Below are 270,336 nucleotides of genomic sequence, written 5' to 3' on the forward strand. Positions count from 1 at the left end.
CATGCCGCAACTAAGACACAGCACAGCCAAATTAAAAGAAAAAAAAACATTAGTATGAGAGAGGCTGTTTGCCTCCACTCTTACCTGGTAGTGTGTTGGTAAATGATTAACAATAGACTTTCATGGAAGGAAAAAACTCGATTTGTAGCATATGCCAGTTTCCAAGATACAAACAGTACTTTCGTCATGGCTGATTTTAAGCTGTCAACATGAATTCACTATAGGAGGAGTTGGGAAGAGACATCCATTATAGCTTTACATTGTCCTCACCCACACAGCAAGTTAACAAACATTTCAATCTTCATCATCAGAAGGTGAAAATTAATATTGTGCATAATATTGACTATACTTTTATGTATTTAAGAACATTTCTTTTTCTAGGAGCTATTTGTCTTTTATTTTTCTATTGGGTTACGGTCCTTTTCTTATTTGTAAAAGCACTTTATATATAATGGCTATCAGTTTCTTATATGGTAGGAGTAGCAAATATTTTCCTTGGTCTATGTACCATTGAATTTACTTATGATGTTTCTACCATGAAGAAATTTTTACTTTCCTACAGTTATTATATTTATCATTCTTTTCTTTAAACTCCATGAGTTGCATCAACATACTTTTAAGTTTTCTCTATCCTAAGATTAAAAATATAATAAACTCATCTGATTTCTCTTCATAATTTTATAATTTTATTTTTTACACATAAAATCATTGAAACCTTTTCTTTCCTCTGTTTCATTTTGGATGGCACATCATCTACATATCCATTAGGTTGAGTTGGCTGATAGTATTGTTCAGATCTCCTATATATTTACTGAATTTCATTTGTCTACTAGTTTTATTAACTGAAATCTTCAGCTCTATCTGTGTTTTTTTCTTTTTGGTTCTATCAATTTTTGCTTCATTTTTTTTAAAGGTGATTAGGTACATTTACATATAAGACTGTTATTTCTTGTATTGAATCCTTGATCTTAATGCAGTAGCCTTCTTCATTCCTGGAATGGTACTCATCCTGAAGCCCACTTTATCTTATGTTAATGCAGCCTCTCTAACTTTCTTGTCATTCATGTTTATATGGGATATCTTTTCTCTGTTTACTTTTAACCTATCTCTGTCTTTATAGTGAAAGTGTGTTTCTTCTAAACTGTTACCAAGTTGGTTCTTATTTATTTTATAATCTGTTTTATTTAATTTAAGTGCTTAGACCACTTATATTTAATGCAATTATCAATATAGCTGGGTTTATATCTACAATATACCTGTTTGATTTCTGTTTGTAACTTTTGTTCTTTTGTTTCTTTGTCTTTTTTCCCCTGCCTTCTTCAGGATTAATTGAATAATTTTAGTATCTGCTCTAAGGTTTGCCATATATATCTCCAACTTACTAGTCTACCTTCACATAATATTGTACAAATCTGTATATGGTGAAAGACTCTTACAACACAGTCCTTCCATCTCCCTCTTCCTAGCCTTTGTTCTCATACATTTCACTACTACATACATTATAAGCCTCAAAGCCTACTGTTGCTATTTTTGTTTTACATAATTATATTTACAAGACAGGAAAAATTAGAAAATGTATTTCTTTTATATCTACTCACATTATTTACCATTTCCAGTGTTCTTCATGAGTCTATGTGTGTGATTTCAAATTTCCATCAGAAACCATTTCACTTCTGTCTGAAAAGCTTCCTTTAACAGTGCTTCTACCAGAGCAGATCTGGTAGCAATGAATTTTCTTAGTTTTTGTTTGTCTGAAATTCTGTATTTTATCTTCATATATATATATTTTTAATGTACCCAAATGCTCACAGCAGCTTTATTCATAACAATCAAAACCTGGAAAACCTAGAAATAGTCCAAATGCAAATGTCCATCAACAGGTGAATAGACAAACTCTGGTTCATTCATATAATGGAATACTACTCGGTAATAATACAAATGAACTTCTAAATACATGCAACAACATGGGTGCAAACACTGAGTGAATCAAGACCTATATAAAAGATTACATATTGTGTACTTTCAATTATATGATATTCTAGAAGTTGCAAAATCAATCTATAGTTTTAGAAGTCAGGATAGTGATTCCCTTTGTGAGGCAGTGAGTGGAAAGGAGCACACAGAGATCCTCTGGGAGGGCTGGAAGTGTTCTTTCAATATTTCTCCATCTATCTAAGTGCTGTTGATATGTCCTCTTTTATATATGCGAGCATGCTCAGTCACTCACTAGAGTCATGTCCAACTCTAGCAAGTCGTAACCCACCAGGCTCCTCTGTCCATGGGACTGTCCAGGCAAGAGTACTGGAGTGGGTTGCCATTGCCTACTCCATACCTTCATCTTTTAATGATGTTTTCATTAGGTTTAGAATTCTAGGTTGACAGCTCTCTCCCTCACTTTAAAGATATCATTTGAACGTGTTTTTGAGAAGTCTGCTGTCATATTTTATATCTCCGTGTGTAATATGTATTTTTACTCAGGATGCTTTTCACCTTCTTTCATTTCTTCTCTATTGGAATTCCTTCTCTAATTATTTTTCCTTCTGTAATTCCTTAATTTATCTCTAATGTCCTTCTTTTCTTTATGTTAAATTCAAGCTTCTGACCTATACCATGCTCCTTCTCTTCGAAGAACTTATTTTAACATTTCTTGCAAGGCAGGTCCACCAGCAGCAAACTCCGTCAATTTTTGCTTGTCTGAGAAATGCTTTATTTCTTCTTTTTGAAGATATTTTCACAGGACACAATTCTGGGTTGGTGTTTTATTTCTCTCTACACTTTAAATATTTCACTCCATTTTCTTCTTGCTCACATGGTTTCTGAGGAAAAATTGGCTACAATTCTTATCTTAGCACCTTTATAAGTAAAATGTGTTTTTCGCCCCCCTCTGCTTTCTTTCAAGATTTTTTCTCTTTTAAATTCTGCAGTTTGAAAATGATTTGCCTAGGTATAGTCTTTTCATTTACTTTTTTGAATGTGTGGATTTAGGGGGAGGTTTGTTTAGTTTTGCATTTATCCTGCTTGGTGCTCTGTGAACTTTGGTTCTTAGGCTTGGTGTCTGACAGTAATTTGGGAGAAATTCTCAATCGTTATTACTTCAAATATTGCTTCTGCTCCTTTCTTTTTTCTTTTGTAGCCATCCCACAGTTTCTGGATATTGTTCTGCTTTTTCAGTCATTTTTCTCTTTGCCTTATGGTTTCACCATTTTCTATCCATACAGCCTTAAGTTCAGAGATTTTTTTTATTTAGCCATGACAGTCTATTAATGAGCCCATGAAAGGCACTGTTCATTCATTCCATTACAGTGTTTTTAAATTCGATCATTTATTTTTTACTCTTACTGAGAATTTCTAGATCTCTGCTTACTTACATTATCTACCTGTTCTTGCATGTGGTCTCCTTTTTCCATGAGAATCCTTAGGATATTAATCATAAGTTATTTTACATTTCCAGTCCGCTAATTCCAACATCCCTTCCATGTCTGAATCTGGTTGTAATGTTGCTTTGTCTCTTCAAACTGTGTTTTTTGCCTTTTACATGCCTTGCAATGTTTTGTTGAAAGCCAGACTTGCTGTACTGGGCAAAAAAACTTCTGGTAAATAGGTCTTTAATTATGATGTGGTAAAATATGAGGAAAGAGGAAGCATTCTCTAGTTCTGTGAGTGGGACTCAGTCTTCTAGTGAGTCTGTGACTGTGAACTTCACAAGGGCTTCTCAGTTGTTTTCCCCTCCTAGGTGGAACAGGATGGCTAAGAGGGGCCTGGAGTTGGGAATTGTCATAGCCCTAGGTTGGTTTAGAGGTAATAAAGTCCCAATGAGTTAGGCTCTCTAGTATTGGAGAAGACTCTTGAGAATCCCTTGGACTGCAAGGAGATCAAACCAGTCAATCCTAAAGGAAATCAATCCTGAAGAGTCATTGCAAGGACTGATGCTGAAACTGAAGCTCCAATGCTTTGGCCACCTGATGTGAAGACCTTACTCTCATTAGAAAAGAACCTGATGCTGGGAAAGATTGAAGGCAGAAGGTGAAGGGGATGACAGAGGACAAGATGGCTGGATGACATCACTGACTCAATGGACATGAGTTTGAGCAGGCTCCAGCAGATGGTAAAGGAAGGACAGGGAGACCTGGTGTGCTGCAGTCCATGGGGTAGCAAAGCGTCAGACATGACTGAACAGCTGAACAACAACAGCAAAGTTAGTCTCTGGTGAAATATTTTATCTTAAGGGCAGACTTCACTAAGAAGAGAATGTTCTGGCATATCTCAAAATGGTTACTTTTCTACTTCCCTTTCCAGAAGCACGAGGGATCTTTCTCCAATATTCACCATGAGAACCTGGCAGGGCTCCTGGAGGTAAAACCCAACTAGTGTCTGTTTCTTCTGCTTGAGGTTCACTGAGCTTCTTGGATCTGTGGGTTCAACATTTTTGTCAAATTTGAAAAAAATTTGGCAGTTTCTTTAAATTTTTTTTTTTTTCTGGCAGGTAATTAAGTTACTCTCACATTGATTTGACCCTTTTGAAGTACTTTTTAAAAGTTCTTTTAAAGCGGGCTTAGAAGAGCCCTTGTTTAGAGCTCTTTTAACCCCCTTCTAAGACTTGGCCCTTTTGAGGTCTCTGCTAAATGTCAATTCAACAAGGTCTCTTTACTCTTGCTGGACATTAGTCAACACTCTTCAGTCCTGTGTGAGCTCTGGGAACTGCTTACTCTACAGTTTCCTTGTAATTATTTTACCTTGGAGGTTGTTCTTGTCTAACTCTGTGGGATGTTTTCCATTTCTCTCCTCTTACATTCATGCTTCCTTTTAATTCTTTGAACCAAACATGCACAGACTGCTAATCAACCAAAAACCCAAGAAACCCCTATGTGCACTTCTGTAGCAGTTAATCCTTCAGGGACAGAAACAGAAGCTGCTCCATCTACGTTTAATGGGGATAGAAAGAGATACAGAAATGTTGTACCATGTTCTTGCCCTCAACTTCACATTTCTCTAAGATACAAGGAACCAAAGGCTATTTTTAATAATATTTATGTCTTGAAGATTTAGACCATATTCCTGAAAACATACCATTCAAGGCCATATCTAAGTTGCTTTATATCCAACATCAGTTCTCTGGCTCTTACTCTATGTAAAGCAAGGATTACATGGTGAAGGGAGTTAGTACTTGAGCACAACAAGTGGCCCAGCTTTTTAAATATAAAAAGATTTTTATAAAATCTATTGTGGACTCTATGCCTTTGTGAAGAGGGCTTAGTTGGGTCAATTCCCATCACGGCATGACAGTGAAAATATTTAGGGATAACAAAACAACACTGTCCATCTCCTCTCCTTGCCTCCTGTCACTCACAACAGAAATATTCACAAGAAATATATTATTAGAAAGACCTTTGACCATATCTCCAAATGTCTCAGGTTATCCAGATCTTCTTAGGTCAAGACCAAGAGCTACTCTCCTCTGATCTGTGAACAGCTCTAGTCAGGGTATATCAGGATTTTGGAAAGAGAATCCACTGCCAGAGAGACCTCAGCAACAATTCTTAGAGCTATTTTGTCTAATAAATGGCACCGAGCCAAATCCTGATCTCCTTTCTGCTGAAGATAGAGAAACCGAGAAAATAGTATTTTATGAAATGAGGTAGTGGAAAGGAAATAGATTACACATAATCACTTTAAATGTTGGTATCAGCAGAGGAAAAATCTCCTGGCTAAATCCCATGGTAAAAATCTCCTAATTTTGAGGGGATTAAATCAACTGAATAATTTTGGATAGGCAGATACTGGAAGTATCCATTTTTATAGCTAAACTACTCCAGGGAAAGAAACTTAATTTTTAAGTTTCTGGCAATGAATGCAAGTAGAATTTGATGTTTTTTAAGCTACACAATTGGGACTGTCTCTTCGATACAATTTACATCTCTAAAACCTCTGCGTGCCAGTTGTGTTAACATTTTATTCAAAGACAAATTCATAATTTAACTATTACTACCCGGAAAACTATTAGATAGTAATCTCCCATTTAACTTAGCAAAGAAGGACCCAGGCATGATTGTATCTGGTTGATATAATGATTGCCATAAAAGATTTCCTTTCCCATTTTCAACACAGAGGCAAAACTGAGAATGATACTGATGTTTAGCAGCGGCTAATGGCCTGTGGGGTCAGTTTCAAGCTATGAGAAACACAAAACTTTCTCATTTCTCTTGCTTACAGCTTTTTGCCTGGTTGGCTGGAAAGAAAGTTGGCAGACAACACCGGCAGGAAGAGAAACAAAGGCTATCTCACTAAGCATATTACTAAAACTCTTCCCTTAGCAACCGCTAGCAAGGTCCTCAAAAATGCAGAACAAGCTGTGATGAGCTGGGAGCTCTTTCAGGGGTGGAGACTTGGGTTTCATTTTTACTCCTGTATCCTCGGCGCCTAGTGCTCTGCTGGGCAGAGCAGAAGCTCAACACGTGTGATGCGTGATCAATGGCAGAACCCCAGGGGCCCTCTCTCTGAGAAGACATGTGCCCTCCCTCTTTCCTTGCTGAAGTGGTGGGCAAGAAAATGGACACAGACGGAGCTCACACTTGCTCTTCTCAAACACATGTTTTCCCTCATATACTCGTCTTCTACCTTCATGGTCAAAATGTGAAGTCTAACTGGTTTTCACCTGTCCTCATGTCTTGTGGGACATTTCCAAAAGAGGGAACAGCCTGTGATGAGGTAAGGAGACATGAGATTGTATAGAATGTTTAACTATTGTGTCTCTTTCTCTTTTCTTTCCTGTTTCTCCTGTCAAGAGTGAGTGCAGAGGTTAAAGTGAACCATAGTCCTCTCTTCATGGCACATTATTGTAACTGGTCTGTTCGGGTTTCTCTCTGGTTTCATTTACACATTTATTACTTTTTCCCATAGACTTGCTTTTAGTTTGTGACATACTAAGGCTCCTACTGTAACAGATAACCCCTGTAACAAAAGGTCACATAATTTTTTTTTTTTTTTAAGAAAATCACTTGTATAAAGACATCTGAGAGGATTATAGGGGCTAAGATTCTAGAGAAATAAGGAAGAGAAATGAACTGACCTTCTATAGCTTATTTTTCTGTGGAGGGACTTGTTGATTTTGGCCAAAGGTCAAGCACCTGATTCAGGCTTAACATGAGCAGAATGAGAGAAACGAGAAGAATTTTTTGGCAGTCTCACAGGGCTAAGAATCTGAGTGGCCTCAACATACCTTCAGTTTTTTCCAAAGACATTTGCCAAATTCTGAAGTGAACCAAAAAGGGTAAGCAGGGCTTTAGGGTGGTCTCACAGTGACGAAGAAACAAAGAATAGAGCCCAGAAGCATGATTCGACAGATGAATGGATAAAGAAGTTACGGTACATACATATAAATATAATAGAATACTACTCAGCTGTTAAAGGAACAAAATAATGCCATTTGCAGCAACATGACTGAAACTAGAGATTGTCATATTGAGTGAAGTTAGAAAGAGAAAGACAAATGCTGTATGATATCACTTGTCGGTTCGGTTCAGTTCAGTCGTTCAGTCGTGTCCAACTTTTTGCGACGTGCCAGGCTTCCCTGTCCGTCACTTATACGTGGAATCAAAACATGATACAAATAAACCTAAGAAACAGAAACAAAATCAGGAACATAGACAGCAGACTGGTGGTTGCCAAGGGAGCAATAGGTGGTGGGGGAGGGTTGGAATGGGAGGCTGGGATTAGCAGATGCAGCTTTTATATACAGAATGGATAAACGAGGTTCTATTGTATAGCATAAAGAACCATATTCAATATTCTGTAATAAACCATAATGGAAAAGAATGTTAAAAAAGAATATATATATATATACGTACATATACATATGAATCACTTTGCTGTGCAGCAGAAATTAACACAACATTGTAAATCAACTATACTTCAACTGAAAAAGAAACAAACAAAAATAACAAGTCCATCAAGGATTATGCCCCCTTATTGATGGACCAGGATATAAGATTCAGCAACTTATCTGGCAGGTACCTGACCACCAACCAGATTCCCATGCATTTAAGTGAGGGAGAAACTGCCTGTATTTTCACGGATGTAGTTCTTTCCCACTGGCAGGTCCATCTTTTCCATTTTTCAAGCTGTAAGCAGCCTAGTTGAGGGTTTATACCTTCTCTACAATTTACTCCAATGGACAAGTATTTTCTACGCATAGCATGATGTGAAAAAAATTTTGGGAGGCACTGAGGTAAGTAATGTATGACAATAGTAACACTTGGTAAAAAAGTTAACATTTCCTTAGAGGCTATACTGAATTTTGCTCTAGCATGCTCTGATCAGGGGAAATTCTATAGTTCTGGAGAAAAAAAAAAACCAAACCTGATGCTGGGAAAAACTGAAGGTAGGAGGACAAGGGGACAACAGAGAGCAATGGTTGGATGGCATCACCGACTCAATGGACTTGAGTTTCAGAAAGCTCCAGGAGATGGTGAAGGACAGGGAAGCCTGGAATGCTGCAGTCCATGGGGTCTCAAAGAGTTGCACATGACTGAGCAACTGAACAATGAAAAAACACTTTCTAATTAAACAGTTACAATAATGTAGAAAATGCTTTAATAACAGCTAATCTAATTCCTAAGGGGAGTCTGCTGCTGCTGCTGCTGCTAAGTCACTTCAATCATGTCCGACTCTGTGCGACCCCATAGACGGCAGCCCACCAGGCTTCCCCATCCCCGGGACTCTCCAGGCAAGAACACTGGAGTGGGTTGCCATTTCCTTCTCCAATGCATGAAAGTGAAAAGTGAAAGTGAAGTCACCCAGTCGTGTCCAACCTTGTGCCTATTCAGCCACCACAGCCATAAAGATTCGGTGGGGACAGTCACTGATCCTAAAGCAGAGGAACTGTTAATAGGTTCTAGAAAGTTCGTCCCTATAACTAAGAAAGCTTTTAATGATGAAAAATGTCACTTAAGGAGAAAGGAAATCTTAACTGTACTTCTTAAATCCTCTAGTCACACAGCCTTGTGTTTTGGACCCAAAGTGTCCTGACATTTGACTAAAAGGCTAGAGGGTGGGGAGAGTCCTTTTATCTCTGAAGCCCCAGAACAGTGTCTAGAACCATGATGTTTGCAGAATCCTTTATCAAATCATAAACAGCTCTTTGGCTTTTTCTGTCCTGGGACTCACTTCCTGGATTGTTAAGGAGGTGGCCCTTTTCAGTTTCATATTGTCAGTTATCTCACCAGCACTGACACGTAAAAGGTGTTTGCTTTTTTTTTTTTTCCCCTCTTTGAATCTTTTCTAATGTAAAGAGTTAACAGGGGGAAAAATCATAGTGAGACTTACAGTGCTAAAGCACAACAGCCAAATAACAAGCAATTGCACATATTCCTGTTCAAAACATGACCTCCTGGGCTTTAGGGGGAGGAAAGTCACTCAGGCCCTTCCCATCCCACTCTGTGATTCCCACAATGTGGGGAGAGCCTGGAAACCTCATGAAGGTCAGAGAAAGGAGACACAAAGTGCTACCGTCAGGCTCATTTCTTCCTCCTCATTCCCCTCACTGTTAGGAGCTGTGAAGATATTATCCGGAGCACTTTCTTCCACAGTGGTGCCTTTTCAAGCTTCAGATGCTGAGAAGTGGTCACAGAGCACTGGTTTCTTTATACGCTCAAACAGTAAAGAATCTGCTTGAAACACAGCAGACACTGAAGACTTGGGTTCCATGCCCGGGTTGGGGAGATTCCCCTGGAGGAGGAAATGGCAACCCACTCCAGTATTCTTGCCTGGAGATCACATGGACAGAGGAGCCTCACAGGCTACAGGCCATGGGTCACAAAGAGTCGGACACAACTGAAGTGACTGAGCAAACATTCTCAACTGTAGGAACTGACTGGCCCTGGGTACCTTTTCTGTGGAGAACAGGCCTCAGAATCTTTCTGGCTGTATTCAAATGAGAGCTAATAGATAATCTTTAAAAACATTACTCTGTACCTGACTCAGCCTTCACTGACAGATTCTCAGAGGCAGTGAAATAAACCTTTATGAGGCCCCTCTGTGAGAAGCCAGTAAGGCACACTTTTCCTGAACTAAGAGCTCAGGTGCATTGTGTGCATTACTGTTTTTTGTCAAAAACAGAAATTTTCAGAATGTTTTCCATTTTAAAATCCCTCTGCATTGATATTAGGCTTACTTATTTCAATGTAAATTATTAAAATTTCAGTATTTTCAGCTTCAGGATAAAGAAAGGAAAAGTCCTTGAACTGGGTAGCCTAGTGAAGCACCTTCTTCAGGCACAAGTTTTATTAAGGGGATTCTGCCATCAAGATACATAATATTACAGTGCATTATTTTTTAAAACTAGTGCAAAAGTTTTATGATAAAATATCAAAATTTTAAATAAAGATCAGTAATAGTGCTATTCTGAGCTATACTAAAACCTGAAGCAAATGAAAAACTCAGCATATTTTGTTCATCATGAACACATGAGGTCTTTTTACAACGTACAAAGACATAAAGAAATGACTGAAACCAGACTCAAGTATGACACAGATGTTGTAACTATAAGACAGGAAGTTTAAAGCTTTTATGCTAGAGATGCAGATTCAATCCCTGGGTTGGGAAGATCCCCTGGAGTAGGAAATGGCAACCAACTCCAGGATTCCTACCTGAAAATTCCATGGACAGAGGAGCCTGGTGGGCTACAGTCAATGAGGTAGCAGAGTCAGTCACAACTGAGCACACATACATGATTGATACTGTTAGATGCCATAATAAAAAAGGTAGATATTATACAAGATCAGATAGACAATGTCAACAGAGAAATGGGAAGTATAAGAAAAAATACATGGCAATAGAAGAATAAAAAACAGAGTAACAGAGATGCAGAATGCCTCCAATATACCATCAGTAGACCTAAAAAACTCAGTGAATTTGAAGATAAGTCAACAAGATTTATCCAAAGTGAAACACAAAGACACAAGAACATGGGAAAGAAAAACATAATTAGACACCAAAGAGCTGTGAGACACTACTAGATGGTACAAAATTAGAATTCCTCAAGAAGAAGAGAATAGGTCAAAATACTTGAAGAAATAATGTCAGGATTTTTCAAAATTAGTGACAGACATCACACCCAGATCCAAGCAACTCAGAGAACATCAAGTAGGATTAAAATAAAAACAGAAACCCAAAAACCTGGGCATATCAGTCAAACTTCTGAAAACCAAAGACCAAAGAGAAAATCTTAAAAGCAGCCAGAGGAAAAAAGACACACTGCCAATAAGGGGACAAAGATAAGAGTTAGAGTCAATGTTTTGTGAGTAACAGGCAAGCAAGAAGACAATGGAGTAAGATCTTAAATGGACTCACCGAGAAAGCTGTCAACTCACATACACTATGAATTAAGCACGATATACTAATCCTATACAATGCTGCTAAGTCACTTCAGTCGTGTCCGACTCTGTGTGACCCCATGGACTGCAGCCTACCAGGTTCCTCCTTCCATGGGACTTTCCAGGCAAGAGTCCTGGAGTGGGGTGCCATTGCCTTCTCCAGCCTATACAATACATAGCGAGAAACCTGGGTTTGTCCCAGAAATGTACATTTGGCTAAACATTCAAAAATCAATGTAAATCAATGTAATCCATAATATCAGTAGAATAAGAAAGAAATAAGACATAATTTCCTCTTAATGAATGCAGAAAAAGTATAGGTTGAAATTGAACATTCATTCATGATAAAAATTCTCAACAAAGAACTTTCTCAGTCTTGTGAATGGCATATGCCAAAAACTTAAAGCTAACATCATAGTTAATGGTTGAAAGATAAGAAACAAGGCAATGTTGTTTGTTCTCATCATTTCTAGTTAATATTGTCCTGGAGCTCATAGCTAATACAACAAGAAAAAAAAAAAAAAACTGTAGAGATCGGAAAGGAAGAAGTAAAATTGTCATTCATTCTCCCCAGACTACATGATCACATGTGCAGAAAATACAAATGAATTCTCAAAAAGCTACTAGAACTAATAAGTGATTTATCAAGGTTATAGAATGTGAGACTGAAATAAAAATATCAGTTGTATTCTTACATATTAGCAGTGAACAATTAGAAACTGAAATACAAAAACACCATTTAATATAGGAATAAAGAACAAAATCCAAAAGGATAATTTTAATAAAACAAGTATAAAATGTGTACCTTGAAAATGACAAAACATTGTTGAGAGAAATTTAAGAACTGAATTTAGTATTGTTAAAATGTGATTTTCTTGCAAATTGATCTACAGATTAAATGCAATATCAAAATCCACTGCTTTTTGTTTTCCTTTGAGCAATTAACAAGTTCATTCCAAAATTTAGAGACAAATATAGGGAACCTAGAATACTCTGCAATCTTGAAAAATGATAATGAAGTTTATTTCATGATTTATTCTATAGCTACAGTTACCAAGCAGTGTGGATTTGGAGGATAAACACGTACTTGGGACCACACAGAGAGTCCAGAATAGATGATCATTATCAACGGTCAATGTGGAAAAGATACTCTTTTAAACAAATGATGCTGGCAAAACTGGATTTCTATTTATAGAAAAAATGAACTTTGGCCCTTACATCATTTATCAATGTTATCTGAAGATGAATTATAGATTTAAATATAAACACTAAAATTATGAAACTTTTAAAAGAAAATATAGGAGAAAATATTTGTGAATTTGAAGAAGGCAAAGATTTCTTAGGACACAGAACGCACAAACCATAATAGAAAAACATTGGTAAAGGTAGACTTTTTCAAAATTAAGCTCTCTGCTTTTGAAGGCAAGCCACGGACAGGGAGAAAGTATCTTCAATAAATATATCGGACAAAAGAATTGTTTCCAGAAAATACAAAGAGCTCTTATTCAGAAGACAACCTAATACAAAAAATGAGCAAAATATCTGAAAGGACAATTCTTAAAAGAATGACCAACAAGCACATGAAAAATTGCTGAGTATCTTTGGTCATTACAGCAAATTAAAACCACTACCTACCTAGGAAAGCTAAAATTAGAAAGACTGACAACACCAAGTGTTGGTGAGGATGTGACTTAATGACGGTCCTCACGGATGGATGGTGGGAATGTAACATGGTACAACTGTTTTGGAAAACAACTTGGCAATTTCTTATAAACACACACTTTCCATACTGTTTGTTAGTTCACAGGCATTTCCACCAGAAAAATGAAAACATGTGTGCTCCCAAAGACAGGCATAAATAGTCACAGCAGCTTTACTCATAATAACCCCAAACCGGAATTAATACAAATCCCATCATAAGGTAAACATTTTATGGCGTATCCATACAATGGGATACTCTTCAGCAATAAGAAGGAACAAACTTTGGACACATACATAGATAAATCTAAAAAAATGCTAAAAATAAATAAAATCAATAAAAGTAAAAAGTAAAAAATATGCTGAATAAAAGAAGCTCGACACAAAAGAACACATACTGTATGCTTTCCATTTACATGAAATACTAGAACAGGCAAAACTAATCTACAATGACAGCAAAGAAATCAGTGTTGTCTGGGACTGCAGAGATTGACTGCAAAGGCGTCTTTTGGGGATGATAGCTATATCTGTATCTATCTGTCTCTTGACTGGAATAGTGGTTACATTGTGTACACATTTGTCAAAATCTATTGAACTGTTCAATTAAAATGAGTGGATTTTACTGTATGTAAATCATTTGAAGGCAGGAGGAGAAGGGGATAATAGAGGATGAGATGGTTGGATAGCATCACCAACTTGAAGGACATGAGTCTGAGCAAGCTCTGGGAGTTGGTGATGGGCAGGGAAGCCTGGCTTGCTGTGGTCCCTGGGGTCACAAAGAGTTGGACATGACTGACATGACATGAACTGAATTTAAATCAAATTTCAAAAAATTTGACTAAAAATAAAAAATAAATCCTAGTTACTTTTATATTTAGTTTTTAGACAGCGGGATCTTAACATCCAAGATGATGTGCTGCATGAAACAAGCTAGGCCATTCTAAAGCCTAAGCTCTAGCCAGCTGCTGGATCATAGCCTTTCTCTCAAAAACATTAACACTCCAGGTCTAGAAGTCAACTATTTGGAATGTCTCTGTTTACAGAATCCTATCCTAACTGTTAGGAAAGGGTGATGGGGACTTGGCTAATAAAGAAGTCCCATGAAAAGCTATTGTATTCCTAGAGCTTAGCATAGTGTCTCTTGATGGAATAAATAAGACAAAAGTAAAAGAATAAAGGCATACCTCATTTTATTGTGCTTTGCTTTACTGCGCTTCACAGAAACTGCTTTTTTTTTTTTACAAATTGAAGTTTTGTGGAACTCTGCATTGAGGAAGTCTGTTGGCACCATTTTTCCAATAGCATTATTTTAAAATTAAGTTACTTACATTTTTTAAAGACATAATGCAATTGCACACAATATAATACAGAATAGTGTGAACTATTATATGCACTGGGAAACCAAAAAATGTGTGTGCTTTGCTTTATTGTGATATTCACTTTTTTGTGCTGATCTTCAAGTTAACCTGCAGTTTCTCTGTGGGATGCTTGTATTCCCAGAGACTCCTTAGATTTCTAGAGCAGTACATATGCAAGGACTGAGAGAGTCAGGGGTGGAGAGAGGGAAGAAAAACAGTGACCCTGAAGACAGATCACCAGGCCAGGAAGTGCCTCATACTGGCTCTTAGAGCAAGCACAGGTTATGAAGTGCAAAATACAAGCATTTGCAAATCTGGGTAGTATCCTTCCTCACTGATCTCACTGGGCCAGGTAAAAAGAGCCATCCTCACTGTAGCAGATTGTGTGTGTGTGTGTGTGTGTGTGTGCGCGCGCGAAGTCGTGTCTCTCTTTGTGACTCCATGGACTGTAGCCTTCCAGGCTCCTCTGTCCGTGGAATTTTCCAGGCAAGAATACTGGAGCATTGCAGATTCCCTAGTGAGGGAAATGTTATTTCCTGGGTATCTGTAACTCCCAATAAAATGCAGCTCCAGCCAGAGACAATGTACAAAGTACAACTTGCATTTCACTGTTACTCCTTGCAGAAAACCTGGCCTCTCTCAGGACACTCACAGGTGGGACTGTTTTCTCTGGACCCATGTTGTCTCTTGCTTCCCACCACATAGGTGTATGCACATCTGAAATCAACTAACCAGCATGAGCTCCTTTTCGATGACAGCCAACAAAGACAGTCTATACATGGCTTAACTCACACAGCTCTTGTTATGTCCACACTCCCCCTTGGTTCATATGTGACCCATCTGCTAATGAAATATTAATGACACACATGTGTCACATATGCCTATACACTCATTGTATTAATAGAATTCAAGTTAGAAATGATGCTTGGGGGAAAGCTGTAGAGGATTATGTAGAACAGGATCTGATGGTGCTCCCCCTGCCCCTTAGTAAATACCTTGGCTCCCTGGACCAACACGTGATTAGAAATAGCTAAATGTCCTGCTAAGTAAACCAACACGTCAAAGGAAAATCGTTAGGACAATTAGGCAGCAGATGTTGGAAAGGAGTGATGGAGAGGCTTTCTGTGGGGGTGTAAGACCACCTCAGAAAAATCAGTGATGTTTTGAGGAGGGTTGGACACGGAACATTTGGGTTTCCCCCAAATGCTCAGGAGGCTGTGAGTTAACAGGTGGACAATTACCTGGAAAGGTATCAAACCCTAAATTGAATGTATTTGATAGTCTGCTAGTTGCGTTCCAACAGGTAAAAGCATTAGCAGGGCAACTTCTTGGATCCTCCAAATCCAAGAAGTTAGTTGGAAGTTAGTTAGACTCTTCTGAACTAACCAGCTAAGGGACAATCATTTGGGGGGGTATTTCCCTGCATTCCCTGAGATGATGGTGTATATCACCACTCCTTCTCATCTCACTTGAAGAAGCAATGTGATGGGATGGCGAAGGAGCATGAGACCTGCTTTCTGCTATGGGCTCTACTGAGCAGGGGCCCCATAACCTTAGGTATGTCACTTACCTTCGCAGAGCCTCACAAGTGGTTAGACCACTTGGTGTTTCCTTAGTTCCTCTGGGTCTTTCCATGTTGTTTTTGTTCATCTTCCAGAATGTTCTTTAGCTTGCCCTCTAGTAGCAGCCATTTACTTGGCCTCCCAGTTGAGGGTCAATGGTGCTTTTTGACCTGCCCTTGGAGCCAATGCTGCTGTTCCCAAATGACATCTGATCAAGTTCACTGAACAAATGAGTGAATAATCACATGCATAAACAAATTCCTGACTCCTTCCTGCATATTAGCTCTCTCAGTGGACTGCTTTTACTTCCATCAAACAGGGATGGAACTTAACTTAAAATGTGCTAGTTAATTGGTCCTTATGCAGGGTCTTCTATGTGTCAGGCATCAAAATAGGCACATGTTTATAGTGATCAAAGACAGATGACAACATCTGGCCCAAAAGACACTTAAACTATTTCTTGGACCTTGTCTGTGACTCCACAACAGTTGGTGAGTATATCAATCAGGAGAGAGAGAAACCACACAGTGATTTAAATCGGGAAAGTTTCACATAAAGAATTATCAAGTTTTAATAAAACAGTAACTCTAATAAGAAAGGGCTTCCCTGGTGACTCAGTCAGTAAAGAACCCACCTGCCAATGCAGGAGACCAGGGTTTGATCCCTGGGTAGGGAAGATCCCATGGAGAAGGAAATGGCAACCCACTCCAGTATTTTGGCCTGGGAAATCCCATGGACAGAGGAGCCTGGCAGGCTACAGTCCATGGTGTCACCAAGAGTCAGACACGACTTCACAACTAAACCACCACCAAGACAAAAGAGAACTTTATAGGGTACCATAGGTTTGAGGATTTAGAAAAGGCAGAGGAACCAGAGATCAAATTGCCAACAACTACTAGATCATAGAAAAAGCAAGAGAATTACAGAAAAAATATCTACTTCTGCTTCATTGACTACACTAAAGCCTTTGATTGTGTGGATCACAACAAACTGGAAAATTCTTCAAGAGATGGGAATACCAGACCACCTTACCTGCCTCTTGAGAAATCTGTATTCAGGTCAACAAGCAACAGTTAGAACTGGATATGGAACAACAGACTGCTTCCAAGTTGGGAAAGGAATATGTCAAGACTGTATATTGTCACCTTGCTTATTTAACTTATATGCAGAGTACATTATGCGAAATGCTGGGCTGGATGAAGCACAAGCTGGGATCAAGATTGCAGGAAGAAATATCAATAATCTCAGATATGCAGATGACACTATCCTTATGGCAGAAAGTAAAGAGGAACGAAAGAGCCTCTTGATGAAAGTGAAAGAGGAGAGTGAAAAAGCTGGCTTAAAACAGCATTTAAAAAACAAAGATCATGGCATTTGGTCCCATCACTTTATGGCAAATAGATGGGGAAACAATGGAAACAGTGACAGACTTTATTTTTCTGGGCTCCAAAATCACTGCAGATGGTGACTGCAGCCATGAAATTAAAAGACGCTTACTCCTTGGAAGAAAAGCTATGACCAACCTAGACAGCATATTAAAAACCAGAGACATTACTTTACAGACCAAGGTCCATCTAGTCAAAGCTATGTTTTTTCTAGTAGTCATGTATGGATATGAGAGTTGAACCATAAAGAAAGCTGAACACCAAAGAACTGATGCTTTTGAACTATGGTGTTGGAAAAGACTCTTGAGAGTCCCTTGGACTGCAAGGAGACCAAACCAGTCAATCCTAAAGGAAATCAGTCCTGAACATTCATTGGAAGGACTGATGGTGAAACTGAAGCTCCAATACTTTGGCCACCTGATGAGAAGAACTGACTCATTGGAAAAGACCCTGATGCTGGGAAAGATTGAAGGCAGAAGTAGAAGGGGACGACTGAGGATGAGATGGTTGGATGGCACCATCGACTCAATGGACACTAGTTTGAGCAAGCTCTGGGGGTTGGTGATAGACAGGGAAGCCTGGCATGCTGCAGTCCAAGGGGTCGCAAAGAGCCGGACACATGACTGAGCGACTGAACTGAACTGAACTAACAGGCTTGAAGGAGAGTTCAAGGAAGGATGAACTTGGAAGGGGAAGCCCCCATCCACCTCAAGGCTAGGGTTCATACCTGGTTGGAGAAGGCAGCTGACGTCCATTGAATGGAAGAAAAATTTGTTATAGACCAGAGCTTGTCTACAGTCACTGGGATAGCAGGAAGCTGCCCTCTGGGAAGTAAGCTACAGCCAGTGACCACATGTGTACAGCTGTAGAATGAACACCATTGTTTGCAGGAGGCTTGGGACATGCAATGTCAGGAGGGCAAACTTAAGGGGCAGGGGGCCTTGGGTGAGTCATTGCCAGGGTACAGGTGAGCGGGCATGCAGAGGAGCTGGAGGTGATGCTGTGGGCCAGAAGCTTAGGGATGTAGTATTTTGTTGGGAGAGCCACAGGAGACAGGCTAGCCACAGGCTAGGCCAGGGCTGCAGGTGGCTGAAGGCTTGTGTGCTCTGCAGCCCTGGCTGGGGCAGAGCACAGACCTCTAGAGACCCTCACACCCACACTGGTGACCAGTGGGTCAGCTGGTGGAACCTGCAGAAGCCTTTTCTTCCCACCCAGTCCCTCTAGAGCCCTTCACTGAGAAAGCTGAACACAGTGCTTTCAGGAAAGGAGAGGAACTTAGAGGGGTTCCAACCATTATTGCAGAGCAGGTACTGAAGGGGACATTTGGTGGTGAGAGGCAAAAATTGGTATCAAAAGAACCCCAAACCAGGTGTCAGAATTCTGAGCACAACGTGTAACCTTGGACTAGTGACTTAGGTGTCTCAGTTGCAGTTTATTCATCTATAAAATGGAAATACCACTTGTCCAACTGACTAAGTAAGAATACTGTGAGGATCAAATAAGATGAGGGGTATGAAGGACTTTGTCAACTGTAAAGCACTGCACATTTCCAATGGGCATGGCTGTTAACTGTATTCAGTATTTCGTGTGTTGTCCCACCAAGGGGCGATATTCCCCTGGTATTAAGGCCAAAGAGATGAGACCCTGTCTTGTATCTTTTGAACTGGCACAAAGTAAGGAGTCACCAGAACTATACCCTTTTACTTACTCACTGACAATTACATTAACTGAGGAACTGAAGCTGAAGGTAAAGCTGTGTCTGACCAAGCAAGGACCAACCTCAGCTCCTCAGAGTGGCCCCCACTGATATTTCCCCATCTTTCTTCCTATTGTCAGAAAGCTGCTGGAGCAGTCAATAGGGAAATCCTCTTTGCCCCCTCCCTGATCAGCCTCTTCCTGAGGTCCTGGGGCAATGCCTTTATGGTAGTATCAGCTCAAGGAGCTTCTAGAAAGACCTCACTTGCTGGCCTATTAAATAGATGGAGGATAACTAAAGACATAAATGAATGAATAAATAGGCAGAGTTGCCCAGCTAAGGTCTTGTCAGAATCCTACTTGAATATGATAATCATAGGGCCAGCAAAAGCCATTTTTCATTAAATACAACATCTTTAAATGCACATATGCACACAAGCCATTGTGCATTCCTTTCTCCATTACTTCCTTAAAAACATAAATAAATGAAGAAATTAGGCATATGTGCATAGCAACTGCTAATTTACTCATTTATTTATTGTACTTTTGCAGCAGAAACCTCACAGCAGTACAGACCAGAGCTCTGTCTGGACACCATGGGCACTGCTGTCTGAGGTCTAAAGAGTCTCTGCATAAAGGGTCCGTTCCTGGTGGTCTGTGGCCCCCACCCCTGATCCTAAGACTGCTGCGGATTCACGTGGGGAGGAAGCTGGGAACAAGCTGGGAACAGCTGGAGGGACGAAAACTGAGGACACGCTGACTGGTCTGGGAGACAACCTCCTGCCATCTGCCTCTCCTTCCCCACAATGGCAGTCCTGAAGAGGAAGAAAAAGCAATCAAGTTTAATTATTCTGAACGTATCCCGGGACATTTCAGAGTCCCCTACAAAGGAACTGAAATGTTGCATGCTCTTTAACGCTAAACGTCACTAATGAGAAATTTTTGTTGTTGTTCTGCCTGTAAGACATTTTGTGGATGACGTCCAGCCAGTCAGCACTTTCACAGATGTGGGCATGTCAATGGTTAATTGTTTGAGGCAGAAACCACTCGGTGCTGCAAAATCGGTTTGCGCTGCTTTTGACACACACTGGTATGGGTTAGATACTTCAGGGTGAAACTAATACATGGAATAAGTCTTTAATTCAGTCATTCCCCCTACCTGAGGCAAATCCCATGGGTTTCATATGATGTGAATCATCCCCACTCAGAGATAACTAAACACATTAAGAAAAGGTAGCTCTGAAGTGGCTTGGACATCTGTTACTGGAGCACATAGGGTAACTTGATCAGTCAATTAATATCTCATAGCTCAGTTTCCTACTTAGCTGTGTTGCTTTGTCATTGCTTGGTCTGGAAAGAGAGGAGCCCTTTTCAATTGCTCTTTTTCCCTCCACAAATTCAGCAAATGGTCAAAAGACAAAATCACATCAGGCTATCAAAGGTACATTCCATACCTCTTTAGCTTCCTAGGGAGTTGCAGGGAGAGGCTGAGGTTCAAGTCTTTAGAAACACAGAGGAAGTCGTGAGTGTTGAGGTCAATTTCCATCCTTCAGTGAACTGGTTTCACTGTTCTATTGTGGCCTTTGAAACTGACTTAGCAATGTCTCCCCTGTTTTCAGAGACATGGGTATTTTATTAGGAATGTCAAGCTGGTCTTCTTCAGAGGGAGTCAGCTATTAACTTTAAAGCCTTCTCTCACTCAACGCCTACCTGGGAGTTAAGGTATGGATGATGCTTTCGTATTTTGGTCCATAGCTCTCTACATATGTTTACCACTGAAAAATAAGACATTTGCTAAGAAGAGTTATAAGGGACAGAGGAGAAATTGTGATTGCATTTAATGGTGCACACACACACACAGAAAGACTGATAGCAAATGAGAAACAAAGAGACACTTTAGTATTACCTTTCAGAGCTTGTTCAGTCTGGGTTAGAGTACATGGTTCACTCTTAAGAACCCTCCCCACCTCCCTCCAACACCTCAGGTTCAGCTCAAATTCTGGACAATCACTAGTCCCTGCCCACCATATAGCACAAAACTACAGCAATGATGCTTTGTCGAGGCAGAGAAGGAAAGGCTAGGCCTTCTTTCTCCAGGTGCTGCCGGCAAGTCCAACCCACAGAGTGAAAGCAGGAAGTGCAAGAGGACCACCACCGCACAAACATGGGCTTTTATAGCAGCCTGCCCATCCATAAACATCAGCCAGGATTTTACTGTTGACCAAACAGAATGGCAAATCCTTCACTCTTAAAGGCTGTGGGGGAGCTAGAAAGGGAGACAATAGCAAAGTAGGTAGAGAAACATTCCTTTCCCTATAAAACATTCACTCTCTACCCACAAACATGTTCTATTTGAAAACCTATACAGAGAAGCTTATGAAATAGAGGCAGCTTCTTTAGGAAAGCCTAATGCAGGTCAGGAAGCAACAGTTAGAACTGGACATGGAACAACAAACTGGTTCCAAATAGGAAAAGGAGTACGTCAAGGCTGTATATTGTCACCCTACTTATTTAACTTATATGCAGAGTACATTATGCGAAACGCTGGGCTGGAAGAAGCACAAGGTGGAATCAAGATTGCCAGGAGAAGTATCAATAACCTCAGATATGCAGATGACACCACCCTTATGGCAGAAAGTTAAGAGGACCTAAAAAGCCTCTTGATGTAAGTTAAAGAGGAGAGTGAAAAAGTTGGCTTAAAGCTCCACATTCAGAAAACTAAGATCATGGCATCCAGTCCCATCACTTCATGGCAAATAGATGGGGAAACAGTGGCTGACTTTATTTTTCTGGGCTCCAAAATCACTACAGATGGTGACTGCAGCCATGAAATTAAAAGACACTTACTCCTTGGAAGGAAAGTTATGACCAACCTAGGCAGCATATTAAGAAACAGAGACATTACTTTGCCAACAAAGGTCGGTCTAGTCAAGGCTATGGTTTTTCCAGTGGTCATGTATGGATGTGAGAGTTGGACTATAAAGAAAGCTGAGCACTGAAGAATTGATGCTTTTGAACTGCGGGGTTGAAGAAGACTCTTGGGAGTCCGTTGGACTGCAAGGAGATCCAACCAGTCCATTCTGAAGGAGATCAGTCCTGGGTCTTCACTGGAAGGACTGATGTTGAAGCTGAAACTCCAATACTTTGGCCACCTGATGTGAAGAACTGACTCATTGGAAAAGACCCTGATGCTGGGAAAGATTGAGGGCAGGAGAAGAATGGCACGACAGAGGATGAGATGGTTGGATAGCATCACTGACTCAATGGACACAGGTTTGGGTGGACTCCAGGAGTTGGTGATGAACAGGGAGGCCTGGCATGCTGCTGTTCATGGGGTCGCAAAGAGTCGGATACCACTGAGCAACTGAACTGAACTGAAAATACATGTAATTCAGTCTTAGGTGATGAAATAAGGAATAATCATTTAATTATAGGAGGATTTTTTACTTCTTAAAAAATATGCTTCTATGGAAAGAAAACTTGACTTTTTGAGGTCCCACGTTTTCAAGTAGATACTTTTGTAACCCTAGACCCCCCAACATAGACTACAAAGCTAATTATAAGAAATAATAAAAACGTTTTTGAGACCACAATGATTATAAATTTAATTGAATGTAAAGCCCAAAGGAAAGGGATCCAAATGTATTTATGGAAATGGCATTAACTCAAGGAAAATAATCCAGGAAACCGAGACAGGAGGAGAGGTTCCCAGAAGCCAGTAGAGAAGAACCATAGCACTATAAAATCAGAACATGTGAGCAATTTCTCCCTGAGTGCCTGGAGGAATAACCCTACAGATGGTGGTCACACCCTGCTGACCCACAAGCTCAGGGAACCTACCAATGCATCTGAGTCAGTCCAGAAGAACTTTATAAGACCGCTGACCCAAACATGTACTCAGTCACTCAGTCGTGTCCAACTCTTTGTGACCCCATGGGCTTTAGCCCACCAGGCTCTTCTGCCCATGGGATTCTCCAGGCAAGAATACTGCAGTGGGTTGCCATGTCCTCCTCCAGAGGATCTTCCCAACTCAGGGACTGAACCTACATCTCCTGTGCCTCCTGCATTGCAAACGTACAAGGGAGATTAATAGCACATCTGACAGCGGGGGCCACTCCCAGAGGCCCTCAAGCCTGCTGAGTAGGGACTGCCTGTGTTGGGTGATTTTCACGTCCAGAAAGTGGGTGCACCCAACCGGCTATGATGTATCACCATTCTAGTTCTTCCAGGTCACACAAGTACAGGACATACTCTCCAGTAAGGAACACCAACACTCTGACACAGAGTCATGAGTCATTTTTCTGCCATGAGGTAGAAAAATCAGATGCTATAAATCATGACTCTATCAAGAAGAAACTGATCCCTCACACTGGGATTCTACATCTAAACACACAGTCTTGGAAACAAAGGGAAATTTTTAACTGAAGTGTTACTGAACAGCTTTCTACTGAAACTTGCTTGGCTTCTGCATTATCTATATGAACTTTTTCAGACTTCTGTTCTAAGTGATCACAAATACAAGCTGGACAATCTGTGTTGTGTAAGGGGAGATGCCTTTCTAAAACTTTGTCACTGAACTGCCCAGATGAGTGGGGAAAGCTTCTTTGTAAACAGGGTGTTTATATGTATCTTTAATCAAGACAACTTTTTCAATAGGAAACTGAAATCTGGGTAATGAGCTCACAAAATCTATACATACTTAACAAACATCTCAATGTCAGCATGTTGCCGATGTCTTTCTGGCACGTGCCATTTGACCCTGTCACATAGATCACCTCTGAATTTCATGGGAACATAATTGTTTTTCAGACTTTGTAGCAACAGTAGCAGAAGCATGTCTAAGTCAACTTCATGACCACCATAAATCTCCTCCCAGCAGCAGGAGAACTTGCTCCAGCATTCTGGACAGGAGAAATCTGGGTCTCTAGCAGGTTATCAGGCTTTTATTCTTCTTCATATATATTTCCTGTGTGGTGAAGGAAAGAATCAGTGACTTTAGGCAACCCTCCCCAGAAGAGAAGTGGCTACTCCCTAAGCAGATTATCAATATATTTGGCTAAAGCTATTTGAAACCTACTTGTGTAAATCTGAGGTTTATGATGGTTTTGTTTGTTTTTAAGAATTCAGATAGCACAGTGCAAATAAGAGAAGCAGAGGGAGAAGAACTATTAGTGGGCCCCATTAGTTCATTCAGCCAACATGTCTTTAATACCCTGATGTTCCCAGGACTACTTACATCAGCACATAATAGAGAGGCTGGAGTGCAAACCAGAGCACATGGTCTGGGATGCATGAGTCACTACTTTATCTGATCATTTGGAAAATTACTGTGCTCTGCTGCCAGAGCATGACAGCATTCCTGAAGGAGGAGAAACGCTGAACCTTCCAAAGTTGAAGTGCTACAGCAGCCTGTTTCTGGGGACAGCCTCTTGCTTTGTTCGTAGGTTGCCTGGTTGAAACTGTAGGAAGAATGTGAACTGTGGACTAGAAAGAGCACCAAGAAAATCTGGTTATTCTAGAAGTAAAGAGACACGGGAAACCACCTTGAGATATCACTGAGCTCCACACTTCCCAGCAAATCTACATTGAACATGAGAAAAACCTGTATCATTGACTTTTCCTTAAACAATTCAGGAAGGATGTATTGTATTATTCAAAACTTCAGAAATAAATTCAACTATTAAATTTACTCTTAAATGCTTTCCCCTTCTTTCCTTTACCTAGGTTCCTTTGAAGAAAAATTTTTTAAAATCCAAGTCATTTATAGAATGAGATTCTCATACTCATTAAAAGATGCTAAAAATGACTGTACTCTAGTTTTACTAAGGGAACATTATTATCTATTCATTATTTTTCCAGCTTTGGAGATTAAAACAGTTTCTCTAATCCTGTAACCTCCTCTTCCTTACAGATACACAGCCTGGACCTGCTTCAACTTTCTTGTCTTTGCACACACTTCTTTTGAAATGAAAACTAATAACTTTCTATTTCAAATAAAACAAAGAAAGCAAGCAATGAAAACTCTCAGCACTCGGATTTGGATCATAGGTCTTGAGTCAGCTAGTACAACCTTATTACACTTCAGACAAAAGCAAAAGACCTTTGATAAGATTCTAGAGTATGTTTGACAGGGGTAGCAGGGAGGGAGAAGGAAGGAAGCAATGAAAAAGCCTTGAAATTCTCCAAAATTATAAATTCCATTAAGCCTTACTATAAAGTCCCTCAAATTAATGTGCTCCTAATATTAGCATTAAATGAGGTTGGTGTATTGAGTAGAACTATTTGCATAATGATGACAAAAATCAAAGTTTTAGGGAAGCAAAATTGACTCATTTGAAACTTAAATTCTAATTCCTGAGCAGTTTCTAACTAATGAGCCTGAACAAGTCAGAACTGTCCTGGCCCTCTTCTTCAACAGTGGAAAACAGATTATGTAAAATGTTGGGGGAAATTTAGAACATATACCTATGGTTTCTTAAACTTTCCAAATAACCACACTAGGGAGGGGTTCATACGTCCTCCAGTAGTCCTAAGAGCTTAGCCTGAAGTTGCAGGCTGTGAGCACAAAGTTTTTTTGGAAATTTCCCATTTTCTCTGTAACTTTTATAGGTACTTCCAACTAGATTGTTGTTGTTTAGTTGCTAAGCTGTGTCCGACTCTTTTATGACCCCATGAACTACAGTCCACCAGGCTTCTCTGTCCATGGGATTTCCCAGGCAACAATACTGGAATGGGTTACCATTTCCTTCTCCAGGGGCTCTTCCCGACCCAGGGGTTGAACCCACGGTCTCCTGTGTTTCCTGCATTGGCAGGCAGATTCTTTACCACTGTGCCACCTGGGAAGAGCATTTCCAATTATATGCTGTAAAATATTCATCTCTCTTTAAAAATACACATGCTGTAAATTACTGGCTAATTAAAATCATGGTACCCCATTGAAGCTACCAGCTAAGATGCTGTACTAAAATGACACCAAATACAGTTGTTAAACAAAATGCTTCTCTCTCATGTAAGGGTCTGGAGGCAAAAGCTTGTCAAGGGCATATCAGCAGTACTGCCCCATAAGCACATTTGGGGACCAGCCTCCTTCCATCTTGTTGCTCTCTATTCCTTAAGGCATCATCCTTATCTTCTCAGTTAAAACCGTGTGTGTGATAGTCACTAAGTCATGTCCAACTCTTTGTGATCCTATGGACTGTAGCCCATCAGGCTCTTTGGTCCATGGAATTCTCCAGGCAAGAATACTGGAGTGTGTTGCCATTCCCTTCTCCCATCAAATCTATGTTTTAGTCAGAATGGGCAAAGAAAAGTGAAGATGAATATAATTTCCACTCACTTTCATTGGTGAGACCTAGTCACATGGCTGCAGATTGTGAAAAACCACAGTGTCTAAGTGGATGGCCAGGGAAGGCGCCAAGATGGCGGAAGAGTAGGATGGGGAAAACACTTTCTCCCCACAAATTCATCAAAAGAGCATTTAAACGTCAAGTAAATTCCACAAAACAACTTCTGAATGCCGGCAGAGGACATCAGGCACCCAGAAAAGCAACCCAACTCCTCGAAAGGAGGTAGGAAAAATATTAAAGACAATAAAAGAGACAAAGAGGGAGGGACGGAGTTCCGTCCCGGGAAGGGAGTCTTAAAAGAGAGAAGTTTCCAAACACCAGGAAACTTTCTCACTGCCGAATCCGTGCGAGCTTTGGAAGCACAGAGGACAACATAACAGGGAGAAAAATAAATAAACAATTAAAACTCACAGATTATGAGCCCTACGGTAACTCCTCCAGCGGAGAAGCAGCGCAGACGCCTGCATCCGCCATTAACAAGCGGGGTTGGGCAGGGAGGCGCGGCGCGGGCTGCATCGCTGAGAGTAAGAATCTGGCCTGAATACCTTGAGCACTATCTGAGCGAAATAATTTGGGCTAGCAAACCAGACTGTGGGATATCTACCATGCGAAAAGCCAGCCCTAACCTAAGACACCGCCAGCCCACGACGGAACAAAGGACTAAACAGAGGTAGCCGGCTGCAAACCTTCCCCCCTCGGTGACAGGCAGCCAGAGCCGAAGGGGGCAATCGCAGCCCCAGAGAGACATTATCTATAAAACTGGCTTCTTTGCTAACTAAAACTTATTGGGGTCTGGACGGTTAACATCTGCCTGAGAAGGTGCGCCGGTTTTACACCCAGATAACCAAGTGGCGGGAGGCGATAAGTCGCAGCATTGGCGCCGCCAAACACCTCATCACCTGAGCTGCTCGGACCTGGGAAGAGCACAAACGCAGCCCCAACTGAGTCTGCGCCTCTGAGGACTACCTGAGTGCCTGAACCTGAGCGGCTTGGACCTGGGAGGTGCATGCAACCCAGGGCCAGCCTCGGATTGTTCCCGGCGGAACAACCTAGAGCCTGAGCAGTGTGGGCAGGGGAGGCTACACGCGCCGTGAGCGGGGCAGACCCAGTGTGGCTGAGGCACTGCGGCGCACGCCAGTGTCATTTGTTTGCAGCATCCCTCCCTCCCTCCCCCATAGCGACTGAACAAAGAGAAGAAATACAGCTCCACCCACCAGAACACCGACACAAGCTTCCCTAACCAGGAAACCTTGACAAGCCACCTCTACATACCCACACACAGCGAGGAAACGCCACAATAAAGAGAACTCCACAAACTGCCAGAATACAGAAAGGACTCCCAAACTCAGCAATTTAAACAAGATGAAGAGACAGAGGAATACCCAGCAGATAAAGGAACAGGATAAATGCCCACCAAACCAAACAAAAGAGGAAGAGATAGGGAATCTACCTGATAAAGAATTCCAAATAATGATAGTGAAATTGATCCAAAATCTTGAAATTAAAATGGAATCACAGATAAATAGCCTGGAGACAAGGATTGAGAAGATGCAAGAAAAGTTTAACAAGGACCTAGAAGAAATAAAAAAGAGTCAATATATAATGAATAATGCAATAAATGAAATTAAAAACACTCTGGAGCCAACAAATAGTAGAATAACAGAGGCAGAAGATAGGATTAGTGAATTAGAAGATAGAATGGTAGAAATAAATGAATCAGAGAGGATAAAAGAAAAACGAATTAAAAGAAATGAGGACAATCTCAGAGACCTCCAGGACAATATTAAACGCTACAACATTCAATCATAGGGGTTCCAGAAGAAGAAGACAAAAAGAAAGACCATGAGAAAATACTTGAGGAGATAATAGTTGAAAACTTCCCTAAAATGGGGAAGGAAATAATCACCCAAGTCCAAGAAACCCAGAGAGTCCCAAACAGGATAAACCCAAGGAGAAACACCCCAAGACACATATTAATCAAATTAACAAAGATCAAACACAAAGAACAAATATTAAAAGCAGCAAGGGAAAACAACAAATAACACACAAGGAATTCCCATAAGGATAACAGCTGATCTTTCAATAGAAACTCTTCAAGCCAGGAGGGAATGGCAAGACATACTTAAAATGATGAAAGAAAATAACCTACAGCCCAGATTATTGTACCCAGCAAGGATCTCATTCAAGTATGAAGGAGAAATCAAAAGCTTTTCAGACAAGCAAAAGCTGAGAGAATTTTGCACCACCAAACCAGCTCTCCAACAAATACTAAAGGATATTCTCTAGACAGGAAACACAAAAATGGTGTATAAACTCAATCCAAAACAATAAAGTAAATGGCAACGGGATCATACTTATTAGTAATTACCTTAAACGTAAATGGGTTGAATGCCCCAACCAAAAGACAAAGACTGGCTGAATGGATACAAAAACAAGACCCCTACATATGTTGTCTACAAGAGACCCACCTCAAAACAGGGGACACATACAGACTGAAAGTGAAGGGCTGGAAAAAGATTTTCCATGCAAATTGGGACCAAAAGAAAGCAGGAGTCACAATACTGTATCAGATAAATTAGACTTTAAAACAAAGGCTGTGAAAAGAGACAAAGAAGGTCACTACATAATGATCAAAGGATCAATCCAAGTAGAAGATATAACAATTATAAATATATATCCACCCAACATGGGAGCACCGCAGTATGTAAGACAAATCCTAACAAGTATGAAAGGAGAAATTAACAATAACACAATAATAGTGGGAGACTTTAATACCCCACTCACACTTATGGATAGATCAACTAAACAGAAAATTAACAAGGAAAAAAAAAAAAAACAACATGTATCTATAAAGCTCACAAAGCAAAGCACAGTAAAATGAGGTATGGCAATAAAAAAAAAAAAATCACCACTGAAATCCCATATTGAGCAGGTGATATGCAGGGCAATTTCACATACTTTGTCTTATTTAATCCTAATGGTAGCCCTGTGATAGACATAAAAAAAAAAAAAAAAAGAAAATAAGAGAGGAGAAACTCTATGGGTACCATTTCCCGAACTTGTACTTTCAGCTTGAGGACCCAGTGTGGGAGGAATAGGGCATGGAATTGTTGCAAAGAACCCTTAAATCCTTAGACATGTTGTGCATTTTCTGAGAATGGAAATAAGCATGGTTTCCCACTTCTAGACATACTATTGGATTTATTGTTGATGCAACCAATAAAGTGTGAGCTCATCTAAAAAAAAAAAAAAAAAAAAAAAAAAAGTGGATGGCCATGTGGCTGGCAAAAACGAAAATAAAAGTGATGCTACAGAAATACATACCATATCTGTCTTACGAATTTATGTACCTACCAACTGCAATATTCCTCTAGGGATACCTTAAAAATGTGTGATATATAAGAAATGGCTCTGTAACTGTTGCATGTAAAGAGCCAGGTAATAAATATTATGGGCTTCCCAGGTGGTTCAGTGGTAAAGAATCCACCTGCCAAGCAGGAGATGTGGGTTCGATCCCTGGGTCGGGAAGATCCTTTGGAGAAGAAAATGGCAACCTACTCCAGTATTCTTACCTGGGAAATTCCATGAGCAGAGGAGCCTGGTAGGCTGTAGTTCATGGGGTCGCAAAAAGAGTTGGACACAAGTTAGCAACTAAGCAACAAGTAAATATTACAGGCTTCCTGGGTACATGCTCTCTGCTCCAACAACTTAACTCTACTACTGTATTGCAAAAGCAGCCATGGACTGTATGACTATATGTAAATGAAAGAACATGACTAGTTTTAGTCATCTATTACAACACAACAAATTACTATAACATTAGAAGTTTAAATTGACATGCATTTATTACCTCACAATTACCATGGATCAGGTCCAGAGTCAGGGTCCTTCATATAGGCTCTCACAAGGCTGCAATCACAGTCAACTGGAGTATGCTCTCATCTGGAGGCTTGACTGGGAAAGAATCTACTTCCAACCCACTCCGGTTGTTGGAGGATTTATTTCCTTGTGGCCGCAAGACTGAGGGCTTAGGGCTTCAGCTTCCTGGTGGCTGCTGGCTGCCCTTAGCACCTAGAGATCACCTGTAGTTCCTTGCCATGTGGTTCTGTCCAGAGCCCCTCTTACAATATGGCAGCTGGTTTCTTCAAAGTCAAGAAGGGAGAAAGTCTCTAAATGAGTTTGGTATCATGACAGAATTTTATGTAATGTAACAGTCACAGGAGTGACATCCCATTACCTTTATCATATTTTATTGGCTAGAAGCAAGTTAACAGGTGCTGCCCACACTCAAAGGGACAGGATTTGACCTGGGTATAAATATCAAAAGACAAGGATGACTGAGCGTTTGTCCACCAGAGCTGTGTTCCAATAAAACTTTATAAAAACAAATGGTGGGGATTAGGCCCACAGGGCATAGTTTACAGACACCTGGTATAATAAATAAGGTGCAGAAGCCATTGTTTAAGGTGAGAAGAGGTAAGAAATCATTGAATAGCATTAGAGAGGAAGAATCCTCAGAGCTAGGAGAGCTATGAAGAAAGATGGTACTATCTTATAACACACCTATTACCTTGTTATTTAAAAGAATTAAGAATGGGATAGTTGGGCAATATGCTCAAATCTAGTTATCCTAAGATAGAGTTGTTATTAGAACACTAATTAACCTCAAAGTGAAGGGGCTTCATAGTAAGCTTTCTCCAGGTTTAATTCACACTTTACATGGAATAATTTCAACAGAAAACCTAGTCATTTTCTTAGTGATTATGAAAATGACAGTGAACACTTATGATTATTGTAAATCAGGAATTATGCTAAATGTTTAATTTGAAATACCTCATTTAATATTCATAATAATTCCATGTAATTTAGATTATTATTATTCCCATCACAAAGATTAGGAAACTGAGCTTAAGCAAATTAAGTAGCACAAAAGGCAATAAAACTAGTATATGACTCTTAGTCTGTCCTGAGGTTCTAAACACTTAAATTTTACTTGGAAGTTTAATGGGAAGTCTTTGAAGTTTTAACGCAGGGAGGTAGTGTAAATTAACATGGCTAATGTTTGTAGTGATAGGGATGGAATCAGAGTGTCATACAGTGAAATGAGCCAGAGAGAGAAAAATATATATCATATATTAATGCATATATATGGAATCTAGAAAAATGGCACAGAGGAACCTATTGCAGAGCAGGACTAGAGACACAGACATGTGGACACAAGGGGGAAGGGGAGAGTGAACTGAACTGAGAGAGCTGCACTGACATATATGCTGTACATACACAATGTCTGTGTACAACAGATAGCTAGTGGGAAGCTGCGATATGCCACAGGGGGCTCAGCTTGGTGCTCTGTGATGACCCAGAGGCATGGGACGGGGTCGGAGCAGGGGCAGGAGGGAGGTTCAAGAGGGAGGGGATATATGTATATGTATAACTGGTTCACTTTGTTGTACAGCAGAAACTAACACAACATTGGAAAGCAATTATACTCCAGTAATAAGAAGAAGAATATTAGCTCCGTGTGGAGGCTGGACTGAAGTGGGGCTGGAGAAAGCAGGGTAGTCAGGGCAAAGATGATGGTAGCCTGCAGAAGGCAGTACCCTGGGGATACATGTGTAAGACATTAGGTGATAGCAGTGGAAACAGTGGCTGACTTTCTTTTTCTGGGCTCCAAAATCACTGCAGATGGTGACTGCAGCCATGAAATTAAAAGACGCTTACTCCTTGGAAGGAAAGTTATGACCAACGTAGACAGCATATTGAAAAGCAGAGACATTACTTTGCCAACAAAGGTCTGTCTAGTCAAGGTTATGGTTTTTCCAGTGGTCATGTATGGATGTCAGTTGGACTATAAACAAAGCTGAGCACAGACGAACTGATGCTTTTGAACTGTGGTGTTGGAGAAGACTCTTTGAGAGTCCCTTGGACTGCAAGGAGATCCAACCAGTCTATCCTAAAGGAAATCAGCCCTGAATATTCATTGGAAGGACTGATGCTGAAGCTGAAACTCCAATACTTTGGCGACCTGATGTGAAGAGCTGATTCACTGGAAAAGACCCTGATGCTGGGAAAGATTGAGGGCAGGAGGAGAAGGGGACAACAGAGAATGAGATGGTTGTATGGCATCACCGACTCAACGGACACGGATTTGGATGGACTCCGAGAGTTGGTGATGGACAGGGAGGCCTAGCATGCTGCGGTTCATGGGGTCACAAAGAGTCGGACACGACTGAGCAACTGAACTGAACTGAAAACCACTCCAGTATTCACTTGTCATGACATTCCAACCACACTCATCTTTGGTTCCTGGAATGTGCTGAGCCTTTTCCAGTCTCTGGGATTTTGCACTGGCCATTCTATCTACAATGCTTTTCACTCTATTCTGCTACGGCCTCATTCTAACTCATCCTACAGGACTCAACCAAAAACTCACTTCGTTTGAGAATCCTTCCTTGATGCCCCATATAAATTTGGTCCTATCTTTTATTTTCTCTTAAAAGAATCCAATTATTTTTCATCCCATACTTGTTCACAATTTATTACATTTTGCTTGTTTTTATACTGACTGTCTAACACATTACACTTCAAGAAGCCAGGAAGTGTATTAGTTTTGCTCATCATTGTTAGCACAGTACCTAGAGTACACACAGTCCCTGCCACCATAGGCAGTCATACAATATTTGTTGAGGAAGGAAATAAATAAATAAATGTCTGACTTCACTTAGCTACTGGGCAACTGTTTTTCACATTTCCTGATTTTAGAAGAAATTTCCCTCTTCTATATCTCTGGAATTATCAACATAATAAATGCCAAGTAATTAGTGACACTCCAATATCCAACCCACTCTCACTCCACACTCTTCCCAAAACCCACCCCCAAACTGAAAATAATGTTGAGAATGAAACGTACAGTAGGAAGAAGGGCTGATTAAGTTGGCTTGAGGCAGGTGAATTTCATTTATTGTTGGTATGAGCATAAACTGATATGAACCTTTGGGAAAGTAATTTATCAGTATGCAAAAATGGCCTTAAAATAAATATAAATTAAAAAAACAAATACAAAGAGGGATGTGTGTTTACATTTACATGAGACCTATGAAATGATAAAAACCAAATGTTTCCAATGAGTTAGGTGGGTACTCCTGGGGAGAAACCTTTTTTTTACACATTTAAAAAAAATAGGCAATTTTATATTTACAATAAAATTCCATTAAAAGTAAAAATAAAAAGTAAATCTTTATACTTTTGGCATAATAATCCCATTTCTAGGAATCTGTATTAATTAATAAAATAATGAAAAAATGTGGTCTAGGGTTTATTTAAAATGATCTTCACCAGTGAGTTCTTTAGTATTTTTTAAAATTGAAAATCATCTAAATGGCCAACACTGATAGGTTGGATAATTAATAATTATCCATTCAAATGAAGAACTACTTAATGATAGTAGAGAAAGATACGTGAATAGAAAAAAAAATAACTTTCAATAAAATCTACTGAAATGTCATTAATGGCCATTTCTGAAAAATGAGAGTATATAACTTTAGGTTACTCCTTTATGATTTTTTGGTGTTTCCCAATTTAAAAAATCAGATTTTCTAATCAAAGAATTGCAAATATTATTTGCAATACTTCTTTCTAACAAGTAATTATATTTTTATTCAATCCTCATGACAGGCATTCACATAAAACATGTTTATCTGCTGAGAAAGAAGGTTTCGGTTTCTACTTGTCACTCCACCCACCTTATTTCTGTGAAAAAATAACACACAATAATCTTTGGGAATGATACCTTCTTTTTTACTTGTGTATCATAACAATGGTAGTGACTGAAGAAGTAAAATTATCTGCAACTAAATATGCTTCAAGAATAATTATGTTCTTAGCTGGAATTAGACCTCCAATGACCTATCCTTCCTTCAATGCCTTTGGTCAGACTTTCCTGAACTAAACTGATAGAGAGAAAACTATTTACCACTATTTTAAGCTACAATAGAAAATTTCATTATGATGTGTCACATTTCACTTAGATACCTACACTGGGAATTAAGTCGGCATCATACCAATGAAAATGTCTACCTATTCATATGGTCACTGTCAGGAAGGCCTCACAAAGTCAGCTTGAAATGATGGATGTCTATTTGTACATAGGAAGAAGTCTGAAAGAATATTTACCAAAATGTTTATAGCAGTCAGGTACGTTCCTCTGGGGACCAGCAGAACAGTGCATAAAAATATAAGACAGGTCCTGCAAGCTATATATGGAAACAAATCCTGTTATATTATAAAAGTGTCTTCTAGATATTCTATCGATGGAGGTTTAACAACTTTTCAAATCAATCAACTATGGACAGCCACTATAATATTTACATTCTGAAATAATCCAAACACCCAATCCTTCTAAGCAACAACATACAAACACACATATAAATAAATAAGGGCATAAATTCCATATACTGAACATTTATTTGGGAGACATTTAACATTTGTATTACTCAGATACCTCATGTAAGGACTGTGATTTAAATTCAATGGTTCTGTTTAACCATAGGCTATTTCTGAAATCAAATTCTTTCATGTGAAGTCATATTTGAATCTCTCTGTTGTTCTCTCTTTCTCTCATTTTCTCCTTCTCTCCCGTTTTCCTTCTTTCCTCCCTCCCTTGCTGTCTGCCTGTCTCCCTAGAAAAAATACAGTACAGACTTTTCATTCATAAAAACTTCAAGTGATTATTTTCTGCTGCCAACTATACTCATATGTATATATAGCCATAGCATAAAATACTGTGCACTTAAGTTCAACTAATTCTAAGACATAAAAATCTCATTGATTGAAATTAATTAACATCTTTACAGAAAGAGAATATAAAAATGTTTTAAAAATTTAAGGATATTCATTTAGCACTCATTACAATTATTTTTATTCATGATCTGAATCTGTCTCCCATGCTATGAATTATTATTAATTTGCAGTACAAAGAAAAGCACACAAAAATATAAACTGTTATTAAATCATTAAACTCAGAGAAAAAAATTAAGCACACAGAGATGCTCATTAGAGTTGACTTATAAACTAGTACTAGCTTCTTTAAAATTTCAAAATATACTCATTATATTAAAGGAAAAAAAATGCCATAATGTATTTAATTGAATGTGGCTACTGTCTTATGTTTATTAATGTAATTAATGACATTCTGTGTTCTAAGGTACACATTATATTGTATCCACAGGTCCTCCTTAATACACCCAAGTATCATCAAGTATGTAAAAAATAAACAGGTCAGGCAATAAAGCAAAAAATAAGCAGTAAAAACCACATGATAGCCACTTTTGTTTCCTTTAAAACAATGTTCTTAAACAACTGCTTGCTTTTGGCACACAGAACTAGAGAATGTATATTAGAACATCGGTACTCAGAACAATGATCTTCCTCGGCTGTTATTTGTCTATGAAGCAATAAGCCATATAATTTACAAGAAGAAAGCAACTGAATCCTTCAGAAAACACAACCTGGCAGTTAATCTTCAAAGTAAAATAAGGAGGTGGCAGAAGTGTGATAGAGAAACCAGTCTTCAAGAACATCATGTAAGGGAATCCAGCTGTGCTTGTATGGTCTCTAGCTGTTTACAGAGACAAAAAAAAAAAGAGAGAGAGAGTTGGTGAAAGGAGAGAAACTCATATGAAGTGTTGTTTAGAAATATGCAAATGAAGGAAAAGAATGCAACTGGTAGCTCTGCATTTTAAATCTACTCACAGAGCAATAAATACACCACTTGGAAAATTTTTCTTTTTATGTGAAGCTATTAGAACCCCAGCTTGTGAAGTTTCCAAATTTGTAAAGAAGGATTTCTAAATACTATTGCTTAAAATGCACCTAGCTGTTTTATTTTAAATGATCACTACATAAAATTTGTATGGGGTGTTGGAGGGGAGGGTGGTAGAGGGAACAGTGCATTTTCGTGGGTTACAAAAATCAGCATTTAAAAAGAAACATGAAATATCCTCAAAGATAAATCTTTATAGACCTGGTTTGTTCCTTTTCCCTTGGGCCAAGAAATTAAAATATTTAACATTATCTAAGGGCCAGTGTGGCTAGATACTACACAGTTTATTACTCAATGCTTTACATTAAAACAACAATCCTATTGTTTTAATTAAAACCATATCCATTTTCTTCCTGATTTAGTCTGTCAGATCTTCCTCATCTCAGCAATGCTTCCTACTGTGAAACACGAGGTATTCACAAGGGAAGTTTAAGGAACTCAAGCTCCATAGCTCCACAATAGGGCATTTAAAAATAAGAATTCATGAAATAGAGGAAACATTGTGAAAAACCCCCATATAGGAAATTATTGAAAAAAATACATACCTTGTTATAGAAATCAAACAATTCCTTGTGACTGAATTCCACAAGAACTTTCTGCAGGCTCTGTAAAGAAAAGAAAGGAAGGAAGGGAGAAAGAAAAAAAAAATTTAGTTTTATACAGTTTACACTGCATTTCTTTTCTCTCCAGCTAGCCTCAGAATATGCCATATTATTCTCTGAGTGGTTTAAAAAAGAAAAAAAAAAAACACCTTACCTGGTCTACTCAACCCCACTGTTCCAAGGACTCAAAATACACATTTAATAACACTCCACTGTAACAAAAGGTTTCAACTCTACAGGGGTATCTGTTCTTTAAGTTGATTTCCACAAAGGTTAACAAAATACAGGCCAACAAGGGAACACTTTCATTATCTATTTTTTTCAAGACAGAGATAATACATGAGATTATATTTCATCTTTCTCAGCAGTCCATTTGAAATCTGGTAAATACCATTACACAAAGACACTGGCGGCAGCATATCTGATTGAACTCATCCAGCCATTAATGCCGCACACCAGCACAGCTGCTGCCTCCAAGCATCAACCAACAGTTATGATCTTAACCTGCTGAGATGGTTACCTTTTTAAATGCACAGACTCAGCAAAAGTTAACAATTAACACAACAGCTTCAAAGCTGGGACTTAAACATGCTCCTTCCTTTCCCCTCATATGCAATAGAGAACTCTTTAAGGATGCTACAGATACTGAGTGATATTACGTATGTACACAGGATGGTGGAGTAGAGGGCAACATTTAACTCAACCCACCCCAATCTGCTTGGGGTTGATTTTGTAAACTGAGGAAACAAACTAGTTTCTGAAAAGTGTTCCAACATGTTTATTTTACTCAAGGTACCTTTGGGAAGTGAAAATTAACGAGGAGAGAACATCAGGAATGTGTTGCCCGCTCCGACCACACTGTCGTGCTCATGTGACGTAACAGGCACCATGAACTGAACAAGTGGAAAACTGCTGCCAACAGACATTGATTCAAGTGCTTAACTGCCTATAGTCATTGCCAACATTATATTAATTCCAAGTTTCTAGGCTCACTGTTTTTTGGTTTTACTTGTTTTAATGATTTCCATTTCTATTTAGAAAGCCAACATTTTTCAAACCAGGTCTTCTCTAGCTAACTTCAGGAGAGTCAATGGGGCTCTGCTCAGAAATGGCACGTCCCTTTAGATGTATGTAGCCTAAGCACACAGGCTCAAATTCCTTTCTTTGGTTTCTCTTACACACTCACATAAGTACTTAAGTTTTAAAATGAATGAAGCAGCATACTGGCTTTAAAGCTGTATCCTTTACAAATGATTTTTTAAAAACTATCAATTTTTCAATCATATTAGAAAAATCAGTTGATTAATTGGCTCATAACATGAAACCTCCAAAGGCTGAACCAGCATTATCCAGCTATTCCATATTTCCTCCAGCAGTTAAAGAGATGATAAGCCTAGGTTTACCCTAGGGAAAAGTGAAGCAAGTTCATTTCTTTACCCCCACAGCCAAAAGTTAGGAGAGACTGAAGACTGAATCAGCGTGTAAACAACTGATTTGCTGTAACTTAGAGGTAGCAGCCAAGCTAGGCTCTTGTTTCCTCTATTTTGTTTTGCCATCTTTCAAGGTGGTATTTTCTAGTCATGTTACATTTAGGAAAGGAAAGGAAGGTAACTTAAAAAAAATACTTCTTAAAATAACAATATCTGAAACAATGTGTGTGTGTGCGTGTGCGTGATGAGTGTGTGTGTGTGTGCGTGATGAGTGTGTGTGTGTGTGCATGTGCATGACAGTGTGCGTATATATAGAGAGATGTTTATTTTTATACACACACATCCATCCATAACAGTAGACTCTAGGTACCCTTGGGAGACTGGATCCAGGACTTGCTGTGTATACCAAATTTTGTGGATGAAGTCCCATAACTGCCCCTCCAGTTCTGTGGCTCCCAATCTTAGACTCAAACAACTGCAGATGATGTAGTGCCACAGCATTTATTGAAAAAAATCCACATGTAAGTGGATTACATGTGGATTTTTTTCATCTGCATAGTTCAAACCTGTATTGTTCAAAGGTCAACTAACTTGAGCGTCTTGCCTTACTGAAATAGCTCCAAGAAGGAAAAGAGCTGATACCTTGATATAAAACTCCCTATGTTTGGCATAACAACTGGTAGCTATTAACCATGGTGATCACTTCCCATTAGACATACAATGACTTAGAGAAGACCATGAGAATATGAAAAAGTGAGGGAATGGTTTTGTTTCATGTCTATATGTAAGGAGGATTATCCTAGATTTTGAGAATCTGTGTTTACCAAAGGGGTAGCCAGGGGCAGTGGTTAAAAGTTTTAGGGAAATAAGGATGGAGATGAGGTGTGTAGGATAAAAAGGAAAGGGGGGTGGGGCTGGCCAGGGTCCAATTTCCCACTATGTCATGTTCTAACATGGAAGCCCACAGAGTCCAAGAAGATTAAATGCAAATCTGACCTTTCAGGATATTATAGAAGTACTTTACTGAGAAAAAAGTATAGATCACACTTCATTTAACAGTTTGGTAGCTTTATTTATGACTTTAAGTTTAGAATGAACGATGGCCGCCCTTTTTACTCTTCCTTCAGGTTCCACAAATATTATGAGTACACCTGATCAAAATCTTTCCTGGGATTATACCATTTTTAAGAAGAAAACACACACTTGAGCTTTCCTTGAGAATATAACCAGAAAGTCACAAATTTGCTATCAAACGAGAATAAACTCTTTAATTTCATTGTTTACTCTTCAGAAAATGTACAGAAGGTTCAAATCATTATGTTGTACACCCAAAACCAATATTATGTTATGTAAATTATATCTCAATTAAAAAAAAAAAGTCACATGGGTGGTAGCATTTGGCTGGAGAGAAGGAGCAAATCATCAGGAGACCCTTAGAGGCCAAATTTGATTTAGCCAGTGTGAATGATATGAAAGTCTGGCCAGTGATGGAATGCAAGGACTGGGGGTAAGGGACAAATAATTAGGAACAGCCTTTTTCTTGGGAGGTTTCCTGGCAGTTCTCCTAGCTGAAAGGCTACTCATGGGCAGTATGGACTGACAGGCTTGATCTGATTTAAAAAAAAAAAAGAGCAACAAGAAGACTTGAATAGGCACTTGCAAGAAGAGGATATCCAAACAGAGAAAAACATGAAAATATATGTTGAAAGGGATAAAATTATGTATAACTATCTTGCAAACTTGTCTGGAATTATTTACTAAAGCTGAATATTTATATACATCCTATGACCCAGAAATTCAGTCCTAAATATTAATATTGAGCTCAATAGAAATATACACATTTGGGCACCATGAGATAGATGCAAGAATAGTGACAGCATCATGATTCAAAAGAACCAAAACCGGAAATAATAAAAATTTGTTTCAACAGAAGAATATGTAAGTAAATTGTAGTACAGGAATACAATGGAATGTTATTCAAACAGATAACAAACTACAGCCAAATACAGGATCATTCATGACTCTAACAAAACCATGTTGAACATTAGGAGTGGGCACAGAAGAACATGTGTGACTAATTTCATGCATAAGAAGATTCTAAAAAAACAACAGAAAAGGTTTTAGAAACACTTAGGTGGTAAAACTGTAATGAAGCAACAAAAATATTATTGAAGTATCACAACACTGATCACCTCTGGGTGACTCGACAGAGGAGGCAGTAACTGGGAGAAAGCATAAGGGAGGCTTCTCATTTCTTCTGATTATTATTATTACAAATTAGGCAATAATTATTTCTTGATCTTGGTGTTGGATATAAGGGTGTCTCCTTTTTTTGACAAATTACTGTGCTATTTTTCTGCATGTGTGCTATATTTTACCAATTAAAAAAAAAGCACTGTTATGTGTTAAATTCATGCATTTTTATTCAATAAGTTTTTATTAAAGGTGTAAAAAGTCTGTTCTAGATACTACATAAATAGCAAGGAGCAATAGAAATCAAAATCCCTCACATTCTAGTTGAAGAAAGCAGACAATAAGAAATGTAATAAAAAAACAATAACAACAATAATAAAATTATCACCATAATTCACAACATACACATAGAAATGTTTATTGATGACAAGTGCTGGGAAGAAAAAGCAAGAAGTCATGTGTGTCTGGGAGTAGGTAGGTAGAGATTCAAGGTTACGTGGTCAAAAAGGGTCTCAAAGGGATGATAACATTGAAGATTTAAGAGAAGATTCTATCCCATGGAATAGGAGAAAATATTTATGAATCATTACCTAATACGAATATGATACCCAGAATATATAAAGAAATCCTACAATTCAACAATAAAAAGAAAAACCCCTGTGGGTGGGTCCTAATCCAATATGACTCCTTTCCTTATAAGAAGAGATGAGGATACAGACACAGAAAGGAATGGCTCTATGAAGACAATGGAGGAAGATGGCCATCTATAAGGCAAAGAATGAGGCCTTAGAAGAAATTAATCTTGAGGACACTTCGATCTCAAAATTCTAGCCTCAAGAACTGTGGGGAGATAAACTTCTGTTATTATAAGCCACCCAGTCTATGGCACTGTTATGGCAGCCCTAGCAAACTAATACAGGCCCCACTGTCTCTTCTGGGATAGAAAGAAGAGAAGATCTTTAGCCTAAGAGCAATGGAAAGTCGTTGGAGAACTTCAAGAATGATGTAACTGTATTTACATATTAGAAACTCACTTCAGCTTTTATTTGTAAATGGATTAGAGCTGGACAAACTAGATGTGGAGAATCAACTAGGAGGTTATATTGCATTTGTCTAGGCAAAGATAGCGACGGCAGCAGTGATAGAGAAAAGTGAAAAAAAAATTTTAATGGTTTAGAGGTAGAAGAGATAGCATTCAGGAACAGATCTGGGTTGGGGAAGGAGGTGAAGGAATAGAAGGAGTCAGAATGACTCTCAGGTTTCCAGCAAGAGAAACTGGCGGATGCAACTGAGATAGGAAACTCTACAGAGGAGCAGATTTGAAGGGAGACTCAAAAGCGCAGTTTCAGACAGTTAGTTTGATAGTCTGTGATATTCCCCCAAAATATGTGATATTCCGCCAAAATATGTGAAATAAGCCTGGGAAGCCAGAAAAAGATACACACTTGGGAGTTAATGATATATTGCTATTTAAACCAAAGAAGACTGCCAGGAGAAGAAAGCAGTGTGAACAGGCAGGGCAGCCTGGGACTGACCCCTTCAGAACACCGATATTTAGGGTAAGTAGGTGTTCCATAACTGATGATTATCACCAGGTTCATAAATGTTTTTTGCATGGCATGTGAAACTGGAGGTATTTATTACATGAATCCAAATAATTTAGTAAGTTGGCACACAGGCAATAAAACTGGGTGGCCTGCCTTCAATGTTCCAGTAAGACTCATTAAAGTCACTAATACTATTAACTAAATACATACAGACTAGAAGATTTACTCTCTTTCTTCTGCTTTATATATATGAGAATATAACCAAGAGCCCATTTAGGAAATGCATGACTTATGTTGTCTAAGCTGGTCTCATGCATTAATACCAAACAGACTTTCCGCACCCTATCTGAAAACACTGCAAAGTGAAAATAAAGGTGCAAAGACTGACATTCTGCCCATTTCTGAAAAGAGAAGGAAAATGTATTTGTTCACCTATTTCCTCTATTTTTGATTTGTAATCCTGTCTATGAGTACCTAGATAATGTTGCTTATACCCATTAGCAAAATTCCCATGGAAATAAAATTTAGTAAGGTCTTCAGAGAGGTCTAACTTGATGGAAGCTGACAGTAAGAATATCATTTGCTTTCCCATTTGTTAGAAATTAGGAAAATATACATATTTTTCAAGACAGAAATGCATTAGTCATATCACAAATTATCTAATAATAAACTCTAAATAATATAGACATAAACTAGATAAGAATTAAACCAAATTTACATTGCTTAGCTTTTAAAATTAAGTAGGACATCAGAATTAGAAACCATACAATTATATTTATACCTAGAAAATCAGGAGTAGAGGATTCCAGTAAAAGAAATACTACTAATCTCTTGTCTTAGTTAAACCTAAAAATAATTTCCTAGGTACTTAAAGAAATTTTCTCCTCAGTTACAGAAATGGACAGATATAAAATTTAAATAATATTTTAAATTCCACTGAGTGGTTTACAAAACAAAAATCATTAGACACCATTTTTTAAATAAATATATCTATAAATTATACTCTATAACTATATACAGTTACAGATCACTGTAAAAATATTCCACTGTCTCTTATTATTTGCTGACTATCTACACTATTACTGAATAGTCAGTGCCATTCTACTCATATATATGAGCATTAACCATTTCTACCACCCATAATATTCAGTAATTCAATAAACATTTAAACAGTACTGATGCAGAAATGGATAAGCCATAGGAATGAGTACACTCTTGATCAAAGAAAGATCCTTTTCTAGGTAGGCAGGTTGTCCTTTATAGCTAAGCTTCCAACTATAAGAATGTACATAGAATAGTGAGAAAAAAAGGATTCCCTATCCATTATCAGACCAATGGAATTAATCCTGGCAACAAAAGGGGTACTAGATGTTATAATCAGCTTGATTCAGAGGATGCCAGCTTGAAAAGGTGCGAGTAAAACATTCTAGGTAGAGGGAAAGAGCAAATTTCCATTTTTCTGCAAGGTGGTTGAACTACACAATTGCCCAAGGTTCTTATCAATTCTATGACTTAAGGATGCTGACAGGCAACCTCCATAAACAAAGTAAACTGGGGAACTGAGGTAGAGGACAACAAAATGTCAGTAAGAAAAAGCTTTAGCAGTAACCTAACTCAACCATCTTATTTAACAGATGAGAAAACTAGTCTCACAAAGTTGAAGTAACTCCTGCAAAGTATGCAGCACTGGAACTAGTCATTGTTCTTTCCACTACATTGTTATGGTAACAAGATAAAATAGCGCTTTCACCTGTGTATCAAGCTAACTTACAGAAAAAGACTTCTCCCCATGAATTTGCACAATTATTTCCCTTTTCTAATTCATTATATACAGAAATACATAAATGCTCTACTGAGGGTAAATAGTTCAATAAACATGGCTGATAAGGTGCCAAGTAAGAGATGTAAAATGTGAGGTTCAGTTCAGTTCAGTTCAGTCGCTCAGTCGTGTCTGACTCTTTGCGACCCCATGAATCGCAGCACGCCAGGCCTCCCTGTCCATCACCAACTCCCAGAGCTCACTCAGACTCACGTCCATTGAGTCAGTGATGCCATCCAGCCATCTCATCCTCTGTCATCCCCTTCTCCTCCTGCCCCCAATCCCTCCCAGCATCAGAGTCTTTTCCAATGAGTCAACTCTTCACATGAGGTGGCCAAAGTACTGGAGTTGCAGCTTTAGCATCATTCCTTCCAAAGAAATCCCAGGGCTGATCTCCTTCAGAATGGACTAGTTGGATCTTCTTGCAGTCCAAATGTGAGGTTAAGATCTTAAATTTCTCAAAAATTTCCAGGAAAAAAAAAAGCAACTCTTTGTCTCTGTTATATTATTTTTTAAAAAATCTACTGTGAAAATTTCACAAAGTTAACATAATTGCCATGTTTAAAATTCTAATTCCAAACACATAAACAATGTTAGTCCGAAACATACAAACAATGTTAGCCCGACGAATATAATGCATCATACAGAGAAACACAGCAAGAAAAATTACTACTTTCACCTGCATATGGAGCTGATTTCTGTTGCTCCCTCAAGTCCTGTGATTCCAAAGTCTCTTCATTACAATACTGCCCGGCCTAGCAGGATCCAAAATCTCACAGGCATTGGCCCCGCTGTTTGAGGAGGGCAGTGGGCAAACTGAAAACCCTGAGCTTGTATCCAAGTTTGACAGAAGTTATAAAAGGACAACTGCAACAAACACATGGAATCCAAGCCATGAACAGCATCTCCACAGGGTCAAACCAACCTAATTATAACTTGTCTTCTTCCAATCTTTGCAATGTAAGGTTTGACCAAATGCTTATATGTTTAGGAATAATGGCAGTATACAAACAGCGAAAGCAAGTTTCAAGGTCATGAGCATGGCATTCAAGACTTCCACGACCTGACCCATGACTCCACCTCATCTCCTAACATCCTCCTCACGCACTGTATGCCCCAGCAGTAGCTGTAGCATTCTGCATGCTTCAGGTCTTTGTTCATATTGTTCCCTGTCTTCTCCCAGTAATGCTCCAGTTGCTCTTGGGTGTGCGTGTGGACATACATACATAGACATATACCAGCTATTTCATTTGGCTAGATTCTTTAACACTCAGCTCAGTTGACACTGCAGCACCCGATGTATATTTCTATCTTTCCCTTTCCCTATTTTATTTTAAAGGGTATCCCAGGTGGCTCAGTAGTAAAGAATCTACCCGCCAAAGCAGGAGATGTGGGTCTGATCTCTAGGTTGTGAAAATCCCCTGGAGAAGGGAATGGCAACCCACTCCAGTAATCTTGCCTGGGAAATCCCATGGACAGAGGAGCCTGACGGGCTACAGTCCCTGGAGTCACAAAAGAGTAGGATACAACTTAGCAACTGAAACAAATTTTTTAACTCTTTTATACTGTTTTGACGTATAGTCAATTAACAATGTTGTGACAGTTTCTGGTGGACAGCAAAGGGACTCAGCCCTACATATATATGTATCTATCACTGTTGTTTAGTCGCTAAGTCATGTCCAACTCTTTTGCGACTCCACGCGGTGTAGCACACCAGGCTCCTCTGTCCATGGGATTTCCTAGGTGAGAAGATTAGAGTGGGTTGCCATTTCCCTCTCCAGGGGATCCGCCCACCCAGGGACTGAACTCACATCTCGTGCCTGGCAGGCACACTCTTTACCACCGAGCCACCTGGGAAGCCCACCAGGTATCTATTCTCCCACAAACTCCCTTCCCATTGTATGCAATCACTTACATTTATATTGGTTTGGCCAAAAAGTTTGTTCAGATTTTCCCGTTATCTTACAGGAAAACCTTTTGGCCAATCAAATACCGTTGATGGTATGCTGTTCAAGAGAGGGGCTTGCCCTTATTTGCATCTAACAGCTTAGTACAGTACTTGATCATAGTACTTAATAACTTAATAGATGTTTATTAAGCTTAATTTTAAGAAGGGGAGGTTGCTAAATTTAAATATGTTCCCTTTCACCCACTGGGAGAGGAAAATAATATATATGGAGAGTATCAGAATAAATGGATTTTGTCTAACTGACGACAATGTTTTCCAAGTATTCTACAGTGTTTGCCCCCTATGCTGAGAGTAGTTTTCCAGGTCTTATAACTCTCCCATACTCAGTAAATACGTGGACCAAGTAGTACAATAATTAAATTCTAAGAACTGATTCTCTACTTAGCTTGAAGGCCTCTTCCTCAAACAAGTGAAAGCTGAAGACAGGAGGTTTTGTAAATACATACTCAGCTAAAAACACAGTAGTTGTGGCTCTCAACATAACAATGAACCATTTTTGGCCAGAAACTTTTATTTAATATAAAAATCATGTAAAATATATACGAAATATTGTCACTAAATGTTTAATCAGGGATATATACTGCAGCTTTTAGAACATTTACTCTGTTATCTGTATATGCTCTCTTCATTCTGGCTAAAATATTACTTCATTCTTGTGTAGACAGAACAATATGCTTGGCAATCATATCATCACCATATTTTTTCTCCTCTTACAAATTAACAATGTGCTATGCCTGAGCAGATCACAAACTTGGAACCAATCAAAATGTGGCTCCTATAGTATTCATTAACTATAATTTATTATGTGTATGCTGATATGTCACTATGATTTTCAGCTTTGGTATTGAAATATTTAGCTATGGTTGCTGAATATAATCAGCAAGATAAGAGGTTTTGAATATGATTACATGAAGCTTCTTAAATACAGTAAGAAATTATGTTAAAAAGAGCACTGATAGCAAAAAATGGAGCTTTTTTCCTGTAATAAATATTATAGGTGATGTTATCTTTTTCTGAAAATTATACTTTATTCTAATTATAAGTACTTATCTGATTACTAAAGCATTATCACTACAGATTTAGGAGTAGTGACATTACTTAATTTCTCAAAACATATGCTAGCATCCTAGCTGAGGGATTCGGGTAAACTAGATACCAAATGGAAATCATATTATGTTTTCAATGTGTAGTTTTAAAGACTATGAGCTCAGTATCGAAGTCTGGGTTTCTCCTTTGTTCATAAAGTCACTTTACCATACCGAGAGTAAATTCACAGAAATTTGGATGGTGCGTGTGTACTTTCAGCAGCTACTGCACACTTTGCATCCTAAATTAAGCAACCTAACGTAATTCACAGTGCTAAAAAAAAAAAAAAGCAATTAAAAACATATGTTGGTTTAATTTTTTTTCCATCTCATACTGTCAGGTCAGTTGTCAAGGTTTTAAAAAAGAACCAGCACGTGCACCTAAATGAGCATTAATTTCACAATTCAGTTACAATTTACAGTTCTTACCACCTAGCTGGAAGCTCTGCGTCTGCATACTAAAAAATGTAGGTTCAACATTTGTTTCATGTTATGAAGGGCATTGGATTCGTCATTGGATTCATGTAAGGGGCATCTGAAAACCTATTGTTAACCTGCAGCATAATAATAGGAAACCCCCTATTTCACCCTCAACACATGTGGGCCCAAAACCCTAAAGACAGGCAGGCACAGTAACTAATTTGATTATGAGGTTAATTTAAGGCAACAACCATCTAGAAGAAATTGTTAACTTGTAATCATGTTGTTCCATTACAAATTTTTAACTTGTAATGCTGACAGATGAAGACTGAGCTGATTTTTTCCCATCCACATTAGTTCCCTGCTAACCTAATAACCTGATTATAATTTGCAAATTCCTCTTGGAATCATCAAATGAACTAATAATGCATACTCTAAAAATGAAATGGTTCTAACAAGCTGGTATTTTTCTATACTCCTAAGTGTATCTGGAGTTCATAAATAAGATTTTCATTTTACATTTAAAATGTAGTGTCTAGGGGTTATTACTATGAATTCAAAATAGATAGCACTGGGAGATTGTTCAGTCTGTACTATGGTACTTGAGCAAAGGGTGGAATGTGAGCTTAATTTTTAACTTGGGAAAAATAACAACATTGGAGAATTTAACTTATAGTCTTTTAACAGCCTTATGGAGATGATCATACATCATTTTGTGTGTGTTCAGTCACCCAGTCATGTCCAACTCTTTGCAACCCCATGGACTGCAGCACTCCAGGCCTCCCTGTCCCTCATCATCTCCTGGAGTTTGCCCAAGTTCATGTCCATTGCATCGGTGATGGCATCCAGCCATCTAATCCTCTGATGCCCTCTTCTCCTTCTGCCCTCAATCTTTCCCAGCATCAGGGACTTTTCCAATAAGTTGGCTGTTTGTTTCAGGTGAGCAAAATACTGAAGCTTCAGCTTCAGCATCAGTCCTTTCAATGAGTATTCATGGTTGATTTCCTTTAAGATTGACTGGTTTGACCTCCTTGCTGTCCAAGACACTCTCATACACCATTCAATGCACCCACTTAAAGTGTATAATTCATTGGTTTTTTAGTATATTCATAAAACTAGGTAACTATCACAACAATTAATTTTAGAGCCTTTTCATCACCCCAAAAGGAAGCCATGGGCCCTTCGGCTATCATCTACCAAACCTCCCTCCTAACCCCTTGTCCCAACAGCAATCTACTCTCTGTGCCTACAGACTGCCTATTCTGGAAACAATATAAAATATAAACAAATCGATTCCTAATGCACGCTAATATTTAAGGAACTGGCTATTAAAAAAAAAAAAAAGTAGAGCCTTGCAAAAACAAAACCTTACAAGTGTCTTGAGAGGTAGGATAAAAACTCAAAAAGTGCTATCATGGACCCTAAAGAAAGATAAAAGAATTTTAAGAAGGAGCAATTCAAGTGTCAAAGGCTCCCCAAACCCAACTGAGAAAAGGACTAGGAAGTTTTTATTTTAGACTCAGTGATAAGGAAGATGCTACTGACATTGGCCAAAGTATTTTTGGTGTTTTGGTAAGAAGAAGCCAACACCAGTGGATTAAAGAGGTGCATAGAAAATGAAGAATTCAAATGAATGTAGACCAGGGGTTGGTAAACTATAGTCCACAGGCTAAATGTGGCTTGTTGTCAGTGTTTATAAATAAAGATTTATTGGAACACAGCCACACTCATTTGTTTATGTATGGTTTATGTACGGTCTGTGGTTGCTCTTGTGTTAAAAAAATATTTACTATTTGGCCCTTTGCATAAAAGATGTTTGCCAATCCCTACTGTACACAAATGCCTCAAATTATTAGCTCTACTTAACAAAAGTGACCTAATAAGCATTCCTATTCCAAATTATGTTCACTACTACTAGTTTAAAAGCACCTGTTGTTTATATGCTAGTAGAAGAAAGTAAAATCAGCTGTACTGAATAAAGCATAATTATTCATTTCAAGGATGAAATTTCAGGCCCTCTTCACTACCATTTGATGCACTGCTGTTTTATAGGAAAAGCTAGAGACAGCTACAGACTGTTAGATCATCTCTTTGGAATAAACAGAATGTATCACTTAGCAGCTCCTATTTATATAAATTTTCAAACAACAGTAACATCTCACATCATGCAAACTTCTTTAAGAGAAGAAAAACGTGATTTTAAAATTGGTAGTTTTAAAAAAGTAAATTGTGCCTCCAGGTTTATCCTTTATCTAAATTTGATTAACAAAAAATGTTTTGAATGAGTATTTCCAAGCATTTTAATGAATTATATATTCATATAAAGTCTATAAAATATGCTTGCATGTCAATTTTAACACTCTATAGTTTATCTACAAAGAGAAATAAAAGCCAAAGGTTTGACTCAGAAACATTAAAACTGGACTGTTCGGCTCTTGCCTGTTACATGTGATGTCTGCCTGAAATGACTCATAACATAATAAAGCTATACAGTCTGGTTTAACATTTTGTATCTGTTGATGATTAGAGAAGCTATATGCCTCAGAAGCCTAGTCATTAATCTTAATGAGCTTTGTGACCTAGGCCAAGCCAATAAAACAAACCTTTAAATAACATATTAAAAAGTTCTCAATACTAATTGTGAACCTGAAACCGTTCTATATAATTTCTAGCATTTCACAGTTCTAGAAAATAAACAGGGGTTTCAAAGACATTTCTTAACCTGGACGAGAAAAAAAATGACAGAATGCTAAGAGTATCCATCAAATATCACTTTTTTTTTTGACAGGTCACATACAGCTGCTTCAAAAATCACAGATTAATGGAACAGGGAATTAATACATAGATTATTCCATAGGTGACTAGAATATAACTTTATTTAAGAACAGGTTAAATTTTGTGTAGCTCCAAAGTGATAAGGGCCTTAAGATAATGGGGCTTAAGAAGCATCACTAGGAACAAAGCTAGTGGAGGTGATAAAATCTCAGTTGAGCTGCACTCAATATGCCAGCAAATTTGGAAAACTCAGCAGTGGCCACTGGACTGGAAAAGGTCAGTTTTCATTCCAATCCCAAAGAAAGGCAATGCCAAAGAATGTTCAAACGACTGCACAATTGCACTCATCTTACACACTAGCAAAGTAATGCTCAAAATTCTCCAAGCCAGGCTTCAACAGTACATAAACCATGTACTTCCAGATGTTCAAGCTGGATTTAGAAAAGATAGAGGAACCAGACATCAAATTGCTAGCATCTGGTTAGATCATCAAAAAAGCAAGAGAGTTACAGGAAAACATCTACTCCTGCTTTATTGACTACACAAAAGCCTTTGACTGTGTGGATCACAACAAACTGTGGAAAATTCTTCAAGAGATGGGAATACCAGACCACCTTATGTGCCTCCTGAGAAATCTGTATGCAGGTCAAGAAGCAACAGTTAGAACTGGACATGGAACAACAAACTGGTTCCAAATTGGGAAAGGAGTACATCAAGGCTGTATATTGTCACCCTGTTTATTTAACTTATATGCAGAGTACATCATGAGAAATGCCTGGCTGGATGAAGCACAAGCTGGAATCAAGATTGCTGGGAGAAGTATCAGTAACCTCAGATACGCAGATAACACCACCCTTATGGCAGAAAGCGAAGAAGAACTAGAGAGCCTCTTGATGAAAGTAAAAGAGGAGAGTGAAAAAGTAGGCTTAAAACTCAACATTCAAAAAAATAAGATCATGGCCTCCAGTCCCATCACTTCATGGCAAATAGACAGGGAAACAATGAAAACAGAGAAAGACTTTATTTTGGGGGGCTGCAAATGGTGACTACAGCCATGAAATTTAAAAACGCCTGCTCCTTGGAAGAAAAGCTATGACCAACCTGCTGCTGCTGCTGCTAAGTCGCTTCAGTCGTGTCCAACTCTGTGCAACCCCAGAGACGGCAGCCCACCAGGCTTCCCTGTCCCTGGAATTCTCCAGGCAAGAACACTGGAGTGGGTTCCCATTTCCTTCTCCAATGCATGAAAGTGAAAAGTGAAAGTGAAGTCGCTCAGTCGTGTCCGACTCTAGCAACCCCGTGGACTGTAGCCCACCAGGCTCCTCTGTCCATGGAATTTTCCAGGCGTAAGTACTGGAGTGGGATGCCATTGCCTTCTCCTGACCAACCTAGACAGCATAGTAAAAAGTAGAGACATCACTTTGCCAACAAAGGTCTATCTAGTCAAAACTATGTTTTTTCCAGTAGCCACGTATGGATGTGAGAGTTGGACTATAAATAAAACTGAACACCAAAGAATTGATGCTTTTGAACTGTGGTGTTAGAGAAGACTCTTGAGAGTCCCTTGGACTGCAAGGAGATCCAACCACTCCATCCTAAAGGAGATCAGTCCTGAATATTCATTGGAAGGACTAATGATGAATCTGAAACTCCGGTACTTTGGCCACCTGATAAGAAGAACTGACTCATTGGAAAAGACCCTGATGCTGGAAAAGATTGGAGGCAGGAGGAGAAGGGGATGACAGAGGATGAGATGGTTGGATGGCATCACCGACTCAATGGATGTGAGTTTGAGCAAGCTCTGGGAGCTGGTGATGGATAGGGAGGCCTGGTGTGCTGCAATTCATAGGGTCGCAAAGAGTCAAACATGACTGAGCGACTAAACTGAACTAAACTGAAAGTTATAACAAGTGATTTTCACTTTCAAGTCAGCTCTAACAAATATAAAATCAATAAGGCTGGTGGAATTTACCCAAAAGCTGTGACCAAAGACTGAGTTGTGTCATGTAGTTGGAAAAAGTTAATGATTTTGTAAAAATACAGATTATTTGTGTGGAGCAATGTTACCTAAAGTGGGGTGAAACAATCATTTAAGAGTTTCTCTTTTAGACATTTATGAAGACACTGGCTTAAATAAAAGTTTGCAGAAACTTGTAGAAGTAGCCAAGGACAATGCTGCAAATCAGAACTCTTCCAAACAGACAAAGGCTCTTTTGAGATGGGCCAGACTAATTGGAAAGCATATTAATGGTAACAGAGCTAACTGATGCCCTTCATAAAAGATGATCTTCCACATGGGTGGCTTAGGATTAAGAACCACATTACTGATCATGCTCTCAGTTTGGTCTTGGTTTAAAATGGAGAGCACTTACATTTATGCAGCAGGAACTAGATATGAGATAGGTTCTGAAGTATATGAAGTACATTAGGCAGGATTAGTAACACTTGCATTTGGGAATGCTTACCAACATTATTATATTAAAGAAAGCAGCAACCCTTCCCCTTTCCTTCCCATTTCACAAGCCACTACTTGGTCTAAGCACCAATTTCTCAAAAATTAGAAAGCTGTATTTGCATTGCTTCTTGACCTTTTGGTTAAGATCAAATGTAGAATGTTGAATTTGCATACATTTTTTTTCTTCAATCTCATCATTCTCTAGATCATGCTAAATACAGATGCCATATTCAGTTTTTTAAAGTGCCACTTTTATCAAGTTGCTCTTCTAATAAAAATGGTCAGTATCTCCCTCATTACCAACACTTAAAGGTCTATCTTTTTTTGACTAGAAGTCAAAGCTCTCCATAAACTTCTCCCAGTATACCTTTTCCTTTCTAACTATGAAATATTTAAAATTTACAGGGACTAACAGAGCTGATATTCAAGTAATCCAACACCCAAATATAATTTAGGTTCCCACTCTAGTCAAGGCTATGGTTTTTCCTGTGGTCATGTATGGATGTGAGAGTTGGACTGTGAAGAAGGCTGAGCGCCGAAGAATTGATGCTTTTGAACTGTGGTGTTGGAGAAGACTCTTGAGAGTCCCTTGGACTGCAAGGAGATCCAACCAGTCCATTCTGAAGGAGATCAGCCCTGGGATTTCTTTGGAAGGAATGATGCTAAAGCTGCAACTCTAGTACTTTGGCCACCTCATGCGAAGAGTTGACTCATTGGAAAAGACTCTGATGCTGGGAGGGATTGGGGGCAGGAGGAGAAGGGGACGACAGAGGATGAGATGGCTGGATGGCGTCACTTACTCGATGGACGTGAGTCTGGGTGAACTCCGGGAGTTGGTGATTGATAGGGAGGCCTGGCGTGCTGCGATTCATGGGGTTGCAAAGAGTCGGACATGACTGAGCAACTGAACTGACTGACTTTGCCCATAAAAAGAGTAGATAAAGAATACAATTAAATTTGCCACCAAGCATCTCTTTACCTTTAGAAGAAGGATAAAAACTGGCAGAAACAAAAATACAAAGAAGGAAATGAGAAACAAACAAAAGACTTAAAAATGTACAAATATAATTCTTAACTACATCAAGATTAGAAGAATGATTTTTTAAATGCCCTCTAGTTATTAACCTTAGATTAGAAAGTTGAAAATAAAGGGGAAAAATGGAAATTAATATCTTTTACCTTCACTTCAAATTTGTAATAGAGGTAAAATTAGACCTAGTATTTGGAGATGGGACTTGAATATACAGAAATGGAATAAAGAAGAGTATTCACTATTTCTCCCATTCCTGTTCCTTATTTCTCTAGGTAAAAAACTAACACTGGCAAGACATAGATCATTAGGGGTAGAAGATCATTATCTTCTTTAATAATCTATATGTATATGAACAAAGATGGATTACAATCTAAAGAACCAAAATAATTGTTAAAAAGCATTTCTCAGTACATAGCACATTCATGGAAAGTTGAGAGGGAGGTGCTTATTAGGAAGAGGCTAAAATAGCTGAAAAGAATCAACATACTGTATTTAGAGGTGCTTTTATAAAAAGATAAGGGACAAATCTAAAATTAAAAAGACATCATTTTATTACATAAAAATCATAAAAAGCAACATGAAAATGTCTGAAAAAAGATACTGGACAAAAATATGGTTCAAAATAATTCATTTTTTTCTAACTTAATCTAAGTAAGATTTTTATTTACTGCCTGAAATCCAAAGGTCAACATAACCTATAAAGTAAAATGTGAAAATCATTAAGGAGAAATCACAGTCTGCATAATGACCTCAGTATAACTTGGTTCACAAAATGGGTTAGGAAATCATAAGTTTGGTGAGTGGCCCAAATTTGTCCAACTGTATCAGCCTTCCAACTGGCAAGCATGTAGGAAGTCTTTCTTCTAGAAATACTATGTTCAGAGAACACTATTACACTGCTTTGAAGTACAGGATATTCACGTGTGACCATTCACATGACTAAAAATAAAATTTTGTTCTGAGTACAACTTACTTTAATGATGTACTTTAAATATTGTCAGGTTATAGAAAGAGATTTAAAGAGCATAATAGGAGTAGTTCTTTAGAAGGTAGATTTATTTCTGTTGCATCAACTCAGACCTATTTATTCAGCTTAAAGGAGTATCTTCTAAGATAGATGTAAAACACTAAAATCTATAAAATATTTTATAACATCATTATAAAAAAAAGAAATGTTAAATCTTGTTGAGATTTCATTTTGGATAATCACTTTCCATTCAAATAGTAGCCTACAGTTAAAAAAAGAAAATGTAAAAATTCCATTTTTAAATAATCTATAATTTTAAAAAAAAATCTATAATTTGAAGGTGGTTCAGGCAGTAAAGAATCCACCTGCAATGTGGGAGGCCCTGGGTTCTATCCCTGGGTTAGGAGGATCCTCTGGAGGAAATAGCTACCACCCCAGTATTCTTGCCTGGGTAATACCAATGGACAGAGGAGCCTGGCGGGCTACAGTCCATGGGGTCGCAAAAGTAGGACACAACTGAACAACTAACACTTAGACTTTTGACTGATATTTTGAATCTATAACTTAATACCAGAAAATTGAGTTTTCAAGTTTAAATGAAAATCTACGCATTTTATTTAAGGGTCTGTGTAAGCACAAAGATTTTTCTTTTCCACATATTCAATTTAACGTTGGCCATCTTAAGTTTTCATTTAGTTACAGAGTAAAAATATATTTTAAATATTCGATGCAATTACTAAATATGCTCTCTGACCATGTTTCAATGTCTCATGGCCATTCTTCTCTTCCTCCTTCAAGCCATCCAATTCTGATCATGAACTTCTTTTCTAGAGTTTAGACCCTCCAAAGATTCTTCACTATTCGCAAAAGTTCAAATTTCCCAGGTTGCCACTTTAGTCTTTATATAATGCAAGTTGAATCATCTTCTTCCTGCTCCCTCTGCAAGGATGCCATACAAATGTGCCAATTACTACCTTTGAACACCTGTGTATTTTCTTAAATCAATGCCTTTATCCCCACTTCCTCTTCAGTGAGAATGTACTTCTCTAACTTACACATGGCAAAATCCTGTGATTCTTCAAGGCTCAACTGAAGCCCCTCTTACATGAGGCCTTCCCCCATCTCCCACACAGGTCTCCTTCTGAGTTCTTCCCACACTTCAGCTAGTGGTACGGCACCTAACACATTCTACCATGTCCTGTACTTTCCCTGTGAATGTACCATCATTTGTCTAGCAGGACGAAAGTTGCTCTAGGATAGGATCTTAAGTGTGTGACCACTGGTATCAAACTGCTTGTGTTTCAAAGCCATCTTCAGAAGTCACTATCTTGAACAAATTATGAAATGCTCTCTGCCTGTCTCCTCATTTGTAACATGGGGGTAGTAATAGCACCTACTTGACAGGGATTCAGTTCAGTTCAGTTCAGTCATGTCTGACTCTTTGCAACCCCATGGACTGCAGCACGCCAGGCCTCCCTGTCCATCACCAACTCCCAGAGTTCACTCAAACTCATGTCCATCAAGTCGGTGATGCCATCCAGCCATCTCATCCTCTGTCATCCCCTTCTCCTCCCGTCTTCAATCTTTCCCAGCATCAGGGTCTTTTCCAGTGAGTCAGCTCTTTGCATCAGGTAACCAAATTATTAGAGTTTCAGCTTCAGCATCAGTCCTTCCAATGAATATTCAAGACTGATTTCCTTTAGGATTGACTGGTTGGATCTCCTTGAAGTCCAAGGGACTCTCAAGAGTCTTCTCCAACACCACAGTTCAAAAGCATCAATTCTTCGGCGCTCAGCTTTCTTTATAGTCTAACTCTCACATCCTTCCATGACTACTGGAAAAACCATAGCTTTGATTAGATGGACCTTTAATACCTTTGCTTTTTAATATGCTGTCTAGGTTGGTCATAACTTTTCTTACAAGGAGCAAGCATCTTTTAATTTCATGGCCACAGTCATCATCTGAAGTGATATTGGAACCCCCCAAAATAAAGTCTGTCATTGTTTCCATTGTTTCCCCATCTATTTCCTATGAAGTGATGGGACCAGATGCCACAATCTTAGTTTTCTGAATGTTGAGCTTTAAGCCAACTTTTCCACTCTCCTGTTTTACTTTCATTAAGAGGCTCTTTAGTTCTTCTTCACTTTCTGCCATAAGGGTGGTGTCATCTGCATATCTGAGGTTATTGAAATTTCTCCAGGCAATCTTGATTCCAGATTGTGCTGGACAGGGATATGAGGATGAAATACGTATTATGTATAGAAGCACTTAGGTCAGATGCCTGGCCTGGTATTCAGTAAGAAATCAATGATGCTTGTCATCACCATCACCCCATCATTTTTTATGCTCTACACACGGACCTAGCCCAGGACCTTGAATATAACAAATGTTTAATAAAATGCTTATTAAATTGAATGGAATCTTTTTTGTCTTTTCAAGTCAAGTGGGAAATAAAGCCATGTGGAATATACTGATCAGGGAAAACCAAAATCTCTCTTAAATGTAACATTTTACATGAGCAAGTATTAATAGTAGATTAATAATTAAATACTCAGAGTTATGTAAACATTGCCAAAATAAATTGCATTTTCAGTAAGGGTGTAAAAACCTTTAGATCTCACCTAAATGCAGGTTACAGTTCTGACAGCTATTTTCATACCTGTGGGCTGTCAGAGAGGCCCTTTCCAGATACATTTACATATACATTAGTTGATCCTTCAAGGACTAGGATTTGAACTAAGCGGCTTCACTTAGACATGGAGTTTTTTCAAACACTATGTAGTCGGCCTCTCCATTGGAGGGTTTCTATCCATAGGTTCTGCACCCCGAGGGTTCAGCCAACTGCAGATGTGGAATCAGCAGATACTGAGAGCACACTGTGAGACTGGAGTATCCTCGGAGTTTGGGAGCCGCAGGGAATCCTGTAATCAATCCCCCATTGATACCAAGAGACAACTGTACTATAATGAAGGTCGATTTCAACAGTACTATTAGAACTGCATGAAAAATCCTGACTTTCCAAGAGAGTGATAAAAAGCCAGTAGGTAGAGAATCACATTTTAGGCAGGAGTATGTGGAGGATAGGTCTCCTTTCCCACATAACACTGAAAGTGAAAGTCATTCAGTCGTGCCCAACTCTCTGAGACTCCATGGACTGCAGCCTGCCAAGCTCCTCTGCCTATAGAATTTTCCAGACAAGAATACTGGAGTGGGTAGCCATCCCCTTCTCCAGGGGATCTTCCCAACCCAGGGATTGAACCCAGGTCTTCCATATTGCAGGCAGATTCTTTACCATCTAAGCCACCAGGGAAGCCCAAGAATACTGGAGCGGGTAGCCTATCCCTTCACCAGGGAATCTTTCTGACCCAGGAATCGAACTGGGGTCTCCTGCATTGCAGGCAGATTCTTTACCAGCTGAGCTACACATGACACTGGTTCACACTAAAACCACATCTTCCAGTTATTCTTAGATGTAATGTCTTCTGTATACAGACTACCAAACAATGCAAAAGTGTGTTACTGTTTTGTGAAGTAGATAAAACGTCTTGAATAGGATGAATCTATTTAGATCCATTTTCACTGGTGACCTAATCCAGAGATTAAAACATAATGTTAGTATGAGAAATATTTTCACTACGTGTTTTCATGAATATACGAAAACAAAATGAAATGCCAAATACTGTGAACATAGTATCTTAGGTTTTAAGACATGAACTCATGTATATTAGCACTATCTGTCATTTACACAGTACAGACTTGCTTTCAGTTCAGTTCAATTCAGTCGCTCAGTCGTGTCCGATTCTTTGAGACCCCATGAATTGCAGCACATCAGGCCTCCCTGTCCATCACCAACTCCCAGAGTTCACTCAAATTCATGTCCATCGAGTCAGTGATGCCATCCAGCCATCTCATCTGTCATCCCCTTCTCCTTCTGCCCCTAATCCCTCCCAGCATCAGAGTTTTTTCCAATGAGTCAACTCTTTGCATGAGGTGGCCAAAGTATTGGAGTTTCAGCCTCAGCCTCAATCCTTCCAATGAACACCCAGGACTGATCTCCTTTAGAATGGACTGGCTGGATCTCCTTGCAGTCCAAGGGACTCTCAAGAGTCTTCTCCAATACCACAGTTCAAAAGCATCAATTCTTCTGTGCTCAGCTTTCTTCACAGTCCAACTCTCACATCCATACATGACCACTGGAAAAACCATAGCCTTGACTAGACAGACCTTTGTTGGCAAAGTAATGTCTCTGCTTTTGAATACGCTATCTAGGTTGGTCATAACTTTCCTTCCAAGGAGTAAGCATCTTTTAATTTCATGGCTGCAATCACCATCTGCAATGATTTTGGAGCCCAAAAAATAAAGTCTGACACTGCTTCCATTGTTTCCTCATCTACTTCCCATGAAGTGATGGGACTGGATGCCATGATCTTCATTTTCTGAATGTTGAGCTTTAAGCCAACTTTTTCACTCTCCTCTTTCACTTTCATCAAGAGGCTCTTTAGTTTCTCTTCACTTTCTGCCATAAGGGTGCTGTCATCTGCATATCTGAGATTATTGATATTTCTCCCGGCAATCTTGATTCCAGCTTGTGCTTCTTCCAGCCCAGCGTTACTCATGATGTACTCTGCATAGAAGTTAAATAAGCAGGGTGACAATAATACAGCCTTGACATACTCCTTTTCCTATTTGGAACCAGTCTGTTGTTCCATGTCCAGTTCTGTTGCTTCCTGACCTGCATATAGGTTTCTCAAGAGGCAGGTCAGGTGGTCTGGTATTCCCATCTCTTTCAGAATTTTCCACAGTTTATTGTGATCCACAGAGTCAAAGGCTTTGGCACAGACTTGCTTTAAAGAAGTAAATATTCTTTACAATAGCAAGACAAATCATTCAACCAAGCCTTAGAGTAACAGGACTGACCATGTTTTGCATTTAGATGACACATCTTTCAAGTTGCTGAAAACGTTTTGCAAAATCTCACAGAAATGTTCTCTCTCCCCACCAAGCTAGCTAGGCAAAAAACATGCTAAGAAAAGCAAGTGAGAAATTAGCAATATGGTGCAAGGCCCAGACCCAAAAGTCATGAAGGAGATCATAATGCTGTCTCCTGTTTGCCAACAGGTGGGTCTCAAGATTGCAGGCTGGTATTTTCAAATTAAACTTTGATTTGTCTTTTACCTGGCACTGCAGCTAATGCCCTCTTCTCTCCTGATAAGACAGGAGACTGAGAATAGTAGAAAATCAAATCTTTGCATGCTAAGTGCTATGGTGGAGGTAACAGTGATGTGTGGTGCTGTGGAATGAATTGTAACATGACAGAGCTAGATTTTAATGAAGGAATATTCTGACTAGTGAACTTTCACTAAGCAGTAATTTTTTAAAATACTAAAAAGAATGAACTAGAATATTAAACAATATTATGGCTTCAAACATACATTCAAAATTTGACCTCAATTACTGTTGAATAAATCTACAAAATAAAACCCTTCTTTTCCCCCAGCACCACGGCCTGCATTTTAATCACTAGGATTCATCCAAGGAAAATGTATACCTGAGAAAGCAGAGCCAGAAGGATCCTAAATGCCAGCAAGTGGTTGGGACCTGAAACTGTTAATTTGATTTAGGGACCATGCTATTATTAGTTAAAGGCTCTGAAGGCAGTATTTTAAACACCAGGGTATAGGCTCACACTCTGGACAATGTCCAGCTCTCTCTACTCTTAATCGTCTCAAGGACTGTTTTAAAGTAAGTCAAATATATCCAGTTTTTAAAACATGCTTTTAAAAGTCCTCAAAGAGCAAAGTAAGAACTACTCACTTTCTAAAACGTGTGTGTATATAAATAAAAGCCTGCTTATATATTACTAAATTTCTATAAAAACACAGAAATTTTTAGTCATGACAGCCAACTATGAAAGCTTATTTCAAGTTTTTTTTTCCTCGCTACATTAACTGTTCCTATTACAGTGACTAAAGAAATAATTTTCAAAGCACTGTTTATTAATTTTATACTCATTTTTAAAAAAGGAAACAATGGTTCCTGATAATACATGGTACATTTTAAATGCAAGGTTGTAAAATATTTGACATAGAAATATTGCCAAATATTGTACAAATGGGCCTAACTCGTACCTTAAATTATTTTGGAAATAAGCACTGAAGTCATAAAAAATTATTTTCTTTCAGTTGGTGCAAAATGTAAAGAACAGAATTAATAGGCATTTTATCTTCAGCTCCGTTAAAGTAAAAGAATGGGGATGCAAAGCCAAGAACTTGACAACTAACATTTAGACAGTCATCCATTTTATAATGAGTTGAGTTACACACTCTCAAATAATTAACACTGAGAAATCTGGCCCTAAATTCAGTCTCCACAACTCTAAGAAGATCAAATCTTAACTGCTAATGATGAAATCGAAGCATAAAAATGTCTTGTTATAGTACTAGCAAATAGGAAACTGAAGAATTATGGATATGATTCAAAAAAAAAAAAACACCTATATAGGTCACTTATGCATCCTTTTAGGTCTAACTTTGAACCCTTTAATGATTGCTCTCTTAAAATTTAATTTCAAAGGACAACAAAAATAAATTTTTCCATAACTCCAAGTGGGATGAAAACTCCATTAACTGCTATTTGGACAGTTTTGAGGAATACAGAAATACTTAACATAATAGGTAAGAGTGGGAGAAATGAAATCATCAACACCTAGACTCAAACAGAAAAAGATGAGAGGAAACACTGATTATGAAAGCAATGTAACATCTAGAAGTTGAAAGTACCAGCTCTTGAATCAGGCTGACTGTGTTCCAATCCTGGCTCCATCACGTGTTAGCTGAATGGCTTCACCCTAAGTAATTAATCTCTCAGTTCCTCACTTTGCTTTTCTGTGGCTGGGAATAATAAGAGTAACTAATCTCAGGACTGTAGCAATGATTATATGACATGAAAAATGCTTGGCATAGTGAATGACACAAACTAAGTGCTCAACAAATATTAACTAAAGTTATTATAAAACTAAGGAAAAAAGAACATTTCTGAAGTCAAAACACTAAGAATGACTGGCCAGAAATACCAGAGGTTGATGAGACATCAAGAAGATGCAGAACAGGAGCACTGGGTTTGCTGTAACTATAAATAAGAACAATTTAAGTTAATAAGTGAAGATAAAAGTCAGGCACTAAAAAATCCATGCTGATTGATAGGAATGAAGAAGCCAGAGATATGGATTTATATAAAATATGTCCATATTTGTGAAAGTTAAAAATCAAAATAAAATTGAGAAAATAAAATAAAATAAGAAAAGGATACAAAGAAAAGAAGAGGCCAGAGTCAAGTATTTTTGTCAATAATCAGAAAGATGCCAAATAAATGCAACGAAATGAAAAAATTTCTAGTCATGATAATATATTTTTGGAAATACTCAGCTATAGGCTATACTGATCAATTTGATAAAAGAGTTTTACTAAGATATGATAAAAATACACTGAACATTACCCTAATCTTACTAAAATGATAAATGTTAAATAAAAGCATCACCATCCCCCTACCCCAACAAGAATATCCTCCCAAAACTTGTAGAAGAACCATTTATACTTGGTATTACCCTAGAAGGATTAGTAAAACCTTAAAAGGAAATAGCAATTGTCACATCAAGATTTTCAGATTCAGTATCTCCATAGGCAAACCTCTTATTTCTGATTGTATCCAGCTTTTCTGTTCAATAAACAGTTTTGAACATTGTAATCAACTTCTTTTTAATCAAAAGCAGTCATATTGACAAATTAGGTAGTACTGAAAAATGTGATTCATTACGGCAGTTTCCTTTTTAAGTATGTTTTTAATCAGTTTTGGATGCAGGTGCACTTTCAAAAGAAAAGGAACAAATTTCTACAAGTTACTGAGGTCTCTAAAGTAGGAATTGGTTTTGCTAAAAAAAATGTAAAAGACAAAAATGAAATCATGAAATTCACATACAAAAGCAATCTTAATGATTTATTAATAATTTCTAACTTTTAAAAGAGAACGCTACTCCACGTCTTCCTATTTTTAAAGAATTTAATGAAAAAACATATAGTACATATACAATAAATAAAACACAACTACATAAATAATGTTTATTCTCTTCTAAACACTTATTAGCAAACTTTATTTCAAAAACAATTATGAAAAATATGACATTCAAGTCCTAATTTAAAATTACATTCATTTTCTTAAAAATGTAATTAGTTAAAATGAGGTTATAAAAATCAATCTTTCCATTTTAATAGGTAGTTAATTTACTTGTACAGATGGTTATTACTTTGTATGACTATTAATATAATACCTGATTTTTGTTTTTTACTGAATCTTGTCTAGGACAAAACAGTAAAGTTCTTTTATAATCCCCATTAAACTTCCTAAGGTTTACTTCTTTTAACATTGCTAAGTTAAAATTCATCAATAAAAATGCTGACAAGTCATGTGACTTTTGAAAATAACATGTCCACTTAATAAAATGGGTCAATACTGAATATAGCAAAATGATCCATTTGTTACCATAATAAAAATACCACTTATGCAAGTTCCTCTTAAATAGGATGATGAACAATAAACATTGCCCAAGAAATTACTCCAAAGTCAGTAAGCTTTGATTTGTTTTCTGGGGGGAAGAAAAATGAACTCATGAAGAAGGTTAATGACAAATAAATGGCTTTTATAAACTCATTAAGTACTATAAACATTCAGTACATTTTCCTTCTTTTAAAATGTTGATTAGTCTCCATTAAATAGTTTTATTTTTTCAGTCTGTCTTCATTTTGAAATCTGTACTTTTAACAAAAAATAAGGACACATTTACCTCTTCCCCTTTCCTTCAAATTGTACACACACAAAAAATATTTTTTAAAGGAAGAAACATTGATAGTGCAGTAAAACAAGAAAGAATACCACTGCAGGCCAGAAAATCTGAGGAAATTCTATAAACTAAAAATCAGAGGAGATTTAATTAAAAGAAAAAAAAAATCAAATCAGCAAAACTAAATCTAAAACAAGCAAAAAAGATTGTAGAGCCCCAGAGAAACATAGAGCGTACAGCCGACAAAAGCATGTGTGTCTTTTCTCAAATGTGATTTCTATCTGTGCAGAGTCCCAGAGTAGATGGTGGGATGAGAGAAACAAAGCAAATAAAGGCAAGCAATTTATGGGAAAACACTACCAAACCTACAGGTCAAAATCCTGCAACGGGAACACCCTGCCCAGCAGTGCTTCCTCCTTTGGCCCTGCAGTCACTGGATGAAGACTTCTGTAATAAGAATCTTATTACCCGCCCCCGCCCCGCCCCCGAGGGATGGAGTCTCATCTGACTGAAGAGTATAAATACTCTCCAGGCATGAAAACTCCTCCATCTATGCTTTCAACCACACATACTAATAACCAAGAATCACTAACCATTTAAAGAAAAATTAGCAACAACGCCATTGAATTTAAAATGAGGAAATATCATTCAGGCGGAGTAGAAGACACAGAAGAAAATTTTAAATATAGTTGGCATTCTCAGTGGAATGAAAAGACTACATCAACAACAACAAAACAACAGGCTATTTTGAAAAAGAGTTATATGTAATTAAAAACGTGCCTGATAAAGCAATGATAAAACAAAGCCTAAAAAAACAGACTGATAATTTAAAGGGTTCAGCTAAAGGAAAAATTACTGCATTAGACAAGGACAAGAGATCCTCCATAACCAATGTAAAATGAAGAAAACATATAAAGAGAAATGGAAGGTAGATTTAGAAGCTCCAGTAGATTTAGAAACTCCAGTAAAATTACCTAGCAGAATGACAAAACAGAAAGAACTGGATGAAAAAGTACTCAGAGAAATAAAGGAAGAAAAGTTCCTTCTTACCTAAAGATAGATTCAGGGGCAGAGGCATCTGAAGAACACTAACAATTAAAATTAATAACTACACTTAATCATATCCTAAGTGTACTATCAGGATGCTATGGATATAAATTTCAAAATCTTCAGTGGGGGAAATAGGCAGAAGGAAGGAGAAAATGGTTATTTACAAAAGTATAAAAGCATATTGCTATCAGAATTATTTCTAGCAAAATCAGGTAACAGAAGTCAATAAAAAGTGAAAGTGAAAAGTGAAGTCGCTCAGTCATGTCCGACTCTTTGCAACCCCATGGACTTTAGCCTACCACGTTCCTCCGTCCATGGGATTTTCCAGGCAAGAGTACTGGAGTGGGTTGCCATTTCCTTCTCCAGATGATATTCCTGACCCAGGGACTGAACCTGGGTCTTCCACATTGTAGGCAGACGTTTTATCATCTGAGCCACCAGGGAAGTCAGAAGTCAATAAAGGAGTCTTCAATTCTCAGACAAAATTATTTATATGTAGAATTTGGTCAAGCCCTATTAGAAATCAAGCAAGAGATTAAATACACATTTTTAGTCATGCAAAGACTCAGACCTCTTCATTGCAGCCAGTGAAGAGGCTGCCTGCAATCCAGATCTGGGTTCAATCCCTGGGTTGGGAAGATCCCCTGGAAAAGCAAATGGCAATCAACTCCAGTATTCTTGCCTGGAAAAATCCCATGGACAGAGGAGCCTATCTTCATAGGAACTCTCCTATGACAGAGTTCATAGGGTCGCAGAGTTGGACATGATTGAGCGACTTCACTTTCTTTCTTTCTTTCAAAGACTCAGACTAGTTCAAAACCTTCAGGTACAATCTAAATGAATTATTGGAATCCCTTGGTGGTCCAGTGGTTGAGAGCCCGCCTGCCAGTGCGGACCTGATCCCTGCTCTGAGAAGATTCCACATGCCGTGGGGCAACTAAGCTATACACCACCGCTGCTGAGCCCATGCTCTAGAGCCTATGAGCTGCGACTACTGACGCCCACGCACCCTAGAGCCAGCGCTCCCTAAGAGAAGTCACCACGAGAAGTGCACATACCACAATGAAGAGGAGCCCCGCTTTCTACAATTAGAGAAAGCCAGAGCACTGCAAATATTTATCCACTCAGCACGGCCACAAATAAATATTTTTAATATAAAAAATAATTATTAAATAATCAATTCTAGAAAACCAAAAAATGAGGAACATGTAAAAATACAAGAAACTGTAATGTCCCAAAGCAGTAAAACCAAATTTACTAAATTACTAAATTAAATTTTGTAAAACTAAATTTAAATCATTACTGATACATAATGTTAAAAAGAAATAACAATCTGAAATTAAAGTACAAAAGTATTTTAGAATGACTGTCAGGGAGGAATACAAGCATATATATTAAAACTCCAGACATTTTTAGAAAAGAATAAGAATACAGAGTAAGAGAAAAGCTTTTGGATGTTCTCAAAATATTCCTTTTATTCATTTACACAAAGAGATGCTTGACAATAGAAAAAAGGATCTAATTTCTATGCCTTTAGATTTAATATGAACTTGCTTTTCTTTACATATACCCACACTTGTACATCAATAAGCCCTTACTGATGAGTAAACGTCACCACTGTACTGTTCCAAAAGGTTCTAAACCCTCTTTAAAACTAATTAGACCAAAATGGTTATATACGGCTTTGAATATCCTATATGGAATGGAACCATATAATGAAATCAGGTATATGAATTTCTAACTCAGAAAGTTTCAGTAATAATTATTGGAAAATTACTTCCCCCAAAGTTCATTTGACCACAGAAGCTTTATATTAGAGTTACATTATGTTAAAACAGTCCATATATGAGAATATTCAAACTATCTCTTAAAATGTTCCGATTAGAATTGACCTGAACTACAACAATAGTTTTCATTTTGTTCAGTAAATAAATTTGATGTCTTATTTTTCTTCCTAAGAAATTTACCTAATTTTGAAAAGAACTGCTGCTACTGCTAAGTCACTTCAGTCGTTTCTGACTCTGTGCAACCCCATAGACAGCAGCCCACCAGGCTCCCCTGTCCCTGGGGTTCTCCAGGCAAGAACACTGGAGTGGGTTGCCATTTCCTTCTCCAATGCATGAAGATGAAAAGTGAAAGTGAAGTCGCTCAGTTGTGTCCGACCCTCAGGGACCCCATGGACTGCAGCCTACCAGGTTCCTCCATCCATGGGATTTTCCAGGCAAGAGTACTGGAGTGGGGTGCCATTGCCTTCTCCGAAAAGCACTTGTATTTACAAAAAAGAACTCGAAGACCTAAACTGGCACCATGATTTCAGGCAGAGGGTCCACTGCTAAGAATGTTCATGAAAGTTAATTTTAAAGATCTAAACAAACCTTCAATTTGCAATGTATTCATTAAGGACAGGCCAAGTGTCAAAAGCTGTTTTGTCTTCCTTGTTTTGTTAAAATGTGCCCTCTTGTGCATTTTCCTTTCATAAATTTCAGATGAAAATAAATAAATGTTTCTACAGCACAAGGTGTCTGGAAATGGGTTAATACAGAAATTTTAAATATTAAATAGAAGAAAAAAGATCTTTCTACTCAGTAGACAATAACAAGCCATATTTTCAAGTATCTATTAAGGGTCTTCACAAGATCTAAAGAACTTGTTTGTATCTTGTTTCTAAAGTCAAAATAAGACAGAGGGGGGAAATGCCTATCCTCCAACTTCTTGAAACATAAAACTAAGGACCATTAATTAAGACTTTTCAGATCTCAACTGTCATGAGAATGCATGGGAATGGTAATTTCTATAGCACCCAAAGTACAGAATACAAAAGTCTATTACAGATTAAAACCAATATCCAAAATATACTTCAGCATGATCATGTCCATGTTTACTGACCTTTAGGAACAACTATATTTTTCATACACTGAATAACTCCAAAATGAATAGAAGTTGGAAACTACCATTTAAAGTTTCCACTAGTCTCCAAGGTCCGTCTCATTTAGTGATACAAGATCATTTTGGACTTTTACAACAGTATAATTAACTTTCTTTAAATTTTAGATTCTTTCTTCTGATCATATATCCATCCAGAAAGCTAGGTACAACATTTAAATCAAGTAAAATATTATAGACTTAACCACCCTTGGGATATTTTTCAAATGCTTTTGGAAATTTTTATGGAAGGTAATTTGTCATGCATAGTTGGACAAATTTATTTAGCTGAAAATGAATACAAAAATAAGTCCATATGCATAGCCACGAAAATTTAAGGAAATGAGAAAAATTAAGATTGAGTCTAACTGCAATTTTCTGAACACTACAATTCAATTCACATAACTAAATGTTTTAAAGACAAGAAATATGTTCTTGTCTTCCACTTAAGGAGATCAACATTTTTCACTGCTTTAATAAAGCATTCTATATCTCTTATAGGCAAAAAAAAATTATATATCCCAAGAGGCCAAATAAATCTGAATAATATGTGCACATTATTAAATATCAGTGTTAGCTTATGCTATCATTAAATTTAAGCTAAGATTATGAAATATAAAGACTAATTGTTCCTAAATCATATCCCACTAATATATTAGCAAAATTAAAACATCTTGGGAGGAAAAAGCAGTTTTTTGTAGCTTTCTAAGACTGATTTACCAAAAATGAATTACTCTCGAAAATAAAATCTGCTTCCACTTGTGAAAAATCTGTCACATTGCGGACAAATATTCAATGAACAATCAAAATGATGATAAGAACATAGAAATTTAAGCACTTGTAATAATACGAGGGCTTCAGAGACAATAGACACATAATAATGAAAACAGATTTCATCTGTCTTCTTGCCTCCTTGGCAGCATTAACTTGAGGCCTGTATACATCAGCGTGTTTGGACATAGGCAAGCTTCACTCTAGAGCTACAGTGAGCGTGCAGGAAGCCAGCTGTGAGGTTGCAGTCCCTCAAAGGCCAGAATAATGCAGACTTACTTGTAGAGTGCCAAGATGCACAACAGAAACCTTACTCCTTCCCATATGGATCACTGCCTTCCTTCTGAGATGAGGCTCTGGTTTCTGGCCTGGGGATGAGAAGTGCAGCAGGGGAGCCAACTGTTCTGGTTTCATGGACAGACCTTTGATTAATCCTCCTGTTTCAGCTCTACGTCTTCTTCCTGCCCGACTTCATACTTGGCAGATTCTCAGTTCAGAGGCTCTTTCAGGCTCAGACAGGCTGGTCAGTTTCCTCTCACCTCCTCTGTAGCCTCCTCACAGCTTGCTTCATCAGTCATCTCACTCCCATCTTTCCTTCTCCTGTCATTTGTTGAAAACTTAACAAGTACTAGTGAGTCTCTGATTTTCTTTGCTCCATCAATCTGTTCTTTCTGTGCTTCTACGCTTCTATTTTAGTGACGTCTCAGGAGGGACAGGAAAATCAACATGTGTGCTCAGGCCTCCATCTTACCCTACGTAGGACTACTTCTTGAGCTTGTCAACAAGACTACTTCCATCTGGTGAATATAATTATACACAAAAACCTTACCTGCTCACGTGTATAATAGAATAGCTAACTTTTCTGAGATCCCCCCAAAATTTAAAACTTCACAGCATTTCAATTCAATATAAATTGTCTACAAATGGGAAATCAGGCATTTTTATACCTGAAGGGTAAAAATTTACTATTATGACACTCAGTGCTTAATTAAGAAAACGTAATCCATGTAGTGAATTTCAAAAAGACAGCTTCTGTTTCAAGTTCAAAGGATTCCTTACAAACTAAAAGATAAAATGCATTTTTTCCCAATTATCTCAACAACTGAATAATTATCAATAAGCTGCAAGATAATGAAAACTAGATGTCTGAAAGTAAAAATTATGCTCCCCCCACCAAAAGAAGGCATAAGTAAAAAGGATCAACTACAATTGCTTAGGGAAGTTTGGGGGGAATATATAGTATCATTATTCATAAAATCAAATTTGAAAAAATAGCAATAGTACAATCCTTAAAAACTGTGGAAACATATTAACTTTATGACAAACATACCACTGAATAACAAATATGACTGTTAAGTGACTTATGTGAAGCACAATTAATTGAATCAATATGTTGATTTAAACTTTACTGCCATTGTCTCATTGCTGGTTCATAAAATCAGATGTGGAACTGGTCTCAAGCCCAGAAACCACAAAGAAACAAAAATATAATAAGAAGCACAAGTCATCTAAAGGCAGCTTAAAATCTGCACTGTATTAAACACTTTAAGATTTTAATTAAGTATAGAAAGAGAAAAACTGTTTTTTAAAATCACAAAATAATATAGTTTACTTGATGTAAATCCACAGACCATCTCAGCCACACTGGAATATCTATTAATCTTTTAGAATTCAAATTTTATGCAGTGGAGAGGGAGGGAGGGCCATGGTGGGGCTGGGGAGAGGGGATAAACTGACCTCAAGTATCTTCCTCATTTCAAAATTCTCTAGTCAACTTCACATTCTCAATTCTTTATTTACTAATACTTCAACAGTTTATTACCATTACAAATAAAAGTTACTTTTTACTTATATCATGATAACTTCAAAATCCTACATCAGACAAATATGTTTAGATTTAAAACCCAATGTTAAGACAAATGAACACTAGAATATGAGACTCAGCAGTTCACCATGGCCAGGTCATCTGATCTACCCAGATGTCTGACAGAATGCTAGGGCACAGTAATCACTGGAATAATGTTTCGGAACCTACTTGTTGTCATAAGACAAAAAGTAAAGAATTTTTCAATAAAAAGGAAGGACCTGTAATCATTCATATATTTGACACAGCCCCAACCACACGAGTCCTGAATATACTAAAGTAAACAGAATAACAGGGTAGGAATTTTGACTTTAAAGGAAGAAGATAATGAACTAACTAGTCTAATATTCCTTCACTACAAACAATAAAAATTGGTAAAGACAGTATTACTGAAATTTACCACAACATAAAATTGTAATAATGGATATTGTACTATTTTTTAGTTTTTGTTTTAGTGTTGTTTTAAAAGATTGGTGGGAAAGTAAAAAAACAAAAAATAAGATGACTTGTATAGCCATGCTACAACAGTTCTCAACTTCGACTCTAAGAGAACCAAAAATTGTAATACAATTTTTCTGTCCTCCGAGCCACTCCCAAAGATGCTGTGCATCTTGAGGCCAGGGCAGATGTATCAAGACAAAACAAAATTACATCAACAAAAAGAAAGCTGCAGAAGGCTATCCTGATGCCTATCTAGGAGCAGGCACACCTGGTCCAACTTATTTTCTCTTAACCTTTCCCAAGTCTTTGTCGTAAAAATCTCCATTCTGTGTCTGTCATCCAGTTTCCGTTCCTAACTTTCATGTTACATTTTTTCTAACTATTCCTCACAGAGGTGCCTTGCAGTTCATCTGTATCAGAACTGAAACTTTCAGTGTTGTCCCAAAGCTACATGGAAGTCAATTTATGCACTCTAAACTTTTATTTATGGAGAATTCAAGGTCACAGAAGTATAACTGTTTAATGAATATTCTGATGTGAGCACAGGACATAGGGGTAAATACTCAGGTTTTGATCCTTTATTCATTGAAGAAAAGCAATACATGACAAAAAGCATGAAATTCTGGTGAAAAGTAGCACAGGTGAATTCAAAGATCAATTTATACCTGGCAGACTTCAGTACCCCAAAATATACTGGTTTGAAACAATCTGAAGGAAAAAAAAAACACAATCTTTTTTTTATCAAAAGCAATCTCTCAGTGATAAGAAAGTCTTCATCAGTTATTACAGGGGATCTCTTACAGTGGCCTTTCATGAGCACCCCTCTTTGGAGTTAAAAAGATTACATGGTCTAGAAATGGCTAGATGCATCATAGTTCAGTTTGAAATTCGTGTTTCAAATCTGTGTTTTACATTTTTGAGATACTTACAATGCTTTTCCAACAGATTTCATTTTACTTCAGTAATTCCTAATTTCTTACCTATTTTGCAATTAGTAAGCTCACTATCCTAATAACTACTACTGCTCTTATGACACTAACATACACAATTTACCAACTTTCAGACTATGTATGAATATTAAAAAATGTATTATACTCTAGAAGTTGCCTTTAGTACAATAAATTTTAACCATATCAAACTTTTGCCTTTGTTTTCCACTCTTTACATCCAAACTTAAAACTTTTTACTCCGGCTCAAATGCATTAAAATTGCACCTCCTCAGAATTCAATTTTTCTGATAACTGTTTAACTTTTAAAAACTCATACCTAATATGGCAAAAATCATCACAATGATGTAAAGCAATTATTCTCCAAACAAACAAACAAAGAAAACTAATGGCTACATAGTGGAGGTTATTAGGAAACCAGATGCTTGAATAATTCCAGGAAATTTATCTCATTCTTGACTGTTTTGAAACCTAACTGCTGCTAAGTCACTTCAGTCGTGTCCGACTCTGTGCAACCCCATAGACGGCAGCCCACCAGGCTCCCCTGTCCCTGGGATTCTCCAGGCAAGAACACTGGAGTGGGTTGCCATTTCCTTCTCCAATGCATGCAAGTGAAAAGTGAAAGTGAAGTCGCTCAGTCGTGTCCGACCCTCAGGGACCCCATGGACTGCAGCTTTCCAGGCTCCTCCGTCCATGGGATTTTCCAGGCAAGAGTACTGGAGTGGGGTGCCATTGCCTTCTCCGTGAAACCTAATTAATAGGTTTTCTTCAAACTGTTTTTCTTGGGACCTTACATTCACATAAAGGTTAAAGAAAAAGTTCGTAAGACTTTATTTTTGATACAGAGGAATATTCTAACACTAAAAGGATAATAATTTAAGAACCAGAATAGCTCCTTATTTTCTTTTTTTTGCCGGGGGTGGGGAGGGAGGTAAAGATTTCAAATTAAATTGTCAATATATGTATAGATTAGAAGGTCAAATAAACAGCCAAATCTGAGTGTTTAGAGCTGCATTTCTTTTCTTTTAAAATATGTCAATTCTTGCAGAAAAAAATATGTGATCTAATTCTAAAACACCATTTAAACAGTTTAATATGGGGACTGCCAATCCCACATATAAGAAGCTTTCTGAGACAGAGAGAGAGAGTTGGAGGATATTTATTTGGCTTAGTGACTAAAGCCATCTTAAACCACAAACTTACATACTGAAAAATAGAACAATTTTTTTTAATTTTTTAAGTTATTAAATAAAAAAGAAGGAAATCTGTGCAATTTGTATTCTTTAACTTTTTGTGATTAGTTTCTATCTGAGCAAATCTTATAAAAATAAGAAAACCTTTAGACAAATATTTAATGTAAGGAGATGTCTGTTAAATTTGAGAACTCAAAGCAGGGAAATAAAATGATTAAATCTACATTTTGGAAAAAAAAATCAAGTATTTGCTGAGTCTGCCATATGCTTAATTTGAGACCTAAATTATGGTGTGTGAAAATTGAGGAAATAAATTTTCTCTATAAGGCAGACAGCCTTATAGAAAACATGTTTTCTCAAATTTATATCAATTAAAAATTTCCAAATAAAGTTTTCTGATTGGACTATCAACAGGTTAAGTTTCCTACTCAACAGTTTAAATAACTTACTTGATAATACTATTTGATTCTAAAAAGGCTGACATAAATGTAGTGTGTATAAATCAGAAAAAGCATAATACTGGTTGTATCATAATACTGCTGCTAAGTCGCTTCAGTTGTGTCTGACTCTGTGCGACCCCATAGACGGCAGCCCACCAGGCTCCCCTGTGCCTGGGATTCTCCAGGCAAGAACACTGGAGTGGGTTGCCATTTCCTTCTCCAATGCATGAAAATGAAAAGTGAAAGTGAAGTCGCTCAGTCATATCCGACTCTCAGCAACCCCCTCTACTGCAGCCCACCAGGCTCCTCCATCCATGGGATTTTCCAGGCAAGAGTACTGGAGTGGTGTGCCATTGCCTTCTCCAATCATAATACTAGCGTGTGGAAAAAAGGACACAACTCCTTACATACTTACCTAATTATTTTCTATTTTCTTTTTTTTTGTTCCTCTTTTATATAAAAGTGAGTATATTGTACACATATGATCCATATAAATAAATTACACGTATATAGAAGGGGGCATACACCTAAATTTTTATTGATAGAGTATATAATCAGGGAAGACTGGAGTAATACAATAAAATTTTCCAACTATAACATTGGAAAATATTCATGACAGAAGATTGTAATTACTTCTTAAATAGGGCACAGAGAGTAGGAGCCATGAAGGAAAAGATTGAGAAATACATCAGAGAAATAAGATCATATTAAAATTAAAAATTTATTTTCCTCAAAAAAATGCCTTAAGACAGAAAGCAAGCCACAAAGCATGAAACTATAATCTACAATCAACAATGGATGTGTCTAGGATATCTACAAATAAATATGAAAAACAGCAACTTGATAGATAATAGACTTGAAAAAGCACTCTATATAATGGGTTTCTAAACGGTCAATATACATATCAAAAAGTGCTTAACTCACTAACCATCAGGAAAAGCAAATTGAAAGCTCATTGCAACGTCTCTCTACAAACTCACCAGAACGGCTGAAATTAAACACAGTGATAATATCAAGTTTTGGAGAAGAAATGTATCAACCACAGCTCTCATACACATCTGGTAATAAGCAAATTGGTACAGCAACTTTGGGAAACTTGATTATCTACTAAAATTGAACCCATGATCTAACAATTCACATCTAAGTATATGTTCAACAGAGATGCATGTGTATGTGTACCAATCATAGTACAAACTCAAATTTCCATCAATATGAAAAATGGTTACACACACCATGGTATGGTCACACAATGGAATACTATGCTGCCAGGAATGAACTGCTGCTATACAAAACATGGGGGAATTACACACATGCCATGTTGTGGGGAAAAAGTACCCAGAGACAAAACAGTGAATTCTGACTGATTCAATCTACACAAAACTAATCCACGATATTAGGATAGATGGGAGAGTGATTAACTTTGGGAAGCAGGAAAGGGGCAGTGGTTAGGAATCAGAAAGAGGGCTTCCAGGGATGCAGATAACACTTCCCTTCTTCAGTGGTTGGTGGTTACACAGGAGTGTTCATTTTGTGATAACTCACTGAGCTGTATGTATGTCATACTTCCTTAAAACATACGGAGACCAAAAGCTAACTTTAGCAGCTTTACTCTGAAGATGAATTTAGTATTTTCTTAAACATGGGCAAGTTTTTCTTCTAACTTTTCACAGAATCCTAGAATTGTTTTAGTATAACAGCTAAAATGTCCTCATGCTTTAAAAATCATCATTAGCAAGTATAGTATTTATTTTACTATGTAACTTAAAAAGTTTATATAAGTCTTTTAAAGTCTATATTACTTAAAAAGTTTCCAAAGAAATCAATCAGGAAATAACAGTTGAACCTGAATACTGGAGTAATTACTTGAATATAATTCAGAAACTAAAAAATAAAGACGATAAAAACAAAATGTTTTTAACAGAAAAGTTCAGTTGGAGATATATAGAACTGTTTGAGATATATAGAAAAATAATTTCTTCTAAACTGAAAGAAAGGCAATGCCAAAGAATGCTCAAACTACCGCACAGTTGCACTCATCTCACACGCTAGTAAAGCAATGCTCAAAATTCTCCAAGCCAGGCTTCAGCAATACGTGAACTGCGAACTTCCAGATGTTCAAGCTGGTTTTAGAAAAAGCGGAGGAACCAGAAATCAAATTGCCAACATCCGCTGGATCACAGAAAAAGCAAGAGAGTTCCAGAAAAACATCTATTTCTGCTTGATTGACTATGCCAAAGCCTTTGACTGTGTGGATCACAATAAACTGTGGAAAATTCTGAAAGAGATGGAAATACCAGACCACCTGACCTGCCTCTTGAGAAACCTATATGCAGGTCAGGAAGCAACAGTAAGAACTGGACATGGAACAACAGACTGGTTCCAAATAGGAAAGGGAGTACGTCAAGGATGTATATTGTCACCCTGCTTATTTAACTTATATGCAGAGTACACCATGAGAAATGCTGAGCTGGAAGAAGCACAAGCTGGAATCAAGATTGCTGGGAGAAATATCAATAACCTCAGATATGCACTGCCCTTATGGCAGAAAGTGAAGAGGAACTAAAAAGCCTCTTGATGAAAGTGAAAGAGGAGAGTAAAAAGGTTGGCTTAAAGCTCAACATTCAGAAAACTAAGATCATGGCATCCAGTCCCATCACTTCACGGGAAATAAATGGGGAAACAGTGGAAACAATGTCAGACTATTCTTTGGGGCTCCAAAACCACTGCAGATGGTGATTGCAGCCATGAAATTAAAAGACGCTTACTCCTTAGAAAGAAAGTTATGACCAACCTAGATAGCATATTGAAAAGCAGAGATATTACTTTGCCAACAAAGGTCCGTCTACTCAAGGTATTGGTTTTTCCAGTGGTCATGTATGGATGTGAGAGTTGGACTGTGAAGAAAGCTGAGCGCCACAGAATTGATGCTTTAGAACTGTGGTGTTGGAGAAGACTCTTGAGAGTCCCTTGGACTGCAAGGAGATCCAACCAGTCCATCCTAAAGGAGATCAGTCCTGGGTGTTCATTGGAAGGACTGAGGCTGAAGCTGAAACTCCAATACTTTGGCTACCTCATGTGAAGAGTTGACTCATTGGAAAAGACTCTGATGCTGGAAGGGATTGGGGGCAGGAGGAGAAGGGGACGACAGAGGATGAGATGGCTGGATGGCATCACCAACTCTATGGACATGAGTTTGAGTGAACTCCGGGAGTTGGTGATGGACAGGGAGGCCTGGCATGCTGTGATTCATGGGGTTGCAAGGAGTCAGACACGACTGAGCAACTGACCTGAACTGAACTGAAACTGAAGGACACTCCCTCCAATGCAAAGAGGTTATCTTAATCAGTGGTATACAACTGTGTCAAGCTAAAAAGCCCCTTCACACTGAACTGAATTGTATATGGGAGCTGGAGAACCACAGATTTCACCGCCACATTGCAAAAGGTAGCAACCCTATTTCTGACATGACACAGCCTGTCAGGACTATACATTATATTTCAGAAGTCCAGGTTATGTTTGCATAGTTGTTTTGCTACCAGCAGTAAGTAAGTTTAACCTGCCCTTTGTGATTTATCTGTTGTCATACTGGTTTGAACCAAACTGAGTCAAACCAAAGCAACTGTGATTAGAAATGAAGGGCTCTGAGGTGTCACAAGTGGGGGCCCAGTAGTGGGTATATACTGAACATATACAAGTTGAATATCTCTGTCCTAAAAAAGTTTTTTATATTAAAGTATCAAAATCATGATTTAAAAATGGTATTTGTCTTTCTCCATCTAGTTAAAAAAAAATTCAATCCCTGGTGTTCAGACTTCTCCCTTAAAATAGCCTTAGTGTAAATATTCAGAAATAACAATGCTAAGTAAGCTGAAAGAAAAGACAAAACCAACTTTGACGTTGTTGAACATTTCCTTAATATCAAATTATAGAGTACTGTGTGTGCTGTATACTATTAACATTGCTTTACATACATTAATTCATTTCATCCTCAAGCAACCTATGAGATACAGAATGAGACAGAGAAATTAAGTACTTGTGCAAGGTAACAAAAATGACATTTGAACCCAGGCAATCCGATTGTAATTTCTGCTCATAACAGAAAAGACTGGTCAACTCTAGCTAAAATGTATATCCATATAAAATAGTGAACACAGGAGCATTCATAATATTCATTCATTCAACAAATACTTAACTGAGTGCTTAAGACAGGCCAGGCATTACTCTAGGTGTTTCAAATTCAACAGTTTATAAAACTAAAGTTCCCTGCTCCTGTGGAAGTTTTCATTTGGTGGAAGCTGACAATAAATAAGTAAAATACATAATCTGTCTAATAAAACATATGGCTTGTCTGAAGCCATGGGGCATGAGATATACTGGAAATATGTTGCACTGTTATTCTTAGGGTGTAAAGAGAAGGTTTCGCTGATGAGGTGACATCTGAGTAAAGATCTGCAAGAAGTGAAAGGATAAACCATGAGAATATCTGGGAGTGGAACGTTCTAGACAGAAATATCAACAAGTACAATATTCCTGAGGAGAATGTGTGCATGGTATCTTCAAGAAACAACAAGGAGAAAGAATGTCTGGAATACAGTTAAGTAAGAGGGAGGTGATGAGGTAAGAGAGGGAGAGGGAGAGGCTTTATTTACATAAAGGCACTGTGAGATTTTGGCTACTGTTTTCAGATAGGGAGCCATTTAAGGGATTTGCACAGACAACCAAGACTGAACTTGGGGCTTTAAGGGTTCTAGAAGAATCTGTGGTAACGGGAGAAATATTCTGCATTAACGTTAAGAGGTGAAAAGTAATGAACAAAAACAGAAGGGTCATAATCAGTGAGGTTAACATTTCTAAAGGGTCAGGGTCTTTACTGACAGAGAGAAAGGGAGAGAAAAGAGGCTAAAATTTCCACCAGCACTGTGGCTGGGAAGAATCCAATCTGAATAACATCTGCTATGGAAGCCAAACAGACAGTGGAGGCAGACACGACAAAGGAAGATAGGGAAACTCCCAGCAGCATGAGAGTCATGTAATGGGTTCCTCCTGGAAATACTTACAGGGAAAGACAGAGAGTGTCACTGAACAGCAATGCCAATCAACAAGGCAGCTTTGCTAGCTAACACTTGCAAGCCAGGCATTTAAAAGACTTGCCTGCTTTAGAAACAGGCAAAAAGTCCTAGATAGCATGAAAAAGAATACGATTTCAATTTTGTAATAATCATTAAAAAAAGGTCACATAAAGAGAAAAAAATACCCCCAGTTCACATATAAATTCTCGAGGGAGTAATAATCTAATGCATATTGTTTTGAAGATGGGTAAAATTATTACTTTAATACCATAAAACGGATGAGTAAGGAATGATATAAGCTGCTTATGCAAATATATTTGAAATGAAGTAAAATTCGGTGTTCAAATGGAGAAGCTATTGAAGTGTCCAGTAATGATACATTTAAATAAGGCAATTTGGCTGGAAGTGCATTCATCTGTAAATAATTTACACACAGATCGAGTTATTAACTAGCTAAAAAAAAAAGTATGAGTTCTGAAAGCATACCCAAAAGGATAATTTCAGCTCTAAGGACAAAGAACGCAGATTTTAAAAGGGTCTTAGAGTTCCTTTCAAGAAGAGATTCTTTGAAGTATAAATGGCTGGTAGGGGCACAGGAAGAAGCTGACGTGGAGCCTTGGGAGTCCTGGGAAAGAGAGGACACAACTCTACTAACTCAGTCACTCAGCAAAGAGTCTGGGTCTCGGCCATCTCTGCAGGTCTGAGACTTTTCATTTTGCTGGAAAACCCTCCCCTGGTCTAACCAACTAACCAACTGTCTACATCCCAACCGTGAACTTCCACCTTGAAGGTACTATTTTTGTAAGACGACATAGAGGTCAATCATTTCTATATTTCAGATCTGTGCTTTTTATACCTATTTTGCAGTTTTCTCCATTTGTGAAATGTGCCAAAATCTACTCATTTACTTAAAAAAAAAAAAAACGACACAGGTACAATGAAGAAGAGAGAGTATGAGCTAATAATAAGAAGCTCATCGGTTAAAAACATTAAATGGAGAACAGGCTGATAATGAATACTTTTAATTCCTTTGAGGAAGCTTTCTGGTTCTTCAGGATTCAGCATTATAAAAGCTATAATTCCCTTTGACTGCTAATCATAGGATTGCTGCTTGTTTGTTAGATTTTGAGTTTCAATTTGAATCAGTTGCCTTCCTGGATAATAACTGCTTACCTGTCACTTATATTTTTGGGATATTTCACTGTATACTCGGGTTAGAGTCACTGCTGCTTTCCTCTCATCACCTAGTATGTTTTATTGGAGATGCACTTTTAGAGTTCTTGCAAGTCTGCCTCATCTATCTTTGCTTTCACATTTCACGGACAGTTTAGCTCAGTATATAAACTTCTAGTTTCAAAATCATTCTCCTATAGAACCCTAACAACATTTTCTCCACTATGGCCTAGTATTCAGGGCTGCCACTGTGACGTGTTAATAACTGTCTAATTCAGGTTTTTTTGTTCGTAACTTATTTTTCTCTTCAGGGTCTCAGGACTTTCTTCTTTAGTGTCAGTAGACTAAAATGCCCAAAATATGCATTTACAAGGGAGTATTTTATATTCATTCATTCTGTTTGATACTTGCTCAGCCCTTCTATCTAAAGATTAATACCTTTGTTTAGATCTTATGATTTTGTAATTATTATTTCCTTAACTTCCTCTATGGATTTGACATACATTATTTGTGCCCATTCATTATCTTTGAATGCGCTTCTGTGTTTTGTTCTATTTCACACTTTATGGTCTTTAAAAATAAGAACATGTTACAGTTTGTTAGAAAGTGAGAGATGCTACTGAAATGAAAAAGTGGAGCACAGGAAGTAAGTTCAGGCGCTGGAGGCAGTGGGAGAGTAAAGGTTGTGATTTTTGAACAGGATGATCAAGGTAGGCCTGCCTAAGAAGCTGACGTGCAAGCACTGAGAAAAGGCTACATGGCTGTCTAAAGGAAGAAGATTCCAGCGAGAGATACAACTAGTACTAAGACTCTAAAGCAGAAAGTTCCTGGAATGCTGGAGGAACCGTAAGACGACCAGCACAACTGAAGTAAACTCAGTGAGGGAGACAGGGTGGTAGAAAACAAGACCAGAGAGAAAACCTCGAGGGGACCACGTCATTTAGGATTTTGTAGACTACTGCAGAGACCTCCCAGTATGTGTAAAAGGGACTTCCCTTGTGGCTCAGCTCGTAAAGAATCCACCTGCAATGTGGGAGACCTGGGTTCCATCCCTGGGTTGGGAAGATCCCCTGGAGAAGGGGCCTGGGGAATTCCATAGACTGTGTAGTCCCTGGGGGAGCAAAGAGTCTGAAACGGCTGAACAACTCTCACTTTCACTGCATGGTAGAACAGTAATGGTTAAATTTGAGCATTTCCCCTTTGACTGGTAGTATTATTAAAAACAGATTTAATGTTCCAGTTATAAAAATTATGATTTATTTTTACTTTATTTCCACTGTAATTTCAGGAATTTTGACAAAAAACAATACCCCATCATGCTTTTATTCTAAACTATAGATGTTACAAGAAAAAAAAATGTATGCAATATTTGAAACTTAACTACTCTGAGAAAATATTCCCTGCTTTTTATTACATGGTCAAATTATTATTCAGTAAAGTTCATTTGGTTATATTTATTTAGAAAAAAAGACACTTTGCATTTTTTGTAAATCAGCAGTGATGCTAAATCCTACATCTCTCGATTTGTACCAATACCATCATCTCCTACTGAAAAGAGAGGATAACAGGAGAAACCTTGGGAAAGATTAAATGACAGCAAAGCTAAGGGGTCAGACTAGAATATCTTAGTTGTTTCAAAGCAATTTTCTCGGTTGTAATCAAAATAAATTTAATAAAGCTAGAAACAATCTGCCCCTAGAATGTTATAATCTCCTGTTTTGAATAAATTCATATTATCTGGAAATCAATATGGCTCATGTTGCACACAAATAAGGTCTGAAAATAGTAACACCCCAGAGCTCCAACAGGATGCCATATCCTTGAACTTTTTAGATCAAAATGAAAGTCTATTTCCTGGAAGAAATGATGCTTCTGAGCAAGACATTTCTTAAAATACTATTTCCAGAATTACTTGCAACCACCATAATGAAACATTAAGTCATCAGCCTGATTGTTAACAGCACTGGTGACATAGAAAAACTGCTCATATTTACTGGACCACATGACAATTAAGAACAGAGCATTTTTATGATTAATAGTTTAAAAGGCAGGAGTTTTCAATGAACTAACCGGAGCAACTTTCAATTCTTTGATAATTGCCCTGACCAGTTTTAACTAGATTAAAGTAATTTGAAAATGTTTCTCTAAAAGTTACATCTGTTAATAGTTACAAACCAGCTTAAATTCCCATTAAGTTTTATTCAACAAATCTCAAGATTCTGCTCTGAGAACCTCATAAGTACCCACTATTCTATAACAGGATTAGCAGTACATTTCCACATTATGTTGGTTTGGAAAATTTTTTTAATATGTAGGCTCCCTAGGAGTTCATTTTCAACCAAACAATATCAACCCACTTAAGCCATAAAGACCCATTTCCACTGGCAACAATATGAAAACCAAAACGTATTACATGGGGCAACTCCCAGGGAATAAGCCCAGCAAAGCACAGAACCAGGATTGTGAGGGAGACAGCTTTGATAAAATACCACTGAATAATACTTAAACCAGACATCATTTCTGTTGTTTACAAATACAGGTCTGTTTAACGTCTTCAGTTGTTTAGGCTAACCATTTAGATGATCCTAAACTTCCTTGAAGCCTTTGCATTTAGCTTTCCAAGTATTTGGTTCTGGTTTTGCTTCAAGCTTAAAGTAATTCTAGCATCCTATAGCAACACATTGCAACAACAAGTTGATTTTTAACAATGTCTTCTATATAGAGATCAATGTTTTTAACTGTTGTCTCTTTAAGAGAAGGGAACAGTAAAGTGTGTCTTTAAATGTCAAACATATTCTCAGTCTGTATGAATCATGGCTTTCAACCAAAAATGCGATACTAACATAACTCTTCATGCAAGGATCACAGTAGATTTTATATACTTGTAGTTAACAATTCTCACAAGATTTGTTGGAATTAATAACACATATTTTTGTAAAACAAACCTCTATTTCTCCCATCCAAACCTATTCCCCTTCAACTTTGTTTCATAAAAATGAGCACAAGGAAGGGCAGACAAACAAAAAGAGATCATGACACGAGACAGGGCATGTACGTTCTTACATTGTACAAAGGGAGGACAGACGGCAAATGAATGAAGTGCATCAATGTGAGAAAGGAGCTGAACAGAGGCGAATGCAGAAAAATAGGGGAGGAAATGGAAGAGGTAAGATGGAGAAAGAAAGATAGATAAGCGGGAAAAAAACACAGGAAGAGAAAGGAGAGATTTGGAGGGCAAAAAGAAAACAAAATGAAAAAGCAAAAAGAATGGAAAGCCTTCAAAAAATATTTGAAGGTCCATTTAAGGTGGACCTTAATAAGCTGATAAAATTCTGATTAAGTTGAAGGAACTTACTGGGAGCCACATTTGATGAAACTGCTTGAATTTTCAAATACTAATTAAAATGTTTGTTTTTAAAAAAACATTTCCTTTAATCCTCTCATTTATGTTTATAAAATAATGCTATAGACAGGAATTAAGGACACAGCCAGAAGTGACTATGATATCCAAGAACTTTTGGGGAAAAAAAGAGAAAAAACTTGACATATTTTAAAATTATAATAGATACTAACCATACTATGTATAAACTGAGAAAAGTGAAGTTGTAGCTACTATATCGGAGAAGGCGATAGCACCCCACTCCAGTACTCTTGCCTGGAAAATCCCATGGACGGAGGAGCCTGGTAGGCTGCAGTCCATGGGGTCGCAAAGAGTCGGACACGACTGAGCGACTTCACTTTCACTTTTCACTTGCATGCATTGGAGAAGGAAATGGCAACCCACTCCAGTGTTCTTGCCTGGAGAATCCCAGGGACGGGGGAGCCTGGTGGGCTGCCGTCTATGGGGTTGCACAGAGTCGGACACGACTGAAGCGACTTAGCAGCAGCAGCTACTATATATTGCAACACACAGTATCCTAGATATGATTTCAGAGCTTTTAAGACTACTACCCTAAGGCTTCCCTGGTGGCTCAGTTGATAAGGAATCCACCTGCAATGCAGGAGACCCAGGTTCTATTCATGGGTCAGGAAGATCCCCTGGAGAACGGAATAGCAATCCACTCCAATATTCTAGCCTGGGAAATCCCATGTGCAGAGGAACCCGGCAGGCTACAGTTTATAGGGTCAAAAGAGTCGGATATGACTTAGTGACTAAACCACCATACTACAGTTAGAAGAAAGCCAAAAACCATGTGATTAGGGAAAGCATAGTTAACAAAAACACAAATTTTAAATTTCACTCTTTTGAATTGAACTGGAGAATTTCTTATATTCACTGCCAAGAAAAACCACCTAAGAAGTGAAAACCTAGATACCTTCATTGCTGAAATACTGACTTTGAGGAAAATACAGTTCAAAACAATAAAATAGAAGAATTCCCATTTGCCAGAGAGGGTATGATTCTCCAAATAATCTGATGTTTAAGAACTTAAGAAATACAGTTGGGCCAAAAATAAAGTAGCTGACACTAAAAAACTCTTATTATGAAAAACTGCAACAGAAAATTCCAGATGAACTAGCAATTAACTATTTCAATTATAGTTATTTCATGTCAATTATATTTAGCCAAAATTATAGCACTATATCTACCACAAATAGGCTGTAGAATCAGCTTGATCTTATTTTACAAGGCTCTAAGAGCTGGCTTAGAAAAGACCCTGCTGCTGGGAAAGACTGACGGCCAGAGGAGAAGGGGACGACAGAGGATGAGATGGTTGGATGGCATCACCAATTCGATGGACATGAGTTTGAGTAAACTCCAGGAGTTGGTGATGGACAGGGAGGCCTGGAGAGCTGCAGTCCATGGTGTTGCAAAGAGTCAGACACAACTGAGCAACTGAACTGAACTGAAGAGCTGGCAAAACCATTTTTAAGAGTATGGAGTAATAGGGAGTACTATTCCAAGCCAGCCTCAGAAATAACCTTAAAAAAAAAGGAATTAAGGACTAAAAAAAAAATTTTTTTAATGCAATTTAAAACTGTATCTGAAATCATTAAGTGGTAAACTGGGAGGAAGGCAATGTCATTTAACACTTGAAAAGCTGTTTCTAAAAAAAAAAAAAGAAAAGCTGTTTCTAATGAGGATGATATACCACACACATATTATACCTACATATCACATTGATATTTGAACTGATTCAAGTAACTTCAAGAACTGTTGATGGTGTGGAGAAATGAACAACACGGTTTTTTATATTAGTTTTCTTGGAGAAAAGTATATGGTAGAGATGGGGCTGTAAAAGAGGTGGGCTTTTTATTTTTAACTTGTATACATCATTGGATCTTAAAGATCCATATCCACTGGACATTTAACGATAGGAATGTACCCCATGTTTACTGTAAGAACTAAATGCAATAACAGATTTTTTCAGTTCAGTTCAGTTCAGTCGCTCAGTCGTGTCCGACTCTTTGCAATCCCATGAATCGCAGCACGCCAGGCCTCCCTGTTCATCACCACCTCCCGGAGTTCACTCAGACTCACGTCCATCGAGTCAGTGATGCCATCCAGCCATCTCATCCTCTGTCATCCCCTCTTCCTCCTGCCCCCAATCCCTCCCAGCATCAGAGTCTTTTCCAATGAATCAACTCTTCGCATGAGGTGGCCAAAGGACTAGTATTCTAATAAATAACAAATTCATATATTTTATTCATCCTATAAGTGTTTAAGAGTCTACGATGTACTGAGAAATAAGTGAAGTTCTAGTGATATGGTAAAAAAAAAAAAATGTCAATCTAATGAATCAGACAGATTAATTTATTAAAAATTATTAAAATACAATGACATATGATAAATGTACAACAGGTCTGGAGGGACAATGGAGAAATACCTAAGGAGAGGCACAGAAGAGAGAGTGCTTCCCAGTCAAAGCTGAGTCTTAAAAGTATCTTAAGAGCATACTAAAGGAAAAAGTAAAATTATCTGTTTCCAAATGACTAAACTCTAGAGGCTGCACAAAAAAAAACTGAAGAGAATAAAGAAATTGAATAAGACTGCAAGATTTAAAAAAAAAAAAAAAAAAACATGCAAAAATCAGTCACATCTCTATACACTAAAAAGGAACTATCCAAAACAGAAACTAACAACAACAACAACAAAACATTTATAATACCATCAAAAAGAATAAGATAGTTAGGAATAAATTTAACCAAGGAGGTAAAAGATTTGTATACCGAAAAGCACAAAGCATGATGAAACAAATTAAAGAAGATACGAATAAATGGAAAGACTCGGAACATTTAATATTGTTAAAATGTCTGTGCTACCCAAGGTGAGTCACAGATTCAATGGCATTTCAAAATACCAATGCCGTCTTTACAGAAATAGAACAAACAACCCTATAATTCGTATGGAAACACAAAAACCCTGGAGGCCCAAAACAATCTTAAGAAAGAAGAACATGGCTGAAGGCATCACATTTCCTGATTTCAAAATATATGATAAAGTTACAGTAATTCAAACAGCAAGGTACTAACATAAAGACACATATACAGACTGATGGAAGAGAACAGTGAGTCCAGAAATAAACCCATGCATATATGGTCAACCAATCTTCAACAAGAGTACTAAGGAGAAAAGGAGAGTCTCTTCAGTAAACCGTGTTAGGAAAACTGGATATCCAAATGCCAAAGAATAAAACTGAATCCTTATCTCACACTGTATACAAAAATCAACTGAAAAGAAGTAATGCTTTAATCATGAGACCCAAAAATGTAAAACCACTAAAAGAAAATTCAGGAAAAAAACGCTTCTTGGCAATAATTTCTTGATAGGACACCCAAAAGACTGGTCACAAAAGCTAAAATGGACAAATGCAGGTACATCACACTAAAAAGCTTCTGTACAGTAAAGGGAGGAATTAAAAAGTGAAAACAGCAACTTACAGAATAGGAAAAAATATTTGCAGACCATGTATCTGATTGAGGAGTTAATATTCAAAATATAAAAGAAACTCTAACTTACTAGCAAAAACAATGAAACAGAAAACAAGACCCCAAAACTATAAATTACTAATTAAGAAAAAGGCAAAGGATCTGAATAGACATTTTTCTAAGAAATACTTACAAACGACATGGACAGACCTAGAGATTACCATACTGAGTGAACTAAGTCAGATAGACAAGTATCACATATTACTTATATGTGGAATCTTAAAAAAAAAAAAGGTACAAATGAACCTATTTGCAAAACAGAGTCAAAGGTGTGGAAAATATGTGTGGTGGGGGGGGGATAAATTGGGAGCCTGAGATTGACATATGCACACTACTATACATAAAATAGATAACTAATAAGAACCTACTATATAATATCACAAGGAACTGCACTCAACACACTGAAATAAACTATGTGGGAACAGACTCTAAAAAAGAGTAAATCAATTTATATGTATAACTGATTCACTTTGCTGTAGTGCAGAAACTAATACAACCCTGTAAATCAATTATATTCTAATAAAAATTTTTAAAAAGAATACTACAAATGGCCAATAGGTATATAAAAAGATGTTAAACATCACTAGTCATCAAGGAAATGCAAATCAAAACCATAATGACACAGTTAACAATACTGTATTACACACTTAAAATTTGTTAAGAGAGTAGATCTCACGTTAACTGTTTTTACCATGATTATCAACAACAACAAAAATCTTCTAGACCATTACTACTGAGAAAGCAATAAAAAAATAACATAAACAGAACGTAATGAGGCTGCTTTGCTACATGGTCTCATTACACAAAGTTAAGCAGATGATTGTGCTCTTTGAGGCCTACTTTCTAAAAAATACGATCCAGAATACCTAGATATTGGAAAAATGAACTGTATTTAGAATATATAGAAGACTTACTGCAAAAATAGAGTGAATGAGTTTTTAGGATATTAGAAGCAAAGAGAGAAGGCTATTTTAACTTTATGTCACCACACAGAATTTCACATCACACAGGTATTTCTTTTCACGTGCTGGACAAATAACTGTGCTTGTATTTCTGTTGCACAAACAAATCCACACGTGATTATATATTGTCATATTTTGTTCTCCAGCTGTTTCATATATGAATGACTTGTCTCCCAAATTACATGATAAACTTCTTTAGGGCAAATTATACTGTCTTTTCCTTTTGTATCTATTAGCAGCTAACACTGTGTTGGGCTATAGAACTGCTCAATAAATGCTTGTTGAATTGAATGGTACCCTTAATCACTGCCATTTCTTTTTTCTGAAGTACAGTTGAATAGATTTAATGCTGTGGTGCTGTCAGCTTTATACTTCATCCTGCTTCTGTGACTACCTTGCTAGGAAAAGGCAAATTCAATCTTCACATTTGTTCAATCAATGCTGCTCCTGCCAGGATTATCAACAACAATGACAATCAATGCTAAATCAAGCAGTGAGTTTTATTACACATGAATATCCATCACCTAGAGATTGAACCCAAAATATCTACGTTAGATAGAGTCATTATTAGTTTGTACCTGATTCAAAACAAATGATCAATCTTAAATATAAGTTCACTATCTGTATCTCATTCTGTAAGTAGGAATAAAAAAAATAGTAAAAAGGGAAATAATAAAAATATTTTTTAAGTTAATAAATTATAAATGTCCTCTACATACTGGCATTTTTATGCCTAAATGTGAAGACAAATTAGTTTCTTATAAAGTAAATTCTTCTACTCTAAACTGCAACATCCATAAGTACACATTTATTTTATACTATTTCACAGGAAGATAAAACAATCAACCTTAATCCTATCAGAAGTTGGAAGTCAAAATCAAAAGTATGATTCTCAAGTTAAGTTAATCTTCAAAATATAAGGTATGTCTTACTGCTTATTTACTGCAGTGAAGAATTTTTTCTCTACATATGCAAAGATTAAACTGAATTAAATAGTTAAAGCTTGCTTATAATCAAGGCTAAGTTATAATATATAACATGTAACTAACAAAGATATAACATGTAACTAATCACAGTGATCCTAGAGGTCCTATTTTAATAAGCATGAATCAGAAAAGCAAAAGGATCAGAATCCAGACATAACTGTCATTCACAATCCTACAATTTATGACAAATCACAATTTATGCAACCATGAAAAGATTCATTTAAAATCATAGTGGGATTATATTATTTCCTTGGGTTTAATTGAAACTTTGAAGGAAAAAAAGAAGTATCGGCCTATTAAAGGTTCTTTGACAAATCTATTTTACTGAACCTTTTATATATATAATTCTTTCTCTTGAAATAATGGAAAAAATTACTATATATGAACATGAAAAATGAGATTTTCCTTTCTTCAATTACTTTGCCTAAATAATTTAAAATTAACATCTAGTTAGTGTTGTACAAAATCAACAATGAATAAAATTTTTTTTAAACTCTGGCCTAGAATATGAATAATGTTAATATAATATCAAGTGGTGGTTCTGTGGCTTACATTAGATCTCATTTCCCTTAACACAGTTTTTAAAGGTGAATTGGAAATGTATTTTTCTATCAAGCAACTACAATGATTTGGCTGAAAAACTCTTATCTATACTAACCTCCCATGGCAAAACTGAGAATTTCTTTCCAATTTAAGGTAACCAGGGATGAGGCCAAATTGAACAGTTAAGAAGAGAGTCACAGTGACAGTAACTATATTCATATTTATTGCTACAATGAAAAAAACACCCTTCTAATCCTGATTCCCATAAAAGATTTTAAGTTCCACTGAAATGTAAGCACGTGTGTATTATTCGGATGACACTTTATTCCCTCTCTCACTATGTTGACATTTATAACATGACCTAGTTGAGCTAAAATTACCATAGTAAAAAAGTAGCTGCATTGTGATAAGTGATTTTACCTAGACATGCTGTCTGGTTCCCACTGGTATACACACACTGACATCCTAGGGTGAGAAAGACTAATTCCTTCTACTTGTCTTTTTCATGACAAAAGGCACTGATAATGACTTTTAAAGTTTCTTGCTTATTAACTGAAAAGCTATGAATGTTCAGCATCACCAATCAAATCAGAAAGCTAAGCCCTGAAGTATCACAAGATAAAAAAAAAAAAAAAAATCCTGAGGCCAATACCTTGGGAAATGAAGATAAAAGAAATGAAATCACATAAGTGGGTGGTCTTAGTATTTCGGGTCACATTCCCTACTCCACACAAGTAATAGTGGACCTGCGTCTGGGAGGCATATGACACAAAACATAAATATGGAATTTCTTTTCATTCCAACCCCAAAGAAAGGCAGTGCCAAAGAATGTTCAAACTACCACACAATTGCACTCATCTCACGTGCTAGCAAAGTAATAACTCAAAATTCTCCAAGCCAGGCTTCAACAGTACGTGAACCCAAAACTTCCAGATATTCAAGCTGGATTTAGAAAAGGCAGAGGAACCAGAGATCAAATTGCTAACATCTGCTGGATCATTGAAAAAGCAAGAAAGTTCCAGAGAAACATCTACTTCTGCTTTATTGACTACATCAAAGCCTTTGACTGTGTGGATCACAACAAACTGTGGAAAATTCTTCAAAGATGGGAATACCAGACTACCTGACCTGCCTCCTGAGAAATCTGTATGCCGGTCAAAAAGCAACAGTTAGAACCGTACATGGAACAACAGACTGGATCCAGATTGGAAAAAGAGTACATCAAGGCTGTATGTTGTCACCCTGCTTATTTAACTCATATGCAGAGTACTTCATGTGAAATGCAGGGCTGGATGAAGCACAAGCTGGAATCAAGATTGCTGGGAGAAATCAATAACCTCAACTATGCAGATGACACCATCCTTACGCAGAAAGCGAAGAAAAACTGAAGAGCTTCTTGGTGAAAGTGAAAGAGAAGAGTGAAAAAGCTGGCTTAAAAGTCAACATTCAAAAAACTAAGATCATGGCATCCAGTCCCATCACTTCGTGGCAAATAGATGGGGAAACAACGGAAACAGTGACAGACTATTTTCTTGGGCTCAAAAATCACTGCAGATGGTGACTGCAGCCATGAAATTAAAACACGCTTGCTCCCTGGAAGAAAAGCTACAACCAACCTAGACAGCATATTAAAAAGCAGAGACATCACTTTGTCTAGTCAAAACTACAGTTTTTCCAGTAGTCATGTAAGGATGTGAGAGTTGGACCATAAAGAAAGCTGAGGACCAAAGAACTGATGCTTTTGAACTGTGGTGCTGAAGAAGATTCTAGAGAGTCCCTTGGACTGCAAGGAGACCAAACCAGTTAATCTTACAGGAAATCAGTCCTGAACATTCATTGGGAGGACTGATGCTGAAGCTGAACCTCCAATACTTTGGCCACCAGATGTAAAGAACTCACTCACTGCAAAAGACCCTGATGCTGGGAAAGATTAAAGGCAGAAGGAGAAGGGGATGACAGAGGATGAGATGGTTGGATAGCATCACCAAATCGATGGACAAGAGTTTGAGCAAGCTGCAGGAGCTGGTGATGGACAGGGAAGCCTGGCGTGCTGTAGTCCATGGGGTCGCAAAGAGTCAGACACAACTGAACAACTGAACTGACTGACTATTCTATGTTAAATTATCAGGGACTATGAACTGAACAACATTTCTGTGCTGATAGCACCAAATTAAAGATATAAAATAAAGGAGTCTTTCAAAGAAACTCTGAAAGATAGAAAAAGGCAAACTGAAAAATATCTATAATGAACTGCTGGAGAATAAAGAGGATGAGTAATCACAATTTGCCAGAAAGTTATTAAAACTACTAGTAGGAATAATAATGTCTTCTCAAAGGAATCCAAGACATGTTGATTGAAAATGCAAAGCTCCATTAATGAGAAAATTAGGTAAGAGGCTCAGTGCCCTGAAATAAAGAGAAAACATCTTCTGTCTGTGGACTGGATTCAGTACTTAAGTAGACACTTTTCAAGTATCATTCTAACTTATGCCAAGGATAAGTGAAATTGTAATACAGATATAAATGGATCCCGTTTACCACTGCTGTCAACTAGGAAGGCTTTTTAGAGTCAGAGGGAGGCAGATAGAGTATGCGTTAGAGCAGTAAATTTACCTGTACCTTGGCCTAGGGCACAGAAACAATGTGAATCTGTGTGAAATAGATGTGAAATTAGAGAAAAATCTGAAAATAATGTTTAATGTTTAACTGTCAAAATCAGCAATTTGCCTATATGTAAAGCCCCTAATACCATATTAGGGATTATAATCAATCATACAACTACTATTCTCATGAACAGACACAGAATTTAAGTGCTAAAGTTACTTTAGAATTCAAAGGTACCTTGATGTCTATAGCAGGATAGTAGAGCTGGCGACATATATAAGCTGTGTGTACTGACCTGACTTGCACAGGGACCAGAAGCCTAAGGGAAGCAGACTTGAGAGCAGGGTGGTAGGGGAGGGTAGAGAAAAGATAAGGCCGAACCTATGGGAATGTCTATGTCTACAGACTATGTTTATGTCTATGAATCTATAGCAAAAGTTGTTTTCAGAAAGGACTCTGTGAAACATGGAGTCCAAGCATAGTTATGATAAACTATGATAAATGTAATGCCATTTTACATGCTCCAGAATTTATATCTGTGAGATTATCAAGAGACAGCGTCTCTAATAAGAAAGCAGCTACACAGGGCATACATTACAGAGGTGGTGGTGAGGGTGTGCCCTCACGCAACTGCAAGAGAAGACAAGAGTAAAGGAAAGTGTGGAGCCTGTGTGCACTCGTGAGAGAGCCCTGGGGACTATCAGAGTAAACTAGGGAAGTTTACTCTTACAGGAAGGCGGATGCCTTGCATCATTCACGCAGAACATGAGGCAATATACCTGAGTTATTACCATTAACATGACTGTGCATGGATCTCCAGAATGGTGAGGCATGGAGACACTGAGGTTGGGCATAATGTATGTCTTGAACCTCTGAGAATGTTCTAATCTGACAGATGTGACAAAGTTAAAAGGATGATTTATAAAAGAGTAGAAGTCAGGGAAGGAGTACATACCCTACAAGAGACGTATTATTCCAGAATGCTTAGAGAAGCAGTCTTCTCCCCTATGACCACTTGATAGCATCCTTAATGGTACTGGCAGTGGGGTGGGGGGAGGTGGTGAGGAGGGGAATGGTTATCTTAATGATGATAACAGCCATAACAAATGATATTTGCCTAGTGCCAGCTGCTGTGAAAAATATTAATACTTTATTATTCGTTAACTCAATGAATTCTCACAATAATGTTATGGTGTTGTTGGTGGTGCTATTATTAAACTTCCTTAATTAATAATGGAGCTGAGCTTAGAATTTACCTTACATAAAAGGTAAGTGGTGGTGGCAGCAGCTTAGGGGCATTCTGGCAGGACCTCTGGCAACCCAGTCCAGTATTCTTGCCTGAAGAGCCCCATGGACAGAGGGGCATGGCAGGCTACAGTTCATGAGGTCGCAAAGAGTTGGACATGACTGAACAACAACAACAGCCCCAGAAGCATTCTGTTCGGCAGCTTCTCTGAGAGTGCACAGAGGGGAAACCTGAGCATATCATCAGCCAAAGCTAGAAGCAGCAACAGAGCTATGAAATTAAACCGTGAACTGCAAGTGCCCTGCATAGAGCTGTGTAGTACCTAAAGTGTTTCTGCTATATGCTGCAATTTTCCAACTTTTCTACCCATAGCAAGAAGAGTCAGTACTTTTCAGAAAAAGGGCAGAAGATGAATTTGCTCAAATTCAAGTGACTCAGAGTGAGGGTAAGAAAGGAAGATCACTTATGTCTTATCGGGCTTACCTCTTGTTTCTCCTCAAACCTTAGGAACTCAACAATCCACATCTTGAATGAATGAATGAGAGGGTGGATCCCACAACTTCAAGATCCTTCCCACAACCAAATCACACTAATATATTCAACTGTCTGTATCCATTTCAAACCCAACCACTCCTCAGCTTCTAAAAAAGTGAAAATTAGAAAATTATTTATCATTTGAATTATAAAAACTCTCTTAGTAGTCCATAGGAAACAGACTACATGACAGCCTCAAGATAAGTAATAAATGATAAGCATACATGACACAAAATGCTACAAATGAGAAGATCGAATACAAAATGGTCAAGCTAATTTATGCACAATCATTTAAAAATGATAATTCTTTCACCTTCAAGCAAAAAATTTTTTAGTTGTTAAGTAGTCTGGAACACTAGCACTTAAAGTTTTAAGATACATTTATAGTCTAGTGTTACATTCTGAATGCCAAATTTAAGTGGTAAAATTAAATTATGGTCACATCCAATATGTAAGACTAGATGATTACCTTTTATAGGTTCTTTCAATTAATTAATCACACTTTACAAATCCCCTCCTCTCCCCCACACACAGACTCTAGCTTAAGCTGAGCTACTTGCCCAAAAACTTTAACTTTCACTCAAGCAGTTGGTTAAAAGCCGAACGCTTATCATGAACCTGACAAGAGTGTTTAGGGTCTTTTACTCTCATGAAATTTAAATTTTAGAAAGACAAAAATACAAGAAAATAGGCAAAGTAAGTGCAAGCTGGTTAAAAAAAAAAAAAAGGCAGGAAACTAACAATGAACTGGGACAGACATGGTGCTCAGGGTATGCCTCTCTAAGAATATAACATCTGAGTTGAGAAAGTGAGAGAAGTAAACCATGTGCAAGGCCAGAAAAAGAGTTCCAGGCAGATGAAAAAGGATGTGAAATAAACTACAGAAGAAAAATACTACCATTTGAGGAACTAGAAGGACATCAATGTGATTGTGGTCAATGAACAAGATCAGGCTAGGGAGCTAGAGAACTGGGCTCAATCATAAGCCACAGAAAAGAATCCAGTTATTATACTAAGGACAATACAGAGTTACTGAAAAGTGTTTTATGCAGGGAGTAATGTGATTTAAATAACATTTTAAGAAAGTCAACTTTAAACTGTGCATAAACTGTGTATAAACAAATTAGAGGGGCTCCAGTAGGAGTCAGGAAAGTTAAACAATGATAACACTTTGAAATAGGTGTCAGGAGATACAAAAAGATGAGAGTAGATTCAAGACAAAATCTGAAGAAAGAAGAAATAAAGCTAAGAAATGAATGGAGATACAGAAAAAAGGACATAAGGAATAAATCCTAGGTTTTTGCCTTGAGTAATTTTAAGGTAATATTATACCAAAAGTTCTTCAAGACAAATATCCAAATCCTAGCACACTCAAAGGGTCATTTAGGAAAAGAAATAAGATTTAGAACAAGTATTTTAAATAACCCACTAATTAAATAAAGAAGGATGAAAAGGAAGGAGGAGGAGGAAAGGAAGGGGACAAAAGGAGGAAGGGAAAGAAAGAAAGAGGGAGACAGAGTGGAATCCCTCCATCATTTGGGGCATTTCAGTGTCCCCACCATACCTCACAATCATGTCTAAGCTGATTCCTGTTACTTACTTGCTCATCTCCATATTTATTTTCCATTTACAGATAATTTGCATAAAGTAAGCATGCTCTAAAATGAAAATTAATGTTGGAATTAATTTCTTCTACAGTTGTTAGAAAAACCACAAACTTACTGATGTTTCATTCTAAGTAAAAGTTTAAAATATGAACTTGCAGGATTTCCCTGGTGGTACAGTGGTTAAGAATCCACCTGCCAGTGCAGGGGATAGGAGTTCAATCCCTGGACTGGGAAGATTCCGCAAACTGGGGGGAGAAGGGGTAAACTAAGCTTGCACCCACCTGCCACAACTACTGAGCCCACGCACCTAGAGCCCATGCTCCACAACAAGAGACGCCAACGCAGTAAGAATCCCATGCACCACAAATAGAAAGTAGCTCTTTTTATGAAAGTAACACTTTTTATGAAACTACATTAATAGAGGTAACATGTTAGACAAGCTAGAGAGACAAAAGGCCCACTTTCATCAGAAAAGCACATTCCCACATGTGAATGGGAGGATTAATCTACATCAAATACTAAGGATAGTAACATACTGTTTACTGATTTAAACTGGGAGTAATTCAACAAATTTGGAGAAGGCAATGGCACCCCACTCCAGTACTCTTGCCTGGAAAATCCCATGGACAGAGGAGCCTGGTAGGCTGCAGTCCATGGGTCGCTAAGAGTCGGATATGACTGAGCAACTTCACTTTTACTTTTCACTTTCATGCATTGGAGAAGGAAATGGCAACCCACTCCAGTGTTCTTGCCTGGAGAATCCCAGGGACAGGGAAGCCTGGTGGGCTGCCATCTATTGGGTCGCACAGAGTCGGACACGACTCTAGTGACTTAGCATCAATTCAATAAATTGATTGCATATTAGTAGGTACACGGCTAACCTTAGAGAAAATATAAAAATGGTTTTGAACTCTGGTGTTGGTGAAGACTCTTGAGAGTCCCTTGGACTGCAAGGAGATCCAGCCAGGCCATCCTAAAGGAGATCAGTCCTGAATGTTCACTGGGAGGACTGATGTTGAAGCTGAAACTCCAATACTTTGGCCACCTGATGCGAAGAGCTGACTCATTGGAAAAGCCCCTGATGCTGGAAAAGAGTGAGGGCAGGAGAAGAAGGGGACAACAGAGGATGAGATGGCTGGATGGCATCACCAACTTAATGGACGTGGGTTTGGGTGGACTCCGGGAGTTGGTGATGGACAGGGAGGCCTGACGTGCTGCAGTTCATGGGGTCACAAAGAGAGTCGGACACGACTGAGCGACTGAACTGCTAATAGAAGAAAGTGTCCAACAACACAGTGTGACACAAAATGTTCCTTTAGGAATAAGAATATTTGCACTGTTTTTTAACTCCCCCAATTAATATCACCAAGACCAATGCCAAGCAACTTCCAATCACAGGCCTAGAAATCTGACAGAGGTGAAGAATGAACAATGACCTTAATTAATTAGACTATTAAACACACACGCACACACCTGAACATGCACGCAAACACACACGTACAGACACACCTTACAGAGACTTAAGAGTCTACCAGCTAAAATATAAATTTGCTGTCCCTTGAAAGTATATAAACTGTCAACATGAACCTGGGAGAACTGAGGTGTAAATGAATATTTTAAAACTTCACTCAAATTTCACTGAATGTTTAGTGGCTTTAAAAAAAAAGTATCATTAAAATCAATAGAGATTAATATGTTCAACTTCTGGTCACACTAAGTGTCAGAGATAACACTGATAAAATATAAGATTAATACAAACAAACAAACTACATTAAGACACTGGAAAGTATTCAAAAGCATATATAAGGCTGAAGAGAGTTCATTTTAATTTTGAAAAATGAAAGTAGAATGGTTAAGAGTTCATGGCTTACTCATTCCCAGGCACTGATCAAGCCTCACAGCTACAACTATAGTTGCAGAAAATGGAGGGGGGGAAAAGGCAGCCACTCTAGCTAAACATGTTAGAAATTAAGAGTTTAGGGCTAGAAAAGCAACTGAAAATTTAAAGAGGAAATCCTGACAGAAAGTCAACCTCAGACCCAAATTCAGAACGTAAGCTACACAAATTCCTGGCTGGTATCAAAATTACACACGAACACAGGAGGCCCATAAAGCCTGATAAAAAGAAGAAAGAGAAAAAAGTCAGATTTGTCTTCGTAATGATACTATTCACTGAGTTAATTCATCAGTTATTTGTAGTCTGAGTGTGAGAAAGATGACTCTGGACAGACTTAACTATCAGAGGAGAGAGCCCAAAGTCATCACAGCTACTATCATTTAGGAGGGAACCCTTAGAAGCAAAGAAACAATACAAATGATGAGCACCATTTTAGCCCAAATCTTGGGGCTAATGGCCAAAGTTTGTAGTCACAAGAGAGACCTACAAGGGTTTGGGCTATTTAAAAACAACAAGAACAACACTAACAGGAAGCTGTAAAATGCACAGAAGACAATATTTGCAATTTCAATTCAAGCAAGCCTGTATGCTTAGTTGCTCAGTCATGTCCAGCTCTTTGTGAGCCCAGGCTCCTCTGTCCACGGGATTCTCTGGCAAGAATACTAGAGTGGGATGCCATTTCCTACTCCATCAAGCAAGCCTACTGGTTTGAAAACTCAAGGTCCTCTAAAGAATATGACAGAAGGCTGAGTTACTTCAACATAGAACCTACAATATCCAGTATAGGAGCAAGAATTTCCAGACATGTGAATTAATACTCAGCAAAAATGTATACCCTGGTCTCAGATGGTGAATTTAGCAGATAAGTAATTCAAAGAAGCTATGATCAAGAAATTTAAGGAAAACATGCTATTAGTGAGTGAATACAGAGGAAATCTCAAGGGAAAAAAAGGAAACAAAAAAAATTTAAAAAAAGAGAGAGAGACTCCAGACCTGAAAAGTATAGTAACTGAAATAAAATACCCCCAAATGAGCACCACAACAAAGTGGAGATGGTAGGGGAAGAGTCAGTAAAACTGAAGTTGGAGTGATAGAAATTACCCAAGCCAAAGGTAAAAGAGAAGAAAGACTGAAGTAAGATGAACAGAACATCAGAGGCCTATGAGATAGTACATGTAATACATGTAACTGGAATCTCAGCAGGACAGGTGATAAAAGAGAAAAAAAAAATCCAGAGATATAATGGATGGAAAATTCCCAAATTTGATGGAAAATATAGTAGGCTAAGGTAAACACAAGGAAAATTTATACTAAAAATAACACGAACTGCTGAAAGTCAAAGATAAAAAACGAATCTTGAAAGGGGCCAGAGAAATTCCATTAAGGGGAAAATGATAAGACTGACAGCTGAATTCTCTTCAGAAACTATGGAGCCAATGATACTGCAACAACACAGTCAAAGTACAGAAACCAAGAATTCTATTTCCAGGAAGTCCAATCCTTCAATAATAAAAATAAAATAAGTACATGTTCAGACAAAAACAGAGAATATGTTGTCAGCAGGCCTGAATAACAAGAAACACTAAAAGAAATTCTTCAGTCTGAATGACTGAAGGCAACTCAGGTCTACAGAAAAGATGGGTATGAGTAAAATATGGGTAAAAATAAGAGTATGCAAAAATTTTCCTTTCTTCTCTTAATTTAAAGAAGATATATGATTACTTAAAGCAAACGTTACCTCACTGTATGGAGTTTATGTTAATAATAAAGTATTAATGTTGGTTCATCAGTTGAATCAAAAGGACTCACTAAAGCAAGATATTAAAATAGGAGAAACTATGCAGGGAGAGATGGAATAGATGGAAACTCTACTTTCTATTCAGTTTTTTGGTAAACCTAAAATTGCTATAAAAATAAAGTCTATAAAATTTAATTACTGACATAAGGTAATATAATGGTGATTATATCATGACTCCAATTTTTAAAAAACTGGTGCAACAGCAATCCTAACATTAAGCAAAATCGTCTTTAAAACAACAACAATAAAATGTCTGTATTCTCAGACATATGTAAAAACTCCTAAGAAAGTTTCAAAACCAAACACTAGAACCAGGAAATGCATTTAGCAAAGTCACAGGCTACAGGGTCAATATTAAAGTATAAATTGGGAGAACAGGATTGACACATACACACTACTATAGAGATACTAAATAACTAATAAGAAACTACTGTATAGCACAGGGAACACTACTCAATACTTTGTAATAATATATTTGGAAATAGAATAAAAAAGAGTAGATATGTGTAACTGATTCACTTTGCTCTATGGCAGAAACTAACACAACACTGTAAATCAACTATACTCCAATAAAAATTAAAAAGTAAATTTTAGTGCTATATACTACCAACAATTCAGAAGTGATATTAAGAAAATAATTCCACTCACAGGAGCTTTAAAAAAATTCCTTAGCTATAAATTTAGCTACAAAAGCACAAGATCTACACACTAGGAACTACCAAACATGATTAAGAGAATTTAAAGAAAATGAAAATACATAGCTACATTCCATATTTATACACTGAAAGACTCAATATTGTTAAAGTGGAAAATTTCCCCACTTCATCTGATTAAATGCAATCTCTAACAAAATCACAATAAGTATATTTTTTTTAGAAATTGACAAGCTGGTTCTAATTTATATATGGAAATGCTAATGTAAAGCAAGCAAAATAATTTTGAAAAAAAAGAACAAGGTCAAAGGAATTACACAACCCAATTGAAGAAACTTGCTATAAAGTTACAATAATCAGAATAGCGTGGAACTGGTCTAAAGATGAACTTCTACATCAATGCAGCAGAAGAGAAAGTCAAGAAACAAACTCTTTCATTTATGACAAATTGATTTTAGACAAAGGTGAAACCCAAAATCATCTGGAGAAAAGGTTAATTCATGTAAACATCTAACTGTTCCAACATTCCCTGTTGAAAGACTACCTTTTCCTCTATAAAACATCTAGAAGAAAATATACATACAAGAAAATCTTTTCGATCTTGAGCTAGGCAAAATTTTCTAGATAAGACACTAAAAACAATCATATAAAAGAAAAATTTGATAAACTGGATCATCAAAGTTAAAAACTTCCGCTTTTGAAAAAGACATCATAAAGAAAGTGAAAAGACACACCACTCACTGGGAGAAAATATTTGCAAATTTGATAAAGTACTTGTATCTAGAATATGTAAAGAACTGTAATAATTCATTAATAAGACAGTGCAAGAAAAATTTAATTCCAATACTCAAAACTAACCTTTTTAAGATCCACATAAGCTGTCTTACTATTTATTCTTTACAACTTTGGGAATACTTTCACAAGAACAAAGAGGTTTCAATTGGACTTAACTATCACTAGAGAGTAAGTCATCATAATTTCTTAACTGTGCTCTATGCCCTCCTCAGTATCCCAGGGAACATTAACATTTTCTTTCTCCCTTTCACCATATCTCTCTTTGGAATTATCACACACTTATCAGTGCTGGCTGATGCGCTGAGGCTTGCCCATATCCACCTTCTCGCTAAAGGGCATGCACAGATCAATGGACTCAGTACATCTCACAAACCTGCTACACAGTTTTGTTTTGTTTTGTTTTGTTTTTGGAGGGGCGTTGAACTGTCTTCCTGCCTAGTTATTTTCTCTCTGGTAAGAAAAACTCTGAAAAATAAACAAAAGACTCCAAAAATTCACCCTTATTTGCTTCTTGACTTGCTATCCATTTAAACAAAGAATGGTGCCTAGAACTAAAACATTACATCCAAAACAATCAGCTGGACCATCTCAAAGAGTTCACTAAACTGAAAGTATGAAAAAAAAAATTAGGAATAATTTTATAAAAGCAGAAGATATCTCATTAACTTTCAAAATGCAGCAATATAAAATTCACTATGCACAGCCCAAGGTCAAAAGATGCAGATATCCTTACTTTTTCAGTTAAAGACTAATAGTTAGTACTACAAATCTAGGAACGCTTCTTCATAAAACTTTTAAGGAATCTTGAACACAGAGGCTCTGACCAGGAGTTTGACTGACTAGCAGTGTAAACAAGAGTGACAGCCTAACCATGAACATCCTCAACAGTAAGATAAAGCAATTGGTGTTTAATTAGAAGACAGTCCCTTTAAAACAAACCAAAAATTTACAAACTATCATGGGATAGTAGGCAGGTTAACGGTACTTCAAAATATTAACATATTTGTGGTATGTTTATACCACAAATTTTAAAATATGATTGTTCACTTGATGATACAGATTTTTTAATGAAATAATTGTGCATATTTGAAAATCTGGACTAACAGGTGAATGTTAATATTATTTATTTAGTGTTGAGATAAATGCTTGGGAGAAGGGGACGACAGAGGATGAGATGGTTGGATGGCATCACCAACTCGATGGACATGAGTTTGAGTAAGCTCTGGGAGTTGATGATGGACAGGGAAGCCCAGCATGCTGCAGTCCATGGGGTCGTAAAGAGTTGGACATGGCTGAGCAACTGAACCGAACTGAAGGCTTGGGTTACATATGGATCCATGGATCCTCAGTAATCTCTCTCTCTTGCTTTTCTCACAGAATCCAAGGCCACAGTTCAGAAACTCTGATCTACACAGACATTTTTGTATCATCCCCTAACATTCCCAAAGTTTATGACTCTATGATGCCTATAATTCCTATGATTCTCTCCAAAAACAAAAGGGAAAAAAAGAATCAAAAGGCAAAGATAAGTACGGTCACCTTGCAGTCATTCACTCCTAAGTAGCTTAGAATTCCTTGGCTTCCCAATGGAATGTTTCAAAACCCATGTAAGTCTCCTAAAGAACATGAACACAGTGGAATATGTTCAAGAAACTCAGTTCCTGGGTTTCTTATATGAGACTGTAAGACTTGACTCTTGTTTTATAGATAACTATAGACAGCTATTAAGTGCACTGTTATGTCTTATTTTCTAAACTACCCCTTTCATGAGGCTTCTACTGATTAAGAACCAACAATAGCTCTCACAATTGCCTACATCAGAAGATTCAGCTTTGATGTCTGGCTTTCAAAATTAGGATAATCTGGATTCTAGCCACACATTCAACAAATTTGAGATAACCTTAAGACCAAAACTTGACAAAAAACAGTATAAAAAAGGAAAAATAGAGACTAATTTCATTCCTTAATTAAAAAAAATTCTAAGTAAACTATCAAAATATTATCAAATTCACTAGTATATTTAAAAAATCAGAAATATAAATTGAGTTTACCCAAGAATAAGATGATGGCTCAACAAGAGAAAAATAACCAACATAATTCCCTACTTTATAAAATAAGAAGCAAATATCACAGGGCACAAAATCCTAAGACTGCTTCAACAGATGCTAAAAATTATTTGGTATTTTTACTAGCTATTTGTTTTAGTTTCCTATGGCTGCTATAAAAAATTACCACAAACTTGATGGCTAAAAACAACAGGAATTTATTCACTCACAAAACTTGAAAACAGTGACACGGAGCCAACATCGAGGTGTCGGGGGCTATGCTCCCTCCAGGAATCTATTTCTTGCCTCTTTTGGCTTCTACTGACAGACAGTATTCCTTGACTTGTGGCCATCATCACTCTGGTCTCTACCTGAGGGACACCACCAGCTTCTCTTATGTCCGCTCGTGTCAAATCTCCCTCAGCCCTCTCTTATAAGGACATTTTTTTACTGTATTTAGGGCCTATCCAGACAATCCAGAATAATCTATCTCCAGACATTTAACTTAACACTACAAAGATCTTTTTTCCTTATAACATTACAGGGTCCACAGATTAGCAACTGATCTCTTTGGGGACCCATTATTCTTTAAAAAGAAAAGACAAAGCAATTTTACTCTCTATTAGTTGGTTAGGGCTATCATAACAAGCTACTGCAGATTGGGTGGCCCGAACAACAGACATTTACTTTCTCACAGTTCTAGAAGCTCAAGATGTAGGTGCCAGCATGGTTGGTTTCTATTGAGGCCTCTCTACTTGCCTTGCAGACAGCTGTCTTCTCGCTTGGTCTTTTCTCTGTCACATGCATGATCTCTTCTCTGTGTGCATGCAATCCTGGTGTCTCTTCCTCTTCTTATGAGGACATCTCTTATATTGGTTTAGGGACTCACCCTTACAACCTCATTTAACCCTTTAAAGCCCCTTCCTATCTCCAAATACAATCATATTAGAGGCTATGGCTTCAGCATATAAATTTGGGGGGAACAGAATTCAGTCCACAAAGCTCTCTAAGTAGGTTCACATCAGGGAGGAGTCAAGGACCTACTCAAGGCTAGCTAAAATTTTCTAACCACAAAAGAATGAATGGAAGTTCTATTTGAGTCTTTAATACTTTACTACCCAAGATTGGGCCTAATGGGTTCTTACGGTATCTATTCCTTCTTATATCCTTCTCTCATCAAGATACTGCTTCCTGGAAATATGGTTCCACTTTTCCTGTTTTCTGAAAATGTTTCCCAAACCTCAATCAGAAAAACTCCTTCCTAAAGCTAGCCCATATTCTGTTCATGAACTTTCAAATAAAAATACTGTAGGTTTTGTCTACCAAGTTGGGTCAATTTATTTAGAAAACTGTGTTATGTTGTCATTAGCAAGTATCTTCAGAAACTGTGTAAAGCAAAACCATTTTTGTGAAAATTTATAAACAACCCAAATCTACACAGGAATCAAAATCTGTAAGTTCACTGTTAAGCAGTTGATTTTGGGTGGTAGAATCAGAGTGGATTTTTTTTTCTTTTATATCTCAGAATTTAAAAACTCTTTCATAAAAATATACACATCTTTGGGTTTTTTACATGGCTATTTAATGACTATGTTTACTCAAAAGGACCTTCAAAAGGATCTATTAAAATCTATCATCTGCACCCCCCTCTGCATCTTTCTGAATCTTAGCCCTAATTTAAATGTTCATCTTTTTTGTACTAAAGATACAGCACAGAAATTATAAGCTATAATAAAAACTTAAATAAAATATAGAGCTGCTATATTTAATTTATATCCACTTTAGAAAGTTCTATCTGGACATGTATAAAATTTACTGGTGATTAACTATGAAGTTTGTAATAATTTTGGTGAAAATACAAGTCTTAATTAAAAACACAACCTAATATTTTGGAAATTGTTTCAATGAGAACATGAGATTTGTCTTATGTTTCTACTGAAAGCATAAGAACAAAACTTTCTGGTTCATATAAATATTATATACATGCTATGTGTATTTTATGTGATCAGCCTTTCCTCACTCTTGTAAAGTATATCATGCAGAAGTAAAAAATCTCCTGAATCAACAGAAAATCTTACTAACAAATACTACAAAACTTACACTAAAAATTCAAATTTTCCCCTCAATGTAAAATCTTCTGATCAGTTCGCTATCTATTCCTTTTCCAACAATAAAAACTTTTACATAATGGCTAAAAATATAAATCTAAGGAAAAAGAATTGCCTTAAAAAATGCTTCTTCTATATGCAAAAACCTTGTGTCAAAAATACTGGACACTGTGTTCTTTTATGATTAAACCTCTAATCTAACTGGGAAAAGTTATTAATGCTATAATGGTCTGGGTTGCCTTACTTTAAAACAACTGTCCCTGTGGCATCAATTCTGTAAATGATAAGGCTTCTCCTTTCCCCAGGGGCAACTTCAGGAGTGACTTTTCCAGTCTGAGCTCTATATTAAACAGGAAAAATACTGTTTTTCTTCTATATACTCAGTCTATCTTCTAATACTCAACCAAAATTTCCTTCACAGAGGAAATCTTCATTTGAAATAAAAAAACACACACTAGATTGACCTAAACAATTAGGCCATATTAAAATAGTGATTATAAGGAAATGAGAATAAGGAAAAAAGCCATTTATTTTTAAATACAGCACCAGCACTACATCTGCATAGGCTTCCCTGGTGGCTCAGACGGTAAAGAATCCACCTGCAGTGCGGAAGACCTGGGTTCAACCCCTGGGTTGGGAAGATCCCCTGGAGGAGGGCATGCAACCCACTCCAGTATTCTTGCCTGGAGAATCCCCATGGACAGAGGAGCCTGGAAGGCTACAGTCCATGAGGTCACAAAGAGTCGGACACAACTGAGCAACTAAGCACACACCTGCATAAACAAAATATGATATCTTCACAAACTTTTAAAAACTGCTCCCTTCTATAAAAGTTAGATGGAGTAGGGTATCACTTAATAGTATTTTCTATCATATTCCCTTCAACTAAATGAACTTGACTATAAGGCACTAATACTAGCTATAACATTTAAAATATGCTGAGGTATTATCTATTATATAGACTTTCTTCATAGGCTTAGATCTTTATAAAATGCTCATTATACAACATTTTCATTTCTTTTTCTCATATTCCACAACACACAAATTTGATATCATTCACAGAATTAACTAACCACTATTTTAAAACAAGGTTACAGCAAAACTAGAGAGTGCAAAAGTAGAATTATGGTATATCTACAAAATATACTCTCTCTAAAGAAACCAAATCAAAGTAAAAACTATATTACAGATGGCTTAACTACCCAAATTATTAAGAAAAATAAGGAAACATCTCTAGTGACAAAAAAAAAAGCTATATAGAAAAGACCTTCAGTATTTCAACCAATTTTCAGTCTAGTAATTGGTGATGAATAAGAAGAAACAGAGGTATAAGAAATCTACTGCACTCACCTTTTACACAGAGTTATGTAATATAGGTCACATTTCTCCCAAATGATAGAAAAGCTCGCTGACAGGATGGCATATATTTCACTGGGAACATTTCCGTATATATATATAAAGGCCTGGGAGCCTAGACCTTGATTTAACCACAGATAAATGGGGAAATGGAAACACTGAAAAGGGAAGGGATCAGAGATTCACCAGAGAAGGCAATGGCACCCCACTCCAGTACTCTTGCCTGGAAAATCCCATGGATGGAGGAGCCTGGTAGGCTGCGGTCCATGGGGTTGCTAAGAGTCGGACACGACTGAGTGACTTCACTTTCACTCTTCACTTCCATGCATTGGAGGAGGAAATGGCAACCCACTCCAGTGTTCTTGCCTGGAGAATCCCAGGGATGGGGGAGCCTGGTGGGCTGCCGTCTATGGGGTCGCACAGAGTTGGACACAACTGAAGTGACTTAGCAGCAGAGATTCACAGATATCAATGCAATTCAACTTAACAAATACTGAGCACCTATTACTGCCTGGTTTTAAAGGTCTCAAAGAACACCTTGAACAAGCTACTCTGTTTCAGTTTCCTCATCAAAATGGCAGTATTATTTATCTCAAATGAAGTAATATGATAAAGTGCCAGTAACAAGTCAACACCCCTACTAATTCTAGTATTTTCACTAATTAACACAACCATTGTGCTCTGTTTGGTGACAGAATAAAAATCTTGTCCTTAAAATTTTAATTCCTAAGTCAGCAAAATAACTCCACATTTGCTCATTAATGTAGTGATAAATTTTATGACCTTGGGTGTTCGAATTTTGAAATAAATTACTCATTGTCTCATTAAAAATATTAATTAATCTCAGATCATAATTACATCTTCTAATCTTCTTGTTCATCTTCAACTCTAGAGTTCCACTTTCTAGGAAGTTTGTTTCCCTTTAGGCAACACAAAGATCCAAGGAGCAACAGCTAAGTTTTAAAGAATTCTGATTCTATCACCAAGTCCAGTTCAAATAGGACAAAATATTCACATACCCTCATAATAATCAACCATGGTTTAGTCTATATATGATACTACCATTTTCTGTATGATAAGATCCTATTTCTACAGAACGTGTTAGGGTTTAGCACTTCCATAAAAGCCAGTATTTTCTTTATAAAAAAAAAGATATTTTCTGAATATGAAAATTTTATACAGTCCAAAACTTTTTTAAAATTGTTCTACTCCATGAAAAAACTGCATGCAAAATATGATAAATTCCTTCTTTCCCCCTTTAATAATGAACTCAGGTACATAAATAATAAAACTATGCAAAGCATCATTCACATTTTATCAATCACATTCACTCAGTGACACTGCATTTGCATTAAAATATGAATGCACATAAAAAGAAATACCACTATATTATGAAAAGGCCACAAACGTTCTGGACTGTAAAATTAAAATAAGATTGATAAATAAACACATGTGGTATCCTCATTTCTCCAGAGGTACATGCTGTATATCAAGGAAATGAGATGGCAAACGTTTACTCTATATAAGACACTTCTGAAAAGGTTTCAAAATGAACCCACTGGTACTTAACCCTTCTTGGGTTACAGACTTGACAGTACTCATAAATGACACAGACATCTTCTCAGAAAAAAAATGTGTATGTGCACATACACAAAATGTAGCAATTTCAGGACTTTCACAGACCTTCTGGAGACAGAACCCATACAGATTAAATATCCTTACACAGACCTTTGATATTCAGTGAGTATTTTCACAGTGACCCAAAGGGTCAAGGCCGGTGGTAACTGGCCATTCTGTAGAGGCCCACATTTGAATCAAACTAAAATAAAGCTGGAAACGGATATGAAATAGCAAATCACCCAGCTAGTGAAGGAGCCTGGCATTCACCTCTCAGTTTGACTCTGGCATCTTTACAACTCATTATTAGTAGAATAAATATCAAGGAGTGCTTGGTGCTAATCATTAATATATTCAGAAGGTCTTTGAACTTCTCACAATAAAAAGAGTACACTGTGCTTTCATATCCTAAGCCTCCTTGGCAAGTAATATCACGACGAGTCTCTAAAAGATAACAAGAAATAAAGTATACGATCTCCATAGATAGCTATTTGTTAACATATTTATTAAATTCACATCCTCTAGAAGGAACTTTAATCATAGTGTAGTTTATAGAGATAAAAGATACAAACCCAATCTTCTAAGAGAAATCAATATGATACACCAAGTTTATTCCTGAAAACACTGACCACAAAGAACTGTGACAGATATTTTATTATAGACACCCTAAAACAAGTTAAATATCAGATATATTTACACAATTCTTTATTTCTTATAAAGTTCTAATTGGGTTTACTGATAGCCTTCAATGTCTGTTCTAACTTACACAACAATTTCATGTTAAAACAATTAGAAATCCATTTAATTTTCTTAAAGAAGATTGGGATGAGAAAATGTGATTTGCTGTACCGTGCTTAGTCATTCAGTCATGTCCAACTCTTTGCAACGCCATGGATTGTAGCCTACCAGGCTCCTCTGTCCATGGGGATTTTCCAGGCAAGAATACTGGAGTGAGTTGCCATGCCCTCCTCCAGGGGAGTCTTCCCGACCTAGGGATCAAATCCAGGTCTCCCACACTGCAGGTGGATTCTTTACCATCTGAGCCACCAGGGAAGTCCAAAATGTGATATATTCATTATCTATCATAATTTCAACAAAATACCCAGAGTATTTCTTGCAATAGTGTACAGTTGGAATGATTATTTTTTAAAAATCAGAGCTTCTATTGCACCTATAGCCCTGGCCTACCATTTTATATCTTCCGTTACTCACCTCCTCACCCCAAGATCCTTTCCGCCAGGACAACATGGCACTTCAGTGCCTCCTGTCACTGGAACCTCTTTTTTTAATCTTCATTCCTCTTATAAGCCCCAAAAAGCCCCAGCCCCAAGCAAAAAGGGCCACCACCACAGGCTTAGATATGCGGGTATATTCATTCTTACTCCTCACAAGATAGAAGGGTGCCTGGGGAGAGGATTACCACTTTTACTCCTAGAACTTTAAGAGGGGAAAGTACAGTTGACCCTCCATATCAGCAGGTTCTGCATCTGTGGGTTCAATCAACTCCAGATCAAAACACTTGTAAAAAAAATTACAGAGTCCCCAAAAACAAAACTTGAATTTGCCATGCACCAGCAACTATTCACATAGCATTTACATTGTATTCATAACCATTTACATAGCATTTGCATTCTATTAGGTATTAAAAGTAATCTAGAGATGATTTAAAGTGTATGGGAGGAAGAGTGTACGTTACATGAAATACCACACCTTTTTATACAGTGGACTTGAGCATCCGCAGATTTTGAAATCCACAGTAAGTCTGGTAACCAAAGGACAAAGTTTAGGGCTTTTCAAATTGAAACTCTAGCTATATTTTTCCATCAAACCACTGCTACAGATGCTTGTTTCACTCCAGGTACTATTTATATTACTCTGAGTTACATTATGAATCTCATCAACTTTGAGAGCTAAATCAGAAACTCAAATCATATTTATCTAATTGTTTTTCAGGAGAAAGAAGTTAGAATTAAAATATCAATGGCTTCCTGAGTATGCTGTGTAACTGTACTAAGTAGTTTACACAAATTCTCATTTAATCAACAAAATGAAGTAGAAATTATCTCTATTTAACAAGACCTAAGAAAACCAAGGCTTAAATGGGTAAATTATAACAACTTGCCAGGGCTAGAATTCAAATGCAGTTCAAGTCTCTGCTCTTAGCCACTACACTTCATTATCTTATATGTATATTTAAAGTTTCAAATATCACTGTATAATATAATCTTATATCATGAATTGTTGCATGCAAGTGTGTATATAAAATGCAGTTACAAACAGATATGCATCAAACTTTTCTGACCTTCAAAATCGATGTATTTTAAAATTTCCACATATTTGAAAAGCAACTGAAAAACTTCATCTATGTATGTGATTTGAGCCTCACTAGAAATTCCTTTACATAAATTTATATTAAAACACTAATGAATAAAAATAGCAAGCTAAATAATCATTACCAAGCTCTTTCACATAACATGATTTCCTGGTAATGTCCAGTTCAGTTCAGTCGCTCAGCCATGTCCAAGTCTTTGCAACCCCATGAACTGCAACACACAAGGCCTCCCTGTCCATCACCAACTCCCGGAGTCCACCCAAACCCATGTCCATTGAGTCAGTGATGCCATCCAACTATCTCATCCTCTGTCGTCCCCTTCTCCTCCTGCCAGCATCAGGGTCTTTTCCAATGAGTCAGCTCTTCATATCAGATGGCCAAACTATTGGAGTTTCAGTGTCAACATCAGTCCTCCCAATGAACATTCAGGACTGATCTCCTTTAGGATGGACTGGTTGGATCTCCTTGCAGTCCAAGGGACTCTCAAGAGTCTTCTCCAACACCACAGTTCAAAAGCATCAATTCTTCAGCGCTCAGCTTTCTTTATACTCCAACTCTCACATCCATACATGACCACTGGAAAAACCATAGCCTTGACTAGACGGACCTTTATTGACAAAGTAATGTCTCTGCTTTTGAATATGCTATCTAGATTGGTCATAACTTTCCTTCTAAGGAGTAAGCGTCTTTTAATTTCATGGCTGCAATCACCATCTGCAGTGATTTTGGAGCCCCCAAAAATAAAGTCTGACACTGTTTCCACTGTTTCCCCATCTATTTCCCATGAAGTGATGGGACTGGAGGCCATGATCTTCGTTTTCTGAATGTTGAGTTTTAAGCCAACTTTTTCACTCTGCTCTTTCACTTTCATCAAGAGCTTCTTTAGTTCTTCTTCAGTTTCTGCTGTAAGGGTGGTGTCATCTGCATATCTGACATTATTGATATTTCTCCCGGCAATCTGGATTCCAGCTTGTGCTTCTTCCAGCCCAGTGTTTCTCATGATGTACTCTGCATAGAAGTTAAATAAGCAGGGTGACAATATACAGCCTTGACGTACTCCCTTTCCTATTTGGAACCAGTCTGTTGTTCCATGTCCAGTTCTAACTGTTGCTTCCTGACCTGCATACAAGTTTCTCAAGAGGCAGATCGGGTGGTCTGGTATTCCCATCTCTTTCAGAATTTCCCAGTTTATTGTGATCCACACGGTCAAACGCTTTGGTATAATCAATAAAGCAGAAATAGATGTTTTTCTGGAACTCTCCTGCTTTTTTGATGATCCAGAGGATGTTGGCAATTTGAGCTCTGGTTCCTCTGCCTTTTCTAAAACCAGCTTGAACATCTGGAAGTTCATGGTTCACGTACTGCTGTAGCATGGCCTGGAAAATTTTGAGCATTACTTTACTAGCATGTGAGATGAGTGCAATTGTGTGGTGGTTTGAGCATTCTTTGGCATTGCCTTTCTTTGGGATTGGAATGAAAACTGACCTTTTCCAGTCCTGTGGCTGCTGCTGAGTTTTCTTAGCAATGTATCAGGCATTAAAACTGAATTTGCTTAGTTAATGGCAATTTCAAATAACATAAACTTTTATACTTCATTTTATTTCCCCATACCTCCAGTTATACTCTTGCAGAAGAAAGAAACTGTAGTACAGTATTTTCTCAGTAGAGATACTTTATAAGGTATGAGAATATTTTAGTCTTTATACTTTCATTGAAGGCAAAAAAAGAGGATGGCAGAGGATGAGATGGTTAGATAACATCACTGACTTTGAGCAAACTCTAGGAGACAGTGAAGGACAGGGAAGCCTGGTGTGCTGCAGTCCATGGGGTTTCAAAGAGTTGGACATGACTTAGCAAATATTTTCATTACATTAAAAATTAATACTACTGTATTTTAAATTTTTACACAATTTTTGTTTCTTTGCAATTTTTCTTTTTAATATGCACTGATTTTTGAAATTTATTAATCTTGGCAAGATGGAACTGTCATGTTACCATTCTGACTGTTATATGATGTCAACTTTTAAAGAAACCTACTTAACCAGCTAGAATAGGCCATAATACGGTTTCACTTTGTCACTATTGCAAATGTAACAATCATCCTATTGTTACTGAACTCAGGTTCAGCTGCTCACTGCTCAAAAGCCAATAGTGGAGAGGCAAATGTTGGCAGAAAGAAAGTTACTTTAATAAGAAAGCCTACCAACTAAGGAGATGGTGGACTCATGTCCCCAAAACCAACTCTAAAGATTCTGCTCAGCTATGTGATTTTTAAAGGGAAAAGGGGGAAGTGATCTCAGTTAATCATTGAAGCAGATGGTTAGGTTCTGCATCATTTTCCATTGTGTGCAGGATGGCTGACAGTTAACTATCTTTCTTCAGATGTTATTATGCCCATGTGGTCTGCCTGCAGGATTGTTAAGGGGGCTGCTGGAGTTAGAGAGCAAGGCATTCTTTAATTAACTACTTAATTCTTCACTCCTACTTCTTTCAGTCGAGGGAAAGAATCAACAGGTTAGGCAAGGTATTGTGTGCATTTAGTAGAATGTAAATCAGGAGTTAGGTTAAATGTTACCTAGTGATCTCATTTTTATACTTAAGGCTTAACAGGGACAAAAATTGACAAACAGGAAAGGGGCAAAGAGCTAAAAGAGCTACTTACAAATCCCTACTTGTCAGACAACATTTCATTTCTATGCGATTAGGGGGAAAAGTCCATCTTCCATAATTTCTTCACACTGACATATGATGTTGTATAACTAGAGTGGAAGACAGGTCTGTGGTGCCTCTTTGCTCACAATTTTAGTTGCCTTCTTATATATACAGGCAAAACAAGGTATAATTATTTTGATGCCCACAAACATATAGATTATTAAGAGCAATTGTGTTAATTTCATTCTCTGAAGATCAGTTCTTCAAATAGTGCTAGCTATAGATTCAGTACTGCTTACGATGGAGCAGCTTATGTTCCAGTTACAGTTTGGTCATGGTGCAGTTAGCTTTTTCCCTCTGATGGTGGTGATAGCATCTTTAAAACAACTAAGGAATGTGCATCAGACACTGAGTCTATTACTCTATTGTCCCAACCATTAACTGCTCAAGCCTGCTCTTTTGTGACTCAGGGATGACTGAGAGATTTCTGTTTCTCTACAAACAAGAGGCCAGGGACAAACAGAAGCCTTTGTACTTTGGGGAGTCCTGCAGGGTTCTGCTCAGTTCCACCATATATGTACAATATTTGCTCAGGTTGACATCTGGAAGGATAACCTGCTGGGCCATAGGGTTTGTGCATCTTCAAACTTACTAGGCATCATACAGCTGCTTTTCAAAGAGGACTGTACCAATTTACATTGACACCAGCAATGTATACAAGTTCTAATTTCCCTGCATAAGTATTTGGCAAATATCAGACCTTCACATCAGAGAAGGAAATGGCAACCCACTCCATTATTCTTGCCTCAAAAAACCCGTGGACAGAGGAGCCTGGTGGGCTGCTATCCATAGGGTCGCACAGAGTCAGACATTACTGAAGCTACTTAGCATGTGTGCATGCCTTGGAGAAGGAAATGGCAATCCACTCCAGTACCCTTGCCTAGAGAATCCCATGGACAGTGGAGCCTGGTGGGCTGCCATCTATGGGATCGCACAGAGTCAGACACAATTGAAGCGACTTAGCAGCAGCAGCAGCAGACCTTCACATCTCTGTCAATATGATGGTTGTGCCAACACTATCTCATCCATGTTTGTCACCTGACATTCCATTGGTTCATCAATGATATTATTGATATAAAATTTTATTTTTCTTAGTGTTGACACTGTATTGTAATAGTGTTTACATTTTTTATTGATCACTTCCAACTTGCTGTGATTCAAAACATTTAAAAACTCAGTTTGTAACTTTTGAAATAAAATTTTTCTCTCTTAAGGAATGTTCTAGTTTGCCATAAGTTATGACTATATCTGTTAAAAAGAGTTTAACCTCTTCGTCATTAAATTACCTGGTTTTTGAGGAAACTATTAAATAAAAAGAAATTATTTCATCCTCTGCTCATTCAAAGCAGTTTATACATCAGTTATTTCACTTAGCCTAATGTTAGCTGCTCCTTCATTAAGTTAATTCTTTTAAGGCTAGGACTGTCATGTTGCACTAACGGCATGTTGTACTATCTTTAAGATATAAAACACCAGAGCACCCTAAAAGTCCCTCCTCATTCCCCTTCCAGGGCCATCCTTTCAAGGATAAACACTATCCTGACATCTAAAAACAGATCTGAACTTTATATAAGTAAAATTATATAATATGTGTTATTTTGCCTCTGACTTCTTTCAGTCAACATTATATTTATACAATTCATTCACAATCTAACAATACTATACTTCATATATTCTCAACGATGTATAGTATTTTGTTATATGACCATACTACAATTTATCCATTCTACTGTTTATATGGGCAGTTTCTACATTTGCGCTCTCGTGAATAGCACTGCTATGGACACTGTCATTCATGGCTTTTGGTGAATATATATCTGCATTTCAGTTGGGTATATACCTAGAAGTGGAATTTCTGAGTTATATGGTATATGTATGTTCAATTTTAGTAGATAATGACAAATAATTTTTCCAAGTGGACTACCAAAGCCTAATTTTTGAATTCATTCATTCATTCACTCATTCCCTAATTAAAAAAAAATATGCTAAGCAGAAAATTGTTAGATGGCTCACATCAAGTTTCTGTGTCTCCACAGCACTTGTTCCTTCCTGTATTCATTTTCTTAAATACCTAAGGTGTGCCAAGCACTGTTCTACATTTAGTGACCACTGGATTAATAAGACAGATTCCTCACCCTCACGGTACTTACATTCTAATGGGAAACAAACAATAAATCACAGGTGATAAATAAGTTTTTTAAAAAAGATATAATATCAAAAAGTGGAAAGCTCTACTAAAAAAAATAAAATGAAATAAGGGGAAAGAATGTGGAGATGGGAAACAGGGTCCCAATTTTGATAAAATGTGTCAGGTATCTCTAAAAAAAAGTGAAATCTGATTTGAAGTAGGTGGTAGTGAGAATAATTACATTTAGCACATATTCTGAAAGTAAGGTAACAGGATTTGTTGACAGATTTGATATGGGTATGGGGTGTGAATACAATAATTATGATAGTTATTCATACATGTTTGGATGAATAACTCTATCTAATAATAAGTCTGTAGTATGAATACCTGCCATCGGATACACACTCATTTATTAGGTGGTTTTTAGACAGTTGTTAAAGTACTGAGTATATCTTCTATAGTAATACTTAGAATGTATTTCAAATCTTCCTCTGTTGTCATTCCAACAATCAGTCAACAATAACTCTGTAAATAAATATTCTTCTTCTTAGAGGAAAAAATTTACAAATACCACAAATAAACATAGACCCCACTCCCGTACTCTTGCCTGGAAAATCCCATGGACAGAGGAGCCTGGTAGGCTGCAGTCCATGGGGTCGCTAAGAGTCGGACACGACTGAGCGACTTCACTTTCACTTTTCACTTTCATGCATTGGAGAAGGAAATGGCAACCCACTCCACTGTTCTTGCCTGGAGAATCCCAGGGACAGGGGAGCCTGGTGGGCTGCCGTCTATGGGTCGCACAGAATCGGACACGACTGAAGCAACTTAGCAGCAGCAGCATATCTGTATGTATTTACATATATATATGTGTGTGTATACATATGTGTGTGTGTATATAAAGATTATATATCTATAATCTTAATAACATCAAGTGCTTAGAAGGTTTCTTTATTTTGTTTTTTTTTTTGGCAGTGCCTCATGGCATGCAGGATCTTAGTTCCCTGACCAGGGATCGAACCCATGCTCCCTGCAGTGGAAGTGCGGATTCTCTTTTTTTTAATGTTGATAGTCATTTTACTTATAATTGCCAAAATCTAGGCTAGGCTTCAAAAATACGTGAACCAAGAACTTCCAGATAATCCAGCGTCTTAATCCACACTGGATTAAGAAAAGGCAGAGGAACCAGAGATCCAACATCCACTGGATCATAGAAAAAGCAAGGGAATTCAAGAAAAACATCTATCTTTCCTTCATTGACTACACTAAAGCTTTTGACTGTGTGGATCACAACAAACTGTGGAAAATTCTTCAAGAGATGGGAATACCAGACCACCTTACCTGCCTCCTGAGAAACCTGTATGCAGGTCAAGAAGCCACAGTTAGTATCGGATATGGAACAACGGACTGGTTCCAAATTGGGAAAGGAGTGTGTCAGGGCTGCGTATTGTCACCCTGCTTATTTAACTCATATGCAAAGTACATCATGTGAAATGCCAGGCTGGATGAAGCACAAGCTGGAATCAAGATTTCAGGGAGAAATATCAATAATCTCAGCTAGTGCAGATGACACTACCCTTATGGCAGGAAGTGAAGAGGAAGTAAAGAGTCTTGATGAGGGTGAAAGAGGAGAGTGAAAAGGCTAGCTTAAAACTCAACATTCAAAAAACTAAGATCATGGCATCCGGTCCCATCACTTCATGGCAAACAGATGGGGAGACAATGGAAACAGTGATAGACTTTATTTTCTTGGACCCCAAAATCACTGCAGATGGTGACTGCAGCCATGAAATTAAAATATGCTTGTTCCTTGGAAGAAAAGCCATAACAAACCAAGAAAGCATATTAAAAAGCAAAGACATCACTTTGCCGATAAAGGTCCATCTAGTCAAAGCTATGGTTTTTCCAGTGGTCATGTATGGAGGTGAGAGCTGGACCATAAAGAAGGCTGAGTGCCAAAGAACTAATAATGCTTTTGAACTGTAGTGCTGGTGAAGATTCTTGAGAATCCTCTGGACTGCAAGGAGATCAAACCAATCAATCCTAAGAAAAATCAACCCTGAATATTCATTGGAAGGACTAATGCTGAAGCTGAAGCTCCAATAATTTTGCCACCTGATGCCAAGAGCTGACTCACTGGAAAAGATCCTAGAAAAGACTGAAGGCAGGAGGAGAAGGGGATGACAGAGGATGACATGGTTGGATGGCATCACCAACTCAATGGACATAAGTTTGAGCAAGCTCCAGGAGATGGTGAAAGACAGGGAAGCCTGGCATGCCATAGTTCATGGAGTTGCAAAGAGTTGGACACGACTGAGCAACTGAAAAACAAAAAGGAAAACAAGTATCCTTCAACAGGTGAATAAACAAACTGGTACATTTATAAAATGGAATACTTTCAGCAACAAAAAAGCAACAAACTACTGATATATGTAATGTCTGGAATGAATATCAAGAACAATACACTGGAAGTGTGGATTCTTAACCACTGGACTACAAGGGAAGTCCCCGAGAAGTTATTTTTTTAGTTAATATGTCACTATTTCAATGAATGAGTAGCTAAAAATAAAGACTGACAAACAGATCGATCAATAAAAAGAAATTTTTTTTAAGTACAAAATTAAAAATCCTTTAAGTGGTACCTTGAGGAAGTTAAAATTTTAAATGTTTTAATGAGCATACTATGACTTAAGGTAAAATTTCACTCCCTGTGCTAATTACCAATTGCCTCTGTATTTTTAATGTTAACTTTTTCTCTTAGTGTTTTTATTTGAATTCATAACAATTCAACAGGAGATAAGAAATTTGGGTTGAGATTCAATAATACCAACACACAGTAGCCTATATTAACCATATGAATGGAGAAATAACACATAAGTCTTTTTGATTCTCCTAGTCTATTTTTGCTCTTAAAAATGAGAATTGTCTCGCATGCTACATCCTAAGAACTAAAAATGGCACAGAGTGCTCTATACTTGGTTTTGTGTTGCCAGGAAATACTAAGTGGAAAATCAGTCTTAACAGACAGATTTGTCACATCAAACAGGCATCTTATATGATTGGTAATCAGGTGACAACCTTTTGCTCTTTAAAAAAAAAAAAAAAGCAATGAAAATATTAAGGGCCAAGTATACAAAGTCTTGTGGGCTTCCCCAGTGGCTCAGCAGTAAAGGATCTGCCTGCAATGCAGGAGATGCAGGTTTGATCCCTGGATGGGGAAGATCCCCTGGAGGAGGACATGGCAACCCACTCCAGTATTCTTGCCTGGAGAATCCCCGTGGACAGAAAGCCTGGTGGGCTACAGTCCACAGAGTTGCAAAGAGTCGGGCAAGACTGAAGCAATTGAGTATACATTCACACACATACAAAACCTCAGGATGTACTTATCCAGAAAGTTTTACACTCGATCTCCAGTTTTTGTACAAGAAGGAAGAAAAATAAATGAAAATGAAATTTTCCATACAGAATTATAAGCAGGAGACTTAATCATTTATTAAATGAGTCAAAATAAAGCATATAATATATAAATTGCAAATAAAAAGGAAAAAAGAAAATATGGCTTAATGATAGGATGGTCAATAAATGTAATCTAATTGTAGAGCTTCAAAAGGCTTCAGAGTAAGACTTGGAAGAAAGCAAGGGGCTATGGGAAAGAAGTCAAAAATGAGCATGCTAACATCACAGAAAACAGAATCAAAAAGCAAAACAAAAGTAAAAAATTTAGAAAATTACTATTCACAATAAAAGAAATTCACAAAGCTTAATCCAAGAAATGAGCTACACTGGAGAAACAGTACACAGTTGAAACCGTAAAATACAGTCTAAACTGTGGACGCTTAAGAATGAAAGAGGTTAATTCATTTTACAAAGGGTTCAGTTGAACTTGGTACACCCCTGCATCTAAAGGCTAAGACAGTAGAACAGTTCTGATAGTCCTATTCTCAACCACACAGCCTGGTGAAAGAAAGCTATATTCTCCTCTATTGAGAATGGAAATTGTTTCAACTTATTTCAGTTATTAAATGTCTACTGTGCAGACTGCTATGGTTTCCTCCCTTCAAGGTATTTACAACAAGAAACAGATAATAAATAACTGAAAAAGATACCCAGGAGTCACACTTCAAATAAGCAAATGAACAATCCAAAGAAGCAACATGTCAAGGAAGAAGTAACTGTACATCACTGCCAGCATGTGACAAGGGTCATGAGTGTTACATGGATAGAAATGTCTGGCCAAGAGATGTTAAATGAGGAAGCTTCCAAGACATGATAGACTTTCAGGAGCTTTTCGAAACAGAAAAGTTGACCAGAGTATATTTCAGAGGGCACTACACTGGGAAAAGGCTCTAAAAGTGAAATAGAAACATTATAACCAAATAAATAAAGCTAGTCAAATCACTTTTTTAAACAGGGTTAGAGATACTAAACTATAAGTTTCCTCTCCTAACATCTGTGCTAAATGTTTTACATGTATTACCTCATTTAATCCACACATTTTTCTCATTTAGAGCTGTTATATTCATTTTAGCAAGAAGGAAATCAAAACCAACGATGAAGAGACTTGTCCAACATCACCAGGAAGTGGTGCAACCAAGAGTAAAACCCAGGCAGTGAGACTCAGGAATCCTGATTTATGGACCTTCTCTACTAATGGTCCATAATGGCTGAAATGATTATGGTCACTTATTGTCAGAGCTTTGTATAATGTCTGGGTCACAGTAGGTCCCTGATAAATAATGGCCAAAAGAAAGAATGGGAATGATAAAGGTGGGCAATGTGATACAGAAAAACTACTGATTTCCCTCCCTCTCTCTCTGATAATGCAATGTTCCAAAAATCAATGAAGAAAACCTGATGAATAAAACACCTGTATCATCTTTATGTAATCTCTTGAAAGACTAATAAGAAGGATCAAGGAAGTCAAGAAATCTCGAATCTTACTGATGTCCTTTCCTGATATAGAGGATTATTCATTTCAGTGGATTGACTTGGATATATAGATATATCTAAACTATTAGTTAAAATAAAATACAATTCACATTAATTAAAAATACAGCTATTGTTATTTGTAATGGCTAAAAATGAAGTGTTTATTCCAAGATTACAGGAGTAAAAAGAACAAGTATTCTAGACTGCATATAATACAATAGACATGGCAATGCAATAATTGCATCTAATTCGAGTAACTCAACTAAAAGTCAAAAAAAATGAAAAAGTACTTTTAGATTCTCTCTCAAGTTTGCTAACTTTAATTCTTAAAAAATAAAAAAGCATATTAAAACAGGAAAAGGGAGAAGCTAGATTGTATCTCTGCAGTTATTTGGACACACTTCTATTTATAATTTGGGGGAAAGGAAGGGAGAGGAGAGGGTGATTGCGTCCTCATGCCTGCCAGCCCAAAACCACAGGTTTCCCCTGCTTCTCAAAGAAAAGTCAAACTAAATACTCTACTGTGGTTGGACTATATCCTGATTCAAACATCCACCAAAGAGGTTAGTTTGCTTTTGACAGTCTATCTCCCTTAGGGTGAATATAAATTTTTATTCCACCAATTCTGCTTTCAGAAAAGCTCTCCCCAAATATTCTCCCTCCTTCGAATACAGAGCAAACATCCACTTTCTACATTTTTCCAGTGCTAGAGATCAATGATAAATGTATGTGTGGGTTCATTTACCCATAAGGGAAATGGAAACTGCTGTTCTGACTCGAAGACTACTCCGTGGAACAAATGGATTAGGAAGTATAGACAGTTCCAATGACCATAAATTCATGATAAATCTGTAGAAAATGCCTTCATGAATTCTGCAAAATACACAACCATAAGCCCACCAGAACTCAATGTGAAGTGTCTGGTGACTGACATCCTGAATACCTGACATGCAGATAACTGGGCAACAAATAATAACCTCAGTAAACAATCTCCAGAATTAAGAACAATAAAATGTTATTCAACTTTATGTCTAAATTGCTTTTTGTCTTTTAGATACTACCATGTAAGTGATGTACATAAACAACGGAGGGAAAAGAATCAGTGGAGGGGAAATCAAAGCGTTTTAGAGAAATAAAAAACCCTGAGAATAACAGGAAGCAAATATGTAATTGAGCAGGTCAAGAAAACAAAATAAAAAACAAAGAGATGCTAAAAATTTTTTAAACCAAATTAAAAGTCCTCAAGTTTTCTTAATATCTGTGATGTTAAAGGCAAAAAAAAAAAAAAGTGGTTTAACAACTTAAATTTATCTTCACCTTATATTTTTTTTGTTATTTATATTTTCCAAGGTATGAAACAGAATAGTATTTGGAAAGGAATATTAAGTATATACATACAAACAAAACACACACATATGCATGTGTGTATATATACATATATGTGCATATACAAATACACACATATCCAAATGTATATGTATACATATGTGTATTTTCTCAACAAATCATCTTAACTGAATATGTAACTTTTTCCCCAACAGTAGTACGGCTAATTAAGATTTAATGTACTTTTCTGCTTCAACAATTAAATGAGAGGACTGCACGGAATTGTTTTGTACTGCTAGGAAAACCATACAATGGTCAGAAATGTGAAAATAAATTTCCACGAAAAATTCTGTTTTCTTTCATAAGTTTGAAGAACATTTTCACTTATGAATAATCCTCCTCCTCCCTTTAATTTGGAATTTAAAACTTATGTTGTAGATTTGAGTGTTTCAGAGAAAGAAGATTCTGGACACACCAGATGTATGACCATCTAGGAAACTGATTATTTAATGAAATAAAAAGAAGAACTACAGAAGCTAGGCAGCCATTTTATTAACATCTGATCTAGCAGCATCTAACAGAGATGACAAGTTTTATCATGCATCTTTAACCACTAAATTCACAAAACAAACAGAAGGTTTACCATGGGAGGTACAGAGTGATCAGACTATATCCTCTAGTTACTCTTCCAGTAAAACAGCATGTGTTGTCTAAAATTGCTATGGGTACGTGGGAGCTCATAAGAAAAATGAAGTTTTAGTCGAATGTCTTCTTTAATATCCTATACTACGACCTCTATAGTAAATGAAAAGTTTACATACAAACAACCATTATGAGTAAGATCAAATATTAACATTAAGATGGAGTACAATGATGTTCAATTTTGCAACTATGGTGTTGAATCCTTATTAAGCATGTAAGCACTTTCACCGCATGAGGGTTCTGTTTGCATGTTACAATTGACTTAACATATTCTGTTATTCAAATGAATTTAAGAGGGAAAACATTTATGTTCCAACTCTCCTTCTGATTATAATATAGAGAATGATGGCAGATATTTCTCTAAATAATCAACATAATCAGGAATAAGATCCAAAAGAAAACTTAAAGCAGAAGGTACAGAAAAGAAGGGATGAGAAAATATCTAAGTGAATATGAGATAAGAAACAATAACTTTAAAAAAAAAAAAAAAGAAACAATAACTTAAGACTCATTGTAAATTTACCTAATATGAACCATTCATATTACCGGTAGCTCAGACGGCAAGGTGTCTGTCTACAATGCAGGAGACCCGGGTTTGATCCTGGGTTGGGAAGATCCCCTGGAGAAGGAAATGGCAATCCACTCCAGGATTATTGCCTGGAAAATCTCATGGACAGAGGAGCCTGGTAGGCTACAGTCCATGGGGTTGCAAAGAGTCGGACACGACTGAGCGACTTCACTTTCACTTTCAAGAAAGTGAATTTAGTGCAGTAGAAAGAGAATTTGACTGAGAATGCAAAAGTCAAGTTCTAGTCCCATCTCTGCTACTTACAGGCAGGGCAACTTTGTTGCTGTTGTTCAGTTGCTCACTAGTATCCAACACTGCTTTGGGACTCCACTGACTGCAGCACACCAGGCTTCCCTGTCCTTCACAATCTCCCTGTTTGTGAAAACAGGAGTTTGCTCAAACTCATGTCCATTGAGTCGGTGATGCCATCCAACCATCTCATCCTCTGTCATCCCATTCTCCTCCTGGGTCATTGCCAGTGAGTCGGCTCTTCCCATCAGGGAGCCAAAGTATTGGAGCTTCAGCTTCAGCATCAGTCCTTCCAGCGAATATTCAGGGCTGATTTGCTTTAGGATTCACTGGTTTGATCCCCATGCTGTCCAAGAGACTCAAGAGTCTTCTTCAACACCACAGTTCAAAAGCATCAATTCTTCAGTGCTCAGCCTTCTTTATGGTCCAACTCTCACATCCATACATGACTACTGGAAAAATCATAGCTCTGACTATATGGACCTTTGTTGTCAATGTGATGTATCTACTTTTTAATACACTCTCTAGGTCTGTGACAGCATTTCTTCCAAGGAGCAAGTGTCTTTTAATTTCATGGCTACAGTCACCATCTGCAGTGAATTTGGAGCCCAAGAAAATACAGTCTGTCACTGTTTCCATTGTTTCCCCCATCTATCTGCCATGAAGTGATGGGATCAGATGCCATGATCTTAGTTTTTTGAATGTTGAGTTTCAAGCCAGTTTTTTCACTCTACTCTTTCATCTTCATCAAGAGGCTCTTTTTTGTTCCTCTTTGCTTTTGCCATAAAGGTGTTGTCATCTGGCTATCTGAGGTTATTGATATTTCTCCCGGCAATCCTGATTCCAGCTTGAGCTTCATCCAGCCCAGAATTTTGCATGATGTACTCTGCATAGAAGTTAAATAAGCAGGGTGACAATATACAGCCTTGACTTACTCCTTTCTCGATTTGGAACCAATCTGTTGTTTCATGTCTGATGCTAACTGTTACTTCTTGACCTGCATACAGATTTCTCAGGAGGCAGGTAAGGAGGTATGGTATTTCCATCCCTTTAAGAATTTCCTAGTTTGTCATGATCCATACAGTCAAAGGCTTTAGCATAGTCAATGAAGCAGAAGTAGATATTTTTCTGGAATTCCCTTGCTTGTTCTATTATCCAGTAGATGTTGGCAATTTGATCTCTGGTTCCTCTGCCTTTTCTAAATCCATGTTGTACATTTGAGTGTCTCGGTTCACGTACTGTTGAAGCCTAGCTTGAAGGATTTTGAGCATTACCTTGCTAGCATGTGAAGTGCTGCAACTGTGCAATAGTTTGAGCATTCTTTGGCGCTGCCCTTCTTTGGAACTGGAATGAAAACTGACCTTTTACACTCCTGTGGCCACTGCTGAGCTTTCCAAATTTGCTGGCATATTGACTGCAGCACTTTAGCAGCAGCATCTTTTAGAATTTGAAATAGCTCAGCTGGAATTCCATCACCTCCACTTGCTTTGTGGAGTATACTGATACTTTCTAAGGCCCATCTGACTTTGCACTCCAGGATGTCTGGCTCTAGGTGAGTGATCACACCATCACATGGTTATCCAGGTCATTAAGACCTTTCTTCGTATAGTGCTGTGTATTCTTGCCACCTCTTCTTCACATCTTCTGCTTCTGTTAGGTCCATACCATTTCTGTCCTTTATCGACCCATCTTTGCATGAAATGTTCCCTTGGTGTCTCTAATCTTCTTGAAGAGATCTCTAGTCTTTCCCATTAAGAAGGCTTTCTTATCTCTCCCTGCTATTCTCTGGAACTATGCATTCAGTTAGGTATATCTTTCCTTTTCTTCTTTGCCTTTTGCTTCTCTTCTTTTCTCAGCTATTTGTAAGGCCTCCTCCTAGAGCTATCTGTAAGACAACCATTTTGCTGTTTTGTATTTCTTTTCCTTGGGAATAGTCTTGATCCCTGCCTTCTGTGCAATGTCATGAACCTGCTTCCATAGTTCTTCAGGCACTCTGTCTATCAGATCTAATCCCTTGAATCTATTTCTCACTTCCACTGTGTAATCATAAGGGATTTGATTTACGTCATACCTGACTGGCCTAGTGGTTTTCCCTACTTTCTTCAATTTAAGTCGGAATCTTGCAACAAGGAGTTCATGATCTGAGCCACAGGCAGCTCCCAGTCTTGTTTTAGCTGACTGTATAGAGCTTTTCCATCTTTGGCTGTAAAGAATATAATCAATCTGATTTCAGTGTTGACTATCTGGTGATGTCCACATGTAGAGTCATCTCTTGTGTTGTTGGAAGAGGGTATTTACTTTGACCAATGCGTTCTCTTGGTAAAACTCTGTTAGCCTTTGCCCTGCTTCATTTTGTACTCCAAAGCCAAATTTGCCTGTTACTCCAGGTATCTCTTGACTTTCTACTTTTGCATTCCAGCCTCCTATGATGAGAAGGATATCTTTTTTGGTGTTAGTTTTAGAAGGTCTTGTAGGTCTTCACAGAACCATTCAACTTCAGCTTCTTCAGCATTAGTGGTTGGGACATAGACTTGAATTACTGTCATATTGAATGTGTAACTCTGTGTAAACCAAAAACCTTCCTGGCAATTGCTTTAAAGACTTAAAACCAAACAGCAAGCTGTCATTCTTCTCATTTAATTTTGCAGTGTAGTCAGAGTGTCAGTTCATGACAGTAAAATGATTTCCACAGCAGCCAATCAGTGTCAATACAGTATATTTACAATTCTTTATATTCAGTCAAAGGCAAGAGACTGACTTCTAAAGGTAATCACCTACTAAAAGCATACACCTCTAATATACAGCAAGGAAAATACCAAAATGTACTTGAAATTACCCTGCTCCTTCTATGTTCCTCTTATCTCTCCAGCTATGACTACTATTAATGTCTTTCTCTTTAAGACAAGCAATGGACATTTCTGAGGATAACTTGACTTAAGGCTGTGAAACGAAGTTTAAAAAAAAACTCATCAAAACTGTAAAAGGTAATGCATATATGTGGTTGCAGATATATACATATATACATATGTATGTCTCAAGCTAAGACTATGCGTGTGAGAGAGAAGAGAAAGTTAGAGAAGAGAAGCAAAGAGATCCATCTGAGACAACTCTCTTTACATCTCTGGTAATCAAGCCTTTCACAAAATAACCACAAGGAAAGCATCCATGGCTCTGGCTCTGAGCTGAACTGACTTGGGGATTAGAGTCTATGATAATGGAGCAGGACCTTATGGGGCGTTCCCAAGACAGAACCTCACCCTTATCCTCTGCTCTAGTTACTCTCTGAAGTACCTAGATAAGAGTATCTGATGCACATTTTCTGAGTTGTTTGACAAATGCTAAAACCACCACAAAAAGAAGTAAGAACCACTTGATGATCGTGACCACAAAGCTCCTCCCGCGCCACCCCTCCTCAGATCAATCAGTGCCTAAGGGCTAATAATGCTAACCCCTGTGATAGCACCCCTTTTACCTCACAATTATCCAATCAGAGAATTGTGCATGAGATGACCACAGACCCTGGGATGCCCCTCCTTCACTTCACCTTTAAAAATGCTTTGCTGAAACTCCTGGGGAGTTTGGGTGTCTTTAGCCTAGCTGTCCTGACCTCCTTGCCTGGAGCCCTGCAATAAAGACTGCACTTCGCCACAACCCGGGGTCCACAGTTTGGCCTTAGTGCAAGCAGACCCAAGTTTGGTTCCAGCACACAACTATTTCAATTCTACTCTACTAATAGTTCAATATATAACACAGGCAAATCACGTAATCTCTCTGTGCTTCAGTATCTGAACTGGATTCTACTCAAAGGCTGACTGGCTCTTTCCATAGGTGCCTACATTTGAACGCACTTTTAGAAAAGATAGGAAAAGTAGCAGAGTTCTTTCACAGATTTTTCTATTTCTATAAAAATAAAATTTATAATTCTTATTGGCAAGAAAGACAAAAAAAAAAAACTTGTGTACGTGAAATCAAATGACACTTTAGAAAGTAAAAAAATGTTGCCTAAGGTGTTAATTTCAGATTAAACTGCAAAGTACATTACCATCAAGTGGAAGGGGATGAATGGAATGACCTTTTATGGTCTCTTCTAAAACTGAAGACTATGATTGTGAACTAGACTCTGCAAAATGTGGCAAACAACCCCACATATTAAAAATACCACAAGTGTTTGGACCTCTCTGGTAGCTCAGACAGTAAAGAATCTGCCTGCAATGCGGGAGACCTGGGTTCAATCCATGGGTCAGGAAGATAACCCTGGAGAAGGAAATGGCAACCCACTCCAGTATTCTGGCCTGGTGAATTCCATGGACAGAAGAGCTTGTCAGGCTACACTTGATGGGGTCGCAAAGAGTCAGACATCACTGAGGGACTAACACTTTGACAAGCGTTTACTGCAAGAAAGATTAAAAAAGGATAGGTATTTATTTGGCAGAACAATTATCCTTCCTTAATTATCAACTTCTGGTATAAATTACTGACAATCTATAAAAAGAAAACTTCTATTATCAAGATGTTATTTTTGCACATATTTAAAGAACAGGTATAGTGATGTTTCTAAGCTTTATTTAGAAAATCATATGTCACACAAATAATATCCATTATTTCTTAGGTTTTGCTTAGTGTCTCCTTTTCCCTGGTAAATTTGAAAATCTATCCTTTTATATATATAGAAAAGGTATCCTTTATATATAAAGATAAAAATTAATCACCATTTAGAGTATATCACTATTTTTCTGATCATTATATTAGGTGGTGAGAAGCCATCCACACACAGAGATATAGTATTTCTGTGATTAATAATAGCAGGAAGGATCCTTGAACAGAAGTATGCCATGTACTGTCTATAGCCATAAATAAAATATCTTTCTTACAAGTAAGCCACTACAATATCAACTCCATAACTCTGACTTCTTAATATTGTGTGACAATCACATAAATTAACCAGAGATGGGAATGTTGGCTATTAAGATAGAGTTGGCTACTAAGTTGGCTATTGAGAGTTGGCTATTAAGTTTTTTATACTAGAAAATCATCATTTTAGCTATGTGTGTCTTAGATTATTCATCTATGAATTTATTCTCATTAATAACAAAGCAGTTGAATTCTCTGCCTGCTTACCATAACCACTTTTCCTCATGAGTCAATCACCCCATCACTGTAAAGGGCCACAAGTTATGACAGGACTTTTAAAGCCAAATGTTAAACACCTGACTACAAAAACAAAGCAAAAAGCCTTGAAATTTCATCTGTGTCTTAATTAGGCTCCAGATCAAGCAACACCTCCACAAACAAGTCACATGGCTATGACACAACTTCTTATGGCCATCAACAGTCTCTGCAAATATATTTCATTCTGCTAGGTACACTTTAATTCTAGTATTTTATGAAATAGATTCTGATCCTTACTTATTTGTCTGGCCCTCATAAAGGGAAAAACTAAATATAAACAACAACAACAGAGCAAAGAGAAGCAAATTCCTCTGAAGAATGACTTATACAAAATATATTTTCTTCAATTTCAAGACCATTTTCCCCATAGAACCAATATTATGAACAGCAGTTAGACTTTCTGACTCATTTGTAAAATCTGATGTGAACCTTAATGTAACTGAACTACAGAACCTTTTCAAACTCCTAATCCTAGGTAGTTGGGAACCATTTGAGAACAAGGGTGGCCAAGGACAGTATTTATTACTATTGTTACTACTAGTGGGAATCATAATATCCAGGAAGCTATCACTTACCAAGTACCCACTATGTGCTAGGTATTGTGCTAAATGCTTTACTTGCCTCATTTAATTTTCATAGCTACTCTATGATATATGTATTATTTTTATCCTATAGTTTAAAAAAAATGAGGATTTGAAAAACTAAGTGACTTGCCTAAGGGCACATAGTTAGGAAGTTGCAAAGTCATACCCAGGTCCACACGGCTTTCATGCTATCTACCACTTTGCAACACTGCCAAGTTTCAAAATACTTACTTTCTTTTTCAGAATCAAAATTTCCAGTCCTTCAGAATAGGTGACACCAGCTACACACTATAAGAAACCTTTCTGATCTAATTTGCACTGGATATAAATAACCAAATCCTACCAGAAGTAGCATTTTCATCTTTTCAAAAGGAGGCAATTTAATTCAACTGAACTTAAAAATGGTTATGTTAGATAGTGAAACAAGAGTAACCAGAATAGCTTGCAATGGGAAGCAGATGAACCCTTCTGGAAGAGGACATCCATACCTGTCTGACTAGCATCTTTTCTTTTTGGGAAATATTACAATTCCATTCAGTGTGATACTGACAAAGCCATCAGTCATGGGGCCTTCCATCCCCTAAACCTGGTGGCCATGAGAACTAAGCAAGGTCAATAGTTATTTGGGTCCCCACCCCCACATATTTAATTGTCACGGTATTGAATAGTCATTCACATTCATCTGAAGCCTGGAACTGTAAGAATGACAGACATTAGGACACACAGTCCACAGGGAGCAGTTGCCAGAAAACAAAGTCATCACAGAGGAAAGCAAAATTGAACAATGTGGAGACGAAGCCCTGGTGATATCGCTTGAACCCCTGCATCCCGCCATGATTAGGTTAGAGATTCACCTCTTGTTTCCTAGTAGCTATTTGAGCCAGTAAATTTTGATTAAGTTAATGTGTGTCAGATCTCTGACACACAAACCCAAAACAATCTCTACTAACATGGGTTTCTGAGAGTTTGCTCGTGAGGTCATCTTCCTCCTGGAGTGCTTTCATTAGTTCTTTTCTTTATCCATTCCAAGCAAGAAGGAAATAAAATTACTTCCAATTTCAGATTAAGGATAATTAGCAAAGGGAAAATATAAGGATACTGAATACAGTTTGGACTGTTAAAGGCAATATTAATATATACATTTTCCTATTTAAAATATTTATGTGCAAAAATCTGGAAATAGCCATGACTCTCATCTGTAGGCCCATATTTTCAGTCATGATGTTTGACAGAAAACCACAATGTTATAATGTCAAAACTTTAGAAAGTTATATAAAAGGCAATAATAGAGCATAAAATGTAGCAAAGTGCTTATCACGAATCAAATTCAGCAAATGTTTGAAATGTGTTTAATTTGACTTTTTAAAATATACATTTTATAGGACTTAAAATATTCTTTTTAAGTTTTTGTCTCTCAACTTGTATTTTACAAGGAAGTCATACAGAAAGCAAAAATGCACCTAGCTCAAAGTTTTCTAGAATTTAAGGTGTGAATTTTCATGCTCATTTCTTTCTGGATTAGTTCTTCACCTTCAAGTATTAGTTGCTTTTTCTTATTAATATTTCATGTACAAAAGGCATATGCAACTTATAAATAAAAAGTTAACCTTAAACATATGGTGGCAAAAATCCATGACTCCAATTCAAGATAATTTAGCATTTACATTCCAAAGAAACTAGGACTCTTGGTTGCCAAGGACAGATACCTACCCCTAAACTAGCATAAGCAAAAAAAGGTAATGTACTGGCTCAAAGGATTAAAAGTGTAGAAATGGGAACGGCTTCAGGCATAGCTGGATTTAGGCTTCAAGATATATCATCAGGACTCCACAATGTTCGATTTTGCTTTCCTTCGTGATGACTTTATTCTCCAGCAAGTACTCCCTATAGACTACATATGTCCCACATGGCTCTCTCTCCCCATCCTCTCAGTTCTACTTTCTGATACGTTGGCCTCCTTCTCAAATTGTATGTGATGTGTGAGGCACTGTAGTACTTGAAGCTGCTACAGCCATCTTTCAATGCACACTGATATATACTCATCCAATCAGCCCTCGGTGCCTGTAACGAGACACAGTGTGCTGCCTGCTTAGGTGTAGGTCACACACACCATGTCTGAGTCAGCTGGTAGGTGTGGCCTTACCCTTAAGAGCAAGGAAGGGGTGTATTCTTCAAAGGAAAATCAAAGGGACATTTTTCAGAATACCAGAAATACATCCCCAATACAAATTACCTCTTTGGAAAATAAAAATGATGCGAACAAAAATAACAACTACAAAAACAATGCGAAGGTTTTTAGAGTGCTGAAAATATATGCACAATTTCTTGAGAAGTGTTCTTAATTAGATGCTCGTTGTTTCCTTCTGATACCACTACTGAAATAATTAAAACTTATATTTTCCCCCTTTCAAATTCCCTTTTATTGTGTTAACTGAAACTCAGGGTTTTGACAGCTGTGGCTACCAAAACAAATGGAATATATTTCCAAATAGTTAAAGATTAAGCCCAATTATTGCCACTAATAATTGTACCAGAGTTCTTGGCTGCAAGAACAGTGCAATTTCTGTTAAGTTAAGCAGAAAAGGACACATAAACAAGCTGAAGAAATAGACTTGGGAAACAAGCTGGAACTAAAGAGCACTAGGAGGCTAGAACTGCCACCAAAATCCACGCTGAAGGAAAGAAAAGTTGGCTCACGAAGCCTCTGCCGAGAATGTTGGCACCACTCCCACTGCTGGTCCCAGTGCTTCATCTGTAACTGTCCCCTATTTCTCTGTATTGCTTTTTTCAGATGTGAAGTTTCACGCAGAGTTTTCTAGCCATCTGAGCATAAATCATGTGCCATAACTCTAGCCGTATCAAGAGCTGTGAGAGGGATGATCTGTAGCATTTTGGCTTCCACAGTAGAAGTAAGACTTTAGGCACTTAGAATAAACCCTAACATATAAACAGCCCTTGAAATGTGATTTATTATTCTCATAAAAGCATGGCTTAAACCACTATGTGGCAAATAATGTTTTTAACATGATACTATATGACTGATAGATCATCTTCATTAAAAACAACAAAGGTATTTCCCAAATCACATAACTATTGGTAAAAAACAGGTAAAAACTGGACTTCCATGATGGCCCAGTGGCTAAGACTTCACACTCCCAATGCAGGGGGCCTAGGTTCAATCCCTGGTTAGGGAAGATCCCGTATGCCACATGGCATGGCCAAAAAAAAAAGGCAAGAATTGATTATTCTGAATCAACTCTTGGCTCCAATGCCAGTAGAAAGAATTCCTGAAAAATAAATTTAATCTCTTTCCCCTCCAAACATATTCTGCCTCTACAACATAATTAAGTCAAATAAGCTTAATAAGGGGTTTCCCTGGTGGCTAAGATGGTAAAGAGTTCACCTGTAATGTAGGAGACCTGGTTCGATCTCTGGATTGGGCAAACAATAAGCAGGATACAATCAAAATTTGACCTTCTGGGGTAGATTATGGCAGGTCGTGGACAAGTTATTAATATTTCTTTCTCCACCATGAGTATAATGGGGGCGGGGGGTAAGGTAGCCAGTCACTTACTGCAAATTAAGTACCAATGTTCATCTAGGTTAGTTTCCATTACAGCTACGGAAACTGACCGAGTCAACATTCTGTTGTAATCTGACAAAAAGATGTATCTCACTCGTAAAGAAACCCATCCAGAACATGGATCTATACACTTAGAGGGAAAAGCTGTCACTTGGCTCCTATATTACCACACCACTTTTTTTTATTATTACAGGATAAGAGTCTATTAGTATTTTCTTAGAATTTCACCCAAGACATGGAGCTATAATTTAAAGAAAATAAAGTATAAGATATAAAGGAAATATTTAAGAGGAAAAATTGACTTACAATATACAGTCGTTTTAAAGTACTTGGAAGCCAGCAACTTAACTTACAGAAAAGCTATGTTTAAAAAAAAAAAAGACAGCTATTTCTAGGCCACCTCTCTCAAAGTCTGATGCCTTGCTGGAGTCTTTGGAGGAGCCAAGATGGCGGAGGAGTAGGACGGGGAGAACACTTTCTCCCCCACAAATTCATCAAAAGAGCATTTAAACGTCGAGTAAATTCCACAAAACAACTTCTGAATGCCGGCAGAGGACATCAGGCACCCAGAAAAGCAACCCAACTCTTCGAAAGGAGAGAGAAGAAATACAGCTCCACCCACCAGAACACCGACATAAGCTTCCCTAACCAGGAAACCTTGACAAGCCACCTGTACAAACCCACACACAGTGAGGAAACGCCACAATAAAGAGAACTCCACAAACTGCCAGAATACAGAAAGGACACCCCAAACTCAGCAATTTAAACAAGATGAAGAGACAGAGGAATACTCAGCAGATAAAGGAACAGGATAAATGCCCACCAAACCAAACAAAAGAGGAAGAGATAGGGAATCTACCTGATAAAGAATTCGAATAATGATAGTGAAATTGATCCAAAATCTTGAAACTAAAATGGAATCACAGATAAATAGCCTGGAGACAAGGATTGAGAAGATGCAAGAAAGGTTTAACAAGGACCTAGAAGAAATAAAAAGAGTCAATATATAATGAATAATGCAATAAGTGAAATTAAAAACACTCTGGAGGCAAATAAATAGTAGAATAACAGAGGCAGAAGACAGGATTAGTGAATTAGAAGATAGAATGGTAGAAATAAATGAATCAGAGAGGATAAAAGAAAAACGAATTAAAAGAAATGAGGACAATCTCAGAGACCTCCAGGACAATATTAAACGCTACAACATTCAATCATAGGGGTTCCAGAAGAAGAAGACAAAAAGAAAGACCATGAGAAAATACTTGAGGAGATAATAGTGGAAAACTTCCTAAAATGGGGAAGGAAATAATCACCCAAGTCCAAGAAACCCAGAGAGTCCCAAACAGGATAAACCCAAGGAGAAACACCCCAAGACACATATTAATCAAATTAACAAAGATCAAACACAAAGAACAAATATTAAAAGCAGCAAGGGAAAAACAACAAATAACACACAAGGGAATTCCCATAAGGATAACAGCTGATCTTTCAATAGAAACTCTTCAAGCCAGGAGGGAATGGCAAGACATACCTAAAATGATGAAAGAAAATAACCTACAGCCCAGATTATTGTACCCAGCAAGGATCTCATTCAAGTATGAAGGAGAAATCAAAAGCTTTTCAGACAAGCAAAAGCTGAGAGAATTCTGCACCACCAAACCAGCTCTCCAACAAATATTCTCTAGACAGGAAACACAAAAACAGTGTATAAACTCGAACCCAAAACAATAAAGTAAATGGCAACGGGATCATATTTATCAGTAATTACCTTAAACGTAAATGGTTTGAATGCCCCAACCAAAAGACAAAGACTGGCTGAATGGATACAAAAACAAGACCCCTACATATGTTGTCTACAAGAGACCCACCTCAAAACAGGGGACACATACAGACTGAAAGTGAAGGGCTGGAAAAAGATTTTTCATGCAAATAGGGACCAAAAGAAAGCAGGAGTAGCAATACTCATATCAGATAAAATAGACTTTAAAACAAAGGCTGTGAAAAGAGACAAAGAAGGTCACTACATAATGATCAAAGGATCAATCCAAGAAGAAGATATAACAATTATAAATATATATGTACCCAACACGGGAGCACCACAGTACGTAAGACAAATGCTAACAAGTATGAAAGGAGAAATTAACAATAACACAATAATAGTGGGAGACTTTAATACCCCACTTACACCTATGGATAGATCAACTAAACAGAAAATTAACAAGGAAACACAAACTTCAAACGATACATTAGACCAGTTAGACCTAATTGATATCTATAGGACATTTCATCCCAAAACAATGAATTTCACCTTTTTCTCAAGTGCACATGGAACCTTCTCCAGGATAGATCACATCCTGGGCCATAAAGCTAACCCTGGTAAATTCAAAAAATAGAAATCATTCCAAGCATTTTTTCTGATCACAATGCAGTAAGATTAGATCTCAATTACAGGAGAAAAACTATTAAAAATTCCAACATATGGAGGCTGAACAACACGCTGCTGAATAACCAACAAATCACAGAAGAAATCAAAAAGAAATCAAAATTTGCATAGAAACGAATGAAAATGAAAACACAACAACCCAAAACCTGTGGGACACGGTAAAAGCAGTCCTAAGGGGAAAGTTCATAGCAATACAGGCACACCTCAAGAAACAAGAAAAAGTCAAATAAATAACCTAACTCTACACCTAAAGCAACTAGAAAAGGAAGAAATGAAGAACCCAGGGTTAGTAGAAGGAAAGAAATCTTAAAAATTAGAGCAGAAATAAATGCAAAAGAAACAAAAGAGACCATAGCAAAAATCAACAAAACCAAAAGCTGGTTCTTTGAAAGGATAAATAAAATTGACAAACCATTAGCCAGACTCATCAAGAAACAAAGGAGAAAAATCAAATCAACAAAATTAGAAACGAAAATGGAGAGATCACAACAGACAACACAGAAATACAAAGGATCATAAGAGACTACTATCAACAATTATATGCCAATAAAATGGACAACGTGGAAGAAATGGACAAATTCTTAGAAAAGTACAACTTTCCAAAACTGGACCAGGAAGAAATAGAAAATCTTAACAGACCCATCACAAGCATGGAAATTGAAACTGTAATCAAAAATCTTCCAGCAAACAAAAGCCCCGGTCCAGACGGCTTCACAGCTGAATTCTACCAAAATTTAGAGAAGAGCTAACACCTATCCTGCTCAAACTCTTCCAGAAAATTGCAGAGGAAGGTAAACTTCCAAACTCATTCTATGAGGCCACCATCACCCTAATACCAAAACCTGACAAAGATCCCACAAAAAAAAAAAACTACAGGCCAATATCACTGATGAACATAGATGCAAAAATCCTTAACAAAATTCTAGCAATCAGAATCCAACAACACATTAAAAGATCATACACCATGATCAAGTGGGCTTTATCCCAGGGATGCAAGGATTCTTCAATATCTGCAAATCAATCAATGTAATACACCACATTAACAAATTGAAAATAAAAACCATATGATTATCTCAATAGATGCAGAGAAAGCCTTTGACAAAATTCAACATCCATTTATGATAAAAACTCTCCAGAAAGCAGGAATAGAAGGAACATACCTCAACATAATAAAAGCTATATATGACAAACCCCACAGCAAACATTATCCTCAATGGTGAAAAAATTGAAAGCATTTCCTCTAAAGTCAGGAACAAGACAAGGGTGCCCACTTTCACCATTACTATTCAACATAGTTTGGGAAGTTTTGGCCACAGCAATCAGAGCAGAAAAAGAAATAAAAGGAATCCAAATTGGTAAAGAAGAAGTAAAACTCTCACTATTTGCAGATGACATGATCCTCTACATAGAAAACCCTAAAGATTCCACCAGAAAATTACTAGAAATAATCAATGACTATAGTAAAGTTGCAGGATATAAAATCAACACACAGAAATCCCTTGCATTCCTATACACTAATAATGAGAAAACAGAAAGAGAAATTAAGGAAACAATTCCATTCACCATTGCAACGGAAAGAATAAAATACTTAGGAATATATCTACCTAAAGAAACTAAAGACCTATATATAGAAAACTATAAAACACTGGTGAAAGAAATCAAAGAGGACACTAATAGATGGAGAAATATACCATGTTCATGGATTGGAAGAATCAATATAGTGAAAATGAGTATACTACCCAAAGCAATTTATAGATTCAACGCAATCCCTATCAAGCTACCAACAGTATTCTTCACAGAGCTAGAACAAATAATTTCACAATTTGTATGGAAATACAAAAAACCTCGAATAGCCAAAGCGATCTTGAGAAAGAAGAATGGAACTGGAGGAATCAACCTACCTGACTTCAGGCTCTACTACAAAGCCACAGTTATCAAGACAGTATGGTACTGGCACAAAGACAGAAATATTGATCAATGGAATAAAACAGAAAGCCCAGAGATAAATCCACGCACATATGGACACCTTATCTTTGACAAAGGAAGCAAGAATATACAATGGATTAAAGACAATCTCTTTAACAAGTGGTGCTGGGAAATCTGGCCAACCACTTGTAAAAGAATGAAACTGGACCACTTTCTAACACCATACACAAAAATAAACTCAAAATGGATTAAAGATCTAAACGTAAGACCAGAAACTATAAAACTCTAGAGGAGAACATAGGCAAAACACTCTCCGACATACATCACAGCAGGATCCTCTATGACCCACCTCCCAGAATATTGGAAATAAAAGCAAAAATAAACAAATGGGACCTAATTAACCTTAAAAGCTTCTGCACATCAAAGGAAACTATTAGCAAGGTGAAAAGACAGCCTTCAGAACGGGAGAAAATAATAGCAAATGAAGCAACCGACAAACAACTAATCTCAAAATATACAAGCAACTCCTACAGCTCAACTCCAGAAAATAAATGACCCAATCAAAAAATGGGCCAAAGAACTAAATAGACATTTCTCCAAAGAAGACATACAGATGGCTAACAAACACATGAAAAGATGCTCAACATCACTCATTATCAGAGAAATGCAAATCAAAACCACTATGAGGTACCATTTCACACCAGTCAGAATGGCTGCGATCCAAAAGTCTACGAATAATAAATGCTGGAGAGGGTGTGGAGAAAAGGGAACCCTCTTACACTGTTGGTGGGAATGCAAAGTAGTACAGCCACTATGGAGAACAGTGGGGAGATTCCTTAAAAAACTGGAAATAGAACTGCCTTATGATCCAGCAATCCCACTGCTGGGCATACACACTGAGGAAACCAGAAGGGAAAGAGACACGTGTACCCCAATGTTCATCGCAGCACTGTTTATAATAGCCAGGACATGGAAGCAACCTAGATGTCCATCAGCAGATGAATGGATAAGAAAGCTGTGGTACACATACACAATGGAGTATTACTCAGCCATTAAAAAGAATACATTTGAATCAGTTCTAATGAGGTGGATGAAACTGGAGCCTATTATACAGAGTGAAGTAAGCCAGAAGGAAAAACATAAATACAGTATACTAACGCATATATATAGTATTTAGAAAGATGGTAACAATAACCCGGTGTACGAGACAGCAAAAGAGACACTGATGTATAGAACAGTCTTATGGACTCTGTGGGAGAGGGAGAGGGTGGGAAGATTTGGGAGAATGGCAATGAAACATGTAAAATATCATGTAGGAAACGAGTTGCCAGTCCAGGTTCGATGCACAATGCTGGATGCTTGGGGCTGGTGCACTGGGACGGCCCAGAGGGATGGTATGGGGAGGGAGGAGGGAGGAGGGTTCGGGATGGGGAACACATGTATACCTGTGGCGGATTCATTTTGATATTTGGCAAAACTAATACAATTATGTAAAGTTTAAAAATAAAATAAAATTAGAAAAATAAAAAATAATTTAAAAAAAGACAGAATTTAATTACTACAGTATGTTTTCTCAACTCAGTTAAATAAACTACATTCATTCCTACATTTCTATTGTGAGTCTGAATTAGAATATGCTAGGAATATAGTTACATGTAAATGCCAATACATGAAGTAATTAGAGATCATTTAGTCTACTTAGGGGTGATAGTTCAAATTCTGTCACTCTTCTTCGTCATAGTCATATGTACATAGGTTGATAGCGATTATTTTTACAGCAATAAGGGAGCTGTGGAAATAATATAATGGTTACTTTTAAACACTAAATATCTTCAGAATTTCACCTGACACTATTTACTAATCCATAATACATGGAAGCAATCTCTACATATGTGCAATATTCAATGGTACTTAACTGTACATACTATTATCATTTTGGGCAGAAATGAGAAATTTACAAAATGAGTACAACATCACTGCTATCCACTCCTTTATATACTCATTAATTTATCTTACATACTTGTAGCTATACTTTCACCTGTCAAATAGTTCTTCATTACAAAAGTTCTATAACATTTTATTTACTAGAGTATTAGGGGCTGAAAAAGTCTAATAAAAGTCTAAAATATAGGAAGAAAAAGAATTACTGTTGTCTCTTTTGGATATATACATTTCTTAACTGCTTTTAAAGTATATTTTATTTTTAGGGAAACAATTTTAAATAGATAAAAATCTTCTATCTATATGTTAGCTTTTCATTTAGGGGCATATACTTAAATTTCAGTCCATAAACACATGATTTAATTTAAAAGTAACAAAATACTTGGCTTCCTAATAAAAAAGTTGGAAATTATTACATATTTCTAGCTTTTTAAAAAGCAAAAAGCAGCAGAGGACGGTAAAGAAAGAATGTACATGCTATGCAGCCATTAGGCACTACAGTACACTGCTTAGTACCTCCAGTAGAGGAGCTAACTTTTGAATTTCCACTTAGAACGTATTATGCTGTCAATAAAAAGAAGTTTCTTAATGTCAGAGGCCTTCTGATCTACAGAGCTATGGAGAAATAAAGTTGTTCACTTATTCAGTCATTTCTTCAACAAATATTTCTAGAGCTCCTTACAAATATCAGGCTCCATAACCAATGAAATACCTACTCCTAGAAGCTAAGACTAAAAGATATAGAAACAAAGACATTAAATAAATTACTAGAATTGTGACAAGGGCTATAAAGAGAAAGGTATAAAGTAGGAGGACTACATCAGGTCAGATCTGATCACGGAAAATCTCTTAAGAAATGATATTTGATAACTGAACAGTATGCTCAAGGACTTGGGGAAGTCAAGGAGAGAGTCTTCTAGGTAAAAGAAACAGAACCTGTAAAACCCAGAGAGGCAAGAAAAAATTTAGGTATGTCTGATGAAGTGAAGGAAGTACATATAACGAGAAAAGAGGAAACAGAATGATATGAATATAACACTGGGGATATGAGACTCTCATAAACTAAAGATAAAGTTGTTAAACACTATTAAGCAGGAAGGTAAAATAAATTTACAAAGCAGAAACAGCATTGGAATGGTCTAAAGACCATGAAAATAAACATCGTGTTGAAAAAGTTTGTGAGAATATGAGAAAAAGGGTGGGACCTCAAATAGCAGATGGATTCCTTACTTCAGTTTGATGCCTGGATTCATTTGAACGCGCTTAAATGTCGATGGTATGACGCCAACAGAGAGAACAATGAAGGAGAGGGAAGTAACTGGTAGAGAAGGAACTCAGAGCTCAAGAAATTATTAGGCAACTCATCATCATTAGTCAGTGTGTTATTTTCTCCAACACTTAATGCCTGATGGCAGAGTAAAGTCAGATAGATTTATTCAGAAGCAGAATTCTTGCTGGTGAGTTCAGGGAAGACTAGGACACTGAAAAGAGAGTAAGTGACGGATTTGAGTCTTAGATAAAGAAGAAAATGAAAACAGTAAAGGTCAATTCAAATTTTCATTTCTGCTTTATGGGGCTTCCCTGGTGCCTCAGACGGTAAAGAATCCACCTGCAATGTGGGGGACCTGGGTTTGATCTCTGAATTGGGAAAAGCCCCTAGAGGAGGGTATGGCAACCTACTCCAGTATTCTTGACTGGAGAATCCCCAAGGACAAGAGGAGCCTGGCAGGCTTGACTATGCTAAAGCCTTTCACTGTGTGGATTACAACAAACTATGGAAAATTCTTAAAGAGATGGAAATACCAGACCACCTTACCTGCCTCATGAGAAACCTGTATGCAGGACAAGGAGCAACAATTAGAACCAGACATGGACAATGGACCAGTTCCAAACTGGGAAAGGAGTATGTCAAGGCTGTACGTTGTCACCCTGCTTATCTAACTTATGTGCAGAGCACATCATGTGAAATGCCGGGCTGGATGAAGCAAAAGCTGGATATCAGTATCCTCAGATATGCAGATGACACCACCCTTATGGCAGAAAGTGAGGAGGAACAAAAAAGAGCCCCTTGAAGAAGATGGAAGAGTAGAGTGAAAAAACTAGCTTGAAACTCAACATTCAAACAACTAAGATCATGGCATCCGGTCCCATCACTTCATGGCAAATAGATGGGGAAACAATGGAAACAGTGACAGGCTTCATTTTCTTGGGCTCCAAAATCACTGCAGCCATGAAATTAAAAGACGCCTGCTCCTTGGAAGAAAAGCTATGACAAACCTAGACAACATATTAAAAAGTAGAGACATCACTTTGCCAACAAAGGTCCATATAGCCAAAGCTATGGTTTTTCCAGTAGTCATGTATGGATGTGAGAGTTGGACCATAAAGAAGGCTGAGTCCCAAAGAACTGAGATTTTTGAACTGTGGTGCTGGAGAAGACTCTTGAGAGTTCAGTGGACAGCAAGGATATCAAACCAGTGAATCCTAAAGGAAATCAACCCTGAGTATTCATTGGAAGGACTGATGTTGAAGCTGAAGCTCCAATTCTTTGGCTGCTGCTGCTGCTGCTGCTGCTGCTGCTGCTGCTAAGTCACTTCAGTCATGTCCGACTCTGTGCGACCCCATAGATGGCAGCCCACCAGGCTCCCCCGTCCCTGGGATTCTCCAAGCAAGAACACTGGAGTGGGTTGCCATTTCCTTCTCCAATTCTTTGGCTACCTGATGCAAAGAAGTGACTCATTGGAAAAGACCCTGATGCTGAGAAAGACTGAGGGCAGGAAGCAAAGGGAACGACAGAGGAAGAGACAGCTGGAGGGCATCACCGATTCAATGAGTGTGAGTTTGAGCAAACTCTGGGAGATAGTGAACAACTGGGAAACCTGGTGTGCTGCACTCCATGGGGTCGCAAAGAGCTGGATACGACTAAGCAACTAAACAACAACAGAGTTCTCAAGAAGGGCAATTAGGAGAAAGTAATCAGAGGCAAGATGTCTGTTTTAGTTATTTCAAAGTTGGAAAAATTTCTGATGATGGCCCACAATGTGCCTCTGCATGTGTGGAGATCAGTCCCAGAGCTAAGCAGGTCAAGGAACTTTTCCACCAGGAGTGCCCTCTTTGCATAGAAACCTTCTTCTATGATGGTTTGTTGGCTGAGAACTAAACCAAGAAGACAGCCTGGGAAACTCCTCCTTCCTCCTTGCTACCAAGGCTAAGGAGAAAACAGAGTAGCACCTGAAAGAAAGGGAAGTCAAGGAATAGTGTGCTTGAGTCTGTTCTTGTTTTTCCAAACTTTTTTAAAAAACACTGATTCTTTTGTGATCTAGAGATCTCTTCCAGAAAATTAGAGATACCAAGGGAACATTTCATGCAAAGACAGGCTCGATAAAGGAGAGAAATGGTACGGACCTAACAGAAGCAGAAGATATTAAGAGGTGGCAAAAAAAAAAAAAAAGAAGAGGTGGCAAGAATACACAGAAGAACTGTACCAAAAAAAAGCTTCATGACCCAGATAATCACAATGGTGTGATCATTCACCTAGAGCCAGACATCCTTGAATGTGAAGTCAAGTGGGCCTTAGAAAGCATCACTACGAACAAAGCTAGTGGAGGTGATGGAATTCCAGTTGAGCTATTTCAAATCCTGAAAGGTGATGCTATGAAAGTGCTGCACTCAATATGCCAGCAAATTTGGAAAACTCAGCAGTGGCCACAGGACTGGAAAAGGTCAGTTTTCATTCCAATCCCAAAGAAGGGCAATGCCAAAGAATGCTCAAACTACCGCACAATTGCACTCATCTCACACACTAGTACAGTAATGCTCAAAATTATCCAAGCCAGGCTTCAGCAATACATGAACCATGAACTTCCTGATGTTCAAGCTGGTTTTAGAAAAGGCAGAGGAACCAGAGAACAAATTCCCAACATCTGCTCGATCACTGAAAGAGCAAGAGAGTTCCAGAAAAACATCTATTTCTGCTTTACTGACTATGCCAAAGCCTTTGACTGTGTGGATCACAATAAACTATGGAAAATTCTGAAAGAGATGGGAATACCAGACCACCTGACCTGCCTCTTGTGAAACCTATATGCAGGTCAGGAAGCAACAGTTAGAACTGGACATGGAACTAGACATAGGAAAAGGAGTACATCAAGGCTGTATATTGTCACCCTGCTTATTTAACTTATATGCAGAGTACGTCATGAGAAACATCATCAGAGTATATCGTTCTTCCAGCTGGGCTAGAAGAAGCACAAGCGGGAATCAAGATTGCTGGGAGAAATACCAATAACCTCAGATATGCAGATGACACCACCCTTATGGCAGAAAGTGAAGAGGAACTCAAAAGCCTCTTGATGAAAGTGAAAAAGGAGAGTGAAAAAGTTGGCTTAAAGCTCAACATTCAGAAAATGAAGATCATGGCATCTGGTCCCATCACTTCATGGGAAATAGATGGGGAAACAGTGTCAGACTTCATTTTTTTGGGCTCCCAAATCACTGCAGATGGTGATTGCAGCCATGAAATTAAAAGACCCTTACTCCTTGGAAGAAAAGTTACGACCAACCTTGATAGCATATTGAAAAGCAGAGATATTACTTTGCCAACAAAGGTCCGTCTAGTCAAGGCTATGGTTTTTCCAGTGGTTATGTATGGATGTGAGAGTTGGATTGTGAAGAAAGCAGAGTGCCGAAGAACTGATGCTTTTGAACTGTGGTGTTGGAGAAGACTCTTGAGAGTCCCTTGGACTGCAAGGAAATCCAACCAGTCCATCCTAAAGGAGATCAGTCTTGGGATTTCTTTGGAAGAACTCATGCTAAAGCTGAAACTTGAATACTTTGGCCACCTCATGCGAAGAGTTGATTCATTGGAAAAGACCCTGATGCTGGGAGGGATTGGGGGCAGGAGGAGAAGGGGACGACAGAGGATGAGATGGCTGGATGGCATCACCGGCTAGATAGACATGAGTTTGAGTGAACTCGGGAGTTGGTGATGGACAGGAAGGCCTGGCGTGCTATGATTCATGGGGTCGCGAAGATTCGGACACAACTGAGCGACTGAACTGAACTGAACTGATTCTTTTGTTCAAACAATATCTTCTACAGAAATACAAAAGGTAAAACAGGAAAATGAAGGTGGAAGTGGAACCAGGGGCCCATTAAACTCCCCTTGCCCATCCTCCATCTTTCCCAGAGACCTTAGAGCACAAATTGACTTTCTGTTCAAAGTGAACAAAAGAGTAAAAATTCCACACCTTCTTAAAACACACTTCCTTGTTGGAGTCATTACGGATCATTAGGTTAAGATAGTATAGAGATCTATGAGCATAAACCTCTAGTAAATCATGAAGAAATATTTTCACACCTCCCTTTCTATACTTACCAATAGGATCTATTTGTCTTTGCAGAAAAATCTGTATGTGCCCAAAGTTTCATTAGGCATTTTATGTATATACTTGCATTTAATTATCTCAAGATTCTGGTAAATAAATATTATTTCCATTTTGCAAAACAAGAAGTTGAGGTCCAATGAGGTCAAGTAACTGGCCCACAGTTACAAAGCTATTAAGTGAAAGGGTCAGGACTCAAAGCATCTGATCCCAAAGCCCCAGAGTCCATTACATCAGACTGCCTCCAAGTTCATAAATGTTACACTGTTCCTCTATTACCATTTATATATAAACTTCCCTGGCTAAAAGCCCATAAAATGTTTTCTCATTAAAAAACATTAAAAGCAGCTCAATCCTTGAGAATTATCATGTAACTTTTAAAATCTAATAATAGCACAAAACACAGTCATTCTAACAGATCTCTGCTCAATCTATTTTCTTTTGGTAAATAATGATTCTCTTCACTGCTGCTAGAATAAAAGTTGATGCTGCTAAACACTAAAGAGTGTTCTTTATGTACTGTTCTACATCTACATGATTATGAGGTTCTATCCCAGAGGTGAGGGTAAACCAGCAACATTAATCCAGAAAGGCTGGCTGGAGGTGAAATGACAACCAGTAAAATATGGCTATATAAAACTAACAAAATTCATGGAAACAAATTTTGAGAAATAATTACTAAAAAACAAGATCATGAGAAAAAGGAGCCCAAGTTAATTTTAATTATTCTAGAGGAAAGTTGATTTTAATCAAGAGCTTCAAGGGAAAAAAAGTCAGATACATAACTAAGCAAAATAAAGGAAGTATGGATACATAACTAGGAAGTAAACACAAAAGAACTAACATGCTAGGTTTTTTTTTAATGTAGAACTATGGACCAGGTAGGAATAGCTGTCATTTTTTTACACGTGACTAGAGTAATAAATACATCTACTGAACTTTCAAAAATAATTCAAGTAAAATGAGGTCCTGGGCTATCTTATTATCCATATAACTACTTCCAATAGTATTTCTTCTCAAAAGCATCATGAATTTAATCTTTTCATATTTGGAACGTAGGAACAAGACAGTCAACTATATATTATTAGCTGTAAATAGGAAACTGATCAAAATAATTAAAATTTATACAAATTCTAAAAGGAATTTACATTTGGCTTGAAATAAGACCAGTCTCCTCTGTAATGCATGGAAATACAATCTCAAAAATGTTCTACCCCATTTCTCATCAACACTAATACTATTTAGGTATAGCACCAAAAGTGAAAGTGTTAGTCACTCGGTTATGTCTGACTTTGCGACCCTATGGACTGTAGCCCAACAGGCTACTCTGTATATGAAATTCTCCAGGCAAGAATTACTAGAGTAGGTTGTCATGCTCTCCTCCTGAGGATCTTCCCAACCCAGGAATCGAACCCAGGTCTCCTGCATTGCAGGAGGATTCTTCACCATCTGAGCCACCAGGGAAGCCTAGGTATAGCCCTACTACTGGACAATACTTGACCACACTAAAGGGAAAGAGATCTCCTCACATACCACAAATGAACTGCTTTGTAGATTATCAGCTTTCCAGAAAGTCCAAAACTGAACGAATTAAAATTTATATTTATTCATTCACTTATCATTCAACTATAGACAAAATGTTTACTATGTGTTCTGGCATTGTGGTTCAGTTCAGTTCAATTCAGTCGCTCAGTCATGTCCGACTCTTTGCAATCCCATGAATCGCAGCTTGCCAGCCTCCCTGTCCATCACCAAGTCCCGGAGTTCACTCAGACTCATGTCCATCGAGTCAGTGATGCCATCCAGCCATCTCATCCTCTGGTCCCCTTCTCCTCCTGCCCCCAATCCCTCCCAGCATCAAAGTTTTTTCCAATGAGTCAACTCTTCGCATGAGGTGGCCAAAGTACTGGAGTTTCAGCTTCAGCATCAGTCCTTCCAAAGAAATCCCAGGGCTGATCTTCAGAATGGACTGGTTGGATCTCTTTGCAGTCCAAGGGACTCTCAAGAGTCTTCTCCAACACCACAGTTCAAAAGCATCAATTCTTCGGCGCTCAGCCTTCTTCACAGTCCAACTCTCACATCCATACATGACTACTGGAAAAACCATAGCCTTGACTAGACGGACCTTTGTTGGCAAAGTAATGTCTCTGCTTTTGAATATGCTATCTAGGTTGGTCATAACTTTCCTTCCAAGGAGTAAGCGTCTTTTAATTTCATGGCATTGTGGTTAAGTATGATGAATACATACTCTTGTGAACAAAACACCAATGTCTATTTCTTTTAAATGTAAACAGTGTTCTCTCAGAACAGAGCTTTCTTCTGCAAGAAAGTCACAAGTTTAAATTGAACTTGTGAGTTTAAAGACTACTTGGAAAGTCTTTACCCTTATTAAATTCAAGGACGCCTATAATTCACTTTCATAAGGATATGGATTATTTAAATCCTTCGATGGTCCCTTGGAGATCTGGGAAATATCACATGAAAAATAAAAACAAGACTGATTTTCATTTTAATGAGTAGTCACTGAAATTCTAAAGCATTGACTGAGCTAAACCTAGTTTTTAAAAACTATTTTAGGCATTTACATTTTATTCTCAAGGAGTCTGCTAAGATTTTTAGGTCATAGAAACTGTTTTTTCCTTTCAATTCTGACACTGTCCCTTTAGTATCCTCTATGAATACTAACATTTCATATTTTAACTATCATGTTAGATATTCTGTATCTATGGTAATTATTTTCTATACTCTCTGAAGAGCCAAAGGCCTCTCTTACCAAATCTATGTGATTACATATTATTTTATATTTTCACTTACCTTCTGGACAATCTGCCTTTTTTCCATTTGATTAAGAATTTTAATCTTTCACTTGACTTTTAAACTTTTTAATCTTTGTGGGTACCAATATTGCTTTAAACACCCCCAAAATTAGGGAATTTCTTAATCTTCCTAGCAATAATGAAAGCCCTTTCTGTGTAATCTTACTGTATAATCTGACTTTAATGTAGCAATGATTTTAATTACCTTATCTGACTGCTTCTTTGACCAAAGTTTCAAAACACAGCTGAGCTCTCCCTGATCCTACACACACACACTTCTCATTTCCATAAACAAGACCACCATTCATCCATTTACATAAACCAGAAAGCCAAGGATTGCCCTTAATTTCTCTCCTCTTTCTGCCTTACCTCTTCCCCAAATTTACAAGCGGGCTAGTCTACTTTCAGTTCCTAGAATATTTTCATCTTGCCTTAGGGTCTATAAATATTTAACTGTGTCTACTAAAATAATACCCGCTCCTATCAGTAAACCTAGTTCTTTCTCTTTTGAAGTTTCAACTTCAATGTCATCTCTTCAGAGACCACCATAGCTAACAGAGTCTGGTCTCTGACACTCAGCCTTCTTCCCCTTGTTTGTGCCCTTCATAGACACACTTCGACTGGCAACTACATCATTTGCCTGATTCCCTATTTATCTATATATGGCCCCCAGGAGGACGTAAGCTCCATGACAGCAAGAGCTATGTGAGCTATGTCTGTCTTACTCTTTATCTCCAGTTCTAAATATGCCTAGCCCTTATTAGATATTCAGTGAACATTTACTGAATAAATGAACAAAGAATAGAAAGTTTAGATGAAAACATACTGAGATGGTGGCCAGGTTCATAACACAATACCATTGTGGTAAACAAGACCACGCATGCCCAGAAAGTTGAAGATCACTTTCTTAAGTTAAAAAGCCTTCCTTCTCAGTCTCATCTGGATAACTTCAAATAGGTCTGTCAAGATCTGTAACAGTGGTCCTCAAAGTATGTTCCTGGATCAGCAGCATCAGGATCACAGTGCTTTTCCAGAACGATAGTTCTCTAAAAATGTTTGTTGAATTCAACTGAACAGACCTCCTATTATTATTTCCTTCTTTCTTTATGTGGATTTTCATGATTAACGGTGCTCCATGCCTTTAAAATTCGTGACTCAGAAGTAATACACACTGTACGTATGTGTGTGTTAGTTGCTCTGCATAGGTTTACACTATCGTGACTTCTACTAATTTCTTTCACATTAGTTACAAATTACTAGCTTAGTTCTAATTCCCTTTATTTTGCTGTTTCATACAATCTCAAAACATGAAAGATACAAAACACAATCTTGGTCTGTAAAAAGGCCATATTTTTAAAGATCTCAATTTATCTAACAAAGAAGTAAAGTTGAGAAATAAAATTAATTTGTGATTAAAATAGATGAATGGCAAGAATAATAAGGATGTTTAAACAAACATTTCTCCATTTTCTCCTCAAAATAACAACAAAAAACTCCCTTTTATATGACAAGAATAAAAACACAGTCAGCCAATAGGATATTACAAAATACATAATCCCCCTGCTGCTGCTGCTAAGTCACTTCAGTCATGTCCGACTCTATGCAACCCCATAGACAGCAGCCCACCAGGCTCCCCCGTCCCTGGGATTCTCCAGGCAAGAACACTGGAGTGGGTTGCCATTTCCTTCTCCAATGCATGAAAGTGAAAAGTGAAAGTGAAGTCGCTCAGTTGTGTCCGACTCTTCGCAACCCCATGGACTGCAGCCTACCAGGCTCCTCCGTCCGTGGGATTTTCCAGGCAAGAGTACTGGAGTGGAGTGCCACTGCCTTCTCCAAATCCCCCTAAATGTCCCAAATCAAAAGGACTGACTTTATGAAAATAGTTTTTAAAAACTCACTGTTTTTTAGTCAGGAAAATTTCTCTTTTTTGTTTTATTTTTACTATGTTTATTTTTCAAACAAACTGTATGATTAGATGCCACAAAAAGATAAAAAGCTCATGATTTCTGAAACATTTATGAAAGAATTACTAATAGAAAATGTCACAAGTTGTAATCTCATTTAGATAATATTATTAACAATGTGAGGAACCACTAGAGTCTACTGTGAAAAAGTTAATCCATATATTCCAGAAAATATAGGATAAAAATGGAACTGGAAAAAAATGTCCATTTCTCCTATTTCACTCACCTCTATTCCAGTGGAATTTGGTGCTAAAAGTTCATTCTAAGCAATAGAGCCCTGACAATTACAAATTCAGCTATATTACGGCTATTAAGGGCTTCCCTCATAGCTCAGTCAGTACAGAATCTACCTGCAATGGGGGAGTCCAGGGTTCAATTCCTGGGTCAAGAAGATCCCCTGGAGAAGGAAATGGCAACCCACTCCAGTATTCTTGCCTGGAAAATCCTGTGGACAGAGAAGCCTGGCAGGCTACAGCCCATGGGGTCACAAGAATCGGACACAACTTAGCGACTAAACCACCACCATTGCTATTAAATTTAAATCATATTCCATACCACTTTTTATAAACCTCAGTATAAATAGCCTTCCACTCAAAAACATTTATTTGTATAACTGAAAAATGTACACAGATAACCTGTCAGTTTCTAAGTGTACACAACTGGTACAAATGATTATTAACCCTGAAATAGAACAACAACAAAAAAACTTCATTACTGATTGTCCACAGATTAAAGAAAACTCTCAAATGAAAACCTAAAACCATTATTTTGATTAAATGTTAATACATTTACGGTAAGCCTTCATTAGCACTCAGCATTAATCTTTTTAATATCAAGAAAACAAACAAGTAAGAAAAGCTTCCTTGGTCCTTATTCTTTGATTCAAAATATACTTAATTATACTTCAAAGCTGACTTACCACTATACAACCTACATAGAAATGTGCTATAACTATACAATGACTCTATTATACTGCTTTATCCAAAATTCACCTTTTAGCTGAATTATTTGTTAGTCTCTTTTCTATTTTTCAGACCCAGTGGCATTCCTTTATTCTTTGAAGATTCTTTATAAGGTAGATTCTACCTTATAAGGTTTATTGACTATACTTGAGTGTCAAGCACTGAACTAAGCTCTTTATTGACTTTATTTAATGATCACAGTAATTCTTACCTAAAAAGGTAGGTACTATTACTATTTCATTTTACATAAGAAAAAAACTGAGTCTATAAAATAAGATTCTTTACTCAATATAAAGGATGGTAAAGGATGAACTTCAACCTAGGTCTATGTGGGACTGAAGTCGATGGTGCTCTTAACTATTTTCCCTCCACATTTTCTGTCTCCTTTTTAGTTGCTTTACTTCTCCCTCGCCCCTTCAATATCTTCTACTGTTTATTTCTATCCGTTTCTTTAGTAAGCTCATATACCTTAACAATTTCAACATGATCATACAGACAAGATTCTAAAAATCTATACTTTGGTCCTTTCAATTTACTGCTATATTTCTAATTCCCAAAGGAATATATTCACCTATATAACCTAATATTATCTTCAAATTCAGCACAGATGATTTCCAAAGTCCTTTACAACTTAATTTCACACACACAAAAAACCCAATTCATCTTAGTCCTCATCCAAGTGATTGTTTCTATCCATGGAAATACTATTCTTCTATGTTCTTCTTTCCTTCATTCTCTGTATTAAACTAAAATCTATTGCTTTTCCCCCAGGTATGTCTTGTGGATTTGAATTTTCTATTTCATTCCTACAATCACAACCTCATAACTCAACCTACCCTGCCTTTCTGCCCCCTTCATGCTCACCATCACAGAAGGATCTTCCCCAAATACAATTTGTATCAAGTCCTTCTGTTTGAGAAGTCTATATAGGCACTCCAGTGTCTACAGCATAAAAACAACATGGTTTTCAAGGATCTCCTTAATCCAACCCCAGGTTACTAACAATTACTACTACATGCCTTCCACTCTCATTAGGCTGCTCTCTTTATTCTTCCCAAATCTCCTAAGCTCTCTGCCTTAGGGAACACTCCACCACCTACCCATTCCCTTCAGCATCTCACTTTTTCCACATGTCTTGAATGTAGCCCACTCCACATAGGCTCACAGGTGTTTCCAAACAGAAAACACTCAGCTACAGTCAGGAAATGTGGGTTCCAACCCTGGTTCTGCATGACCCAGGAGTGTGACTCTGGGCAGATTTTTGAGGTAACTAGTCCAGACTGCTATTTCTTCATCAGTAAAATGAGAAGCTGAATTAAATTATAAAATCTTTTTTGGTTTAAAAAATTTTTAACTCCAACAATATTCACTGTCTTACTATTTTAATGCTTAATAATATATTAAAGGTGTTATTTAATCTTCCTTACTAGATTATAAACTTCCCAAGGATAAAAATTATGTATTCTATGTTTCTGCAAACTCAACAAGACACAGCATAGTGTTGATAAATAGATCCTTAATAAATACTTGTGACTAATTAACTCTTTTAGGGTAACTAATACCCTTTTAAATAATAAAACCTTAAAATAATTTCATAATTTTCAAAATCATGAAATCAGGGTATGAGGAGGGGTTTATATTTTTCCTTTCCTTTTCTTCTGTTTTCTTCAATTAATTTAAGAAGCAAAAGATAAAACAGGATCTGAGAATTTCTTTTTTAGGAAGCCCATAGTAATGTATTTGCTAATGCTTAATTATAACCAGTATTTCAGAAAATAACTCTGTGGAAAGAGAGGCAAACTGTAGCTCACCTTTTTTAGGAATTTCTATAGCAAAACACTGTTCTTTATATATTGGTTCCTTTCAATTATTTTGTTTCTGGGATTATAAAATTACACATATAAACATGGAGACAAGATTACATTTTAAAACTTCATTACTTTGTATCCCTTTAACATAGAATATCTGAAATCCGTATGTCTCTGGTCTAGGTGCCTTATAGAATACCATGCAACTGAAGCATTAAGACACAATATTACGTTTTTGAACTCTTAGGAAAGGGAGATATTTCCCTGAATACATTCTGGTGACTGCTTTCATCAATTAACTGTACCTGACCCCCCCTGAGAAAAAGTCAGGGCATCAAACTTTGTGTTAAAATCCTATTATCAAACCAGTTCTCCTTAAGGTTACTAGAAAAAGCAGAACCAACTACAAAAAGCCTTATCTAGGCTAGAAAGCACACTGCCCTAGTGGCTCAGGTGGTAAAGAATTTGCCTGCAATGCTGGAGATCCAGGTTTGATCCTTGGGTTGTGAAAATCCCTAGAGAAGGGAATGGCCATCCACTCCAGTATTTTTGCCTAGAGAATTCCACAGACTGGCATGCTGCAGTCCCTGGGAGTCAGACACTACTGAGACACTTGCAGCACTTTCAGCAGGCTAGAAAACAAATTTTGCCATAGAGGCTGTATTTCCTGGTACCATAATTTCAAGTGCTTCTTAGGAATTAGAATGGTACAATATCTTCAGAGACAGGAACTCAAAAAAAAGGCACCATTATCCATATTATGTTGTTCAGTCGTTCATTCACATCTGACTGTTTGCAACTGCATGGACTGCAGTATGCCAGGATTCCTTGTCCTTCCCCATCTCCTAGAGCTTGCTCAAACTCATGTCTGTCGAGTCAGTGATGCCATCCAACTATCTTATCCTCTGTCATCCCCTTCTCCTCCTGCCCTCAATCTTTCCCAGCATCAAGGTCTTTTCTAATGATTCAGTTCTTCCCATCAGGTGGCCAAAGTATTGCAGCTTCAGCTTCAGCATCAGTCCTTCTAGTGAATATTCAGGATTGATTTCCTTTAGAATTGACTGGTTTGATCTCCCTGCTGTCCAAGGGATTCTCAAGTGTCTTCTCCAGCACCACAATTTGAAAGCATCAATTCTTCAGCACTCAGCCTTCTTTGTGGTCCAACTCTCACAACCGTACATATACTGGAAAAACCACAGCTTTGACTACACGGACTTTGTCGGTAAAGTGACATCTCTGCTTTTTAATATGCTGTCTACATTTGTCTTAGCTTTACTTCCAAGGAGCAAACTTTACATGCTAATTTCAAAAATCATAAATTTATATGCCAATTTAGGAAATCATTTAGGCCGCAAAGAGTCAGACATGACTGAGCAACGGAACTGAAATAGGAAATCATAAATATGCACTCATATGTGAATAAATGTGCATATGCAAACATATAAACAAACATTTGGGGATATCTTCAGGATATCTGTGCTGTAGCACAGAGTTCACTGTATATTATAAAACTTTACTGTATTTTATTTTACTGTATTTATATAACTTCATATATATATAACTTTACTGTATTTAATTTAATATGTGATACTTTTACAATAATTTTATAAGTAATTCAAACATTTGATATAACCACCTACTTTAGAAAAATATTTAAATACGTTTTCTTTATTTTCAATATTACTAAGTAATGACAGAATCTTAGATGTGGAAGAGAACCTAGAGTCACAGATCTAAGAAAGCATCACATAATAAGACCTAAGACTCTTGAGAGTCCCTTGGACTGCAAGGAGATCCAACCAGTCCATTCTGAAGGAGATCAGCCCTGGGATTTCTTTGGAGGGAATGAAGCTGAAGCTGAAACTCCAGTACTTTGGCCACCTCATGCGAAGAGTTGACTCATTGGAAAAAACTCTGGTGCTGGGAGGGATTGGGGGCAAGAGGAGAAGGGGATGACAGAGGATGAGATGGCTGGATGGCATCACTGACTCGATGGACGTGAGTCTGGGTGAACTCTGGGAGTTGGTGATGGACAGGGAGGCCTGGCGTGCTGCGATTCATGGGGTTGCAAAGAGTCGGACATGACTGAGCGACTGAACTGAACTGAACTGATTTGATTTTTAGTACTGGGAAGAGTAAAGGAAGATAATCCAAAAAGAGGTGGTTTCTAATTTCAACTCCACCATTTCACTTAAGCAGTTGTCTCCTTTTCACCTCATTTTCCTCACTTCTAACTTGCTCTCCCTATCGCATAGTAATAATATACATTTAAATATTAGGGAAATGGAAGAACTAGAGAATTAAGTGGACTTCCCTCATAGCTCAGTTGGTAAAGAATCCACCTGCAGTGCAGGAGACCCCAGTTTGATTCCTGGGTCGGGAAGATCCCCTGGAGAAGGGATAGGCTACCCACTCCAGTACTCTTGGGCTTCCCTTGTGGCTCAGCTGATAAAGAATCTGCCTGCAATGCAGGAAACCTGGGTTCAATCCCTGGGTTGGGAAGATCCCCTGGAGAAGGGAAAGGCTACCCAATCCAGTATTCTGGCCTGAAGAATTCCATGGACTGTATAGTCTATTCCATGGTAGACTTGACTGAGTGACTTTCACTTTCACAGAAATTAAGGTATTATTTCTTTACAGGTATAAACAAATGGAACTCAAATACTTCTCAATTATAGGGTGTATTCTTCTGAATTTTAAGTTATGAAAATGAAAGTGAAGTTTGCTCAGTTGTATCCAACTCTTTGCGACCCCATGGACCATACAGTCCATAGAATTCTCCAGGCCAGAATACTGGAGTGGGTAGCCTTTCCCTTCTCCAGGGGATTTTCTGAAGCCAGGGATCGAACCCAGGTCTCCCACACTGCAGGTGGATTCTTTACCAGCTGAGCCACCAGGGAAGCCCATTTCAATTTTAAGTTACGACAAGTGAGTATTTAAAGCTAAGTGTGCAGAGATAGAGTTTATTTATTCAAATAAAGCTTTTCTCCAAATGGGAACTCAGCTCTGTTTCCTAAGGCATCACCCTAAAACTGTAGGACTAAAGAAAAAGCACTTAAATATTTTCTACCTAGGACAGATACCATGAAGTAGTCAGTCTGAGCAAATATGTTAAATTTGAGGGAAGTCCTATGCTTCTGTAGAACCAAAAAGCTAAAAAGGCCTTATAATTCAAGGTAGCAAGTTTAGAGAAAGGAAAAAAAGGCAGCATCAACATTCCTGCAAAATATAACTAGCATCAAAATAGAATTTTTCCTCATATAATATCTCTCCCTCTCCCTACCTCGCTCACTCTTGCTATCACTGAGGTAGTTAAATAATATGCTTCCTACTCCTGTAATAATCAAAAGCTTTTCTCTGCTTTTCTCCCCACTTCTATCCAGCCTGAGATATTAACTTAAATCAGATTTCTCTCTATAAAAGTGCCAGTTAGTAAGCCAATACGGGATACTGCCTTAACATTTTACAGACTTCTCAATGCAATATATAAAGTGGCTGGGCTAAGAGATGCTTTTTCCCAGTCTTGGATTATTCTTCTATAAGCTCTAGACATATCATTACTATTTTGAGCACTAATCACCAGCAGCTAAATTTAGATAAAATTCACAAAACAAAGCACAGCATTTTGGTTTATTTGCATGAGATGGTATAAACAAAATTAAAGAGGACTTTCCCCAGATGAACTGGCCATAGAGAATTACAATTATTTCTGGGGAAATAGGCATATTTGATCACTTATAGAGTTCTACTCTTGGAATTAGGAGGCCTGGGTTCAAGTCCTTAAGTCTACAAATAATAAGAAAATAACACTGCCCATCTTTACAAAAAAAACCTCATCTTTGCATCTTACTTTACAGTTTTTAACATATTTTCCTCTTAAAGAATCATGACCAATAAAAACAGACTCAAGTTCATAGAGCTACAGGTTCTAGAGTCAAACCTGAAGCAGAAATATTTTAATGTGCTGGCTTTTCCAGCCATATAGTGTGTAAGTGTGACACAAGTGATGCAGAATAGCTTCCAAAGAGCAAAAAAGTGATATGCATAGCAAGTGTGCCACCAGAGTTTGCCACTCTTAGCAGTGGAAGTCCCCAAACCTAATATGATTAAAAACAAACAAAAAAAAGCTATAAGGGCGGGTCTCTGGGACGGACACATGGTAACCAAGCGTTACAGACTAAATGTTTATGCCCCCAAATTCACATACTGAAGCCCTACCCCAGTGTGGCTGTAGCTGGATGAGACCCCTATAGAAGTAATTAAAGTTAAATGGAGCCATAAAGGTGGGGCCGTAATCTGAAAGAATGAGCGTCCTTTTAAGAGGCACCAGAGAGCTACCCTGCTCTCTCTGAGCACATACACTGAGAAAAGTCCATGCAGGACCTAGTGAGAAAGCAGATGTATACAAGCCAGGAAGAGCCCTCTTGATGCTGTTCAGTCACTAAGTCATGTTTGACTCTTTGCGACCCCACAAGCTGCAGCACGCCAGGCTTCCCTGTCCTTCACCATCTCCCAGGGCTTGCTCAAACTCATGTCCATCGAGTCGATGATGTCATCCAACCATCTCATCTTCTATTGCCACTTTCTCCTCCTGCCTTCAATCTTTCCCAGCATCAGGGACTTTTCCAATGAGTCAGCTCTTCCCATCAGGTGGCCAAAGTATTGGAGCTTCAGCTTCAGCATCAGTCCGACTGATTTCCTTTAGGATTGATTGGTTTGATCTCCTCGCCGACTCTTACCAGAAACTAAATTTACTGGCACCTTCATCTCGAACTTTCCAGTCTCCAGAACTACTAGAAATAAATATCTGTTGCTTCAGCCACCTACTCTGGGCTATTTGTAATGGCAGCTTTAGCAAACTAATATATATGTACATAAGACCTATAAGAATAGCTAATTAGTAATAAGAGGCACTTCGTGGCAAATAGTGGAGAAGGCAATGGTACCCCACTCCAGTACTGTTGCCTGGGAAATCCCATGGATGGAGGAGCCTGGTGGGCTGCAGTCCATGGGGTCGCACAGAGTTGGACACAACTGAGCAACTTCACTTTTACTTTTCACTTTCATGCACTGGAGAAGGAAATGGCAACCCACTCCAGTATTTTTGGCTGGAGAATCCCAGGGATGGGCGAGCCTGGTGGGCTGCCGTCTATGGGGTCACACAGAGTCGGACACAACTGACACGACTTAGCAGCAGCAGTAGCAACAGCATGGCAAATAGATGGGGAAACAGTGGAAACAGTGACAAACTTTATTTTCTTGGGCTCCAAAATCACTGCAGATGGTGACTGCAGCCATGAAATTAAAAGATACTTACTCCTTAGAAGAAAAGTTATGACCAACCTAGACAGCATATTAAAAAGCAGAGACATTACTTTGCCAACAAAGGTTCGTCTAGTCAAAGCTATGGTTTTTCCAGTGGTCATGTATAGATGTGACAGTTGGACTATAAAGAAAGCTGAGTGCCGAAGAATTGATGCTTTTGAAGAAGACTCTTGAGAGTCCCTTGGACTGCAAGGAGATCCAACCAGTCCATCCTAAAGGAAATCAATCCTGAATATTCACTGCAAGGACTGATGCTGAAGCTGAAGCTCCAATACTCTGGCCACCTGATGCAAAGAACTGACTCATTTGAAAAGACCCTGATGCTGGGAAAGATTGAAGGTGGGAGGAGAAGGGGACGACAGAGGATGAGGTGGCTGGATGGCATCACCGACTTGATGGACATGAGTTTGAGTAAACTCCAGGAGTTGGTGATGGACAGGGAAGCCTGGCATGCTGCAGTCCATGGGGTCGCAAAGAGTCAGACATGACTGAGCGACTGAACTGAACTGAACATTTACCAAAACTATGATGTGGTCAACTGTATTCCTAGTGAAGACTGTCCTTAGAGCCAAGAAACAAAACCTGGGGAGCTTGATGAACAGGGTATTTTAATGGCCTGAAATATCCTTCTCACCACAGGCAACTCCCTCAACAATGGAAGAAGATTATTCAGACTTTCCTGAGTTAAATTTCCTCTCCTCATGCACTGACAATTATAGTTCTTGTCTCAGAAATCTCTCTGAGCTTCAGCAGTACAAAGCCACTTCATCAGCTTCAAAGGAGCACATACTTCTTTAAATATGTTGATAAACTGAAGAAGTTAGAAGCTACAGACTAAGATAAATATTGACTTTATCAGTGACTTTCCATATTTTAGCCATGATTCATTTTGTGTACACAGAAGATAACTCTCAGAGGGTAAAGTATTTTCTTCATTTCCAAGTTTGTAGGGGGTGCTTCAGTCTAGCCTCCAAGAACTTTAAAGATTCCAGCATTCAGACTGCAACTTTTGTTCATTCTAGTTTACCAAGAGTATGTTATAGCTTATTAAGTGGTTGTATAATATGTAAAATGTTGTATTTGATCTGTACAACATAACCCCTTCTAAGAATGTATATACTTTTCCCCCACAAAATTATAAAACTGAGTTTCTTAGTAAGCAGTAAAGCCCAGAAAAACACTCTTTTTTTCCTTTTTTTTTTTTTACTACTTTATATATTATGAGTAAATAAATGAAGCATCCCAAAATTTCCTTGAAATAAAGATATCTGTGGTCATTTGTAAACAATGACAGCTTTTATAATCAGAGTTTTAAAAGCTAGACAGGTACTAGTTAACTTACTGTTTTCATTTCATTAGCAGTCATGACATGAAGATTTTATAACCTGGGTATGCTCATTAGGACTTTTTCTAAATTAATGAAATTTCATCACAGATCTACCCAAAGCTTTGTACAAACCGTTATCTATTACCCACACTTACTTGGAGGTAGAGGGAAACTTAATCAGTAATTTAAAATATAGATTAACCCACAGTTTGTTTCTATTAGTGAGGGAAAATAGAGTAATCTCAATCAACCCTTGTGTAGCTATAAATCCATTACTTCAGTGGGAGGAGTCATTGACTCACATACAAGACATAACCAAAAACTTAAACATAAATTTCATTCAAACAGAAACTGGGTGGGTTTTTTTCTTTGCACATCATTTAGTTTCTGAATTAAAATAAATACATCATTTAATCTATCTTAGAAAACACAGAAAGTATTCTATACCAAAAAAAAAATGGTTTTAAAAGTAAAATAGCACTATTTGGTGAAAGTACTTTTTAGTTCAAGAATGTAATGTCACATAATAAACCCAACCATAAACTACAAGTTATTCACAAAATAATTAAGACCTTCTCCTCACATTGGTTCAAGGGTTTTTTGTTTAGAGTGTGTGTGTTTATTTATTATAAGATGCTTTCAAGAAGAAAAAAACAACATTTAAAAAATAAAACTTAGGAATATACTTTAAAAAGATCTAAGCAGACCACTAGACAAGATGTTCTAACAGATATGGTCTATCTTTTGACATTAAAAGCATTTGTATATATCTTAATTGCTGTATTATTTCAAAATTTTCTCACTGAAGTAAATAATTATTTCCTTTAACTGATTCTTTAAGTAAAAAGATTCCTCTTTTCTTATCTGAACCTCTGAAGAAGTAGTAAGGAGTCCCAGTGGAGGCAGAGATTTCTAGGAATTAAGGGAGGAATATAAATTGGCCAGAGTAGAACATGACTGAGTGACTAAGCAGGAAACACAGGTTTGATCTCTGGGTAGGGAAGAGCCCCTGGAGTAGGAACTGGCAATCCACTCCAGTATTCCTGCCTGGACAGAGGAGCCTGGCAGGCTACAGTCCATGGGGTCTTAAAGAGCTGGATACAGTTTAGCAATTCAGCAACAACATGAACAGGCCAAATTACCATCAGCTGCCTGGCCCCCTCACTCCAACAACATTTGCTCAATTTTTGTCACACACACACACACACACAGAAGGGGCGCGAGGCGGGGGAAGATGAATGACTGTTGGAGACAAGGTGCTGCATCTAAAATAGATGCTCCAAATTAGATCCTACACGTTGTCCTCCTGCGATAATTAAACACTGATCAGGACACGCACTAGTATCTCTTCCAAAAGACGTATGCTTCTTAAATCTCAGGCAGATTTGATGAGAGCGTACAAACTGTCCTTTCAGATATCAAGGTGCACATTTTTGCTGCTCATTATACTGCTGTGATATCCATACGTTAAAGTCTTTAACCAAAATTAGTTCTAAATTAACCAACTTCAATTATGGAGAACGATGAATATACATAATCCATCCAGCTGGGCTTGGGCATGGTTACTCTCCACCTCCAACAAATACATTCTTTCTTAGAGCAAAGAAATTTACCAAAAAAGCTACTAGGTTAGATCATAGCCTATGCTGCTGCTGCTGCTAAGTTGCTTCAGTCATGTCCAACTCTGTGCGACCCCATAGACGGCAGCCCACCAGGCTCCACCGTCCCTGGGATTCTCCAGGCAAGAACACTGGGGTGGGTTGCCATATAGAGACAATGGCTACCAAAGCTCAACTGAATTGTAAACATACACACTATATGTATGTATTGCTATTGCTAAGTCGCTTCAGTTGTGTCCGACTCTGTGCGACTCCATAGACGGCAGCCCACCAGGCTTCCCCATCCCTGGGATTCTCCAGGCAAGAACACTGGAGTGCGTTGCCATTTCCTTCTCCAATGCATGAAAGTGAAAAGTGAAAGCGAATCCGCTCAGTCATGTTCGACCCTCAGCGACCCCATGGACTGCAGCCTTCCAGGCTCCTCCATCCATGGGATTTTCCAGGCAAGAGTACTGGAGTGGGGTGCCATTGCCTTCTCTGATATGTATGTAAGATACATATATATCTTACATACAAGATACAGTTGACACTGTATATACATATTTATATCTATATGTATGTCACTAAATGAGAGCTACTTTGCATATGTTTGGTCCAGGAAAATTATTTTACACAGAAATTTCCGGGTGTTTAAAGCAATTTGAAAAGGTTCTCTAAAATAATCAAGAAACACAATTGCTCATAAACCTGAAAAAGGGTATCTAGGTCATCTATTTCAACTGTCTACACCAAGGAACATTTCCTTTGACTGATTTTATCCAACTGCCATGGCATCAACTGTTGTCACTGCAACTCAGTGCAAACAGGGACTTCAGCGGTTAGATATACTCTGCTTCAGAATTCAAGGTCATTAATGTGACCCTGGGGAAATCATACTTTTTTTTTTTATCAGACTCTGAGTTTATAAAATAAGGATTAAAATGTTCCATAGAAGACAAAGAGAAAATAAAACAGTTAAAATGCACTGGGTCCTCATAAAGTTGTCTTTGTCATAATAATAGCAACAAAAATGAAAGACAATGATATTAGCTATCTTAGCATTTGGTTCTGATTATCACTTTCTAACCATGACTAACTATGCTAGTCACTTAACCGTCTTTCAGCTTTCTCTCATCTATTAATCTTAATAAAGTATTAACATTCATAGTACATACATAGTTAGAAACATCAATGGTAATAACGTGTGAAACCACTTTAAAACAAAAAACAAAAAGGTTCGATGCATGATACAGGATGCTCGGGGCTGGTGCACTGGCATGACCCATGACCCAGAGGGATGGTATGGGGAGGGAGAGGGGAGGGGGGTTCAGGATGGGGAACACGTGTGCACCCATGGCCGATTCATGTTGATGTATGGCAAAACCAATACAATATTGTAAAGCAATTAGCCTCCAATTAAAATAAATAAATGTATATTAAAAAAAGAAAAAGAATCACAGATATAGGAAACAAACTTCTGGTTACCAAAGGGGAGAGGGAAGGGGACAAATTAGGAGTATGGGATTAACAGATACAAACTACTATATATAAAATAGATGAACAACAAAGATATACAGCATAGCATGGGGAATTGATTATACCCATATCTTATAATAACCTGTAATGGAATATAATCCACAAAAATACTGAATCACAGTGCAAAAAAATAAATAAATAAAACAAAAAAGAACACATATGTGAATTACTGTAAGTTACTGTTATAAGTATAATAATGAGATTGGAAATTTTTGTAATACTTTCCTAAAATGTGTAATATAAATGGGGCTTCCCAGGTGGCACTGGTAGTAAAGAATACACCTGCCAATGCAGGAGATGTGAGAGGTGGGTTTGATCCCTGTGTCAGGCAGATCCCCTGGAGTAAGAAATGCCACCCCACTTCAGTATTCTTGCCTGGAAAGCCCCTTGGGCAGAGGAGCCCGGCAGGCTACAGTCCATGGGGTCACAAAGAGTTGGACGCAACTGAGAGACTGAGCACAGCAATATAAACGATGGGTTCTTCACCACAGTGTTTTGACCACCACCTGATTCACTTCACTACAACAATAAAATTTTAAATCTTCCAACTTTTCTCAAAATTGGATTTTTCTTTATGACTCAAACATGTATTAACTCCACTATTCAACATTTTAAAATCAATACATATGTATTAAACTCCAAATATGTACAAGGTACCATCTCATACCCATTTACTAAGAGGCTCATCAAACTGTAGAATGCCAAGGCTTTTTCCTTGCTTCATTTTTTTCCTCTTGGATTTACATTCAATTTAAGTGGTAACTTTACTTGAGATTCCCTCTACGCCCAACCAGTTAAGAAAGAAGAAACTAAAAAAAAAAAAGAAGAAGAAACTAAATTTATTCAGCTCCTATTATTCACTTGGCACTACATTTACATTTATATTATCTCAGACAATCCTCACAACAACCATAGGAGACAGGTATTCACACCCCATTTTAGAAATAAAAAAAGATAACAACCATAGCAGAGAAAAAATTTAAACCAGGTTTGCTGAATGCAAAGCCTACGATCTTTCTACTAAGATAGCACTTTCCGGATTTTCAGATTCATAAACCAGAACAACACACACACACACACACACACACACACTCCACCGGTGGTCCTCATGTGGCTAGCAACATTTTACTTTCTAAGAATTTATATGTATTTTAAGTCCTACTATCTACCATCAGCATTACTGTATAAAAGAGAAGGATATTAACATTTAACAAAAAGGAAAAGAAAGACAATCTCAAAATAAGATGCAAGCCTTCTGAAGAAAGAACAGTTGACAATCTTACAGATATTTTCACCACACAACGGACCCTCCAACTGGCAAGTGAGAACAAATGCACTAAAGCAAGCTGCTTCCCACGGGAGTGAAGCAGAACCTAAAACAGTGCCCTACTCACTTTCCCCAACTTAAGCACAAAGTGAAAAGAACGCACGCGTCCTTGACTAAAGCCATGGGCTTTCAGAGGGCTCTTATGCTCCAAGACCCTGAGCACAAAGGCAACTTCAGAGGCTTAAAAGTGAGTTAAAGAAGCTTCTGATATCAAGAGATCAGCATCTGCAGTATTATTATGTATTTTCACAGAGAGCAGTCCTTCTTACAGGTTTTTTCCTTCAAACAAAATCTTTATATCTGAAGCAATTCAAAGAGTGGTTAAAGAATACAGATCTATTACCTCACACTTACTAAGAGACTCATCCATCTTCAGGTGCTTTCCTGTCTTTCCAGCCTTATCTACCACACTTAATTAAAGAGTGCAAGGACCTTGTCTTTCTCACGTTTTGAGGCAGGATCTGATATTTGGATGCTAAGTTACCATTTGAGGGTCAGTATACAATGAATTGACTAGCTCAATGCCAGAAAAAGTATGAAATATAAATAAGTGAATTTAAACTAAATTTTCATAATAAATTTACATTTTAAAAACATTCATAGTTTGTCCTTCAACAGTGACCAACAGGAAAAATCAAAATAAATCTGAGACACATATAACCTAAGTACTATAATCTCTTCCATACTCTCTTTTTAGTTTTTTTTTTTTTAATTGGAGGCTAATTACTTTACAATATTGTGGTGGGTTTTGCCATACATTCACATGAATCAGCCATGAGTGTACATGTGTTCCCCATTCTGGCCCTCCCTCCCACCTCCTTCCCCATCCCATCCCTCAGGGTCATCCCAGTGCACCAGCCCTGAACACCCTGCCCCCATCTCTTCCATACTCTATTTCTAATTCATGTACTCAATGGGCAGAGGATAGGATCAAGAGTCTAAGGTGGGAAGCAGACAGACAGAGGAAGATAACTTGCTCTTTGCTGTCCAATGGCACTTGGAACTGACTTATATAATTCATTACCATTTAAGAGCAAAGTTGGACCATAAAGAAAGCTGAGCGCCAAAGAATTGATGCTTTTGAACTGTGGTGTTGGAGAAGACTCTTGAGAGTCCCTTGCAAAACAAGGAGATCAAACCAGCCAATTCTAAAGGAAATCAGTCCTGAGTATTCAGTGGAAGGACTGATGCTGAAGTTGAAGCTCCAATATGTTGGCTACCTGATATGAAGAACTGACTCATTGGAAAAGACCCTGATGCTGGGAAAGGTTGAAGACAGGAGGAGAAGGGGACGACAGAGGATGAGATGGTTGGATGACGTCACCGACTGGAAGGACATGAATTTGAGTAAGCTCCAAGAGTTGGTGATGGCCAAGGAAGCCTGGTGTGATGCAGTCCATGGGGGCGCAAAGAGTTGGACACTACTGAGCGACTGAACTGAACTGAATCTATCAGACATCACATTAGGTACTTTACAGCCTCCAATCCCTGCTCCATCATTATTCTACCCTGAATTGTCCTAGAAGTCTTAAGAAAGGAGCATACTCACTACACACTTGAAAATTCTAAATGATCACTTGGCAATAAAGTTCAAAGTTTTATGAAATAATTCTTTTAGGCCAACAATATTAGGCAAATCCTCTCTTTTAGGGATTAAAGAGCATCCTGATTGCTTTACTACATTTTATATGGTGCAATTGGGTTATGCATCTACATTTCTCAAAGCAATCTACATTTCTGCCTACAGTAGGCATCTACATTTCTCAAATTTTATACATATATATAATATCCCGATTTTGTCAGTGATTCCCTTTAAGGTCATAATACAATGTTATTGAAATAATCTACTCATACAGAAAATGAAATGCCTTCTAACTGGTTGGGTTTTTAGTTTAAGCTACAAGGGAGGTAAATCTTTGTGGGCAACAGATATAGGTTTTCATCTTACTGAAATTTAGTCACTGGATATAGTCTTCCCTGACTCAGACTATTCGTTTCTTTTTTCACTCACATTTTAAGGCCTAATTCAAATATATACTCCACAGCAGACACGTCCCTATGAATCTATATAAAATCAGTACCACACATGGTATATCAGACTGCACTATGAATAAACCTCCCTAATTCAACACTTATTTGTAAGTTTCTAGTAGGGGCACCCCACTCCAGTACTCTTGTCTGGAAAATCCCATGGACGGAGGAGCCTGGTAGGCTGCAGTCCATGGCGTCGCGAAGAGTCGGACACGACTGAGCGACTTCATTTTCACTTTTCACTTTCTTGCATTGGAGAAGGAAATGGCAACCCACTCCAGTGTTCTTGCCTGGAGAATTCCGGGGGTCGGGGAGCCCGGTGGGCTGCCGTCTCTGGGGTCGCACAGAGTCGGACACGACTGAAGCAACTTAGCAGCAGTAGAAGCAGCAGCAGTATGTCAGGCACCATTTTAGGTGTTTAACATATTTTCCAATTAAGTGTATTGTTTCCAAGCCTTTATCTATTATATCCAAAAGAAAAATTTAAGTCTATTCAAAAGAAAAACTTGAATATACATTTCTATCCACTCAGCACCTATCACAGAGCTTGGTACATAATGCTTTTTGAACAAACATTCATACTTTATTAAGAATATAGATTTTAGGAATATTAGTCATTAAAAAAAATAGAATGAAATACTACCATTTGCAGCAGTCTGGATAGACCTAGAGAATATTATGCTCAGTAAAAGAAGCTGCAAAGAGTTGGACATGACGAGGAGGCTGAACAACAACAACAAAAATGAGTCAGACAGAGAAAAACAAATACTGTATAATATCACTTATACATGGAATCTGAAAAATAATACAAATGAATGTATATGCAAAACACAAACTGATTCACAGATACAGAAAACAAACTTGTGGTTACCAAAGGGGAGGGAAAAATGAGGAGGGACAAATCAGGGATTTGGGATTAACTGATACAAACTACTTTATGTAAAACAGATAAGCAACAAGGATACACTGTATACACAGGGAATTATACCCATTGTCTTATGATAACCTAAAATGGAGTATAGTGTGCAAAAATATTGAATGACTAAGTTATACACCTGAAACTAATACTGTAAATCAACTATACTTCAGTTAAAAAAAAAAAGACTACACATTTTGTTAACAGAAATATATAATTGTATTCATCTAAAATATAAAGACTATAATTTGATCAGAATCTTCAAGTTTTATTATTTTAATGCAAAATTTGGTTCTTGATTTTCTTCAAAAAATGAAATTTATATAAATATTTGCTTAGCTTCAACATGTTTTCTACATGTCATATCCTCATTTCTGACCTTTTTCCCATTTTATATAGAAAATCAATTGCTGAAATAATTTTGTCTCTAAATCAGAGAGGGTTATACATATTAAACACTTTGTTAAATTGGAGTCAGACCTGTGTTCAAATCTCAGCTTAGCTGACTCAGCAGCCATATGATCCTGCTCAGTTTCCTCATTTATAGAATGGAGATAATATCTATTTCACAGAGTTACTGGGAAGAGTAAATCAGATGAAATATTTTAAGCAAGGGCACATAGTAAACATTCAGGAAATAGGCAGCTGCTGTTGCTATGATATAGATTTGTCCCTAACTCAGCAATGATTATAGTTTTACTTTAAACCAGTGGTACTCAAACAGATGTGTCTAACAAAGAACACAAAAAATACTTGTACAACTTATAAAAATATAACCTACATCCCATACCTCATTCTGAGATTTGTTGTTTGTTGAAGAAGAGAGGAAGTAGGGTATAGGCACACAGAGTTAGAAAACGACCCTCCAATGACTTTGAAAACACTATTTTAAATATTAAATTTATTAAACCTTTCATATGAGTCCATCCGCAACTCCATTTATTAATAATCAAAATGTTTGATTTGTTAACATGCAAAATTTGAATTTTCTATTTACCATTAGACATATTTTGTTCAATAAAATAGCTGTTTATACAACAAGCTCTCTTAATAGTAACTGCTTAATTAAAATAACTATATTGCTTTTAAATCCACACATAAGATTAACTGAAGGTCTACTGTGTGGCTGACATTGTTTTAGGCATGTCCCTGCTCTCATGGAGTTTACTTTCTAAGACAGGGGCACAGAAAATAAAAGTAGTAATAAATAGTTATGTTAGGAGATGACAGTAATGTAAAGAAAAACAGAGTGAGTTAAGGGGGATAAAGAGTGATGGGAGAGATGCTGCAATTATTTGTAAGGTGTTTGGGGAAGGTTTCTCTCTAGAAAGATATCTGCTGCTGCTGCCGCTGCTAAGTCACTTGAGTCGTGTCTGACTCTGTGCGACCCCATAGACGGCAGCCCACCAGGCTCCTCCGTCCCTGGGATTCTCCAGACAAGAACACTGGAGTGGGTTGCCATTTCCTTCTCCAATGCATGAAAGTGAAAAGTGAAAGTGAAGTTGCTCAGTCGTGTCCGACTCTCAGTGACCCCGTGGACTGCAGCCCACCAGGCTCCTCCTTCCATGGGATTTTCCAGGCAAGAGTACTGAAGTGGGGTGCCATTGCCTTCTTCAAGAAAAATATCTGAGCAGAGACCTAAGAGAGGGGAAATAGCAATCCATGTAGCTAACAAAGGAAGAAGCATTCTAAAAGAGGAAATAGAAAGTGCAAAGGCCATGAAGTGTACCAGGAAAAACAAGGCAACTTCTGTGCATAGAGCAGAAGGAACAGACAGGAAAGGTATCAGATGAAGTTAATTAAACAGGCAGCATGGGGTCATGAGGGCTTTGCCTGTGGCTCAGCAGCAATGCGGGAGACCTGGGTTCAATCCCTAGGTCAAAAAGATCCCCGGGAGGAAGGCATGGCAACCCACCCCAGTATTCTTGCCTGGAGAATCCCCATGGACAGAAAAGCCTGTCCTCTGTGGGCTACAGTCCATAGGGTTGCAAAGAGTTGAACACAACTGAAGCGAGTTAGCACACATGGGGTTATATCTGATAGGATCTTACAGGCTATACTAAGGCCTTTGGGTCTTTGAGTTAAGAGAAGCCCTTAGAGTATACTAAGCAGAGATATAACATAATCTGAATTACATTTAAAAATTCTGACTGCCACATGAAAAATAAAGTACACAGAACAAAGGTAGAAGTGAGGAAGCTAGAGGCACAAAAGACAGACTCATGTCAAATGTAAATGATTAGCCACAGGAGAAATAAAATTTCCTGGACTTAATTAATGAACATAGTGACCTAGACCCTCTATTCCCAGAGACAAGATTGCAAAAGACGTTAGCACCTGTTACATGTCAAACACAACAAAACTGTTTGCCAACAAATCAGTCAGGCCTCAGGAAGAAAAAAAAAAATCACTGTTTGCAAGGCAAATGATACCTCACTTACAAAAGGTCTTTCCGTATTGTACATTAACCCTTAAAACTTTAGATGTGCACCCCCAATGCTCCCAGATTCATCAAAGTCAAAACTCCAAAGACACAGGAATACAAACATTCTACTTCTAGGAATGGGAGACTCAGACTAACCCTCCCACTAAGGATTAACTAAGAAAATTTACCAAAAGATAATTAAAAGCAAAAATTTAAAAACATTTACTTGAAGGCACTGGAGGGCTAACAGCAAAGTAATGATTTACAGTCGAGGATCCAGGAGCAGCCTAGAAATAAACTCAGCCTTTGGAGGCACTTCTCCCCTCCCCTTTAAAACAAGTATATACTCAAATGGCCAATAAAAGGGGGAAAAAAGGAAAACCATCTTATTAGAAATTCAAGTAAAGAAATATTAAGACCACAATAAAATACCACTGGACAATCACCAAAATAGCTAAAAGTAACAAAGATGCATTACTAAGTTCTGATGACCATGTAGAACACAACTTTTACACACTGTTGATATGAGTATAAACTACAACTACTTTAAAATTAAACATGTATATGCTTCGGAAGATTGCAAAGATGACTCCAATTCTCCACCCTTTACTACAGACATTATTGCTAAAATGTAACTCTGCAGCATCCCCATCAATAATTAGAATCTATTTCCCTACTCCTTAGATTTGGCCTGTAGGTGTGACTGACTTTGGCCAATAGAATATGTTGAGAATAACAGTGTGCTGGTTCAGCCCCAAGGTTTCAAGAGGCCTTGTGCCAGTTCATGCTCCCTGTGAATCAAGCGAACAAGCCCAGGCTAACCTGCCAAATGGTGGAAGACGTGAAGCACGGTGACCTGAGTCAGCACGGTGACTAAAGCCATCGTAAACTAGCCTGCTGCCAGCAAACTGCTGACACATGAGCTTCAAACTACCTTGCCCATACACAGACCCACGAACAGAAATAAGTGGGTACCGTTTTAAACCACTGTTTTGGAGTGGTTCCTTCTGCAGCAATAGCTAACTGATGGTACCAGAAAGAGGTACAGCCATAATTTTAAACATAACGTATATAATACTGTTTTTGAAATCAAACAGTGGCCTAAGGCTTAAAAAATGGTGAGCAAACTCTTAGCAAAAGCTGAAAAAGGTTACAAAAATTTTCGCTGGAGGCTGAAAACAAATGGAAACTTATGCCATGTAGTAACAAAATAAATGGCAAAAACTGTGTTGCCTATAGTACTCCGAAGATGAAAAAGTTACTTAATAAACATTTAGATTTGTCTCAGATCTCCAGGCAAGTGTTAAAAGTCAGCTGGCTGTTCCCAGCTGTGTATGATAAGGTAACAGGGCAAAAAAGAGATGAGCTAAAGAAAAATGTGATCAACTCACAAGCAAAATTTAGAAGGAATAAAGAGGGGCCAGGACTTGTTGGGTTGAAAAATAACAAGTGCTTCTTACCTCCAGTCTCTCAGCTGGCAAAACATTTTCCAAACATATAGTCTGGGACTGCAGGCCAAATCAAAATGTAAAAACCCCTTGTAAATGTCTCTACGAGAAAAATGAAGGGGCCTACAAGACCCTCTCAACTAAATAAAAAGCCTTCTATAGTCTTAAAGGAGTTGTCTCACAATCTGACAAACCCAAAATATGTCTAGAGAAAGAAATGTTGTCTCAAAACAATTTTAAGTGTGACTTTGGCATATATCATAACACCCAGCAATTCCACTCCCAGGCAGATACCAACAGAAACAGATGCTCTTATGCAACAAAAGGCATGTATCAGAATGTTCATAGCAGCAGTACTCATAATAGCTAAAAACTGGCAACAACCCAAATGCCTATCAACAATGTAATGAATATAAAATGTTTTAATTGTAATGAATAAATAAAATGTGATCTATTCATATAATAATATGCTATACAGCAATGAAAATGAACAAACTGTGTACACAGCAATAAGAATAAACATCAAAAACATAATTTTGAAGCAAGCAACACAAGAAAATAATGTAATACCTTTTAAATAATGTCAAAAATAAAACAGTCAATAAAAACAAACAATATTATAGAAGGTACACTACGTAAGAGGGAAAAAGAAGAGGAAACTATATAGGACAGGCCGAGAAAACTTCTGGAAAGCTGGCAATAAGTTATATCTGGAATGGAGCTGGATGGTAGTTACACAGATGTCAGCTTTGTGATTAACTGTAAATTTGCTTTTTATGCGCTTTTCTGTACATACATAATTCAGCATGCATAAAAGACGTGCATCAGAGAGGCCACAGGACAGACTGCGACAGCCAAAGAACTAGGAATGTGTCCAGGTCCGAGAGCACGTTAGACCGAACTATTCTGTTTAAATGACATGCTCTGCAGAGATTTTATTTAATTCATGTAATCAAAGCAACACTGATTCATTCTGTCAGCCTGTTTAAGACTGAAGGTGCAAAGAGGATTCCCTGTGTTTGCTTAACGATTCAGTAAAATCTAGCAGGCACTATAATATGAGATGAACTGTCACTGTCTCTCATCAGGAGCACCATTCACTTTCAGTAATAGTTTTTTTAAGATGTGTGTTCAACAGTGATTCAAAAACTCCTGCTAAATATTATTCCTCCATCATTTATCTACTTCTTCAGAAGTTCCTTGTTAAATCTTACTGTGATGAGAAACGTTTGAGCAGAATTGCCTCCTAGGCCCACTAGAGCTGAAAGCAAAAGTCCTGGACTTTTTCGACCAGGGAAAGTCCAGAAATGAGAGAAGCCACAAGAGATTGAGAGAACCTTCCCTCAAGGTTTCAGTAGGTACCATAGCTGACGATCAGCCTGACTTTGGTGAGAAGAGATATGTGTAATACAAAATAATAATAAGCTACACTTAGAAACTTCTCTTAAAGAAAAAGGCACCATTGTAAAAAAAAAAAAAAAAAGCTGAAAAATCATGCATCAGAACTTGTATTTGTTCAGTTTATATTCTACAGTTTTTGAAATCTGTAACACGAAGTATAAAAGAGAGTTACAGATTGACTCGGTTAAGAGAATACTTTTCTTTAAAAATCTAAACTCATTAAACAAGAAAAAATCAGCTTGAGCTCAGTTCAGTTCAGTCACTCAGTTGTGTCCGACTCTTTGTCATCCCATGGATTGCATGGATTGCACCCTATGGATGGATAGGGAGGATTGCCAGGCCTCCCTATCCATCACCAACTCCCAGAGCTGCTCAAACTCAAGTCCATCTAGTCAGTGATGCCATCCAACCATCTCATCCTGTGTTGTCCCCTTCTCTTCCTGCCTTCAATCTTTCCAGCATCAGGGTCTTTTCCAATGAGCCAGTTCTTCGCATCAGGTGGCCAAAATATTGGAGCTTCAGCATCAGTCCTTCCAATGAATATTCAGGACTGAATTCCTTTAAGATTGACTGGTTTGATCTCCCTGCAGTCCAAGGGACTCTCAAGAGTCTTCTCCAACACCACAGTTCAAAAGTATCCAGTCTTCAGTGCTCAGCTTTCTTTATGGTTCAACTCTCACATCTACACATGATTACTGGAAAAACCATAGCTTTGACTAATTTCAGCTTGAATTACCAGATAATAACTTTAATTAAATTTAATTTTTAATTTTTTAATTAAAGAATGTACCAGTTAGCTGATGTTAGTATTGGATATGCTATAAGACTATTATAAATAAAACTTTAGATTTTCCTATAAATCTTTAATTGTGAAATGGGCTACAGGGTTGGTAGCATTATATTCTGAAAGACCATTACAAATCAAATAAAATGCAATTTTAAAATGCAAGCTAAAATGCTGAGCTCTGTGGTAGATTTAATTCTCCAAATATAAACACAGTATCTTTTACCCGAGAAGCCCCTTTTTCAATATGACCTCAACACTTCACCCGTACAGAAGTGTGGTCAGTTCCCCTCCCCGCTGAAGGCAGACCTTGTGACTGCTTCAACCAGTAGAGAACAACAGAAATTATGCTTATGTGACTTCTGTGTCAAGGTCATAAAAATGTCACGCACTTCTACCTTCAGATGCTTGCTCTTGAATTGAGGTGGCTGCTGCTGCTGCTGCTAAGTCGCTTCAGTCGTGCCGGCTGTTCAGACGGCAGCCCACCGGGCTCCCCCGTCCCTGGGATTCTCCAGGCAAGAACACTGGAGTGGGTTGCCATTTCCTTCTCCAATGCATGAAAGTGAAAAGTGAAAGTGAAGTCGCTCAGTCGTGTCTGACTCTAGTGACCCCATGGACTGCAGCCTATCAGGCTCCTCCGTCCATGGGATTCTCCAGGCAAGAATACTGGAGTGGGGTGCCATTGCCTTCTCTGAATTGAGGTGGAGACTGAGTTAAAGCCTTAAGGGCACTGAGTACAGTGTTAGTGGGAACCTCAAAGGCCGAGAAGGCTTTCTTCGTGGCCAGGGATAAAACATCCATGTGCCAACTCAGGAGACCCAGGTTCAATGCCTGGGACAGGAAGATTCCCTGGAGAAGAAAATGGGAAATGTTCGAAAGTGGGAAATGTTCCTAATTAACTCAATGACTAAAAGTGCCACTGGGCTTCTCGTTGCATGTAACACACAAGAGGAAAGAGATGAACTAAAGAATGCACTTTTAGGGCTTCCCTGGTGGTCTAGTGGTTAAGACTCTGTCTGCCAATGCAGGGGACATGGGTTCGATCCCTGGTCTGGGAAGATCCCACATGGGTAGGAGCAAATAAGCCTGTGTGCTGCAACCGCTGTAAGCCCATGTGCCTAGAGCCTGTGCTCCACAACAGGAGAAGCCACCACAATGGGAAGCCCACACACCACAACTAGAGAGTGGCCCCAGCTCGCCACAACTAGAGCAAGCCCTTGCACAGCAACGAAGACCCAGCATAGCCAAAAATAAATAAAATACATCTTTAAAAAAAAAAAAATGAACTATTAGCTCCAAAAGAGTGAGGACTTGTAAAAGAGCGAGGACTTGTTGGGTTAAACAGTAAAGCTATGCCAAGTTACAAGCACCTCCAGGTGACAAAAGTATTCTCAAATAATGAAACGGCTTTCAGGTAAAGATCAAATCCAGAGTAGGGCTGTATGCTATGTTAAGACTTCTGAAACAGCTAAGACAGAGCCTCATAGAAATGTTCAGACTGACAAAAGGCCTTATAAAGTATATTTGTTTTTCTTTTTTGCTATATAACTAATTACCACAAACTGAGCGGCTTAAAACAAGATGCAGTTACTAGTTCATAGTTCTACAGGTCGGTAGTTGAGACAGGCTTGGCTGGCCTCTCACTGGGTATAATCAGGTGTCAGGCAGGTAGGGCGTTTACCTGGAGGCTCCAGGAAAGAATGTGCTTCCACGCTCATTCAGGTTGATGGTGGAACCTAGCTCTTGTAGCTAATGGTCTGTGTTCCCTGTTTCCTTGCCGTCAACCAGAAAACACTCTCTTCTCCTAGGGGCTGCCCTCATTCTTTCTCACCAGTGTCTCCATCCTCAAACCAGCAACACACAGAGTCCTTCATACACCTCAGATCTTTCTGATTTCTCTTCAGCTACCAGCCAGAGGAAGTTTTCTGCTTTTAAAGTGAACAGCTGATTGGGCCAGGCCCACCCAGAAAAAATCTCCATAGCTTAAATCAACTGACTTGGGACTTTAAATTTCTGTAAAGACAATTATTTGTTTTAACAAATATATTAGTATAGTGAAAGGCCTATAACATATTTAAGAAAAATGTAGGATAATAAGAGCAAAAGGCTAGGGGTTGAGGGAAATGGGTGTACTGTGAAGTTCTTATCAGTTCCCGGAACTTGAGGCTAAAAGAAAAATGTGTCCCCTATTCCCACGTTTTAGTGTATATTTTAAGGGTTAGTATTTCTGCAGAACATTATTGAGAAATTGAAATTTACATTTTAAGTTTAAACATTTTCTTTATACCAACCACAGAACATTACAATTTTACTCTCCTGGTTTTATGGAAGCAAATTCACCAATAATATTTTTAAAATCTACTTCTTAGCTTATGTTATTTTCAATTGAGGGAAATGCCATGTTAAACAATTCTCTTGACTAAGTGACAATCATAAGTAATTTTAAATTAACTGCAGTTTACTGAAACTTCTTTCACAGAACACTGCTGTGACTGGTATTGTCTTTCAAGGTCACTAACGTAACTGGGTAAAACTGCACAAGCAAATTTCAAACCAATTTCAGAAGAGCCAAACGTCATGCTGAGTTCACATGATAATTACTGACACTGCATGCTGCTAAAACTATTTCAGATGAAGTTCTTACAGGACTTAAATAATCTAAAATTTTTAGAAGCAAGTCAGTGGCTGTTTTTTGTAAATAAAAGTAGTCACAGAAAATAACTTTTCTCTGGTTAAAAATACAAAACTGGAAGATACTTTCACTTAATTTTTTATATCTTCATTATAGATGTAACATTAGGCTGACCATAACCTTCTAATTTCTATTTTATATACACTTTCCCATAATAATTTATACTCTTACCTGATCTGTACATTTTGAACTTTTTTATTTTAAAATTGAACAGGTAAAGTCACAACTCTTATGAAAGTTCTCCATTCATCAAACATTCAAAGTTATATTCTCCCACTTATAAGCAAAGGCACAGGCTTTCTATTAAGCATGCAGCTTTATTTTTAGTCAGATTGTTTTACTGTACAGCTTTATTAACCTTTTTCACTTGGTTCAAACTGCTAACGAAAGGTCACCAGCACCAAAGAACAAAATTCAGTAAGGTCTTCTAATAGACCTAATCTTCCCTTAAACATTTTGTCCCTAAATTTATCCAAAAGATAAAAAGAATATTAAAAAAAAAAAAAAGGATAAGAAGGAATTATTTTCTTTATGCTTTCTACTTTCACAACTAGTTCCACTTTTGGCAAAACTTAACAATAAAAAGGCCTTATAAACAGCTTATAACGGCCTTATAAAGAGCTAGGCATTTTGATTCTCCTGCCCTAAACTGGAAAGATCTCTTTAAGAAATGAAGATATCAATGTGCTATACTGTAACAGATGCTTTTACACTTCCTACCATATTTAAGGGGTTCCCAGGTGGTGCAGCGGAGAAGGCAATGGCACCCCACTCCAGTACTCTTGCCTGGAAGATCCCATGGATGGAGGAGCCTGGTAGGCTGCAGTCTATGGGGTCACGAAGAGTCAGACACAACTGAGCGACCTCACTTCCACTTTTCACTTTCATGCATTGGAGAAGGAAATGGCAACCCACTCGTGTTCTTGCCTGGAGAATCCCAGGGATGGGGGAGCCTCGTGGGCTGCCATCTATGGGGTCTCGCAGAGTCGGACACGACTGAAAGCGACTTAGCAGCAGTAGCAGCAGGTGGTGCAGTGGTAAAGAATCCGCCTGCCAAAGCCGGAGACAAAGGAGAGGCAGATTTGATCCCTGGGTTGGGAAGATCTCTTGGAGGAGAAAATGGCTACCCATTCCAGTATGCTTGCCTGGGAAATCCCATGGACAGAGGAGCCTGGCTAGCTACAGTCCATGGGGTCGCAAAGGAGCACACGACTGAGTGCACATACACTGTATTTAATTCCAGAAAAACCTTGGGAGATTGCTATTATTGTCCAAACTTTCAGACCAGAACTTGAGTTTCAATCAAGTAAGTAACCTGCCCAAGATTCTTCAACTAGTCCCCAAAAGGTAAAGAATGTGATCCCAAAGTCTGTGATCTTTTTACTACATGTCAATGCCAACTCCAAAGTCCTCCACCTTATTCTCTATTATCTATCAAATGTAATAGTTTTTAGCTGGATGGTAGAAATCACTGGGATCCAGAAAAATGTCTTGTCCCAGGACACACACTGATTTAATAAGGTGTGTATTTAGTAACAAAGACTAAACCTCCCTACAACAATATTAACAAGGGGACAAAATTAAAATTAAAATCTTCAGTCAGACCTTTTTAAATATAAGAAATTAAATACCACAGTTGTTCTCAAATCTTTTGGTCCTTAAGTTAGGAGGATAATTGATTTTCTAATTACGATACTAATGAATGTGACATGTTTTAATGACCTAAAATGAAAAATTAATAGGTGATTAATACTATGAATATAGATAAAGGCAAGCCCCTACTGTACAAAGCAGTATAAGTAGCGCCTACAAGAACAGAAGCCATGGGAGATAGTCATGCCTGAATCTAAATCCAATTAAAACAACTTGGCTTGCAGCAACAGAACCCTACTCAATACAACTTGAAGGAAAACAGGGAATCATACTAGAATTCTTCAAATTGGCACCAACTAGGTCAATACAGTCACATGTCTCCCAGTCAATTTTAAAGTTAGTACCTATCATCTATACTATCTTATCCCTTCCATTTTTCATTTGGACACACTGAATATGTGTTTACCTACAAGATTTTTATAAGATTATACTTACTTGACAAATATAGATTATCAGTGAATTTATGTTTAAGAAACTTTTCTCTAACAGGCTCTAATCCTATAAATCAGTAAGAGATTGGTAACAGGTAGGTGACCTTCTTTAATGTACATAGTAGTACTTTTAAATTCTAAGACAAGAGAACCTGAAGAATCTGAATGCGTAAGTGAGTAAAACATAAAAGGGACAAAGCACATACGAGTCATCAGTTAATAAAACACAATGACATATTTATGTGAATTTAACCACAATTCACTTACATAACTTCAACTATACACTTTGCAAACAGAGATAGAATACTAATTTAAAAATGCAAGCAATTAGATCCACCATTCCTTGAACAAGGGTAAGTCCTGGAGTCAGTGTGAGTGTGAGATGGAAAATGTGAATCTTGTTTTCTCAGTCAATGCTAGCTGACATCTCATGTGTGCTAAGGTGATTCTAGGGCTAAAAGACAAAAATGCACTCCAAATCTAAATGACCAACTAAAGAAACAGCAAACAGTTCCAACAAACTTCTGAAGAAAAATAATATGACTGAAACTGACTTACTAAGAAATCTTATGTCGACAGCCCATGTGGTACTTTCCTAAGGAATTTCCTCTCCCTCCTCATATTAGAGTCTTATCTCTATTAGATCACCATCTTCTCCACTGACCTTACAGACCGTAAAATCCATCTCTCCATAAGCCTCTGTATATGTAAAAGAAAAAAATAAAACAGAAGAAACCATCCATCACTCTTTTTAACATTAATATGCAAAAAAGAAAAATAAGTTTTATAGGAGAACCTGAGAGAAATGAGGATTAGGGGAAACTATGTGGGTTAATAAAGGCACTCTTTGAATGTAAAGACTTGGGCCAACCTGAATTACGAATTGCTTAACACAAATTAATTATAAACTATCTGAAAGAATTTTTATGTCACAGAGTTTCAATAATTAGCTAAAACTACTTGTAAACCAAACTTCCCCAAAAAGAAAATTGCAGGTGAAAAGCATTCTCAAGTAAACAGGTCAAGTTTGTCCTCCATCAACTGACACAAATGATTGGTAAACACAATCCGGTTAGGAAATGTTTATACTTTTATGCAAAGTGGCTACCGTTAAGCTGCTAAGTATAAAGGTTCAAGCTCTAAATTCAACATCTCATCAGCAATTAAATAGGAGAGAATTATATACTAAAAAGGATAAAATATTATATAATTTCTACGGCTTCACATTTCTGAAACAGTTTCCTGAGGCCTAACTCACATTCCAGCACTGACAAAAAATGATGATGTTTACACTTCTTTGTTGTTATTGTTCAGTCACTAGGTCACGTCCAAGTCCCTGTGATACCAGGCTCCTCTGTCCTCCATTATCTCCCAGAGCTGGCTGAAATTCCTGTCTATTGAGTCAGTGAGACCTACTAACCGTCTCATCCTCTGTCATCCCTCTTTTTGCCTTCAATCTTTCTCAGCATCAGGGTCTTTTCCAATGAGCTGGCCCTATACACCAGGTGGCCAAAGTATTGGAGCTTCAGCACAGTCCTTCCAATGAATATTCAAGGTTAATTTCCTTTAGGATTGACTCGTTTGATCTCCTTGCAGTGCAAGGGACTCTCCAGAGTCTTCTCCACCACCACAATTCAAAAACATCAAATCTTCAGCAGTCAGCCTTCATAAAGAAGGCTTATATAGTCCAACTCTCACATCCATGCTGACTACTGGAAAAAAACACAGCTTTGACTATATGCACCTTTGCCAGCAAAGTGATGTCTCTGTTTTTTATACACTGTCTAGGTTTGTCATAGCTTTCTTACCAAGGAGTATGCATCTTTTAATTTCATGGCTGGAGTCACCATCTGCAGTGATTTTGGAGCCCAGGAAAATAAACTGTCACTGCTTCCACTTTTTCCCCTTCTATTTGCCATAAAGTCACAGGACCAGATGCCATGATTTTAGTTTTCTGAAGGCTGAGTTTCAAACCAGCTTTTCACTCTCCTCTTTTATCCTCATCAAGAGACTCTTTGATCCTCTTCACTTTCTGCCATTATAGTGGTATTATCTGCACATCTTAGATTGCTGTTATTTCTCCCAACAATCTTGATTCCAGCTTGTTAGTCACCCAGCCCAGCATTTCACATGATGTACTCTGCACGTATGTTAAATAAACAAGGTGACAATATACAGCCTTATCGTACTCCTCTTCCAATTTTGAACCAGTCAGTTGTTCTATGTCCGGTTCTAATGGCTGCTTCTTGACCCATATACAGGTTTTTCATTGTACTCTACAATGTGGTTAACCAACAAGGCAGCTTGAGGTTAGGTGACAGGCTAAGGCCTCCAGGTCCCCCACACACTGCTTGACTGCCCCAAGAGAGAAGAGGTCAATCAGCTAACCTGTTACCTACTCGCACTTCAACTGAGCAGTTATAATCTAGAAAAATCCAGTACAGATTCTATTTTACTACCAGCAATGCCCTGATTCCCGAGTACTATGAGTACTTCACCCAGACAGCCCTGCCAGAAAAGAACAGGAACAACTCTCAATGCAATCCTGTATCAAGGTCATTCTCTCACCTCTCACACATGGCAAATGGAGATAAATCACCTACCCTCAGGAGAGTTTCATGACTATCAAAACAAAATTGTTTAAGAACAAGATAAAACCATAATGACTATGAGAATAGGCACTACTCATGGACCTCATTAAAGACAGATGGCAAAGGAATCACTGTGGAAGCAGAGTGGCTACTTTATTAAACTGTACATTATTTTCAGTCCTTCTGAGCAAATTTAAAAACGTGACTTATTGTTTATTAATTTCAAGGGTCCAATGAGACAAAGTATAAAAGCACATAGGATACCTGGCATATATTAAATGGTCAATAAATGTTATCTATTATCATTATCTTCTTAACTGTTTAAATGTGGTACTACCAGACATAGTGCTTACTCTCTATGCACTGCAGCCATCAAGACACTCAGCTTTGATGAGCTCGATCTACCTAGAACGTCTAGAATTCAGAAAAATATAAAGTGGCAGTACTTACAAAAGAGACAATGAGATATCTTGGCCACTTGCAAATTTCATATAATTTCATAAAGAAATTAGTTGTCCTCTCATAAGAACTGACCCAAGGCAACTTATGAGTTTACTTCTTAAATAAACAAAATTTCTCTATGAGAAATCTTTATTTTTTTTTTTAGGAATTACCATTAATTAGATCCCATTTTAAAACATATTTTTAAACTGTTCTTATTATTCTATGTAATAGTCCTATGCTGCTGCTGCTGCTGCTAAGTCACGTCAGTCGTGTCCAACTCTGTGCGACCCCACAGATGGCAGCCCACCAGGCTCCTCCGTCCATGGGATTTTCCAGGCCAGAGTATTGGAGTGGGTTGCCATTGCCTTCTCTGAATAGTCCTATAGGTAGTACTTAATTCATAAAGAACATATGTACCATAAAAGAGAAGTGTAAATACACTTAATGGCAGCAGTCTTATTATATTATTAGTCATTAGCATGCCAACCTAAAATACCTAAGGACTTGACTATAACTAACTCACAAGTGAATACACAATACCCATCTCAAAGCTAAGAAATGTACAAGTTATATCTAAATATAAATTTGTCAATAAATCTATAAATTACTTACCTGTCTACAGCAAAATATTTGATAAATCTAAATCATTCAATCAAACTACTTTAGGTACACGCTTACAGTGTTCATATTTTCTTGTACTTTAGAGTCAAAGAAAGTCAACATACAGTACAATCAGTTGAAAAGTAGAGAAAATACCCAAACAAATAAAATGTGGATAAAAATCTAAACATTATTTACATGAGGAAGAAGAAATTTTCATTTGTTAAAAATAAGACTATCCTATAACTGCTTCCCTGGTGGCTCAGTGGTAAAGAATCCACCTGAAAATGTAGAAGATGTGGGTTAGATGCCTGGGTTGGGAAGATCCCCTGGAGAAGGAAATGGCAACCCACTCCAGTATTAACTGGGAAATTTCACGGAGAGAAGAGCCTTGCAGGCTACACTCTATGGGGCTGCAAAAAAGCCAGATACGACTTAGTGACTGAACAACAAATCCTATAACCAGTGACAGATTTTTAGTAGATTATTTCTTCTGTTACTGAAGCATTCACAAATAATATCATCCTCCTCTTTTCTTAACTAAAAAGGATGATTATAGTATGCCTACCTCACTGGAGTGCTTTGAGTCTCTGTAGAGTTTTGAGCCTCGTAGCTAAAAGCTACCAAGTAAATACAAAGTATTATAATTGAGACTAGTTATATAAAAGCAAAGATGGTTTAATATAATAGAAAATTACATTTGTAATTGGCACAATGCCATACTATCCCTGTGGGCTTGTTCTTTCAGAGCACATACTCTATAAAACGTCATTGTGGGCGAAAAAAAAAATCCCACAGGGAGTTCAAGTAGACTATAACGTAATATGAGTAATTAAGGAAGTGGCATTCTTCCTCTATATTCATTCGGGAATCTTTTCTACTAATTAAAAGAAAAGAAACAGTAATTTGTTAAAAAAAAAAAAAATGATGGCTACAGATAATTCAATCTCAATTCCAACAGCCTGGTTACAAAGGACAATACTGTAACACTGAACAATTTTTTAAGTAAGAGCAAAATACTATATAAGCCATCAAGCCAGTACTCAACTGTCTTCTAAAGTAATCTTTTCCTAAAAATATTTTCCAGAATAACTTATATTCCTTACACAATGTTAAACTATACGACTTCAAATTCAAATTCAATTACACTAAGTTCCTACTATGTGATAGTCATTCTAATAGGCATTTCAGAGATATCTCATGTAATTCTATCAATAATCTTAAGAGGCAGGTATTACCAACCACACGTTCAAATTGAGAAATTTACTGCAGAAAAACTCAGATTTTTGACCACAGTCTAGAATTTAAACTCAATCATCTCACTTTAAATCTTATGTTCCGCCCCCCAATTCTGTCAGACTAGGGTCTCATCTGGCTATGCCACTAATCAAGTGATAAATCATTTAACCTCATTGGGTCTGAGTCTTATCAGTAAACTGAGAGGGTTAAACTATTCCTAGTCAGCCTCTGTCTCTCTAAAATGTACTAATTTAATCCTTTTAAAGTATACAAGTCAGTGGCTTTTCTTCCCCTAAGAAAAAGATTTTTAAGGTACATATATATATATATATATGCCAAAGCCTTTGACTGTGTGGATCACAATAAACTGTGGAAAATTCTGAAAGAGATGGGAATACCAGACCACCTGACCTGCCTCTTGAGAAACCTATATGCAGGTCAGGAAGCAACAGTTAGAACTGGACATGGAACAACAGACTGGTTCCAAATAGGAAAAGGAATACATCAAGGCTGTATATTGTCACCCTGCTTATTTAATTTCTATGCAGAGTACATCATGAGAAACTCTGGGCTGGAAGAAGCACAAGCTGGAATCAAGATTGCTGGGAGAAATATCAATAACCTCAGATATGCAGATGACACCACCTTTATGGCAGAAAGTGAGGAGGAATTAAAAAGCCTCTTGATGAAAGTGAAAGAGGAGAGTGAAAAAGTTGGCTTAAAGCTCAACATTCAGAAAATGAAGATCATGGCATCTGGTCCCATCACTTCATGGGAAATAGATGGGGAAACAGTGGAAACACTGTCAGCCTTTATTTTTTGGGGCTCCAAAATCACTGCAGATGGTGATTGCAGCCATGAAATTAAAAGACGCTTACTCCTTGGAAAGAAAGTTATGACCAACCTAGGTAGCATATTAAAAAGCAGAGATATTACTTTGCCAACAGAGGTCCGTCTAGTCAAGGCTATGATTTTTCCAGTGGTCATATATAGATGTGAGAGTTGGACTGTGAAGAAAGCTGAGCGCCGAAGAATTGATGCTTTTCAACTGTGGTGTTGGAGAAGACTCTTGAGAGTGCCTTGGACTGCAAGGAGGTCCAACCAGTCTATCCTAAAGGAGATCAGTCCTGGGTGTTCATTGGAAGGACAGACGCTAAAGCTGAAACTCCAATACTTTGGCCACCTCATGCAAAGAGTTGACTCTTTGGAAAAGACTCTGATGCTGGGAGGGATTGGGGGCAGGAGGAGAAGGGGACGACAGAGGATGAGATGGCTGGATGGCATCACTGACTCGATGGACATGAGTCTGAGTAAACTCCGGGAGTTGGTGATAGACAGGGAGGCCTGGCGTGCTGTGATTCATGGGGTCGCGAAGAGTCGGACATGACTGAGCGACTGAACTGAATATATTGTAGCATGAATCAGGACATCATTTCTTTTTATGGCTAATAATACTCCATTTATGTATATCAGATCAGATACTACCTGTTTATTCATTCATCCATTGATGGGCATATTTAAGTTGTTTCCACCTTTTGGGATGCTATTATGTACTACTATAAACATGCACATAGATGTACTTATTTGAATCTTGTTTTCACTTCTTCTGGGTATATATCTAGGAGTGAAGCTGCTGAGTCATCTGATAATTCTATATTTAAACTTATGAGGAAGTAACAAACGACTTGCCATAGTGGCTGCACCACTTTACATTTCCACCAGTGATATATGAGGGCCCTAATTTCTCCATATCATCACCGACACTTATTTTATTTTTTTAGTTATAGCCATCCTAATGGGTGTCAAGTGATATCTCATTGTTTTGTGTATCCCTAGTGACTAACGATGTTGAGTATCTTTTCATGTGCATGTTGACAATTAGTATACCTATTTTAGAGAAATGTCTGTGCAAGTCCTTTGCCCATTCTTTGAGCTGTTTATCTTTTTGTTGGTGAGTTTTAGGAGTTCTTCACATATTCTAGATAGAAATTCTTTATCAGATATATAATTTGCAAATATTTTATCTCATTCTTTAGGTTATCTTTCCTTTTTCTTCATAATGTCTTTTGATGCACAAATTTTTAATTCTGATGAAGTCCAATTTATCTATTTTGTTGTGCTTTGGGGATTATATCTAAGAATCCATTGCCAAATCCACTTAAGGTCTCTTTTTTGCTGGAAAATTCCATCAGCCTTTGCTCATTCTATAAATAAAGTTGCATATGAATAATTCTATTTGTTTTATTGCTGATAGTTATTAAAGGGTGATTTTCAGAGCTCTTATTATATTGCCCTTACCAAAGAAGTGGCAGTATTTTAAGTTTGGATAAAATTGCCCTTTAAAGATGGATAGGTTGGAACTCCTTCAGATAAAATGGAGTAACTCTGAAAGAAACTGCACTTTTGCTTGTTTATTAAAAAAAAGAAAGAAAGAAAGAAGGGGAAAGAGGGGAAAAGAAAGGAAAGGAGGAAGCAAATTCTCTTCATTTGAGAACGTCATCAGTTAGTAATCACACATAGACAATTTTAAAAGGCACCTTAAACTATATGTTGAAACATGATTATTAGAAAAAACAGTTTATCCTGCAATAAAAAGTAAATACTGTAGCAGCTATCAAAATGGTCTCTAATACATGGATAGCATTTCCATGATCTACCTCCCTCACTTCAGCCAATATATTAGTATCTGTCAACTGGCTTAAACATGGCTTTAAAGCAAATATACTGCTAAAGAATTACTAGACAAAATAAACCATATTTACCAAAAAATAGAATATTCCACAGCCATTTAAAACTTCATCTATTGAAAAAGACATTTATAATGTAATATTCCATGAGGGGGTGGGAAATACTTTATAATTGATAGATTTGGAAAGCTATATGCCAATTAAGTATGTCATTCAAAATTATTATCTTTAGATAGAATTATAGACGAATTTTATTTTCTTACATTTTCTGATTTTTCTACAATGTAAATTACTCAAGTAAATCCAGCAAAATACAAAGGAATAAAAAAAAAGAGATAAAACTAAAATTCCCTAAAATAAGTTTGGGTAAATTGCCCTTTAAAGATGAAATTAATAAGTAAGAATTTCTGTCTACACATTTACTTGTTATTACATTTTATCTTCAGCCATTATGTGTAATCTGTCAGCTATATGTTTTGGTTAACTAATCACAACAATAACAACAACAAACGTACAGAGTTTCACCGAAGTTTTAACAGCACAGTTACAGAATATACGTAAAGTTTACGTAAACTCCAGAGAACACCAACAAAAGAATTTTTAAAAGCTTAATATGATGTTTTAAAAACTGTGTATGATATGTTACCTCATTAATTAGACATGGGGATCAAACCTTCCTGAAACAAGCAGATTATCAAGGTTTGTAAAAAATTAGATTATATTAATTCTCTCTGTATTTGCTAGTAGCAGGAGGTGAGATAAGTGACACAATAATTGCTCTACCAACCCTATTCCATCTATGGCCCTAGTTATGTTCCCACTGCCTATGGATACCATTCTCCATTAAATGATATGGTGACTGAAATTGGCTATTTTCTGTGCACTAACTGAACAACTATCTTCAGATCCTCAAAAACACCATTCAGCTCTAGAATTAAAACATAGAACTGATGATGCTGAGTTAATGTTAATGAATTTAGCATAATGGGGGTCACTGGTGATCACCGTGTGGGGCAGGAGAAGGAGGTGTTTCAAGATGGAGGGCGGTGTTGAATACTATTCAGAGGTCTAAAGATTCAAACAAAAAATTCCTGCGTGATCCTGGAACCAAGGCGTCTGAGGGTCCTCTGTACCCCAAATGACTCTGACGAGGGTGTGGCAAGGGTTCCAGTTCTATCATCAGGCAATTTCTCACTCGCCATCATGTCACCCCCAACATACACCAAATCCTCACTTTCCAACTGACCCGATTTAGAATCTATGGTCCATCACCAAAATCACTCCCTTGTATGCAAAGTCAGTCCTTTGTCCCTTTCTCTCTTCATCTGATATACTTGGCAAAGATGAAACCCTGATTAAACCTAAGTATCTACCTACTTCACATCTGCACTAGAGCAACTAAAAATGGATGAAGGAAAGTGTATACCCTTCCAACAGTTCTCATTTCAAATTCATGGTCACAAGCTCAAATGGGCAATGAGCACTGGTAGGTAACAGTGAAATAGTCTAAAATAACTAGGTTGTTCATTTTCCCAAGATCCAAAATAACTACTTCATACCTTTTCCTCTGTTCTCAAAACTCCAAGACCTATCCACTCCCCCAACAAATAACTACATTCAGAAAACAGAAGCAATCAGTTACAGCTTTCTCTCCTACCACCAAAACGACCTACCTGGTCCATTCTCTCTGTTTTTTCTGTTACAACAAATAGTATGTTCCTACTCTCATCACAGTCCAACCATTCCATTTGTGCTCTGGTTCTCTTCTCACTTTCTTAAGGAACTCATACCCTTCTCTGTCCAGGAGCATCAATTTTTCCCCCAATAGATGTGGCACTGGCATACAAACCTTCTCTAATATCTTCTGCCACTGAATCCACATTCCTCTACACTGACTATTCTATTTTGCTTTCACTTTCTTACCTCATTTTCTTTCCTCAATTTATTCCAATCAGGATTCTTTTCCCTCTCAATTGTTACTGAGATTACAATTGTCAAGGTTATCAGCGAAGTCCATCTAACCAAATCCAACAGTCATGTAGATGTCTGCTCTTCTTTTCTGACCTCTGAATAGTATTCAATATCGCCCTCCATCTTGAAACACCTCCTTCTCCTGCCCCACACGGTGATCACCAGTGACCCCTATGGTGCTAAGTTCATTTTTTTTTTTAACTGCTATGTAGTGACTGTAAGTTCAGGCTATTGTGGCAGATGAACCTAAGTTCAAATCTTGCCTACATCACTTTTTAAAATCCAATCTGAAAGTGAAAGAGTCAGTTGCTCAGTCATGTCCGACTCTTTGTGACCCTATGGACTGTAGCCTGCCATGCTCCTCTGTCCATGGAATTCTTCAGGGAAGGATATTGGAGTGGGTAGCCATTCCCTTCACCAGGGGATCTTCCCAACTCAGGGACTGAACCTGGGTCTCCAATCTAGGGAAAGATATTTAACCACTGAGACTAGGTTCTCAATCTACAAACTAGGAAAAAATATTAGTACCTAATTCCCAGCTGTGAGGGTTAAATTAGTAACTTTCATTCTCTCTTTTACCTATTACAGCATGTAAAGTAATTCACCCTCCAAGAACTGCTCTCTCCCTTCAGTTGCTGGCTGCTCCTTTCCCAATCACTGTGAAAAGCTCCTCCAGCTCTATTTGCCTTTTAAATTTGGGAATTCATAAGGTTCTATACTCCTTCCCTAAGCAACTAAGCTCTTCCATCTCATAACTGAAATTATAATCAAAACCTCAATGATTTCCAAGGTTCAATTTCTGATGTATCACCCGCCCCCTACCTCACCAACTGCCATGCAAAAATCTCTACCTGCATCTCTCAGCTATCTCATACTCAACAAGCCCAAAAGATAAGGCTCTCCTTTTTCATGTGTTCTTCCTCCACCTCAAATTCCCCTTTCTGTTGCAGTCTCCAACTCCTTGCTGTCAGTTTCCACAGTTTCAGTATTTCCTCTTTGTAACAGTCACTAAACTTACACTTACAGGCTTAGAATATGCACTCCCTTTTAGACCGTAAGCCCCACGATGGAAAGTAAAATCTGTCTATATCAAAAATACCTTGCCTAGTATCCCATGCATGCGTGTGTACGTGTTCAGGTGCTCAGTCGTGTCCAGCTCTTTGCGACACTATGGGCTCCAGGACACCAGGCTCCTCTGTCCATGGGATTTCCCAGGCAAGAATACTGGAGCAGGTTACCATTTCCTCCTCCAGGGATCTTTCCAACCCAGGAATCGAACCCATGTCTCCTGCTTTCTCCTGTATTGGCAGGCAGATTCTTTACCACTAGGCCCATCCCATGAATAATAAATGTGTTTAACAGTGTTTCTTGAATTGAATTTGAGATATTTTAGAAGTTTGCTTATTTAACTTACTGAACTTACCAGCATTTTATTTGTTTAGATGTCTAATTCATTGTTAACACTTTTATTTCAAAATACTTAAGCCACTCATTTACATTAGTATTATTTCTAACCCATAAAAATATTTTAAAGAAAATTTAAAGGTACTCAAACATACTATATTTGAGGAATTCTACAATTATCAATTGCCACTGGATTTCAAAAAATAAAGAGGTTCAGAAGCTAGGAAAGGCAAGTGAGGGTAATACTATTTGTTTCCCTACTTTGGAATTTCACAAAATTTTTGAAAAGAATTTCAGTAAAAAGATGATTTTTTTAAAATTATGAAATGCATGAATGGGGTATTCTTTTTTTAAAAGGATTTACTCCTACAAGACATTTTTATCTAACTATCACCATACTCTTTGTACTAATACTTTGTTTTCACTCAAAGATATATAGTGTCTAAAACAATATTTTTGCTAGCTTAGAAAGTCTTATTATGGATAAATATGGACTTTCCATGAGGCAGCCTAAAATACAGATAAAGGGTTACACATACACACTCTTCACACACATACAAAGGGGTTCATTTTGTGATATCAAGGAGTTGTACACATATAATGTGAATACTTCAATATACTTGAATACTTAAGATCTTTTAGAAAGTCACATTATCAGGAAACTTAAAAATAAGCCAAAAAAAAAAAAAAACACTAAATTGAGGAAAGACATCTCTGTATTGCTCTCATTTAGAAAACATGACACCTTAAAGGATACTATCACTGAGAAATTCATCACAATGAAAAAGGATAGAAAACAAAATTAGGAATCAGAAAACTAGAGCTACAAAGTCTTAGAAATATTTAAATAAGTAAATATGATTTCAAAGAATCAAGCTTTTTTTTTTGTTCCAAAGTACATGTTCAATTGTCTACCAAACAGGGGCTGTTTTATTTTCTCTAAGCTGCTAGAATATTTCATAAGATTGCTTCCACATGTTATTTAATAATATAGAACACATATAACAAAAGCTTGTTTAATGTGTATACTATTGGAATAAAGAAATTATAAATGAGAGGGCTCTATAATATTATAAAAATACCTGGGCTTTCACTGGTCTCCTAAAATTATCCAAAGTATAATAATTAACTAGTTATCAAAGAACTTCTTTTTGAGATAGTAATGTTATACCTTTCTCTAGAAAATTTTAAATCTCTCAAAGGCAACCTAAAATGCTCCTAAAATGATTATGAAAAGCCTATTATCTAATTATAGTCAGATCTTTTTTTTTTTATTTAGACCCTTCACCCAGCAATTATACTTCTGAAGAATAACCATAAATTCCAAAGATGCTTTATTCATTCATTCATTCATTCATTCATTCATTTGAATATGGAAAAGATCTGTTACAGAGTTAAGTGAAAAAAGCAGAATAGAAAATCAAAGAAGACTTGCAAAAGAAAGTATCTATTGAACAAAAACTGAAATAAAAGACGTCTGCATAGTCGTGGTAAATCTGAGTTTTTCTTTCTATATCTCTAAAATTTTCACAATAAACAATTACAACTTAGGTAATTAAAAAAGACCCCAAAAAATCTTTTAAAAAGATAAGCAATATTCATCAATCATTTCATGTCAAAAGTAAAACCACCGACCGATCTCAAAATTTTTATGAACCCTGAATAAAACCATCCCAAATGACACAAATAAAAGTTAGTATCTTGATACAAACCTGCTCATTAGACAAAGCTCATTTTATAAATTTCTGGTCAAAATCAGTGAGTAAAATACCCAAGACTTTACAGAGTAACTTTTCAGATCGTAAGATAGTATACTGTGTAAAAAGGGAAAAAATTCTGACTGATGAAAGTGATTATCTTCTCATACCACATCTAGTATTAAATAGTAATAACAAAACTTCAATTCTTTTTCCCAAACCAAAAGAAAGCATCACTATTTTTTTTAAAAATCACTCATAACAAAGGTATAAGAAAAAGCAACTGGAAGGTCATACAGCAAAAATAACAAGCCTATGGGTGAAAAGTGAAGTGGGTTCTAGAATTATACATGATTTTAACTGGCTTTTTCCCTATATTTTCCAAAATGTCAGTTATAAATATATGTACATCTACTGTAACAGAGAAAAAATGAACTTAAATTATCAAGAGAATATGTTGAAACATATTCACTATACATATATTAATAAAAATACAGCATTTGTAAAATTTAGACCTGCTTATCAAAGCAGCTCAGAAAAATTTGAAGGTCCTTCAAAATCAGTCACTATGAACACTGTCCTTAAGGAAATCAAAATAAACTTCTAATACAAAGAGCTCATGATTTGAACCACATATGCTTTTCTCTTACTGAAAAACCTGATATATACACAGCTAAGGATGTGTTTTTAATGATATACCCTATTTCTTTGCTCATAACACATCAACATCAATGATGTCACACAGCCCTTACAGTAAGGTCTGTCAATACCTACAGCCTCTACTGACTGGGATAACATCAAAACATACAACCTTACTTACTATACAAAGGAATATATTAGTGTCTTTCATTGACTTAAGTGTAAGATTGTTTCAACTTAATCAAATAAAAAGAAAATGCAAAGGAAATTTAGAATCCACATAACTATAGCTTCATGAAGAACAACAATAATAAAACAATCACTGCATTTTAGAAAAGCCCTCAACACCCTGAAACATATATACATATTACAGGATAAGTGTTAAATTATTAAATAAGCAAAATGATACAGTATCCTAGCAATAAGTATAGCATAAGACTCAGAAATAAAACTGCCTGGCTTCCAATCCCAACTTTGTTTATTGTGTGTTAGTCGCTCTGTCATGTCCCACTCTTTGTGATCCCGTGGACTACAGCCTGCCAGGCTCCTCTGTCCATGACATTTCCCAAGCAAGGATACTGAAGTAAGTTGCCATTTCCTTCTCCAGGGGATCTTCCTGACCCAGGGATTTAACCCAGGTCTCCTGCATTGTAGGTGTATACTTTACCGACTGAGCTACTAGGGAAGCCTTATTTATTAGTTAGGAATAATCTAGGAAAATAAATTAATTATACATGTCTCCATTTCTCCATCTATCTATAAAATACAGATAATAATAAGAATTTATTCGTGGAAGACATGTTTTAAATATTAAAAGAGGCAAGCCCACATCTACATAGAGTAAGCACTAAAAAAAGGCTTTTCCCCCTTTTCTCAATCTAAATAGAATTTGTCATACATTTTGCAAATAAGAATGAAGACCTCTAATTTTTAAAATTAGTATTAAAAGTCCTAAGTTCACTGGAGATCATAATTAACCTTCTACAATGTGAGCACAATCCAACTGAACAGTTAGATAAAAGTCTAGAAAGCTTTCTTGTCAATATGATTTTATCTCAGCTGTTTCAAAATAAAGAAGAAAAAAAGAATGAAACACAAGGATTCTTTCTTAAAAGATGTACAGAAAGAATTTAGAATTGCTGTATTAACAAAATATGATTGTTCTCAACAGCAAATTTACTGAGGAAAATGAAAGATTAACAATAAAATTCAAATATTTTAGTGTTTTTAGGATATTCAAAGTTAAAGTGCTGATGCCATTCAAAATTACCAGATCTGTTACGTATAAATTGCTATTCTCTATAAACAAAGAAATTTCAACTGTCTATGACTAGTCTGGAATTAGTTATACTCTAATACAGTCATTCAACTATCTTTGGGAATATTGTATTCTCTTCTCTCATAAAGAAATTAATACAAGTGACAGAAGGTAACCAAAAAATCAACAGTGTGGAAGGCTTTTTAATAAATTTCATTTTGGGAAATGATCACATATAAATTAGCAAACATTGAAATCATAATGATTTCATTTATTTGTTCTGTACATATCTGATTAACAGGCACTAATTTTGTTGATGGAAACAAGAGAACTCTATTGTTATATACAGATTAGAAATGTAAACACTTAGCATTTCCCACAACTACTGACTTCACAAATTACTTTGAATGTTATTTCAAATAACATTTTGAGTGCCAGAGATTAGGTAAGCAAAGAGCTCTACTGCCCCCTAATGAAATAAACCAAAAAAAAAAGCCAAAAAACTCAGAAAACTTGTTTTGAGCTATGTGTGGAACAGGAAAATAATCTTACTTTGCTAAATGCAATAGACAAACACTATGAAAATTAACTGAAAACGACTAGAATATCTATCAACATACTATAAGAAAAGCTAGGATCATCCAGTTTCCATGATAAAATTAGTAGCAAAACAGGAAAGCCTTGAGACAGAAATGTTCTAAGAGAAAGGAGGTCAGTACAACAATGTTATCTAAAGTGATAGCAATTAAAACTTCACTGCAGGCTACCCTTTTCATGTGTATGTTGGAAGGGAAGAAGAGAGAGATTCTTAGAAACCACACTTTACACTGAATTACAGTAAGTTTTCAGTTTAGCAGATTAAAAGTAAATACTACCAAAATATTCTCTTATAATTTGCACTGATTCTAATCCTCTCAGAATTATTTTAATAATGTGTACTTTCAAAATAACTACACTATAAAGCATACATATGAAAGAATTTTACCTGTTTCCTGTTTAAAAAAAAAAAATGACAATTTCTTAAGCACGACAACTTTGTTCTTCATGATACTCTGCATCATACACTAACCAATGATAACTTTCAATATTCCTTTTAATAAAAGTTCTCCCTTCCTTTAACCAATCTGGTATTTAAAACACATTCCATACTCATAGTTCCTTTAACCTAATATTCTAACCTGTCTAGAATTTCCGAATTCTCATTTCAGAAGAGAAAAAAGAACAGAATGAGAGATCATAAAAACATGGAGAAAAAGCAAAGCCTCCCAGCATCAGTTCATGGAGGGCACAGTGGTGTGGTAGCTCACTGTCCCTTTAGAGATGGGGCACACATCACGTGGAGAGGGCATGTTTCCATCTAGGTTGATCATAACCGTACCTTCCATTACATGTCTACTGTTTACAAGGTATAAGGAATAGGGGCCAAATCCATAAAAATGCCACAGGAGAGACAGGCAATACAGACAAAGAGGTTCACTTAAATCTGCATACAAAAAGAAAATAACTTGTATATTTGTGTGCTGCAGCTCTCTTCCCAGGCGCCTGTTAATGAAAATCGTTCTCTAGCTGTACAAGTCATGCATGTGTATGAGTGCCAAGTCGCTTCAGTCGTGTTCGACTCTTTGTGACCCTATGGACTGTAGCCCACCAGGCTCCATGGGATTCTCCAGGTAGGAATACTGGAGTGGGTTGCCATGCCCTCCTCCAGGGGATCTTCCAGACCCAGGGATCAAACCAGCATCTCTTAGGTCTCCTGCACTGGCAGGAGGGTTCTTTACAACTTAGCCTGCTGCTGCTAAGTCACTTCAGTCGTGTCCGACTCTGTGCGACCCCATGGACTGCAGCCTACCAGGCTTCTCTGTCCATGGGATTCTCCAGGCAAGAACACTGGAGTGGGTTGCCATTTCCTTCTCCAATGCATGTAAGTGGAAAGTGAAAGTGAAGTCGCTCAGTCGTGTCCGACTCTTAGGGACCCCATGGACTGCAGCCTACCACGCTCCTCCATCCATGGGATTTTCCGGGCAACAGTACTGGAGTGGGGTGCCATTGCCTTCTCCCTACAACTTAGCCTATGGGTAATCAAATGTCTGTTCAAAATTTTAAAACAGCAACAAACAGAAAAATACAAATGTACTCAAGCCTATGTCTCAAATGAGTTGGATCTCACATATGTAGAAATTTCCTGAATAATATGAATTAAAAACTTGACTCTCTTACTTGAAGCATTACTCGTTCATGCCTACTGCCTAAAAATGTAACTGACACAGACACATTTTGAAGACATAATAAAGAAGCTGGGAGGACTAAAGCAATCCAAAGTCAAGCATCCCAAAGTCCATCCCTGCCAAAGTGATGATGTTTAAAAGATACCCAATAGAGGGTCAAAGACAGTACCCTTCCAACCTATAAATTCCACATAGCTACTCAGATTTCACATACAAGAGTCATGAGAAATAAAGTGAAGGTACATTGGAGAACACATACATGTGTGTGTGAATGTATAGGTGCGTGTTTTCCCTCATGGAGCAGTCCCAGTCCGTACCAGTGAGCTCCAGATTAGTACCCTAAACCTAAAGGAATGTTTTCCTTAGTTCACAGGGGGAAAAAAAAATAAAGGACTTCCCAGGCCATCCTTTACCTCCCTGTGCCCACTAAGCACACATATGAAAAACATGATCAAGAAATAAAAGGGAGAAAGATTGAAAGAAAAGAGGAAAGGTTAATTTCCTTAAGAAATAAAATTGGTAACAGCTTTGGTTTAAAACAAAGAGATTTATTTATTCATTAGCCCAAAAAAACTTTTAGTGGTGATGATGATGAAGATGGCAGCGGCCAGCATTTATAGAACATAATGTACTTACTTCACAAACAATGAGTATTTGATCTTCCTTAGAGCTCTGTGAGGCAGAAAATACTATTCCTATTTTACAGATGAAGAAACTAAAATTCATAAGGATTAGGTAACTTGCCCAAGGTTAGACAGCTACTAAATTGCAGAGCATATTTAACATACCAGTCAATTCAACACTTAATTGTTACGTTTATGTTATTTTCTGGTGAAAATGTGTGAAATGAAATGACTCTTTGGAAACATTGTAATAAATTAACAAATTTTATGTATGTATGTGCTTGTGTGTCTTAAGATCCAACTCAAATGCCTCAAAATTCTGTTGACATGTAACTAGAGATAGGCACTTATGCCAGTTCTTACGAAAGACAGAAACATACAATCCATAATAGTAGGTTGGCCAAAAAGTTCATCTGGGAAAATCCAAACGAACTTTCTGGGCAACCCAATAAACAGTGAAAGTGCTAACAAATAAATAATAATATACACACCCTTCAATGCCCATTATTTCAATAAATAATATTTCTTTCATTATTATCCGATCACATACAGTCATAATAATCTCTTCTTCATATCTTCCTAACTCATTCTCACCTCTATTTCACTTGTCTTAAAATGAACATTTTCATTTATTTGAGGAAAAAAGGTCACTCCCTCTTCTCGCTATTAAGGATACTCAATTATAGTAAAAAATATATGTATGTAAAAATAGCTCTGGTTGACATGTGAAATATACATTTCTTTAAATGCTATAACAATAAAAACTATTCCATAGCAACTCTTTAACCTCTGATAACATGTTGAAGTTTTCTGAAATTAATACTAAGGAAGAAATCACCATGCAGTATAAAACTAATCCAAAACTCTATTTTGTAAGAGCTGAGATTTAAACATAGCCACAAACATACTATACATACACAAACACAATTCAGGTCACCTTCATATTCCAGGCATTGGCTGGACAACAATACTCCCTCTGCCATATGTATGCAGGTTAAAACACAAAACCAGAAATATTCACAAATACCTAAAACATTAAAGTTGTAATTTTATTATGACTACCACCAATTTTTTCCCATTGCAGAATTCAAAAGAATATGTTATAACATGTTCTTACAAGAACACCACCTTGTAAGCGAATCTGGTTTCTCAAATAAAAAAAGTGAAGTGTAAATCTGACATCAAAACTTGCACAAATAAAGATCTGTCATTTTGTTAATCCTTGTCTACTTTTAATTAAATTATTTTTTAATTTTCAATCCAGAGAGCAAAGACCCTGCCAACAATAAAGTACAAGACGTAGGAAACAAAATACATCATTTCAATGGGATACTCTTTCTCACCTTCGAATCTTCATTGCTCACTCCGAGCTGTAACACAGCTTGAGGAGATTTTAGTTTTGCTTCAGCAGAGTGAGCCATCTGAAGGTTAAGCTGCCATCCAACCGTCTCGAGCTACAAAAGACAAGTGTAGATTGGAATCAGATGGTACAGAAGGAAGAAAACACTCAACTTAAAGCAAATCTCCAGTCAGCAGGAATGAACATGGATAGCCTGGACTTTGCGGAAAGTCAGTTCCTGGGCTCCTTCAACCTGCACGCTCTGCACATTCTCCCTTTGGGCTCGTTAGATTGGCCTCATGCCATGCCTGTCAAATTCAAGCCGAAAACTGGTCTTTAAATACATTCTGTTCTAAAAATAAAAGTTCTGAGACTAGGCAATGAAATACACTAAAGGAGTCAATGGTTTTTAAACAGTAAATTACTATTTTAAAACAGTGTATTTTAAAGCCAATGGTGTTTAAAAATAGTTATAGCATATATATGTGATAACTACTCTAAATGACCTCCCATTATCTTTCAAAACTCTTTGCAATAAGTAGAACAAGGTAAAACTTTTTTTTTTTAATTTAGTGGGAAACTGAAGTGCCCAGATGGTAAGAGGTTCACACATTTAGACACAGTTAGTGAGACGGGAAGAGAGCCAGAAAAAGAATTGATATCTACTTACTAGTGAGCAGGTGTTATCATGCTTTCCAAAGTATTCTAACCTACTATGGTTCCCAGTTATGACAGAAACTAATTAGAATACTTCCTTTGAATTTATTAATTAACACAACAGCAAAATTTAATCAGGAAGGCAAAGACAGCAAAGAGACTAAAGCAGTTTAAGTTTCAAAATATTAAGCAACATAAATGCAGCTTTATTGAACATGACATATTACTGATTTTTCCAACATCAAAACTGTAAGTATAAAGTTTTAAATCTTATTTCCAGCAAATCCAAAGTATCAATACTTAGGGTAGTTTTGTGACATGCAATTGTCATATACCTCTGACAACTCGACTCTAGTCATTGATTTACTGAAACTACCTCAGCTACACTGGTAAGAATGGCAGACTCAAAACAATTTTTACTTAACTGGAATACTAATTGCTAACTTGAAAGACTGTTCAACAGCTAGAATCACAGCAATGACTCAAAGCCAAATTGGAAAGAGAGCAATGAAAGTATTATCTATTCGAGAGAGGATGTGATGAGAAAATAAAGATACAGTTCTGTTCTTCCTGGCACTGAACCTTTAAGAGGTTATGGGTAAAAAGAGCAAAGATACTGCAGAGACATAATCCATAATACCATAAGTAAAAAAATCAATTTAATGGTACACATGAAGCAAGGATCCGTAATGTACTGATTTTTAATACTAACTATAGTAAAACAGTCTCTAACACCAGCTCACTACTATTTTCAACAGTCCACGGGGTAAACACAGACTCATATACAACCTAGCAGACTGAACAACAATTATTTTCAACAGAATCTACAGGCAATAGATTCTCCAACATAACAGGAAAAAACACGACACAACTACTCTCATATATCCAAGCATTTTGATACACAGTCTTAATTGAAAAACATCCTGTAGGTATTCATATGAACCTATAAGACACTGTTTTGATCTCATTTAACTAATCGTATACCTGTCCTTTAAGCACTTAAGATAAACGACAAAGATAAATATTAAGTGAATAAATTAAAATATGGTCCCACTATGGTCAGGTCTTTGCACAAATGAATGTATACTTAGTCACTGCATAGAGGTGGGATGGGGCAATTAAGATCACTGAACTTAAAGCTTATGCTTTAGTTCATACTTAAGCCACTACTCACTACCTAGGTGGCCCTAATAATTAAGTCACAATCTTTCAAGATCTCAGTTTCCTCATAGGAAGTGGAAATAAATCTATCTGAATTATCTGCTTTTTTCCTGAGTTATTGGCAATACTAAATAAGAAAATGCATATTCAAACTGTTTTGGAAACTCCAAAGCATTATAAATATAAGGCATTTTGATTACCTAATTTTTCCTATAGTATTTTTAATAGTATCTTTTAAATAGAGTAGACACTCTATATGTTGAATTGAACTGAAGCAAATAAAAAATACCAGCAAAGGTAATTTTAAAAGCATCATAACATGGGAGAGGGAGAAGGTGGGATGATTTGGGAGAATGGCATTGAAACATGTATAATATCATATATGAAACGAATAGCCAGTCCAGGTTTGATGCATGATACAGGATGCTCAGGGCTGGTGCTCTGGGATGACCCAAAGGGATGGTACGGGGAGGGAGGTGGGAGGGGGGTTCAGGATGGGGAACACGTGTACACCCATGGTGGATTCATGTTGATGTATGGCAAAACCAATACAATATTGTAAAGTAATTAGCCCCCAATTAAAATAAATAAATTTATATTTTAAAAAATAATTTTAAAAAAAATTCATTTGGTTTTTTGTTACTTGTATTTATTCCTGTGCATGTCTTGTATCTGTTGATCATTAAATGCTATATTTTTTCCAAAAAAATAAATAAATAAAAGCATCATAACTACAAACATTGTTGACTGACTTTCTTAAATTTTAGAGCCTTTTCTATTGTTTTGTGATTTAAAAGCATTCATCCCATGCCCACAAGAAACAGTAACTTAAAAAGTTAAAAAAAAGAAATATGTAGTTGTTGTTCAGCCACTAAGCCACTCATATGTAGACATATGCACATACACACACCCATACATAAAATCTCATATAAAAAGAGCAGTATCCAGAAACCTCAAATGAAGAGGGAATAAAGGAGAACTACAATTTTTTTTTTTAATATTTTACAGTTACACAGAGCAATAAGAAAAACAAACCTAACAAAATCTCTCCAGTGAAACTAGGAGACAATACCAGCACTACTCTTATTATCCCCATTTTACAGATAAAATGTGTCAAAGTAAACAACTGGGGAAGAGAAGAGTAGATGGAGGCTCCTTATGCTTGTTACTACTGCCACTTTTCTCTAAGCCAGAAATTATATCAAAATCAAAAGTTACAAAAATTAATTCTAGTAAAAATCATCAATGGATACTAAATTTAAGTGGAGAAGGTCTGATTTGAAATGAATAGTCACAAAGCTTCTTGCCCACAATTGCTTTTTAGGTACAAAAGAAAAAAATAATTATGCAGTAGAAAAAAAAGCAAAACATCTAAATCCAAGAGATCAAAATTAACATCACCAAGCAGTGGCAAACAGACAAGCTGTGCCTCCAGGTGTGATATCCTGCAAATACCATTCACATTTTTAGCCAAAGTATAACTAAATTTGATCCTGAAGAAACTAACAGAAAATATAAAGATAGACACAAGAGGAATGTACACTTGAAAAACATCAATGTCCTAAAAGACAAAGAAAAGTTGAAGAAAGAAGAAATTTCTTAAACTGGTTAAAACATATATTATTTTCTGGATCTATAATAGACACTGGTGATATAAATATGAATAAAACAAAAGCCTTTTATCAAGGTGAAAATGTTATAGTACACTTTAAGTATTCATCTGAGACGCATAACTAAGAAACAAATACGAAAGTTATCAATATTTTAATTACATAGGAAACAAAATCTAGATTGAATTTTTACTTAAGTTAGCTAAACTACATTGCTTCTATTTAAAAGAAAATTCTGTATTGTGTATATCGAACATATGTACATTAAAATACCAGGAATCATTTGAATATAATTAGACATCTCACATCCAAATTTAAATCTGAGGGTCTTTCCACCTTAATCAACATTGTACATTGAAATGTCACCTACATAACATAAAACACAAGGAAAATGAGCCACTAATATTTTTAATGTTTTCTAACCCATGCCAAAACTGTTTAAATGATAGTTCTTAGGCATCTCGCTTACATTACTTATTATCTGACAATGTCACTAAGATGTCAGTTCAAAATAGGTATAAAGACTTCATTCTCCCTCTAACATCCAGGTAACAACTCCAAGCTTAACTTCTGGTAACTGCTTTGTAAATCACAATTCCAAGTACATGCAAAATCAGTCAAAATTACTCTCTTAAAATGAAAACGTAAAGTTAATCACCATACTTTAACTACTGGTTTCCTATAATAGTAGCCTCTGCTTGGATCATATCACATAGTAAGAAACACTTTTTTATGTTGCAAATTGATATAAATATACAAAAGCGTCACAAGACAATTTTTTACCCAGAGCAATGATACATATATTCTATTAAATTTCACTTTTAAAATACTAATTCAAAAACCCTCCATATTGATTTTATTACCCACTAAACCTCTAACAGGTCAGGCCATCTAAAGTAGGAAAAATATTGCTCAGAAATACTGAAATGAGTTTTAGGAATTATGTGTGTGTGTATTCATGAAACAATTACTGTTTACTATAATAAATCATGAAAATACATAAAAACAGAACTGTAACTGCTAAAAGAGAAAGCACTATCTATATTCTGTTGCTATAATCCACATTTATAACTAGTAAATACTATAAGCAGATATTCCATATACAATATATATATGGCTTATTACAGAAACTATACATTATTATTTATACTTATGTAAAAACTGGAAGTTGACTAAACATTTAATACAAGAACATTAACCTATTTTTTAAGCTTAGCTAAATACTTATTCCCCAATTTCCTTGACCACTTCTCTTAACCTCAGTGATTTCTTCCTATACAATCTACTGACTAATTATAGGAAATTCCCCACTTTAAAAAAATTCTAGTTGGTTTATTCTGTGTTTTCTAAAATTATACACATTGAATGAAACATAAAATAAGAACTTTTTCTAAATCTTTCATACAGGGGAGAAGGGCATTTTTCAGTTCAATGTAATCTGCTTAATAAGGTTAGCTTTTAGAAGCATTTCTCCTTATAAACCTGTATCACCAAGAAAGCAATACCTGCTGGGAAAATCAATTTATGAATGTATAAGAGGTCATAATTATGATCCCTCAATAATGGCATGTGTATATGAATGTGTATATAATTAAACCTTTAAAATAACAGATTCAGAGTACTTTTACATTTGTCTAAAATAGAGAAGTTTCTAGTATTTCCATTACAATCAATAAGAGATTTATTTTCTTAAGCAATATATGTACCTACAGAGTCTGCCAAAGGACACAAGACGACAGCATCAATTTAGAAGTACATTTTATTGGAAACGTTCTATTACTATAAACCAGTGAACAATAGGGGCACTGATGTTTATACCTCAAATTTTTACCTTTTTCCTTCAAAAGAAAACGCTGTCGAAGAAATGAAGAAGGGTATTTAGGTCCATTAATCAAATCAGGTATTTAGGTCCATTAATCAAATCAGGAACATTTTAAACAACCTGTCACTAGGAGGCCCTCCAGGAGATGCCAAGTTTTACTCCCCATCTTTAAGCTGGCAATGCCCAATTTACAAAGTCAGATTCCAAAAAAAAAAAAATCTATTTGTTTAGAACTTAGAACAAATTTGCAAATACAATGAAATTGTAAATGGGGATTAAATTACCAAGTAATTTAACAGAAGGAATAGAAGTGCTTCCCTCCTTTTGTTCTAACCAGAGGAATATCTAAAATTCAAAAACTAATGAAGTAAATTCCAATCCCTAATGGCTAAAAGTAAATAATACCTTGGCATTAAGACAAATCAATCTCCAGCATTTTATATATGTGGTTTTCTTAACTATTATCTACATCAGATATCAGCCTTAACTCAACAAGCATACAGTTTGAAAAAAAGCCTGTCGCTTTCAGAAGATTCCCATCTTTATGTGAATTCTGTAAGTTGATGAAACCTATGCTTCTTTTCAGTAGAACCATACTTTCATCCTGGTTTTCTATCCATTTTTAAATAATAATAGCAAAATGAGATCATTTTGACCTGTGCAAATTAAAAAAAAAAAAAACTTAACCATTACCTGAGACGGGAAAACTACAGGAACAGTTTCAAGAGGAACGATCCGAAGAGCGGTTTATTTTTTAAAAGTTAAGTTTGAGATGCCTATTCTACATCCAATGAAATTATCAAATAGGCTGGAGAAAAAAATGTTTTATTAGAAAATAGTTTTTAAACTCAGAAGCCTGAATGTGATTGCCAGGCAAGTACAAAAGAATAAGAGAAGAGCACTGGGGACTGAGTCCTCGCACAATACAAAACTTAGAGGTTGTGGAAATGAGAAGACAGTAATGAGTATGACTGACTAAAAGATGCAGCCAGAAAGGAGAAAATCAGAAGAGCATGAACCTGACCTTTATACCATCACAGATGCTGGGGACATAAAAATCATCAAACTAAAATCTCTGCTCCAGGCCACGTGATGAAGACAAGCATATGCAAAAACAACTTTGCCATAACATGTACATAAAAATCTTAGGTAATCTGCAAAAAAGCTACTAAAACTAATGGCTGATTTCAAGAAAGTTATGGCAAAAGATTAACATAAAACATCAGCAGTTTTCAACATACTAGAAACAAACAACTGGAAATTACAAAAATGCAATTCTATCTATAGTAGCAACCAAAATCAGGCAAATACACAGTGTCTTAGTCTGTTCAGGCCACTAAAACAAAATACCACAGACAGTATAGCTTAATAATAACAAGCATTTATTTCCCACAGTTGTGGAGCCTGGAAGTCTAAGATAAGGGTGCCAGGAAGGTTGGGTGAGGGCCCCTCTTCCAGACTGCAGACTTCTTGTTGTATCCTCACAAGACAGAAGGAGGCAAGGGAGTTCTCTCTTTATAAGGGCATTAATCTCCCTGATTACGTCCCTTCCTATTAACTAATTAATTCCCAAAAGCCCCACCTTCTAATACTATGACGTTGGGGGTGAAGTTTCAATATATGAAATTTGAAGAGACACATTCAGTCTATATAGTAAGGATAACTTTAACAAAATTTGTGAAAATTCTGGTCATTAGAAAACTACAAACATTGCTTGAATAAATTAAAGAAGATATCAATAAATGGAGAGATATACCATGTTCATGAATTTAATGATTCAATATTGCTAAGATGTCAGTTCTTCCAAAAGTGATCTACAGATTTAGGGCAATCCAATTAAATTCCCAGCAGGAATTTTTTTTTAATAGAAACTGACAAGTTGATTCTAAATTTTAAATGGAAATGTAAATGACCTAAAAGAGTTAAACCAATTTTTTTTTCAAAGACTTGGAGGAATCATATTACCTAACTTGAAGAATATAAAGCTACAGCAATAAAGACAAAGGCAAAGGATAGACCTAAAGACTCACGAAGTGACTTCTAATGAAAGCACCAAGGTAAATGATGCTGGAACAACTAGATATCTGCAAGAAACAAAACAAAAAACAACCTCTACCTAACAAATGGGCTTCCCTGGTGGCTCAGACAGTAAAGAATCTGCCTGCGTGGGAGACCAGGCTCGATCCCTGGGTGGGGAAGATCTCCTGGAGAAGGGAATGGCAACCCAATCCAGTATCTTTGCCTAGAGAGTTCCATGGACAAAGGAGCCTGGTGGGATCACAAAAGTCGGACGTGACTGAGCGACTAACACCTAACAAACACCACACACAAAAATGAACTCAAAATGGATCACAGACCTAAATGCAAATGCTAAAACCATCAAACTTCTGGAAGAAAACATGAAAAGAAAACCTTTGTGATCTTAGGACAGGCAAAGATTTTAGAGACAGCCATAGAAGAATGACAGAGAAGACAATGGCACCCCACTCCAGTACTCTTGCCTGGAAAATCCCATGGACGGAGGGGCCTGGTGGGCTGCAGTCCATGGGGTTGCTAGGAGTCAGACACGACTGAGCGACTTCACTTTCACTTTTCACTTTCATGCATTGGAGAAGGAAATGGCAACCCACTCCAGTGTTCTTGCCTGGAGAGTCCCAGGGACGGGGGAGCCTGGTGGGCTGCCGTCTATGGGGTCGCACAGAGTTGGACACGACTGAAGCGACTTAGCAGCAGCATAGAAGAATGAACCATAAAAGACAAAGGCTATAAACTGGACTTCATCAAAACTAAAAATTCTGTTCTTCAAAAGTCACCATTAAGAAAAAGGTAAGCCACAGACTAATAAAATATTCACAATACATATATATACCTGACAAAGGACTTGTATGCAAACTATATAAAGAATTCTTACCACAATAAGACAAAAAAAAACTCTACAAAAACAGGCAAAGATTGTAATACATAATTCACAAAAGAAAACAAATAAACCAATAAACACATAAACACAATAAACAAATTAAAAGATATTCAATCTCCTTATCCCATTAAAATGTTAAAATTTTAAAGAATGGCAATACCAAGTGTTGGCCAGGATGTGAAAAATTGCTGGCTGGAATGTAAAATAGCATAACTTCTTTGGAAAACTCTTTAGCAGTTTCCTCATAGTTAAATACACACTGACCCTACAACTCAGTCAATCCATCCCTAAGAAATTACTCAGGCAAAGTGAAAATATATGCCCATAAAAAGGTATGAGAATATTAACAGATTTATTCAAAATAACCCCAAACTGAAAACAGTACAAATACCATCAACAGGTGAATGGATAACAAATTGTGATATATTCATATAATAGAATACCATGCAATAAAAAATACCAACCCACGATTTAAAAAAAAGAACAAACTATTAACACATTCAACAACAAGAATGAACCTCAAAATCATACTCACTGGAAAAAGCCAGAGAGAAGTACATGTATATGATTCCATGGATTAAAAATCCAACAAACATCACCAAGCAAATCAGTGGTTTCCTGGGGCCAGGGTTAGAGGAAGAAAGAACTGCCAAGGAGCATGAAGTAACTTTTGAGAATGATGTAAAAGCTCTGCCTTTTGATTATGACAATGATATCATAGATATACCTCTATCAAAATTCACTGAACAGTACAATTAAAAGGATATAGATTTTACTATGTAAATTATAATTTATTACTGCAAGGAGATCAAACCAGTCAATCCTAAAGGAAATCAGTCCTGAATATTCATTGGAAGGGCTGACACTGAAGCTGAAGCTCCAGTACTTTGGCCACCTTATGGGAAGAACTGACTCAATGGAAAAGACCCTGATGCTGGGAAAGATTGAAGGCAAAAGGGGAAGGGGACAACAGAGGACAAGATGGCTGGATGGCATCACCGACTCAATGGACATGAGTTTGAGCAAACTCCAGGAGATAGAGAAGGACAGGGAAGCCTGGCGTGTTGCAGTCCATGGGGTCACAAAGAGTCAGACACGACTGAGCAACTGAACAACAACACACAACATTTTTTCTTAACAGACAGATGAAATATACGAAAAGCTGTAACAGAGGACCGTATAGATGCATTCAGAGAACATCTTCAACTTCCTTGCCATCCTTTAGTCATTGGCAAGAAGGGGAGGCAATAAGCTTCAAAGAAGCCCCACTACTACTAGCCTCCCTGAGAAAGAATTCTACGCTGTAACATCTATAAGCATACAAAGACAAGGTCAGGATCTCAGAGATGACCACTGTGCAATTCAGTACTGACATCATAAGAGGTATAAATGCTTCATTACAAATATTGCAACATAGGGATACTCTCTAACCTATACCCTCAAGTTTAGATGCTCCCAAAGTCAACATAACATCACTGCTAGGGTGGTATGAAACTTACAACAATATTCCTTGACTCACAGACTTGGCCAAAATACCTAACTAGTCATCATATCCAAGTTACCAAAGTCAACATAGCATCACTGCTAGGGTGGTATGAAACTTAAAATTATATTCCTTGACTCACAGACTTGGCCAAAATACCTTAACTGGTCATCATATCCAAGTTATAAGGTGATGAGGGAAAACATCAATGAATTATCTTTCAGCCTGTTTTCCACCTCTGCATACCATGGATATATAACACAACAGTACAAGATTGAGGACACTGAAATGTCATTCAACTAATGCTCTCACTATTGGCACACTCTGAAAAAGTACATCAATTCTATTTAGCAAGTGCACATCTTTGAATACTATGACATAAGAGTAATTTTGCTAATAGCCCAGTTCTTTGGCATTAGTAAAATCTTTATTTAATTTGTTAATGGCTCTGGTTTTAGTCAATTATTTATAAAGCATAGAACACATTTCTGTTTCAAATTAGACTGATTAAGGGTCTTTTAGATCTAAAGTTCTTTAAACTGATTGCTGCAGCAACAGCTAATGACATCACCTTTTTTCCCTGGAGAATTTTCATTCCAAGCTAAAGCAATTCTTATTATATACATTCCCACTTTTAAAGAGGAAAAATATAAATGACTGAATATAGTTTCCAGTGAAACTCAAGAATCATGAGATAAATGAACCACAAAAAGTTTCAAGTACACCAAATTGAAAACACAAAAAAGCACTGCTGCTGCTGCTGCTAAGTCGCTTCAGTCATGTCTGACTCTGTGCGACCCCATAGACGGCAGCCCACCAGGCTCCCCCATCCCTGGGATTCTCCAGGCAAGAACACTGGAGTGGGTTGCCATTTCCTTCTCCAATGCATGAAAGTGAGAAGTGAAAGTGAAGTCACTCAGTCGTGTCCGACTCTTAGCGACCCCATGGACTGCAGCCCACCAGGCTCCTTGGTCCATGGGATATTCCAGGCAAGAGTACTGGAGTGGAGTACTATTGTCTTCTCCAAAAGAGGACTAGGAAACACAAAATATAATCCATACCCTTCTCTCTTTACTGTTCTTTCCTCCACCTATAAACACAGATATTCCTCTTTAAGAGAAAACCTTATACACAGAACCTCAAAATAGCACAATTTGTAAAAGCAGGGATACTGTCCATTTATTCAGCCAACAACCAATTTCTGAGAACCAAGTCCCAAGGGTCATTTAAAGTAGTGAAAATACAGTAGTGAACAAAACAGACAAAAATTCCTGTCCTTCAGGAATTTATAGTTTAGTAGTAGAGATTGACAATAAAAAAAAAATAAAGTAAGTACAATGCATAGTGGGTCAGATAAGAATAATAAGTATGGTAGAAAAAAAATGAAGTAAGAGATTACCATAAAGGTAGAAGCACTTTTCACTATGATGATTACAAGAAGGCTCACTGATAAACATGATATTTGAGCACAGGGCTGAAAAAGATAAGGAAGCCAACCACATGAACACCCAAGAGCTTCTGAGGTAAAAAGAATAAAATTATCCCAAGTGAGCCAGGTGAAGGTCAACAAGATAGCAGACCAAGAGGGGGTTACTGATCACGTAGGGTCTTAAAGGCAACTGTAAGAACTTGGACTTCTATCATAAGCAACATGGGAAGACTGGTGGATGTGGAACAGAGGAGGGACAGAATAAGACTTACAATTTAAAAGAAGCACTTCTGGAGTTCCTAATCTGATAATGGTAGGAAATAGTTTATATGACATAAACTTCCCTTGCAAATACAAAGCACAACCTCTAAACAAGCTAGCTTAAAGAGAGACTTGAAGGCACTGGAGAATAACTAAAAAGCAAGCAGAAGTTAAAGGGAAGGGATCCACACAACATGACAGATTCACATTCCTTTGCCTTTTTATATTTTTATGACTCTTCCCAATCCATGCAGCATGGGGTGGCTGAAACTCATATAGAAAGCCTTAGATTTGGCTAAAGGGTCAATCACCCCCTTCCTAGACATTTACTCAAGGGAAATGAAAACATATGTCCACAAAAAGACTTGTACACAAATGTTAAGTGTTAGTCACTCAGTCATGTCTGACTCTTTGTGACCCCATGGACTGTAGCCCACCAGGCTCCTCTGGCCATGGGATTTTCCAGGCAGGAATACTGGAGTGGGTTGCCATTTGTTAACAGTACTCTTATTCATAATAGCCAGAAGCTGGAAACAATCCAAATGTCCATCAACAGGAGTACAGATAAACAAATTGTTTTCATACAAGGAAATATTACTCAGCAACAAAAGAATTACTGATACAACTAACAACACAAACGAATCCAAAAAAACATTATGTTGAGAGATACTATACAGACACATTTATTTAAATTCATTTATACTATTAATAAGACTAAGAACATAAAATTTTTTTGTGATGGAAAGTGAGTATGAAGGTGGAGAAAATTAAAACTGGACCCGTTTCAGGTGATGAAAATTTTCTCCTCTTTTGATAAGAATAATGACTAAAAGGACATATATAATTTCTGAAATTCATCAAACTAAACATTTAAAATATCTGCATTTTTTGCAGGTAAATTATATTTCAATAAAAAACAGCAAATGAATATAGGAGCATTTAAACCTAACATTGACGTTCAGTCAATTCCAGCACATGGAAAAACTATGGTTTTCTTTTGATTCTTAACATGTCAACAACTAAAGTAACAAAGAGGGAGAAATCTGACTTGTATATGGATATAATTACAACAAAATACCTCTCCTATAAATGCAGATGATAATGTTAAGAAGCATTTAAATCTTGAAAAAGGAGACTTCCCTGATGGTCCAGTGGTTAAAAATCTGCCTTCCGGTTAAGGGGTGCCTGTATGTTTAGTCGCTCAGTCGTGCCCAACTCTTTGCAACACAATGGACAGTAGCCATTCAGGCTTCTCTGTCCATGGGATTTTTTCAGGCAAGACTCCAGGGGATCCTTCTTCCTGACCCAGGGATCAAACCGTGTCTTCTGCATCTCCTGCACTGGCAGGTGGACTCTGGATGCGGGTTCAATTCCTGGTCTGGGAATTAAGAGAACACATGCCACAGAGCAACTAAGCCAGTGCACCACAGCTACTGAGCCCATGTGCTGCAACTAAGATCCAATGCAGCCAATAAATACATAAATCTTGAAAAAAGCACTCAGATATGCATTCATAGCTATATATTTAGATTTAGCTCTATGAAGTATGCTTTTTCTGTTCTCTTTATAGTAAAGCCCTTCATCCATTCTTAGAATTCCAAAAGAAATGAAACACGAATACTAAAGAAAACAATAAAACTAAAAGAATGCATCAAATTTTTAAAAGGTCAAATCGAAATTTCTAATTTCTTATATTGCATTTAAAAAACAGATATTTAACAGTTAATAAAGCAAACAATTAGTTGCTAAACTTAACAGTGAAGTAAATCTTACTACAATGGGGGGAAGAGAATTAAAGAGAATTTTTTAAAAGACTATTTAGAACATTATTATCTTAAGAACATTACCCATCCATTTCTAAATGCAGGTTTCTCAAGAACGTGAGAGAAGCCATGATGAATTTTCACTATATAATGAGATGAGTAAATATTATAAATAAATTTGTCATATAATTGGTAAAGTTAAGAACACTATTAACAGGAGGAGAAAATCACATTACACACATTTTGAGCATTCAAAGCAAATACAACTGTCAAATATATCTTTAAAAACTCCCTAATAAATATACAACTGCATTTTAAGAAAAAGAATCGGGATATGTAGGCTTTAAAGAGCAGGCTACTCACAGTGCTAAAAATATGCCTTAAATATATTTCTCATTATCAAATCTATTACTAAGGAACAAGTGAACTCTAATACAAAAATATTTTTTTAAAAATCATAAAACAACTCAATTATTTTCCTTAAGGTCTCAGAAAAAAAAAGAGATGTGTCTCAATAATATTTGACATATAGGCTACATTTTGTATAGTAGGAATATACATAAAGAAACTCTTACCAGAATTTTAGGACTACAATTAAACACAGTATTCAAGTTCTGTCTGAAAGAGTATTCATAATTTAATAAATTTGTTACCACACAGGCATTGTAACAAAAATCAAACAGAAAACCCTGGTAGAAGGACACTGCTAACATAATCAACACTGATGAAAGAGGGAAGAATACAAATTCCAATAAGCTGTGGTAACATTTCAGTCTCTGAAGAGGTTAAGACAAAGTGTATTAAAAAAGAAAAAGGAGATGGGATAAAATTTAAAAATCCTTTCAATCATATCCTGAAAAAAGCTATCAGATTAATTTTTAATCAGCTTCTCACTTATCAGATTTAAGTAACAGAAGATGAAACAGGTGTTTTAAAAAATTGAATTAAAAATAAGCTCTTTTTGATTTTTTAGCTTGTTATTTAATTGAATCTGACTCTCTCTGAATTGATAATTACTTTCATAGATGTTCCACTGCAAGCATGGCACAGACAGTTCCTGAGACCCTCTAAATTACTATAAAACAACAATCAGTCTCTGTAAATACAACCTTTGCGCACTGTAAACTACTGCCATATATTTTTGTTATAATTTAATATATGACATGATTTATTTTCATCTATGGCTATTTTAGTCCCATATCCTAAATAGTCATCAGGGCAAAAAAAAAAAAAAAGAAAGATAACATTATAGCTGCAAGAGATGCCATGACATAAAAGGAACAAGGCTTAATTAAGAAAGGGGCCAATCTGACTACCATCTCAGCTTCACCATGGACCACTTGGGTTAACACAGTTAAGGCACACTTTCAAGTTTTATTTCTTTTTCAAAAATACAAAACACATACCTACTGTGTAAACCACTGTGTATAATGCCTGACAGAAAAATTCTGCTGCTAACATCTAGGTGGGAGAAAAACACAGTGGTTTAGAAATGTTAACTACTTTGTCAAATCCCAACTCTACCACTTATTTAGCAGCTTGACCATGGATCAGTTATTTAATCTAAGTCTCAGTTTAATTTTAAATATAAACTAGAACTATTAATGAGTTTTACAAGCTATTACTATAAAGCACTGAGTAGAATATTTGGCCCACAATAAACACAAGAGATGTTTGCTATTATTATACAATCTTAATTAAGCATTGAAGGCATTAAAATAATGCATTGATATTAGCTATCCTCTCATATACTCTGTATTGGCAAAAGGTAATTTTCTACATTCTCAGGGACCAATGCACAATTAATCATGCTCTTCCAACTATTTTTTTGCATAATTTGTATGACAACTGATCAAACCACTTCTTAAGACAGAAGTTAATGTAATACAACATAACACAGGGAAGAAATATTATTCTTTAAAGAGTAACAAACTATCATCCAGAAGATATTAAACAATGACTTACTATTGGAAGTGAAAAAGAGTCCTAAGATGAGCTCAGGGAGGACAGAAACCTCCCATGGAGAAGAAGGGCAAGAGTTCGCTTGATCTTGATTTTCAGTATGAATAAAGACCCTGAAAGCAGAGCTTCACATCCTTCTGACCTTTGGGGTTTTAAGCAGGAAGTGTCAGAAAAGTTAACACAGGGATAACTGGCTTGCAGTGGCTAAGCATTCACAGCAATGTCGCTTTTTGATCCTTCTTTGTCAGCTCTTCCTATCACTGAGAGGCAGGATTCACCAAGTGTTGGATTGTTCACTCACTAATATGGAACGTGAGTTGGGCTTAGACTGTTATGAGATAGGTAAATTTTACTCTACTAATGATGTGCTGTTGCCATGGTAACCCCACTCTGTAGGAGAGGAACCACAGGTTCAGACATTTGGCATATGTGCTTGGCTGAAGAGCCAATAGGGGGAAGCCACCATCTGTAGCATTATGATCACTTCTAGGTCAGAAGCCGACCCCGGGTCAATTGATATGGCTGCACCCCGGGAGCCTCAGTCATCCTAAGCAAGCCTGTCTGCATACCCAGCATCCCTTGGGGCACAGTGTGCCACACCACACATTGGGACTGGGGTCTGGTGTGGACAGCCCTTCACCGTGGGACACAAAGCATGGCCAGAAAGGTGGCTACCCCCTGGCCCATCACACACCATGCATTCATGGGCAACTTGGTGCTAAACCATCTGTAGCTGACCTGCTTCTAGGTCAGGGTTTCATACCTAGGACAGCAGCTCCCTCATTGTGATCTATTTAAAGTCAGCCCTTGACACAAGGTTTTGTAAAAATTAAAAACAAAAAAGATGCAAAAAAGAAGTGGAAAAAAAAACCACTTTTAACTATACAAGTATACTGTACTTATATAAATACAAGAAAGAAAAACAGAAGAAAATTATATAAATATAAAACAGGAAAATACTCAAAGGCAAGTGGATTTTTTTTTTTTTAATGAAGATGTTTAAAAAAAATTTCAGGAACAAAGAATGGAAAACAAAATCTGGATAAACCTTTAAAATAGGATAGGAGAAAGCAGAAATTTAAATGATGAAAAATGAAGCAGTGATATGGAGCTTCACATCCTTCTTGAGAGCTCTTGAATGCAGAAGTCAACAAAAAGAAAAGGAAAGGAATGAAAACAACACAGGGGCATTTTGTAAAAACCCACAGCTAGCATCTTACTTAGGGTGACACACTGAATGCCTTCTCTCTAAAACTAGAAACAAAGCACAACAAAGTTTAAAGTTACCAATCCTATTCAACATCGTGCCAGAAGTCCTAGTCAGTGCAATACGGGAAGAAAAACAAAAGCTGAGCAAACAGGAAAGCAAGAAAGAAAACTCTCTCTTCATGGACAATCTGACTGTAGAGAAATCACAAGGAAAACAACAAAAAAACTGCTATAACTAAAGAGTAAGTTTACCAAGGTCTTGAATACAATAACAATAAACAAAATCAATTGTGTTTCTATATACTAGCAGTAAACAATGGAAACCCAAATTTTTAAATCAGGACCATTTACAACAACTCCAAAGGGGGGAAAAAAAAGGTTAAGAGTGTTCAACCCTAACAAAAATGGAGATATACTCAATACTCTTAAGAAGTCATTTCTCTACAAAGTGATCTATAATTAAACATCAGTTCAGTTCAGTCGCTCAGTCATGTCCAACTCTTTGTGACCCCATGAATCACAGCACGCCAGGCCTCCCTGTCCATCACCAACTCCCGGAGTTTACCCAAACTCATGCCCATCGAGTCGGTGATGCCATCCAGCCATCTCATCCTCTGTCGTCCCCTTTTCCTCCTGCCCCTAATCCCTCCAAACATCAGGGTCTTTTCCAATGAGTCAGCTCTTCACATCAGGTGGCCAAAGCACTGGAGTTTCAGCTTCAACATCAGTCCTTCCAATGAACACCCAGGACTGATCTCCTTTAGAATGGACTGGATGGATCTCCTTGCAGTCCAAGGGTCTCTCAGGAGTCTTCTCCAACACCATAGTTCAAAAGCATCAATTCCTCGGCACTCAGCTTTCTTCACAGTCCAACTCTCACATCCATACATGACCACTGGAAAAACCATAACCTTGACTAGACGGACCTTTGTTGGCAAAGTAATGTCTCTGCTTTTCAATATGCTATCTAGATCGGTCATAACTTTCCTTCCAAGGAGTAAGCATCTTTTAATTTCATGGCTGCAATCACCATCTGCAGTTCTCAATCAAAATTCCAGAGGGTGTTTTGCAGATTTTTTTTAAAGGTTTTCATTAAAAGGTAAAGAAACTAGAATACCCAAAACAATTATTAAAAGGAACAAAGTTAGCAGATTAACAATACTTGATTTTAAGACTTACAACAAAGGTATAGTAATTACAGCAGCATGATACCAGCAATAAAGACAGACAAATAGATCAATGAAACCAAAAAGAGAGTCCAGAAAGAGACACACAAATATGTCAAATGATTTTTGACAAAGGAGTTAAGGCAATTCAATAACAAAAGGATGTTATCAATAATTGCACCGAAACAAATGAGACATTAATATCAGAAAAAATATAAGAACTTGGACCTATACCTTATATCCTACATAAAACTAACTCAAAATGGATATTAGACTTGAATGTAAAACACAAAACACTTAGAAGAAACACTTAGAAACACTATAAAACACTTAGAAGAAAAAAAACAGAGAAAATTTTTGTGGCACTGCATTATGCTACAAATTCTTAGATCCAAAACCAGAAGCAGTATTAATAAAAGAAAAAAAATGATAAATCAAACTTCATCAGATTTTAAAGCTTCTACTTTGCAAAAGATACTATTAGAAACTGAAAAGGAAAGCTATAGACTAGGAGAAAATAACTGCAAATTACGTATCTGACAGAGGACTTAAAAATTCACAAAACTTAACAGAAAGAAACCAAACACCCTCTACAAAGTGTAACACCCAAAAAACCAAGAACAAAACCAAAGCCCATGCATTTTGATATGCTGGGATTTACACTTATAATTGTCCTTTATATTTATATTACTATCATTCTTCATCTGTCATAATGTAGAAATACAGTTACATAAAAGGTCTGAACAGACACTTTACCAAAGAAGCTCTATAGATGACAAGTACATAAAAAGATCATCATACTTTGTTACTAGGGATATGTAAATTAAAAACATAAGATACTATTACAAACCTAATTGAATAGCTTTAATATAAACTGATGATATCAAATGCTGACAAGGATTTGGAACTACTGGAACTCTCATATAATGTTGGTGAAAATGCAAACTAATACCAAACCTTCACAAATAATTCCAGAAAATAAAAGAGGAGAGGGGAACTCACTTTGTAACCAGATGCCAAAAAAGACATCACAGGAAAACTACAGACCAATATCCCGCATGAACACAGATCTTTACCAAAATATTAGTAAAGCAAATACAGCAATATACAACCAGGATTATATACCAGAACCAAGTTAAATTTATCCCAAAAATGGTTGAAAATCTGAAAATCAATTATGTAAAACAACATATTAATAGAAAAAGGGGCAAAATCTATATGATCATCTTAATCTCCATCAAGAGTAACCTGGAGGTTCCCAGGTGGTGCTAGTGGTAAAGAGCCCGCCTGCCAATGCAGGAGACTTAAGAGATGCTGGTTTGATTCCAAGGTGGGGAAGATCCCCTAGAGGAGGAATGACAATGCACTCTAGTATTCTTGCCTGAGGAATCCCATGGACAGAGGAGGCTGGTAGGCTATGGTCCATAGCGTCACAAAGAGTCAGACATGACTGAAGCGACTTAGCATGCACACACACGCAGAGGTTATTAAGGAGCTTTGTGGTACTGCTATTATTTTATATTTTTTCCCAAAGAGTTCATTTTGCTTACTATTTGCTATTCAACAAATGCTGAGCACTTTGTGCATACAAGGCATTCTGCTAAGCCCTAATACCAACACACAAAAACAAATAGGCATGTGATTCAGTAATAATAAGTCTGGGACTTCCCTGGTGGTCCAGAGGCTAAGACTCTAAGCCCTCAACTAAGGGGGCCCTGGTATGATGCCTGGTCTGGGAACTAGATCCCACACCTAAGAGTTTGCATGCTGCAACTAAGACCTGGCACAGTCGAATAAATAAATAAATGCTTTTAAAAATTATAATAAGTCTTATACATAAGATACACAGTTAACGGAATAACCAACTCTGACCAAGGGCTCAGAAGGAAAAAATGGTCTCATTCCTACCCTAAAGTTACAGAAGCATATTTGAAATTGGGAATTAAAATTAAATCACATTGTGGTAGCAAATATGCATGGAAATACTTTTATAGGAATATCATATACATACTTTTTATTGCCTGATTTACCTCTTTACAAAAATTATCACTTTAAAAACTTTAGGTATAATAATTTATGCCATACATTACTTTAAAATATCCTTTGAATAATATATCCTGTACCTTGTGGGGAGCAAGAATCCTCTGCCTGAATTTTTCAATTGTTTCTTGACCCATAGAAGACCACGCACTGGCAAAAGCTTCTGCTTTGTCTTGTCTAAGATGAATGCTCTCTAACTGCTGCTGCAAAGCGGCCGGCTTCACATTGTGATACACTGCCTGGTAAAGAGGAAAAAAGCTACATATATCCCTAATGTTCACACAGAGACCTTGAGCTATAATTAAATACAACATTACTTCAAATAATTTAAATGTTTAAAAATTTTATATTTCTATTGCATAAATTTTTTATTATTTTACCAATAACAATATACACAACCAAGGGTGGAAAATTCAGAATTAAAGGGCCCAAATTATTCACACTAAACTTCATTTTTGCCTGTGGTTTAAGTAATACTAAATCTACTTATCAGAAAAACTTCTTTGCTCCAGTTATGTAAATGGTATCCTAGTTAAAATTTAATTTCCTTATTTCACTTAATTATTTCAAATAAGTACACAGTGGTTTTGTTTCCCAACTAACACAATTTTTCCAAGAACACTTTCTCAAAACCATCTTCATCTACCAATTTCCTAGGTAAATACATAATAAAAAGTTGAAAACTTTTTTCACAGTGATACCTGTTCTATTTTTTTACATTATGATGAAACAATTTTCTCATAAACCCCATGCTGCTCTGTCCTGTCTGGTTATCCTTTTCTTCTATGGAAGGTCCACTGAGGACAGATCTGTAATGTGTGTAAGTCTGCATGTAGTAGAGCCTAGCATTTTGTCCTCAACTGTATCTGTTCACTAGAATGCCCAAAAGCTGCAGTACTGTTTAAATTTTTATTTCACAAGTATTCTTCTACTTAATCAAGCAACAGGAATTTATTAAGAATCTACTTTAAGATTCTTAATAGATTTAGCCTACAATGTGCTACAATGCACCAAAAACGTGATCCTAGCCCCCTGCAAATTCAAAACCTAGTGAAGGAGATGTAACTGACATACATGAACTCATGAAAAGACTAACAATGGGCTCAACCATGATGAGTCAAGCATAAAAGGAATCAAAATAACGGGAGGACTGTGAGGATAAGGGGTCCAGGCTGCAGTGGAAGGAGATGTGATCTGAAGGGAACTTAAACAATGAACTGAATTTAGATGTAAAGAAGGGATGCAGAAGGGCAGCTCGGTAGGAAGAAATACTATATAACAAAACGTCCTTTGACAACTATTTCTTTTCTAAATGTTTTATTTATCATCCTAGTCAAATAAATTCTCAGAATCAATTATTAAATTTCTTAAATAAAATGTGTGCATTTTTGCAAATTACTATACCAAGTAACAATAAATTTAAATCTTTTTCAACTGTCTTAAGTCAGTGAAGCCTTGATTTACAATGTCAAATATTAATACTTTACTCATGCTATTCAACACTAAGACTGTGTTGTAGAATGCAATCCCATGAGAAAAAAACACACATTCAAATACTTTTTTACCACATCAAAATTTTTGATAAAACAGATTCACAGCTTTTACCTGTACACTTTAGAAAAATAAGCTAAAATGCTATAGATGTCACAGCAATGCAAACATGTAATAAATAAAAATCATGGTTAGGCCGTTCGGGGGCAATAAAAATACCTGTTCTAAAATGAATGATATTGTTTCAAGAACTAGGTGAAGATCTTGCTTCTCTAGAGAAAATGCAACTTGAAGTTTTTCTTCCTCTTCTTCACTGAAACTACTTTCAGCCTACAACACAAAAAGCAATCTATTAGCATACATTCAGGTATTCAAAATGCAGATACTCAACAGCCGATTCATTTATTCATATGAAAATGAGAACTTGAAAGAAAAAAGTAAATCCACCATTGAAATAAACTGATGTGTCTGTAAATTTCAATATCTTAAAATCACAGAACAGTTCATTATTTGGATCTTGCCAAACAAATTTCATTTTTTTTAAAAAATCTTAAGTTCTATGACGTATAGGAGGTGGAAAATAATAACATGAAAAATAGACATTTAGAAAACACAATACTACAAAGTAAAGCCCTAAAATGTTCTTCAGTGGCTAAGTCATGTCCAACTCTGTCACCATATGGACTGCAGCATGCCAGGCTTCTCTGACCTTCACCATTTCCCAGAGTTTGCCCAAACTCACGTCCATTGAGTCAGTGATGCCATCCAACCATCTCATCCTCCATCACCCTCTTCTCCTCCTGCCTTCAGTCTTTCCCAGCATCAGGGTCTTCCCCAATGAGTCAGCTCTTCACATCAGGTGGCCAAAGTATTGGAGTTTCAACTTCAGCATCAGTCCTTCCAATCAATATTCAAGACTGATTTCCTTTAGGATTGACTGCTTTGATCGCCTTGCTATCCAAGGGACTCTCAAGAGTCTTCTCCAGCACCACACTTCAAAAGCATCAATTCTTCAGTGCTCAGCCTTCTTTATGGTCCAACTCTCACATCCGTACATGACTACTGGACTACTGGAAAAACTATAGCTTTGACTAGATGAACTCCCATCACTTCATGGGAAATAGATGAGGAAACAGTGGAAATAGTGTCAGACTTTATTTTGGGGGGCTCCAAAATCACTACAGATGGTGACTGCAGCCATGAAATTAAAAGACGCTTACTCCTTGGAAGCAAAGTTATGACCAACCTAGATAGCATATTCAAAAGCAGAGACATTACTTTGCCAACAAAGGTCCGTCTAGTCAAGGCTATGGTTTTTCCAGTGGTTATGTATGGATGTGAGAGTTGGACTGTGAAGAAAGCTGAGCACCAAAGAATTGATGCTTTTGAACTGCGGTGTTGGAGAAGACTCTTGAGAGTCCCTTGGACTGCAAGGAGATCCAACCAGCCCATTCTAAAGGAGATCAGTCCTGGGTGTTCTTTGGAAAGAATCATGCTAAAGCTGAAACTCCAGTACTTTGGCCACCTCATGCGAAGGGTTGACTCATTGGAAAAGACTCTAATGCTGGTAGGGATTGGGGGCAGGAGGAAAAGGGGACGACAGAGGATGAGACGGCTGGATGACATCACCGACTCGATGGACACTGAGTTTGAGTGAACTCCGGGAGTTGGCGATGGACAGGGAGGCCTGGCGTGCTGTGATTCATGGGGTCGCAAAGAATCGGACACGACTGAGCGACTGAACTGAACTTAACTAAACTGAGATGGACTTTTGTCAGCAAAGTGATGACTCTGCTTTTTAATATCCTATCTAAGTTGGTCATAGCTTTTCTTCCAAGGAGCAAGAGTCTTTTAATTTCATGGCTGCAGTCACCATCTGCAGTGATTTTGGAGCCCAAGAAAATAAAGTCTGTCACTATTCTCATTTTTTCCACATCTATTTGCCGTGAAGTGATGGGACTGGATGCCATGATCTCAGTTTTTTGAATGCTGAGTTTTAAGCCAGCTTTTTCACTCTTCTCTTTCACCTTCATCATTCACTTGTAACACTATAAATCAACTATACTCCAATATAAAATAAAATCTTTTAAAAAATAAATAAAACATTGTGGGAGAGAGCACCTTCTCTGTACTAATACTAACCAATTATAATGGGTCCCAGCAACTTTTCTAAGAGCCCAAGCAAAATCTTCATTTAAGAGAATAGCATTTTAAGATAGAAAATACCTGGGAGTTCCTTTCCCTTGTTAGCTCTTTCTTTCCTCCCCTAAACACACCCCAAAACCTCTCCCAATATATGACCTTACCCAGCATTAAGCCCCTGTCAGCATTTATAAGAGGCAGGATTAAAGAGATAAAATCTGTTAACCTTAAGAACCTTTATCTACATCCTCCATTACCTAGCAGCAAGATTCCCATCAGATAGTGAGGTGGCAACTAGTTTGAGCCTTAGTATTATTTTGTTAAAAGTCAGTGGATTAAGGGATGCAGCAAAAGCAGTTCTTAGACAGAAGTTCACAGTGATACAGGCCTTCTTTAAGAAACAATAAAACTTTCAAATAAACAATCTAACCCACCACCTAAAAGAATTAGAAAAAGAAGAACAAAATGTAAAGTCAGCAGAAGGAAGGAGCTAATAAAGATCAGAGAGAAAATAAATAAGAATTTTTTTTAATAGAAAAAAAAATGAATAAAACCAAGAGTTGGTTCTTTGAAAGGGTAAACAAGATTTACAAACCTCTGGCCAGGCTCATCAAGAAGAACAGAGAGAAGACCCAAATAAACAACATAAGAAATCAAAGAGAGAAATCACAACTGTTACTGCAGAAATACAAACAAGTAAAACAAACAATCAGGACAGGGAAGCCTGGCGTGCCACAGTCCATGGGGTCGCAGAGTTGGACATGACTTAGCAACTGAACAACCAAACACATTTACTGAGTATTTTCTATGCACTACACAGATGGTCCGTGTCCTCAGGTGTTCTATGCTCTAGTTAGAAAGACCTTACAAACAAGTATTCCACTAATTTCCATTTTAATGAGTTCTGCAAAAGCATGGGTTACTACAAGAGTACACATAAATCAAGAAATCTTTTTGATAATTTTAATATTTTCCAAAACTTACACATTACATACATTACTTTCATAAGCAATATGTGAAAAACAGAAGTGAGGCATCTGAGTACAACCTCATGGCTAGTCTTCCTTCCATTTCCAAAATAATCTCCTTGATCCAAAGACTGGTTTTTCACACATGAAAAATGTACACTATTAGAACTGCTTTCAAATAAAAATACTTTATCCCCACATACCAAAAACAACTTTCCTAGTTGCTGCCTCTCCCCAACAGCTACATGGAGAAGTTTCAGAAGTATCATGAGTCCCTGCCTTGATGGCTTAGGATGAGATACAATTTTACAACTGCATTCTTGTAGCGAAGCAGCAGTGAGGTGAAGCTTAGAACTCTTAGAAGCGCAGCTCAGAACTGTCACATTTTTGGTTTGGGGAGGTCAGTCACCGGAACTCCAGTCCCTTCTACCTATTTTCTGACTAAGAAAAGCATGAACCCAATTTGGCTAAAATGTCAGTCACTTACCTCAAGACCAATGTTTTGATTTTAAAGTTCCAGAGTTTCTGTGACTACCACATACCTTCTTGAAATAATGACCTACAGTACCAGAGTTCTATCAATATAAGGAACAGAATAACAGTATTACTCACATATAATCACTGAACCACATGTTGCATTAAATTCAGTGGATATGTACAATCTAACTTCCAAGTGTGTCGAACTGATTCCTTTTAACATACAACAAATGAGGTGTTTTTGACAAAATAAAGACAGTGACTGGGCACACAGAAAAATAAACTTCAGTGTCCTCAATATGTACAAGAAAGGCAGATTTCTTAAAAAGAGAGCAAAAAAAGGGACATTCTCAAGATCTCCAGTAGCATTATATTCATAAAGTGGTTTGGAGTTAAGGAGAACAAGGGAACATTTATCTCCCCCCAACCACTAGTACATGAGATATGCATTCTTAAAATAAGGTGGAGCTTAAAATATGTGAACAGAACAACAAATGCAGAATACAGCTCTAAAACAAAGTTCCAAACACATATTCAACATCTTGATCTAACAACAACCCTGGGCAGATAAAAATTAAATGTAAGTCATGGTATTTGCTTCCAAACAGCAGCAGGTTAACTTCTTCCTCTATACCAAAAGTAACCCACACATATCTGGGCACTGAAAAAGTTAAAGAGATATATTCATTTTTATGCTCTCAATGGGAGAAAAATTTAAGACCCAGGTTTATAAAATCAGAGATCAAGGGTCTAAGAAACTTAAATTTTTAATGGAAAGTGGATGTTAATTTTCTATATATTTAAAAAGCATACACCATAAACACAGAACATAGAACTTCCCTGTAGCTCATACAGTAAAGAATCTGCTTGCAAGGAAAGAGACCTGGGTTTGATCCCTGGGTTGGGAAGATCCTCTGGAGAAGGGAATGGCAACCCACTTCAGTATTCTTGCCTGGAGAATCCCATGAACAGAGGAGCCTGGTGGGCTACAGTTGGTGGGGTTGCAAAGAGTCGGACACAACTGAGTGACTAAGCACAGCACACATAAACATATATATATACAGGTAAAAAGTAAAACCAATACTTATAAAGAATAAGTACTATATGGACTGACAAGGAAAGATTTCTGGTAAAAGTGATACGCGGAAAAGGTAAACAGCAGGGCAATACACACAGTACAATGCCACTTGTGAAAACATTTATTTACAAACCAAACAGTTCTATGTGTACATGCAAACACATACATGGGCACATCTGTATTTATTAATACTTGAAAAAAGATCTGGAAAGATAAAAATCAAAAGTTAACTTCTTTGGTGTATTTGGAACAATACATATATATATCAATATCTTTGCCTTACACTTGAAATATAACATTGTAGATTAACTATATTTTAATTTAAAAAAAAGACATATCAATAGTCTTTAACTCTTTTCTTCTCCATTGCCAATAAATTTTCATTGTGATGTTCCAAATACACCAAACTCCAGAGGCTACAGGTTTTATTTCTCTGAATGAATAGTTATATTTCAAAGATTCATTTGGATTAGTTTCTTGTAATGAATCAAGTATTTCTTATGTCTGATTTTCATAATTCTTCTAGAACCTGATAAAGAAGTTAACTAAGATTGGTGACCAAGTAGTGAATTACTAATCATCAATATTTTCAAGATAACCACACCCTTGAAATAAAAGTGGAAGAGAAAGATTATATACTGGTTGACAGCAAGACTACAGAATTATTTTTAAGAGGAAGAATGAAATCGTGATATCAGAATTTTCCCAAAGCATGTTCCACAGAGTCTTAATCCCAAAATAAATACCATGATAAAACAATTCCATGGTCAAATACATATGGGAAAAAAAATACATATGGAAAATTCTACACACAATAGTCACCCTTAAATATTCACTATTAATGCTACCATAAAATATACTCTGATAAGTTCCATAATATTAAAAAAAAAAAAATTCGTTTTGAATGAAAACAGAACTTCCCAAACTTTTGACCATAGGATATTCATCAAATTTTCTGGAGACTCAGTGTTCTCCAGTATTTCTGGAGAAAAAAACCATGCAAAAAGTTATTCAAGTGGAAACCTGGATTTGCAGTAGAATCATAAGAACAAATTATAAGCGATAATATTGCAAACATACAAACCTTCAGGTGAAGTTTTTGAAGAATTCGGGTGAGCAGTCGTGGAAATCTTCCTATATCTATTTCATTTATCAGGGATACTGCTTTTTTCATGCTAAAGAAATTCATAAAACAAAGTTTAAAATATGTTTTCCTCAAGTGGTACTGTCATTGCTCTAAGTACAGGTGACTGTAAGTTTTCATTTCAACAACTGATTGCTATTAAGCTAAGTCTGAGTGAAATAAAGAAAAACAGATGATGGCCAGCGAAGAAGACAGGACATTTCCAAAAGATACCCCATAAGTATCTCTGTTGAAAAGGTCTATTTGGCAAATTTTCTCTTTCTTCTGGGCCAGACAAACTACTTGGGAAAACTTGCACTCTGTGGGGGACAATATCAATTTAGGAGTGGGAGTTTATGTATCCATGTAACTCAAAACAGAACTCTGAAAAGAGTAGGGGGAGGGAAGTGGCAGTTACACCAAAAACAGATAAAAAGACTGATGTTTTGCAGATACGGGAATTAAAAAAAAAAAAAAATTAACATACAATATAATTCGGGGTCACTAAGTGCACAGTTGTTTTAAAATCCTGCTTAAACTGTTAGTTAAGTCGCTCAGTCATGTTCGACTCTTTGCAACCCCATGAACTGTAGCCCATCAGGCTCCTCCATCCATGGGATTCTCCAGGCAAGAATACTGGAGTGGGTTGCCATTTCCTTCTCCAGGGAATGCTTAAACTGTAATCAACTTTAAATTATGTGATAAGAACAATTCTACTGCACCACACTGGATATGGTTTACTGATGTGGTGTGTTACCCAGGACACTGGTGTGAGAAAAGGAATTGGCTGTCAGAACGCAATCAAAGAAGGAAAAACTTCAAAATGACAACTCTCTTCAAAAAGATTCTTGTCCCGTCACAAGATGGGCTTCCCTGGTGGCTCAGACCGTAAAGAATCTGCCTGCAGCCAGTCAGAATGGCTGCGATCCAAAAGTCTACAAGCAATAAATGCTGGAGAGGGTGTGGAGAAAAGGGAACCCTCTTACACTGTTGGTGGGAATGCAAAGTAGTACAGCCACTATGGAGAACAGTGGGGAGATTCCTTAAAAAACTGGAAATAGAACTGCCTTATGATCCAGCAATTCCACTGCTGGGCATACACACTGAGGAAACCAGAATTGAAAGAGACACATGTACCCCAATGTTCATCGCAGCACTGTTTATAATAGCCAGGACATGGAAGCAACCTAGATGTCCATCAGCCCATGAATGGACAAGAAAGCTGTGGTACATATACACAATGGAGTATTACTCAGCCATTAAAAAGAATACATTTGAATCAGTTCTAATGAGGTGGATGAAACTGGAGCCTATTATACAGAGTGAAGTAAGCCAGAAAGAAAAACACCAATACAGTATACTAATGCATATATATGGAATTTAGAAAGATGGTAACAATAACCCTGTATACGAGACAGCAAAAGAGACACTGATGTATAGAACAGTCTTTTGGACTCTGTGGGAGAGGGAGAGGGTGGGATGATTTGGGAGAATGGCATTGAAATACGTATAATATCATATATGGAACGAGTCGCCAGTCCAGATTCGATGCACGATACTGGATACTTGGGGCTGGTGCACTGGGACAACCCAGAGGGATGGTATGGGGAGGGAGGAGGGAGGAGGGTTCAGGATGGGGAACACATGTATACCTGTTGCGGATTCATTTCGATATTTGGCAAAACCAATACAATATTGTAAAGTTTAAAAATAAAATAAAATTTAAAAAAAGAAATTAAAAAAAAAAAAAAGAATCTGCCTGCAATGCAGGAGACCCAGGTTCAATCCCTGGGTTGGGAAGATCCCAAGAGAAGGGAATGGCAACCTACTCCAGTATTCCTGCCTGGAGAATTCCATGGAGAGAGGAGGCTGGTGGGCTACAGTCCATGGGGTGCAAAGAGTCGGACACGACTGAACAACTAACACCATGCACAAAGAAGTTATTCTCCAGATTCAGTGATACTTCTGCACTTTTCTGCATCCACACACCACGTGCACTATTATTTATCTTTCATTACATGGAATCATTTTTGCCTAATTTTAAAACAGAACTTTATATCACCACTATAGACCACCGACATTACCTACCATTAATAGATATGAACTAAATATATAAATGAACAAACGGTAAATAAAGGGGAAACAAAAGCAATGTTACCAAATTGTGGTCAGATGCTGTTACCAGCCAAAAAACTCCTGGCCTGGGGCCTATTCGATCTTGATTGAAAAGATGTATTAACACGTGTTAAGTATTAATGACCACTCAGGACCAATGGGAGTCTTTCTCGTAATCAGAAAGTCTGAAAAGTATTGAAAAAGGAAAGGGAACACCTCTTCACGTGATTTCAGAACTACTCCAGGATGGCTTGGGTACCAGTGATACCAGCCTCGGGGAACAGTGACAGTGACCAGACACTGACGCACTGACTTCAGCTGTCGGACAGACTGTAAGCCCACGCAAGTGAACCACGGTGCAGGTGGAGACGCCCAGGGTCCCGCATTCCCCCGGGGCCCACACAGCGACTCCGCCGGCCCGGCGCGCCGACGACAGACAGCAGCAGCATCCTCGGGCCGGCCCTGCCCGCGCCACCCCGGTGACCGCTGTCCCCCCGCGCCCAGCCTGGGCTACCTGGGGCTCTCCCGCAGAATCAGCGCCGCGGACGCCGCCATCCTTGAAGCTCCCTGGCCCCGCCGCCCGTGTCAGATGCCTGGAGCCCAACCAATGGCGGAGGCGGCGGCGGACGGCAAGCCGGAAGGGCCAAGCCTCGCCCGGGCCGCGCCGCTCTGCTCCTGCAGTCCTGGAGGGGCGAAGGGGTTTTCTCAGTAGTCCTACTCCGCGCCACTCTCGCAGTTCCGAGTTAAGGCTGTACACATATTAATTTACTTGTAGATATATATTTACCTATTTTATATATACACATACCTGGATATGGAGTGTGAATATTTTTAGGTATTATTTTATTTATGATATTTAGGTATTTTAGGTATGTGTATAAACATATATTTAGGAGTGCGTACTGCGGAAGTTGGTGATGGACAGGGAGGCCTGGCGTGCTGCAGTTTATGGGGTCGCAAAGAGTCGGACACAATTGAGCGACTGAACTGAACATATACAAATAAATTTTTTTGGTGGGGGAGGAAAAGTTTAAGCACCGCCTGCAGTGTCTGGCCTGCGCTGCAGCTGGGCGAGCGGTGGAACGCTCTCCGAAGGAGCCCAGGGCGGCTCCAGCGAATGACCGGTGCCACCAGCCCTTCCTGTCCCCTAGAGCTCTGCAGTGCCCTAGCGAAACCTGTGCTCTTAATACCTTTATTCATTCAGTAGTGTTGTCTGAGGGGTTTCCCTCGTGGCTCAGTGGTAAAGAATCTGCCTGCAATGCAGGAGACCTGGGTTAGATCCCTGGGTCAGGAAGATCCCCTGGAAGAGGGCATGGCAATCCTCTCCAGTATTCTTGCCTGGAGAATCACCATGGACAGAGGAGCCTGGTGGACTAAAGTCCATGGGGGTCACACAGAGTCGGACACAACTGAAGGACTAAGCAACAGCAGTATTCTTTGAGCACCTACTGTGTGCCAGGCACTATGCTAGACACTCAAGATACAGAAGACCAAAATTCCTGACCTCGGGGTTCATCAGCAGTTAAATGGGCAAGTATTCATTGCCCCCCTCATTGGGGATCAGGCACTGAGCTAGGTACTGTATATAGTAAGGCAGGTGAATTCCTGCAGAGACTGATAGCTTACGGTGAACAATGTTGGATTCCTGATTGCCGAAGAAGATTTAGCTTCAGAACCAGGGACCAGGCTTGATCACTCAAGAGCTTCTGTGTAGCAGAGTTATAGTAAAATATAAAATGGGACAGAGAAAGCTTCTGGCATAGACATCAGAAGAGGAATGGAGAATGCCCCCTTGCTAGTCTAAGCAAGGCAGCTATATACTTTTTCAATAGGTTATTACAGTAAGACGGTAGGTGTTGCGAGAGGACAGACACACTGAAACCATAATCACAGAAAACTAGCCAATCTGATCACACGGACCACAGCCTTGTCTAACTCAATGAAACTAAGCCATGCTGTGTGGGGCCACCCAAGACCGACAGGTCATGGTGGAGAGGTCTGACAGAATGTGGTCCACTGGAGAAGGGAATGGCAAACCACTTCAGTATTCTTGCCTTGAGAACCCCATGAACAGCATGAAAAGGCAAAATGATAGGATACTGAAAGAGGAACTCCCCAGGTCGGTAGGTGCCTAATATGCTACAAGAGATCAGTGAAGAAATAACTCCAGAAAGAATGAAGGGATGGAGCCAAAGCAAAAACAATACCCAGTTGTGGATGTGACTGGTGATAGAAGCAAGGTCCAATGCTGTAAAGAGCAATATTGCATAGGAACCTGGAATGTTAGGTCCATGAATCAAGGCAAATTGGAAGTGGTCAAACAGGAGATGGCAAGAGTGAACGTCGACATTCTAGGAATCAGCAAACTCAAATGGACTGGAATGGGTGAATTTAACTCAAATGATCATTATATCTATCACTGTGGGCAGGAATCCCTTAGAAGAAATGGAGTAGCCATCATGGTCAACAAAAGAGTCCGAAATGCAGTACTTGGATGCAATCTCAAAAACGACAGAATGATCTCTGTTCGTTTCCAAGGCAAACCATTCAATATTACAGTATTCCAAGTCTATGCCCCAACCAGTAATGCTGAAGAAGCTGAAGTTGAATGATTATATGAAGACCTACAAGACCTTTTAGAACTAACACCCAAAAAAGATGTCCTTTTCATTATAGGGGACTGGAATGCAAAAGTAGGAAGTCAAGAAACTCCTGGAGTAACAGGCAAATTTGGCCTTGGAATACAGAATGAAGCAGGGCAAAGGCTAATAGAGTTTTGCCAAGAGAACGCACTGGTCATAGCAAACACCCTCTTCCAATAACACAAAAGAAGACTCTACTCATGGACATCACCAGATGGTCAACACCGAAATCAGATTGATTATATTCTTTGCAGCCAAAGATGGAGAAGCTCTATACAGTCAGCAAAAACAAGACCTGGAGCTGACTGTGGCTCAGATCATGAACTGCTTATTACCAAATTCAGGCTTAAATTGAAGAAAGTAGGGAAAATCACTAGACCATTCAGGTATGACTAAGTCAAATCCCTTATGATTATACAGTGGAAGTGAGAATCAGATTTAAGGGACTAGATCTGACAGACAGAGTGCCTGATGAACTATGGACAGAGGTTCGTGACACTGTACAGGAGACAGGGATCAAGACCATCCCCATGGAAAAGAAGTGCAAAAAAGCAAAACGGCTGTCTGGGGAGGCCTTACAAATAGCTGTGAAAAGAAGAGAAGTGAAAAGCAAAGGAGAAAAGGAAAGATGTAAGCATCTGAATGCAGAGTTCCAAAGAATATCAAGGACAGATAAGAAAGCCTTCCTCAAAAAAAAAAAAAAAAAAGAAAGAAAGCCTTCCTCAGCAATCAATGCAAAGAAATAGAGGAAAACAAAATAATGGGAACGACTAGAGACCTCTTTAAGAAAATTAGAGATACCAAGGGAACATCTCATGCAAAGATGAGCTCGATAAAGGACAGAAATGGTATGGACTTAACAGAAGCAGAAGATATTAAGAAGAGGTGGCAAGAATACACAGAACTGTACAAAAAGATCTTCACGACCCAGATAATCACGATGGTGTGATCACTGACCTAGAGCCAGACATCCTGGAATGTGAAGTCAAGTGGGCCTTAGAAAGCATCACTACGAACAAAGCTAGTGGAGGTGATGGAATTCCAGTTGAGCTCTTTCAAATCCGGAAAGATGATGCTGTGAAAGTGCTGCACTCAATATGCCAGCAAATTTGGAAAACTCAGCAGTGGCCACAGGACTGGAAAAGGTCAGTTTTCATTCCAATCCCAAAGCAAGGCAATGCCAAAGAATGCTCAAACTACTGCACAATTGCACTCATCTCACATGCTAGTAAAGTAATGCTCAAAATTCTCCAAGTCAGGCTTCAGCAACACATGAACCATGAACTTCCAGATGTTCAAGCTGGTATTAGAAAAGGCAGAGGAACTAGAGATCAAATTGCCAACATCACTGGATTATCAAAAAAGCAAGAGAGTTCCAGTTCAGTTCAGTCACTCAGTCGTGTCCAACTCTTTGCGACCCCATGAATTGCAGCATGCCAGGCCTCCCTGTCCATCACCAACTCCCGGAGTTCACTCAGACTCATGTCCATCGAGTCTGTGATGCCATCCAGCCATCTCATCCTCTGTCGTCCCCTTCTCCTGCCCTCAATCCATCCCAGCATCAGAGTCTTTTCCAATGGGTCAACTCTTCCCATGAGGTGGCCAAAGTACTGGAGTTTCAGCTTCAGCATCATTCCTTCCAAAGAAATCCCAGGGCTGATCTCCTTCAGAATGGACTGGTTGGATCCCCTTGCAGTCCAAGGGACTCTCAAGAGTCTTCTCCAACACCACAGTTCAAAAGCATCAATTCTTCGGCGCTCAGCTTTCTTCACAGTCCAACTCTCACATCCATACATGACTACTGGAAAAACCATAGCCTTGTCTAGACGGACCTTTGTTGGCAAAGTAATGTCTCTGCTTTTTAATATGCTACCTAGGTTGGTCATAACTTTCCTTCCAAGGAGTAAGCGTCTTTTAATTTCATGGCTGCAGTCACCATCTGCAGTGATTTTGGAACCCCCAAAAATAAAGTCTGACACTGTTTCCACTGTTTCCCCATATATTTCCCATGAAGTGATGGGACCAGATGCCATAATCTTCGTTTTCTGAATGTTGAGCTTTAAGCCAACTTTTTCACTCTCCTCTTTCACTTTCCTCAAGAGGCTTTTTAGTTCCTCTTCACTTTCTGCCATAAGGGTGGTGTCATCTGCATATCTGAGGTTATTGACATTTCTCCCGGCAATCTTGATTCCAGCTTGTGCTTCTTCCAGCCCATCATTTCTCATGATCTACTCTGCATTTAAGTTAAATAAGCAGGGTGACAACATACAGCCTTGACGTACTTCCTTTTCCTATTTGGAACCAGTCTGTTGTTCCATGTCCAGTTCTAACTGTTGCTTCCTGACCTGCATACAGATTTCTCAGGAGGCAAGTCAGGTGGTCTGGTATTCCCATCTCTTTCAGAATTTTCCACAGTTTATTGTGATCCACACAGTCAAAGGCTTTGGCATAGTCAATAGAGCAGAAATAGATGTTTTTCTGGAACTCTCTTGCTTTTTCCATGATCCAGCGGATGTTGGCAATTTGATCTCTGGTTCCTCTGCCTTTTCTAAAACCAGCTTGAACATCTGGAAGTTCACGGTTCACATATTGCTGAAGCCTGGCTTGGAGAATTTTGAGCATTACTTTACTAGCGTGTGAGATGAGTGCAATTGTGCAGTAGTTTGAGCATTCTTTGGCATTGCCTTGCTTTGGGATTGGAATGAAAACTGACCTTTTCCAGTCCTGTGGCCACTGCTGAGTTTTCCAAATTTGCTGGCATATTGAGTGCAGCACTTTCACAGCATCATCTTTCCGGATTTGAAAGAGCTCAACTGGAATTCCATCACCTCCACTAGCTTTGTTCGTAGTGATGCTTTCTAAGGCCCACTTGACTTCACATTCCAGGATGTCTGGCTCTAGGTCAGTGATCACACCATCGTGATTATCTGGGTCGTGAAGATCTTTTTGTACAGTTCTGTGTATTCTTGCCACCTCTTCTTAATATCTTCTGCTTCTGTTAAGTCCATACCATTTCTGTCCTTTATCGAGCTCATCTTTGCATGAGATGTTCCCTTGGTATCTCTAATTTTCTTGAAGAGATCTCTAGTCTTTCCCATTCTGTTGTTTTCCTCTATTTCTTTGCATTGATCGCTGAGGAAGGCTTTCTTATCTCTCCTTGCTTATATCTTTCCTTTTCTTCTTTGCTTTTTGCTTCTCTTCTTTCCACCGCTATTACCTTGGACGTGAGGTATCTCTTCATGGCTGCTCCAGAAAAGCACAGCCTTTGCTCCTTACCTTGGATGAGGGAACTCCACGTTCAACATCAGGAGAGGTGGCGGGGAGGAGATACCCCTCGTCCAAGGTAACGTCCAAGGTAAGAGAGTTCCAGAAAAACATCTATTTCTGCTCTATTGACTATGCCAAAGCCTTTGACTGTGTGGATCACAATAAACTGTGGAAAATTCTGAAAGAGATGGAAATACCAGACCACCTGACCTGCCTCTTGAGAAACCTATATGCAGATCAGGAAGCAACAGTTAGAACTGGACATGGAACAACAGACTGGTTCCAAATAGGAAAAGGAGTACATCAAGGCTGTATATTGTCACCCTGTTTATTTAACTTCTATGCAGAATACATCATGAGAAATGATGGGCTGGAAGAAGCACAAGCTGAAATCAAGATTGCCGGGAGAAATATCAATAACCTCAGATATGCAGATGACACCACCCTTATGGCAGAAAGTGAAGGGGAACTAAAAAGCCTCTTGATGAAAGTGAAAGAGAGTGAAAAAGTTGGCTTAAAGCTCAACATTCAGAAAATGAATATCATGGCATCTGGTCCCACCACTTCATGGGAAATAGATGGGGAAACAGTGGAAATAGTGTCAGACTTTATTTTTGGGGGCTCCAAAATCACTGCAGATGGTGACTGCAGCCATGAAATTAAAAGACGCTTACTCCTTGGAAGGACAGTTATGACCAATCTAGATAGCATACTCAAAAGCAGAGATATTACTTTGCGAACAAAGGTCTGTCTAGTCAAAGCTATGGTTTTTCCAGTAGTCGTGCATGGATGTGAGAGTTGGACTATGAAGAAAGCTGAGCGCCAAAGAATTGATGCTTTTGAACTGCGGTGTTGGAGAAGACTCTTGAGAGTCCCTTGGACTGCAAGGAGATCAAACCAGTCAATCCTAAAGGAAATCAGTCCTGAATATTCATTGAAAGGACTGATACTGAAGGTGAAACTCCAATACTTTGGCCCCCTGATGCAAAGAGCTGACTCACTGGAAAAGACCTTGATGCTGTGCAGGATTGAAGGTAGAAGGACAAGGGGATGACAGAGGATGAGATGGTCAGATGGCATCACCAATTTGATGGACAGGAGTTTGAGTATGCTGCTGGAGTTGGTGATGGACAGGGAAGCCTGGCGTGGTGCAGTCCATGGGGTCACAAAGAGTTGGACATGACTGAGCGATTAAAATGAACTGAGGGAGGAGGGCTATTTCATTTACCCTGTTTCCCCTTGTCTCACATTCAAACCATTTATCTCCAAAAGCAGTAGCTTCCCCCAAAACTCAAGCTCTTGAGTCAGGAGTTAGCATCTGTCCCAAGACATACATCTCCAAGTAAGCTCATAAAGTTAGTCCTGTAAAGGCTTCTGTGTACTTGTTGGATCTTCTAGATAGTTTGACCAGAATTGGTACTGTTTGAATTTCTACCAAGACTGAAGCAACCCTTCCTGGAAAGGTGTCCTGATTCTCAGCCTATTCAGTTGCGAGCCCCAGATCCAGGGGCAAAGTAAGAGAAGAGGAGAGAGCTGAAGGTTTCACACCCAAATCTGTACTCTTAGGACATAAGCCTGGCATGTCTCACAGAGAGATAAAGAGAAACATATATGTTACTTCTACCCATTTCTCTTGCTTTCTACAGAACCAATCTAATTGTAAAACAGTAATATGATTGAAACCCTTCAACAGATCAACGTTCCCCATCTTCCAAAGGATACTGTGCCCATTCAGTATCACAGAAGAAGATGAGACATGTGTTTTTAAACTCTGGGGATCAAACTTGTCCCAGTTTTTTAAAATAAATTTTAAAGAAGTGGTTCTGGAACTGCTAGCTCCAATCTGTAAGAGAGAAAAAAGTGGCATCCACAGCTGTGGCTTCTTTCCACCAGAGGCATCCCTCCCTCGTCTAGATGGGGGTGTAGACAGACTTTCCACTGAAGATTTCCTTCCCTTGTTGGACTTAGTCTGTCGCTTACCAACGCAGGTGCCTTGCTCATCCCTCCCGATTCTACCACTGAGGTGGGGTGGAGATGCACCAAGGCTAGACCTGATGGCATCCCAAGTTGATTTAGTTCCTTACCACCAAGATCTTTGTTTGATATGCCCTTTTGTTCTGATGTGACCCGGGGTAGAGCAGAGTAGCTTTCCCAGAATATTTTCCAAGGGACTACTGGGGGAAGCTTCCATCTTATTTGTGCCTGTGTGCACTCCTGAGTCAGTCCTGACCACAGTAGAAGCAGTGAGTCATAAAGGAATGAACAACAACCAGGATATCTCCTCTGAGTGTTGCCACATCACTATATGTGAGAGCGAAAGGGTTGGCCAGCGAGGAAAAAGTGATTTTTGTCCTCAAGCTATTAGGGCCAATCCTTCCAGTTCATTTCCACAGATTCCACAGAAGGAATATCTAAGGAGTTGAGACAAAAACCACCAGAGAGCCTCCTCTGGCCCACTAAGAGCTAGTGCTACCAAAGGAAGAAACCCCTTGCACTTCCAATCTGACCAGATTCTGCAGTTCCCGATCTGTGTCCTCATGGTCACCAGCAGGGCTTTTATCCACATAGATCGGAGGCACAGCTGTGAAAAAGTCTCACTTTTAGGTCACTGGCCCTTGAGGCAGGCAGCCAAGAGAGTGACCTCTACCCTGAGAGAAGTTCCTGGAGCTAGAGCTCCACCTCGCTCTTGTAACTTTTGGCTCCTAGGAAGGCTAGGCACTTCCATACATGGAGTCTAAGTAAAAGTACAGAGTAACAACATGGATCACAAGTCCCTTGAAAGTCTATGATCTGACAGATTAGGTTAGTAGTTCTAATTCCCCATGCAATTACGAAATGGTCAAAGAGACCAGGAAAAGGTGACCAAGAAAGGAAAGTTCAGTCCACACACTTCGTCCATTTCTGGCTGCTCCCCTCGCAGGGACGTTGGGTGTGTCTTGGCGTTGGCAGGTCGGCGTAAACCCCTGACAAGGCTCCTCTTTTGGGGACTGCATTCAGTCACTCAAGAGCTTTCTCTGTCCCTTTCATACTTTAATAAGACTCTGCTACACAAAAGCTCTTTACCTGGTCCCTGGTCCCGAAGCTAAATCTTCTTTGGAGATCATGAATCTGATATTGTTCACCATAAGCTATCAAGACTTCAATTAATATTGATGCATATATGTGGAATCTAGAAAAATGGTACAGATGAACCTATCTGCAAAGCAGAAATGGAGACACAGCTGTAGAGAACAAATGTATGGACACCAAGAGAGGAAGGGGGGTGGGGGGTTGGGATGAATTAGAGGATTGAGGTAGACAGGTATACATTACTATGTAAAAAAGTAGATAACAAGTGAGAACCTGCTGTATAGCACAAGGAACACTACTCAGTGCTCTGCAGTGGCAAAGAGGCAATCCACGTCTATACATAGCTGATTCACTTTGCTGTACAGCAGAAAGTAACCCTGTAAAGCAAATAAACTTCAAAAAAAATAATTTTTAATTAGATAAAAAGAACTCACGGGAGAGTAGAAAGACAGCACGACTTCAGGAATACCTTAGTCTCCCTTAGAGGAAAATACCAAGTGCATTATGAGGATTCAGAGGTGGGAGGAGTGATAAGACATCCCCGAGGTATGATCAGGAAAGCTTCCTGGGGCAGGTGGCATGAAGAAGCCTTAAATATTAGGTTGTGGCATGTACATTGAATCTGATGAGAAATGGGGAGCCTTAAGTGTTTTCAAGCAAAGAAAGTTTTGTGATGAGAGCTGCATTTGTTTGTTTATTGAAAATCACTGTCAGCAGAATGGTTGTTGGACAGGGAAGAGGTAAGCAGGAAAGCCAGATAGGGAACTATTGCAATAACCTATGGAAAGCAGTAAAATTCACTGTAGCAAAATGGCATTGGAGAATGAAAAGACAGTGGATGAATTAGAGTCACATTTCAGCTGCAGAATCTTCAGGAGCTGAGAAAAGATTGAATTTAATTTCCGTACCTAATTATGTTTTACTTAAATTATTTAAATTAGTTGGCATTCCTAGAGCAGCCCTGAAACATCCTAACTGAAAGGAGAAGCCAGATTGCAAATTAAAAGTGAATAATCCCCACATGGATAATTGAGTCAATTATACAGCGTGTTGAACACATACAAATACATTTGGTTCCACAACACTCCACACACTTTCCAATTCATGCAGTATCTGGAAAAAAAAAAAAAAAAAAAGTGCATGTGAATCTACATAAATTATAGGTCTCTGATACAAACATAGATTACCTTACCCGACACCATTTTAATAGAGTTCCAGTTCCCTCAACTTTTGAATCATTTCCCTTATGTCTTGATTTATTGCCTAAAATAGAGATGCTAACAACTAAAACTATTTTGAATCTCTAGGAGGAAGAGGTGAAGTTTATCTCCTCCTCAGTTCCCATCAAAACAATAGCTGGGATTTTCAGCCAAGGAGCATCAGGGCAGTTTTGAGAGTCAACTCGAAGGCAGGCTGATAAGTCTGGGGTCTCTGAGAGGGGGAGAGAGGGGTCTGGAATTCTCAAGGAAGAGAAAAGGACAAACATCTTTTTTTTCCTCTACATTTCTTAGTCTTAGTTACATAAAACGTTTTTTTCTTTAAGCCCAGGACTGATGCTTACACAACAAACAACTATTTAAACTCTGTACTAAGGATTATATAACAACAATGTATCCTGCTTGAGGACATGTTTCTCCTTCCTAAAAACCTTCTGGTTAATCCTGTAATCTTAAAATGTAAATTATGGGAGTGGGTCTAGTAAAATCTTTACAACCTTGAGACATTCTTTGGGTTTATTGTAATAACCAATTTAAAAAGTATATAACTCCCTTGCTTAGACTAGGGAGGGGGGCACTCTCCATCCCCCTTCTGATGTCTATGTCAGAAGCTTTCTCCCTTTTCATACTTTAATAAAACTCTGCTACACAAAAGCTCTTGAGTGATCAAGCCTGGTCCCTGGTCCTGAAGCTAATTCTTCTTCAGAGATCATGAATCCAACATCGTCTGAGCACTGAATTCATGTAACCTGGAACAAAACCGTTGACTGCACCAATTTCCTTTTATTGATCTGCAAAATGGAGGTGAGAATAACGTTTGTTCCCTGGGCTGTGGTGAGAATTAAACAGCCTGATTTGTATGTACAAGAATCACTCTACTTTCCCTCATAAAACAAAGCACAGACTTCCAAGGTTTTAGCAAAATAGTGTCCAGTGGATGCAGAAAGGCCTCTCATTATTTTTCTTCATATTCACTGATTGCAGTGATCACTTCTTATCACTACTTTTTCCTATAAAGGCTTGATGCAGTGAATAATTCCACCCCCTAAATGAGACTGTCAGCCAAAATATTTCTGTAATCTCTGGAGTGTGTGTGTGTTAGTCGCTCTAAGTCATGTCGCTAGCCATGTCTGACTCTTCGTGACCCCATGGGCTATAACCCACCAGGCTCCTCTGTCCATGGAATTCTTCAGGCAAGAATACTGGAGTGGATTGCCATTCCCTTCTCCAGGGGATCTTCCCAACCCAGGGACTGAATCCAGCTCTCCCACACTGCAGACAGATTCTTTACCATCTGAGCCACCAGAGAAGCCCCAGTCTCTGGAGTATAGGCATCCATATCCAAAACTACATGGACAAGCCCTTGTAGTTGTCTTCATGTTGCCACATGCTAGAGAACAGGATATGCACCTCTTGGAGCGTAATTCCATAACCACACTTTATTCCTAACCCTCAAACTTGTCAACCCATCTTTAGAATGGATCCAGAGCCTAGATTGTTGCGGAATCTGGAGTCGCAAAACACACCTCGGAGGACACTCAAGGCGGTGAAGCACAGTTTATTATGCCAGAGGGTCCAAGGGGAATCAGTTCCCAACAAGGACCCTGATGTTTCTGAGAGGCCCAGTTTTATACCCCCCGCTATGTGACAGGTTACATGTTAGCAACCTCTCTGTTGTATATGACTGAGTTTTACAACAAGTAGGTGCCAGGAGAACAAACAATTAAGGTAAAAGGGGGGAAACAATGATTATACATCAAGGGGGCTGTCTCCTTGGTTAATCTAACAGGGGCAGCCTGAGCTCAACTACAATCTCCATTTGTCATCTGTAGAGAGAGATATGTCCAGGAGACCTGGTTTTCATTAGCAACTATTTCCTCACTCTTGGGCAAAGTTCATGCCCATTTCACATCTTGTCTTTAGGATGGATGACAGGCTTCAAGATGGAGTCTCTCTTGCTTCTCCCACACTGGCCCCAACATTCCCCCCTCCTGATGCTCATCTTATCTTTAATGATGGGGATCAGTCATGGGTATGTATTGTACACGGGGACTACGTAACTGCAGCAGGGCTATCAGTCTGGAGGTTACACATTGAGTTATACACTGGAGAATACAAGGCCTCCAAATTAACATAATGATTAACAAAATAATTACAAAAAGATTTTTCCACCAATCACCTTTGATCCAAGAAAATATCGACGTCCAAAAAGGAGGATTATCATTAGACATAGCTTATCTAGAGTGGCTGATACACTGCCAGATAAACCAGGAATATATACCCAACATTCAACTGTAATTATAGCAGAAGTCCCTCGTTGGGCGGCTGTAAGTATGTCTAAAGCCATCCGATTTTGAATCACTGCCTTTCTCATTTGTATCTGTTCTTCATTTAAAGCTTGGATTGCCTTTGCGTGATTGCCTTTGCCTTGGATTGCCTTTGTGTGTTTCGTGAAGTTAGTTAGAGCTTCTACTTTAATCATAATGTCTGTTGTTCCTATAGATGGTACAAACTAGGCGGCTATGTAATCATACCACTAAACCATGGACCTTGCCCACCACGCATGTAAATAAGGCAAATTTACTGCGGCTTGTTGTAAGGATGGCTTAATATGTCCATGAGCAAAGGCAAATCCTAAAGTGCAGCAGCTAACCCAACCAACTGGAAGCCAAGGTCATAAATTCGATCCAGACAGCCATTGGGTGCCTTTAGGGGCCATCCATCAGATCCCAGGGTTGTTCTTCCAGTCTGAGCCAGGCCAGTGAGCTGGTAAATCTGGGCGATAGGTGACCTCTAATACTTGTTCACATTGCTCTGAGGACAAGTATCCCACATATTTTAATTATTTTGGATCTACGGGACGGTCACCAAATCCAATATTCTGTTCCCTTTCCTCCCAACAGATGGGGGCAGGGACAACAGGCTGGCCTTTTTCTGGAGTCATCCAAAAATACTCATCCCATATCTGGTAAAATTGTTCAAAGTACCTGATGGATTGGTCCTTTTTACTGGCCATAGAGTTCTTCTCTTTTTTTTTTTAAGTAAAAAGTATAGGCTTTTGTTACTTTTGTAAAGCTTGCATTTACTTCAGATGTCACCCCATGGCCTTGATCAATCAGATTAGAGTCCAGTTTGCACCAAGAAAGAAGTGACAGTTTATGAGTTACCAAAGAAAGAAACGTTTCTCATTGTTGTCTCAAAAAGGAACAGAGGGGGCAAAAGTCCCCTCTGTGGAGGGGAGACACCCACCAAGGAAGTCCATCCATCACTGACAAAGGCATGGCCCCACAAACCCAACAGTTAGAAGTGTTATGGAAGTTCGCATACGAGTGGGCCCAGGACAGGAACACATTATCCTGAGTTTGCAGTCCCGGTAGGGTGGTCATGCCAATCAGGAACAGCAGAATCATCTGCAGTGGTTCCATCCTGGATCTGTAGTCGTCAACAGAAGATGAGTCGGGTCTTCAGTGGTTCCTCTGGGTTAGTATGACTGGTAAGGTGTCCCTTTTCCTCCGCTGCTGTCTTGAGCTGAGTGTGGTAAATCCAGGGAGTGATACCTGCAACTTAAACTGCAGTGGGAGTGGTTAGTACAATAGCGTATGGCCCTTTCCAGGTGGGAGATAACGTCTGCCATTTCCAATCCTTTACCCATACTAAATCTCCTGATGAGTATGGGTGTATAATAATAACTAAAGAAAAGGGAATTCTTTCTTAAACATAAGGGGTGATATCATGGATTACCTTCCCCAACTGTTCCAGCTGCTGCCACACCTCAACCCCTCCTCCTTGTAATAAATTTCCCTTTTCTTCCCAAATAAGTGGGGGAGGCCTCCCAAACATTATCTCATGGGGAGAACACCCGTGTGGCCGGGGGGGTCATTCTGATCCTCATTAACACAATGGCAGCACGTCCATCCAGGGGCACCAGTTTCTTGCACCTATTTTGCCAAAGTCACCTAGATGGTCCAGTTCATTCTCTCAACCATTCCTAAGCTTTGTGGCCTATACGCTGTATGTAGCTTCCATTTAATATTTACTGCTTTGCAGACCAGTTGGAGTAAGTCAGCCACAAATGCGGGCCCATTATCTGATCCTATACTCAGACGGAACCCAAACCTAGGAATAATGTCTCTCAGCAAGAATCAGGCCACTTCCTTCGCTTTTTCAGTCTTGGTGGGGTAAGCGTCTACCCATCCCGTAAAAGTACATATCATCACCAGTAAATATTTGTATCCTCAGCATGGCTTTGCCTCAGTGAAGTCCACTTCTAGATGTTCAAATGGAGCGGTCCCCTTTAACTGTATTCCAGTTGGCGCTGTCTCTTTTGGGGCTGGGTTATTCTTGGCCCAGGTCACCCATCGGCAGCATCTGCATACAAGGCTATTAGATGTGGCATGACAAAATAGAGGACTAAAATCTCACGTCTTTGTTTTCCCTAAATGGGCGGATTGATGGAAATCTGTAACCAGTTGAAATGCCAACCTAGAGGGGACAAAGAGTCTCGCATCTGAGAGTTCCCACCATCCGTCCTCCCGCACTGTTCCCTGCTCAGTTTGTGCCCAGATGGTTTCTTCCTTGTCATAGACTCAGACTGCTTGGGCAGTTAGTAGGCTAGACACCACAGGTGTTACCATAAGTTTGGTTGCTATATTGTCTTGGGCGGCTGCTTCCTGTACCAGTTGGTCAGCCAGATGGTTCTCTTTCGCCTAAGGTGTGTTCACCCTCTGGTGGCCCCATCAGAGGGTACGTTACTGCCACTGCAGCAGGTTCCCATACTGCTTCCAACAGCAGCAGAAGTTCCTCTTTATTTTTTTTATTTTCCAGTTGTAGTTAATGGCCCCCTGTACTTGTAAGGTAGCAAAGGCATAGTGTGAATCACACTTTACTCCTAACCCCCAAACTTGTCAACCCATCTTTAGAATGGATCCAGAGCCTAGATCTGCTGCCTCTGATCTATTATGTCTACTAAACCTGCCCAGAGCCCCAAAGTTTCTTCCATACTCTTGATGCTATTGCAAACTTCTGCCAAATTCACCTTTGTTTTTATATTATTATAATATAAATAAAATATATTTATAGAACAAAGTATATTTTGTTTTATATTCTATATATTTGTTTTATAAAACATAAAATTATATTTTGTATTATAACTCAGCATGTAACAGACTGAGCTACATGCTAGTGTTTCCCTGGGGGCTGTAATTGTAGGAAAGTAGGAACAAGTGTCCTTTCCATCATAGGGGCTTCCCTCATAGCTCAGTTGGTAAAGAATCCACCTGCAGTGCAGGAGACCCAGGTTTGATTCCTGGGTCGGGAAGATCCCCTGGAAAAGGGATAGACTACCCACTTCAGTATTCTTGGACTTCCCTTGTGGCTCAGCTGATAAAGAATCCACCTGCAATGCGGGAGACCTGGGTTTGATCCCTGGGTTGGGAAGATCCCCTGGAGAAGGAAACAGGTACCCACTCTAGTACTCTGGCCTGGAGAGTTCCCATGGACTGTATAGTCCATCGAGTCGCAAAGAGTCAGACACCATTGAGCGACTTTCACTTTCAGGAACAAGGGTAGAGGAAGGAAGGAGGGAAGCAAATACAAGGTTCCATGTTATCCAGCTTATTACAGCTTCAAAACCTAGTTTATTTCTGAGAGAAACTATTTCAAGGTACTGTATCTTGCAATAGCCAAAAGACAGCAGTGGAGAGGAAATTTTTGTCTGCAAACTCTTTCTAATCTGCCATCTTATTTTGGTCCAAATTTGTCCAATGGCTCACACCACCCTTGAGCTCCTGAGGTATGTCACCTGGAGCCTCTAGACAGTCACTGGAAAATCCAGAGCTTCCACAAGTTGGGTAGGAACTGTCCTAGGGCCCACGGCCCAATCCCTGCCCACACCCACCTTGAAGATCTCCCCAGCCCCTGCCCTACCAAGGCTGGAAGCAAGTGGCAGGGGCTTTAAGATCACAAGAATAATTCAGCATTCCCATGGGTCACATTATTTAGAAAGTCAGCAACAGCCTGAAGCCTGGGACACAGTGGGCTGAATGTATCTGTGGAGATATATAGCTGGAAGACAGTTTTACTCCTCGAATGGACTCTCAACACAAGAATTGGCTTGGGCCCTGAGTGCTTCATCTTAATTGATGCAGCTTTTTCAATTCACGTATGCCTAGCTGTTTTACCAAAATATCAGAACATAGGTTGGAGTGAGGTTGGTTACACCGCTGCCCTGTGTTCTGAGAACTAGGTATGACTTTGTCCCATTTGGAGCCCTCCCCCGTTTTTTGGCTGTGCTGCACAGCGTGTGGGATCTTAGTTCCATAACCAGGGATCGAACCCTCACCCCCCGCACTGGAAGTGCAAAGTCTTAACCACTGGACAGCCAGGGAAGACCCTGGAGCCCCTCCTTTTTGATAATTTCCTTCTCAACGGCCCCATGGCAGTGTCTTGCAATGTAACCTCAGTTTGCCCACTAGGCATGACCTATATCTTCATCACTCAATGAAGTAGAGCCAAAATATGGGCCTTTTTTCCCCAGAAGTCTTCTCCAACTTATGTAAACCCTGAGTACATCAAGGAATCCAGCCCAAAACCATTCCAGCCAGAAATGTGAACAATTATCTTTGGAGGAAGAGTAACACCTACTCAACCGTTAGAACAGCATCTGAGCCCAAGGAGTCCAGTCTAGCTGAAATGACCTTTTAAGCAAGCTCTTGATCTATATTATCAAATTGAGGGGTACAGGCATTTTGTTACAACCTCAGATTATTCTGGCAATGGCTTAGCTAAGGATCTGGCCCAGGTCCTTAACTATGTAAAAGCCTGTAATCCTACAACTCACCTTGAGTTTCTCAGGTAACTATCAAAGGTTGTTTAGAGTTGCATCAGGGCAGAGGACAAGAACTGCCTGCCACCCATGCCCCATCCCCAGGTGACGAGCAAATACTAAAGCCATATTCAGCTGCTTGGAACAGGCACTTGCAGCAGCCACTGGCCCAGTTTTCCTCCTTCCTGCCACCTCCCCATTCCCACACCAGCCTCAGTGCCACTTTCTAGCCCTATTTTTAGCTCTGTTTTCAGCACTTGCCTCATAAGTGTAAGTGAATCAGTTGGGGTATAAGGGACAAACAGCCTCCTAGATGGTAAACATGTAATGTTTCCACATTTTCTCCCCAGATTCTCAGGGGAATGAAGTTTTAAAGTCACATATTCCAGTTTACGAGTTGGTTATGTGACTGTTCCTATTTAATGTAAGATAGGAATCAAGAAAGCATAAACGTAAACTATTGCCTGAGTATTTGCATACCAGGCTGTGGTGTAGAAGGAAGCAAGAAGCTTAGGGGGAAAGAGAAAAGAAGGAATAGTATCAGACTCCCTGGTGGTACAGTGGATAGCACGTCCCCACCCAGGCAGGGGACGGGGTTTGATTCCCGGTCTGGGAAGATTTCACTTGCTGCAGAGCACCCAAGCCCATATACCACAACTGCTGAGGCCACACGCCACAACTACTGAGCCAGTGAACCTACAGCCCATGCTCCGCAACAAGAGAAACCACCGCAAGGAGGAGGCTGCGCACTGCAACGAAGAGTAGCCCCCACTCATTGCCACTAGGGAAAGCCCACACGCAGCAACAAGGACCTACTGCAGCCGTAAAGAAATCAAGTAATTTAAGTACAATTTTTTTAAAAGAAGGAATAATATCAAGGGTGCAGGCCACATTTGTTCACACAAACAGTATTTATATTCACCCACCCTTAACTGGAGACTGGGGAAGGGAATGGGAGGGAAACTTTTTTTAAAAAGTAATAAAAACATACTTTGTGATATACGAACAGTTCCCCTTCCTAATCTGTTCTCAAGCTTAAAGTTGAAAATCATCTGAAATTATCACCCCTCCATTTTCATTTGCACCTAATTTCTTCTCTCAACCTCTCAGAGACCTGTGCCATTCTCAGGATTGATATTTACACATAGGATGTGTGAAACATTGAGTGGTTTCTTCAGTAATTTTCACCAGTGAGCACAGTCTGAAAAGAATTAGATGGTGCTTCCCATATAGACATGTCTGCTGCTGCTGCTAAGTCGCTTCAGTCGTGTCCAACTCTGTGCGACCCCAGAGACGGCAGCCCACCAGGCTTCCCCATCCCTGGGACTCTCCAGGCAAGAACACTGGAGTGGGTTGCCATTTCCTTCTCCAATGCAGGAAAGTGAAAAGTGAAAGTGAAGTCGCTCAGTCCTGTCCGACTCTAGCGACCCCATGCACTGCAGCCTACCAGGCTCCTCCGTCCATGGGATTTTCCAGGCAAAAGTAGTGGAGTGGGGTGCCATTGCCTTCTCCATAGACATGTCTACAGAGGCGCAACTGCAGACTCCCCTTTACTCAGTGACTAGTAAAGGAAATAAAAACAGTAAACACCACAAATAGGCAATAGGAAAAAAAAATCCATCCATCAACAGCAAGCAAACAGGGAAACACCAGGCAGCATTTAATAACACACTTGAAAGAAATGTCTGCCAAGACAAGAAGAGCGTCTGTATTGCCTAACATGCATCCTAGAGGTGATCCCCAAACTGCTGAAACAGTGCTAGGGAAAGAAGACATCTACAAGCCAGGAGAACCCTCCTAATAACCTCCAACTTGGGGAGGAAGAGAAGTTGGGGAGCTGTGTAAATTGCCAGCCAAGGAGAATCGTGGGACATCCTTAGAGAACATGTATCTGTGAAGACAGATGCAGGATGCTATGGGAGATGGAGGAACATCCAGGAACTAGTCTTCTGGTGCCCCGGGCGGAGGGGAAAAGTAGAACAATAAGGCAGAAAAAGCAGAAATATATGGCATACAAGAAACAGATGAAAAGTTCAGTCTAGAATAAGATATAATGGAATAGAAGAAAATGCCATCTGCCATGTAATTGCTCAAGATAGAACTTACTATGAAAATAAATTCAGTGAAACAAGAGCTAAAAGACAAACTTGATGAAACAGCACAATTAGATGTAAAATACATTGCAAAAGCAAAGAAAGAAGTTGAGGACTAAAAGTGCATCATTTCCTAATACATAAGTAAGAAACTGGAAGAGAGTAGGCACAATTGCAAATTGAAATATTGACAGAAAGGAAGGGCTAACCATAGCAAATGCAAAGGAGAAAGACAAACACAAAGTAGATGCTGAGAGCAAAGAAAAGTCAACCTGGGAATAACTGCGTCCCTAAAGCAAGACTGAGGACAATAGAAGGGGGCAACAGAGGAGACGATGGTAGGATGGCATCACCCACTCAATGGATATGAATTTGAGCAAGCTCTGGGAGATTGTGGGGGACAGGAAAGCCTGGTGTGTTTCAGTTCACGGGGTTGCAAAGAGTTGGACACGACTTAGCAACTAAAAAACAACAACGAACAAAAGTAGACACAAAGATACATTCAATCACTGTAATAAGGAGTCTGACAAGTCTGACTCCATTTTTTATGTGACTGCTGACAGCTTTCAAGCCCTCTTCCCTTCTGACCCACATCTGGGCAAACTGATGAAGATGGCCCATCCCTCCCTCCTTTGGCTCTGGCAGGACATTCAAACCACGCAAGACCCCACCTGTGTGGGAGAACTGTCCTCCCGACCCCCCATCCCAAGCACAATAAAACTCCAAGCCAGCCACCTTCCCTGCTCCCTCCAGACATTGCTGGACCTGTTGGGAGCCTGTTCTGCTCACCCCAGAAAGCCACATGATGTGAGTAACAAACCTTTTCATGTCTTCTTAGAGTGTGTGTATGATACCATCAGTCTCAACAGCAAACGAAAACTGGGTTGGGGAGTCTATCTCTCTTCTGTAAAATAGGCACAACAGATATACACTAGAACACAATATCCCTATCATGTGGGGGAAACTGACTCTTTACTTTGATGAAAGAGTAAAATTTTTATCAGGAAGAACCTGTTATAGAATGATGATACTGGAGGGGAAAAAAAAATTCTGGTGAAATTATCACACTCTGAGTAAAAGGAGACATTCTTCAGTAATCTAGGTGAGGAAAGTAAATCACAAGAGAAAAGAAATCAACAAGTCTCAGACTGCTCCACAGCAATGTTTATCAAGTCTTGAGAAAGGCGTATTATGTTCAGCCACGATGCTATCCAATTATTAAAGCAAAAGTCAAATATTCTCAAATATGATTGTATTTGTAATTCTCAGAGTTCTTTTGGGAAAGCAGATAGTTAAAAATAAGCCAACCTAAAGATTAACAAAATAAAGAACACAGGAATGAATATGCGATAACATGTAGTGAACATTAAATCCATTTAGAAATAAGAGTTAAAATGGGAATTATGTTTACAAAATTAAATCTAAATATTTTAATGTTTGAAAATGTAAAATTAATATATAGCTAAGAGAACTAATTTATATAATGCACATGATAAGTGAAATAAAATTTTAGGAGTACAGATTTCTTAATCTTTCATGACATGGTATCAATCAATTCTATCTTAAGTGAACTATATCACTTAAAAAATAAATTAACTATAACTTCTTAATCTTTTTTTAATTTTTGCAAGGGTAGCAACCTAGAGAGCTGTCATCTGAATATGGCTAATGGACTATGAAAATATTTTGCTCCCTCATTTTCTTTGACCTACTCAGTGATGACATAGGCAATGTAATCAGAGAGATTTTTATTTTGAAAACAATACTAGCAATTTAATATCCATTGCTTGCTTCACAAGTCATATTGCCACTGCTTCTAAAGCCACTTGAGTTTGTGACCTCTGCCTGAGAAGAATATTTTAGGAATACACATAGCTTTGTTAAAGAAACAACTTTTTAAAAAGAGCAATTTCTTCCATTTCTTTTCCTTCCTTATCCACTTTGATAAAGATTCTGTATAGCCATATATAGCTTTCAAACACTACATATAGATTGAGATCTAGAAAAATATCCATCTAGAGGTTACTGGAATTTGGTTCGGCTAATGTTTACAGTATTATTTCTGGTTGGTAAGATTTTCTATAATTGTTTACCTTCTACTTTGCACTCTGTACTGCTTGAATTTCTAATCAATATAAAAATAAGAAAGTCGTTCTTCAAAATATAATGAAAACAAAGTGAATTTGTTGTGCATTCAGATTATTTTTTAATATATTACTAAAAGAGGTCACATATAAATAAAAGTTCTTTGAGTGACCCAAGTATTAACACCATTCTCACGGTAATTTGTAAGTAGTATTAATTTATTAATTACTGTCAAAATTTACTTAAGATTTTGTGTTCAAGGAAAGGTCCAAAATAAATGATGAATACTACTTGAATTGAAAAGAATGCAATTGTACATCTCTCCAGTATAACTACCTGCTATTTACACAAGATTTTAAAAGCTTTCTCTACACTGTTTAGATTAGTAAATTGACCAGACGGCATAGTTGCTATCCCGCAGAACAGTCAGCATAGTATTATTAAAGACAAAGCAGAGCTTCTAACCAGCCATATAGCCAGAGACGGCCCAACCTGCCTGGTTAGAGTCACATGTAACAGCAAGGGGTTTGTCTGACTCTTCGCCCAGTTTCCTTTGTTCCAACCACACACCTGTCCGTTCTCGGTTCTATATCTAGAATTAAGTAGTTTCTCTTTTGCAATCTGAATAAAGTATGGATTTTAGTTAATAGTAATGTATCAGTATTGCCTCATTAACTGTAATAAATATGCTATATTAACCTAAGATGTTAATAACTGGGGAAGTTAGGTGTTAGGTACATGGGAACTCTTTGTAATGTTCTTGTAATTTTTCTGTTTTATAAAACTCTTTTAGGAAAAAATTATTTTTAAAAAACCTATTAACTATTAGCAACTTTTTGAATTATAAAGGAAACACTGCTGTCAAAACGACACATATAAAACTTAGAAACATCATCATCTCCTTGTGCTTTCTCAGAGCAGCATCACTAGAGCACCGGGATTGTTGGGGGTGATGTGCTGAGTAGCCCATTTCCTTCCCCAGGAAGGTGGGCTGTATCCCCTTCCTGGGATAGCTGCTGGGAAGGTTGCTATTGCTCTAAGCTGTCAGCCTTCTCCAGAGATCTCCTCTCCTAAAGAGCCCCATCCAGCTTAAGGTCACATCCATTTCTCAGGGCAGCCTGTCTCCAATTTCTATTAGGTAAATGCTCCTACCATGGCCCATTTCAAACCAAAGTCTTCTCAATGAATGCACATCTGCAATGTCTCCTCTCCTGCTCCGGGACACCTCTGTGTCTCCCTGAGGTCAAACGGGGACAAGGTCAGAGCACCATTTCCACTCCAGAGCTTTCTGGGGCCCGCTGAGTGCTTGGTCTGCCTGCATCACGGTCCTCCGTCTCCCTCCAGCTAGTCCTGCTTTCTTCCCACCCCTTTCCAGGTGCTGAACTCAATAGCCTTTCTTAACCAACTTCCTACATACCAACTGAAGCTCAAATTCTATTTCCCGGTGAACCCAATTGCAGCAGAGATTCTTATTGAACAAATTTTCAAGATTATTACTCAGTGGTTGCATCAGGCACTTGAAGACAATACTGATGGTGATGATGGTGGTAGTGGTGATTATGGTGATGGGAAGACAAAGGAAAGGAAAAGTTTTGTCTGATAGATTCTTGAATTTTATTTGAACAAGGATTTGGGATATTTGTCAGGTGGGACTGAAAAAATTAAAATGATAGCCAAGCATTTTAATGAAAAGAATTTATGTTACTCTCTAGGAAATCCAGAGGACCTTTCCTAACCATGCCAACTTTACTTTCATATTCCCCTTAATATATAATCCATGATGTCTATCACCTTCATCCAACGTGCATTTATGCAGCACTGTGCTGCATTTATGCAGCCTCTGTGCTAAGGCTCTGGTGTCCAAAAAGCACAGTCCCAACTTCCCTATGCAGAGTACATCATGTGAAATGATGGGCTTGATGAAGCACAAGCTGGAATCAAGATTTCCGGGAGAAATATCAATAACCTCAGATACGCAGATGATACCACCCTCATGGCAGAAAGCAAAGAAGAACTAAAGAGGCTCTTGATGAAAGTGAAAGAGGAGACTGAAAAAGCTGGCTTAAAACTCAACGTTCAAAAAACGAAGATCATGGCATCTGATCCCATCACTTCACGGCAAATAGATGGGGAAATAATGGAAACAGTGAGACACTTATTTTCTTGGGCTCCAAAATCACTGCAGATGGTGACCGCAGCCATGAAATTAAAAGATGCTCGTGTCTTGGAAGAAAAGCTATGACCAACCTAGACAGCATATTCAAAAGTAGAGACATCACTTTGCCAATAAAGGTCTGTCTAGTCAAAGCTATGGCTTTTCCAGTAGTCATGTATGGATGTGAGAGTTGGACTGTAAAGAAAGCTGAGCACCGAAGAATTGATGCTTTTGAATGGTGGTGTTGGAGAAGACTCTTGAGAGTCCCTTGGACTACAAGAAGATCAAACCTAAAAGTCAATCCTAAAGAAAATCAGTCGTGAATATTCATTGGAAGAACAGGTGCTGAAGCTGAAACTCCAACACTTTGGCCACCTGATGCAAAGAACAACTCACTGGAAAAGACCGTGATGCTGGGAAAGATTGAAGGTAGGAGGAAAAGGGGACAACAGAGGATGAGATGGTTGGATGGCATCACGGACTCAATGGACAAGAGTTTGAGCAAGCTCCAAGAGTTGGTGATGGACAGAGAAGCCTGGCGTGCTGCAGTCCATTGGGTCACAAAGAGTCGGACACAACTGAGTGACTAAACTGAACTGAACTGACTTCCCTAGTGGTCCAGTGGTTGTGACTCTTTGTTTCCAGTGCAGGGGGCACAGGTATGATCCCTGGCTGGAGAAATGAGGTCCCACATACCAAAAATAAAATAAATAAATAACTAAAAAAAAAAAAAAACACTGTCCTCCTGATAAGGAAGTTACAAACTGATGTAATGAATGTGAGGTCTAAAAAAAGACAATACAAAGAAAGAAGTACCAGGATTGATGTGAGCATGGGGCAGGGTAGATGTTCTGAATACACAATGATAGCCACCATTTATCAAGCTACACTTACTGTGTGCCCAGCATTGTTTTGAATGCCTTGCGAGCATTGTTTCATTAAATCCCACAACAACCCTGTTGGCAGGTCCACTCTCAGATAAGGAAACTCACAATGAGAGTCTGAGTGGTTTTCCCACGGTGATTCAGTAAGCTGTCGGTCGAGCCAGGACTTGGATCCCATGTGCTAATTCAAGACCTAGGACTCCTAACCTTGGTCCTGCTGAGAGATGGAGAATGACTGAATCTAACAAAGAGTATGCAAGTGGGCTGAAGACAGAAACTCTGTGATGAAAGAATAACAAAAAGACCACAAAAGAGACTAGGAAATAACAGTCGAGAGGAAAGAAGGGAAATGGCACCCCACTCCAGTACTCTTGCCTGGAAAATCCCATGAACGGAGGAGCCTGGTGGGCTGCAGTCCATGGGGTCGTGAAGAGCCTGACACGACTGAGCGACTTCACTTTCACTTTCCTGCATTGGAGAAGGAAATGGCAACTCACTCCAGTGTTCCTGCCTGGAGAATCCCAGGGATGGGGAAGCCTGGTGGGCTCCCGTCTATGGGGTCGCACAGAGTCAGACACGACTGAAGTGACTTAGCAGCAGCAGCAGCAGCAGCAGAAGTGGTTCAAAGGCAGAACAGAGCCAGTAGAGTCAAATACCAGAATAAAAGATTTAAAGGTCCTGGTGGCTCAAACAGTAAAGCGTCTGTCTACAATGCAGGAGACCTGGGTTTGATCCCTGGGTCGGGAAGATTCCCTGGAGAAGGAAATGGCAACCTACTCCAGTACTCTTGCCTAGAATATCCCATGGACAGAGGAGCCTGGTGCAGGCTACTGTCTGTGGGGTCGCAGAGTCGGACATGACTGATCGGCTTCACTTCACTTCAAAGGTCCATGGACTTTAACCACAGTGCTGTCCTTGGGAATTTTGGTTGACTAGGGGGAAGGCAGAACTGATTTCAGATAGTGAGTTGAGAAATGAGTAAATAAGTGACTGGGAAATGGACACCGTGAGTGTTGAATATTATTTCTAGAAGCTCAGTTTTGGGGAAAAGGGGAGGGGTCAATAGACAGGATCAGAGACTTTTCTATAACAGGTTTTGCTTTGGTTTTTCTAAGAAGGGAGAGACTTGAACATGGGTAGTGTGATGACACTGATTTAACCTGCCTCGCTTCTCTTTCACCTTTTTTTGCAACAGCCCCTGATTTTATCTGAGCTAATCCCCTTCTCCCACTCTATGCTGTTTGATGGGCCTGCTGTACTGGGTAGGTTCTGAACCCAGGGACTAACTGACACCAGGACCAAAAACCAAAAATGCTTAGAGTTGATTCTCCCCCACAAAGATGAGGAGTCCAGCTCCTGTTTGAAAAAAAAAAAACCTACACGTGACTTTTCAGGCCTGACCATGGGTAGTTACAAGAGCTCTCCCTGGGTGCCTCACGGGGAAGGCTGCCCTCCCTGCCCTCCTGGCCTGGGTACACAGTCAATTCAGTTCAGTTCAGTCGCTCAGTTGTGTCCAACTCTTTGTGACCCCGTGGACTGCAGCACGCCAGGCTTCCCTGTCCATCACCAACTCCCTGAGCTTACTCAAATTCATGTCCACTGAGTCGGTGATGCCATCCAGCCATCTCATCCTCTGTGGTTCCCTTCTCCTCCTGCCTACCATCTTTCCCAGCATCAGGGTCTTTTCCAATGAGTCAGTTCTTCGTATCAGGTGGCCAAACGGGGTTTCAGCTTCAGCATCAGTTCTACCAATGAATATTCACGACTGATTTTCTTTAGGATGGACTAGTTTGATCTTCTTGCAGTCCAAGAGACTCTCTAGAGTCTTCTCCGACACCAAAGTTCAAAGGCATCAATTCTTCGGTGCTCAGCTTTCTTTATAGTCCAATTCTCACATCCATACATGACTACTGGAAAACCATAGCCTTGACTAGATGGACCTTTGTTGGCAAAGTAATGTCTCTGCTTTTGAATATGCTGTCTAGGTTGGTCATAGCTTTTCTTCCAAGGAGCAAGCGTCTTTTAATTTCATGGCTGTGGTCACCATCTGCAGTGATTTTGGAGCCCAAGAAAATAAAGTCTCTCAATGTTTCCATTGTTTCCCCATCTATTTGCCATGAAGTAATAAGACCAGATGCTATAATCTCAATTTTCTGAATGTTGAGTTTTAAGCCAACTTTTTCACTATCCTCTTTCACTTTCATCAAGAGACTGTTGAGTTCTTCTTTACTTTCTGCTGTAAGAGTGGTGTCATCTGCATATCTGAGGTTATTGATATTTCTCCCAGCAATCTTGATTCCAGCTTGTGCTTCATCCACCCTGGCATTTCACATGATGTACTCTGCATAGAAGTTAATCAAGCAGGGTGACAATATACATCCTTGACATACTCCTTTCCCTATCTGGAACCAGTCTGTTGTTCCATGTCCAGTTCTAACTGTTGTTTCTTGACCTGCATACAGATTTCTCAGGAGGCAAGTCAGGTGGTCTGGTATTCCCATCTCTTTAAGAATTGTGATCCACACAGTCAAAGGCTTTGGCATAGTCAATAAAGCAGAAGTAGATGTTTTTCTGGAACTGTCTTGCTTTATCGATGATCCAATGGATGTTGGCAATTGTGTTTCCTCTGCCTTTTCTAAATTCAACTTGAACATCTGGAAGTTCATGGTTCACATACTGTTGAAGCCTGGCTTGGAGAATTGGGTTTTGGAGTCAGAGCCTCTCAGACCTTGTGCTTTGCACATTTGCATTCCTAGCCCCAGGGCCTTCAATCCTTAGTCTCTTTATCTGAGGACTTGAGCAGACCTCTGCCAAACTCTCTTTCCTGGGAGGAGGAGGGAATCCTGAAGATAGATTTCCCCACTCTGGCTCAAAACCCAGTATTCGTCTACTCCTAATCCTCACCCACTATCCCCTACCCAACCCAGGGTCCATAAAGCTGTAGGAGACTCTTGTTCAGGATTTGTGGACAGTAAGATGCCCCCCAAGACTGCCCAGATCCACCTAATCCTCCACGGTGGGGAAAAGAGAATGGGGTGGCAGGAGGCTGGTGCTTTGTTTGGTTTTAGCCCCTTGCATATAACCGTACAACGGAACATACCCCTTGCATATTCCCTTGTAGCTCAGTTGGTAAAGAATCTGCCTGCAATAATGCAGGAGACCTGAGTTCAATTCCTGGGTCAGGAAGATCCACTGGAAAAGGAAATGGCAACCTACTCCAGTATTCTTGCCTGGAAAATCCCATGGACAGAGTAGCCTGGCAGGCTACAGTCCATGGGGTTCAAGAGTCGGACACAACTTAGCGACTAAACAACCACCACCACCATTTTACCATCACAGTAAGTGATAATGACTTAACTGTTTCCTTTTTGGCTCCTTAATCGGCTGCTCTGACTCCTGACAACTCAGCTCTCTCTCCCAGCTCAGTGAGCTCTTAGCAGTTTGTCCTGAGGACACTGTCCTCTGTGCACTGATCCCCAGCTCCACAGAGCACCTGCTCTTTCCAAGGCAGGCTCTTGTTCAGTTCATTACCTCACATGTGGTGGGCCCTTTTCTGGCCTAAATTAGCCAGAACTGTTTGCAGTTGAAAACCATAGCTGACGTACGCATGTATAAATGCTGATCATGAAAAGCCAACAAAGACTAAGAGTGCAGAGATACAGAAAAGAAAGAGAAATCACAAAGATTAATACACTGGGGCTCCAGATGAATCAGGGGAAACTGGATCCAGAGGTCATTCCAAGTGACTGGACTTTGGTAGGAGAGAACATAGAGAAGTGGGGGCAAGAAGAAAATAGAGATTTTTATGAAGATTTGAGGCACGGAAGATAATCAGGATGTCAAAGATATCTGTGTTGGGAGACCTCTATCCTTTCTAAGAAAGATGAAACATTGCTTAGATGATGAAGAGATGGTGAGTTTAGATGGCTAAAGCTTAAATGGTTGCCATGTGAATGACTAAGGAGCTTGTTGGCCAAAGGAGGCATTGCCATGGGAACAGGCAACAGCATCAGTCTGCATAACTGGTACCTTCACCACAGACAGCTTGAGAAAGAGACATAGATGGAGTCACACATTTTATTTGAAATATTTTCTAAACTTGATATTTTTGCTAAATGTAGCCTTTGTTTTCAGGCTGCCCAGATGGCGCTCGTGATAAACAACACACCTGCCAATGCAAGAGATGTAAGAGATGTGGATTCAGTCCCTGGGTCAGGAAGATCCCCTGGAGGGAGGGCATGGCAATCCACTCCAGTATTCTTGCTTGGAGAATCCCATGGACAGAGGAGCCTGGCGGGCTAGAGTCCAAGGGGTCACAATGAGTCGGACACGACTGAAGCAACTTAGCACAGCACAGCCTTTGTTTTCAGTTATAACTTTGAAGCAAAAGAAAACACCAGAATAAAAATGTGTTTACCAAACTGAAAGACTGTCATAAATTTGGAAACATTAAATGGAGAAATTGCAATAAACTTTGCGGGGAGATCAGATCAGATCAGATCAGTCGCTCAGTCGTGTCCGACTCTTTGCGACCCCATGAATCGCAGCTCGCCAGGCCTCCCTGTCCCTCACCGGCTCCCGGAGTTCACTCAAACTCACGTCCATCGAGTCAGTGATGCCATCCAGCCATCTCATCCTCTGTCATCCCCTTCTCCTCCTGCCCCCAGTCCCTCCCAGCATCAGTCTTTTCCAATGAGTCAACTCTTGGGAACCCCAAATCTGTTTCAATAGTGGCGTCTCAGTTTTGTTCTCTGCATAAAACTTAAAGTACATATGACTGGCCACCAGAGGGAGCCAAAACCAAGCATACAACTTTTTCTGCAAAGCTTTTTAGGAAAGTGAATTATTAAAAACTGCAAAATGCAAATGCCTCATCTTCCAAGAATATATGCAAAAGTTGTAGAAATCATACAATTTAACGCTACTCTGATGCCAAATACATTAGAAAAAATTTCAAACTAGAAGAGAATTCTGAATCTCAAGTAGATCAAAAAAACGGCGTTCCTCCCTGCCTCCCTCCCTGTCTCTTTTTCTCTCTCCTCTCTCTGGGGCTGGGCTGTAGTAACTCCCCAAAGCTAGGTCATTTGTATTCCATTTCAGTGAAAACATTCTGTGAGTTGTATCAACACGTTCTCAGCCACTGCTACAGGGAGCATACTGGTTAGAGGTATGTTGACAAGAAACAGGTCTGACTCAGACCTCTTAATTCAGGTTTCAGGTATAACTTGGGAAAGAGAGGGGAAACATTTCTAGTGGGAGTTTGGTTTTTAAAACATTGCTGCCATTAAATAGACATCTTTCCATTTTCTGCATAGGATGTGCGTGCGTTAGGATAGTTTGTTTATAAGCAAGAAAATCCGACTTTGGCTAACTTAGAGGGGAACAGAGTTTATTGAAAGGATATTGGTTTCTACTATCCTTTGAACAGTTTATAACTAAAATCTGGGAAATATTTTATACTGAAAATGATAATTAGAGTTTATTTTGAACTAACTTATGTTCACAAATTTGAAAATATGGATTAAACGGATAAATCCTAGAAAAATAAAACTCTCCAAAATTGGCATTAAGATAGAATAAAATAGAATATAACTGCTTTTATAAATGCATATATTATTAAATACCTTCTATCAAAACCAACCAACCAGCCAACCTCAGGTCCAATGGTTTCACTGGTAAGTTCCAGCAAATATTTAAGGAAACCACAGTCATCTGAAACAAAGCCTTCCAGAGAAGAAAAAATGGATAGGAACCCACAATTCCTTTTGTGAGATGAACGTTACCTCCATATCGAAGACCACAAGGGACCTCCACTTCCAGAGAGATGAGTAGAAGGACTTTTTCTGTTTCTCTCAGTAAGTACAGGTTAAAAGAATATTTGGCAAAACTAATACAATTATGTAAAGTTTAAAAATAAAATAAAATTGGAAGAATAAAAAAAAAAAAATATACAAGCAACTCCTGCAGCTCAATTCCAGAAAAATAAACAACCCAATCAAAAAAAAAAAAAAAAAGAATGGACATGATTAATAAAACAAAGGATGACTCTGAAAAATAGAGAGGTAGGCAGACTGAATAGGGACCTTGGATCCAAGAAATGACACAGTTTAAATAGACTGGGTTTTCTTTCTACTTCATATATCCCAGGTTTAAGAAATTTTTTTCTTATTCATTTCATCCTTCAGTTCAGTTCAGTTCAGTTCATTCGCTAAGTCGTGTCCAACTCTTTGCGACCCCATGAATCGCAGCATGCCAGGCCTCCCTGTCCATCACCAACTCCCAGAGTTCACTCAGACTCACGTCCTTCGAGTCAGTGATGCCATCCAGCCATCTCATCCTCGGTTGTCCCCTTATCCTCCTGCCCCCAGTCCCTCCCAGCATCACAGTCTTTTCCAATGAGTCAACTCTTTGCATGAGGTGGCCAAAGTACTGGAGTTTCAGCTTCAGCATCATTCCTTCCAAAGAAATCCCAGGGCTGATCTCCTTCAGAATGGACTGGTTGGATCTCCTTGCAGTCCAAGGGACTCTCAAGAGTCTTCTCCAACACCACAATTCAAAAGCATCAATTCTTCGGCGCTCAGCCTTCTTCACAGTCCAACTCTCCCATCCATATATGACCACAGGATAAACCATAGCCTTGACCAGACAGACCTTTGTTGGCAAAGTAATGTCTCTGCTTTTTAATATGGTATGTAGTTTGGTCATAACTTTCCTTCCGAGGAGTAAGTGTCTTTTAATTTCATGGCTGCAGTCACCATCTGTAGTAAAGTAACTGGCAGATAGCTACTTGTTGAACGAACAAATGAATGGTCACTAAGTAGCATATCTATTAAGCACTCAGGGCCATTGAATTCACTATCAAAGAAAAAACAATTAAAGTCAGTCCCTGATCTCTTTGAATTTACTATAACTGATTTAAGCATTGGCCAATTTTAAAAGAATCATAGAGAGTGAGGAGGGAAATGCTGCCAAAACTACAAACTATAAACACAAAATAAGCTATTTGTTAGACGTGAACATTGAAGATAAAACAATCATATTCCTTCCACAGAGTGAAAATAAAATTATTATGGAAAAAGCAAAATTTTAGTAAATCTGTGAATATGAAAAAGAATTTCCCATATCTAGGATTAAAGCATAAATTATGAAAAAGAAAGTATGAAAACTGGTTTGGCAACATAATATATTTGGAGTACTGTTCAAACTAACCTGGAAATTGTAGTATGTCATTAGAGACACCACAGAGAATGAAGGAAAAAAAAAAACAGTAGAAGGCGGAAAAGCAAGATGTAGGATGTTTAATTATTTTATACAAAATGAAAAGTGAAAGTCACGTCCGGCTCTTTGCGACCCCATGGACTGTAACCCCCCAGGCTCCTCTGTCCATGGGATTCTCCAGGCAAGAATACTGGAGTGGGTTACCATTTCCTCCTCCAGGGGATCTTCCTAACCCGGGGATCAAACCCGGGTCTCCCGCATTGCAGGCAGACTCTTTACCATCTGAGCCACTAGGGAATCCTATTTTATACAGGATATATGCTAACAGAAAGCACTCAATGCTGAGAACATACCAAATGTCCATAAATACTAGACAATCAAGAAAGTCACACATCAAGGGCACCTGCTATAATAGAAGAGCCGCTTTACTGCGCTCCCAGGGGAGTGGTGGCAGCGTCGTCCACATGAAAGTCACCCCTGGACAAAGCAGCCGATTGTTTGCGTGGCCACACACTGCAGTCCTGCCCACATAAGTGTTTACACTTCCAATGCATAATAGAACTACAATCCATGATAGCTACAAAATGTCCAAGTTGGCATTGTTCATTTTCCAGGACAAGCAAATAAATACATAAAGGAGAGCTTACGGGATTTTTCTGAGTTCACATCCCAACGTTCATACCTGTAAGAGATCCAGGATACTGGATTTTGGGGTTGGGGTTGGGTGTGGATGGATTGTCTCAGACGCTGTATGGATTCTCTTACAAATTAGATACAGGTAAACTATTCTGCAAATCAATGATCTATGACATTCTATTTGCATTGGAATAAATCCTTGTGTAAAGGAGTACTGAGTGACTTTAAATCCCTTGGTTAATATTTTAATCAACATGTGGAACCACTTTCCTTACAATTTCTATACATATTCATGAAGACACACAGTCAACACTGAAAGATCACCAAGCAGAAAGAAAAAATCCTATTACACTGACATGACAATTTCCTTAATGTAATCAAATGGTACAGCTCTATTCCTTGTTAATCTGAATTCAGAGAACTAAAGAGATTTGTTCACTCTGGGATAGAACTAGACACTTACAAAATAAGTTTCTGACAATTCACATCAATTTATTTTTGCAATAATCATTTAGTGCAAGAGGCTTTAAAAAAAATGCATTGAATTAGCATTAGATCAAGATGAAATAAACTGATTCACACACACACACACAAAAAAGACTTCACCAAAGGTTTTACTAGGCTTCCTTAACAGCAGTATGAGATGTCTGCTTAATAAATATGTGCATTTATTTATTTTTTGCTTTACTTGGAAAACTTACCAATGTAATTTGCCAACACATGTTTTAAACCAGATCCTCTCATCTAATGTTTAAGACAGTAGAACAAGAGGAGACAAAAAGGAAGGGCAGTTTAATGTTCATTTGCCCGATTATTTTTTAATATGAAAATGAGTTTTCACTGGACAAGATACAGATATAGATTGAACGGTGAGGTTAATATGAACCAGTTCAGTATCTACTCCCCCATTTCAAAAGTTTATCACTGAAAAGTAGTTTACCATGTTCATGCTGATTCTAAGTGTTCTAGATTTGAAGTGACCAAATACATGTATGTTAATAAAAATATTTTTAAATTAAAAAAATATATAATAAGGCAGTTTTCTCAAACTTACCTGATCTTGAGACCTACTTGGGGGTGCTGGTTTTAAAGTATGGATTCCCGGGCCTCCTCCCTAGAGATTCTGATTCCCAAAGTACAGGGTGGGGCTAAGGAATGCACATTATTAGAAGCACCTGGATGAGCTTTACAATCAGGTCCATTAGGGACCTATGTGGTGTCATGACAACAACTGACCTAGTCTTAGGGTTCAAAACCCTGGGGTTGCCAGGGCTTCTGTTAGTCCTTAACTGAGTCATTTTAATCTGAGTCTAAATTTCCTCAATTGTTTTAAAAAAAAAAAAAAAAAAGGAAGACTGTTTTCAGTCTATAGACTCTGAGGACAGGGCCAGCTGAGTTCTACTCACAGCTCCCTCCCCATGCCTGGCACAGAGCAGACTCTTGGTTATTACCTGTTGACAAATCCCTAGTTAAAGACAACCCGTAAGTTTCCTTTTCGACTTTAAAATTACATGATTCTAAAATAAATAAATAAGGAAACAATTCACTTGGTCAGTCATTTACAAAATAACAATTATTCTCAAAACAAAACATAATATAAACCAAAAAAAAAAGGCCCCCATTTCGTTGGACTGGTCTCAGGGCTGTATGTTCCTGATGGGCATTTCAAAGGACCTGACTAGGGTGATTTGATTTCTTCCTCCCAGGACTGTGATGGTTAAAGGTAGTGAATTGGGAGGACAGAGTACAAAGTTGAGTCTAGAAAATCCAGGAAATTCTGTGAAAAACAAAGTCAGTTCTCCTGCTGCACACATAGGAATACTGGCCTCACAGCAAACTTGCAGGATTTTTGTTACTTTAGTCCCAAAACATACTGTTAAGTAACAAGTCCAGAATTATCATGAACCTTCCCTGGCATGTGGATTGTACAGTAATAAGTACTTTTGAAAATGATTAAACAGGAAAAATAAACTCTGGAAACTATGTTTCCAGTCTCCACACAGCAGCATCAACCCCACCTGGGGAATGCAAATTCTTGAGCTCTGCCCCAGACCTAACAAATGAGAAACTCTGGGGGTGGGGCAGAAAAATCTAGCATGTTACCAGCCTCCCAGGTGATTCTGATGTACACTGAAGGATGAGAACCACTGAGTTAAACAGGACTCATAAAAACAAATGCAAAGTAAGCTGAGTACAAGTTTCTATAAAGCTCCAACAACGAATCAGAATCGAAAAAAAAAACCACATCATGTATCTACTCAGTTGGGTATCCATACACTCTGTTAGTCAACACACAAAACATACTTCCACAGAATAATTCAAGTTTCCTCCTTTTGGGAAAAAAAAATTCTGAAATACTGGTCCTGAAATGAAAAAACAATGTAAACCAATGACCTTTAGGATATTCAAGTCTTACTATTTCCATGTTACAAGTAAAATACAAATTATTAATAAAAATGTTGCCAAGTATTACCAAATTTCATTTTTAAATTATTAAAATAATAATGATAATAAATGAAACTATGGGTATACAGTGCCAAATCAATCCAAATAGCAATTCTGATTTAAAACTGGTGATATGTGAGATTCTAAGGGTAACTAGCTATTAGAAATGTCTGAATCTATGTTCTTCTATGTCAAAACAAGCTCCCAGATACAGAATTCTGAAAATCCTCAAACTCCATCTCCTAAGGTACCAGCAAAGAGGAAAGAAATTTTTAATCTCAGAGCAGGGTAGCGATGGAGATGCTGGTACTGAGATCCATCCATGGGCACGCTCTTGAGTTATCGGGGGGAGGAATTTCAGACATCACAACAGGAAGGTTAGAGAAAACTGGCGCATTCTGTGTGGGTCTATGGCTTCGGAGAACACAAGTCTTAAGTATGTTTTTTAAAACGTTTTCTCCCAGGCCTAAAATTCACCTAGGAGAAAGAGGCTGGTTTCAATGCAAAAAAGAAAAAACCGATCCACCCCAAGGGCAGCTCCTAGTCGGGGACATCGAATGGCAGCACGCTGATAACCTCCCCAGACTCGGTGACGATGGCGCTGCTGGAGCGGCACTCGGGCCACGCTTGTTGGAGTTACGCTTGGGGCAGGGGTAGAAGCAGCCCAGGCAGTCCACAGGTCCGCGTTGTTGCAGGTAAGCCTGCCGCTTTTGTCATACTTCTCCATGACTCCGCAAAGAAGAACGACGCTAACAGGACAGTTAGCGCTCCCTTTGTAGCTCAGTTGGTAAAGAATCTGTCGGCAATGCAGGAGACTCAGGTTTGATTTCTGGGTCAGGAGGATCCCCTGGAGAAGGAAATGGCAACCCACTCCAGTATTCTTGCCTGGAGAATTCCATGGACAGAGGAGCCTGGCAGGCTACAGTCCACGGGGTGGCAAGAGTCAGACACGACTTAGCAACTAAACCACCAACCACCACCACCAACAGGCCTGTGCATTCAGAATAGATTTTTGTTTGGCAATCTTCCTAAATAAACTCCCTTTACTCTGAAGAAGCAGCACCCTAAAAATGACCCAGCAATACTTCAGAACATTATAAGGCAATGTGTCCTGGGAAATTCAGGCAACATGTACCCTTACCAGGGCAGTTTCAGGCTTGTCACGGAGAGTAAGGTTCCATTCTTCCAGCATGCTGGGTAATGTAATATCCAACCTAAGCCAGTTTTAAGGAACAGCTGATTGAAAGCTATTAAAAACTTCCTTCTACAAAAATTTTACTTAAAAATGTAACCATTCTTAATGGAATTTTTCCTAATACATTACATTCCCTTTTTTTTTCTTAAGAAAAAGCTGCTGCTGCTGTTGCTGCTAAGTCACATCAGTCGTGTCCAACTCTGTGTGACCCTACAGACGGCAGCCCACCAGGCTCCCCCATCCCTGGGATTTTCCAGGCAAGAATACTGGAGTGGGTTGCCATTTCCTTCTCCAATGCATGAAAGTGAAAAGTGAAAGTGAAGTCGCTCAGTTGCCTCCAACTCTTCACGACCCCATGGACTGTAACCCACCAGGCTCCTCCGTCCATGGGAGTTTCCAGGCAAGAGTTTTGGAGTGGGGTGCCATCACCTCAACCATAAGCAAAAGCACTGGTGGTTAAGTTGCCAAGTCTTGTCAGACTCGTTGCAATCTCATGGACTGTAGCCTGCAAGGCTCCTCTGTATGGGGTTCTCCAGGCAAGATTACCGGAGTGGGTTGCCATTTCCTTCTCCATATACCTAAAACTGGGCTTCCCTGGTGGCTCAGTGGTAAAGAATCTGCTTGCCATAACTACTGAAGCTAGACAAGGCTGTGAAATTATGACCTTCTGCATCCTTGGTCCTTAAGCAGGCATAACACCTCCTTCCCTTCCTGTTAGGTAATGCTGTTCCATGAGGCCCAAGAAGGGTACTTTCAGAGCTGTTTGATCTCAAGGCCACTTTTCTCAGCTCCTGGGGTGGATTTCTTGTGGCAACAGATGTTCCCCTCCACTGCCTTTTCTGTTCTTTTTTCTGACTCCAGTTGTGGTTCTCAGCTAAGCCTATTTTTAAATTCTGTCATGGCCACTTCATTTCCCCAAGGGTGGCAGCATTGTTGGGAAGCTGATCTTCGAGGTCTGACTACTGGTTCTCATCTGGGGGCAGAGAACAGTCGAGGGTCTCTCTGTGTGGCTCATCAGGGAATCTGGTTGCCTTTTTACGTATGTTTACAACATACACTTAGCAAGAAACTAATTTTCTAAATACTTTCGACTCAGAACTTTCTTTTGCACCTCCTTGGGCATTTCATACTGTAATAAACTCGGAACCCCAGAAACTGAAATTAACCAGAATCTCTCTTATACCCAGCCAGGATGCCCCCAAATCGTCCTGCATTTCTACTTCACAGAAGAAGGGCAGAGGGTGGGACCAGACTCTGCCCACCTGCCTCCCTCTGGACATCTGCTCTCTCGGGGCAGTCCAAGCACTCAGATAGGTCCAACCCCAGATAGACTTGCCAGCATTTTCACCACCCATCAGCAGACTGAAACTTGGCCCCTGGGATGGCAGCAAGTGGGGCATTCTCATTTCTAGGGGTCTCTATCCTGGAAACTCTATATGGAAACCTGCCCCCTATAACATCATGGATGAGGCATGCCACCTAGCAGTGCCCGGGGATTTGTCCATTTTCATTGCCCATTCAGCAGCAGAGGAAACTAACACTCTCGAAGGGACTTCGGAAAAGATACCTCAGCCAGGAAGTGGCAGAGTTGAAATTCAAGCCCAGGGCTGAACGCCCAGCTGATAGTTGGGAGGCTGGCTGTCCTTGACCTCAGCATCTTCACTTTGAGGTTGCTTGTGCAAGACAGTTGAAGGCACTGTCCCAAGGAAGAAGCAATAAGAAATAACACTGCCCTCTAGTGGTGAGTGGGGAAAGATTCCACTGAAGAAATTAAGGATGCTTGGTCAACTGTCAGACTGTCCTTCGAAACCCCCTTCGGCCACCTGATATCATAGATAATGCAACTAAGGTGAAGAGAACAGAAGGAACCCAGGAACTGTCACACAGCTAGTCCTGGGCAGTTGGCTAGATAGAAATGTGTTCTTGTGTCTTACTTTGTGTCAGCTGCTATGCACGGTACTCTGGATACACTGGGGAGAAAGATACAGTCCCTGGCTGTTATAGGCTGAATGGTGTCTGCCCAAAATTCATCTGATGAAGTCCCAAACCCCAGTGCCTCAGAACTAACAGTATTTATAGGTAAAGTCTGTAAAGGGGTGATTAGGTTCAAATAAGGCTGGTGTCCTTTTAAGAGGCCCTAGGGTTACAGAAGCACAGGGTAAAGGCCATGTGAGGTCACAGTGAAAGTGAGACAGTCTGCAAGCCAAGGAGAGAGGCCACAAAAGAAATCACACCTGCCAGCATCTTGAGCTTGCACTTCTAGTCTCCAGAACTGTGAGAAAAGCAATTTCTGTTGTTGAAGCCACCCAGTCTGTGATACTTTATTAGGGCAGCCCTACCAAACTAATGGGCTTCCCTGGTAGCTCAGCTGGTAAAGAAGCCACCTGCAATGCAGGAGACCTCGATTCAATTCCTGGACCAGGAAGATCCCCTGGAGAAGGAATAGGCTGGTTACCCACTCCAGTATTCTTAGGCTTCCCTGGCGGCTCAGACAGTAAAGAATCTGCCTGCAATGCGAAAGACCTTCATTCAGTCCCTGGGTTGGGAAGATCCCCTGGAGGAGGGCATGGCAACCCACTCCAGTATTCTTGCCTGAAGAGTCCTGTGGACAGAAAAGCCTAGTGGGTCCATAGGGTCACAAAGAATCGGACACGAATGAGCACACAGCACAGAGCCAAGGAGGAAAGAAACAATGAATGAAGGATTATACATAATTAAGAGTCAAACATCATGAAGCAATAGCAACAGGGAGTCTGACTTTGAAACACCAGGGGAGGGTGCCCAGAGGACTGTGAGCTACAGAGGTGAGGAAGTGAGTGAAGTGAGTGGAAGAAGGTGCTACACATGGGGCACCAAAGCAAGGGCAAAGATTTCTGAAAGCAGGAGAAAGCTTGTGTCTGAGAAACTCAGAGGAGGTAGAATTGGGTGGGGGTGGGAAACAATTTGCAGAGTCCTTGAGCTCAGCAGAGTCCCCACCAGCTCAAGGTTTATAGATGAAGGTATGGATTTGGTCTTTACCCTGAGAGCAATGGGGGTGAGGGGCCATCTGGAAGTGGATATAGTGTAAGCAACTCTGTAGTCAGCTTGAGTGGGGACATAAGGTAGAGTTAGAAAGGTTAGTTGCAGTGGGCCCTGGTGTGACTGTGTTGCTGCTGCTGCTGCTGCTGCTAAGTCGCTTCAGTTGTGTCCTACTCTGTGCAACCCCAGAGACAGCAGCCCACCAGGCTCCCCTGTCCCTGGGATTTTCCAGGCAAGAACGCTGGAATGGGTTGCCATTTCCTTCTCCAACGCATGAAAGTGAAACGTGAAAGTGAAGTCGCTCAGTCGTGTCCGACTCCTAGCAACCCCATGGACTGCAGCCTACGAGGCTCCTCGGTCCATGGGATTTGCCAGGCGTGACTTTGTTAGGTCAGGTTTTATTAGAGTTGGTTGGGGTTTATCTTGATGGCAGTTTGAACACATTTAAATGCATTTGGGAAGAAACAGCAAAGAAGAAAGTGTGAAAGATGCAGGCGAGTAAGGGGTTGAGACCCAGGAAGTGGCACCTGGCATTTGATCCATTACCTAGAGGCTGCAGGCTTTTCAGGGACTCACCAAAAAAAAAAAATCTTTGAGCACTAAAAGTTAAAGGATTGGCTCAAAAAAAATTTTTTAACTGCAGAATCAAAATATGTTTAATTAAATGTATGTACAATGGAGTATTATGTCAACTTTCTTTTGATAATATTTAACTTTCATAAAGATGGCATTGTATTTAAAAACAATTTGGGAGTTAGATTTTTCTCATCTTGAAAAATACACCCAAAGACCATCTTTGTTTAGTTGCTAAGTCGTGTCCAACTCTTTTGTGACCCTATAGACTGTAGCCCATCAGGCTCCTCTGTCCATGGGGATTCTCCAGGCAAGAATACTGGAGTGGGTTGCCATTCCCTTCTCCCGGGTATCTTCCCTACCCAGGGATCAAATCTGCATCTCCTGCATTGGCAGGCAGATTCTTTACCACCTGAGCCACCGAGGGAAGCCTGATGAGCATCTTAGTGCTCAAAACACACACACACACACAGTCAATCACAAATTAGACAAGTTATTTGTAGCTAAGTAATTTTTAAAGAAAAACTTTCTTAAATTATTTTAAAGTTTTACAGCAAACATGTATGTATGTGTGTGTGTGTTTTATATGGGAAGTAAACACATTTGAATATATTTGGTACAGTCTGTAGTGGAATGTCCTAAAGAACATACAAAGGCCAGGGGAGACCTAAAAAAACAGCCTGCAGTAGGCAGAGCATGTGACATGTGACATGTGAGGGGCTGGCCTGAGAGAGGAGGAAGTTTTCACGGGGGTTGTTGGAAAAGATTGGCAAGCCCCCCTCTGCTGGCTCTTTTGTTCTCTGTGAGGTAGGAGATGAGTTGTTTCTTCTGTCTGTGAGCCAAGAAGGGGAGGGGAGGTGAAGGGCAGAGAGAGGAACATCAAGATTTGAAATTGCCATTTCAGAGAGGAGGAGGGAGACGGACTGGAAAGCAGGGAGCACCCAGGTGAGCACCCAGGTCACCAGGAGTAACCAGTCTGCCTAGTGGCGTGTCTTCAGGAGCACGGTCAGTCTGGAAGCTGGAACAGAAAGTACTTTCCTGGATTCACCAGGGCTTGGGGTTCAGTAGTGATAGCTTACAGAGAACAGGGTCGGATTTGTGATCTCTGAAGAAGATTCTGCTTCAAGACCAGGGACCTGGCTTGATCACTCGAGAGCTTTTGTATAGCACAGTTTTATTAGAGTATGAAAGGGACAGAGAAAACTTCTGACATAGACATCAACGGGGGACGAAGAATGCCCCCGTTGCTAGTGTTAGCAAGGGAGTTATACACTTTTAAATTAATTATTAGAATAAATCAAAAGAATGTCTCAAGGTTGTAAAATTTTACCAGACCCACTCCCATAGTATACATTCTAAGATATCAGATTAGTCAGAAGGTTTTCAGGAAGAAGCTGTCCTCAAGCAGGGTCCATTGTTGTTGTATAATCCCTAGTACAGAGTTTAAATCGAGTTGTTTGTTGTGTAATCATCAGTTCCAGGCTTACTTGTTTGTTGTGTAATCATCAGTTCCAGGCCTGAAGAAAAAAGTTTTTATGTGACTAAGACTAAGGAATGTAGAGAAAAAGAAAAAAAAAGGTTTGTCCTTTCCTCTCCTTGAGAATTCCAGACCCCTATCTCCTCCTCGAGAACCCCAGACCCCTCTCTCCTTGGGGATACCTGGACTTCTTATCAATCTGCCTAGGAATTGACTCTCAGTAGGATGGGCAGGATGAAGGATCAAAGGTGGTGAGGAAGTTAACATCATTTGAGTGCCTACATCATGCACAAGAATAGACTTACATACACTGCCTCATCCAGAAGCATCATTATATTGGTTACAACACGTTTGGCTGCAATCAAGAGGAAAACTCAACTAACAATGGCCGAAAGGTATTTGTTGTTTACTCACCAAAGAGTCTAGGAAATTAGACCTAGAATTGGTTTGGAAGCTCCATGATGTCCTCAGAGACTTGGGTTTTCCTTCCCACTCATGCCTTCCCTCAGCAAGGGTTTCATTTGCAGGCTTGGAGCTGATGTTTGCACTGTGGTTGCCCCAGCTCACAAAGCATACCTTCCTCACATGACAGCACTCTCTGTGGGAAGGGAAAAGGATACTACTTCCTAGAAGGCTAGCAGTCTTCTACCTGCATCCCCTGGGCCAGAACTGAGCCAGGTGCTCACCCCTAACTGACACTGATCAACAGGAATTGGAAGGCTCCAGTCTAGTTTTAAATCATGACTCCTCTTGAGGCTGGTCACATACCAAGAATAGAGTTGGGATTCTGTTAGCAAGAAAAACAGAGGAATGGCTGTTGGGTAGGCCACCAACATTGTCTGCCACAATTACTATCCTCATTTTGCAGTTGAAGAAACAGGTTCAGGGAGGTTATGTGGCATGAGGAAGGCCATCGAGGGTCTAGAAATTGAGGTCTTTTTTTTTTTGCTTTGTTTTCTACTTTTTAGGCACACCATGCACCGTGTTGGATCTTAGTTCCCCAAGCAGGGATCAAACCCACACCCTCTGCAGTGGAAGAGCAGAGTCTTAACCTCTGGACCACCAGGGAAGCCCCATGGGTCCAGAAACTAAGCCCAGATCTTTCTGATACCACTATGCTTTGCTTTATCAAGTCTTGCTGACTCCAAGACGAATTTTCTTTGCACAAATAATGGCTCCCAGCCAGGACTTGAGGACATAGGGGTCAGTATAGCCAGTAATTATGACCAACCTAGATAGCATATTCAAAAGCAGAGACATTACTTTGCCAGCAAAGGTCTGTCTAGTCAAGGCTATGGTTTTTCCAGTGGTCATGTATGGATGTGAGAGTTGGACTGTGAAGAAAGCTGAGCACCGAAGAATTGATGCTTTTGAACTGTGGTGTTGGAGGAGACTCCTGAGAGTCCCTTGGACTGCAAGGAGATCCAACCAGTCCATTCTAAAGGAGATAAGACCTGGGTGTTCTTTGGAAGGAATAATGCTAAAGCCGAAACTCCAGTACTTTGGCCACCTCATGCGAAGAGTTGACTCATTGGAAAAGACTCTGATGCTGGGAGGGATTGGGGGCAGGAGGAAGAGGGGACGACAGAGGATGAGATGGCTGGATGGCATCACAGACTCGATGGACGTGAGTTTGACTGAACTCTGGGAGATGGTGATGGACAGGGAGGCCTGGCGTGCTGCGATTCATGGGGTCGCAAAGAGTCTGACACGACTGAGCAACTGATCTGATCTGATAGCCAGTAATGAGGTCAAAGTTAAGTAGAAGAGGGAACCTTCTGGGCATTTATTTCCAGTGTAAAAAATTAATAAACAGAAATCTCAAATAAATAGTCAGGAGACCAAACACAGGAGACTCACACTCTGTTGATGATGATAGCAGAGCCCAAAGGGAAGAAGAAAGATTCCTCTTCCTTCCTGACAAAGACTTACCCAATGAAAAGCCATGGACTCTTTGTTTACTGTAGCCATCCCAGCTTCCTTTTCCCCTTTATAAAAGAGTTCTTCTTCCCTTGCAATGCAAAGACTTGTACATGGCTTCCCCCAGTAAATTCCCACAGACCCCAAATTGCAATTCTCTGCTGATCCTGAATAAGCCCACCTTGGCTGGAGAAATATCTGGCAGTCTATTTGCTTTAAGTCAACATTTTGGTGGCCCATAGAGGGGCCAGAGATGACCCATGCTGACTCTGAGACTGGGGAGCAAACAGGGGCAGCACCCACAATTGAGCCCACTGCCACTTGCTGTCTTTCTCACCAACCCTGGACTTGAAAGGTATATCTTTCTCCTGGATCAAGCTGACAACCTCTTTGCCTTTGACACTCTTCAGGCTTTGGAGTGGGGGTCTACTTAAAGCTTTCATCTTTGCGGTTAAGGTCTTGTTTCTGTATGTGAGTCCTTGCTTGGCCCTTTGGTCTGACTTTTGAGATCACAGTGTTTCAGTTGAAGCTGGCTGAGAGGCTGTGGGCCCTTTCCTTTGGGAACAGGAGCTGCTTCACTGAAACTGCCAGTTCCACTGTCAGCATATTCTTTAGGAACGGGGGCACTTCTCTGGAAACTCAGAATGTCTCTAGCCTGGCTTCTCTGGGACCAAGGTATTTCCTTAGAATTGGATGATATCATCTTGCAAGTTGTTTGAACTGAGTTGTTCGAGCTGTTTTGAAATTGTCCCTTTACAGAAAAACCTGTGAGTTATTCTCAGCTATCAGTTACCTGAATATTGTGAGGGTATCCTCACTATAGGGACTCTGGATGATTTTATATTTAAAAACTGAATCATCCTTGGGATTTCCCTGGTGGTTCAGTGGCTAAGACTCTGCACTCCCAATGCAGGGGGCCTAGGTTTGATCCCGGGTTGGGAAACTCATTCCCACATGCCACAACGAAGAGTTTGTATGCCACAACTGAAGATCATGCATGCATGCTGCAACTATGACCCGGTGCAGCCAAGCAAATAATAAATTAATTAACTACAATATTTTTTAAAGTAATAAAAATAAATAAAAACTGGATAATTCTTCATCCACATTTCAAAAATGGACCAACCTGACCAAAGGCAATTTAGAGTAGCAATGACCATTTAGAGGAACTTTTGAAATCCTCAGACTTAATTTCCTTAAAACCACATTGGACTACAATAGCTCAAAAAATTTCCAGAACTGAGTAGTAGGTCTATTTTGAGGGTTCCCAATGTTATCAGGAGTCTGAAATTACCTCTCTGCAAAATAAGATTTTGAGATTAACTGAGGCAAACAAAGAAAAACAGAATGTTTCCCAAAGCCTGGGATTCTTCTTCCTTGGTTTGTCTCCCATTCTGCCTCTGGCACCATGCACTCTCTCTCCATTGGTTCCATTCCAGCGCTGTCTTCCTCCTTCCCTCATATGAGTAACTCATACCTCCTCTGTACTCGCAAGTCCCCCACGCTAAATCTCTCACCAGCCTTTCTCTTTTCTCTGAAACTCTCTATACCTGCTTTTCCTTTGAACCTATCAAAACCTATCTCTTTAAAATTAAACCTCTTGAGGATCCAGCGGTTAAACACTTAATTTCTTATATTCCCTGGACTTAAATTGAACTTCAAGCCACAGTTCAATTTTACTTGAACTAGTTAACTGAACATAGTTCAATTTTACTTGAACTAGTTAATTGAACATAGTTCAGTTTTTCATAGTTCAGTTAACGATTTTCCCGAGTAACTGAAAAACCTTACAGATTTGCTGAGGAATTTAATACAGTCATTCAAACGTACTTACCTGGTTTCTCTGACCTATATTAGCTAGTTCATATGCTTGTCAGTGAAGGCCAGGCCCCAGCACTGGATGAAAACCTGGATAAAAAACTGGAAAAATCATGAATGGTCTCTAGAATGACAACTGGGAGAGCAGTCCACTAATTTATTATATGATTAGGCTTGGACAACTTCCCACTCCAGTATTCTGGCCTGGAGAATTCCGTGGATTGTATAGTCCATGGGGTTGCAAAGAATCGGACACCACTGAGTGACTTTCACTTGCACTTTTCACTTTTGGACAACTGCTAGGTGACTTCATCAAGCAATTTCTAGGGCTTTTTCAAAGCATATCAATTGAGACAAAATTCAAACTTGCCCACAAAAATCTGATGAACCTATTCATGACTACTACAATCAACTTCAGATTATTTTTTTGAAACATTTCTCATCTTCTTTCAGCTGTTGATCCCCCATGGGTAACTTTTAACTCTGTATTACTGGGCTGAACCAGGTTCCTTCCCTTCTAATAAAAGGACCAAGATGAAGTAGGAAACTGTGTCCCCTCCAGATTGAGGTAATCTGGCAAACCAGCCCTCACACTCTACCTGAGTCACCTAGAAGGAAGACCACCAAAATTCTTAATCTTCAACCCCACAAATGAAGTCCCCTAAATAAAATTAATACCCCTGTGAAAAAGTATGTTAGTCACTCAGTCATTTCCGACTCTTTGTGACCCCATGGACACATGGGGTCCTCTGTCCTGCCAGGCTCCTCTGTCCATGGAATTCTCCAGGAAAGAATACTGGAGTGGGTAGACATTCCCTTCTCTAGGGGACAGCCTAGGGATCGAACCCAGGTCTTCCTGCGTTGCAGGCAAATTCTTTACTGTCTGACCACCAGGGAAGCCCAGTACTGGAGTGGGTAGCCTTTCCTTTCTCAGGGGATCTTCCCAACCCAGTAGTTTCTGCTATTATTGCAAAGACCCAGGACACTGAGAAAGAGGTTGTTACAGACAGACGGGAAGGAATCCACCTGCAATGCAGTAGACCCTGATTCAATTCCCAGACTGCATACAACTGAGCGAGTTTCACTTTTTACAGACTCAAACATGGCAGACAATATCAGCCCTCTAAACAGCCTTTCCAACTTTCTCCCAACTGTTAATGATGGGGCTCCAAGGAAGTACAAGGGCTCTTCCCAACCCTCCCTCTCCCAGCTTGGAGAAACATTCCTCCAGACTTGGGATGGATCTCTTCTAGTTCAGTTGACATAGGAGCCACACTTTCTGTGCCCAACCCCACGACCATAAAGCAGCCCCTGCCTTGGAGGACTAATACAGTTCAAATAGTGGCGATCTCTAATGAACATCAACAGCTTCCTGTCCTTTAAACTACTCTTTTTTTTGTCTAAGTCCTTTGAAAGATGTACATCCTTTTCTTCATAGCTCCTCCACTCATCCATTTATTAGGCCTAGACTTCTTACGGAAGTATCATGCCAGAATTTCTTTCTCCCCCAAAATGGAAATAATTCTAGAATTTGAGAGTAGTCATCAAAGTCACCCACCAGGTGAAGTAAATAACCCTTTGATATCTTTTATCTGTTCCATTTCTGATAGAATTAGAGCTTATTCTAGAAACATTGATCATTTGTCTCTATTGAATCAGCTACCATCCTCTTTATGCAAAATCTCCAACTAATGTTTGCAAAATCCACAGTACACTTCCCTTCAAGATCCATATAGACCCCTCAAAACTCTCCCCAGAACTAATTAATACCCTGTAAGAAATTCTTCAAGGCTTAAGGCGCATAACAGTTGCAAGGCTCAAAGCCTCATTAGCCCTTGCATTAGCCCTGTAACATTCCCATTTTATCAGTGGGAAAACCTAACGGTCAAGGGTGGAGGTTTGTGCAGGACCTCAGAGCAACAAACACCCTATTGTTCCTAACCCCCTTATGTTAATAACATCCATCCCCACCAGATGTAAATTTTTTACTGTAATTGATTTATGCGGTGCATTCTTTAGTACTCAAGTTGATGAAGCTAGCTAACACTACCTCCTTGCTTTCACTTGGGAAGAAAAACAGTTTACTGAGTCCTTATTTCTTGCAAATCCTAAAGGCTGATCTGGATGGTATAAAGTTCCCTAAATGTTCTACCTTGTTGAAATGTATAGATGATTTGCTTCTTTTTTCTCTTTCTCAAGCTTTCTCACAGAAATAAAGCATCTACTTGTGAAAGCTTTTATGTATTTACTTTTAATTTTTTGGTTTTTTTGTTTGTTTTTGTTTTTATTTATTTATTTTTGGCTGCACTGGATCTTTGCTGCTGTTCCTGGGCCTCCTCTGGTGGCGGCGAGCGGGGCTATTCTTCACTGCAGTCTGTGCAAGGACTTATTATGGTGGCTTCTCTTGTTGCGGAGCACAGCTCTAGGCACGCGGGCTTCAGTAGTTGTGGCTCACAGGCTTAGTTACTCCTCTGCATGTGGAATCTACCTAGACCTGGATCGTCCTCTGCATTAGCAGGTGGATTCTTATCCACTGTGCCACCAGGGAAGTCCTGCTAAAGATTTTAACCTCAAAGGGACTGAAGGTCACCAAAGAAAAATTGTAGTTTGTCCAAACCCAGGTTCGATATTTAGGACATCTGATACCAAACAAGGGCTACACTCAGGTCCAGATAGACTTCATGGTGTCCCAAGTTTCCCCAAACCAAATGCCAGCTGGGAGGTTTTCTTGGGCTAGTTGGTTATTGCCAAAATTGCATAACCAATTTCTTAAGGCCAAACCTCTGTAATATCTTTCTAAACAATAACAACCTGGATCCAATTTTATGAGAAGAATCAGACACCATAGTTTCCAAGGCCTTAAAGGAGAATCTGATGAACC

The 270,336-nt window shown here is 38.3% G+C and overlaps 1 protein-coding gene across 2 annotated transcripts; it reads right to left on the bottom strand.

The window, feature by feature from the left end:
* Positions 1-34,857: 34,857 nt before the first annotated feature.
* On the bottom strand, positions 34,858-223,555 carry COMMD10 (COMM domain containing 10). Of its 2 annotated transcripts, XM_070374112.1 has the most exons (8): positions 223,435-223,555; positions 220,767-220,857; positions 215,237-215,347; positions 213,610-213,765; positions 194,051-194,161; positions 175,994-176,028; positions 36,779-36,838; positions 34,858-36,029 (listed from the first exon to the last, which is right to left on the bottom strand). In XM_070374112.1, the coding sequence occupies exons 1-8, from the start codon at positions 223,473-223,475 to the stop codon at positions 36,026-36,028; spliced, it is 609 nt and encodes a 202-aa protein (XP_070230213.1). In that variant the 5' UTR covers positions 223,476-223,555; the 3' UTR covers positions 34,858-36,025. The 2 variants fall into 2 exon arrangements, with proteins under 2 accessions (XP_070230213.1, XP_005892640.1); XM_005892578.2 differs by lacking the exon at positions 175,994-176,028.
* Positions 223,556-270,336: the final 46,781 nt, after the last annotated feature.

This window comes from Bos mutus, chromosome 7 (genome assembly GCF_027580195.1).
Source record: "Bos mutus isolate GX-2022 chromosome 7, NWIPB_WYAK_1.1, whole genome shotgun sequence".
NCBI classification, from domain to species: Eukaryota; Metazoa; Chordata; class Mammalia; order Artiodactyla; family Bovidae; genus Bos; species Bos mutus.

Excerpts from the sequence above, each read along its gene's own strand:
- COMMD10 (XM_005892578.2), bottom strand. The coding sequence starts at position 223,475 with ATGGCGGCGTCCGCGGCGCTGATTCTGCGGGAGAGCCCCAG. Across the intron at positions 215,348-220,766 it reads TTCAAAAACTTCACCTGAAG|GCTGAAAGTAGTTTCAGTGA; the intron begins GTTTGTATGTTT and ends TTTGTGTTGTAG. Across the intron at positions 213,766-215,236 it reads TATCATTCATTTTAGAACAG|GCAGTGTATCACAATGTGAA; the intron begins GTATTTTTATTG and ends CCTCTTTACCAG.